The 288,358-nt window shown below is 46.6% G+C and overlaps 1 protein-coding gene, 2 long non-coding RNA genes and 1 other non-coding gene across 8 annotated transcripts; 1 reads left to right on the top strand and 3 right to left on the bottom strand.

Moving 5' to 3' along the window:
* Positions 1–51,124: 51,124 nt before the first annotated feature.
* LOC144508207 (uncharacterized) lies at positions 51,125–91,577 on the bottom strand. Its single transcript, XR_013500249.1, has 3 exons — positions 91,553–91,577; positions 83,652–83,675; positions 51,125–51,149 (listed from the first exon to the last, which is right to left on the bottom strand). It is a non-coding gene; the product is annotated as an uncharacterized LOC144508207 (long non-coding RNA).
* A 45,057-nt stretch (positions 91,578–136,634) lies between these two features.
* On the bottom strand, positions 136,635–180,234 carry LOC144508381 (uncharacterized). The gene is made up of 3 exons (XR_013500270.1): positions 180,127–180,234; positions 160,814–161,029; positions 136,635–136,661 (listed from the first exon to the last, which is right to left on the bottom strand). It is a non-coding gene; the product is annotated as an uncharacterized LOC144508381 (long non-coding RNA).
* A 3,867-nt stretch (positions 180,235–184,101) lies between these two features.
* Positions 184,102–259,593, bottom strand: LOC144508377 (urokinase plasminogen activator surface receptor-like). Of its 5 annotated transcripts, none has more exons than XM_078236243.1 (9): positions 259,475–259,593; positions 248,243–248,359; positions 246,242–246,379; positions 242,888–243,031; positions 239,962–240,129; positions 200,537–200,653; positions 193,570–193,707; positions 187,745–187,879; positions 184,102–184,477 (listed from the first exon to the last, which is right to left on the bottom strand). In XM_078236243.1, the coding sequence occupies exons 1-9, from the start codon at positions 259,539–259,541 to the stop codon at positions 184,218–184,220; spliced, it is 1,284 nt and encodes a 427-aa protein (XP_078092369.1). In that variant the 5' UTR covers positions 259,542–259,593; the 3' UTR covers positions 184,102–184,217. The 5 variants fall into 5 exon arrangements, with proteins under 5 accessions (XP_078092369.1, XP_078092371.1, XP_078092367.1 ...); XM_078236241.1 differs by lacking the exons at positions 184,102–184,477; positions 187,745–187,879; positions 193,570–193,707; positions 200,537–200,653 and adding exons at positions 220,085–221,142; positions 222,903–223,037; positions 226,313–226,510; positions 227,109–227,237; XM_078236242.1 differs by lacking the exons at positions 184,102–184,477; positions 187,745–187,879; positions 193,570–193,707; positions 200,537–200,653 and adding exons at positions 220,085–221,142; positions 222,903–223,037; positions 226,373–226,510; positions 227,109–227,237.
* On the top strand, positions 216,404–216,476 carry trnak-cuu (transfer RNA lysine (anticodon CUU)). The gene has a single exon. It is a non-coding gene; the product is annotated as a tRNA-Lys (tRNA).
* Positions 259,594–288,358: the final 28,765 nt, after the last annotated feature.

The raw sequence follows: 288,358 nt of genomic DNA, 5'->3' as shown, positions 1-288,358 counted from the left end.
GAATATGTCTCCTGAAAAGGGAGAAATCTGTATCAGTACATTCGCCTGTTAGACAGCAAATTGATTTGATTTGATTTATTATTGTCACATGTATTAGTATACAGTGAGAAGTATTGATCCTTGTGCGCTATACAGACAATGCATACCGTACATAGAGAAGGAAACAGGTTAGGGCAGCACGGTGGCACAGTTGCCTCACAACGCCAGGGACCTGGGTTCGATTCTGGCCTCGGGTGACTGCCTGTGTGGAGTTTGCATGTTCTCCCCATGTCTGCCTGGGTTTCCTCCGGTTGCTCTGGTTTCCTCCCACAGTCCAAAGATGTGCAGGTTAGGTTGATTGGCCATGCTAAATTGCCCCTTAGTGTCAGGGGGATTAGGAGGGTAAATAGGTGGGGTAGGGCCTGGGTGGGATTGTTGTCGGTACAGGCTCGGTGGGCTGAATGGCCTCCTTCTGCACTGTAGATTCTATGATTCTATGAAATGAGAGAGTGCAGAATGTAGTGTTACAGTCATAGCGAGGGTGGAGAGAAAGATCAACTGAGTGCAAGGTAAGTCCATTCAAAAGTCTGATGGCTGCAGCAGAGAAGCTGTTTTTGAGTCGGTTGGTACGTGACCTCAGACTTTTGTATCTTTTTCCTGAAGGAAGAAGGTGGAAGAGAGAATGTCCGGGTGCGTGGGGTCCTTAATTATGCTGGCTGCTTTGTTGAGGCAGTAAGAAGTGTAGACAGAGTCAATGGATGGGAGGCTGGTTTGCGTGATGGATTGGGCTACATTCACAACCTTTTGTAGTTTCTTGCAGTCTTGGGCAGAGCAGGAGCCATACCAAGCTGTGAGACAACCAGAAAGAATGTTTTCTGTGGTACATCTGTAAAGGTTGGTGAGAGTCATAGTGGACATGCCAAATTTCCTTAGTCTGCTGAGAAAGTAGAGGCGTTGGTGTATGTTCTTAACTATAGTGTCGGCATGGGGGGACGAGGACAGGCTGATCTGGACACCTAGAAACTTGAAGTGATCAACTGGAATGGGTCATATTGGAACCCATACCATTCAGCTTGGTCAATTGTGAGGGAGCTGATGCTGCAGGAATTGGCAGAAATGGAAACGTAAACTAAACAGTGACTCTCCCAATGCAGTGTGGTGAGTGACGAAGGGAACCTGGAGATTCAAGCGATCATTGGGCAGTCCTGGGGAGTTAGGGGGTGCAGCCTCAAAGATTTGGGGTGGAATTTTACTGTTCCACCCACCATGGGAATCGTGCCGGACGGGGTGGGAGTACCATGAGTTGATCTCAAGCAGGATTTTCCAGTCTTGGGGTGAGGGCGGCCAGAAAATCCCACCCCTGGGGTATTGATACAGAGAATTAGGGATAAAGAGCCACAGGTCTGGTATCTAGGTACAAAGATCTGGGATACTGAAGTATAATACTCAGGCTGGGTCTGAGAAATGGCAAGGAACATGCACAGCACACAGGTACCAGACAATGACCATCCCCTACAAGAGAGAATCTAACTATCTCCCCTTGGCATTCAGCATCCTTCCCATCACTCTTATCCCCCACTCTCAGTGTTCATGTTTAGATCATGCCACAATGGAGTTCATAGAATCCCTGCAGTGCAGAAGGAGGCCATTCAGCCCATTGAGTCTGCGCCAACCACAATCCCACCCAGACCCTATCCCCATAATCCCTCACATTTACCCTGCTAATCCCCCTGACACGAGGGTTAATTTAGCATGGCCAATCAACCTAACCCGCACACCTTTCAGACTGTGGGAGGAAACCGGAGCACCCGGAGGAAACCCACACAGACACGGGGAGAACGTGCAAACTCCACACAGACAGTGACCCAAGCCTGGAATCGAATCCAGGTCCCTGGCGCTGTGAGGCAGCAGTGCTAACCACTGTGCCACCGTGCTGCTCCAGTGCATCTGTTGGCGCTATGCATTTGTCATTAAGACCAGGTGGTTGTGGAAAGATTCGGGAAACATAGAGAATGATAAAAACAATAAGTGCATGTTGGGACAAGAACAGAAAATGCTGGAAAATCTCAACAGGCCTGACAGCATCTGTGGAGAGAGAATAGAGCCAACGTTTTGAGTCTGTATGCCCTTACGTCAGAGCTGGTGCATGCTGGGTGTAAGGGAAAACAAGAGGAATCTTTGCCTTTACTCTGGAGTATTGGCAATTAAATTGGTTCATGGAAAAGACTGACCTGTGTTTCATAATTTGCTCACTGTTTGAAAAGTGACTTTAAAACTGGGGATTATCATTGACCAGAAACTGAACTGGACTCACCATATAAATCCTGCGGCTACCAGAGCAGGTCAAAGGCTGGGAATCCTGTGGTGAGTAACTCATCTCCTGACTCCCCCAAGGCCTGTCTACCATCTACAAGGCACAAGTCAGGGGTGTGATGGAATATTCTACACTTCCCTGGGTGGGGAATCCTGTGGTGAGTAACTCATCTCCTGACTCCCCCAAGGCCTGTCTACCATCTACAAGGCACAAGTCAGGGGTGTGATGGAATATTCTACACTTCCCTGGGTGGGTGCAGCTCCAATAATACTCAAGAAGCATGACACCATCCAGGAGAAAGAAGGCCCCGCTTGATTGGCACCACATCTACAAACATTCAACCCCTCCACCACCCACGCAGAGTGGCAACTGTGTGTACCATCTACAAGATGTATTGCAGGAACTCACTCCTTAGGCAGCACCTTCCAAACTCACAACCACTACCATCTAGAAGGACAAGGGCAGCAGATACCTGGGAACACCACCACCTGGAGGTTCCCCTCCGAGTCACTCGCCATCCTGACTTGGAAATACGTTGGCCGTTCCTTCACTGTCGCTGGGTCAAAACCCTGGAACTCCCTCCCTAACAGCACCATGGGTGTCCCTACACCTCAGGGACTTCAGCAATTCAAGAAGGCAGCTCACCACCACCTTCTCAAGTGGTAACTAGGGATGGGCAATAAATGCTGGCCAGCCAGCGATGCCCACATCCTGTGGTGGAATAAATTTGAAAAACAAATCTTGTCGGAAAATACACAGACCTCGGGGCACAGATATTTGAATCTGGTGGCAGAGATACTCAGATCCAGGGGTACAGATACAGAGATTTCTGGATATCGGCACATAGATTTAGGAGCACAAGTATATATAATATTGATAGGAAGAATGAGGAAAGTTAATGGAAACAAAATGGTATAATTTGATAGGGTTTGTAGGAACTATAAAATATATGTAAACAAACCTCAGAAGTTTTTCATTATTCATTCGTGGGACATGGGCATCACTGACTGGCCAACATTTATTGCCCATCCCCAGTTGCCCTTGACTGAGTGTCTTGCTGGGCCACTTGAGAGGGCAGTTGATATTGCTGTGACTCTGAGGCCACATGTAGGCCAGACCAGGTAAGGATGGCAGATTTCCTTCCCTAAAGGACACTAGTGAACCTGATGGGTTTTTCCAACAATTGTTTCATAGTCATCAGTAGATTCTTAATTTCAGATTTTTCATTGAATTCAAATTCCACCATCTGCCGAGGTGGGATTCGAACCCGGGTCCCCAGAATATTAGCTGAGTTTCTGGATTAATAACCTAGCGATAATACTACGAAGGCACCACCTCCCTAAGGTTGGCACAGAAACTGGAAAAGGATCTTTAAAGTCAGATTCATTGGCTCTGAAGCAGAAGTATTGAATGCAATATCAATGCCCATTGATCTCCATGTCCAATCTCCATGTCCAATCAACTAAACTGCACATTGTTAGACTCTAAAAGACAATTTAGCATGGCCAATCCACCTAACCTGCACTTTGTTCAATACTAAGAGACAATTTAGCATGGCCAATCCATCTAATCTGCACTCGTTGGACACTAAGGGGCAATTTTAGCTTGGCCATTCCACCTAACCTGCACATCTTTCGACACAAGAGGAAAGTTAGCGTGACTAATCCACCTAACTGCACCTCTTTTAACACTAATGTGGAATTGTATGAACTAAGCAGGAGCATGCTGGGAAAATTGGTCAACTCTCTGGTATAATGTAAGAACGCTGACCAAACTATTTCAAAAAGCCAGACCCCTGTAAGATCTGATACAGATGACTCCGCATAACTTAAAGACATGAATAAGACCAAAGAAGGTCAGGCTTCCTGACCTCAAGAAGCCCTGATAAGATTAACTAGGCCAGTACGACCAACACCAGATAAGGTCAGAGATGAAGGAGTCACCGTCCTTTTTCTGTTCCACCAAAGGACAAGATAAGGGTATGAATAATGAGACAAAGAGTTCTAGGAGGTCAGCAAGTTAAAACATGATTAATGATATTGCTCACGATTCTATTACTAATCGAATTCCTGAATATGCTCTGGTCATGAAAACTGATAATAATTATGGATAAATACTGAACTGTTTCTCTGTGTAATTGCGGACTTGTGGAAGAATCAGCAGTTGTACCAACTGCACTCTGACCCCAAGTTTCAGCATGCAGTTATTCGTAAATAAATGCTTGTTATATTGTTGGAACGAATTTTGTTTGAGTCTTTATATCACAGTCAAGAAGCAGGAAAGTTCCCACTTCAACATTAAGAGACAATTTAGCATGGCCAATCCACCTAATCTGCACATGGTTGGACACTAAGTGGTAATTTTAACATGGCCAATCCACCTAACCTGCACATCTTTCAACACTAAGAGGCAACTTAACATGGCCAATCCACCTAACCTGCACATCTTTGGAAACTAAGGAGCAATTTAGCATGGCCAATCCACCTAACCTACATATCTTTGGACACTAAGGAGCAATTATGCATGGACAATTCGCCTAACCTGCACATCTTTGGACACGAAGGGGCAATTTAGCATGGCCAATCCACCTAACCTGCACACCTTTGGCCACTAACAGGCAATTTAGCATGGCCAATCCACCTAACCTGCACATCTTTGGACACTAAGGGGCAATACAATATCAAGGGAGGCACACTAAATCTTTCGAAATCACTGGTCAAGCCTCCAGCATGTGTCCAATTGTGGGCAGCATACTGGAGCAAGGATGTCCAGTCCTTGGAGGCAATGGTGAAGTGATTTGATGGAAAGGTGCCACAAATTAGGGGTAGGAGACTCCTGTTCCGTGGAGATCTGAGAGAAGGTAAGGCCATTCTCCTGAGAGGTGAGGGGAGAGTCAACGGAAGAGCACTCAATCATGATCAAATAAAAAGAGGAAAAGAGTTCCATTGGCAAGTGGCTCAATAATCAGGGGGACACAGGTTTAGGCTGATTGGGAAAAGGGCGGCACGGCAGCACAGTGGTTAGCACTGCTGCCTCACAGCGTCAGGGACCCGGGTTCAATTCCTGGCTTGGGTCGCTGTCTGTGCAGAGTCTGCATGTTCTCCTTGTGTGTGGGTTTTCTCCAGGTGCTCTGGTTTCCTCCCACAGTCCGAAAGACGTGCTGGTTGGGTGCATTGGCCATGCTAAATTCTCCCTCAGTGTACCCGAACAGGCGCCGGAGTGTGGTGACCAGGGGAGTTTCACAGTAACTTCATTGCAGTGTTAATGGAAGCCTCCCTGTGACACTAATAAATAAAGTTTAAAAGACGGTGGGGTGGGCAGGTTTATTTTCTATTCTGATCTGGATGCACTGTCTGTAAGTGGGGTGGGGAGGGGAGGAAACAGATTCAGTCATGACTTACTGGAAAGGATAATTGCTCAGTAAGCGTAGGGGGCAGGGTGTGGCACACATTTCCAAATGTTGCCCCTGAAATACCATTTGCAGTTACCTATAAAGACAGATCAAAGATTGGTTAAGCATTTTTTTTAGACCTTCAGGACTCAGAAGACTTCATTATCAGTCACGCAAAGAGATTTTCATTTACATTATCGACACGAAAGACATTCCTCAAGTTGCCCTGAGCATCAGCAACAGAAATTTGCAATGTCAATACTTCACACTTCATTTTAATGAGCAGTGGAACAATGTCATCAAGAGTTGTGCGAGTGTGTGTGTGTTTTATTTCGTATTACATGCAGCACTTTTGTAGGCTGCCACTGATCTTTCTGAAGAGACCTACAGAGCAAAATGGAAGACAGTAAAATCTGCAGGGCCATTATATTTATCATCGTTGTAACCTCTTCCTTGCCCTGTGGGAGAAATCGATTTGTGTCAATCGTCCCAACAGGGGATCAATTGGCAAATGCACACCGTACACCAGTTGGCGGCAGTGGCATCCAGCACTGCACAGATTACCAACTGTGCCACTTTCTTCAATAATCCATTCTGTGTCACTTCATCACCCCCAGGCTATTTGAGTCCAGCTCTGCATTCAGGTTCGGGTTATTATCAGCCCAACTCCATGACTCCAAGATCAAAATTTTCAATAAGGATTATCTTTGTGAATGAAGTTCGGTCGAGTGAGATAATTCCATCCAATCATAGAATCCCTGCAGTGCAGAAGGGGGCCTTTCAGCCCATCAAGTCTGCACCGACTCTCTGAAAGCGCATCCCACCCAGGCCCTCCCCACCGCCCTATCCCCATAACCCTCCGCATTGACCGTGTCCAATCCACTTAATCTGCATATTTTAGGACACTAAGGGGCAATTTAGCATGGCCAATCCACCTAATCTACACAGCTTTGGACACTAAGGGGCAATTTAGCATGGCCAATCCACCTAACCTACACATCTTTGGACACTAAGGGGCAATTCAGCATGGCCAATCCACCAAACCTACACATCTTTGGACACAAAGGGGCAATTTAGCGTGGCCAATCCACCTAACCTACACATCTTTGGACATAAAGGGGCAATTTAGCATGGCCAATCCACCTAACCTACACACCTTTGGACACTAAGGGGCAATTTAGCGTGGCCAATCCACCTAACCTACACATCTTTGGACACAAAGGGGCAATTTAGCATGGCCAATCCACCTAACCTACACATCTTTGGACACAAAGGGGCAATTTAGCATGGCCAATCCACCTAACCTGCACATATTTAGGCACTAGGGAACAATGTAGCCTGGCCAATCCACCTACACATCTTTGGACACTAAGGGGCAATTTACCATGGCTGATCCACCTAACCTGCACAACTTTGGATTGTGGAAAGAAATGGAAGCACCTGGAGGAAACCCACACAGACACGGAGAGAACGTGCAAACTTCACACAATCACCCAAGGCCAGAATCGAACCCGCATCCCTGGCACGATGAGGCAGCAGTACTAACCAATATGCCACTGTGCCACCCGCCAGCACTGCAAGATGTCTTGCTTCTGAGAGACAAGCCATTCAGTCCAAGTCCTTCTTTTAATCCTAATATCTCTACTTTGAAGGACAGGTCAGATATTTATCTGAGCATAACACTTCTTAAGTAGGAGGGGGACAGTCAGTGGAAGACAATAGCATACATAATGACAGGATCTGCAAGTTATCCGAGTGTACTCAGCAAACAGGATGTACAGGCAAGATATGCAACTGAGGAAATAATAGGTGACAAGAACAGAGGAGGCTTTTAAAGATTCAATGGGCATAAATGTAAACCTACTTGTGACACTAATTCTTAAACCCTAACCTTTTAGTTGAGGCCAAAATGTTGCATGGTTTCAAGAAGAAATTAGATATAGCTCTGGGGCTAAAGGGATTAAGGGATATGGAGGGAAGGGGGGATCAGGATATTGAATTTCATGATCACCCATGATGATAGTGAATTGCCGAGCAACTCGAAGGGCTGAATGGCCTCTTCCTGCTTCTAGTTTCGATGTTTCTATGAAGTTGTACGGGGTTAGGGATTACGAACATATCTTATTGTCCACGCTGTCACACCATTAGGTTTCCTGAATTGTCCAAGTTAATACATAAAATGGAGAAAACAAAGTCTCGGACTTAAAACATTTACTGTGGCGATAGTATTTACCAGCTCCTGTGGGATAGAGAGATTTGTGTTAACATTGCCTGAAAAATCAATTGAGAATCCACATTAATCCGCAATCCATGATGGAGGTTGAGGGGCGACCTGATAGAAGTCTACAAGATTATGAGGGGCATGGACAGAATGGATAGTCAGAAGCTTTGTCCCAGAGTAGAAGAGTCAATTACCAGGGGGCATAGGTTTAAGGTACAAAGGGCAAGGTTTAAAAGAGATGTACGAGGCAAGTTTTTTTACACAGAAGGTGGTTGGTGCCTGGAACTTGCTGTGAGGTGGAGGTAGTGGAAGGAGATACGATGGTGACTTTTAAGGGGCATCTTCACAAATACATAAATAGAATGGGAATGGAGGGATATGGTCCCCGGAAGGGTAGGGAATTTTAGTTCAGTCAGGCAGCATGGTTGGTGCAGGCTTGGAGGGCCGAAGGGCCTGTTCCTGTGCTGTAATGTTTTTTGTTCTTTGTTCTTTATTACAGCACAATTGGTGCAGTGACAGATACATCCAGCACTGCACATGTTGCCAATTGGATCCCGTCATTCAAAACTCAATTCCACATCACTTAATCCTAAGAATATTGTTGAAGTTAATTTACCTCAGATAACTCTTACTCGATGACTCAAAATCAATATTTCTTCAATGAAGTAATTTAGACTGTAAGGGCTGACAATTGAACAGCCAAGATAGGTGGCATGGCGGCACAGTGGTTAGCACTGCTGCCTCGCGGTACAAGGGACCGGGGTTCCATTCTGGCCTTGGGTCGCTGCCTGTGTGGAGTTTGCACTTTCTTGCCATGCCTGCGTGGGTTTCCCCCGGGTGCTCCGATTTCTTCCCACACTCCAAAGAATGTGCGGGTTAGTTGGAGTGGCCATGTTAAATTGCCCCTTAGTATTCAAAGATGTGCAGGTTAGGTGGATTGGTCATGCTAAATTGCCCCTTTGTCTCCAAAGATCTGCAGGTTTGATGGATTTGCCATGCTAAATTTCCCCTGTGTCCAAAGATTTGCAGGTTAGGTGGATTGGCCATGCTAACTTTACCCTTGGTGTTCAAATTTGTGCAGGTTAGGTGGATTAGCCATGCTAACTTTCCCCTTGGTGTTCAAATTTGTGCAGGTTAGGTGGATTAGCCATGCTAAATTGCCCTTTAGTGTCCAAAGATGTGCAGGTTAGGTGGATTGGCCATGCTCAATGTGTGGGGTTACAGGGATAGCAGCAGGGGTGGGGCTGGGTGGGATTCTCGTTGCATCGCCAATCCACCTAACCTACACATCCTTGGACACTAAGGGGCAATTTAGCATGGTCAATCCACCTAACCTGCACATCTTTGGACTGTGGATGGAAACCGGAGCACCCAGAAGAAGCCCAAGCAGACACAAGGAGAGTGTGCAGACTCCGCACAGACAGTGACCCAAGCCAGGAATTGAACCCTAGTCCCTGGCGCTGTGAGGCAATGTCATTGAACACTGGAGTAATGTAATGTAATGTTGACAGACATCAGCTTCTTTCATTGTGTAGACTGCCCAATATGAGAACAGTATTGAATAACTGAAGGTAATTAAAATATTTACCAGGGCCACGAAAGATTCCCTGTCCTTGTCCTGTGGAACAAATGGATTTTTATGGTCAGATGCAAGATCAGAAATCCCAAGGTTTATTATGAAGTTAAACTAGTCCCCAAATATTTTTCTGTTTTTGGCATTAATATGAGGATAACGTGTTTCACTCCAGGGATGATGCTATTAACAAGGGAACATTTCTCAAAACAAACTTTATTTAATAATAATGTTTAACTATAACATGTGAATTAGTGTAGCGTTTACCAATTGAAATAAACATGATAATTTGCAATTCTGAACTGCTAACCTATCTCTATTGGTTCCAACTTAAGCAATATCTCTCATAGACATAAAACTCCTCTTCAAAATCAGTTAGCCAACAATAGGCTTACATATTGGTACATGAGTTGCCAGCCCTCAAGCCTCCAGAACACCTCTGGAGAGAAAGATCTATTTTTCCCAGGAGGATCCAAACAGCAGAGTCCAGAGAAAGAGAGAGAGAGAGAGAGAGCTCTTGCTTCTTTTAGAATCAAGCAGAAACTCACTGTTTTCCTCTGTAAGCCTAACTCCTCCCATTAGTACATGACTTTGTCACTCAACCTAATCCAAACCCTACTCTGAAACCCCAGAGGAAAAAGCAAAAATGTATTAACTCAGATTAAAACAAACACCCCATTAGCTCAGATCAATTATTAGCCAACAATCTCAGCATGTGAGCTGCCTGGTGCAGACAAATTGGCACCATGTTAACAGAGCTGAATTCTAAATATACCCCTTGCAAGAAATCCTTGCAGACATGGGGAGGACATGCAAACTCCAGCATAATCAAGCACCCCATGCACCCCGGACATATTATTTTCCACCTTCTTCTGTCGGGGAAAAGATACAAAAGTCTGAGGTCACGTACCTACTGACTCAAGAACAGCTTCTTCCCTGCTGCCATCAGACTTTTGAATGAACCTACCTCGCATTAAGTTGATCTTTCTCTACACCCTAGCTATGACTGTAACACTACATTCTGCACTCTCTCCTTTCCTTCTCTATGAACGATATGCTTTGTCTGTGTGGCATGCAAGAAATAATACTTTTTACTGCATCCCAATACATGTGACAATAATAAATCAAATCAAATCATTTCTTCCCCACTCGCAATGATAACAGGGAAAATTATAACATTTCTATATCATGAGAAATTGCCAATCAGTCGGTGGATGATTAAAGTTTATTTATTAGTCATATTTATTAGTCACAAGTAGGTTTACATTAGCACTGCAATGAAGTTACTGTGAAAATCCCTTGGTTGCCACATTCCGGCTCCTGTTTGGGTACACTGTGGGAGAAATTAGCATGGCCAATCCACCTAACCAGCACATTTTCCAGATTGATGCGTGATTAAATCACTCGGGAGGCTGGATCGTACCCGGGAAATAAAAGCTTTTATTAGTAACAAGAATGGAGCATACTGCTTAACAATACAATCCCAGACTAAAGGGTCACGAGGCAGCGCAGTGACCTTTATACTTCTATAGGTAGGCGGAGCCAACCGGAGTGTACCACAGAACAATACCAACAGGTGGAACACCCCAACCCTAACCCCAACAGTAACAAGAGTAACATATGTACAAGTACCCATAGTGATAACCATCTATGGTTCAGTACCCATAGTGGTAACCATCTATGGTTCACCACACAGATTGTGGGAGGAAACCGGAGCACCCGGAGGAAACCCATGCAGACACGGGGAGGGAATGAGCAGACTCCGCACAGACAGTGACCCAAGCCAGGAATCGAACCCGGGTTCCTAGCATGTGAGGCAGAAGTGCTCCGTGTCACTCCAGTGAAATAAAAAGACCTGAGTCACCATGGACATCTTTTATTGCCTAGGTTTGCAGGAAGTTTTCTGAAATGTCACATGTAATATATTAGTAGAAAATAAAGTATCAATTAAATTATTTACCAGAGCCGGAAACTTTATACCTTCCTGTGGAACAAAGAGATTTGTGTTAACATTGGGTGAAACAGCAACTGAAAATTTACATTAGGACCCAATTGGAGCAGTGACTGACACATTCAGCACTGGGTAGGTTGAGAGTTGTGTCCCATCCTTTGAAACCTCACTCTATGTTCCTTCATCTTAAGAATGTTAGCTGATACAAAGCTGGGTGGGGGGGTGAGCTCTGAGGAGGATGCAGAGATGCTTCACTGTGATTTGATGATGTGGAGATGCTGTCTTTGGACTGGGGTAGGCACAGTAAGAAGTCTCACAGCAGGTTAAAGTCCAACAGGGTTATTTGGAATCACAAGGTTTCGGAGCGCTGCCCCTTCATCAGGTGAGTGTGAACTCAGTGTGATTTGGACAAACTGAGAGAGTGGGCAAATGTGTGGCAGATGCAGCATAATGTGGATACATGTGAGTTTATCCACTCTATAGCAATAATAGGAAGACAGATTATTATTTGAATGGGTGTGTATTGAGAGAGGGGAATGTCCAATGAGATCTGGGTGTCCTCGTACACCTGTCGCTGAAGGTAAGCATGCAGGTGCAGCAGACAGTAAAAAAGGCAAAATGGTATGTTGGCCTTCACAGCAAGGGGATTCGAATACAGGAGCAAGGATGCCTTGCTGCAATTATATAGGGTGTTGGTCAGGCCACACAAGGAATATTGTGTGCAGTATTGGTCCCCTTATTTGTGGAAGGATATATTGGCCTTGGAGGGAGTGCAGAGAAGGTTCATCAGGTTGATACCAGAGATGAGGGGTGTTGATTATGAGGAGAGACTGAGCAGATTGGGTTTGTACTCGTTGGAATTTAGAAGGCTGAGGGGGGATCTTATAGAGACCTATAAGATAATGAAGGGGCTGGATAGGGTAGAGGTGGAGAGATTCTTTCCACTTTGAAAGGAAACTAGAACTAGAGGGCACAGCCTCAAAATAAAGGGGAGTCAGTTTAGGACAGAGTTGAGAAGGAACTTCTTCTCTCAGAGGGTGGTGAATCTCTGGAATTCTCTGCCCACTGAAGTGGTGGAGGCTACCTCCTTGAATATGTTTAAATCACGGATAGATGGATTCCTGATCGGTAAGGGAATTAGGGGTTATAGGGATCAGGCAGGTAAGTGGAACTGATCCACTTCAGATCAGCCATGATCTTATTGAATGGCGGGGCAGGCTCGAGGGGCTAGATGGCCTACTCCTGCTCCTATTTCTTATGTTCTTATGTTCTTTTGGTCTCCTTATCTAAGGAAGGGTGCTCTTGCTCTGGAGGGAGTGCAGAGAAAGTTTACCGGACTGATTCCTGGGATGACAGGACAGACATACAAGGAGAGATTGAGTCGATTAGGATTGTGTTCGCTGGAGTTTAGAAGAATGAAGGGTTGATCTCACAGAAACATGCAAAATTCTAACTGGACAGGATACAGAAAGAATGTTCCCAATGATGGGGGAGTCCAGAACTAGGTGTCATAGTTTGAGGATAAGGGGTAAACCTTTTCGGGCTAAGATGAGGAGAAATCTCTTCACCCAGAGAGTGGTGAATGTGTGGAATTCACTACCACAGAAAGTAGTTGAGGCCGAAACGTTGTATGTTTTCAAGAAGAAATTAGATATAGCTCTTGGAGTGAAGGGAATCAAAGGATATGAGGAGAGGGCAGATTGGATGATCAACCATGATCATAATGAATAGCAGAGCAGGCTCGAAGGGCCGCATGGCCTCCTCCTGCTTCTCGTTATCATGTTTCTATGTTTCAAGTTTACTCATCTCACAGCTACCATCAGATAAATCTCTGACTCAACGAATCTCAAATCTGTTTCCTTCAATGTCATCATTTTCGTTTCTAAGGGAGTAAGTATCGTTCAGCAGAGAGAAAGGCTGAGATAGTGTGAAACCCTGTGAGAAAAGTCAATCGTTCAAACTCAGTAAATGCTTCATATCCTGCCTATAACTTTCAACATTCTTTCCGGGAAAAAAACGTCCCTGCCTACTTGTATCAAACACATTCCTTGTTTCTGTAAAGAGGGAAGTCTGTTTAAGAAAGTTGAGATCTTTGCAACTATTGGCTTGCCAGAAATAGATTTAAAGAGCCAGCGCTATGATTGTAAACATGAAGCATTATCAATTCATGCAACAGTTCTCCTTGTATACCAATGCAAATTATTCACCAAACGCTTGAAATGGTTACCCAAATCAATAGAAGCAGAATTGTTCTATGGTCTATAGTTAGCTATTGATTGTAGTCTGGTCAATGATCATACCTCAAGGTCAGACAAGAGTCAATGAGACTATTATTAATACTCGGCAGACTTGGGATGGTCAGTCTTTACGCGTAGCTTCATTGTGTTATTGTGGTCATTATGGAGAATCACTTGTGTAAAAATGGAGGAAATGCTTTTAAGAAAATATATGGGTGCATGAAAGCTGGAGAATGATCTTCTTATTGCGTTTTCCAATGCTAACATTGCACGCAGACTACATGTTGAACCCTTGGTTATTATTCACTCCCTCCACTCCAACGCACGGTGGCAGCCGTGTGTACCATCTACAAGATGCACTGCAGCATCTCACCAAGGCTCCTTCGACAGCATCTTCCAAACTCACAATCATTACCATCTAGAAGGACAAGGGCAACAGATTCCTGGGAACACCACCACCTGGGTGTTACCCTCTGAGTCACTCACCAACCTAATTTGGAAATATATCGGCCGTTCCTTCCCTGTTGCTGGGTCAAGATCTGGGAACGCCCTCCCTAACAGCACTGTGGGTGTACCTACACCTCAGGGACTACTGCAGTTCAACAAGGCAGCTCACCATCACCTTCTCAAGGGGAAGTTAGGGATGGGCAATAAATGTTGGGCCCAGCCTGCGACACCCACATCCCATGAATTAATATATACACAAACACTCGCACACACACACACTCGCACACACACTCGCACACACACTCGCACACACACTCGCACACACACTCGCACACACACTCGCACACACTCTCATAGAAGTCATAGAAACCCTGCAGTACAGAAAGAGGCCATTCGGCCCATCGAGTCAGCACCGACCATAAACCCACCCAGGTCCTCCCCCCATATCTCTACATATTTACCCACTAATCCCTCTAACCTACGCATCACACGACACTAAGGGGCAATTTTTAGCATGGCCAATCAACCTAACCCGCATATCTTTGGACTATGGGAGGAAACCGGAGCACCCGGAGGAAACCCACGCAGACACGAGGAGAATGTGCAAACTCCACACAGACAGTGACCCAAGCCGGGAATTGAACCCAGGTCCCTGGAGCTGTGAAGCAGCAGTGCTACCACTGTGCCACCGTGCCGCCCTCTCACACACACGCACGCACGCACACACACATACACATTCACACACACACACGCACATTCATGCATACACGCACGCTCACACGCACACATACTTACACACTTGCACAGGTATACACTCGCACACACGCACATGTACACACATACACACACATACACACACATCATTGAGTTTATTTTCTGTGTTGAACATCGATATTCACAATGTCTGTAGCCACTCATTCTGGAGAATGTATTGGTCATTCAAAGATTTGCTGGAAGCTGGATTGTCTACAGAATTGTGAGAGGCACAGACAGGGTGGATAGTCAGAGGCTTTTTCCCAGGGTGGAAGAGTCAATTACAAGGGGGCACAGATTCAAGGTGAGAGGGGGGAGAGTTTAAGGGAGCTGTGCGGGGCAGGTTTTTCATGCAGAAAGTGATGGATGCCTGGAACACACTGCCAGAGGAAGTAGACACATTGGCAACATTTAAAATGCATCTTGAAAGTTTTTGTTTAAGTTTGTTTTATTTATTATTGTCACAAGTAGGCTTACATTAACACTGCAGTGAAGTTACTGTGAAAATCCGCCACAGTCCGGCGCCTGTTCGGGTACACTGAGGGACAATTTAGCACGGCCAATGCACCTAACCAGCACGTCTTTCTTACTGTGGCAGGAAACCAGAGCACCCGGAGGAAACCCGCACAGACACGGGGAGAACGTGCAGACTCTGCACAGACAGTGACCCAAGCTGGAAATCGAACCTGGGTCCCTGGCGCTGTGAGGCAGCAGCGCTAACCCACTGTGCCACCATGATGCTCCTCAGGAACAGGAGGCGAACAGAGGGATAGAAACCACATATCTGCACAGGCTTGGTGGGCCGAAGGGCCTGCTCCTGTGCTGCATTGTTCTTTGTTCTTTGCCACTTGCTCTAGTTTTACTCTACAATTGGGAAGCACTTTTGCCCTCACTCAGAATGATGGCAGGAAAATCACCACCTTAATACTTCCCTTTATCATTAGTAGTTTTCAATCAGCAGTCATGTGTGATTAGCAATTTTGAACATATTTTATTGTTCAGGATGTCTGTCATTCCCTGAATTGTCCTATTTAATACAGTTCTACAAAATAAAATCTATGAGTTGAAGTACTTACCAAAGGGATTATATCTCCCAACTCCTGTGGAACAGAGATATGTGTTAACGTAGCCTAAAAGATCACAGTATATCACAATTGGCGCAGTGACTGGCATATCCAGTACTGCTCAGATTGACAATTTGACCCCATCCTTTGAACATTAACTGCAGATTTTTTTTCAATTCATTTGTGGGACATGGGTGGCGCTGGCATTTATTGCCCATCTCTCGTTGCCCTTGTACAGAGGGCAGTTTAGGGTCAACCACATTGCTGTGGCTCTGGAGTCACATATCGGCCAGACCAGGTAAGGACGGCAGATTTCCTTCCCGAAAGGACATTAGAGAACCAGATGGGTTTTTTTCGCTAATGGTTTCATGGTCATCAGTAGATTCTTAATTCCAGGTTTTTTTAATTGAATTCAAATTCCACCAGCTGCCGTGGCGGGATTCGAACCCGGGTCCCCAGAACATGAGCTGAGTTTCTAGATTAATAATCTAGTGATAATACTGCTAGGTCATCGCCTCCCCATAATCCCATAATCGTTGATATTGCTGGATAAGCTTACTCCCCTCACCCCCGCCATCAGACATGAATCCAGACCGCATTTGGAATATAGGGGCAATTCTCGCAAAAGAATTGGTGGGAAAACTGGTCTCGATCACAACTGTTTTCTCAGTGCATCTTCAGACCTGAATCTCCGCACTCTGTGCATTGCAGAGGTCACAATCGTGAATCTCATTAAAAACCCAGGGGACGGGGCCTATTCACGCCGGAGTCTGACAGTTCTGGAACTCTGCGCATGCACAGTGGCCCCGATCTGTCACTCTCCCCATTTGCTGGCCAGCTCAATCGCTGGCCAGCCCGGGACACCCGCAGAGCTGCCCCTCCAGCACCCTCAATGGCCCGATCGTGGCCCCCACAACAATTCCCAGGCCAGCCCTGACCCCCTCGTCCCGGAGCACCCCGACGTCCAGCCCCCCCTCCCCCTCCACCGCTGATCCACCCTGAGGTCAGACCCCCCCAGCCCACCTCGATCGCTGGCCTCCCTCCAGCCCAGACCAATCCCCATGCAGAGTGGCAGCAGGATCCCCCACCCCCATGGATCACCCCCAGGCCCCGCCCACAATAGGCACTACCCCCTTGGCGCTGCCTGATGCCCAGTGGGCTGTGCCAAGGTGCTCCCTGGGCATGGGCAATTTTCCCCTTGGCCAGTGCCAGAGTGCCCATGCCCAGGCACCATTCCCCCACTGCCCAACTCCCTGTGGGGCCCCGATTGCCCCCTCCCGGAACGAGCTGCTGGAGGCATTAGTAGAGACAGGTATAATTTTGTCTTCTAAAAAGCATTTACAGTTACATGGGTAAGATGGGTACAGAGGATATGCGCCAAACAAGGGCAATTGGGACTAGCTTAGTGGTTAAAAAATTGGGCGGCATGGACAAGTTGGGCATGATGATCTGTAAGTTGCAAGGTGGTTCACTCAAGTGTGAATGTAGAGATAAACTTTCACCAATGGGTTTTGGGTCCCCGTATCTAAGGAAGGATGTGCTGGCCTTGGAAAGGGTCCAGAGGAGGTTCACAAGAATGATCCCTGGAATGAAGAGCTTGTCGTATGAGGAGTGTCTGAGGACTCTGAGTCTGTACATGACAGAGTTTAGAAGGCTGGGAGGGGCGGGGCGGGGGGGAGCGGGTAATCTCATTGAAATGTACAGAATTGGGTGGCATGGTGGCTCAGTGGTCACTGTCTGCATGGAGTCACTGTCTATGTGGGTTTCCTCCAGGCACTCCGGCTTCCTCCCACAATCCAACGATGTGTTGGTTAAGTGCATCAGCCATGCTAAATTCTCCCTCAGTGTACCCGAACAGAGTGTGGCAACTAGGTGGTTTTCACAGGAACTTCATTGCAGTGTCAATGTAAGCCTACTTGTGACAGTAATGAATTTTTAAAAATACTGAAAGGATTGGTTAGAATGGACGTGGAGCAGATGTTGCCATTAGTAGGAAAGACTGGGATCCGAGGGCACAGCCTCAGAGGAAAGGGATGAGCCTTTACAACTGAGATGAGGAGGAATTTCTTTGGCCAGAGGGTGGTGAATCTGTGCAATTCATTGCCGCAGATAGTCATGGAGGCCAGGTCATTGAGTGCATTGAAGACAGAGATCGATAGCTTGTTAATTGGAAGGCGATCAAAGGAAAAGGCAGGAAAATGGGGTTGAGAAATTTATCAGCCATGATTGAATGACGGAGCAGACTCGATGGGCCGAATGGCCTAATTCTGACCCTATGTCTTATGGTCTTATGGGTTAACGCTGAGTTCAATCTGTCCAATGATCACAACTCGGGACAGAAGATGAAGCAGTTTTGCAAAAGGGTCATTTGGACTAGAAACATTAACTGTGTTTTTCTCTCTCCACAGATGCTGCCAGGCCAGCTGAGTTTATTCCACATTTTCTGCTTTCTTTTATCTTATTTCCAGCATCCACGGCATTTTGTTTTACCTCCTCATCGCCACACTCCAGCGCCTGTTCGGGTACACTGAGGGAGAATTTAGCATGGCCAATCCACCTAATCAGCACGTCTTTCAGACTGTGGGAGGAAACCGGAGCACCCGGAGGAAACCCACGCAGACACGGGGAGAACGTGCAGACTCTACACAGACAATGACCAAGCCGGGAACCGAACCTGGGTCCCTCATGCTGTGAGGCAGCAGTGCTAACCACTGTGTCACTGTGCCGTCCGTAGGAGGATGAGGGGTGAACTTATAGAGGGTTATAAAATCATGAGGGGCATAGATAAGGTGAATAGCCAAGGTCTTTTCCCCAGGGTAGGGGAGTCCAAAACGAGAGCACGTAGGTTTAAGGTGAGAGGGGAAAGATTTAAAAGGGACCTGAGGGGAAACATTTACACAGAGGGTGGTGTGTATAAGGAATGAGCTGCCAGAGGAGGTGGTAGAGGTGGGTACAATTACAACATTTAAAAGACATTTGGACAGGTACATGGATGGGAAAAGTTTAGAGGGATAGGGGCCAAACACAGGCCAATGGGACTCATTCAGTTTTGAAAACCTGGTCGGCATGGACGGTTTGGGCCGAAGGGCCTGTTTCCCTGATGCCTATCTCTCCGACTCTATCTATGACTCGAGTTTCATTCTTTTCTCAGAGATAGAGGCTACCCGGAGCGAGCAGCAGACACTGTGGGGAACATTGACTGTTAACACCAAGCCAAGAAATTCAAATTTGTGAGATTACTCAGTTTAGTCATTGACATGATGCTGTGTACTTTGTAAAGTGGTTTACCCGAGTGTGAATGTAAAGATTCAACTTTCTCCACGAGGTTAATTCTGTATGCAATCTGACCAATGTACTGTCATGTGAGTGTACCTTTAAGAAAGTTTTTTTTAAATCATGCAGCTTACAGCTTCAGCGATGTCATTGGGAGGTGGAGCTGAGCTGTGGCAGTCAGGTGATAGGGGTTTCAGTTTCATTTGTGGCAGTCAGGTGATAGGGGTTTTCTCCTTTGGGCTCTCAGTTTCATTTTGGGAAGCAGTTTAGCAGCAAGCTAAGCGGCAGTCTCTTTCTCTCCCTGTCCTTTTCTTTAAGAAGCTCTATTTTGGGAAACAGATTCGACTACAACCTCTTCTGTGTTTCTTCACAAGGGATTTCGAGCATTCAACCCAGGAGGCGGGATTCCTGTCACAAGTGGTCATTAACCAAGGCTGTATGGTGTTTATCCGGAGGGTTTTGTGTATTGGATGTTGGCTTTGGTTGGAACACATTAGAGATTTTTCCTTAAGAATTATACATTATCATGGTTGTTGTGTTTCTTGTTTGTAATTGTTAGAAGTTCTTGCTAAATGTCTTACGACACATGTCAACAATATTCTTAATTCAACTTTGTTTTTGGTAAAAGCTCCTGGTGGATCAGTTGAATCACACTTGGAGTGAAACCTCTCATACTCATTCTAGCCACATTTAACGCAAACTTTTACAGGTCAGGTGAGCTTCATGGAACACCTTGAAGTATCCGACCTGGCTTGTAACAGTACACAGTTCAAGACAAGACAGAAAGTTATTGTTTGTATTTATAATTGTGTTTGTATTAAAGCTGCCTTCTTTGTGAACAGTGGCATTGCCAATATCTGTGGACATTCACTCTGGGAAATAAAATCTTTCCGCTGAGGCTAGGGGAGATTTCCGCTGAGGCTAGGGGAGAAAAAAACCAGAGGGCATGGGTTAAGGGTGAAAGGAGAAAAGTTTAAAGGGAATATTAGGGGGGGCTTCTTCACGCAGAGAGTGGTGGGAGTGTGGAATGAGCTGCCGGATAAAGTGGTCAATGCGGGGTCACTTTTAACATTTAAGAAAAACTTGGATGGGTTCATGGATGAGAGGGGTGTGGAGGGATATGGTCCAAGTGCAGGTCAGTGGGACTAGGCATAAAATGGTTCGGCACAGACAAGAAGGGCCAAAAGGCCTGTTTCTGAGCTGTAATTTTCTATGGTTCTATGGTTCTAATTAAAAGATTTACCAGAAGCCAAATTTCAATTAGCTCTGACGCGATAAAAAATGTTTTTTTCTTTTGCGGATTGCAAATGGAAAACATTCTTATTCCTTCCTCTCTCTGAATGATAACAGGAATTCCATATTAATACTTCCCTGCATCAGGAATAATTGCTAACCAGTGGACACAGCGTTTTGGCCTAAATTACATTTTTGGTCGTGAATTCCACACATTCACCACTCTCTGGGTGAAGAAACTTCTCCTCACCTCAGTTCTAAAAGGTTTGCCTCTTATCCTCAAACTATGACCCCGAGTCAAGATTTTCTGTCCTGTCTTGAACTGTGTACTGTTACACCAGTGGTTGGTGAACTAACATGAAATAATTGATGATGAATATTTTTATTGTTCAGACCATCTGTCATTAAGTTTTCTGAATTGTCGTATATAATAAGTATATAGAAAATAAAGGATTTGTGTTAAGATAGTTACCAGAGCTGACAACTTTACCACCAGCTCCTGTGGAACAGAGAGATCTGAGTTAACATTGGCCAAAGGATGAATTGAAAATCCATATTACATCCCAACCCGGGCAATGATTGATACATGGATCACTGGACCACTTTCCAATTGGATCACATCGTTCGAAGCTTATCTCCTCAGCACTAAATCGTCAGCTTGTTGTTCACACTTACTCAACTCACAGATGCCATCAGATAAATCTCTTCATCAAAGGGAGGTTCAGGGGGGAATTGAGGAAAAAGAATTTTTACCCAGAGGGTGGTGACAGTCTGGAATGTGCTGCCTGGGACGGTGGTGGAGGCATGTTGCCTCACATCCTTTAAAAAGCATCTGGCAGCTGGACCATTCATTGCAAGTTCCTCATTGCAAAACATCTTTCTATATTTTTTCCTCAACAGCACCATTCACAATCGCATTATCACAATTCATCCAAATGAGATACAAAAATATCACTACTTCCCTACATCAGGAATAATTGCCAACCAACTAATGGATTGTGTGGTGAAATAACAAGAAATTAGGGATTTTGAGCATTTTTTTTATTGTTCAAACCGTCTGTCATTAAGTTTCCTGAATTGTCAAATATAATTTTATTTGCATTGATCTGTGGGACCTGGGTGTCGCTGGCTGGCCAGCATTTATTGCCCATCCCTAGTTGCCCTTGTTCAGAGGGCAGCTGACAGTCAACTACATTGCTGTGGCAGATTCCCTTCCCTCAGGGACATTAGTGAACCAAATAGGTTTTTCCAACAATCAGCAATGGTTTCACGATCATCAGTAGATTCTTAATTCCAGATTTTTTTTAATTGATTTCAAATTCCACCATCTACCATGGTGGGATTCGAACACGATTCCCAGAACATTAGCTGAGTTTCTGGATTAATAACCTAGCGACAATACAACTTGGCCATCGCCTCCCCTTATAATAAGTGAATGGAAAGTAAAGGATTTGTGTTAAGATATTTACCAGAGCTTGAAACTTTACCACCAGCTCCTGTAGAACAGAGGGATTTGAGTTAACATTGGCCAAAGGATGAATTGAAAATCCAGATTACATCCCAACCCGTGCAGTGATTGATACATGGAGTATTGGACTATTTTCCAATTGGATCACATCATTCAAAACTTATCTCCTCACTACTAAATCATTAGCCTGTTGCTCATGTCTACTCATCTCACAGATACCATCAGATAAATCTCTTTCTCAGTGACTACACATTTCCAATCAGCAATTTAGTTAATTTCTACAAGATTAGATTGCAGCAGAATGAATGTTCCAACTGTCAGTAAAAGCAATTGTTCACACTCATCAATTCACTCTTCATTATCGTTCAACATCTTAATTGGTGAATAAACCTCACACACGTTTTCAGTAAACTAAAGCCCCTCTTTCTGTAAAAGGGGAATCTTCGGTCTTTAAATGTTCTGGAACTCTAGAATTAGCTCCCACGAATCTCCCAAAAAAGTTCTACGTGCTGAATTCACGGGAAAGCTGGTGTATATCAAAATGCCCGATGTTTTCAACAAGTAAGTTTAAGTTTAAGTATTAGTGTCACAAGTAGGCTTTCATTAACATTGCAATGAAGTTCATGTGAAAATCCCCGAGTCGCCACACTCCGGTTCAGGTACACCAAGGGACAATTTAGCATGGCCAACTCACCTCACCAGCATATCTTTAAGTAGATTTTGAGGGTAAGATACTTGTAGGCAAATAATGAGTTCAGGTAAGACATTCAGCAGGATAATTCTATTGTCAATTTGATAATTATTGATCGTGATCTGGTTAATGATCCCACTTCAGGGTCAGACCGAAACAGTGGGGCTACAATGAGTTCTCTGAAGGCAACTAAACTTTGGCTTCTGTGCACAGTTTAATTTATTGCTCTTGTAATTAATCCGGAGAATCAGTTATGTAACAATTCATTAAAAATAATATCAGAGCAATTAAAATTAAATATTGACGCTGTGGAACGATCTGTTTATTTTTTTCATCTTAGCATGGTGTACTGCCATTCGCAACGACCAGAGGAAATTCTCATCACTGGTACCTTTCTAACAAGTGATAAGATGTCCTTGAGTAATTGTGTGAGGTATTGATGCCTTTGGTTACCACGGCTCTGAATTTCAGTTTGTACTGACCCCGCCCACCTTTATTATTCATAAAGAGGAATAAATATTAAAATTGAAGGAAACAAACTCGGAATAAAAATATTTACCATAGTCGGTGGAATGTCCATTCCCTGTGGATTAGATGGATTTATGTTAACATTCGGGGTATAGAATCAATCTGAAATTCCCATTCATTCACAATCAGTACAGGGAATGACACGTTCAGCACTGAACAAGTTCCTCATTGCAAAACAGCGTTCAATAACTTTTTCCCAACGCCACTATTCACAATTGCATTATTACAATTCATCCAAATCCAAAAACAATCAGTGTGAGGACAGAGAAGGGATGCCTACAACAATGATTTGCAGAACAATGATGAGGCAATTGCCTCGTGGTATAATCGCTGGATTATTAATCCAGAAACTCAGCTAATGGTCTGGGGACCCGGGTTCGAATCCTGCCACGGCAGAATTTGAGTTCAATTTTTAAAATCTGGAATTAAGAATCGACTGATGACCATGAAACCATTGTCAGAAAAACCCATCTGGGTCATTAATGCCCCTTTCGGGCAGGAAATCTGCTGTCCTTATCCAGTCTGGCCTACATGTGACTCCAGAGCCACAGCAATGTGGTTGACTCTTAATTGCCCTCCAAGGGCAACTAGAGATGGGTAATAAATGCTGGCCAGCCAGTGATGCCCATATCCCATGAATGAATTTTTAAAAGCTCACGCTGCCCACCTTTATTATTGATGAAGAAGAACAAATATTAAAATTGAAGAAAACTAACTCAGAATAAAAATATTTACCATAGCTGCTGGAATGTCCAGTCCCTGTGGATTAGATGGATTTATGTTAACATTCGGGGGACAGAATCAATCTGAAATCCCCATTCATTCACAATCAGTACAGTGACTGACACATTCAGCACTGAACAAGTTCCTCATTGCAAAACATTGTTCCATATTTCTTCCCCAACAGTACTATTCGCAATTGCATTATCACAATTCATCCAAATGAGATCCAAAAATATTACTACCTCCCTACATTAGGAATAATTGCCAACCAGCTAATGGAGTGTGTGGTGAAATAACAAGGACTAAGGGATTTTGGGCATTTTTTTAATTCTTCAAACCGTCTGTCATTAAGTTTCCTGAATGGTCATATCTAATCTTATTTGCATTCATCTGTGGGACATGGGCGTCGCTGGCTGGCCAGCATTTATTGCCCATCCCTAGTTGCCCTTGTTCAGAGGGCAGCTGACAGTCAACTACATTGCTGTGGCAGATTCCCTTCCCTCAGGGACATTAGTGAACCAGATAGGTTTATCCAACAATCGTCATTGGTTTCACGATCATCAGTAGATTCTTAATTCCAGATTTTTTTTTATTCACTTCAAATTCCACCATCTGCCATGGTGGGATTCGAACACGATTCCCCAGAACATTAGCTGAGTTTCTGGATTAATAACCTAGCGACAATACTACTAGGCCATCGCCTACCCTTATAATAAGTGTGTGGAAAATAAAGGATTTGTGTTAAGATATTTACCAGAGCTTGAAACTTTACCACCAGCTCCTATAGAACAGAGGGATTTGAGTTAACATTGGCCAAAGGATGAATTGAAAATCCAGATTACATCCCAACCCGTGCAGTGATTGATACATGGAGTATTGGACAATTTTCCAATTGGATCACATCATTCAAAACTTATCTCCTCACTACTAAATCATTAGCCTGTTGCTCATGTCTACTCATCTCACAGATACCATCAGATAAATCTCTTTCTCAGTGACTACACATTTCCAATCAGCAATTTAGTTAATTTCTACAAGATTAGATTGCAGCAGAATGAATGTTCCAACTGTCAGTAAAAGCAATTGTTCACACTCATCAATTCACTCTTCATTATCGTTCAACATCTTAATTGGTGAATAAACCTCACACACGTTTTCAGTAAACTAAAGCCCCTCTTTCTGTAAAAGGGGAATCTTCGGTCTTTAAATGTTCTGGAACTCTAGAATTAGCTCCCACGAATCTCCCAAAAAAGTTCTACGTGCTGAATTCACGGGAAAGCTGGTGTATATCAAAATGCCCGATGTTTTCAACAAGTAAGTTTAAGTTTAAGTATTAGTGTCACAAGTAGGCTTTCATTAACATTGCAATGAAGTTCATGTGAAAATCCCTGAGTCGCCACACTCCGGTTCAGGTAAACCAAGGGACAATTTAGCATGGCCAACTCACCTCACCAGCATATCTTTAAGTAGATTTTGAGGGTAAGATACTTGTAGGCAAATAATGAGTTCAGGTAACACATTCAGCAGGATAATTCTATTGTCAATTTGATAATTATTGATCGTGATCTGGTGAATGATCCCACTTCAGGGTCAGACCGAAACAGTGGGGCTACAATGAGTTCTCTGAAGGCAACTAAACTTTGGCTTCTGTGCACAGTTTAATTTATTGCTCTTGTAATTAATCCGGAGAATCAGTTATGTAACAATTCATTAAAAATAATATCAGAGCAATTAAAATTAAATATTGACGCTGTGGAACGATCTGTTTATTTTTTTCATCTTAGCATGGTGTACTGCCATTCGCAACGACCAGAGGAAATTCTCATCACTGGTACCTTTCTAACAAGTGATAAGATGTCCTTGAGTAATTGTGTGAGGTATTGATGCCTTTGGTTACCACGGCTCTGAATTTCAGTTTGTACTGACCCCGCCCACCTTTATTATTCATAAAGAGGAATAAATATTAAAATTGAAGGAAACAAACTCGGAATAAAAATATTTACCATAGTCGGTGGAATGTCCATTCCCTGTGGATTAGATGGATTTATGTTAACATTCGGGGTATAGAATCAATCTGAAATTCCCATTCATTCACAATCAGTACAGGGAATGACACGTTCAGCACTGAACAAGTTCCTCATTGCAAAACAGCGTTCAATAACTTTTTCCCAACGCCACTATTCACAATTGCATTATTACAATTCATCCAAATCCAAAAACAATCAGTGTGAGGACAGAGAAGGGATGCCTACAACAATGATTTGCAGAACAATGATGAGGCAATTGCCTCGTGGTATAATCGCTGGATTATTAATCCAGAAACTCAGCTAATGGTCTGGGGACCCGGGTTCGAATCCTGCCACGGCAGAATTTGAGTTCAATTTTTAAAATCTGGAATTAAGAATCGACTGATGACCATGAAACCATTGTCAGAAAAACCCATCTGGGTCATTAATGCCCCTTTCGGGCAGGAAATCTGCTGTCCTTATCCAGTCTGGCCTACATGTGACTCCAGAGCCACAGCAATGTGGTTGACTCTTAATTGCCCTCCAAGGGCAACTAGAGATGGGTAATAAATGCTGGCCAGCCAGTGATGCCCATATCCCATGAATGAATTTTTAAAAGCTCACGCTGCCCACCTTTATTATTGATGAAGAAGAACAAATATTAAAATTGAAGAAAACTAACTCAGAATAAAAATATTTACCATAGCTGCTGGAATGTCCAGTCCCTGTGGATTAGATGGATTTATGTTAACATTCGGGGGACAGAATCAATCTGAAATCCCCATTCATTCACAATCAGTACAGTGACTGACACATTCAGCACTGAACAAGTTCCTCATTGCAAAACATTGTTCCATATTTCTTCCCCAACAGTACTATTCGCAATTGCATTATCACAATTCATCCAAATGAGATCCAAAAATATTACTACCTCCCTACATTAGGAATAATTGCCAACCAGCTAATGGAGTGTGTGGTGAAATAACAAGGACGAAGGGATTTTGGGCATTTTTTTAATTCTTCAAACCGTCTGTCATTAAGTTTCCTGAATGGTCATATCTAATCTTATTTGCATTCATCTGTGGGACATGGGCGTCGCTGGCTGGCCAGCATTTATTGCCCATCCCTAGTTGCCCTTGTTCAGAGGGCAGCTGACAGTCAACTACATTGCTGTGGCAGATTCCCTTCCCTAAGGGACATTAGTGAACCAGATAGGTTTATCCAACAATCGTCATTGGTTTCACAATCATCAGTAGATTCTTAATTCCAGATTTTTTTTTATTCACTTCAAATTCCACCATCTGCCATGGTGGGATTCGAACACGATTCCCCAGAACATTAGCTGAGTTTCTGGATTAATAACCTAGCGACAATACTACTAGGCCATTGCCTACCCTTATAATAAGTGTGTGGAAAATAAAGGATTTGTGTTAAGATATTTACCAGAGCTTGAAACTTTACCACCAGCTCCTGTAGAACAGAGGGATTTGAGTTAACATTGGCCAAAGGATGAATTGAAAATCCAGATTACATCCCAACCCGTGCAGTGATTGATACATGGAGTATTGGACAATTTTCCAATTGGATCACATCATTCAAAACTTATCTCCTCACTACTAAATCATTAGCCTGTTGCTCATGTCTACTCATCTCACAGATACCATCAGATAAATCTCTTTCTCAGTGACTACACATTTCCAATCAGCAATTTAGTTAATTTCTACAAGATTAGATTGCAGCAGAATGAATGTTCCAACTGTCAGTAAAAGCAATTGTTCACACTCATCAATTCACTCTTCATTATCGTTCAACATCTTAATTGGTGAATAAACCTCACACACGTTTTCAGTAAACTAAAGCCCCTCTTTCTGTAAAAGGGGAATCTTCGGTCTTTAAATGTTCTGGAACTCTAGAATTAGCTCCCACGAATCTCCCAAAAAAGTTCTACGTGCTGAATTCACGGGAAAGCTGGTGTATATCAAAATGCCCGATGTTTTCAACAAGTAAGTTTAAGTTTAAGTATTAGTGTCACAAGTAGGCTTTCATTAACATTGCAATGAAGTTCATGTGAAAATCCCCGAGTCGCCACACTCCGGTTCAGGTACACCAAGGGACAATTTAGCATGGCCAACTCACCTCACCAGCATATCTTTAAGTAGATTTTGAGGGTAAGATACTTGTAGGCAAATAATGAGTTCAGGTAACACATTCAGCAGGATAATTCTATTGTCAATTTGATAATTATTGATCGTGATCTGGTGAATGATCCCACTTCAGGGTCAGACCGAAACAGTGGGGCTACAATGAGTTCTCTGAAGGCAACTAAACTTTGGCTTCTGTGCACAGTTTAATTTATTGCTCTTGTAATTAATCCGGAGAATCAGTTATGTAACAATTCATTAAAAATAATATCAGAGCAATTAAAATTAAATATTGACGCTGTGGAACGATCTGTTTATTTTTTTCATCTTAGCATGGTGTACTGCCATTCGCAACGACCAGAGGAAATTCTCATCACTGGTACCTTTCTAACAAGTGATAAGATGTCCTTGAGTAATTGTGTGAGGTATTGATGCCTTTGGTTACCACGGCTCTGAATTTCAGTTTGTACTGACCCCGCCCACCTTTATTATTCATAAAGAGGAATAAATATTAAAATTGAAGGAAACAAACTCGGAATAAAAATATTTACCATAGTCGGTGGAATGTCCATTCCCTGTGGATTAGATGGATTTATGTTAACATTCGGGGTATAAAATCAATCTGAAATTCCCATTCATTCACAATCAGTACAGGGAATGACACGTTCAGCGCTGAACAAGTTCCTCATTGCAAAACAGCGTTCAATAACTTTTTCCCAACGCCACTATTCACAATTGCATTATTACAATTCATCCAAATCCAAAAACAATCAGTGTGAGGACAGAGAAGGGATGCCTACAACAATGATTTGCAGAACAATGATGAGGCAATTGCCTCGTGGTATAATCGCTGGATTATTAATCCAGAAACTCAGCTAATGGTCTGGGGACCCGGGTTCGAATCCTGCCACGGCAGAATTTGAGTTCAATTTTTAAAATCTGGAATTAAGAATCGACTGATGACCATGAAACCATTGTCAGAAAAACCCATCTGGGTCATTAATGCCCCTTTCGGGCAGGAAATCTGCTGTCCTTATCCGGTCTGGCCTACATGTGACTCCAGAGCCACAGCAATGTGGTTGACTCTTAATTGCCCTCCAAGGGCAACTAGAGATGGGTAATAAATGCTGGCCAGCCAGTGATGCCCATATCCCATGAATGAATTTTTAAAAGCTCACGCTGCCCACCTTTATTATTGATGAAGAAGAACAAATATTAAAATTGAAGAAAACTAACTCAGAATAAAAATATTTACCATAGCTGCTGGAATGTCCAGTCCCTGTGGATTAGATGGATTTATGTTAACATTCGGGGGACAGAATCAATCTGAAATCCCCATTCATTCACAATCAGTACAGTGACTGACACATTCAGCACTGAACAAGTTCCTCATTGCAAAACATTGTTCCATATTTCTTCCCCAACAGTACTATTCGCAATTGCATTATCACAATTCATCCAAATGAGATCCAAAAATATTACTACCTCCCTACATTAGGAATAATTGCCAACCAGCTAATGGAGTGTGTGGTGAAATAACAAGGACTAAGGGATTTTGGGCATTTTTTTAATTCTTCAAACCGTCTGTCATTAAGTTTCCTGAATGGACATATCTAATCTTATTTGCATTCATCTGTGGGACATGGGCGTCGCTGGCTGGCCAGCATTTATTGCCCATCCCTAGTTGCCCTTGTTCAGAGGGCAGCTGACAGTCAACTACATTGCTGTGGCAGATTCCCTTCCCTAAGGGACATTAGTGAACCAGATAGGTTTATCCAACAATCGTCATTGGTTTCACGATCATCAGTAGATTCTTAATTCCAGATTTTTTTTTATTCACTTCAAATTCCACCATCTGCCATGGTGGGATTCGAACACGATTCCCAGAACATTAGCTGAGTTTCTGGATTAATAACCTAGCGACAATACTACTAGGCCATCGCCTACCCTTATAATAAGTGTGTGGAAAATAAAGGATTTGTGTTAAGATAGTTACTAGAGTTTGAAACTTTACCACCAGCTCCTGTAGAACAGAGGGATTTGAGTTAACATTGGCCAAAGGATGAATTGAAAATCCATATTACATCCCAACCCGTGCAGTGATTGATACATGGAGTATTGGACTATTTTCCAATTGGATCACATCATTCGAAACTTATCTCCTCACGACTAACTCATTAGCCTGTTGCTCATGTCTACACATCTCACAGATACCATCAGATAAATCTCTTCCTCAGTGACTACAAACTGGTCATTTCTATTTTCCAATGAGCAATTTAGTTAATTTCTACAAGATTAGATTGCAGCAGAATGAATGTTCCAACTGTCAGTAAAAGCAATTGTTCACACTCATCAATTCACTCTTCATTATCGTTCAACATCTTAATTGGTGAATAAACCTCACACACGTTTTCATTAAACTAAACCATCTCTTTCTGTAAAAGGGGAATCTTGGCACTTTGAATGTTCTGGAACTCTGGAATTAGCTCCCGCGATTCTCCCAAAAAAGTTCTACATGCTGAATTCACGAGAAAACTTGTGTAAATCACAATGCCCGATGTTTTCAACAAGTAAGTTTAAGTTTAAGTATTAGTGTCACAAGTAGGCTTCCATTCACACTGCAGCAAATCATAGAAATCATAGAAATCATAGAAACCCTACAGTACAGAAAGAGGCCATTCGGCCCATCGAGTCTGCACCGACCACAATCCCACCCAGGCCCTACCCCCATATCCCTACATATTTACCCACTAATCCCTCTAACCTACGCATCTCAGGACACTAAGGGCAATTTTTAGCATAGCCAATCAACCTAACCCGCACATCTTTGGACTGTGGGAGGAAACCGGAGCACCCGGAGGAAACCCACACAGACACGAGGAGAATGTGCAAACTCCACACAGACAGTGACCCAAGCCGGGAATCGAACCCAGGTCCCTGGAGCTGTGAAGCAGCAGTGCTAACCACTGTGCTACCGTGCCGCCCTTTGCCGCAGCAAAGTTCATGTGAAAATCCCCGAGTCGCCACACTCCAGTTCAGGTACACCAAGGGACAATTTAGCATGGGCAACTCACCTCACCAGCATGTCTTCAAGTAGATTTTGAAGGTAAGATACTTTGTAGCCAAATAATGGGTTCAGGGAACACATTCGGCAGAATTATTCTATTGTCAATTTGATAATTATTGATGGTGGTCTGGTTAATGATTAACAGTGCAGACAGAAACAGTGAGGCTATATATAATGAATTCTCTAAAGGCAACTAAACCTTGGCTTCTGTGCTCAGTTTAATTTAGTGCTCTTGTAATTAATCCGGAGAACCAGTTATGTAACGATTAATTAAAAATAATATCAGAGCAATTAAAATTAAACATTGACGCTGTGGAATGATCTGTTTGTTTTGTTCATGTTAGCATGGTGTACTGCCATTCGCAACGACCAGAGGAAATTCTCATCAAGAGTACCTTTCTAACAAGTGATAAGATGTCCTTGAGTAATTGTGTGAGGTATTGATGCCTTTGGTTACCACGGCTCTGAATTTCAGTTTGTACTTACCCTGCCCACCTTTATTATTGATCAAGAGGAATAAATGTTACAATTGAAGTAAACTAACTCAGAATAAAAATATTTATCTTTTCGGTGGAATGTCCATTCCCTGTGGATTAGATGGATTTATGTTAACATTCGGGATACAGAATCAATCTGAAATTTCCATTCATTCACAATCAGTACAGTGACTGACACATTCAGCACTGAACAAGTTCCTCATTACAAAACACCTTCTCATATTTTTTTTTCCAACACTACGAATCACAATCACCTTATCACAATTCATCCAAATGCAATCCAGGAATCAATCAGTGTGTGGACAGAGAAGGAATGACTGGCACAATGATTTTAACAATAATGGCAGTATTGGCTTTAAAGAGCAGTTAACGTAGAAGATAGGAGCAGGAGGAGGCCATTTAGCCCTTTGAGCCTGCTCCGCCATTCATTACAATTATGGTTGATTGTCCAACTCAGTAGCCTAGTCCTGTTTTTTCCCATATCATTTGATCCCATTCGCCCCCAGTGCTATATCCAGCCAGTTGTGACTGAGAGTTAAACATGCTGGGATCTTGTGGTCAACTTATAATTAAAAACAGGTGTAGGTTGTAAAGTTGCTGCAAGCTGTGATCTGGTCTGTGAACTGAGGGCCGAATGGCCTCCTCCTGCTTTGAGTTTCTACATTTCTATTTGCTCGGGGATTTTTACAGTCACTTCACTGCACTGTTAATGTAAGCCTACTTAATAAATTCAGTTAGAACTTAAAAATTGTTGTCGTTTCAGGGAATCAATTACGTAATATCAATTAAAATTAATAATTGACACTGTGGAATGATCTATTTATTTTGTTTTTCATGTTAGCATGGTGTGCTGCCATTGACAACGACCGGAGGAAACTCTCATCACGAGTACCTTTCTAACAAGTGATAAGATGTCCTTGAGTAATTGTGTGAGGTATTGATGCCTTTGGTTACCACGGCTCTGAATTTCAGTTTGTACTTACCCTGCCCACCTTTATTATTGATGAAGAGGAATAAACGTTAAAATTGAAGTAAACTAACTCGGAATAAAAATATTTACCATAGCCGGTGGAATGTCCAGCCCCTGGGGAGTAGATGGATTTATGTTAACATTTGGGGTACAGAATCAATCTGAAATTCCCATTCATTCACAATCAGTACAGTGATTGACACATTCAGCACTGAACAAGTTCCTCATTGCAAAACATCTTTCCATATTTGTTCCCCAATTGCCAACCAGCTAACGGATTGGGTGGTGAAATAACAAGAAATTACGGATTTTGGGCATTTTTTTTATTGTTCAAACGATCTGCATATTAAGTTTCCTGAATTGTCATAGATAATTTAATTTGCATTCATCCGTGGGACATGGGCATCGCTGGCTGGCCAGCATTTATTGCCCATCCCTAGTTGCCCTTGTTCAGAGGGCAGCTGACAGTCAACTACATTGCTGTGGCAGATTTCCTTCCCTCAGGGACATTAGTGAACCAGATGGGTTTTTCCAACAATCGGCAATGGCTTCACGATCATCAGTAGATTCTTAAGTCCAGATTTTTTAAAATTGATTTCAAATTCCACCATCTGCCATGGTGGGATTCGAACACGATTCCCCAGAACATTAGCTGAGTTTCTGGATTAATAACCTAGCGACAATACTACTAGGCCATCGCCTACCCTTATAATAAGTGTGTGGAAAATAAAGGATTTGTGTTAAGATAGTTACCAGAGCTTGAAACGTCACCACCAGCTCCTGTCGAACAGAGGGATTTGAGTTAACATTGGCCAAAGGATGAATTGAAAATCCATATTACATCCCAACCCGTGCAGTGACTGATACATGGAGTACTGGACTATTTTCCAATTGGATCACATCATTCAAAACTTATCTCCTCACGACTAACTCATTAGCCTGTTGCTCATGTCTATTCATCTCACAGATACCATCAGATAAATCTCTTCCTCAGTGACTACAAACTGGCCATTTCTATTTTCCAATGAGCAATTTAGTTAATTTCTACAAGATTAGATTGCAGCAGAATGAATGTTCCAACTGTCAGTAAAAGCAATTGTTCACACTCATCAATTCACTCTTCATTATCGTTCAACATCTCAATTGGTGAATAAACCTCACACACGTTTTCATTAAACTAAATCCTCTCTTTCTGTAAATGGGAAACTTCGGTCTTTTAATGTTCTGGAACTCTAGAATTAGCTGCCACGATTCTCCCAAAAACGTTCTGTGGGCTGAATTCACGGGAAAACTGGTGTAAATCACAATGCCCGATGTTTTCAACAAGTAAGTTTAAGTTAAGTATTCGTGTCACAAGTAGGCTTTCATTAACACTGCAATGAAGTTCGTGTGAAAATCCCCTCGTCGCCGCACTCTGGTTCGGGTACCAAGGGACAATTTAGCATGGCCAACACACGTCACCAGCATGTCTTTAAATAGATTTTGAGGGTAAGATACTGGCAGGCAAATAATGAGTTCAGGTAACACAATTGGCAGAATTATTCTATTGTCCATTTGATAATTACTGATAGTGGTCTGGTTAATGATCCCACTTCAGGGTCAGACCGAAACAGTGAGGCTATAATGAATTTTCTGAAGGCAACTAAACCTTGGATTTTGTGCACAGTTTAATTTAGTGCTCTTGTCGTTAATCCGGAGAATCAGTTATGTAACAATTAATTATAAATAATATCAGAGCAATTAAAATTAAATATTGACGCTGTGGAATGATCTGCTTATTTTTTTCATCTTTGCATGGTGTACTGCCATTGGCAACGACCAGAGGAAATTCTCATCACTCGTACCTTTCTAACAAGTGATAAGATGTCCTTGAGTAATTGTGTGAGGTATTGATGCCTTTGGTTACCACGGCTCTGAATTTCAGTTTGTACTTACCCTGCCCACCTTTATTATTGATAAAGAGGAATAAATGTTAAAATGGATGTAAACTAACTCGGAATAAAAATATTTACCATAGTCGGTGGAATGTCCATTCCCTGTGGATTAGATGGATTTATGTTAACATTCGGGGTACAGAATCAATCTGAAATTCCCATTCATTCACAATCAGTACAGTGACTGACACATTCAGCACTGAACAAGTTCCTCATTGCAAAACATCTTTCCATAATTTTTTCCCAACACCAATATTCACAATTGCATTATTACAATTCATCCAAATCCAAAAACAATCAATGTGAGGACAGAGAAGGGATGCCTACAACAAAGATTTTAATAACAATGATGATGTGATGGTCTCGTGGTATTATTGCTGAACTATTCATCCAGAAACTCAGCCAATGGTCTGGGGGCTCGCCTTTGAATTCCGCCACAGCAGAATTCGAATTCAGTTTTAAAAATCTGGGATTAAGAATCGACTGATGACCATGAAATCATTGTCAGAAAAATCCATCTGAGTCACTGATGCCCCTTTAGGAAAGGAAATCGCCATCCTTACCTGGTCTGGCCGACATGTAACTCCAGAGCCACAGCAATATGGTTGACTCTTAACTGCCCACCATGGGCAACTAGAGATGGATAATAAATGCTGGCCAGCCAGTGACACCCATATCCCATTAATGATTAAAATAAAACTGCCCACCTTTATTATTGATGAAGAAGAACAAATATTAAAATTAGAGAAAACTAACTCAGAATAAAAATATTTACCAAAGCTGCTGGAATGTCCAGTCCCTGTGGATTAGATTTATTTATGTTAACATTCGGGGGACAGAATCAATCTGAAATTCCCATTCATTCACAATCAGTACAGTGACTGACACATTCAGCACTGAACAAGTTCCTCATTGCAAAACATCTTTCCATATTTTGTTTTCCAGCACCACGAATCACAATCACCTTATCACAATTCATCCAAATGCAATCCAGGAATCAATCAGTGTGTGGAAAGAGAAGGAATGACTGGCACAATGATTTTAACAATAATGGCAGTATTGGCTTTCAAGAGCAGTTAACGTAGAAGATAGGAGCAGGAGGAGGCCATTTTGCCTTTTGAGCCTGCTCCGCCATTCATTACAATTAAGGTTGATTGTCCAACTCAGTAGCCTTGTCCCGTTTTTTCCCCATATCATTTGATCCCATTCGCCCCCGGTGCTGTATCCAGCCAGTTGTGACTGAGAGTTAAACATGCTGGGATCTTGTGGTCAACTTATAATTAAAAACAGGTGTAGGTTGTAAAGTTGCTGCAAGCTGTGATCTGGTCTGTGAACTGAGGGCCGAATGGCTTCCTCCTGCTTCGGGTTTCTACATTTCTATTTGCCAGGGGATTTTTACAGTAACTTCACTGCACTGTTAATGTCAGCCTACTTAATAAATTAAGTTAGAACTCAAAACCTGTTCTCATTTCAGGGAATCAATTACGTAATATCAATTAAAATTAGTAATTGACACTGTGGAATGATCTATTTATTTTGATTCTCATGTTAGCATGGTGTGCTGCCATTAGCAATGACCAGAGGTGTAATAGGTCCTCGGAGGCAGATGTCCCTTCACCAAAATCCCTTGATTTCCAAGATTCAGCAACACTATACAGAGTGCTGTCAGGGTGCAGTCTCCATCCGGAGTGCCAGAGGAACTGACACTCCCCTGGAGCCCTGACTGGACCATCAGTTTGGCCCTTGATCAGTAATTGCGCGACGTATTAATGCCTTTGTTTACAGGGGCTCTGAATTTCAGTTTGTACTTACCCTGCCCACCTTTATTATAGATGAAGAGGGACAAATATTAAGATTGAAGAAAACTAACTCAGAATAAAAATATTTACCATAGCTGCTGGAATGTCCAGTCCCTGTGGATTGGATGGATTTATGTTAACATTCGGGATACAGAATCAATCTGAAATTCCCATTCATTCACAATCAGTACAGTGACTGACACATTCAGCACTGAACAAGTTCCTCATTGCAAAACATTGTTCCATATTTTTCCCCAACAGTACTATTCGCAATTGCATTATCACAATTCATCCAAATGAGATCCAAAAATATTACAACCTCCCTACATTAGGAATAATTGCCAACCAGCTAACGGATTGTGTGGTGAAATAACACGGATTTAGGGATTTTGGGCATTTTTTTTATTCTTCAAACTGTCTGTCATTAAGTTTCCTGAATTTTCATATCTAATTTTATTTGCATTCATCCGTGGGAGGTGGGCGTCATTGGCTGGCCAGCATTTATTGCCCATCCTTAGTTGCCCTTGTTCAGAGGGCAGCTGACAGTCAACTACATTGCTGTGGCAGATTTCCTTCCCTAAGGGACATTAGTGAACCAGATGGGTTTTTCCAACAATCGGCAATGGTTTCACGATCATCAGTAGATTCTTAATTCCAGATTTTTCTAAATTGATTTCAAATTCCACCATCTGCCATGGTGGGATTCGAACACGATTCCCAGAACATTAGCTGAGTTTCTGGATGAATAACCTAGCGACAATACTACTAGGCCATCGCCTACCCTTATAATAAGTGTGTGGAAAATAAAGGATTTGTGTTAAGATAGTTACCAGAGTTTGAAACTTTACCACCAGCTCCTGTAGAACAGAGGGATTTGAGTTAACATTGGCCAAAGGATGAATTGAAAATCCAGATTACATCCCAACCCGTGCAGTGATTGATACATGGAGTATTGGACTATTTTCCAATTGGATCACATCATTCAAAACCTATCTCCTCACTACTAACTCATTAGCCTGTTGCTCATGTTTACTCATCTCACAGATACCATCAGATAAATATCTTCCTCAGTGACTACAAAATGGTCATTTCTATTTTCCAATCAGCAATTTAGTTAATTTCTACAAGGTTAGATCGCAGCAGAATGAATGTTCCAACTGTCAGTAAAAGCAATTGTTCACACTCATCAATTCACTCTTCATTATCGTTCAACATCTTAATTGGTGAATAAACCTCACACACGTTTTCATTAAACTAAAACCTCTCTTTCTGTAAATGGGAATCTTCGGTCTTTGAATGTTCTGGAACTCTAGAATTAGCTGCCGCGATTCTCCCAAAAAAGTTCTACGTGCTGAATTCACGGGAAAGCTAGTGTCAATCACAATGCCCAATGTTTTCAACAAGTAAGTTTAAGTTCAAGTATTGGTGTCGCAAGTAGGCTTTCATTAACACTGCAATTAAGTTCATGTGAAAATCCCCGAGTCGCCACACTCCAGTTCGGGTACACCAAGGGACAACTTAGCATGGCCAACTCACCTCACCAGCATGTTTTTAAGTAGTTATTGAGGGTAAGATACACGTAGGCAAATAATGAGTTCAGGTGACACATTCGGCAGAATTATTCTATTGTCCATTTGATAATTATTGATAGTGGTCGGGTTAATGATCCCACTTCAGGGTCAGACAAAAACAGTGAGGCTATAATGAATCCTCTGAAGGCAACTAAACCTTGGATTTTGTGCACAGTTTAATTTAGTGCTCTTGTAGTTAATCTGGAGAATCAGTTTTGTAACAATTCATTAAAAGTAATATCAGAGCAATTAAAATTAAATATTGACGCTGTGGAATGATCTGTTTATTTTGTTCATGTTAGCGTGGTGTACTGCCATTCGCAACGACCAGAGGAAATTCTCATCACTCGTACCTTTCTAACAAGTGATAAGATGTCCTTGAGTAATTGTGTGGGGGATTGATGCCTTTGGTTACCACGGCTCTGAATTTCAGTTTTTACTTACCCTGCCCACCTTTATTATTGATAAAGAGGAATAAATGTTAAAATTGAAGTAAACTAACTTGGAATAAAAATATTTACCATAGTCGGTGGAATGTCCATTCCCCGTGGATTAGATGGATTTATGTTAAAATTTGGGGTACAGAATCAATCTGAAATTCCCATTCATTCACAATCAGTACAGTGATTGACACATTCAGCACTGAACAAGTTCCTCATTACAAATCATCTTTCCATAATTTTTTCCCAACACCAATATTCACAATTGCATTATTACAATTCATCCAAATCCAAAAACAATCAGTGTGAGGACAGAGAAGGGATGCCTACAACAATGATTTGAACAACAATGATGAGGCAATGGCATCGTGGTATTATTGCTGAACTATTAATCCAGAAACCCAGATAATGGTCTGGGGGCTCGGCTTTGAATCCCACCATGGCAGAATTCGAATTCAATTTTAAAAATCTGGAATTAAGAATCGACTGATGACCATGAAATCATTGTCAGAAAAACCCATCTGAGTCACTGATGCCCCTTTAGGGAAGGAAATCGCCATCCTTACCTGGTCTGGCCTACATGTAACTCCAGAGCCACAGCAATATGGTTGACTCTTAACTGCCCTCCATGGGCAACTAGAGATGGATAATAAATGCTGGCCAGCCAGTGATGCCCATATCCCATTAATGATTAAAATAAAACTGCCCACCTTTATTATTGATGAAGAAGAACAAATATTAAAATTGAAGAAAACTAACTCAGAATAAAAATATTTACCATAGCTGCTGGAATGTCCAGTCCCTGTGGATTAGATGGATTTATGTTAACATTCGGGATACAGAATCAATCTGAAATTCCCATTCATTCACAATCAGTCCAGTGACTGACACATTCAGCACTGAACAAGCTCCTCATGGCAAAACATCTTTCCATTTTTTTTTCCAACACCACGAATCACAATCATCTTATCACAATTCATCCAAATGTAATCCAGAAATCAATCAGTGTGTGGACAGAGAAGCAATGACTGGCACAATGATGTTAACAATAATGGCAGTACTGGCTTTAAAGAGCAGTAAACGTAGAAGATAGGAGCAGGAGGAGGCCATTTAGCCCTTTGAGCCTGCTCCGCCATTCATTACAATTATGGTTGATTGTCCAACTCAGGAGCCTAGTCCTGTTTTGTCCCCATATCATTTGATCCCATTTGCCCCCAGTGCTATATCCAGCCAGTTGTGACTGAGAGTTAAACATGCTGGGATCTTTTGGTCAACTTATAATTAAAAACAGGCGTAGGTTGTAAAGATGCTGCAAGTTGTGATCTGGTCTGTGAACTGAGAGCCGAATGGCCTCCTCCTGCTTCAGGTTTCCACATTTCTATTTGTTAGGGGATTTTTACAGTCACTTCACTGCACTGTTAATGTAAGCCTACTTAATAAATTCAGTTAGAACTTAAAAATTGTTGTCATTTCAGGGAATCAATTATGTAATATCAATTAAAATTAATAATTGACACTGTGGAATGATCTATTTATTTTGTTTTTCATGTTAGCATGGTGTGCTGCCATTAGCAATGACCAGAGGTATAATAAGGCCTTGGAGGCAGATGTCCCTTCACCAAAATCCCTTGATTTCCAAGATGCAGCAACACTATACAGAGTGCTGTCAGGGTGCAGTCTCCATCCGGAGTGCCAGAGGAACTGACACTCCCATGGAGCCCCCGATTGGACCATCAGGTTGGCCCTTGATCAGGGAGTTCATATTCAAGCAGGCCAACCTCAATGACCTGATTAAAATCTTTACAAGAGGAAATTCCCATCATCAGCACCTTTCTAACAAGTGGGAAGATGTCCCTGAGTGATTGTATGAAGTATTGATTCCTTTGTTTACAGGGGATCTGAATTTCAGTTTGTACTTACCCTGCCCACCTTTATTATTGATGAAGAGGAACAAATATTAAAATTGAAGAAAACTAACTCGGAATTAAAATATTTACCATGGCCGGTGGAATATCCAGTCCCTGTGGATTAGATGGATTTATGTTAACATTTGGGGTACAGAATCAATCTGAAATTCCCATTCATTCACAATCAGTACAGTGATTGACACATTCAGCACTGAACAAGTTCTTCAACATCTTTCCATTTTTTTTCCCCAATTGCCAACCAGCTAACGGATTGTGTGGTGAAATAACAAGGAATTAGGGATTTTGGGCATTTTTTTTATTCTTCAAACCATCTGCATATTAGGTTTCCTGAATTGTCATAGATAATTTTATTTGCATTCATCCGTGGGACATGGGCGTCGCTGGCTGGCCAGCATTTATTGCCCATCCCCAGTTACCCTTGTTCAGAGGGCAGCTGACAGTCAACTACATTGCTGTGGCAGATTCCCTTCCCGAAGGGACATTAGTGAACCAGATGGGCTTTTCCAACAATCGGCAATGGTTTCACGATCATCAGTCGATGCTTCATTCCAGATTTTTTTTTATTCATTTCAAATTCCACCATCTGCCATGGTGGGATCCAAACACGATTCCCAGAACATTAGCTGAGTTTCTGGATTAATAACCTAGCGACAATACTACTAGGCCATCGCCTACCCTTATAATAAGTGTGTGGAAAATAAAGGATTTGTGTTAAGATAGTTACCAGAGCTTGAAACGCCACCACCGGCTCCTGTCGAACAGAGGGATTTGAGTTAACATTGGCCAAAGGATGAATTGAAAATCCAGATTACATCCCAACCCATGCAGTGACTGATACATGGAGCACTGGACAATTTTCCAATTGGATCACATTATTCTAAACTTATCTCCTCACTACTAACTCATTAGCCTGTTGCTCATGTCTACTCATCTCAGATACCATCAGATAAATCTCTTCCTCAGTGACTACAAAATGGTCATTTCTATTTTCCAATGAGCAATTTAGTTAATTTCTACAAGATTAGATTGCAGCAGAATGAATGTTCCAACTGTCAGTAAAAGCAATTGTTCACACTCATCAATTCCCTCTTCATTCTCGTTCAACACCTCAATTGGTGAATAAACCTCACACACGTTTTCATTAAACTGAACCCCCTCTTTCTGTAAAAGGGGAATCTTCGGTCTTTGAATGTTCTGGAACTCTGGAATTAGCTGCCGCGATTCTCCCAAAAAATGTCTACGTGCTGAATTCACGGGAAAACTGGTGTAAATCACAATGCCCGATGTTTTCAACAAGTAAGTTTAAGTTTCAGCATTAGTGTCACAAGTAGGCTTCCATTAACACTGCAATGAAGTTCATGTGAAAATCCCCGAGGCGCCACACTCCGGTTCAGGTACACCAAGGGACAATTTAGCATGGCCAACTCACCTCACCAGCATGTCTTTAAGTAGAATTTGAAGGTAAGATACTTGTAGGCAAATAGTGAGTTCAGATAACATATTCGGCAGAATTATTCTATTGCCCATTTGATGATTATTGATAGTGGTCTGGTTAATGATCACACCTCAGGGTCAGACAGAAGCAGTGAGGCTATAATGAATTCTCTGAAGGCAACTAAACCTTGTTTTTTGTGCACAGTTTAATTTAGTGCTCTTGTAGTTTATCCGGAGAATCAGTTATGTAACAATTAATTAAAAATAATATCAGAGCAATTAAAATTAAATGTTGACGCTGTGGAATGATCTGTTTATTTTTTTCGTCTTAGCATGGTGTACTGCCTTTTGCAACGACCAGAGGAAATTCTCATCACTAGTGCCTTTCTAACAACTGGGAAGATATCCCTGAGTAATTGCGCGAGGTATTAATGCCTTTGTTTACAGGGGCTCTGAATTTCAGTTTGTACTTACCCTGCCCACCTTTATTATTGATGAAGAGGAACAGATATTAAGATTGAAGAAAACTAACGCAGAATAAAAATATTTACCATAGCTGCTGGAATGTCCATTCCCTGTGGAGTAAGTAGATGGATTTGTGTTAAAATTTGGGGTACAGAATCAATCTGAAATTCCCATTCATTCACAATCAGTACAGTGACTGACACATTCAGCACTGAACAAGTTCCTCATTGCAAAACATCTTTCCATAATTTGTTTTCCAACACCACTAATCACAATCGCATTATCACAATTCATCCAAATGTAATCCAGAAATGAATCAGTTTGTGGACAGAGAAAGAATGACTGGCACAATGATTTTAACAATAATGGCAGTATTGGCTTTAAAGAGCAGTTAACGTAGAAGATAGGAGCAGGAGGAGGCCATTTAGCCCTTTGAGCCTGCTCCGCCATTCATTACAATTATGGTTGATTGTCCAACTCAGTAGCCTAGTCCTGTTTTGTCCCCATATCATTTGATCCCATTCGCCCCCAGTGATATATCCAGCCAGTTGTGACTGAGAGTTAAACATGCTGGGATCTTTTGGTCAACTTATAATTAAAAACAGGTGTAGGTTGTAAAGTTGCTGCAAGCTGTGATCTGGTCTGTGAACTGAGGGCCGAATGGCCTCCTCCTGCTTCGAGTTTCTACATTTGTATTTGTTAGGGGATCTTTACAGTAACTTCACTGCACTGTTAATGTAAGCCTACGTAATAAATTAAGTTGGAACTTAAATATTGTTGTCATTTCAGGGAAACAATTATGTAATATCAATTAAAATTAATAATTGACACTGTGGAATGATCTATTTATTTTGTTTTTCATGTCAGCATGGTGTGCTGCCATTAGCAATGACCAGAGGTGTACTAACTCCTCGGAGGCAGATGTCCCTTCACCAAAATCCCTTGATTTCCAAAATGCAGCAACACTATACAGAGTGCTGTCAGGGTGCAGTCTCCATCCGGAGTGCCAGAGGAACTGACACTCCCATGGAGCCCCTGACTGGACCATCAGTTTGGCCCTTGATCAGGGAGTTCATATTCAAGCAGGCCAACCTCAATGACCTGATTAACATCGTTACAAGAGGAAATTCTCATCATCAGCACCTTTCTAACAACTGGGAAGATGTCCTTGAGTGATTGTATGAAGTATTGATTCCTTTTGTTTACAGGGGCTCTGACTTTCAGTTTGTACTTACCCTGCCCACCTTTACTATTGATGAAGAGGAACAAATATTAAGATTGAAGAAAACTAACTCAGAATGAAAATATTTACCGTAGTCGGTGGAATGTCCAGTCCCTGTGGAGTAGATGGATTTATGTTAACATTCGGGGTACAGAATCAATCTGAAATTCCCATTCATTCACAATCAGTACAGTGACTGACACATTCAGCACTGAACAAGCTCCTCATTGCAAAACATTCTTCCATATTTCTTCCCCAATTGCCAACCAGCTAACGGATTGTGTGGTGAAATAACAAGGATTTAGGGATTTGGGGCATTTTTTTAATTCTTCAAACCGTCTGTCATTAAGTTTCCTGAATGGTCATATCTAATCTTATTTGCATTCATCTGTGGGACATGGGCGTCGCTGGCTGGCCAGCATTTATTGCCCATCCCTAGTTGCCCTTGTTCAGAGGGCAGCTGACAGTCAACTACATTGCTGTGGCAGATTCCCTTCCCTAAGGGACATTAGTGAACCAGATGGGTTTTTCCAACAATCAGCAATGGTTTCACGATCATCAGTAGATTCTTAATTCCAGATTTTTTTTTTATTGATTTCAAATTGCACCATCTGCCGTGGTGGGATCCAAACACGATTCCCCAGAACATTAGCTGAGTTCCTGGATTAATAACCTAGCGATAAAACTACTAGGCCATCTCGTCCCCTTATAATAAGTGTATGGAAATTAAAGGATTTGTGTTAAGATAGTTACCAGAGCTTGAAACTTTACCACCAGCTCCTGTAGAACAGAGGGATTTGAGTTAACATTGGCCAAAGGATGAATTGAAAATCCATATTACATCCCATGGAGGACTGGACAATTTTCCAATTGGATCACATCATTCGAAACTTATCTCCGCACGACTAACTCATTAGCCTATTGCTCATGTCTATTCATCTCACAGATACCATCAGATAAATCTCTTCCTCAATGACTACAGAATGGTCATTTCTATTTTCCAATGAGCAATTTAGTTAATTTCTACAAGATTAGATCGCAGCAGAATGAATGGTTCAACTGTCTGTAAAAGCAAGTGTTCACACTCATCAATTCCCTCTTCATTCTCGTTCAACATCTTAATTGGTGAATAAACCTCACGCACGTTTTCAGTAAACTAAACCATCTCTTTCTGTAAAAGAGGAATCTTGGGACTTTGAATGTTCTGGAACTCTAGAATTAGCTGCCGCGATTGTCCCAAAAAAGTTATGCGTGCTGAATTCACGGGAAATCTGGTGTAAATCACAATGCCCGATGTTTTCAACAACTAAGTTTAAGTTTAAGCATTAGTGTCACAAGTTGGCTTCCATTAACACTGCAATGAAGTTCATGTGAAAATCCCCTAGTCGCCACACTCTGGTTCAGGGACACCAAGGGACAATTTAGCATGGCCAACTCACCTCACCAGCATGTCTTTAAGTAGATTTTGAAGGTAAGATACACGTAGGCAAATAATGGGTTCAGGGAACACATTAGGCAGAATTATTCTATTGTCCATTTGATAATTATTGATAGTGGTCTGGTTAATGATCACACCTTAGGGTCAGACAGAAACAGTGAGGCTATAATGAATTTTCTAAAGGCAACTAAACCTTGGCGTTTGTGCTCAGTTTAATTTAGTGCTCTTGTAGTTAATCCGGAGAATCAGTTATGCAGCAATTAATTAAAAATCATATCAGAGCAATTAAAATTAAATATTGATGCTGTGGAATGATCTGTTTAATTTTTTCATCTTAGCATGGTGTACTGCCATTCGCAACGACCAGAGGAAATTCTCATCAAAAGTACCTTTCTAACAAGTGATAAGAGTAATTGTGTGAGGTTATGATGCCTGTGGTTACCACGGCTCTAAATTTCAGTTTGTACTTACCCTGCCCACCTTTATTATTGATAAAGAGGAATAAATGTGACAGTTGAAGTAAACTAACTCTGAATAAAAATATTTACCATAGTCGGTGGAATGTCCATTCCCTGTGGATTCGATGGATTTATGTTAATATTTGGGGTACAGAATTAATCTGAAATTCCCATTCATCCACAATCAGTACAGTGACTGACACATTCAGCTCTGAACAAGTTCCTCATTGCAAAACATCTTCCCATAATTTTTTCCCAACACCACTATTCACAATCGCATTATCACAATTCATCCAAATCCAAAAACAATCAGTGTGAGGACAGAGAAGGGATGCCTGCAACAATGATTTTAACAAAAATAATGATGAGGCGATGGCCTCGTGGTATTATTGCTCAACTATTAATCCAGAAACTCAGCTAATGGTCTGGGGACCTGGGTTCGAATCCCGCCACGGCAGGATTTGAATTCAATTTTAAAAAACAGGAATTAAGAATCGACTGATGACCTTGAAATCATTGTCAGAAAAACCCATCTGGGTCACTATTGCCCCTTTAGGGTAGGAAATCTGCTGTCCTTTCCTGGTCTGGCCTGGTCACAATTCATCCAAATGCAATCCAGTAATCAATCAGTGTGTGGACAGAGAAGGAATGACTGGCACAATGATTTTAACAATAATAGCAGTATTGGCTTTAAAGAGCAGTTAACATGGAAGATAGGAGCAGGACGAGGCCATTTAACCTTTTCAGCCTGCTCCGCTATTCATTACAATTATGGTTGATCGTCCAACTCAGGAGCCTAGTCCTGTTTTTTCCCCGTATCATTTGATCCCATTCGCCCCCAGTGCTATATCCAGCCAGTTGTGACTGAGAGTTAAACATGCTGGGATCATTTGGTCAACTTATAATTAAAAACAGGTGTAGGTTGTAAAGTTGCTGCAAGTTGTGATCTGGTCTGTGAACTGAGGGCCGAATGGCCTCCTCCTGCTTCGAGTTTCTACATTTGTATTTGCTCGGGGATTTTTACAGTAACTTCACTGCACTGTTAATGTAAGCCTACTTAATAAATTAAGTTGGAACTTAAATATTGTTGTCATTTCAGGGAATCAATTATGTAATATCAATTAAAATTAATAATTGACACTGTGGAATGATCTATTTATTTTGTTTTTCATGTTAGAATGGTGTGCTGCCATTAGCAATGACCAGAGGTGTAATAAGTCCTCGGAGGCAGATGTCCCTTCACCAAAATCCCTTGATATCCAAGATGCAGCAACACTATACAGAGTGCTGTCAGGGTGCAGTCTCCATCCGGAGTGCCAGAGGAACTGACACTCCCATGGAGCCCCCGATTGGACCATCAGTTTGGCCCTTGATCAGGGAGTTCATATTCAGCAGGCCAACCTCAATGACCTGATTAAAATCGTTACGAGGGAAATTCTCATCATCAGCACCTTTCTAACAACTGGGAAGATGTCCTTGAGTGATTGTATGAAGTATTGATTCCTTTCTTTACAGGCTCTGAATTTCAGTTTGTACCTACCCTGCCCACCTTTATTATTGATGGAGAGGAACAAATATTAAGATTGAAGAAAACTAACTCAGAATAAAAATATTTACCGTAGTCGGTGGAATGTCCATTCCCTGTGGATTAGATGGATTTATGTTAACATTCGGGGTACAGAATCAATCTGAAATTCCCATTCATTCACAATCAGTCCAGTGACTGACACATTCAGCACTGAACAAGCTCCTCATTGCAAAACATTGTTCCATATTTTTTCACCAATTGCCAACCAGCTAACGGATTGTATGTTGAAATAACAAGGATTTAGGGATTTTGGGCATTTTGTTTATTCTTCAAACCGTCTGTCATGAATTTTCCTGAATTGTCATAGATAATTTTATTTGCATTCAACTGTGGGACATGGGCGTCGCTGGCTGGCCAGCATTTATTGCCCATCCCTAGTTGCCCTTGTTCAGAGGGCAGCTGACAGTCAACTACATTGCTGTGGCAGATTCCCTTCCCTCAGGGACATTAGTGAACCAGATGGGTTTTTCCAACAATCGGCAATGGTTTCACGATCATCAGTAGATGCTTAATTCGAGATTTTTTTTATTGATTTCAAATTCCATCACCTGCCATGGTGGGATTCGAACACGATTCCCAGAACATTAGCTGAGTTTCTGGATTAATAACCTAGCGACAATACTACTAGGCCATCACCTCCCCTTATAATAAGTGTGTGGAAAATAAAGGATTTGTGTTAAGATAGTTACCAGAGCTTGAAACGTCACCACCAGCTCCTGTCGATCAGAGGGATTTGAGTTAACATTGGCCAAAGGATGAATTGAAAATCCAGATTACATCCCAACCCGTGCAGTGACTGATACATGGAGTACTGGACAATTTTCCAATTGGATCACATCATTCAAAACTTATCTCCTCACGACTAACTCATTAGCCTGTTGCTCATGTCTACTCATCTCACAGATACCATCAGATAAATCTCTTCCTCAGTGACTACAAATTTCCAATGAGCAACTTAGTTAATTTCAACAAGATTAGATTGCAGCAGAATGAATGTTCCAACTGTCAGTAAAAGCAATTGTTCACACTCATCAATTCACTCTTCATTATCGTTCAACATCTTAATTGGTGAATAAACCTCACACACGTTTTCATTAAACTAAACCCTCTCTTTCTGTAAAAGGGAATCTTCGGTCTTTGAATATTCTGGAACTCTGGAAATATCTGCCGCGATTCTCCCAAAAAATTGCTACGTGCTGAATTCACGGGAAAACTGGTGTAAATCACAATGCCCGATGTTTTCAACAAGTAAGTTTAAGTTTAAGCATTTGTGTCACAAGTAGGCTTTCATTAACGCTTCAATGAAGTTCATGTGAAAATCCCCGAGTCGCCACACTCCAGTTCGGGTACACCGAGGGACAATTTAGCCTGGCCAACTCACCTCACCAGCATGTTTTTAAGTAGATTTTGAAGGTAAGATACTCTTAGGCAAATAATTAGTTCAGGTAACACATTTGTTAGAATAATTCTATTGTCAATTTGATAATTATTGATCGTGGTCTGGTTAATGATCCCACCTCAGGGCCAGACAGAAACAGTGAAGCTATAATGAATTCTCTTAAGGCAACTAAACCTTGGATTTTGCGCACAATTTAATTTAGTGCTCCTGTGGTTAATCCGGAGAATCATTTAAGTGACAATTAACTGAAAATAATATCAGAGCAATGAAAATTAAATATTGATGCTGTGGAATGATCTGTTTATTTTTTCCATCTTCGCTTGGTGTACTGCCATTCGCAACGACCAGAGGAAATTCCCATCACTCGTACCTTTCTAACAAGTGATAAGATGTCCTTGAGTAATTGTGTGAAGTATTGATGCCTTTGGTTACCACGGCTCTGAATTTCAGTTTGTACTTACCCTGCCCACCTTTATTATTGATAAAGAGGAATAAATGTGACAATTGAAGTAAACTAACTCGGAATAAAAATATTTACCATAGCCGGTGGAATGTCCATTCCCTGTGGATTAGATGGATTTATGTTAGTATTTGGGGTACAGAATCAATCTGAAATTCCCATTCATTCACAATCAGTACAGTGACTGACACATTCAGCACTGAACAAGTTCCTCATTGCAAAACATCTTTCCATAATTTTTTCCCAACACCAATATTCACAATCACATTATTACAATTCATCCAAATCCAAAAACAATCAGTGCACGGACAGAGAAGGGATGCCTACAACAATGATTTTAACAACAATGATGAGGCAATAGCCTCGTGGTATTATTGCTGGACTATTAATCCAGAAACTCAGCGAATGGTCTGGGGACCCGGCTTTGAATCCCGCCACGGCAGAACTTGAATTCAATTTTGAAAATCTGGAATTATGATCCTTGTCAGAAAAACCCATCTGGGTCACTAATGCCCCTATAGGGCAGGAAATCTGCTGTCCTTACCTGGTCTGGCCTACATGTGACTCCAGAGCCTCAGCAATATAGTTGACTCTTAATTGCCCTCCAAGGACAACTAGAGATGGGTAATAAACGCTGGCCAGCCAGGGACGCCCATATCCCATGAATGAATTTTTAAAAACTGACGCTGCCCACCTTTACTATTGATAAAGAAGAACAAATATTAAAATTTAAGTAAACTAACTCAGAATAAAAATATTTACCATAGCTGCTGGAATGTCCATTCCCTGTGGATTAGATGGATTTATGTTTACATTCGGGGTACAGAATCAATCTGAAATTCCCATTCATTCACAATCAGTACAGTGACTGACACATTCAGCACTGAACAAGCTCCTCATTGCAAAACATCTTTCCATATTTTTTTTTCCAACACCAATATTCACAATCGCATTATCACAATTCATCCAAATATAATCCAGAAATCAATCAGTGTGTGGACAGAGAAGGAATGACTGGCACAATGATTTTAACAATAATGGCAGTATTGGCTTTGAAGATCAGTTAACGTAGAAGATAGGAGCAGGAGGAGGCCATTTAGCCCTTTGAGCCTGCTCCGCCATTCATTACAATTATGGTTGATTGTCCAACTCAGTAGCCTAGTCCTGTTTTTTCCCCATATCATTTGATCCCATTCGCCCCCAGTGCTATATCCAGCCAGTTGTGACTGAGAGTTAAACATGCTGGGATCTTGTGGTCAACTTATATTTAAAAACAGGTGTAGGTTGTAAAGTTGCTGCAAGTTGTGATCTGGTCTGTGAACTGAGGGCCGAATGGCCTCCTCCTGCTTTGAGTTTCTACATTTCTATTTGCTCGGGGATTTTTACAGTAACTTCACTACACTGTTAATGTAAGCCTACTTAATAAATTCAGTTAGAACTTAAAAATTGTTGTCGTTTCAGGGAATCAATTACGTAATATCAATTAAAATTAATAATTGGCACTGTGGAATGATCTGTTTATTTTTTTCATGTTAGCATGGTGTGCTGCCATTGACAACGACTGGAGGAAATTCTCATCACGAGTACCTTTCTAACAAGTGATAAGATGTCCTTGAGTAATTGTGTGAAGTATTGATGCCTTTGGTTACCACGGCTCTGAATTTCAGTTTGTACTTACCCTGCCCACCTTTATTATTGATCAAGAGGAAGAAATGTTAAAATTGAAGTAAACTAACTCGGCATAAAAATATTTACCATAGTCGGTGGAATGTCCATTCCCTGTGGATTAGATGGATTTATGTTAATATTCGGGGTACAGAATCAATCTGAAATTCCCATTCATTCACAATCAGTCCAGTGACTGACACATTCAGCACTGAACAAGTTCCTCATTGCATGTCATCTTTCCATAATTTTTTCCCAACACCAGTATTCACAATCACACTATTACAATTCATCCAAATCCAAAAACAATCAGTGCACGGACAGAGAAGGGATACCAACAACAATGATTTTAACAAAAATAAGGATGAGGCGATGGCTTCGTGGTATTATTGCTGGACTATTAATGCAGATACTCAGCTAATGGTCTGGGGACCCGGTTTTGAATCCCGCCACGGCAGAATTCGAATTCAGTTTTTAAAATCTGGAATTAAGAATCAGCTGATGAACATGAAATCATTCTCAGAAAAACCCATCTGAGTCACGAATGCCCCTTTAGGGAAGGAAATCCGCCATCCTCACCTGGTCTGGCCTACATGTTACTGCAGAGCCACAGCAATATGGTTGACTCTTAATTGCCTTCCAAGGGCAACTAGAGATGGGTAATAAATGCTGGCCAGCCAGTGATGCCCATATCCCATGAATGAATTTTTAAAAGCTCACGCTGCCCACCTTTATTATTGATGAAGAAGAACAAATATTAAAATTGAAGAAAACTAACTCAGAATAAAAATATTTACCATAGCTGCTGGAATGTCCAGTCCCTGTGGAGTAGATGGATTTATGTTAACATTCGGGGTACAGAATCAATCTGAAATTCCCATTCATTCACAATCAGTACAGTGACTGACACATTCAGCACTGAACAAGCTCCTCATTGCAAAACATCTTTCCATATTTTTTCCCCAACACTACTATTCGCAATCGCATTGTCATAATTCATCCAAATGAGATCCAAAAATATTACTACCTCCCTACATTAGGAATAGTTGCCAACCAGCTAACGGATTGTGTGGTGAAATAACAAGGAATTAGGGATTTTGGGCATTTTTTTATTCTTCAAACCATCTGTCATTAAGTTTCCTGAATTGTCAGATATAATTTTATTTGCATTCATCCATGGGACCTGGGCATCGCTGGCTGGCCAGCATTTATTGCCCATCCTTAGTTGCCCTTGTTCAGAGGGCAGCTGACAGTCAACTACATTGCTGTGGCAGATTCCCTTCCCTCAGGGACATTAGTGAACCAGATGGGTTTTTCCAACAATCGGCAATGGTTTCACGATCATCAGTAGATTCTTAATTCCAGATTTTTTTTAATTGATTTCAAATTCCACCATCTGCCATGGTGGGATACAAACACGATTCCCAGAACATTAGCTGAGTTTCTGGATTAATAACCTCGCGATAAAACTACTAGGCAATCACCTCCCCTTATAATAAGTGTGTGGAAAATAAAGGATTTGTGTTAAGATAGTTACCAGAGCTTGAAACGTCACCACCAGCTCCTGTCGAACAGAGGGATTTGAGTTAACATTGGCCAAAGGATGAATTGAAAATCCAGATTACATCCCAACCCGTGCAGTGATTGATACATGGAGTACTGGCCAATTTTCCAATTGGATCACATCATTCAAAACTTATCTCCTCACTACTAACTCATTCGCCTGTTGCTCATGTCTACTCATCTCACAGATACCATCAGATAAATCTCTTCCTCAGTGACTACAAATTTCCAATGAGCAATTTAGTTAATTTCTACAAGGTTAGATTGCAGCAGAATGAATGTTCCAACTGTCAGTAAAAGCAATTGTTCACACTCATCAATTCACTCATCATTATCGTTCAACATCTTAATTGGTGAATAAACCTCACACACGTTTTCATTAAACTAAACCATCTCTTTCTGTAAAAGGGGAATCTTCGGTCTTTGAATGTTCTGGAACTCAGGAATTAGCTTCCGCGATTCTCCCAAAGAAGTTCTACGTGCTGAATTCACGGGAAAACTGGTGTAAATCAAAATGCCCGATGTTTTCAACAAGTAAGGTAAAGTTAAGTATTAGTGTCACAAGTAGGCTTTCATTAACACTGCAATGAAGTTCATGTGAAAATCCCCGAGTCGCCACACTCCGGTTCAGGTACACCAAGGGACAATTTAGCATGGCCAACTCACCTCACCAGCATGTCTTTAAGTAGTTATTGAGGGTAAGGTACTCGGAGGCAAATAATGAGTTCAGGTAACACATTCGGCAGAATTATTCTATCGTCCATTTGATAATTATTGATAGTGGTCTGGTTAATGATCCCACCTCAGGGTCTGACCGAAACAGTGAGGCTATAATGAATTCTCTGAAGGTAACTAAACCTTGGCTTTTGTGCTCAGTTTAATTTAGTGCTCTTGTAGTTACTCCGGAGAATCAGTTATGTAACAATTAATTAAAAATAATATCAGAGCAATTAAAACTAAATATTGACGCTGTGGAATGATCTGTTTATTTTGTTCATGTTAGCATGGTGTACTGCCATTCGCAACGACCAGAGGAAATTCTCATCACTCGTACCATTCTAACAAGTGATAAGATGTCCTTGAGTAATTGTGTGAGGTATTGATGCCTTTGGATACCACGGCTCTGAATTTCAGTTTGTACTTACCCTGCCCACCTTTATTATTGACAAAGAGGAATAAATATTAAAATTGAAGCAAACTAACTCGGAATTAAAATATTTACCATAGTCGGTGGAATGTCCATTCCCTGTGGATTAGATGGATTTATGTTAACATTCGGGGTACAGAATCAATCTGAAATTCCCATTCATTCACAATCAGTGCAGTGACTGACACATTCAGCACTGAACAAGCTGCTCATTGCAAAACATCTTTCCCACCGTCACACTTGATAGGTCCTATTCTTTCACGTCTTATCCTCTTGCTCTTCACATACTTGTAGAATGCCTTGGGGTTTTCCTTAATCCTGCCTGCCAAGGCCTTCTCATGACCCCTTCTGTCTCTCCTAATTTCCTTCTTAAGATCCTCCCTCTTAGCCGTATACTCTTCAAGATCTCTAACATTACCCAGCTCCCTGAACCTTTTGTAAGCTTTTCTTTTCTTCTTGACTAGATTCATTACATGTACACCACGGTTCCTGTGACTTACTATAACTTCCCTGTCTCATTGGAACGTTGCTATGCAGAACTCCAGACAAATATTCCCTGAAAATTTGCCACATTTCTTCCGTACATTTCCCTGAGAAAACCTCTTTCCAATTTAAGCCTCCAATTTCCTGCCTGCAAGCCTCATAATTCCCCTCACTCCAATTAAACACTTTTCTAACTTGTCTGATCCTATCTCTCTCCAATGCCATTGTAAAGGAGATAGAATTATGATCACTATCTCCAAAATGCTCTACCACTGAGAGATCTGACACCTGCCCAGGTTCATTTCCCAATACCAAATCAAGTACAGCCTCTCCTCTTGTAGGAGAAACTGAGATCATCGCCAGAGGCTCAGCAATCTCCTCCCTCGCCTCCCACAGTAGCCTGTTCTAGAAACGGAGGAAGAATGTCCTTGCTATAGAGGGAGTACAGCGAAGGTTTACCAGGCTGATTCCTGGGATGGCAGGTCTGTCATATGAGGAGAGATTAAATCAGTTAGGATCATATTCCCTGGAGTTTAGAAGAGTGAGAGGGGATCTCATAGAAACTTTTAAAATTCTAACAGGGTGAGTAGATTGAGAAAGAATGTTCCCAATGGTTGGGGAGCCCAGAACTCGGGGGCATAGTTTGAGGATAAGGTGCAAACCTTTTGGAACTGAGGTGAGGAGAAATTTCTTCACCCAGACGGTGGTGAATGTGTGGAATTCACTACCACAGAAAGTAGTGGAGGCCAAAACGTTGTTTGATTTCAAAAATAAATTAGATATAGCTCTTGGGGCTAAAGGGATCAAGGGATGTGGGGGGGGGAAGGGGATCAGGATATTGAATTCGATAATCAGCCATGATTAAAATGAATAGCGGAGCAGGCTTGAAGGGCCAGATGACTTACTCCCGCTTCTAGTTTCTACGTTTTTATGTAATTTCCAACTACTGGAAATAATTTATCTTTATCTATCCTGCCTTTACCTGCTAATAGCTTAAAAATCCACATTACACCCCAAGTGGTGGAGTGATTGACACATTCAGCATTGGACAGGTTATCGATTGGACCAAAGGGTTGAAGAACCATAGAACCATAGAAAGTTACAGCTCAGAAATAGGCCTTTAACCCTTCTTGTCTGTGCCGAACCATTTTTTGCCTAGTCCCACTGACCTGCACTTGGACCATATCCCTCCGCATCCCTCTCATCCATGAACCCATCCAAGTTTTTCTTAAATGTTAAAAGTGACCCTGCATTTACCACTTTATCCGGCAGCTCATTCCACACTCCCACCACTCTCTGCATGAAGAAGCCCCTCCTAATATTCCCTTTAAACTTTTCTCCTTTCACCCTTAACCCATGCCCTCTGGTTTTTTTCTCCCCCAGCCTCAGTGGAAAAAGCCTGCCTGCATTCACACTCTCTATACCCATCAAAATCTATCAAATCTCCCCTCATTCTTCTACGCTCCAGGGAATAAAGTCCCAACCTATTCAATCTTTCTCTGTAACTCAGCTTCTCAAGTCCCGGCAACATCCTTGTGAACCTTCTCTGCACTCTTTCAACCTTATTTACATCCTTCCTGTAACTAGGTGACCCAAACTGTACACAATACTCTAAATTCGGCCTCACCAATGCCTTATATAACCTTACCATAACACTCCAACTTTTATACTCGATACTCCGATTTATAAAGGCCAATGTACCAAAGGCACTCTTTATGACCCTATCCACCTGTGACGTCACTTTTAGGGAATTCTGTACCTGTATTCCCAGATCTCTCTGTTCAACTGCACTCTTCAGAGTCCTACCATTTACCCTGTACGTTCTACTTTGGTTTGTTCTTCCAATGTGCAATATCTCACACTTGTCTGCATTAAATTCCATTTGGGGCCATTTTTCAGCCCATTTTTCTAGTTGGTCCAAATCCCTCTGCAAGCTTTGAAAACCTTCCTCACTGTCCACTACACCTCCAATCTTTGAATCATCAGCAAATTTGCTGATCCAATTTACCAGATTATCATCCAGATCATTGATATAGATGGCAAACAACAATGGACCCAACACCGATCCCTGCGGCACACCACTAGTCACAGGCCTCCACTCAGAGAAGCAATCCTCCACAACCACTCTCTGGCTTCTTCCATTGAGCCAGTGTCTAATCCAATTTACTACCTCCCCATGTATACCCAGTGACTGAACCTTCCTAACTAACCTCCCATGAGGGACCTTGTCAAAGGCCTTGCTGAAATCCAGGTAAACAACATCCACTGCCTTCCCTTCATTCACTTTCGAAAATCTCTAATAGATTGGTCAAACATGACCTACCACGCACAAAGCCATGTTGACTCTCCCTAATAAGTCCCTGTCTATCCAAATATTTGTAGATCCTATCCTTTATCACACCTTCCAATAACTTGCCCACCACCGACGTCAAACTTACTGGCCTATAATTTCCCGGATTTCTTTTGGAACCTTTTTTAAACAACGGAACTACATGAGCCACCCTCCAATCATCCGGCACCTGCCCCGTGAATACTGACATTTTAAATATGTCTGCCAGGGCCTCTGCAAGTTCAACACTAGCTTCCCTCAAGGTCCGTGGGAATACCCTGTCCAGTCCTGGGGATTTATCCACTCTGATTGAAGAAAAATATTTGTGTTAAAATACTTACCAAAGCCGCTAAAATACTTACCAAAGCTGCTAACATAATTGCCACCTGTGGGACAAATAGGTTTGAGTAAACATTGACTGAAAGAATCAAAATTAAATCTACGTGACAATCGACAGGTGTAGTCTCAGACTTTTTTTTATTCATTCATGGGATGTGGGCGTTGCTGGCTGGGCCAGTATCTATTGCCCATTGCCTGAGGGCATTTGAGAGTCAACTACATTGCGGTGGCTCTGGAGCCACATGTAGGCCAGACCAGGTAAGCATGGCAGATTTCCTTTCCTAAAGACATTCGTGAACCAGATGGGTTTAAACAACAATGGTTTCATGGTCATAATTAAGACTTTTAATTCATTAAATTTAATTGAATCCTGGAATTCCCGCCCTAATGACATTGTGGGTCATCCCAGAGCACATGTACTGCAGCGATTCAAGATGGCAGCTCACCATCAGCTTCTCAAGGGCAACTAGGAATGGGCAATAAATGCTGGCCCAGCCAGCGACACCCATGTCCCACAAATGAATAAATAAATAAAAATCCACATTTTGATTGAATTTGAATTTCACAATCTGCCGAGTTGGGATTAGAACCCAGACCATTCCCCTGGGTTTCTGGATTACTTGGTCCAACAATGATAGAACCACACGTCTGCGCTGGTTGGATTGTCAATTGGTCCAGATTTTTTGAAAGTTAACTCCACATCACTTAAGCATCAGTGTATCTTTTATTCCTCACCTCAGAGCCATTATCAGTTAAACTTTTTATCCAAATGTGACAAAAATCATTGTTTATTTTTCAATCAGCAACTTGGCTTCGGAAGGATAACTGGTCAGCACAATAAATGGCTGAGGTAATTTCGACAATTTGATTTGATTTGATTTGATTTATTATTGTCACGTATTAGTATACAATGAAAAGTATTTTTTCTTGCGCACTATACAGACAAAGCATACCGTTCATAGAGAAGGAAAGGAGCTTGTTGAGGAAGCTTAATCATTCAAGCTCATCCAAATGCTTCAAGTATGGCTTCATAATCGTTCTAAATATTCTCCGGAGAAAAACAACTGATATTTGTTTGTATCAAATTCGGGCGCTCCAGCTTCTGAGGAGGTAAGTTCACAGCTTCCGGCAGCTCTCTAACTCAGATCAGTGATTGCGGGGGCGGGTGGGGGGGGGGGGGGGGGGAGAGGCGGGTCAGATTGCTCTCTCGTGGGGGGGGAAGGGGAGTTCTGCTGACACTCTGCCTGAGATCAGTGAGGGCAAAGGAGGGGTCCACTGCCACTCTGCCTGAGATCAGTGAGGGGGAAGGTGGGGAAGGGGCCATGATCAGTCTGGGTAGCGGGGGGGCGGGGGGGGGGTGATAAGGAGGACAGTTATGTTGTGGGGTTGGGGCAATGTCTGTGGGGGTCAGGAGGAGGCATTATCCGGCCCGGGAGCGATGTGGCAGGGGAGCATTTTACTATTATTTTTACTGCGTTTGCACTGTTAAAGGCTCCGATTGGAGCTGCAATGTTTCGGGTGCTTTAAGCCCCACCCACAGGCTTCTACAGTGCAATTCAGAATCACTGATACTTTTTTAGGCAGAGTGCGCATGGGGGCACCTGAGAACAGGTCTGAAAGTCAGATCTGAAACACTCCCAGATTCAAGTCCACCAGCACTTAGAATCAAAATGGTAAAATCGGGCACACAGTGTCATTTCAGACACTATCAGCAACATTACCAGTTAATATCAAAGCAACGGGCGGCATGGTGGCACAGTGTTAGCACTGCTGCCTCACAGCGCCAGGGACAAGGGTTCAATTCTGGCCTCGGGTCACTGTCTGTGTGGAGTTTGCACGTTCTCCCCGTGTCTGCGTGGGTTTCCTCCGGGTGCTCCGGTTTCCTCCCACAGTCTGAAAGATGTGCGGATTAGGTGGATTGGTCACGCTAAATTGCCCCTTAGTGTCAGGGGAACTAGCGAGGGTAAATGCATGGGGTTATTGGGACAGGGCCTGGGTGGGATTGTGGTCAGTGCAGATGGGCTGAATGGCCTCCTTCTGTACTGTAGGATTCTATGATAAGTAAGTTGAACCAGTCACATTATGGGAGATAGATCAATGAGTTTGTGTGTTACTCTGCAGGCTTTGAATTTTAGAATGGATCAACCGAGCGTGATTGTAAAGAAATCATCTTGTCCAGGTGGTCACTTCTCAAAGCCATCTGGCAAATGATACTTCAGTCCAGAAGGGCGCTGAGGATGAATTTCCAATCCTCACTAGATACAGGGGAGGTTCCCGAGGACTGGAGAAATGAAACTGTAATGAAACTATGATCATCTTGCTGGTGCCAGTACAGAGCGAAACTGCGGATAGTTGGGAACCTGTCTCGGGGGCAGGGAATTCATATGGTGTTCGTGGAAGTGGAAATGAATAGGGTTGGGAAGCATTTTCCGATCAGGGCCAGTGTGATCTCCTGGACTTGTTTCGATCGCCTCAGGGGGTCGGAGAGGAATTTCCCAGATTTTTTTTTCCCCATATTGGCCCTGGGGTTTTCACTCTGAGTTTTTGCCTCTCCCTGGAGATCACATGGTCTGGAATGGGGGGGTAGGGGTGAGTTAATAGGTTGTGATGAACAAAGCATCATAGCTGTGAGGGACAGCTCGGGGATAGGATATTAGTATGTAGATAGGCTGGAAAATTGGGCGGGGATCCTGGATTCAGGATTCAATCCTGGACCGGGGAGCGGCGCAGGCTTGGAGGGCCGAAGGGCCTGTTCCTGTGCTGTATTGTTCTTTGTTCTTTGTTCCATTGTTTAAAATGGGATTGAAGGAAATGCCAATCAATTATCGACCTGTTCGTCTTACATCGACGGTGGGTAAATTAGTAGAATCAATCCTGAGATCAAATTAAGGTATACAAGATGATAAAAGGTATGGATAAAGTAGACATGGAGCGGATGTTTCCTCTTATGGGGCATTCTAGGACAAGAGGTCATCGTCTTAGGATAAGGGGCAGCAAATTTAAAACAGAGTTGAGGAGAAAACTCTTCTCCCAAAGTCTTGTGAATCTGTGGAATTCGCTCCCCCAAAGTACGGTGGATGCTGGGACATTTAAGGAGGAGTGAGACAGATTTTTAATTGGTAATGGGTTGAAGGGTTACGGGGAGAAGGCAGGAAAATTGGGTTGAGGAGCATATCAGCCATGATCAAATGGCAGAGCAGACTCGAATGGGCCGAATGGCCTAATTGTGCTCCGATATCTTATGAACTTATTAACTTATGAACTTATGAGAAATACGATCAACTGTCAGGTAGAAAGGCATGGGTTTGTCAGGGATGGTCAGCATGGATAAAGGAAGGTCGTGCCTCACAAACCTGATTGAATTTTTTGAGGAAGTGAGGGTTGATGAAGGTAGCGCGGTGGATGTTGTGTACGTGGATTTTAGCAAGGTGTTTGACAAGGTCCCACATGGCAGATTGGTCGAAAAGGCAAATGCCCATGGGATACAGGGTAATGTGGCGAACTGGACCCAAAGTTGGCTTAGCAACAGCAAACAAAGGGTAATTGTTGATGGATGCCCTTGTGAATGGAAAGTTGTTTCAAGTGGTGTTCCGCAGGGTTCGGTGTAGGGCCCCCTGCTGTTTGTGTTATATATGAACAGTTTGGGCGTGAATGTGAGGGGAACAATTGGAAAATTTGAAGACAACACAAAGATTGGCCGAGTAGTGGATAGCTATAATCTCCAAAATAATATCGAAGGGTCGGTGCAGTGGGCTGTAAAGTGGCAGATGGAGTTTAACGTAGAGAAGTGTGAGGCAATACATTTGGGGAGGTCAAACAGTTATATGCAATGCACACTAAATGGGAATATACTAAGAAGGGTAGATGAAGTGAGAGATCTTGGTGTACAAGTACCCAAGTCCCTAAAGGCAGCTGTTCAGGTCAACAAGGTTGTAAAGAAGGCACATGGAATGCTCTCCTTCACTGGCAGAGGTATACAACACAAAAGTAAGGATTAAATGTTGGAAATGTAAAAAACACAGGTGAGATCAGAACTGGAATATTATGGGCAGTTCTGATCACAATATTACAGGAAGGACATAGTTGCTCTGGAGAGAGTGCAGAGGAGGTTCACAAGAATGTTGTCAGGACTAGAAAAGTGTCGCTACGAGGAGAGATTGGATAGGTTGGAATTATTTGCCTTGGAAAAAAAGAAGGCTGAGAGGTGACACGATAGAGGTGTACAAAATTATGAGGGGAATAGATAGAGTGGACAGAATAGAGTGGGGCGGCACGGTGACACAGTGGTTAGCACTGTTGCCTTACAGCACCAGGGATCTGGGTTCGATTCCAGCCTCAGGTGACTGTCTGTGTGGAGTTTCCCCCTGTGTCTGCGTGGGTTTCCTCCGGGTGCTCCAGTTTCCTCCCACAGTCCAAAAATGTGCAGGTTACGTTGATGGGCCATGCTAAATTGCCCCTCAGTGTCAGGGAATTAGCAGGGTAAATGTGTGGGGTTACGGGGATAGGGCCTGGGTGGGATTGTTGTTGGTGCAGGCTCGATGGGCCAAAATTGCCTCCTTCTGCACTGTAGGGATTTTATGATTCCATGAATAAATTTGTTACTCTTGGTGGAGAATTTTACAACCAGGTGACATGGATTCAAGATAAGTGTCAGCAGGTGTAGAGGGAACATGAGGAAGACCTTTTTTATGCAGAGAGTGGTGGGCATCTGGAATTTGCTACCCGAGTTGGTTGTGGAGGCAGAGACCCCAAACTCTTTCAAAGAGTGCCTGGATCTGCATCTCGAGTGCTATAAGCTATTGGGCTATGGGCTGTGTGCAGGAAGGTGGGACTAGAAAGACATCTGGGTGTCCTTGGGCTGGCATGGACAAGATGGGCCAAATGGCCTCCTTCTGTGCTGTAACTCTTCTAAGATTTTATGGTTAGAATCATAGAATCCCTACAGTGCAGAAGGAGGCCATTCAGCCCATCGCGTGTGTACCGACCACAATCCCACCCAGGCCCTGTTCCCGTAACCCCACATATTTACCTTGCCATTCCCCTGACACGAGGGTTAATTTAGCATGGCCAATCAACCTAATCTTTGGCCTGTGGGAGGAAACTGGAGCACCCTGAGGAGACCCACGCAGACACGGGGAGAATGTGCGAACTCCACACAGACAGTGATCCATGGCCGGAATTGAACCTGGCTCCCTGGCACTGTGAGGCAACAGTGCTAACCACTGTGACACTGTAGTTCCAGCACAAATGAGATGAAATAAATAAATCAGAAGATGCTGGATATACACAGCAGCCCTGGCAACTTCTCTGGGGAGAGAGGAGCTCTGAATAAGGACCGCAGGGATCTGAAACATTAACTCTGTTTCTCTCTCTGCAGATGCTGCCAGACCTGCTGAGTCTACGCAGCGCTTTCTGTTTTTGTTTCAGATTTCCAGCATCTGCAGCATTGTACTTTTCCTCTTGCTGTCTGCCTGTTTATGATCGGATTAAGTGTGTATCCTGCAAACATATCGGTCAGCATGTCTGTGGTCATTCACCCTCAATATTTAATTATATCTGTATGCAGAACACCAATATTCTGGATTAACCCATCGAGAAAAAAATGAAAGCTTCATTTTGTCCAGTCGAGCAAAGGGTTTGATTTCACATTGTTATGGACAATATTAAGATTCTTTCTTCACTCACAGCGATCAAAGAAGTAGCACAACATTAATACTTCTGTCCATCATGAGCAATTTTCAGTGAACTGTGGGGTGATGTAGTGAAGTGTGAGGATACTGTGCCTTTAAGTAATGTATTTTAGTCAAGTTTCTTGTGCAGGATCTGTTCTATGCACGCAGAGCCATTCTGTCTGCAGCAACATACTTGATCTTAATTGCTACAATGTTTGTTTTAATCCGAACTAATGTAGAGTTCTGTTCTTTCGTGTTTTCTCCTGGGACTTTGCAGGGTAGGGCTTGATTCGGTTGATTGACAGGTAAAGTCATATGAGATGTGGGATTATGAACAGATATTATTGATTCGACTACCTGTAATTCAGTCCCCTGATTTGCTGTGCATAATAAACTTGAAGAAAATAATGTCTCTAATTTAAAATATTTACCGTAACTGGAATCTTGATCATCTTCTGCGGGACAGAGAGATTGGTGTTAACATTGTCTGAAGAATCAATTGAAAATACAATACAATTGGTGCATTGACTGATACACCCAGCAACTGTCTGGTTAATGATCACATCTCAGGGTCGGATGGAAACAGTGAGACGATAATGAAGGCAACTAAACCTCAGCTTTTGTGCACAGTTTCTGTCAACAATTCTGATATCAATTATGTAAATATTAAATTAATCTAAGAATCTGAATTAAAATTAATAACTGACACTGTGGAATGATCCATTGATTTTGTTTTTCATGTTAGCATGGTGTGCTGCCATTAGCAATGACCAGAGGTGTAATAAGCCCTCGGAAGCAGAAGTCCCTTCACCAAAATCCCTTGATTTACAAGATGCAGCAACACTATACAGAGTGCTGTCAGGGTGCAGTCTCCATCCGGAGTGCCAGAGGAACTGACACTCCCATGGTGCCCCCGATTGGACCATCAATTTGGCCCTTAATTAGGGGTTCATATTCAAGCAGGCCAACCTCAATGACCTGATTAAAATCATTACGAGAGGAAATTCTCATCATTCGTACCTTTCCAACACGTGGGAATATATCCTTGAGTGATTGTATGAAGTATTGATTCCTTTTGTTTACAGTGGCTCTGAATTTCAGTTTGTACTTACCCTGCCCACCTTTACTATTGATGAAGAGGAACAAATATTAAAATTGAGGAGAACTAACTCAGAATAATAATATTTACCATAGTCGGTGGAATGTCCATTCCCTGTGGATTCGATGGATTTATGTTAACATTCGGGGTACAGAATCAATCTGAAATCCCCATTCATTCACAATCAGTGCAGTGACTGACACATTCAGCACTGAACAAGTTCCTCATTGCAAAACATCTTCCCATATTTTTTCCCCAACACCACTATTCACAATCACATTGTCACAATTCATCCAAATCCAAAAACAATCAGTGTGAGGACAGAGAAGGGATGCCGACAACAATGATTTGAACAATAAGGATGAGTCGATAGCCTCGTGGTATTATCGCTGGATTATTAATCCAGAAACACAGCTAATGGTCTGGGGACCTGGGTTCGAATCCCGCCAGAATTTGAATTCAATTTTAAACGTCTGGAATTAAGAATCAACTGATGATCATGAAACCATTGTCAGGAAAACCCATCTGGGTCACTAATGCCCCTTTAGGGAAGGAAATCTGCTGTCCTTACCTGGTCTGGCCTACATGTGACTCCAGAGCCACAGCAATGTGGTTGACTCTTAATTACCCTCCAAGGGAAACTAGGGATGGGTAATAAATGCGAGCTAGCCAGTGATACCCAGGTCCCATGAATAAATAATAAAAAACTTTCCCTGTCCACATTTATTATTGATGAAGAAGAACAAATATTAAAATTGAAGTAACTAACTTGGAATAAAAATATTTACCATAGCTGCTGGAGTGTCCATTCCCTGTGGATTAGATGGATTTATGTTAACATTCGGGGTACAGAATCAATCTGAAATTCCCATCATTCACAATCAGTACAGTGACTGACACATTCAGCACTGAACAAGTTCCTCATTGCAAAACATCTTCCCATATTTTTTCCCCAACACCACTATTCACAATCACATTGTCACAATTCATCCAAATCCAAAAACAATCAGTGTGAGGACAGAGAAGGGATGCCGACAACAATGATTTGAACAATAAGGATGAGTCGATAGCCTCGTGGTATTATCGTTGGATTATTAATCCAGAAACACAGCTAATGGTCTGGGGACCCGGGTTCGAATCCCGCCAGAATTTGAATTCAATTTTAAACGTCTGGAATTAAGAATCAACTGATGATCATGAAACCATTGTCAGGAAAACCCATCTGGGTCACTAATGCCCCTTTAGGGAAGGAAATCTGCTGTCCTTACCTGGTCTGGCCTACATGTGACTCCAGAGCCACAGCAATGTGGTTGACTCTTAATTACCCTCCAAGGGAAACTAGGGATGGGTAATAAATGCGAGCTAGCCAGTGATACCCAGGTCCCATGAATAAATAATAAAAAACTTTCCCTGTCCACATTTATTATTGATGAAGAAGAACAAATATTAAAATTGAAGTAACTAACTTGGAATAAAAATATTTACCATAGCTGCTGGAGTGTCCATTCCCTGTGGATTAGATGGATTTATGTTAACATTCGGGGTACAGAATCAATCTGAAATTCCCATTCATTCACAATCAGTACAGTGACTGACACATTCAGCACTGAACAAGTTCCTCATTGCAAAACATCTTCCCATATTTTTTCCCCAACACCACTATTCACAATCACATTGTCACAATTCATCCAAATCCAAAAACAATCAGTGTGAGGACAGAGAAGGGATGCCGACAACAATGATTTGAACAATAAGGATGAGGCGATAGCCTCGTGGTATTATCGCTGGATTATTAATCCAGAAACGCAGCTAATGGTCTGGGGACCCGGGTTCGAATCCCGCCAGAATTTGAATTCAATTTTAAACGTCTGGAATTAAGAATCAACTGATGATCATGAAACCATTGTCAGGAAAACCCATCTGGGTCACTAATGCCCCTTTAGGGAAGGAAATCTGCTGTCCTTACCTGGTCTGGCCTACATGTGACTCCAGAGCCACAGCAATGTGGTTGACTCTTAATTACCCTCCAAGGGAAACTAGGGATGGGTAATAAATGCGAGCTAGCCAGTGATACCCAGGTCCCATGAATAAATAATAAAAAACTTTCCCTGTCCACATTTATTATTGATGAAGAAGAACAAATATTAAAATTGAAGTAACTAACTTGGAATAAAAATATTTACCATAGCTGCTGGAGTGTCCATTCCCTGTGGATTAGATGGATTTATGTTAACATTCGGGGTACAGAATCAATCTGAAATTCCCATCATTCACAATCAGTACAGTGACTGACACATTCAGCACTGAACAAGCTCCTCATTGCCAAACATGGGGGCGATTCTTCCAAAAGTGCTGAATTATTGGGAAAACTGTTCTAAATCCCAACTGTTTTGTCAGTTCAGCTTCTCACCTGAATCTCTGCACTCTGTGCACTGCAGAGGTCCCAGTCGTAAATCTCATTGAAAACCCGGGGGCGTGGGCCCATTCACGCCGGAGTTTGACAGTTCTGGAGGTCTGCGCATGCGCAGTAGTCGCGCTCTGTCAAACTCCCTGTTTGCTGGCCAGCCCGATCGCTGGCCAGCCAGGGACCCCCGCAGTGCTGCCTCTCCAGAGCCCCCCACGGCCCGATCGTGGCACCCACAGCAATTCCCGGGCCAGCCCTGAGACCCACCGTCCCGGAGCACCCCCATGCGCAGCCCACTCCCTCCCCCAGCAGCGGCGATTCCACCCCCCCTTGCCCCAGCAGACCCCCTCCCCCACACTGATTCATCTGGGGTCAGACCCCCCCTTGCGAGGCAGACACCTCCGCCGGGAGGCCATCACCCCAGCCCGCCCCAATCGCTGCCCTCTCTCCATCCCAGACCAATCCTGTCTACAGAGTGGCAGCGGGACCCCTCCAGCCCACTCCTAGGGCCCACCCACAATAGGTCCCGCCCACTTGGCACTGCCCAATGCCCGATGGATAGTGCCAAGGTGCCCTCTGGGCATGGGCACTTTGCCCCTTGGGCAGTGCCAGGGGACACAGGCTGGCACTACCAGGGTGCCCATGACCAGGGGGCACCAGCCCCCGATGGCCCAACCCCCTGGGGGGCCCCGATTGCCCCCCTTCATTCCTGGGGTGTCCCGCCAGTTCCAAGAATGTGGAGAGCTGGTCTGAATCCCGCCGGAATGAAATACTCCTGGCGGGGTGGGAGATTTAATTGGGACCTGAAAGTTCCCGATAATGAACTGATCAACATATTTAAAATACATTTACAAAAGATTTAAATCACCTACCTGCCTTGCCGTTGGTTTCCAGCATGGTCTGACCGGCTCTGGGAGATGCACATGCATTCCTGGCGCATGGGCGCGCCTCGCACCTTGACCCGCCAGAAAAGTTGCCGGTCGCGATGGGAGAATCGCGGCCTATCTTTACATATTTTTTCCCCCAACACCCTATTCACAATCACATTGTCACAATTCATCCAAATCCAAAAACAATCAGTGTGTGGACAGAGAAGGACTGACTACAACAATGATGTTGGCAACACTAGTCGGGTGGCAATGGCCTAGTGGTATTGTTGCTCGACTATTAATCTCGAAACTCAGCTCATGTTCTGGGATCGAATCCTCCCTCGGTAGTTGGTGAAATTTGAATTCAATAAAAAATATCTGGAATTAAGAATCTGCTGTGATAATGAAACCATTGTTGATTGTTGGAAAACTCCATCTGGGTCACTAATGTCATTTAGGGAAGGAAATCTGCCGTCCTTACCTGGTCTGGCTCCAGAGCCGCTGCAATGTGGTTGACTCTCAACTGCCCTTAGGCAGCTACGGATTGGCAAGAAATGCAGGCCAGCCAGTGACACCCATGTCCCAGGAATGAATAAAAAAAACTTACCCTGCCAACCTTTATTATTGATGCAGAAGAATAAATATTAAAATTGAAGAAAACTAACTTGGAATAAAAATATTTACCATAGTCGGTGGAATGTCCATTCCCTGTGGATTAGATGGATTTATGTTAACATTCGGGATACAGAATCAATCTGAAATTCCCATTCATTCACAATCAGTACAGTGACTGACACATTCAGCACTGAACAAGCTCCTCATTGCAAAACATTTTTCCATGTTTGATCCCAACGCCACTATTCACAATCACATTGTCACAATTCATCCAAATCCAAAAACAATCAGTGAAATATTCATTAATCTCTTTCATTCCTAAAAACCAATGGATAAGAGACTCTGTCAAAAAGTCAGTGCAGAATCGATGGGCTGAATGGCCTCCTTCTGCACTGCAGGGATTCTCCCAAAAAAGTGTCAAATTTGTGTAAAAACTGGAGTAAATCCATTGGTTCATCCCAAACAAAAGAAAGGTTATCAGAGGGGGGATTAGGCAGCCATGGCTGACAAAGGAAGTCAGGGAATGCATCAAGGCAAAAGAGAGAGCCTATAATGTGGCAAAGAGTAGTGGGAAGTCAGAAGATTGGGAAGGCTATAAAAACAAACAGAGGATACCAAAGAGAGAAATAAGGAAGGAGAGGATCAAATATGAAGGTAGGCTAGCCAGTAACATTAGGAATGATAGTAAAAGTTTCTTTAAATACATTAAAAACAAACGGGAGGCAAAAGTAGACATTGGGCCGCTCCAAAATGACGCTGGTAATCTAGTGATGGGAGACAAGGAAATAGCTGAGGAACTTAATAAGTACTTTGCGTCAGTCTTCACAGTAGAAGACATGAGTAATATCCCAACAATTCAGGAAAGTCAGGGGGCAGAGTTGAATATGGTTGCCATCACAAAGGAGAAAGTGCTAGAGAAACTAAAAGGTCTGAAAATTGATAAATCTCCGGGCCCAGATGGGCTACATCCTAGAGTTCTAAAGGAGATAGCTGAAGAAATAGTGGAGGCGTTAGTTATGATCTTTCAAAAGTCACTGGAGTCAGGGAAAGTCCCAGAGGATTGGAAAATCGCTGTTGTAACCCCACTGTTCAAGAAGGGAACAAGAAAAAAGATGGAAAATTATAGGCCAATTAGCCTAACCTCAGTTGTTGGCAAAATTCTAGAATCCATCGTTAAGGATGAGATTTCTAAATTCTTGGAAGTGCAGGGTCGGATTAAGACAAGTCAGCATGGATTTAGTAAGGGGAGGTCGTGCCTGACAAACCTGTTAGAGTTCTTTGAAGAGATAACAAATAGGTTAGACCAAGGAGAGCCAATGGATGTTATCTATCTTGACTTCCAAAAGGCCTTTGACAAGGTGCCTCACGGGAGACTGCTGAGTAAAATAAGGGCCCATGGTATTCGAGGCAAGGTACTAACATGGATTGACGATTGGCTGTCAGACAGAAGGCAGAGAGTTGGGATAAAAGGTTCTTTCTCAGAATGGCAACCGGTGACAAGTGGTGTCCCGCAGGGTTCAGTGTTGGGGCCACAGCTGTTCTCTTTATATATTAACGATCTAGATGACGGGACTGGGAGCATTCTGGCCAAGTTTGCCGATGATACAAAGATAGGTGGAGGGGCAGGTAGTATTGAGGAGGTGGGGAGGCTGCAGAAAGATTTAGACAGTTTAGGAGAGTGGTCCAAGAAGTGGCTGATGAAATTCAACGTGGGCAAGTGCGAGGTCGTACACTTTGGAAAAAAGAATAGAGGCATGGACTATTTTCTAAACGGTGACAAAATTCATAATGCTAAAGTGCAAAGGGACTTGGGAGTCCTAGTCCAGGATTCTCTAAAGGTAAACTTGCAGGTTGAGTCCGTAATTAGGAAAGCAAATGTAATGTTGTCATTTATCTCAAGAGGCTTGGAATACAAAAGCAGGGATGTACTTCTGAGGCTTTATAAAGCACTGGTTAGGCCCCATTTGGAGTACTGTGAGCAATTTTGGGCCCCACACCTCAGGAAGGACATACTGGCACTGGAGCGGGTCCAGCGGAGATTCACACGGATGATCCCAGGAATGGTAGGCCTGACATACGATGAACGTCTGAGGATCGTGGGATTATATTCATTGGAGTTTAGGAGGTTGAGGGGAGATCTGATAGAAACTTACAAGATAATGAACGGCTTAGATAGGATGGACGTAGGGAAGTTGTTTCCATTAACAGGGGAGACTAGGACGCGGGGGCACAGCCTTAGAATAAAAGGGAGTCACTTTAGAACAGAGATGAGGAGAAATTTCTTCAGCCAGAGAGTGGTGGGTCTGTGGAATTCATTGCCACAGAGGGCTGTGGAGGCCGAGACGTTGAGCGTCTTCAAGACAGAAATTGATAAATTCTTGATTTCTCGAGGAATTAAGGGCTATGGGGAGAGAGCGGGTAAATGGAGTTGAAATCAACCATGATTGAATGGTGGAGTGGACTCGATGGGCCGAATGGCCTTACTTCCGCTCCTATGTCTTATGGTCTTATGGTCTTATGGTTATATCAGTGGGATTTTCAAAATGAATCTCCCACACTCTGTGCACTGCAAAGTGCCTCAGCGCGAATCTCATTCAAAATCAGGGACCAGGGCCTATTCCCGCAGGAGAGGCCGGCAGCATAGCGCTGAGTGCGCCATTGCGCATGCGTCGATCTGTCATTGCCAAGATTTGAGCATGCACAGTGACCTCGCACTGCCAGCCTCCCGAGCGCTGCCACTTGATCGCTGGCCAGCCCCGCAGCCCTGCAACTTTGGCAATACGACCCCTCCGCCCCCCCCCCCCCACCCCCACCCAACACCCAATCACTGGCACTCCAGATGTGTCCGGGCTAGCCTCGACCACCCGCCCCCCCCACCACCCCACTGGCCCACCTCGATATTCCCCCCCTCACCCTGCCCACTTCGATCTCTTCTCCCTGCACCCCCGGCCCTCGGCAGTCCCGATATCCCGATTCCCATCCCAGCCACTGGCAGCCCTGACCCTGCAGTCCCAGCCGCCCCTGAGGCCCCAATCCCCCCCCAGCAGGCCGACACCCCACCCCCCAACACACAATGGTCGGCCCATTTCGCTGGCCTCCCACCCTCTGTCACCTCTGAATGCAGAATGGCAGCGGGAAGCCCCCCGACCCCACAAAGCTCCCCCCAGAGAGGCCGCCCCTATAGGCCCTGCACACTGGCCCTGCCCACTTGGCACTGGCCGATGCTCACTTGGCAGTGCCAAGCTGGGCATAACCACTTTGCGTCTTGGGCAGTGCTGGAGGCCAGTCTGTCACTGCCAAGCTGGCAATGCCCAGGGAGTACACTTCCTTACCCTGACCTCTTGGGGGGCCGCAATGACCTCTCCTCAGTCCAGTGGGTTTGGGCCACCAGGCTCCCCGTTAGTGTGGAGCTATTGTAAACCCTGCTGGAGTGAAACACTCCTGGTGGGAGGGAAGAGGCCAGTGGGCCCAGAAACGTCAGTCCCGGGCCCATTAATAACATGTCAATCTTCATTTAAATAATTTAAGCAGCTCCGCGCCGATGTCTGGAACTAAACTGAGTTGTGGCGCCCAGCGGGAAGCCTGCCTCTTTGGTTTCCGTGCTAACTCATCCCAAAGAAGAGATTTATGTCGATGGGAGATACTGCTAGACTGGAACAATAGAGATAGCTAGCTGTTAAGAATTATACTTTTTCAAGTTTAATTGGGAAAGATTATGCGAATTATTTTTGTTATATTCTAACTGTGTTCCGGAATAAAGTTCATTTTGATAAAAGTTCCCTCATGGGTCACTTGAATCATACCTGGAGTGAAACACCTTATGTCAAAATCAAATGTAAAAGTGAGGTTCTAGGCTAACTTCATAACACACCTTCGAGTTTCCCATCCGGTCCATAACGATGTCATATGAGATGTGGGATTATGAACAGATATTATTGATTTGACCTCCTGTGATTCAGCTCCCTGATTTGCTGTGCATAATAAATTTGAGGAAAATAATGTCTCCAATTTAAAATATTTACCATAATCGGAATCTTGACCATCTCCTGCGGGACAGAGAGATTGGTGTTAACATTGTCTGAAGAATCAATTGAAAATACACTTTACAACACAATTGGTGCAGTGCCTGATACACCCAGCACTGGTCTGGTTAATGATCACATCTCAGGGTCGGACGGAAACAGTGAGACGATAACGAAGGTAACTAAACCTTGGATTTTGTGCAGTTTCTTGTGGTCAATTCTGAGATTACATTTTGTAAATATTAAATTAAACTAAGAATCTGGATTAAAATTAATTATTGACACTGTGGAGTGATCTATTGATTTTGTTTTTCATGTTAGTATTGTGTGCTGCCTTAGCAATGACCAGAGGTGTAATAAGTCCTTGGAAGTAGAAGTCCCTTCACCAAAATCCCTTTATTTCCAAAATCCAACAACACGATACAGAGTGCTGTCAGGGTGCAGTCTCCATCCGGAGTGCCAGAGGAACTGACACTCCTGTTTAAGTAGAGAGCTTGGCGACCCTGATTGGACCATCAGTTTGGCCTTAATCAGGGAGTTCATATTCAAGCAGGCCAACCTCAATGACCTGATTAAAATCTTTACAAGAGGAAATTCTCATCATCAGCACCTTTCTAACAAGTGGGAAGATGTCCTTGAGTGATTGTATGAAGTATTGATGCCTTTTGTTTACAGGGGCTCTGAATTTCAGTTTGTACTTACCCTGCCCACCTTTATTATTGATGAAGAGGCACAAATATTAAAATTGAAGAAAACTAACTTAGAATAAAAATATTTACCATAGCTGCTGGAATGTCCCATCCCTGTGGAATAGATGGATTTATGTTAACATTCGGGGTACAGAATCAATCTGAAATTCCCATTCATTCACAATCAGTCCAGTGACTGACACATTCAGCACTGAACAAGCTCCTCATTGCAAAACATCTTTCCATATTTTTTTCCTCAATGCCACTTTTCACAAACACATTGTCACAATTCATCCAAATCCAAAAACAATCAGTGTGTGGACAGAGAAGGAATGACCACAGCAATGCTTTTAGCAGCAAGAATGGGGAGGCGATGGCAGAGTGGTATTATCACCAAACAATTAATCCAGAAACTCAGCTCATGTTCTGGGGACCTGAGTTTGAATCCTGCCACGGCAGATGGTGGAATTCGAATTCAATAAAAAATATCTGGAATCAATGTTGGAAAAACCCATCTGGTTCGCAAATGTCCTTCAGGGAAGGAAATCTGCCATCCTTACCCGGTCTGGCTCACATGTGACTCCAGAGCCACAGCAATGTGGTTGACTCTCAGCTGCCCTCCAATGGCAACTAGATATGGGCAATAAATGCTGGCCAGCCAGTGATACCCAGGTCCCATAAATGAACTAAAAAAACTTACCCTGCCGACCTTTATTATTGATGGAGAGGAATGAATGTTAAAATTGAGAAAACTTAGAATAAAAATATTTACCATGGTCGGTGGAATGTCCGTTCCCTGTGGATTAGATGGATTTATGTTAACATTCGGGGTACAGAATCAATCTGAAATTCCCATTCATTCACAATCAGTACAGTGACTGACACATTCAGCACTGAACAAGTTCCTCATTGCAAAACATCTTCCCATATTTATTCCCAACGCCACTATTCACAATCACATTGTCACAATTCATCCAAATGAAATCCAAAAACAATCAGTGAAATATTTACTAATCTCTTTCATTCCTAAAAACCAATGGATAAGAGACTCTGTCAAAAGGTCAGTGCAGAATTGATGGGCTGAATGGCCTCCTTCTGCACTGCAGGGATTCTATGGGTGGGATTCTCCCAAAAAAGTGTCAAATTCATGTAAAAACTGGAGTAAATCCATTGGTTATATCAGTGGGATTTTCAAAATGAATCTCCCACACTCTGTGCACTGCAAAGTGCCTCAGCGCGAATCTCATTCAAAATCAGGGACCAGGGCCTATTCCCGCAGGAGTGGCCGGCAGCATAGCGCTGAGTGCGCCATTGCGCATGCGTCGATCTGTCAGCGCCAAGATTAGAGCATGTGCAGTGACCCACACTGCCAGCCTCCCGAGCGCTGCCACTCGATCACTGGCCAGTCCCACAGTCCTGCAACTTTGGCAATACGACCCCTGAACGCCCAATCACTGGCACTCCGGATGTGTCCGGGCTAGCCTCGACCACCCCCCCCCCCCCCACCACACCACTGGCCCGCCCCGATATTCCCCCCCTCACCCTGCCCACTTCGATCTCTTCTCCCTGCACCCCCGGCCCTCGGCAGTCCCGATATCCCGATTCCCATCCCAGCCACTGGCAGCCCTGACCCTGCAGTCCCAGCCGCCCCTGAGGCCCCAATCCCCCCCAGCAGGCCGACACCCCACCCCCCAACACACAATGGTCGGCCCATTTCGCTGGCCTCCCACCCTCTGTCACCTCTGAATGCAGAATGGCAGCGGGAAGCCCCCCGACCCCACAAAGCTCCCCCAAGAGACGCCGCCCCTATAGGCCCCGCACACTGGCCCTGCCCACTTGGCACTGGCTGATGCCCAGTTGGCAGAGCCAAGCTGCCCGCTGGGCATAACCACTTTGCACCTTGGGCAGTGCTGGAGGCCAGTCTGTCACTGCCAAGCTGGCAATGCCCAGGGAGTACCCCTCCTTACCCTGACCTCTTGGGGGACCGCAACGGCCTCTCCTCACTCCAGTGGGTTTGGGCCACCAGCTCCCCGTTAGTGTGGAGCTATTGTAAACCCTGCTGGAGTGAAACACCCCTGGTGGGAGGGAAGAGGCCAGTGGGCCCAGAAACGTCAGTCCCGGGCCCATTAATAACATGTCAATCTTCATTTAAATAATTTAAGCAGCTCCACGCCGATTTCTGGAACTAAACTGAGTTGTGGCGCCCAGCGGGAAGCCTGCCTCTTTGGTTTCCGTGCTAACTCATCCCAAAGAAGAGATTTATGTCGATGGGAGATACTGCTAGACTGGAACAATAGAGATAGCTAGCTGTTAAGAATTATACTTTTTCAAGTTTAATTGGTAAAGATTATACAAATTATTTTTGTTATATTCTAACTGTGTTCCGGAATAAAGTTCATTTTGATAGAAGTTCCCTCATGGGTCACTTGAATCATACCTGGAGTGAAACACATTATGTCAAAATCAAATGTAAAAGTGAGGTTCGAGGCTAACTTCATAACACACCTTGGAGTTTCCCATCCAGTCCCTAACAGATGTCATATGAGATGTGGGATTATGAACAGATATTATCGATTTGACCTCCTGTGATTCAGCTCCCTGATTTGCTGTGCATAATAAATTTGAGGAAAATATTGTCTCCAATTTAAAATATTTACCATAACCGGAATCTTGACCATCTCCTGTGGGACAGAGAGATTGGTGTTAACATTGTCTGAAGAATCAATTGAAAATACACTTTACAACACAATTGGTGCAGTGCCTGATACACCCAGCACTGGTCTGGTTAATGATCACATCTCAGGATTGGACAGAAACAGTGAGACGATAACGAAGGCAACTGAACCTCGGCTTTTGTGCAGTTTCTTGTGATCAATTCTGAGAATCAATTATGTAAATATTAAAGTAAACTAAGAATCTGAATTAAAATTAATAATTGACACTGTGGAGTGATCTATTTATTTTGTTTTTCATGTTAGCATGGTGTGCTGCCTTAGCAATGACCAGAGGTGTAATAACTCCTCGGAGGCAGAAGTCCCTTCACCAAAATCCCTTGATTTCCAAGATCCAGGAACACTATACAGAGTGCTGTCAGGGTGCAGTCTCCATCCGGAGTGCCAGAGGAACTGACACTCCCATGGTGCCCCCGATTGGACCATCAGTTTGGTCCTTAATCAGGGACATCTTACAGTGTCCAAACAAATAAACAAAATCAAATTAACTTTGGGGTTCATATTCAAGCAGGCCAACCTCAATGACCTGATTAAAATCGTTACCAGAGGAAATTCTCATCATCAGTCCCTTCCTAACAACTGGGAAGCTGTCCTTGAGTGATTGTATGAAGTATTGATTCCTTTTTTTACAGGGGCTCTGAATTTCAGTTTGTACTTACCCTGCCCACCATTATTATTGATGAAGAGGAACAAATATTAAGATTGAAGAAAACTAACTCGGAACAAACATATTTACCATAGTCGGTGGAATGTCCATTCCCTGTGGATTAGATGGATTTATGTTAACATTCCGGGTACAGAATCAATCTGAAATCCCCATTCATTCACAATCAGTACAGTGACTGACACATTCAGCACTGAACAAGTTCCTCATTGGAAAATATGGGGGCGATTCTCACAAAAGTGCTGAATTATTGGGAAAACTGTTCTAAATCCCGACTGTTTTGTCAGTTCAGCTTCTCACCTGAATCTCTGCACTCTGTGCGCTGCAGAGGTCCCAGTCGTAAATCTCATGGAAAACCCGGGGGGGTGTGGCCTTTTCGTGCCGGGGTTTGACAGTTCTGGAGGTCTGCGCGTGCGCAGTGGTCCCGCGCTGTCAGACTCCCTGTTTGCTGGCCAGCCCGATTGCTGGCCAGCCTGGGACCCCCGCAGTGCTGCCCCTCCAGAGCCCCCCACGGCTCGATCGTGGCACCCACAGCAATTCCCGGGCCAGACCTGAGACCCACCGTCCCGGAGCACCCCGCTGCACAACCCACCCCACCCCCAGCAGTGATGATTCCCTCCCTTTCCCCCAGCAGACCTCTCCCCGCACTGACCCATCCAGGATGAGACCACCCCGCCGCCCCCCCCCCCCCCCGGAGGCAGCCCCCCCCCCACCCCGGTAGACCATCCCCCAGCCTGCCCCAATCGCTGCCCTCCCTCCATCCCAGACCAATCCTGTCTGCAGAGTGGCAGCGGGACCTCCCCACCCCCACCGATCATCCTCGGACCTGCCCACAATGGGCCCCACCCACTTGGCACTGCTCAATGCCCGATGGATAGTGCCAAGATGCCCCCTGGGCATGGGCACCTTGCCCTTTGGGCAGTGTCAGGGGACACAAGCTGGCACTACCAGTGTGCCCATGCCCTTGTGGCATCACCCCCTGACCGCCCAACGCCCTGGGGGGCCCCGATTGCCCCCCTTCATTCCAGCGGTGTCTCCCGCCAGTTCCCCGAATCTGGGGAGCTAGTCTGAATCCCGTTGGAATGCAGTATTCCTCGTGGGGTGGGAGATTTAATTGGGACCTGAAGGTTCCCGATAATGAACTGATCAACAAATTGAAAATACATTTACAAAAGATTTAAATCACCTTCCTGCCTTGCCGTTGGTTTCCAGCATGGTCTGACCGGCTCTGGGAGATGCACATGCATTCCCGGCGCATGGGCGCGCCTCGCACCTTGACCCGCCAGAAACGTTGAGGGTCGCGATGGGAGAATTGCGGCCTATCTTTACATATTTTTTCCCCCAACACCCTATTCACAATCACATTGTCACAATTCATCCAAATCCAAAAACAATCAGTGTGTGGACAGAGAAGGAATGACTACAACAATGATGTTAGCAACACTAGTCGGGTGACAATGGCCTAGTGGTATTGTTGCTCGACTATTAATCTCGAAACTCAGCTCATGTTCTGGTGGACCCTGGATCGAATCCTCCCTCGGTAGTTGGTGAAATTTGAATTCAATAAAAAATATCTGGAATTAAGAATCTGCTGTGATAATGAAACCATTGTTTATTGTTGGAAAACTCCATCTGGGTCACTAATGTAATTTAGGGAAGGAAATCTGCTGTCCTTACCTGGTCTGGCTCCAGAGCCGCTGCAATGTGGTTGACTCTCAACTGCCCGCGGGCAGCTACGGATTAGCAACAAATGCAGGCCAGCCAGTGACACCCATGTCCCAGGAATGAATAAAAAACTAATTGCCCTGCCCACCTTTATTATTGCTGAAGAAGAATAAATATTAAAATTGAAGAAAACTAACTCGGAATAAAAATATTTACCATGGTCGGTGGAATGTCCATTCCCTGTGGATTAGATGGATTTATGTTAACATTCGGGGTACAGAATCAATCTGAAATCCCATTCATTCACAATCAGTGCAGTGACTGACACATTCAGCACTGAACAAGTTCCTCATTGCAAAACATCTTCCCATATTTATTCCCAACGCCACTATTCACAATCACATTGTCACAATTCATCCAAATCCAAAAACAATCAGTGAAATATTCATTAGTCTCTTTCATTCCGAAGAACCAATGGGTAAGTGACTCTGTCAAATAGTCAGTGCAGAATCGATGGGCTGAATGGCCTCCTTCTGCACTGCAGGGATTCTCTGGGTGGGATTCTCCCAAAAAAGTGTCAAATTTGTGTAAAAACTGGAGTAAATCCATTGGTTATATCAGTGGGATTTTCAAAATGAATCTCCCACACTCTGTGCACTGCAAAGTGCCTCAGCGCGAATCTCATTAGAAATCTGGGACCAGGGCCTATTCCCGCTGGAGAGGCCGGCAGCATAGCGCTGAGTGCGCCATTGCGCACGCGTCGATCTGTCAGTGCCAAGATCAGAACATGCGCAGTGACCCCGCACTGCCAGCCTCCCGAGCGCTGCCCACTCGATCGCTGGCCAGCCCCGCAGCCCTGTAACTTTGGCAATACGACCCCCACCCCCCAACGCCCAATCACTGGCACTCCGTATGTCATGATGTGGAGATGCCGGCATTGGACTGGGGCAAACACAGACTTCCAGAACTGTCAAGCTCCGGTGCAAACCCCCCTGTGTTTTCAATGAGATTCACGACTGGGACCTCTGCAGTGCACAGAGTGCAGAGATTCAGGTGAGCAGCTGAACTGACAAAACAGTTGGGATTTGGAACAGTTTTCACAATAGTTCTCTTACTCCGGATGTGTCCAGGCTAGCCTCGATCACGCCCCCCCCCCCCCCCTCCCCCCACCACCCCGCTGGCCCACCTCGATATTCCCCCTTGCCCCTGACGTCCCGCGGAGCCTCAATTGCACCCCCCTTCACTCCAGCGGGGTTGGGCCGCCAGCTCTCCGTGAGTGGGGAGCTATTGTAAACCCCCGCTGGAGTGAAACACTCCTGGCAGGAGGGAATAGGCTAGTGGGCCCAGAAACCTCAGTCCCGGGCCCGCTAATAACATGTCAATCTTCATTTAAATAATTTATGGAGCTCCGCACGAATTTCTGGCACGGAGCTGACGATGCAGGAAATCCAGCGGCCAGAGACTCGCGGGGGCCGTGGCACCCAGCGGCAAGCCCGCTACACGGCCTCTGCTCAAGTCTCCTGGTCCACTGCACTGCTAAAGCAGGCTGGGAGAATCACCCCCTATGATTCTTCGATGATAGTTGCCCAGAATGAACAGCAGACACTGTGAGCAATGGTCACTGTCAAAACCCAACCAAGGTGGTCGTGAAGTTGGGTAAGAGGTGTTATCTCAGCTGGCGTGATGTTGCTCAGTGAGGTTAATCAGTTACACAATGGAATGTAACTTGTAAAATGGTTCACCCGAGTATGAACGTAGAGAGAAGGTTGATCTGGAGGCCATTTCTGACTTCAATCTGGCCAATCTGTACAGTTTGGAGGCAAGTCAGAAATCTGTAATTTCTGTATATATTTTTTCATACAATCTCAAATCCCTACAGTGCAGAAGGATGTCAATCCTGCTCAGGCCCTATCCCCATAACCCCACGTATTTACCTTGCTAGTCCCCCCTGACACTGAGGGTCAATTTAGCATGGCAAATGCACCTAACCGGCACATCTTTGGACTACGGGAGGGAACCAGAGCACCCGGAGGAAGCACATGCAGACACGGGGAGAACGTGCATGTTTCAAAATATGGATGGGGGCTTATATATTTTGAAATATTTTCCCAAATATTTGACTGTCAGGTTTTTCGTTCCTGCGATTATAATTTTGACATTATCTTCCAAAGGGAATTCCTCTAATTCTGTGCAATGTTCAGATGAAAACAAGATGAAAGAAAGGATCCAAGGCTGCTCCAGAGGCAGATTAGCTGCACCCAACGTTGCCCATGCAAATCACATTCATAAGTAGGGGCACATCTGCCATGGAATGTGAGGGAAGAGTTGCCAATACAAACTTATTTTCACTATGGTTGGTTTCCCAGATTTAGTAATCTCCTTGAATCTTATTTCCAACCAAGTTCCACCTCGGGGACAATTCTTCTAAGTTCACCACATGACTCTGAACATTTGACCACCTGGCTCATGGCTACAGGGACATCAACAATCCAGTTACAGATCACAAATGTATTATGCAGGTCACTAATTGCTCACCAGGACACTGTAGTTTAATTACCTTTCCCATAGATAATTAGGCAGCACAAAGAAGATGCTACATTATTTTCAGTTTGCAAGATTCTCCCAAGTCCATCCTTCCCCCCCATCCTCCCCCCGCCCCCCAACCAGAGATCCATCTGAGCCCGGCCCCCCCCCCCCCCGCCCCCCCCCCCCCCCCCCCCCCGCCCCCCCCCCCCCCCCCCCCTCCGGTGGACGCCGGCGGAAGGCCAGGAAGGTGCTGCAGGCTCTCGAAGGACTGCAGGTCGGAAGGATGGTGGAGGGAGACCAGCGATCGAGGTAGGTTGGGGGTGTGCTCTGCCAAGGGGGGCCTGCCTCCCAGGAGGGTCTGTTCCCGGGGGTGGGGTGGGGGGATCTGCCGGTGGGCCTGCCTCCCAGGGGGGTCTGATCTGGGAGGGAGGGGGTCTGCCAGGGTGGTTAGCGAGGGGGTCTGCGAAGGATGGTCGAGGAGGATGGGCTTCGGAGGTTCCCCTGCAGAATAGAAATCCGCTTCGGAATTTTATTCAGCAGGTCGCTTACAGCGCGGATCTGGAACGGACCAGAAGACGGTAAAGTGGGATTTGGCGGTAGAATTGGGCGCGCAGTTCATTAAGTCGATTTAGATGCATTTAAATCGTCAGGCTGCCCGATTCGGGCATGGACCAGACCTGCGCCCGAATCGGGTGTCGGTAAAGCCGCGATCTGCTCGGATTCAGGTGCAGATCGCGTTAAAGGCCCGACGCCCGACTTTACCGCGATTTCGCGCCCGAAAACGGCCGCAAATGTTTGGTAAAATCGGGCCCACTGTCTACACTTCCCGCTGTCTCGGAAAAGCAGCCAGTGAAATCAAACACCCCTCACAACCTGGACATACTCCCTTTCACCTTCTTCCGTCAGGAAAAAGATACAGAAATCTGAGGCCATGTACCAACCCACTCAGGAACAGCTTCTTCTCTGCTGCCATCAGACTTTTGAATGATCCGACCTCACACTAAGTTGATCTTTCCCTATCCCCAGCTATGACTGTAACACGACATTCTGCACTCAGTCAGTTCTTTCTCTCTGAACGGTATGCTTTGTCTGTATATCGCGCAAGAAACAATAATTTTCACTGTATCCCAATACATGTGACAACAATAAATCAAATCAAATCAGCTGCATGATTATCTGTACTTCCTAAAGTGTGGAAATAGAGTGTGAATATCGAGATATAACTTAGTCCATGAGATTAATTCTGAATTTACTGTGGCCAAAGATCACAGCTCCGGAGGAGACAGAAATCTGTAGTTTAAACTTTTAAATTTCTGATCGGATTAGATTTATTTCTGTTTTGGAAAACTATATTCACCGTGTCGGGGATCATTCTTTCTGGAGAATATATACTAAATCAGAAGATTGATCAGAAATTGAATCTGACTTTATTGTTACATAGGGCGGCACGGTGGCACGGTGGTTAACACTGCTGCCTCTCAGCGCCAGGGACCTGGGTTCAATTCCGGCCTTGGGTCACTGTCTGTATGGAGTTTGCACGTCTCCTCACGTCAGCGTGGGTTTCCTCCGGGTGCTCCAGTTTCCTCGAGATGTGTGGGTTAGGTGTATTGGCCTTGCGAAATTGCCCCTTAGTGTCAGGGGGATTAGCAGGTTACAGGAATAGAGCCTGGGTGGGATTGTTGTCAGTGCAGGCTCGATGGGCCAAATAGCCTCCTTCTGCACTGTGGGCATTCTGTGATTCCATGATTGTTGAAAAATACTTGTATTTTCTCCAAACTCATGAAGCTAACAGGAAAACCAGTCCATTAATGCTCACACAATGAGTATCTGTCAATGAGCACTCTGGTGTTGCAGTTCAGTCACAGAGTTTGGGAAAATATTTAATGGTTCAGACAGTTTCTGGTTAAGTTTCCTGAATTTCACTGCGTGATATGTTGAAGAAGATAACTTATAGAGTGTCACACAAGGGCAGAATTTTCCCATCCTGCCTGCCATGGGGACCATAATGGGCAGGACACCAACCATGCAAAGGTCCGTTGACCTCAAGCTGGATTTTCCAACCTTGGGACAAGCACGGACGGATAATTCCTGCCCTATATCCTGCATCCTATCCTTCCCTCCTCCACTATGAACTCTATGAACGGTATGCTTTGTCTGCATAGCATGCTAAAAACAATACTTTTCACTGTATCCCAATACATGTGACAATAATCAATCAAATCAAAATTAAATTAAATCACAATTAATTCTCAGAATAATAATATTTACTGTGGCCTGTGGGATACCCATCTGCTGTGGAATTAGATAGATTCATGTTAATCTTGTCACTACAGAGACAAGTTAAAATCCACATCTGTGCACTATCAGTAAAGCCGCTGACACACTTGGTTCAGTCTCTCAATTGTAAAACATCTTTCACTTATTTTTCCAACACCACTCTTCATACCCCATTATCACAATTTATCCATCCAACATTTAAACGGTGCAATATTTATTAGTCCCCTTCTTTTCCGAGAAATAGTAGCTGCCAGCAGTCACAATGTCTGGATCACTGTCTAGAAGAGTCAAAAGGCAGGAAGTTTAGTATCTACATAAGCCTCTTTGGTTTCCATGTTAACTCGTTCTAAAGAAGGGATTAATGTCTGTGGGAGATACTGCTAAACTGGAACAATAGAGATAGCTATCTGTTAAGAATTATACTTGGTCAAGTTTAATTGATAAAGGTAACACTAATTCTTTTGTTATATTATAACTGTGTTGCTAAATAAACTTTGTTTTGATAAAAGCTCCCTCGTAGGTTATTGGAATCATACCTGGAGTGAAACGCCTTATGCTCACCAATGCCAAAATCAAATGTAAAAGTGAGGGCCTAGGGTAATTTCATAACATACCAGAAGTCATATGAGATGTGGGGTTATGGATGAATATTATTGATTCGACTACCTGTCATTCATTTCCCTGAATTGCTGTGTATAATAAACTTGAAGAAAGTAATGTCTCTAATTTAACATATTTACCATAACTGGAATCTTGACCACCTCCTGCAGGACAGAGAGATTGGTGTTAACATTGTCTGAAGAATCAATTGAAAATACACTTTACAACACAATTGGTGCAGTGCCTGATACACCCAGCACTGGTCTGGTTAATGATCACATCTCAGGATTGGACAGAAACGGTGTGACGATAATGAAGGCAACTAAACCTCGGCTTTAATGCACAGTTTCTTGTGGTCAATTCTGAGAATACATTACGTAAATATTAAATTAAACTAAGAATCTGAATTAAAATTAATAATTGACACTGTGGAATGATCTATTCATTTCGTTTTTCATGTTAGCATGGTGTGCTGCCATTAGCAATGAACAGAGGTATAATAAGTCCTGGGAAACAGAAGTCCCTTCACCAAAATCCCTTGATTTATAAGATCCAGCAAAACGGTACAGAGTGCTGTCAGGGTGCAGTCTCCATCCGGAGTGCCAGAGGAACTGACACTCCCATGCAGCCCCTGACTGGACCATCAATTTGGCCCTTAATTAGGGGTTCATATTCAAGCAGGCCAACCTCAATGACCTGATTAAAATCGTTACGAGAGGAAATTCTCATCATCAGTACCTTTCTAACAAGTGGGAAGATGTCCTTGAGTGATTGTATGAAGTATTGATTCCTTTTGTTTACAGGGGCTCTGAATTTCAGTTTGTACTTACCCTGCCCACCTTTATTATTGATGGAGAGGAACAAATATTAAGATTGAAGAAAACTAACTCGGAATAAAAATATTTACCATCGCTGCTGGAATGTCCCATCCCTGTGGAGTAGATGGATTTATGTTAACATTTGGGATACAGAATCAATCTGAAATTCCCATTCATTCACAATCAGTACAGTGACTGACACATTCAGCACTGAACAAGTTCCTCATTGCAAAACATCTTTACATATTTTTCCCCCAACACCCTATTCACAATCACATTGTCACAGTTCATCCAAATCCAAAAACAATCAGTGCGCGGACAGAGAAGGAATGACTACAACAATGATTGTAACAACAATAATGGGGCGGCGATGGCCGAGTGGTTTTATCACTAAACTATCAATCCCGAAACTCAGCTCATGTGCTGGGGACCCGGGTTCGAATCCTGCCACGGCAGATGGTGGAATTTGGATTCAATAAAAGAATCTGGAAATAAGAATGTACAGATCACAGTGAAACCATTGTCGATTGTTGGAAAAACCCATCTGGGCCATTAATGTTCCTTCCGGGAAGGAAATCTGCCATCTTTACCCAGTCTGGCCTACATGTGACTCCAGAGCTACAGCAATGTGGTTGACTCTCAATTGCCCTCTGAACAACGGCAACTAGCGATGGGGGAAAATGCTGGCCAGTCAGTGATGCCCATGTCCCATAAATACATTTTTAAAAATTAACCTCCCCAACTTTATTATTGATGAAGAGCAATAAATATTAAATTTGAAGAAAACTAACTCAGAATAAAAATATTTACCATGGTCGGTGGAATGTCCAGTCCCTGTGGATTAGATGAATTTATGTTAACATTTGGGGGACAGAATCAATCTGAAATTCCCATCATTCACAATCAGTACAGTGACTGACACATTCAGCACTGAACAAGCTCCTCACTGGAAAACATTGTTCCATATTTCTTCCCAACACCCTATTCACAATCGCATTATCACAATTCATCCAAATGAGATCCAAAAACCATCAGTGAAATATTTATTAATCTCTTTCATTCCTAATATCCAATGGATAAGAGAACCTGTCAAAAAGTCAGTGCAGAATCGATGGGCCAAATGGCCTCCTTCTGCACTGCAGGGATTCTCTGGGTGGGATTCTCCCAAAAAAGTGTCAATTTCATGTAAAAATTGGAATAAATCCCGTTGGTTATATCAGCAGGATTTTCAAAATGAATCTCTGTGCACTGCAAAGTGCCTCAGTGTGAATCTCATTAAAAATCAGGGACCAGGGCCTATTCCCGCTGGAGAGGCCGGCAGCATAGCGCTGAGTGCGCCATTGCGCATGCGTCGATCTGTCATTGCCAAGGTCAGAGCATGCATAGTGACCCTGCACTGCCAGCCTCCCGAGCGTTGCCCACTCGATCGCTGGACAGCCCCGCAGTACTGCAACTTTGGCAATACAACCCTCCCACACCCCACTCACTGGCACTCTGGATGTGTCCAGGCTAGCCTCAACCTCCCCCTACCACCCCGCTGGCCCACTTCGATAGTCCCCCCCCGCCTCACCCTGCCCGCTTTGATCTCTCCTCCCCGACCCTCGGCAGTCCCGATCTCCCGATTCCCACCCCAGCCACTGGCAGCCCCGATCCTAACCCCACTGCAGTCCCGGACACCCCCGAGGCCCCAACTCTCCAGCAGGCCGGAACCCACCTCCCCCGTCAACACACAATGGTCAGCCCATTACGCTGGCCTCCCATCCTCTGTCACCTCTGAATGCAGAGTGGCAGCGGGAACCCCCTCACCCCCACCAAGCTTCCCCCAGAGACCCCGTCCTTATAGGCCCTGCTTCTTGGCCTTGCCCCCTTGGCACTGGCTGATGCCCAGTTGGCAGTGCCAAGGTGCCCACTGGGCATAACCACTTTGCACATTGGGCAGTGCTGGAGGCCAGTCCGGCACTGCCAAGCTGGCAATGCCCAGGGAGTACCCTTCCTTACCCTAACCTCTTGGGGGGCCACAATGGCCTGTCTTCACTCCAGCGGGGTTGGGCTGCCAGCTCCCCATTAGTGAGGAGCTATTGTAAACCCCCGCTAGTGTGAAGCACTTCTGGTCAGAGGGAAGAGGCTACTGGTCCAGAAACTTCAGTCCCGGGCCCATTAATAACGTGTCAATCTTCATTTAAATAATTTAAGCAGCTCCACGCCGATTTCTGGAACAAAACTGAGTTGTGGCGCCCAGCGGGAAGCCTGCCTCTTTGGTTTCTGTGCTAACTCATCCCAAAGAAGAGATTTATGTCGATGGGAGATACTGCTAAACTGGAACAACAGAGATAGCTAGCTGTTAAGAATTATACCTTTTCAAGTTTAATTGGCAAAGGTTATGCTAATTATTTTTGTTATATTCTAACTGTGTTCTGAAATAAAGTTCATTTTGATAAAAGCTCCCTAGTGGGTCACTTGAACCATACCTGGAGTGAAACATCTTACGCCAAAATCAAATGTAAAACTTAGGGTCTAGGCTAACTTCATAACATACCTTGGAGTTTCCCATCCAGTCTGTAACAGAAGTCACATTAGATGTGGGATTGTGAACGAATATTACTGATTAGACTACCTGTCATTCAGTCCGCTGATTTGCTGTGCATAACAAACTTGAATAAATAATGTCTCGAATTTAAAATATTTACCGTAACCGGAATCTTTACCCCCTCCTGCGGGACAGAGAGATTGGTGTTAACATTCTCTGAAGGATCAATTGAAAATACACTTTACAATACAATTGGTGCATTGATTGATACACCCAGCACTGGTCTGGTTAATGATCACATCTCAGGGTCGGACAGAAACAGTGAGACGGTAACGAAGGTACCTAAACCTCGGCTTTTGTGCACAGTTTCTTGTGGTCAATTCCGAGAAAACATTATGTAAATAATAAATTAAACTAAGAATTGGAATTAAAATTAATAATTGACACTGTGGAATGATCTATTTATTTTGTTTTTCATGTTAGCATGGTGTGCTGCCATTATCAAAGACCAGAGGTGTAATAAGCCCTCGGAAGCAGAAGTCCCTTCACCAAAGTCCCTTGATTTCCAAGATCCAGCAACACTATACAGAGTGCTGTCAGGGTGCAGTCTCCATCCGGAGTGCCAGAGGAACTGACACTCCCATGGGGCCCTGACTGGACCATCAGTTTGGCCCTTAATCAGGGAGTTCATATTCAAGCAGGCCAACCTCAATGACCTGATTAAAATCGTTACCAGAGGAAATTCTCATCATCAGCACCTTTCTAACAAGTGGGAAGATATCCCTGAGTGATTGTGTGAAGTGTTGATGTCTTTTGTTTCCAGGGGCTCTGAATTTCAGTTTGTACTTACCCTGCCCACCTTTATTGTTGATAAAGAGGAACAAATATTAAGATTGAAGAAAACTAACTCAGAATAAAAATATTTACCATAGCCGGTGGAATGTCCATTCCCTGTGGATTAGATGGATTTATGTTAACATTCGGGATACAGAATCAATCTGAAATTCTCATTCATTCACAATCAGTACAGTGACTGACACATTCAGCACTGAACAAGTTCCTCATTGCAAAACATTGTTCCATTTTTTTTCCCAACACCACTATTCACAATCGCATTATTACAATTCATCCAAATAAAATCCAAAAACTATCAGTGAAGTATTCATGAGTCTCTTTCATTCCCAAGAACCAACGGATAAGACAATCTGTCAAAAGGTCAGTGCAGAATCGATGGGCCAAATGGCCTCCTTCTGCACTGCAGGGAATCTATGGATTCTCCCAAAAAAGTGTCAAATTTGTGTAAAAACAGTAGTAAATCCATTGGTTATATCAGCGGGATTTTCAAAATGAATCTCCCACACTCTGTGCATCACAGAGAGCACTAGCGTGAATCTCACTGAAAATCAGTGGACGGGGCCTATTCCCGCTGGAGCGGGCGGCAGCATAGCGCTGAGTGGGCCACTGCGCTAGTGCCGATCTGTCAGCACCGAACTCGGTGCATACATAGTAGCCCCGCACTGCTGGCCTCCCGATCGCTGGCCAGCTCAATCACTGACCAGCCCCGCAACCACCCCCCCAGGCAGGCCGACCCCCCCCCTCAACACCCCGATGGTCAGCCCCAATCGCTGGCCTCCCACCCTCTGTCACCTCTGAATGCAGAGTGGCAGCGGGACCCCTCCACCCGCATCAATCGCCCTCCCAGAGGCCACGTTCTGCCCCTATAGGCCCTGCTCCCTTGGCACTGGCCAATGCATGGTGGGCAGTGCCAAGGTGCCCCTTGGGCAGTGCCGGGAGGCCAGACTGGCAATACCCAGGGGGCAGCCCCCTTGCCCCTGACCTCCTGCGGGGCCTCGATTGCCCCCCCCTTCACTCCAGCAGGGTCGGGCTGCCAGCTCCCCACTAGTGTGGAGCTGCAGTAAAACCCCGCTGGAGTGAAACACTCCTGGTGGGAGGGAAGGGGCTAGTGGGTCCGCTAATAACATGCAAATCTTCATTTAAATCATTTATGCAGCTCCATGCCGATTTCTGGCACGAAGTTGATGGTGCCAGAAATCCGGCGGCCAGAGACTCACGGAGGCCATGGTGCCCAGCGCCACGCCCGCTACACGGCCTCTGCTCAAGTCTCCTGGTCCACTGCACTGCTAAAGCAGCACAGCAGGCTGGGAGAATCACCCCCGATGATTCTTCTATGATAGTTGCCCAGAATGAACAGCAGACACTGTGAGCAATGGTCACTGTCAAAACCCAACGAAGGTGGTCGTGAAGTTGGGTAAGAGGTGTTATCTAAGCTGGCGTGATGTTGCTCAGTGAGGTTAATCAGTTACACAATGGAATGTAACTTGTAAAATGGTTCACCCAAGTATGAACGTAGAGAGATAAGGTTGATCTGGAGGCCATTTCTGACTTCAATCTGGCCAATCTACACAGTTTGGAGGCAAGTCAGAAATCTGTAATTTCTCTATCGATATTTCCATCGAATCTAGATTCCCTACAGTGCAGAAGGATGTCAATCCTGCTCAGGCCCTATCCCCGTAACCCCACGTATTTACCTTGCTAGTCCCCCCTGACACTGAGGGTCAATTTAGCATGGCCAATGCACCTAACCCACACATCTGTGGACTATGGGAGGAAACCGGAGCACCCGGGGGAAACCCACACAGTCACGGGGGGAACATGCAGACTCCAACCAGACAGTGACCCGAGCCGGGAATTGAACCTGCGTCCCTGGCGCTGAGAGGCGGCAGTGCTAACCATTGTGCCACTGTTCAGATTAACTTTGTATCTGTATCTCTGCTTCCATTCACTTTATTTATCTTATGAATATAAGCTCACACAATATTACTCTATCAGTTTAGTCAGTGACATGATTATCTGTACTCTGAAGTGTGGATATAGAGTATGAATATCGAGATATAACTTAGTCCATGAGGCTAATTCTGAATTTACTGTGGCCAAATGTCACTGCTTCCGAGGAGACAGAAATCTGTAGTTTAAACGTTTAAATCACTAATCGGATTAGATTTATTTCCATTTGGGAAATCTATATTCGCTGTGTCTGGGGTTAATTAATCCTGGAGAATATATACTAAATGAGAAGATTGATCAGAAATCGAATCTCGATTCTCACGAGTGGGTTTATTGTAACATAGGGTGGCACGGTAGCACACTGCTGCCTCACAGCGCCAGGGACCCGGGTTCAGTTCCAACCTCAAGTGGCTGCCTGTATGGAGTTTGCACGTTCTCCCCGTGTCTGCGTGGGTTTCCTCCGGATGCTCCAATTTCCTCCCACACTCCAAAGATGTGTGGGCCAGGTGTATTGGCCTTTCTAAATTGCCCCTTAGTGTCAGGGGGATGAGCAGGTTACAGGGATAGGGCCTGGCTGGGATTGTTATTGGTGCAGGCTCGATGGGCCAAATGGCCTCCTTCTGCACTGTGGGGAATTCTATGATTGTTGAAAAATATTTGTATTTTCACCTCATTCATGAAGTTACCAGGAAAACCAGACTATTGACACTCACACCGTGAGTATCTGTCAATGAGCACTCTGGTGTTGCAGTTCAGTCACAGAGTTTGTGAAAATATTTAATGGTTCAGCCGGTTTCTGGTTAAGCTTCCTGAATTTCACTGAGTGATACGTTGAAGAAGATAACTTCTAGAGTGTAACATTATGGGCAGAGTTTTCCCATCCCACCTGCCATGGGAATCATAGTGGACGGGACATGGACCATGCAAAGTTTCATTGACAACAGGCGGGATTTTCCAACCTTGGGACAAGCACGGACGGATAATTCCTGCTCTGTATCCTGCACCCTATCCTTTCCTTCTCCCCTATATACTCTATGAACGGTATGCTTTGTCTGTATAGCGCGCTACAAACAATACTTTTCACTGTATCCCAATGCATGTGACAATAATAAATCAAATCAAAATTAAATCAAATCGTATTAAATCACAATTAATTCTCAGAATAATAATACTTACCGTGACCAGTAGGATACGCAGCTGCTGTGGAATTAGATAGATTCATGTTAATCTTGTCACTACAGAGACAAGTTAAAATCCACATCTGTGCACTATCAGTAAAGCCGCTGACACACTTGGTTCAGTCTCTCAATTGTAAAACGTCTTTCACTTATTTTTCCAACACCACTCTTCATACCCCATTATCACAATTTATCATCCAACATTTAAACAGTGCAATATTTTTTAGTCCCCTTCTTTCCTGAGAAATAGTAGCTGCCAGCAGTCGCTGTGTCTGGATCACTGTCCAGAGGTGTCAAAAGGCTGGAAATCTAGTACCTACATAAGCCTCATTGGTTTCCGTGCTAACTCATTCTAAAGAAGGGATTTTGTCTATGGGAGATACTGCTAAACTGGAACAATAGAGATAGCTAGCTGTTAAGAACTATACTTGGTCAAGTTTAATTGGTAAAGATTATGCTAATTCTTTTTGTTATATTCTAACTGTGTTCTTAAATAAAGTTTGTTTTGATAAAAGCTAACTGGTGGGTCACTGGAATCATACCTGGAGTGAAATGCCTTTTGCTCACCAATGCCAAAATCAAATGTAAAACTTAGGGTCGAGGCTAATTTCCTAATATACTTTGGAGTTTCCGATCCAGTCAGTATCAGAAGTCATATGAGATGTGGGATTATGAATGAATATCATTGATTGGACCACCTGTCATTTGCTGTGTGTAATAAATTTGAAGAAAATAATGTCTCTAATTTAAAATATTTACCGTAACCGGAATCTTTGCCCCCTCCTGCGGGACAGAGAGAGATTGGTGTTAACATTGTCTGAAGAATCAATTGAAAATGCACTTTACAACACAATTGGTGCAGTGCCTGATACACCCAGCACTGGTCTGGTTAATGATCACACGTGCTCATACAGTACAATGATCATACGGTACATACTCTTGCAACTCGGCCAACGTTGTCTACCTGATACGCTGCAGGAAAGTATGTCCCGAGGCATGGTACATTGGGGAGACCATGCAGATGCTACGACAATGGATGAATGAACACCACTCGACAATCACCTGGCAAGAGTGTTCTCTTCCTGTCAGGGAACACTTCAGCAGTCACGGGCATTCGGCTTCTGATCTTCAGGTAAGCGTTCTCCAAGGCGGCCTTCATGACACACGACAACGCAGAATCGCTGAGCAGAAACTGATAGCCAAATTCCGCACACATGAGGACGGCCTCAACCAGGATCTTGGGTTCATGTCACACTATCTGTATCACGACTTGCCTGGGCTTGCAAAATCTCACTAACTGTCCTGTCTGGAGACAATACACATCTCTTTAACCTGTGCTTAACACTCTCTCCACTCACATTGTCTGTACCTTTAAGACTTGATTACCTGTAAAGACTCGCATTCCAACCAATATTTTGTAAGTTGAGTTTGTGTCTTTATATGCCCTGTTTGTGAATAGAACTCCCACCTACCTGACGAAGGAGCAGTGCTCCGAAAGCTAGTGGCTTTTGCTACCAAATAAACCTGTTGGACTTTAACCTGGTGTTGTGAGGCTTCTTACTGTAATGATCACACCTCAGGGTCGGACAGAAACAGTGAGATGATAATGAAGGCAACTAAACCTCGGCTTTTGTGCACAGTTTCTTGTGGTCAATTCTGAGAATCAATTATGCAAATATTAAATTAAACTAAGAATCTGAATTAAAATTAATAATTGACACTGTGGAATGATCTATTTATTTTGTTTTTCATGTTAGCATGGTGTGCTGCCATTATCAAAGACCAGAGGTGTAATAAGCCCTCGGAGGCAGAAGTCCCTTCACCAAAATCCCTTGATTTCCAAGATCCAGGAACACTATACAGAGTGCTGTCAGGGTGCAGTCTCCATCCGGAGTGCCAGAGGAACTGACACTCCCATGGAGCCCCTGACTGGACCATCAATTTTGCCCTTGACCAGGGAGTTCATATTCAAGCAGGCCAACCTCAATGACCTGATTAAAATCGTTACAAGAGGAAATTCTCATCATCAGCACCTTTCTAACAAGTGGGAAGATGTCCCTGAGTGATTGTATGAAGTATTGATTTCTTTGTTTACAGGGGCTCTGAATTTCAGTTTGTACTTACCCTGCCCACCTTTATTATTGATGAAGAGGGACAAATATTAAGATTGAAGAAAACTAACTTGGAATAAAAATATTTACCATAGCTGCTGGAATGTCCAGTCCCTGTGGAGTAGATGGATTTATGTTAACATTCGGGGTACAGAATCAATCTGAAACTCCCATTCATTCACAATCAGTACAGTGACTGACACATTCAGCACTGAACAAGTTCCTCATTGCAAAACATCTTTCCATATATTTTCCCAACGACACTATTCACAATCACATTGTCACAATTCATCCAAATCCAAAAACAATCAGTGCACGGACAGAGAGGGAATGACTACAACAATGGTTGTAACAACAATAATGGGGAGGCGATGGCAGAGTGGTATTATCACTAGACTATTAACCCAGAAACTCAGCTCATGCTCTGAGGTCCTGGGTTCGAATGGCAGATGGTGGAATTTGAATTCAATAAAAAAAATCTGGAATTATGAATCTACTAATGACCAATAAATGCTGGCCAGCCATTTATGATGAGGAAGAATAAATATTAAAATTGAAGAAAACTAAAAAACAAACTAAAAAATAAAATTCTAACAGGACTAAACAGGGTAGATGCAGGAAGGATGTTCCCAATGATGGGGGAGTCCAGAACCAAGGGTCACAGTCTGAGGATTCGGGGTAGACCACTAAGGATGGAGATGAGGATACATTTCTTCACCCAAAGAGTGGTGAGCCTGTGGAATTCATTACCACAGGAAGTAGTTGATGCCAAAACATTGAATGTATTCAAGAGGCGGCTGGATACAGCACTTGGGGTGAGCGGGATCAAAGGTTATGGGGAGAAAGCAGGATTAGGCTATTGAGTTGGAAGATCAGCCATGATCGTGATGAACAGAGCAGGCTCGAAGGGCCGAATGGCCTCCTCCTGCTCCTATCTTCTCTGTTTCAATCTTTCTATTCAACCCCATTATCAGAAGTTATCCATCTGACATTTAATCGGTGAAATAATTATTATTTTCCAAGTATCTTTTCAGACACTTTTAGTGACATTACCAGTTAATATAAAACCAAGTAATTTGAACCGGTGACATAAGGAGAGATAGAGCAATGAGCTTGCATGTTACTCTGTCTTATTTGAATTTTAAAACCTGTCAGCGAATGTGACCGTAGCGAAATTATTTTGTTCGGGATGTCAGCTCTCAAAGCCATGTGGAAAATGATATTTCGGCCAGAATACAAAAATACTGCACCGTTTTATGAGATATAACAGTGCCAGAAGATGCTGGATATACTCAGCAGGTCTGACAGCCTCTGTGGGGAGAGAGGAACTCTGAATTAGGGCCAGACAGACCCTAAACATTAACGCTGTTTTTCCCTCTCCACACTCGCTGCCAGACCTGCCGAGGATATCCAGCACTTTCTGCTTTTATTTCAGATTTCCAGCATCTGCAGCATTGTACTTTTCCTGTTGCTGGCTGCCTGTTTATGACGGGATTAAGTGCATATCCTTTGCAAAACTTCATTCCCAGTGCCTGTGGCCATTCAGCCCCATAGTTAATGATGTCTGGATGCAGAACGCCAATATTCTGGATTAACTGATGGAGCAAAAATGGAAGATTCATTTTGTCCCGGCAGACAAAGGGTTTGATTTCACTTTGTTATTGGACAATATTTACATCGAACAATCAAATAAATTTCACAACATTAAATACTTCTGTACATCATGAGCAATTGTGTTTCTTTAAAGTTTAATTATTAGCATCACAAGTAGGCTTACATTAACACTGCAGTGTTAATGGAAATTTCCTCCGTGCCCTTTTCCACCGCACGGAGGCGTTTCCTGTACGGGGTGCTGCTGCACACCTTTCATTACCACGTCCTCGTCCTCGTCCTCCCACCTCCTCCACCACCCAGATCGATTGTGGGCTCCTCTCCCCTATCCCCCCACCAATCTTATGCAGAGTCGCAGCGGAACCCCCCTCCCTCCCTCCACCGATCTCAAGCAGAGTGGCAGTGGACCCCGCCTTCCCCCCTCCACTGATCTCAAGTAGAGAGCCGTCGGATGCTCGGCACCTACCTCTTCACTAACTGAAGGGCGGCACGGTAACACAGTGGTTAGCACTGCTGCTTCACAGCTCCAGGGACCTGGGTTCGATTCCTGGCTTGGGTCACTGTCTGTGTGGAGTTTGCACATTCTCCTCGTGTCTGCGTAGGTTTCCTCCGGGTGCTCCGGTTTCCTCCCACAGTCCAAAGATATGCGGGTTAGGTTGATTGGCCATGCTAAAAATTGCCCTTCGTGTCCTGAGATGCGTAGCTTAGAGGGATTAGTGGGTAAATATGTGGGGGTAGGGCCTGGGTGGGATTGTGGTCGGTGCAGACTCGATGGGCCGAATGGCCTCTTTCTGTACTGTAGGGTTTCTATGATTCTATGGAGTGCCCGAATCGGACTTATAGGGCCCGATGGTGGTGGGGGTTGGGGGAGGAGGGAGGTCAGATCGCTTTCTGGTGGGGGTTGGGGGAGGAAGGAGGCCAGATCACTCTCTGGTGAGTGGGGGAGAGGGGGGGAGGGGGAAGGTGGGGAGGGAGGCCAGATCTTTTTCTGGCGGGGGGGGGGGAGGAGCAGGAGGCCAGATCACTCTCTGGTGGGAGGGGGAGGGAGGAGGGCCAAATGGATCTCTGGTGGAAAGGGGGGCAGGGGCAGTGGGGGTCTGCTGCCACTCTGCGGGTGATTGGTGGTGGGAAGGCAGGCAGAGGGTCGCGATCGGTCAGGGTAGCGGGGGAGGGGTAGGTTGATAAGGTGGACAGTTATGTTTGGGGGGTGGGGTGATGTCTGTGGGGGCCATCGCTCCCAGGCCACTTTACCTGCTTTTTGCGGTCCAGGAGCGATGTGGCAGGGGAGGGTTTTCAATTGTTTTTTACTGCGCATGCGCAGTTTTCAGGTGTGATAAGCCCCGCCCACAGTACGATTCAGACTCGCGTTTCTTTTCAAGCTGCGTGCGTATGGGGGCGCCTGAGAGCAGGTTTCCAAGTCGGATCTGAATTGCGCCCAGATTCAGCACTTAGAATCAAAATGGTAAAATTGCCCTGTATGGAGCATGTCTGTTTTGCACCGATTCTGGGCGTGCAGCCCATTAGGTCAATTTAAATGCATGCAAATGCACTTAAATGGCCATCGTGCCCAGTTCAGGCGCAGTCCCGATCGCAGCCATTTTCAGGCCTTGGTAAAGGGGGAACTGGCGCGGAGGTGGGCGCGGATGACGCTACTCACCTCACGCCTGACTTTACCAAGTTTTCGCACCCGAAAGCGGGCACAACGCGATGGCAAAATCGGGCCCAATAAGTTTCAAGAAAATCATGTCTCCATTATACTGTGTATTATGAGATTGAAATGTGACACACACTAAAACAAAATCATTCCACCACCTGTTAATTAATTATTGATAGTGGTCTGGTCATTGGCCACCTCAGGGTCAGGATGGGATTGTGGTCGGTGCAGACTCGATGAGTAAATGGCCTCCTTCTGCACTGTGATTCCATGATTCTATGCATGTCTATCAGGTGTTTCAGGTTTGGTTTGTGTGTGTCTGGCATGTGGCGTGTTTCTATTGCTACGCTCTCCGTCTCTGTGGCCATTCACTCCCGTGAGTTAATGATGTCAGTATGCAGAACATAAACATTCTGAATTTAAACTGTCATCAGAAGCTCCATCACTTCTATCTGAACAAAAGGCTTTGTGCTTGCCTTGTTGGAACATAGTTTCATTTCTTCCTCACTCACTCCGAGAACAGCCCATTCACAACATTAACACTCTCTCACGTGATGAATAATTGTCAGTGGGTAGTGCAATTATGTCATTGGTAATCACAAACATATTTTGTGTTCAGAATATCTGCTAATGGTTTCCTGAATTTCCATGCATGCTATAGCTGAAGAAAATAAAGTCTCTAATTTATAACATTTTATAATATTTACCATAACCCGAAACACCATCAACTCCTGTGGAAGAGAGAGATTGGTATTAACATTTTCTGAAGAATCGAGTGAAAATCCATGTGACAACAAAATTGGTGCAGATTGATTTTAAATAAATTGTTGTCATGCTACAGGCTCAATGTTCAATGAGCACATACAACAGTTCTGTGCTTAATAATGTGCGTCACTGACTCTCCATTTTGCATCATTCATTGCAATGTGATGAATGTTAGTACATTGACCATTTGATAAATTCTGATTGTGGTCATTGACCGCACCTCAAGACAGGAATACATCCTACAGGTTATATGAATGACAGTACCATCGCAGTGCCTTTTATCAATTGCAACGCAGCTTCCACAATGTATTCAACACTGCCAGGTATATCTGCAATATTTCAACTTAACCATGTCTCATTGGTCATTGTCATAGAGTCATAGAGGTTTACAGCATGGAAATAGGCCCTGTGGCCCAACCTGTCCATGCCGCCCTTCTTTCTTAACGACTAAGCTCGTCCCAATTGCCCACATATACCTCTATACCCATCTTACCCATGTTACTGTCAAAATGTTTTTTAAAATACAAAATTGTACCCGCCTCTACTCCTACCTCTGGCAGCTCATTCCAGACACTCACTACCCTCTGTGTGAAAAAATTGCCCCTCTGGACTCTTTTGTATCTCTCCCCTCTCACCTTAAACCTATGCCTTCTACAAACAACAAAGAACAATACAGCACAGGAACAGGCCCTTCGGCCCTCCAAGCCCGCGCCGCTCCCTGGTCCAAACTAAACCATTCTTTTGTATCCCTCCATTCCCACTCCATTCATGTGGCTATCTAGATAAGTCTTAAATGTTCCCAGTGTGTCCGCCTCCACCACCTTGCCCGGCAGCGCATTCCAGGCCCCCACCACCCTCTGTGTAAATTACGTCCTTCTGATATCCGTGTTAAACCTCCCCCACCTCACCTTGAACCTATGACCCCTCGTGAACGTCACCACTGACCTGGGAAAAAGCTTCCCACCGTTCACCCTACCTATGCCTTTCAAAATTTTATACACCTCTATTAGGTCACCCTTCATCCTCCGTCTTTCCAGTGAGAACAACCCCAGTTTACCCAATCTCTCCTCATAACCAAGCCCTTCCATACCAGGCAACATCGTGGTAAACCTCCTCTGCACTCTCTCTAAAGCCTCCACATCCTTCTGGTAGTGTGGCGACCAGAACTGGGCGCAGTATTCCAAATGCGGCCGAACCAACATTCTATACAACCGCAACATCAGACTCCAACTTTTATACTCTATGCCCCGTCCTATAAAGGCAAGCATGCCATATGCCTTATTCACTACCTTCTCCACCTGTGACATCACCTTCAAGGATCTGTGGACTTGCACACCCAGGTCCCTCTGCGTATCTACACCCTTTATGGTTCTGCCATTTATCGTATAGCTCCCCCCTACGTTAGTTCTACCAAAATGCATCACTTCGCATTTATCAGGATTGAACTCCATCTGCCATTTCTTTGCCCAAATTTCCAGTCTATCTATATCCTTCTGTAGCCTCTGACAATGTTCCTCACTATCTGCAAGTCCAGCCATTTTCGTGTCGTCCGCAAACTTACTGATCACCCCAGTTACACCTTCTTCCAGAATCTAGTTTTAAGACTCCCCTATCTTTGGGAAAAGATGCTGACAATCTACCTTATCTACGTCCCTTATGATTTTATAGGCCTCTATAAGATCACCCCTAAGCCTCCTACGCTCCAGGGAAAAAAGCCCCAGTCTATCCAGCCTCTCCTTATAACTCAAACCATCAAGTCCCAGTAGCATCCTAGTAAATCTTTTCTGCACTCTTTCTAGTTTAATAATATCCTTTCCGCCGATAAATATCTAACGTCCTGACTGCAGTATCATACGTTGAGATATTTATTAATCATCTGTTCACAGAAATCATAGGGCCAAAATTGGCAGCAAGTGTCCTATCAGACAACGTGGGACAACAAAAGCTTTGTGTTTGCATTGTTGGAACTTTTTTTTCATTTCTTCCTCATTGACATTCTGGGGATGAAAGGGTTGTCATCTGAGGAGAGATTAAACAGTTTGGGCTTCGCCTCGCTGGAGTACAGAAGGATGAGAGGGGACATAATCAAGATCTATAAAATACTAAAAGGGATTGATAAAGTAAACATAGCCCAAATGTTTCCCATTGTGGGGCAATTTAGAACAAAAGGTCACAGGTACAGGTTGAGAGGCGGTAGATTTAAAACTGAGATAAGGAAGAACTAGTTCTCACAGAGGGTGATGAATTTGTGGAACTCACTGCCCCATAGCACGGTGGAGTCTGAATCGTTGAATGGGGGTTTCAAGAAAGAGATATATTTCTGATTTTAAAAATAGCTGGCACAAAATAGTGGCAGCAATAGTTAGCCCTGCTGCCTCACACTTTCAGGGATCTGGGTTCAATTCCCGGCTTGGGTGACTGTCTGTGTGGAGTTTGCACATTCTCCCTGTGTCTGCATGGGTTTCCTCCGGGAGCTCCGGTTTCCTCTCACAGTCCAAAGATGTGTGGGTTAGGTTGATTGGCCATGTTAATTTACACCTTGGTGCCCCGGGAAGCGTCAGTTAGTGGGATTAGTGAGGTAAATATGTGGGGTTACGGGAATAGTGCCTGGGTGGGATTGTTGTCAATTCAGACTCGATGGGCCGAATGGCCTTCTTCTGCACTGTAAGCTTTCTATTTAAAAAAAAGGGATAAGGCGATATGGGTGGGGAGGTGGATTTGAGACCAGGGAGAGATCAGTCATGGTCTGATTGAATGGCGGAGCAGGCTCGAAGGGTTGAATTTGCCTACTTCTGCTCCTAATTCCTATGTCCCTATCTTCCACACATTGCAAACAAAACACTAATCCTCTCCTACACCTTGCCTCATTGTCCATAAACAGTGTGATGATGCCCGGAGGCATATGTCATTAGCCATTAGGAACATATTTTATGTTCAGAATGCATGCTAGTAAGTTTCCTCAATTGCCACATACAATATAGTTGAAGATAACAAAGCTTCTGATTTATAATATTTACCATAACCCGGAACCTTATCACCTCCTGTGGAAGAGATGGATTGATGTTAATATTGTCTCAAGATTCAATTCAGAAACACATTACAATCCAATTGGTGCAACGACTGACATATTCAGCACTGGATGGATTACTATTCATTCAAAAATGAATTCTACATTACTCAAACATAGGTGTGTCTTTTAAGCTGAATCATCTTCCAGCTACCATCAGACACATATCTCGCTCAGTTACCCCACAATCAAAAGTTTTGGTAAGTACCGCATTTTCTGTTAAATTGAAGTTATAAGGAGAGGCTGGATAGACTGGGACTTTTTCCCTGGTGTGTAGGAGGCTCAGGGATGATCTTAATAGAGGTCTGTAAAATAGTGAGGGGCATGGATCAGCGAGACAGTCAACATCTTTTCCCAAAGGTGGGGGAGTCTAAAACTAGAGGGCACAGGTTTAAGGTGAGAGGGGAGAGATACAAGCGGGCAATTTTTTCACACAGTGGGTGGTGAGTGTCTGGAACAAGCTGCCAGAGGTAGAAGTAGAGGCGGGTACAATTTTGTCTTTTAAAAAGCATATATACAGTTACATGGGTAAAATGAGTATCGAGGGATATGGGCCAAACGCGGGCAAATGAGGCCAGCTTAGTGGTTCAAAAAAAGGGCGGCATGTACAAGTTGGGCCTAAGGGCCTGTTTCCATGCTGTAACATCTATGACTCTACGAAGATGAGCAAATTGTTATGCCAAAACATCTCAAACTTCTGAATGTTGCAATGAATAATAATTGAAGTGATGCTCTGAATGCTTCCAATATCTTATATGGGAACAATCTGAACATATTTTGTTTGATTAAAGATGTTTTATTTTCTGTTGAATGGAAACCCTGAGTGCCAGTGTAAATCTGATCAGAACACTTGTTTGATATCTCTTACTGAGTGCCCACTTCCAGTAGATGGATGTTCATAATATTGTTGGACAGTTAGGTGATTAAAGAGTGCATGCAGCACTTTGTGGCATGGTTAATGTGCATGATGGACTTTCCAAGTTAATTCATTCTACACAATGGAAATTGTAACATTGTCAATTCTGATTGTAGTCTGGTTAACAACAACATCTCAAGGCAGGGCCAACCTGTTGCATCCATACCTTACACATTCTGTTGCATGTTAATTACTAACGGCAATATATCCTTCATGGATTCATTTAAGACTGTCTAGCATATCCACAATACTTTCTGTTTAATCATCTTTCATTGGCCAGCTGATAGAGCTGTGACCCTAAGTTATAGCAAGTATGCCTGTGTTTTGCGAACTACTTTTAAAGAGGGGGTTTAAGTCTATAAGAGGAATATTACTTGGAATTCATAATGGTAGGTTAGGTGTTGAGACTTGTATCTTGTCATGTTTACGCTATTTAATTGCTAAAGATTAAGTTAATTAATTTATTATAATAAAACTCTGTTGTAAAATAAAGTTTGTTTTGATAAATTCTTCCTAGTTTGTCAGTAGAAATGTGCCTGAATTGAAATATCTTATCCTCACACTAATGGCAAAATAAAAAATTGTTGAGGTTTAGCCTATCTTCACAAAATACCTTGGGGTTTCTGATCTGGTACCGTAACAACAGCCTTCCATTCTATCTAATTATTGGAGCCCAGATGGAAGAAAATAAAGTCTTTCACTTGAGACACTTACCATAGCCAGTAACTGTACCACCCACTGCGGAACAGAGAGATATGTGTTAACATTGCCCAAAGAATCAATTTAATATCCACATTGCAACCCAATTGATGCAGGGAGTAATGTATCCAGCACTTCACGGATTGCCAATAAGATTGAATCAATCAAAAATCAGAACCACAGCACTTTTTGACAACATAAGTGTGTCATTTATGTTTGCTCATCTCACAGCTGCCATCAGATACATCTCTCACTCAACAACTTCAAGATCAAATGGGAATAAGGATAAATACATTATTTTCAGAATAATTTCAGACCCTGGAAGGTCGTAGTCGAGATAACTCTGTCCCTGATCTTGATTGTTGAAGCAATTCAAATGTTATACTTTCAATCATTCCAATCCTTTCTCTTGTAATAATACTTGATTTGATTTATTATTGTCACATGTATTAGTATACAGTGAAAAGTATTGTTTCTTGCACGCTAGACAGATAAAGCATACCGTTCATAGAGAAGGAAAGGAGAGAGTGCAGAATGTAGGGTGTAGAGAAAGATCAACTTAATGCGAGGTAGATCCATTCAAAAGTCTGACAGCAGCAGGGAAGAAGCTGTTCTCGAGTCGGTTGGTACATGATCTCAGACTTTTGCATCTTTTTCCCGACGGAAGAAGGTGGAAGAGAGAATGCCCGGGGTGCGTGGCGTCAGCGATTATGCTGGCTGCTTTTCTGAGGCAGCGTGAAGTGTAGACAGAGTCAATGGATGGGAGGCTGAGTATACTTGGTTTGCAGCATACGAACATACGAATTAGGAGCAGGAGTAGGCCACTCAGCCCAATCCAGCCTGCTCCGCCATTTAATAAGGTCATGGAATGATCTGGTTGTAACCTGAACCCCACATTCCTACCGACCCGCCGATAACCTTCCCCCAACAACCACCACCGCCCCCCCCCCCCACCTCACCACCTCCCCGCTCACCCCCCCCCCCCCCCCCCCCCCCCCCCCCCCCACCGCCCCCCCCCCTCCCCCGCCCCTCCCACCGCCGTGCTAATTAAGAATCTGTCTTACTCTGCCTTAAAAATATTCAGGGACTCTGCTTCCACTGCCTTTTGAGGAAGAAAGTTACTCACCCTCAAAGAGAAAACATTTCTCATCATCTTTGTCTTCAATGAGCAACCCCTTGGTTCTAGATTCACAGAATCGCAGAATACTACATTGCAGGAGAGGCCCTTTGGCCCATCGAGTCTGCACTGACGCATGAAAGGCCCTGACCTGCCCACCTAATGTGGATGTGGGATAGAGGGAAAGTTGGCCAATTGGATAGGTAACTGGCTGTCTGATCGAAGACAGAGGGTGGTGGTGGATGGAAAATTTTCGGATTGGAGGCAGGTTGCTAGCGGAGTGCCACAGGGATCAGAGCTTGGTCCTCTGCTCTTTGTGATTTTTATTAATGACTTAGAGGAGGGGGCTGAAGGGTGGATCAGTAAATTTGCTGATGACACCAAGATTGGTGGAGTAGTGGATGAGGTGGAGGGCTGTTGTAGGCTGCAAAGAGACATAGATAGGATGCAAAGCTGGGCTGAAAAATGGCAAATGGAGTTTAACCCTGATAAATGTGAGGTGATTCATTTTGGTCGGACAAATTTAAATGTGGATTACAGGGTCAAAGGTAGGGTTCTGAAGACTGTGGAGGAACAGAGAGATATTGGGGTCCATGTCCACAGATCTCTAAAGGTTGCCACTCAAGTGGATAGAGCTGTGAAGAAGGCCTATAGTGTGTTAGCTTTTATTAACAGGGGGTTGGGGTTTAAGAGCCGTGGGGTTATGCTGCAACTGTACAGGACCTTGGTGAGACCACATTTGGAATATTGTGTGCAGTTCTGGTCACCTCACTATAAGGAGGATGTGGAAGCATTGGAAAGAGTGCAAAGGAGATTTACCAGGATGCTGCCTGGTTTGGAGGGTAGGTCTTATGAGGAAAGGTTGAGGGAGCTAGGGCTGTTCTCTCTGGAGCGGAGGAGGCTGAGGGGAGACTTAATAGAGGTTTATAAAATGATGAAGGGGATAGATAGAGTGAACGTTCAAAGACTATTTCCTCGGGTAGATGGAGCTATTACAAGGGGGCATAACTATAGGGTTCATGGTGGGAGATATAGGAAGGATATCAGAGGTAGGTTCTTTACGCAGAGAGTGGTTGGGGTGTGGAATGGACTGCCTGCAGTGATAGTGGAGTCAGACACTTTAGGAACATTTAAGCGGTTATTGGATAGGCACATGGAGCACACCAGGATGATAGGGAGTGGGATAGCTTGATCTTGGTTTCAGGTAAAGCTCGGCACAACATCGTGGGCTGAAGGGCCTGTTCTGTGCTGTACTGTTCTATGTTCTATGTTCTAATCCCACTTGCCAGCACTTGGCCCATAGCCTTGAATGTTATGGCGTGCCAAGTACTCACCCAGGTACTTTTTAAAGGATGTGAAGCATCCCGCCTACCCCAGGCAGGCAGATTCTCCCACAAGAGGAAACAACATCTTTTCACATCCGCCCGAGGGCCATCCAGACTCGAAACATTGGCTCCATTCTCTCTTCACAAATGCTGCTGAGATTTTCCAGCATTTTCTGTTTTTGTTTCAGATTCCAGCATCCGCAAAAATTTGCCTTTATCTTAGCAAATTTCAGCAATTGCCTGATCCAATGTGATTGATGAAAATAAAGTCTCAGAGGTGCAATAATATTTACCGTAGCCAGAATCCTTGTTGGCACCTGTGAAATAGATGGGTCGCAGTTAATATTCCTTCAGAGTCAATGTAAAACCCACATCAGCACTAGTGCAGTGACTGAGATATTCAGCGCTGACTGGATTCCCAATGGGATAACAATTCGGTTCTACATCGCTGAATCATGCATGTGTTGCTTCAGTTTACCCAGGGCGATTCTCCCAAAAACATTTGAAGTGTTGAATTTGCTGTAAAACTGGAGTAATTCACGCTGTTTCTTTTCAGTGGGATTTCACACTAGAATCTCCCGCACTCTGTGCAATGCAGAGGTCACAATTGTGAATACCATTAAATTTCAGGGGGTGGGGTCTATTCCCGCTGGCGAGGCTGGAACCAGCGGGACTCTGCACATGCGCAGTGGCCCCAAAGTGTCAGCCTCTCGATTGCTGGCCAGCCCAGGACCCCCGCAGAGCTGCCCCCCCAACCTCCCCCCCACGGCCCAATCGCAGACCCCATGCATTCGCGGTCCAGCACCGAAACCCACCCCCCACCCCCCGCCACCCCCCACCACCCCTGTCCTGGCCTGCCATGTACTCCAGGCCCCACCATCCCCAGCAGTGATGATTCCCCCCACCCCCCTGCAGGAAGACCCCCACCCCCTCCGGCAGAACCCCCTCCACCACCCTGACAGACACCACCCCCCCAGCCCGCCCCGATCGCTGGCCTCCCTCCAGCCCCCATTGGTCCCAATGCAGAGTGGCAGCAGGAACTCGCCCACCCCCACCGATCACCCCTAGAAGGCCGTGCCCCTTAGGCCCTGCCCCCAATAGGCCCGCCACCACCCACCTTTGGCACTGTCCCATGCCCAGTGGGCAGTGTCAAGGTGCTGACTGGGAAGGGCACTATGCCCCTTGGGCAGTGCCGGGTACACAGGCTGGCACTGCCAGGGTGCCCATGTCCAGGAGGCACCACCCCCCCCACACCCCCCCCCCACCGACCCCCGGGGGGGGATCTGCTTGCTCCCTTTTCATCCCAGTGGGATTGTCCCGTTAGTTCCCCGAAAATGGGGAGCTACTGTAATCCCTGCTGAGTGAAGCACTCTGGAGGGGGTGGAGGTGAGAGGCCAGCGAGTCTGGAGAATTCTGCCCGGGCCTACTAATAGCATTTAAATAGTATGTTAAAAACAGAAGCTGCCAAAAATCCGGGCCTGGAAGACGCAAACGCGGCGCAAGCACTCGCAGGAATCCCGCGAATTGGCTGACACGCGATTGTCCCAGCCGCTGCACTAAAACATTAGCACAGCAGGATGGGAGAATCACCCCCTCCCCCAATCGCCACCAATATCGGGTACGTATCTTGCACAATGGCGCAAAATCTTTGCGCAGATTAGCAAAGAATATGCGAGGTAACACACACCCTGTGAGAGTTCCTAACTTTTCAACCGAAACGGGAATCATAGCGGGTGGGAAACAGACAATTCCGGAAAATTCCGCCCAAATACTTTCAGTCAAGGTATTAATGTCAGAGAGTCATAGAGGTTTACAGCATGGGAACAGGCTCTTCGGCCCAACTTGTCCATGCTGCCCCTTTTTTTAACCCTTAAGCTAGTCCCAATTGCCCGTGTTTGATCCATATTCCTCTATATCCCTCTATACCCATGTAACTGTCTAAACGCTTTTAAAAAGACAAAATTGTACCAGCCTCTACTGTTACCTCTGGCAGCTGTTTTCAACACCTTCTCTTATAAAGCTATGGCAGCACAGTGGTTAGCACTGCTGCCTCACAGCGTCAGAGACCCGCGTTTGATTCCAGCCTCGGGTCACTGTCTATGTGGAGTCTGCTCATTCTCCTCGTGTCTGTGTGGGTTTCCTCCGGGTGCTCCGGTTTCCTCCCACAGTCCAAAGCATTTAAAGTTTATTTATTTATTAGTCACAAGTTGGCTTACATTAACACTGCAATGAAGTTACTGTGAAAATCCCCTAGTCGCCACACTCCGGCACTTGTTCGGGTACACTGGGGGAGAATTTAGCAAGGCCAATGCGCCTAACCAGCACGTCTTTCAGACTGTGGGAGGAAACTGGAGCGCCTGGAGGAAACCCAGGCAGACACGGGGAGAATGTGCAGACTCTGCACAGACAGTGATCCAAGCCGGGAATTGAACCCTGGTCCCTGGCGTTATGAAGCAGCAGTGTTAACCACTGTGCCACCGTGCCGCCCACCGTGCCACCCAAAATGTGCAGGTGAGGTGGGTTGGTCATGGTAAATTGTCCCTTCGTGTCAGAGCAATTAGAGTAAATATGTGGGGTTACGTGGATGGGGCCTGGATGGGATTGCTGTGGCTGCAGGCTCAATGGGATAAATGGCCTCCTTCTGCACTGTAGGGATTCTATGATTCTATGAATAAGGGAATATTTTGTTTGTATTAAATGTGGTCCTTGATTCGGAAATCTGAAGCACAAAGGGACTTGGGAGTCCGAGTTCAGGATTCTCTTAAGGTTAACAAGCAGGTTCAGTTGGCAGTTAGAAAAGCAAATACAATGTTAGCATTCCTTCTCGAGGGCTAGAATACAAGAGCAGGAATGTACTGCTGAGGCTGTATAAGATTCTGGTCAGACCCCATTTGGAATATTGTGAGCAGTTTTGAGCCCCATACCTAAGGAAGGATGTGCTGGCCTTGGAAAGGGTCCAGAGGAGGTTCAGACAAATGATCCAAGGAATGAAGGATTTGTCATTTGAGGAGCGGTTGAGGAGTCTGGGTCTGTGCTCGATGGAGTTCAGAAGGATGAGGGGGGATCTAAATGAAATTTACAGAATATTGAGAGGCCCAGGTAGAGTTGATGTGGAGGGGATGTTTCCAGGCACTGTGAGGCAGCAGTGCTAACCATTGTGCCACTGTGCTGCCCAACTGATGATAGCAGGAAGTTCACAACATGAATACTAACCTAAGACCATGAGTGACTGCCAGTGAGTGGCATGGGGGTGTAGTGACTGGGGAATAAGTGACTGGCAATTATGAACATATTTCATTGCTCAGACTGTCTGCCATCACACATTTCTTGACAATCAAAATAGATAACAGAGTGGAAGAAAGTAAAGTCTCTAATTTAAAATATTTACCATAACTGGAAACCTTTTGAACCACTGTGAAACAGAGAGATTTGTGTTAATATTGTCAGATTTGAAAATCCACTTTACAACACAATTGATGCAGTGACTGATACACCCAGCACTGCACATGTTACCAATTGGATCCCATCAGTGAAAAATCAATCCCTCATCAGTTAATCATACGTGTGTTTGTTCAAGTTTACTCATCTTGCAGCCAACACCTCTCGGCCCAACTTTGCAACTTATTTGGAGAGTAATGAATTGATAGGTGATAGTCAGCATGGTTTTGTGGCAGGTAGGTCGTGCCTTACTAACCTTATTGAGTTTTTTGAGAAAGTGACCAAGGAGGTGGATGGGGGCAAGGCAGTGGACGTGGTATATATGGATTTTAGTAAGGCGTTTGATAAGGTTCACCATGGTAGGCTTCTGCAGAAAATGCAGATGTATGGGATTGGGGGTGATCTAGGAAATTGGATCAGGAATTGGCTAGCGGATAGGAAACAGAGGGTGGTGGTTGATAGTAAATATTCATCATGGAGTGCGGTTACAAGTGGTGTACCTCAGGGATCTGTTTTGGGGCCACTGCTGTTTGTAATATTTATTAATGATCTGGATGAGGGTATAGTTGGGTGGATTAGCAAATTTGCTGATGACACCAAAGTCGGTGGTGTGGTAGACAGTGAGGAAGGGTGTCGTAGTTTGCAGGAAGACTTAGACAGGTTGCAAAGTTGGGCCGAGAGGTGGCGGATGGAGTTTAATGCGGAGAAGTGTGAGGTAATTCACTTTGGTAGGAATAACAGATGTGTTGAGTATAGGGCTAACGGGAGGACTTTGAATAGTGTGGAGGAGCAGAGGGATCTAGGTGTATGTGTGCATAGATCCCTGAAAGTTGGGAATCAAGTAGATAAGGTTGTTAAGAAGGCATATGGTGTCTTGGCGTTTATTGGTAGGGGGATTGAATTTAGGAGTCGTAGCGTTATGTTGCAACTGTACACAACTCTGGTGCGGCCGCACTTGGAGTACTGTGTGCAGTTCTGGTCCCCACATTACAGGAAGGATGTGGAGGCTTTGGAGAGGGTGCAGAGGAGGTTTACCAGGATGTTGCCTGGTATGGAGGGGAGATCCTATGAGGAGAGGCTGAGGGATTTGGGATTGTTTTCGCTGGAAAGGCGGCGGCTAAGAGGGGATCTTATTGAAACATATAAGATGATTAGAGGTTTAGATAGGGTGGATAGTGATAGCCTTTTTCCTCTGATGGAGAAATCCAGCACGAGGGGGCATGGCTTTAAATTGAGGGGGGGTAGTTATAGAACCGATGTCAGGGGTAGGTTCTTTACCCAGAGGGTGGTGAGGGATTGGAATGCCCTGCCAGCATCAGTAGTAAATGCGCCTAGTTTGGGGGCGTTTAAGAGATCCGTAGATAGGTTCATGGACGAAAAGAAATTGGTTTAGGTTGGAGGGTCACAGTTTTTTTTTTTAACTGGTCGGTGCAACATCGTGGGCCGAAGGGCCTGTTCTGCGCTGTAATGTTCTATGTTCTAACATCAAATTCATATTCCACTCAGTGACGACAGAATCAACATTTTTGAGTAACAGCTACCTGGGAACGCCACCCCTTCGAAGTTCCCCTCCAAGTCACTCATCATCCTGACTTGGAAATATATCGACCAGTCGCTGGGTCAAAATCCTGGATTTCCCTCCCCAACAGCACTGTGGCTGTACCCTGCACCTCAGGGACTGCAGCGGGTTCAAGATGGCAGCTCACCATCACCTTCTCGAGGGGCAATTAGGGATGGGCAATAAATGTTGGGCCTAACCTGCGACACCCACATCCCACAAAAATAAAATTAAAAGTACTCTCTTTTCTAAGAAATTGCAGAGCAGCTAAGCAAATAGGATAATTCAGAACCTCTTGGGAATTTTTATTACATAGAACAGTGGTTCCCAAAGGGTGCGGCGCGCCACACTGGTGCGGCGAGAGAGGATGGCAAGTGTGGCGGGAAGATTCAAGGACAATCAAAGAAACATTTAAACGTGGTTTAAACAAGCATTGTTTTATACTTTCTGGATGTCATTTGGAATATTGTGTGCAGTTCTGGTCACCTCACTATAGGAAGGATGTGGAAGCGCTGGAAGGAGTGCAGAGGAGATTTACCAGGATGCTGCCTGGTTTGGAGGGTAGGTCATATGAGGAAAGGTTGAGGGAGCTAGGGCTATTCTCTCTGGAGCGGAGGAGGCTGAGGGGAGACTTAATAGAGGTGTATAAAATGATGAAGGGGATAGATAGAGTGAACGTTCAAAGACTATTTCCTCGGGTGGATGGAGCTATTACAAGGGGGCATAACTATAGGGTTCGTGGTGGGAGATACAGGACGGATATCAGAGGTAGGTTCTTTACGCAGAGAGTGGTTGGGGTGTGGAATGGACTGCCTGCAGTGATAGTGGAGTCAGACACTTTAGAAACATTTAAGCGGTTATTGGATAGGCACATGGAGCACACCAGGATGATAGGGAGTGGGATAGCTTGATCTTGGTTTCAGATAAAGCTCGGCACAACATCGTGGGCCGAAGGGCCTGTTCTGTGCTGTACTGTTCTATGTTCTATGTTCTATGTTCTATGTCCCATGATCATATTATAAAGTAGTTGTGTTCTATGTTATGAATCAAGCACTGCTCGGAGTTGTTTTTTTAAAAATGTATTTCTTATCAATAAAAAATTCAGTGTGGCGCGAGCAAATTTTTATTCCGAAAGTGCGGCCCAGTGAAAAAGGTTTGGGAACCACTGACATAGAAACATAGAAACTAGAAGCAGGAGGAGGCCATTCAGCCCTTCAGGCTTGCTCCACCTTTCATTTTGATCATGGTTAATTATCGAATTCAATATCCTGATTCCCCCTTCCCTCCATATCCCTTGATCCCTTTGGCCCCAAGAACTATATCTAATTTCTTCTTGAAATCAGATAATGTTTTGGCCTCAACTACTTTCTGTGTTAGTGAATTCCACACATTCACTACCCTCTGGGTGAAGAAATTTCTCCTCACCTCAGTCCTAACATGTTTACCGCTTCTCCTCAGACTATGACTCTGCAGGGGGGCACGGTGGCACAGTGGTTAGCACTGCTGCCGCACAGTGCCAGGGACCCAGGTTCGATTCCTGGGTCACTGTCTGTGTGGAATTTGCACCTTCTCCCTGTGTCTCCATGGGTTTCCTCCAGGTGCTCCAGTTTCCTCCCACAGTCCAAAGATGTGCGGGTTTGGTGCATTGGTCATGCTAAATTGCCCCTTATTGTCAGGGGAACTAGCGAGGGTAAATGCATGGGGTTATGGGGATAGGGCCTGGGTGGGTGGTCAGTGCAGGCTCGATGGGCTGAATGGCCTCCTTCTGCACTGTAGGATTCTATGAAAACTGGTAAACCCTGACTGAGGTCAACAGACATTTGCATGGTTTCCCCTCCACCCTCCCCACCGGCCCACTACGATTCCCATGGCGGGCGGGACGTGATAATTCCCCCCCATTGAGTCTGCACTGACTCCCCAACAGAACACTCTAATGAGGAGGATAGCCATAGACTGCAGGAAGCTATCAATGGACTGGTCAGGAGGGCAGAGCAGGGGCAAAAGGAATTCAAGCCGGAAAAGTGTAAGGTAATGCACTTGGGGCGGGCCAACAAGGCAAAGGATTGCACTATGAATGGCAGGGCCCTGGAAGGTTTTGAAAATCAGAGGGACCTTTGAGTACATATCCATGGATCCCTGAAGATAGAAGGGCAGGTGGATAAAGTGGTTAAGAAGGCATATGGGATACTTGCCTTTATTAGCCGAAGCATAGAATATAAGAGCAGGGAGGTTATATTGGAGCTGTATAAAACACTGGTTGGACCACAGCTAGAGCATTGTGTGCGGTTCTGGTCGCCACATTATAGGAAGGATGTGATTACACTGGAGGGGGTGGAGAGGAGATTCACCAGGGCACTGCCTGGGCTGGAGGGTCTGAGATTTGAGGAAAGATTGCATAGGACGGGGCTGTTTTCCTTGGAGCACTGAAAATTGAGAGAGGACATGATGGAGGTGTATAAGATTATGAGGGGCAAAGATAGGGTGGCTAGGATGGCACTTTTTTATGAGTAGAGGGGTCAATAACCAGGGAACATGGATTTAAATTCAGAGGTAGAAGGCTAAGATGAGTAATTCTCAATGGACAATGCAACCACATATGAAGGTATGCGTCATTAGTGATTCTGAACATATTTTCTTGCTCAGACTGCCCGTCATTAGGTTTCCTGGATTGCGATATGTAATATAATTGAATAAATGAAAGTGTTTACTTTAAAATATGTACCATAAGCGGAATCTTTGCCACCTCCTGTCGAACAGAGAGATTTATGTTAATGTTGTTTGAACAATCAATCCAAAATCCACAAACAATCCAATTGATGCACTCATTGCAACCCCAGCACTGCTCAGAATACCACTTGCATCCTATTCAATAATCAATAACACATCACTTAATAATAGGTGTATTTTTTCAGTATACTCATCTCACAGATACATATCTCACTCAGTGATTCCAAAATAAATATGTGTTAAATACGATATTTTTCTAAGAAATCCCAGAATGAAAAGTCAAGATAGGTCAGACCCTGTGAGAGATCTCAATTATTGAATTAAATCAGATAGTTCAAGATATTCCGTTTTTCAAACACTTTCTTATGAAATATTTTGTTTAAAAGTATTTTTCTTTATTCATTCGTGGGACATAGGCGTCACTGACTGGCCAGCATTTATTGCCCATGCCTAGTTGCCCTTGACTTTGTAGCGATTGATACAACTGAGTGGCTTGCCAGGCCATTGCAGAGGGCAATTAAGAGTCAACCACATTTCTGTGGCTCTGGAGTAGATCAGGCCAGGAAAGGACAGCAGATTTCCTTCCCGATAGGGCATTAATGAACCAGATGGGTTTTCCGACAATCGATTTCATGGTCATCAGTCGATTCTTAATTCCAGATATTTTTTATTGAATTCAGATTCCATCTGCCGTGGCGGGATTCGAACCCAGGTCCCCAGAACATTAGCTGACTTTCTGGATTCATAATCAAGCGATAATACCACTAGGCCAACTCCTCTCCATATAACGAATGCGTAGAAAATAAAAGATTTGTGTTGTAAGATATTTACCAGAGCCGGAAACCTTACCACCAGCTCCTGTGGAACAGAGAGATTTGAGTTAACATTGGCTAAAGGCTGAATTGAAAATCCACATTAAATTCCAACTTGTAATATATCTGATGGTGGCTGTGAGGTGAGTAATGTATCTGATGGGCAGCATGGTGGCACAGTGGTTAGCACTGCTGCCTCACACGCCAGGGACCTGGGTTCAATTCCCGGTTTGGGTCCCTGTCTGTGCAGAGTCTGCACATTCTCTCGTGCCTGCGCAGGTTTCCTTCAACAGTCTGAAAGACGTGCTGGTTAGGTGCATTGGCCATGCTAAATTCTCCCTCAGTGTACCTGAACAGGCACCGGAGTATGGCGACTGGGGGATTTTCACGTAAGTTCATTGCAGTGTTAATGTAAGCCTACTTGTGACACAAAAAGATAAGCTTTAAATAAATATTTCTGGCCGCACTCACCCCAAAACCATCTGTAAGGAGGGAAAAGAGCTGATGTTTTGAGTCCAGATGACCCTTTGTCATCTGGACTCAAAATGTCAGCTCTTCTCTCCTTACAAATGCAGTCAGACATGCTGAGATTTTCCAGCATTTTCTCTCCGAGAAGATGTATAAAGTCACTGCTCAGCAACCAGGGGGATTATTAGGGTGAGAATGCTTTCTGAGTTTAGTTTTAGCTGGATTGATAGCAGTTGGGCCTTGGAAGTAAGAGTCATCAGCTCTCAGCTTTGCTGGAAGGAAAGCCATACAATGGAGTAAAGTGCATGAAAGCAAATTCCAGAGGAACATGATGAGTAATTATCCATTAGCAAAGCCAGGATATGATGAAGACTTTCAAGATTAGACATTATGATCATCTTTCGTTGCTCAGACCACCTGCCATTTAATTGTCTGAATTGCCGTCTGCAATATAACTGAAAAATAAATCTCTGATTTAAAGTATTTACCATAACCGGAAATTTGGCCACCTGCAGTGGAACAGAAGGATTGATGTTAACATTGTCTGAAGAATTAATTTATAATCCACATTGTAATACAATTGCTATAGTGGCTGATACATTTAGTGCTGCTTAGCTTTCCAATTGGGCTCCATCATTTAAATTATCATGGCTGGAACGGTGGCACAGTGGGTTAGCACTGCTGTCTCACAGCACCAGGGACCCGGGTTCGATTCCCGGCTTGGGTCACTGTTTGTGCAGAGTCTGCACGTTCTCCCCGTGTCTGCGTGAATTTCCTCCAGGTGCTCCGGTTTCCTCTGAAAGTCTGAATTCTCCCTCAATGTACCCGAATAGGCGCTCAGGGTTAATTTAGCATGGCCAATCAACCTGACCTGCACATCTTCGGAGTGTGGGAGGAAATCCTCGCAGGCACGGGGAGAATGTGCAAACTCCGCACAGACAGTGACCCGAGGCGGGAATTTGACCCAGATCCCTGGCACTGTGAGGCAGCAGTTCCAACCACTGCGCCACCCGGCCATCCCAAATAAATTAAAAATACCTCACTCAATGATGCCATGATTTTTGTGAAAGGACATTCTTTTCTGAGAAAGTGCAGGTCAGCAAGGCCAATTGGGGAGATAACGCAGACTCTCAGAGACCTTGAATGCTAAAATACTTCCTCTGCTCTGAATTTTTCCAACACCATCTCTCGCAGCAATGGGAGTATATTTTGTTTGCATTGAAAGGGTCTATTTTGTGCTGAATGCTGGGGTGAGACAGATCAGAACACTGACTTAATGGGCTGGTATTTCTGTCCGCGCTTACCCCAAAACCGGAAAGTCCCACCTGAGGTCAACAAACCTTTACATGCTGTCCCCCCCCCCCCACCGCACCCCCTCCCCTCACCCCCCCCCCCCACCCCCCCACTCCACCCAACAACCTTCTATGTTTCCTGCGGCATGCGGGACGGGAAAGTTCCCCCCCCCCCCCCCCCCCAGCGTCTCTCAGTTTCTGCTTTCTGTTGACTTATTTTATATATATGTAATGGGTTCGATGATTGAAGAGTCCATTTGACATTTTTTTGCTTCATAATGTACGTCATCAACTATACATTTTATATCATTTTGTGCACCGTGATTAAATTTATTACATTATACAGTTGGTGAATTTCTGCTTGTGGTCTGGTCAATGCCCACACCTCAGGGCAGGATTTAATCATTTAGATTTTCTGACTTATGCTTTCAACTCAGTGGTTGGAATTTTGCCACCACACCTGCCCCAGAATCGGGGCGGGCAAAACTGGCAGAGCGGCACTCTCTGTTGGCCTCGGGTGGGATCTTACGAGCCTCGGGCGGGCGAGGCAGTAAAATTCTGGAAAGTGTGTCAGTAAGCAGATTTGGTTTTCAGTAATCTATGTTTGTAATTTTGGATATTGTCCTAAAAACAGAGGTGGTTTAAGTTGAACTATATTTGTTTTGTTAAATATTAAAATAAGGCCTGGATTTAAATGGGTTTACTTTAGTGGTTCTGTAGGAGGAGTAAATCTCGAGTTAGGTTCATGTCAGAAAAAAGGTGTTTATATATGTAGGGGTTTGGTTCGTTTAAACCATGCTTGTCTTGTGCTTGGAGAGGGATACAGTATGAAAAGTAAACAAGCTGGAAGAAAGTCATTGCTTAGCAACCAGGGAGATCATTAGGATGAGAATGTTTTCTGAGTTTAGTTTTAGCTGGATTGATAGCAGTTGGGCCTCGGAAGTAAGAGTGATCAGCTCTCAGCTTTGCTGGAAGGAAAGCCATACAATGGAGTAAAGTGCATAAAAGCAAATTCCAAAGAAACATGATGAGTAATTATCAATTAGCAGTGTCAGGATGTGGTGAAGACATTGGGCATTAAACATTATGATCATCTTTAGTTGCTCAGATCGCCTACCATTGAATTGCCCGAATTGTCATCTGCAATATAATGAAAAATAAATCTCTGATGTAAAGAATTTACCATAACTGGAAACTTTGCCACCTGCAGTGGAACAGAAGGAATAGTGTTAACATTGTCTGAAGAATCAACTTAAAATCCACATTGCAACACAGTTCCTGTAGTGACTGATACATTTAGCGCTGCATAGCTTACCAATTGGATCCCATCATTTAATTTATCATGGCTGGCATGATGGCACAGTGGTTAGCACTGCTGCCTCACAGCGTCAGGGACCTGGATTCAAATCCCGGCTTGGGTCACTGTCTGTGTGGAGTCTGCACGTTCTCCTCATGTCTGCATGGGGTTCCTCCGGGTGCTCCGGTTTCCTCCCACAGTCTGAGAGACGTGCCGGTTCGGTGCATTGGCCATGCTGAATTCTTCCTCAGTGTACCCGAACAGGCGCCGGAGTGTGAGTGAGTGTGTTTTTGTATTCATTCGTGGGGCATGGGCATCGTTGGCTGGGCCAGCATTTATTGCCCATCCTTAGTTGCCCTTGAGAAGGTGGTGGTGAGCTGCCTTCTTGAATCGCTGCAGTTCATGTAATGGGTTCGATGATTGAAGAGTCCATTTGACATTTTTTTGCTTCATAACGTACGTCATCAACTGTACATTTTATGTCATTTTGTGCACCGTGATTAAATTTATTACATTATACAGTTGGTGAATTTCTGCTTGTGGTCTGGTCAATACCCACACCTCAGGGCAGGGTTTAATCATTTAGATTTTCTGACTTATGCTTTCAACTCAGTGGTCGGAATTTTAGCACCACACCTGTCCCAGAATCGGGGCGGGCAAAACTGGCAGAGCGGCATTCTCCGTTGGCCTTGGGTGGGATCTTATGAGCCTCGGGCGGGCGAGGCAGTAAAATTCTGGAAAGTGTGTCAAGAAGCAGATTCGGTTTTCAGTTATTTTGAATATTGTCCTAAAAACAGAGGTGGTTTAAGTTGAACTACATTTGTTTTGTTAAATACTAAAATAAGGCCTGGATTTAAATGGGTTTAATTTAGTGGTTCTGTGTATGAGGAGTAAATCTCGAGTTAGGTTCATGTCAGAAAAAAGGTGTTTATATGTGTCGGGGTTTGGTTAGTTTAAACCATGCTTGTCTTGTGCTTGGAGAGGAATACAGTGTGAAAAGTAAACAAGCTGGAAGAAAGTCATTGCTTAGCAACCAGGGGGAACCAGAATGCTTTCTGAGTTTAGTTTTAGCTGGATTGATAGCAGTTGGGCCTCAGAAGTAAGAGCGATCAGCTCTCAGCTTTGCTAGAAGGAAAGCCATACAATGGAGTAAAGTGCATAAAGGCAAACTTCAGAGAAACATGATGAGTAATTATCAATTAGCAGTGCCAGGATGTGGTAAAGACATTGGGGATTAGACATTATGATCATCTTTAGTTGTTCAGATAGCCGACCATTAAATTTCCCAAATTGTCGTCTGCAATATAACTGAAAAATAAATCTCTGATGTAAAGCATTTACCATAACTGGAAACTTTGCCACCTGCAGTGGAACAGAAGGATTGGTGTTAACATTGTCTGAAGAATCAACTTATAATCCACATTGCAATACAGTTCCTGCAGTGACTGAAACATTTATTGCTGCATAGCTTACCAATTGGATCCCATCATTTAATTTATCATGGCTGGCACGATGGCACAGTGGTTAGCACTGCTGCCTCACAGCGCCAGGGACCTGGGTTCGATTCCCAGCTTGGGTCACTGTCTGTGCAGAGTCTGCACGTTCTCCTCATGTCTGCATGAGTTTCCTCCGGGTGCTCCGGTTTCCTCCCACAGTCTGAAAGACGTGCTGGTTCGGTGCATTGGCCATGCTGAATTTTCCCTCCGAACAGGCGCCGGAGTGTGTGTGTGTGTTTTTGCATTCATTCATGGGACATGGGCATCGCTGGCTGGCCAGCACTTATTGCCCATCCCTAGTTGCCCTTGAGAAGGTGGTGGTGAGCTGCCTTCTTGAATCGCTGCAGTCCATGTTCTGTGGGTTGACCCACAATGCCTTTAGGGAGGCAATTCCAGGACTTTGACCCAGCGAATGCGAAGGGACGGCCAAGGTATTTTCAAGCCAGGATGGTGAGTGGCTTGGAGTACACACTTGTACTCCAAGTGCCAGCTTGGAGATAGTACATACGGCTGCTACTGAGTGTCGGTGGTGGAGGGAGTGGATGTGGTGCCAATCAAGCGGGGCTGCTTTGTCCTGGATGGTGTCGAGCTTCTTGAGTGTTGTTGGAGCTGCACCCATCCAGGCAAGTGGGGAGTATTCCATCACACTCCTAACTTGTGCCTTGTAGATGGTGGATAGGCTTTGGTGAGTCAGGAGGTGAGTTACTTGCCGCAGTATTCCTAGCCTCTGACCTGCTCTTGCAGCCAATGTGTTTATGTGGTGAGTCCAGTTGAGTTTCTGGTCAATGGTAACCCCAAGGATGTTGACAGTGGGGGATTCAGTGATGGTAATACTATTGAATGTCAAGGGGTGGTGGTTAGAGTGTCTCTTATTGGTGATGGTCATTGCCTGGCATTTGTGTGGCGTGTGAGTGTGTGTGTGTAGTTGTGTGAATGCACATCTGGTCATTCATGCCTGAGTATGAATGCTGGAATAATTTAATGTTGTATCAGAAACGGAATCTCCATTTCCTCCTATCCAAAATAGGCTTGGCTTTCACATTGCTGGATCAAATTTACATTTCTCCCCCATTCACACACCGGAATATCAAAGCAGGAATGCTTCCCAAAATGTTCAATGAGCAGTGCGATGGTGTCATGAAGTCACATGTCACTAGCGACCATAAGCATCTTTTATTGCCTCTGACTGCAGTTTCCTGGAATATCATGTATAATACAGCTCAATAAAATAATTTCCGATATTTACCATTGCTGGAATCTTTACCACCCCCTGTGGAGCAGAGATATTTGTGTTAACATGGTGTGAACAATTAGAAATAGAAATAGAAACCCTACAGTACAGAAGGAGGCCATTCGACCACAATCCCACCCAGACCCTACCCCCATATCCCTACATATTTACCCACTAATCCCTCTAACCTACGCATCTCATAACACTAAGGGGCAATTTTAGCATAGCCAATCAACCTAACCCGCACATCTTTGGACTGTGGGAAGAAACCGGAGCACCTGGAGGAAACCCACGCAGACACGAGGAGAATGTGCAAACTCCACACAGACAGTGACCCAAGCCGGGAATCGAACCTGGGACCCTGGAGCTGTGAAGCAGCAGTGCTAACCACTGTGCTACCGTGCCGCCCAATTAATTGAAAATCAAGCTTACAACACAACTGATACATTCAGAACTGCACAATTGGGTCACAGCATTTAAAAATCAACTCCACATCACTCAATCATACATATTTTATTGAAGTGCACTCATCTCACAGCCACCACAACCTCCATATCGCACTCAATGGCTGGAATTTTACCGGCACGCCCATCCCAATGCCGGAGGCGGGCGAGGCTCAGAGAGCGGCATTCTCCGTTGGTCTCTGGTGGGACCGTACGAACTTCGGGTGGACATGCCGCTAAATTCTGCCCAGTGATTGCAACTATTTTTGCAACTACTTTCATTTCTCAGAAAGTGCAGATCAGCAAAGGAAATTGCTGAGAGAACTCTGACCCTCGGAGAGGTCTTGAATGTTCAAACAAACAAAGAAGCTTCAGTACGGTAGCACAGTGGTTAGCACTGCTGCCTCACAGCGCCAGGGACCCGGGTTCAATTCCAGGCTTGGGTCACTGTCTGTGTGCAGTTTGCGCCTTCACCCTGTGTCTGTGTGGGTTTCCTCCGGGTGCTCCAGTTTTCTCCCATGGTCCAATGATGTGCGGGTTAGGTGGATTGGCCATGCTAAATTGGCCTGAGTGTCAGGGGTACTAGCAGGGTAAATACATGTGGTTACGGGAATAGGGCCTGGGTGGGATTGTGGTCAGTGAAAACTCGATGGGCCGAATGGGCTCCTTCTGCATTGTAGGGATTCTATTTTGCTCTGAATGCTGCAAGAACAATATATTCCCTTTGCATTAAGGACAGTCTGGTTTCTGTTGAATGTTGGTGTAAGAACGATCAGAACACGGGCTTAGCATCCCTTAGTTATACCCGAATGCTTTCCGTAGATTAATTTTAAATATATCTTCCAGGCGAGAATCATAGAATCCCTCTGGTGCAGAAGGGCCATTCCATCCATCAAATCTGTACCGTCTCGCTGACAGAGTATCTTACCCAGTCCCTCTCCCCGTAACCCCACACATTTACCATGTCTGATTTCAGTTATAGAATCATAGAATCCCTACAGTGCGGAAGGAGGCCATTTGGCCCATCGAGCCTGCACCATCCACTATCCCACCCAGGCCCTATTCCCTTAACCCCACACATTAGCCCTGCTAAATCCCCCTGACACTAAGGGTCAATTTAGCATGGCCAATCAACCTGACCCGCACATCTTTGGAGTGTGGGAGGAAACCGGAGCACCCGGAGGAAACCCACGCAGACACGGGGAGAAAGTGCAGAGTCCACACAGATAGTGACCCGAGGCTGGAATTGAACCGGGTCCCTGGAGCTGAGAGGCAGCAGTGCTAACCACTGTGCCACCGTGCCACCCAAAAAACTACACAAGACCCCAGTGAGACTTGAACTCAGGACCCGTAGTTTACAAGACCAGTGCCCTAACCCCTGAGCTATTATATAAATTCAAATTGTCATATTTACCATAACCGGAATCCCACCCGAGGTCAACGGACCTTTGCATGGTCTGCCCGCCACCCCCCCCGCCCCACAAGCCCGCTACAATTCCCGTGTCAGGCGGGACAGGAAAATTCCACCTTGTGTGTCTCTGCCCATTCATTTCAGTGAGTTAACTCCATCAATCAACAGAACATAAATATTCTGAATTTTAACTTCAATCAGTTGAAGTAGTTCCAATCCAACAGGAGGTTTTGTCTTCACATCGATGTAACATATTTCTTCCTCACTCACACTGATTAACCAACATTATCACCTCCCACATGATGGGTAATTGTCAGTGTGAGGATGTACTGAAAGAATAAATCATTAACGATCACGAACATCCTTTATTCCTCAGACTGTTTGTCATTAGGTTTGCTGAAAGATCAAATGTAATACAGTTGAAGAAAATAAGTGTCAGATTTCAGATATTTACCGTAACCGGAATCTCTGCCACCTGCTGGAAACAGAAAGAATTTGTCGGAAGAATCTTTTTTAAAATCGACATTACGACCTGGTGAGCAGTCAGGTCGAAGCAGGATTCAGGTGTATGGTTTCTACATCAGTGTACAAAGTGTCTGAGGTTCATTCTATACGTGTGTGTTTAGGCATGTTTGCAGTGTGTGTGTGTGCGTGTGAGTGAGTGTGTAAGTATGAGTGTGTGAGTGTGTGTGTGTGTAAGTATGAGTGTGTGAGTGAGTGTGTGTGTAAGTATGAGTGTTTGTGTGTGTGTGAGTGTGTGTGTGTGTGTGTAAGTATGAGTGTGTGTAAGTATGAGTGTGTGCGTGTGTGTGCGTGTAAGTATGAGTGTGTGTGTAAGTATGAGTGTGTGTAAGTATGAGTGTGTGCGTGTGTGTGTGTGTAAGTATGAGTGTGTGTGTGAGTGAGTGTGTGTGTGTAAGTATGAGTGTGTGAGTGTGTGTAAGTATGAGTGTGTGTGAGTGAGTGCTTGTTTGTATTTGTACTGCAGTAGTGTGTGTCTGCGGCCATCTGTTCCAGAACATTAATGATGTCAGTGTGCAGAAGATAAATACTCTGAATTAAAAGATTTATCAGAAGCATAAGTTCAAGTTCCTCTAATTGAACAAAAGGGTTTATTTTATATTGTTGGAATGTATTTTCATTTCCTCCTCACTCCCACCATTCACATGAAATTCACAACATTAACGCTCCTGTACATTGTGAGTGATGTCAACGGGCAGTGTGATGATGCAGTGAAGGAATATGTGAAGGATGATTATGAATGAATTTATCAAACACTCCGTCATTGGGTTTCCTGAATTTCCATATATAGTTGAAGGAAATCAAAATCTGGTTCCAAATATTTACCATATCCGGAATCTTTGCCCCCTCCTGTGGAACCGAGAGTTTTGTGTTAGCGTTGTAGGAAGAATCGATTGAAAATTCACATTACAACACAGTTGGTGCAGTGACTGACACACCCAGCACTGCCCAGATTAACAACTGCATCCCATCAGTCAAAAATCCATTACACACTGGGAAACGATGAATGTGTTGTTTAAGCTTGCTCATCTCACAGCCACCATCAGGTACATATCTCACTCAGTAACTCCAACATCAACATTTTTAAGGAGTTTATTTTCTAGCAACTTATAGATGAGGAAGGCAAATAGTCTAGATAATACTCAGCCTGTGAGGAAACTTTCTACAGACTCTACAGTGCAAAAGGAGGCCATTCAGCCCATTGAGTCTGAACCAATCACAATCCCACCCAGGCCCTATCCCCATAACCCCATGCATTTACGCTAGCTAGCCCCACTGACACTAAGGGGCAATTTAGCATGGCTAATCCACCTAACCCGCACAACTTTGGAGCGTGGGAGGAAACCGGAGGAAACCCACGCAGACACGGGGAGAATGTGCAAACTCCACACAGTGACCCGAGGCTGGGAATCGAACCCGGGTCCCCGGCGCTGTGAGGCAGCAGTGCTAACCACTGTGCCACCGTGCCGTCCGATTGTTGCAACAAATCACATATTTTAATCTTTACATGTAAGTTTCCAACGCTTTCTCTTGTAACAATAAAAATACATTTGTTTGCATTAACGACATGCTATTTTCTGTTGAATAAACCCCACCAGTGTCACTTTATCAGTGATCGGAACATTGACTAAGCAACTCTCAGTTATACCTGACCTTTTCAGTGGATTGACTTTAAATATGTTTTTGGCATGTTAGGTGCTGGATGATTTCTCAGTAAGTCTACCTCCTCCATGCTCTCAATTTGCATACTCAAATATCCATTGTAAACCATTCACTACATTGTTATAAAACTCATTAAATCATCCATTTGATCAATTCTAAATAAGGTCTGGCCAATGACCACACCTTCGGGAAGGACTGAAGCTGATAGATTCTCTGACTGACATTTTCAGTGCAGTCCCATTTGGAATTATAGAAAGCCTGCAGTACAGAAGGAGGCCATTCTGGCCATCGAGTTTGTGAGGCAGCAGTGCTAACCACTGTGCCACCGTTCCGTTACTGATTGTAATACAACTTTCAGGAACTACCATAACACTGTCAGTCTCACACACTGTATTTTCTTTAAACAATTCCTCATTTAAAGCTGCTAAGTATTGAATGGACTGGCTCACAAATCCTTTATAACTTCAACACTATGTCAAATGTTTCTTAGTCTCCTTCTGTTCTCGGACATAAGCAGAGCCCTGATTGAGTGGCATTGTCAGATACAACACTGTGAAAAATATTGATAGATAAAACCGGACAAGTATTCTGAATTAGTGAAATTAGGGGACAATTGATGAATGAACGCATGTGACATTTATCTGGTTGCTTGGTCATTTGTTTGAACTGCAGGTTTTACAATATTACACCCAGGTTTCAAACTACGACTTTGATGTTGTCCTGGAGACCAATTTTCAATAGTTTTGAATGTATAGTTTCAATGTAAGTGTAAGAGGTTTTTAAGATTTCTTCAGTGTGTGAGTGTGTCTGTATGTGCGTGTGTTTGTGTATTTGTGTGTATATATAAGTGTGCATGTGCTTGTGTATGTATGTGTGTGCATTTAGCTTGGCCAATCAATCTGACCTGCACATCTTTGGATTGTGGGAGGAAACCCAGGCAGACATGGGGAGAATGTGCAGACTCCACACAGACAGTGACCCAGGCCAGGAATCGAACCCGGGTCCCTGGCGCTGTGAAGCAGCAGTGCTCACCACCGTGCCACCTCTCTGACATTCTGAGTAATTTAGAATGAGCTGTGGGGTGATATAGTGAAGGAATATATCATTCTGAACATCTTCTATTGCTCTGATGGCCTGTCATTCAGTTTCCTGTACTGCCAAATATATTATAGTTGAAGAAATTATATCTCTGGTTTAAAATACTTACTATAACCGGACACTTTACCACCTCCTGTGGAACAGAGAGATTTGTGGTCTGAAGAATCAGTTGAAATTCCACATTACATAGAACATAGAACATAGAACAGTACAGCACAGAACAGGCCCTTCGGCCCACGATGTTGTGCCGACCTTCATCTGAAACCAAGATCAAGCTATCCCACTCCCTACCATCCTGGTGTGCTCCATGTGCCTATCCAATAACCGCTTAAATGTTCCTAAAGTGTCTGACTCCACTATCACTGCAGGCAGTCCATTCCACACCCCAACCACTCTCTGCGTGAAGAACCTACCTCTGATATCCTTCCTATATCTCCCACCATGAACCCTATAGTTATGCCCCCTCGTAATAGCTCCATCCACCCGAGGAAATAGTCTTTGAACGTTCACGATTACAACACAATTGATGCAGTGACTGGCACATTTAGAATCATAGAATCCCTACAGTGCAGAGGGAGGCCATTCAGCCCATCAAGTCTGCACCGACCACAATCCCATCCATGCCCTATCCACATAACCCCACTTATCTACCCTACAAATCCCCCTGACACTAAGGGGCAATTTAGCATGGCCAATCCACCTAACCCGCACATCTTTGGACTGTGGAAGGAAACTGGAGCACCCGGAGGAAACCCACGCAGATACGGGGAGAACGTGCAAACTCCACACAGACAGTGACCCAAGCCAGGAATTGAACCCGGGTCCCCGGCGTTGTGAGGCAGCAGTGCTAACCACCGTGCACACCGCCTGGATTACCAATTGGATCCCCTCATTCAAAAATCAATTCCACATCATTTAATCCTGAATGCGTCAGTTCAGTTTACTCATCTCACAGCCGCATCAAACACCTATCACACTCATTGGCTGGAATTTTAGCGCCCTGCCCGCCACGGGAATCAGAGCGGGCAAGGGACGGAGCATGGGCAGGTCCATTGGCTTTGGTCGGGAATTTTGGGATGAGCGAGGCCAGAGAATCCCACCCTCTGTCTCCAAATTCACCATTTTTATTCAGTTCTTCCTTGTCTAGTACATCGCAGAGGCTAAAGCGAACAGTAGCGATTATAGAATTATAGAAACCCTGCAGTGCAGAAGGAGGCTATTCGGCCCATCGAGTCTGCACCGACCACAATCCCACCCAGGCCCTACCCCCACATATTTACCCGCTAATCCCTCTAACCTACGCATCTCAGGACTCTAAGGGGCAATTTTTAACCTGGCCAATCAACCTAACCTGCACATCTTTGGACTGTGGGAGGAAACCGGAGCACCCGGAGGAAACCCACGCAGACACGAGGAGAATGTGCAAACTCCACACAGACAGTGACCCAAGCCGGGAATCGAACCCGGGACCCTGGAGCTGTGAAGCAGCAGTGCTAACCACTGTGCTACCGTGCCGCCCCACCGTGATCACCCGGTCCCTGCGCTATCCCTTGTGAGCATTTCTGTCCCTCAAATGCTCTGCCATTATTTTCATCATGAACCCGCGTCTGTGTCAAAATTGGAGAAGATTCTTTGAATTCATTCATCTGACATTAATGGAAGTTTGACCTCCTCCTCTCGGACAAGTGAATTAGTGTCCTTCCTCATGAATACTGAGGGGAAAAGAATATTAACACTTTGCTAATGTGCGGACCAATGAACATAAGCCCGGGGCGATGCAGAGAGAAGAATTGTGCACTCGTGCCTCTCAAACATTCTGTTATTTCTTTTTATGATTGCCGAAATGTTGTAGCCATTTATGCTGGTGGGATTTTACGGTCCTGCCGACAGTGCACCCCAGCCATGGGTTTCCCGGCAGTGAGGGTACGTTCAATGGGAAACCCCATTGACAACAGCGAGACTGTAAGATCCCGCCAATGGCTCGTGGCGCGCCAGCTCCCACCGCGGTGAAGCACGCCACAGAAGGGGCAGGGGAATTCCACCCAATGAGCCATAAATATTAAAATTGAGGAAAGGGCCAAGATTTTCCAGCCATTCCCACTGGCAGGGCTTCCAATCCTGCTGATGGCAACCCCTTCCACTCCCAATGCACCAGCCACCCCCCTCCCCCACCCCCCTCCTAACCCCCCCCCAACCCTCTTCAGCCCCCCCCCCCTCCCCCCACAACGAGATGTTCCTCGACAGGGGAAGGTGCAAACAATTGGAACACCTATTGACAGTGGTGATCTTGCCAATGGTGGGCAGCCTCCATGCAATCAAACACGCCACAGGGGAGTGGGCAGGCGGGTATGGAAAATCCACTTGTCTCTGAATTCACATATTTACCTTGGCCAGTAGCTTTTCCAGCTCCTGTAAAGAAATAGATTTGCGTTAACATTCTCTGCATAGGGTTAATTAGAAATCGCTACTTCAACAATCGATATTTCAGAAACGGACACATTCAGCACTCATGGGTCAGTGTCTGGAACTAGCCCTGTTGTAAATCAATTGTAGTAACTCCTCAGAGGGCGGTGTCCCTTCACCAGATTCCCTTTATTTACAAACTTATCTCCACTCCTCAGAGTGTTTCAGGTACACAGTCAGAATCCGCAGCGTCAGTCACCCTGACACTCCTCATTATTGGTTGGGCATCATTACCTCAATCAAGGAGTTCATACTCCAAGGGACCCACCTCATGGGCCTCATTGAGCCCATCACATTAATCTAGCGCAACAATTCATGCCAGTGTAATTCCAAATTAATCACGTCTCACTCATTGTCTGATAAATTTCTAACATCTGAAATCAAAAGCAGTCAGTGAGATGTTCATGAAATCATAGAATCCCTCAGTACAGAAGGAAGCTATTCAGCCCATCGAGTCTGCACCGACTCGTACCCAGGCCCTATCCCCGTAACCCAACGTATTTTACCCCACTAAGTTCCTGAACCTATATACATCTTGGGACAATTAGGGACAATCTAGCATGGCCAATCCAGCTAACTTGACATCTTTGGACATTAAAAGGATAATCTAGCATGCCAATCCCTCTAACCCACATATCTTGGGACACTAAAGGACGATTTAGCATGGCCAATCCACCTAGCCTAGACACCTTTGGACACTAAAGGACAATTTAGTATGTCCAATCCACCTAGTCTCCACATCTTTGGACACTAAAGGGCAATTTAGCACGTCCAATCCCACCTAACCTGCAGATCTTTGGACACTAAATGACAATTTAGCCTGTCCAATCCACCTAACCTGTCCATCTTTGGACACTAAATGACAATTTAGCCTGTCCAATCCACCTAACCTGTACATCCTTGGACACTAAATGACAATTTAGCAGTTCAGTGAAATATTTATAGACACCTAGGGCGGGATTTTCCAGTTTCGGGGTGAAAATTCCACCCGAGGTCAACAGACCATTCCATGGTCCGCCTCTCGCCCACTCCGATTCCCGTGGCGGGTTGAACGGGAAAATTCACGACTTAGAATCCTTACAGTGCAGAGGGAGGCCATTCGGCCCATCGAGTCTGCACTGACAACAATCCCACCCAGACCCCATCCCCATAACTTCACATATTTACCCTGCTAATCCCCCTGACATTAAGGGGCAAGTCAGCATGGCCAATCCACATAATCTGCAGACCTTGCGACAGTAAGGGACAATTTACCATGACCAATCCACCTAACCTACACATCTCTAGACACTAAGGAGCAATTTAGCATGGCCAATCCACCTAACCTACACATCTCTAGACACTAAGGAGCAATTTAGCATGGCCAATCCACCTAACCTACACATCTCTGGACACTAAGGGGCAATTTAACATGACCAATCCACCTAACCTGCACATCTTGGGACACTAAGGGGCAATTTAGCATGGCCAATCCACCTAACCTGCACATCTTTGGACTGTGGGAGGAAGCTGGAGCACCCGGAGGAAACCCACGCAGACACGGGGAGAACGAGTAAACTCCGCACAGTTACTTAATTATTTTCGAAAATAGCACACCTGTCCTAAGTGAGTGTGAACATTATTTCCGACAATGCGAACATTATTACAGGTAAGAAATCAAACAACTACGTTGAGTTTTCCAAACAACTCTTTCATTGTCTGAGAGACCAGCCTCATTTCTGTCACATCTGTAACAGGATTGCTCTTGCTTCCAATGTCAAAATGGTATAACTGTGAGTTAAAAGCTGTCATATTTAAAGTGCTCAGCAAATATTTATTAAGGGCCAGATATACTATTAGCGCTGATAGGGAACACATGATTAATGAACCCATGTGACACTTCTCTGCTTGTGCACTAATGCATGAAGTGACCTTAAAAGTTTAAATGGTTCAGCACAAAGTTTATTTATTAGTGTCACAAGTAGGCTTACATTAACACTGCAATGAAGTTACTGTGAAAATCCCCTAGTCGCCACACTCCGGCGCCTGTTCGGATACACTGAGGGCGAATTTAGCATGGCCAATGCACCTAACCAGCACGTCTTTCGGACTGTGGGAAGAAACCGGAGCACCCAGAGGAAACACACGCAGACATGGGGAGAACGTGCGGACGCCACGCAGACAGCCACCCAAGCCGGGAATCGAAGCCATGCCCCTGGCGCTGTGAGGCAGCAGTGCTAACCACTGTGCCGCCCTTGGGAAAGAGGAGTTATCATGCTGTCCATTCATTGAAGCATTGATTGGGATCTGGTTAATGATCACACCTCATGCTAGAAGAACAATATATCATTTAGAGTCATAGTTATATTGTACAGAAAAGGCTCTTCGGCCCACCGAGTCTGCACCGACAAGATTACACCGTCCCACTTTCCAGCAATTGGTCCATTGCCTTGAATGTTACATTTCAAATGCTCATCCCAGTTTTTCTTGAATATTTTGAGGTTTTCTGCCTTTACCACCCTCCCAGGCAATGCATTCCAGACTCTCACCACCCTCTGGATGAATTTTCTTTCAATCTCAATTCTCTTCACCTCCTGTCCCGCACCTTAAACTTATCCCCTCATTATTGACCCTTCAACTGAGGGGAACAGTTGTTCCCTGCTCACCCTGTCCATACATGCCCAGATAATCTTATACACCTCAATCAGGTCTCCCATCAGCCTTCTCCGCTCTAAAGAAAACCTGAGCCTATCCAACCTCTCGTCATAGCTTCAATTCTATGTAAACATGATGAGAGATTTTTAATATATATTTTTGGGATTACTTTGTTTTTCTGTGTAGGTAAAGAAAGCTATGTGTGTGTCCAGGGTTAGTTAAACAGGGTGACGATTACTAGAGACAGGTTGTCTGCGAGGGTTAAGAGGTGAGAGATTAAACCGTCCCACCCACCACGGGAATTGTAGCGGGCAGCTCATGGACCATGCAAAGGTCCGTTGACCTTGGGTGGAATTTTCCAGCTTTGGGGAGAGCATGGCCAGAAAATCCTGCCCAAAATGTTCAACGTGCTGGATTGGTGCATTTGTAATGAGAGGTTCTGGTGAGTAAGTAAATAGTTTGGATCTAAAATTTGCATGGTGGGCTAAGTGGGAAATTTGATTTTTCAGCTCCTGAATTTCAAAAGGGAGTTCAGAGGTGATAAGGAACCAAGGAAATCTGCCATCCTTACCTGGTCTGGCCTACATATGACTTCAGAGCCACAGCAATGTGGTTGACTCTCAATTGCCCTTGGGCAACTAGGGGTGGGCAATAAATGCTGGACAGCCAGCGATGCCCATGTCCCATAAATGAATAAAAACAAACTAGAGGGTCTTGTGTTATCCCACTCCATGTATGCCCATACTGGCTGTCATCACTGCTTCTGAGGAACCATAAATAGTAGGATTGTAGGAACATACCGAGGATGGTAAGTATTTTCCCTCCTGTGGAAGAAATAGAATGTGTCAACATTGTCTGCAGAGAATCAATTGTGAATAAAGAAATATTTCAACACAATCTGTGTCAACTTGACATAATCGGCACTGGATGAAATACCTTTTGCGCCAAAATAAATTGAAATCCAATAATCGTATCAATCTTATTTCACTTAATCACCTCACATTCCTCAGCGGATATGTTTCTAGCTCAATAACTCTCTAATCTGTCAGTACATTTTTTTTCTGTTACACAGTCATAGGATCATAGAATCTCTGCAGTGTAGAAGAGGCAATTTGACCCATCGGGTCTGCACCCACTCTCTGACAGAGTTTCGTACCCAGGCCCTCTCATCCGCCCTATCCCCATAACCCCACACATTTCCCATGGCTAATCCTCCTAACCTGTACATCCTCGGACACTAAGGAGCAATTTAGCTTGGCCAATCCACCTAACCTACACATCTTTTGACACTAAGAGGCAATTTAGCTTGGTCAATCCATCTAACCTGCATAACATTGGGCACTAAGGGGCACTTTAGCATGGCCAATCCACTTAACCTACACATCTTTAGAAACTAAGGAGCAATTTAGCATGGCCAATCCATCTAACCTACACATCTTTATTCACTCAAGGGCAATTTAGCACTGCTACCTCACAGCACTCGGGACCCTGGTTCAATTCTGGCCTCAGGTGACTGCCTGAGGGGAGTTTGCACATTCATCCCGTGCCTGTGTGGATTTCTTCAGGTGTTCTGGTTTCCACCCACAGTCCTAAGATGTGCAGGTTAGGGGGATCGGCCATGTTAAATTGCCCCTTCGTATCCAAAGATGTGTAGGTTAGGTGGATTGGCCATGTTAAATTGCCCTTGAGTGTCCAAAGATGATGTGGAGATGCCGGCGTTGGACTGGGGTAAACACAGTAAGAAGTCTCACAACACCAGGTTAAAGTCCAACAGGTTTATTTGGTAGCAAAAGCCAATACACCTACCAAATTGCTACCAAATAAACATGTTGGACTTTAACCTGGTGCTGTGAGACTTCTTACTGTGTCCAAAGATGTGCAGGTTAGGTGGATTGGCCATGCTAAATTGCCTCTTAGTGTCCAAAGATGTGCAGGTTAGGTGTATTTGCCGTGCGAAATGCCTTGGGTTATGGGGACAGGATGGAAGGGAGAGCCTGGGTGCGGTGATGTTAGAGAGCTGGAGCAAACTCAATGAGCCAAACGGCCTCTTTTGGCACTGTGGGGATTCTATGATATGTAACTCATGTTGTCCTGTGGGATGAAACTTTGTCTATTGTGAACAGGTTAATTCTGCAAAATGTTGCAATTCTGGTCAAATCAATTATACAGAAAGTTTAGCACAAAAATTTAATTGAACCAGCAGGTTTTCCAGAACTAGAAGCTGGATCTCCTCCTGTAAGATCAGCAAATTCGCATGGACATTGACTTCCCAGGATACATTCATCCGTCCATCCCCAATATTCCAGGCAAAGAAAATTCATCCCTTAAAACTTTTCTGAAGACTGAACCAAAGTGAAAGAGTCATAGAATGGAGTGGAGGACTTCTGTTTGTGTATTGAGAGTTTTACACCATAGAAAGCATTCTTTCTGGTTGTATCACAGCTTGGCATGGCTCCTGCTCTGCCCAAGACCGCAAGGAACTACAAAGAGTTGCGAACGTAGCCCAGTCCATCACTCAAACCAGTCTCCCATCCATTGACTTTGTCTATACATCCCACTGCCTTGGAAAAGCAGCCAGCATAATTAATGACCCCATGCACCCCAGACATTCTCTCTTCCACCTTCTTCTGTCGGGAAAAAGGACACAAAAGTCTGAGGTCAAGTACCAGCCAACTCAAGAACAGCTTCTTCCCTGCTGCCATTAGACTTTTGAATGCACCTACTTTATATTAAGTTGATCTTTCTCTACACCCTAGCTATGACTGTAACATTACATTTTGCACCCTTTCCTTTCCTTCTCCCCTATATACTCTGTGAACGGTATGCTTTGTCTGCATAGTGCGCAAGAAACAATACTCTTCACTTATCCCAATACATGTGACATAGAATCCCTACAGTACAGAAGGAGGCCATTTGGCCCATCGGGTCTGCACTGACCACAATCCCACCCAGGCCCCATTCCTGCAACACAATGCATTTACCCTGCTAATCCCCCTGACACTTGGGTCAATTTAGCGTGGCCAATCAACCTATCCCGCACATCTCTGGAATGTGGGAGGAAACCGGAGCTCCCAGAGGAAACCCACGCAGGCGAATGGGCAAACTCAGCACAGACAGTGACCCGAGGCTGGAATTGAACCTGGGACCCTGGTGCTGTAAGGCAGCAGTGATAACCACTGTGGCACTGTGCTGCCCGCATGATAAATAGTAAATCAAATCAAAGAAAAAATATTTTCCTTCCCTCAGAAGTTGTGGCATCACACTTCATGAGGAACCACATGAGTTAAAATTGTACAAAAAATTTAGTTTCTGAATTACAATAATTACCATTGCCAGTTGATTTGGAACCTGCTGTGAAGAGATAGGTTGGTGTTAACATTCTGCGCACAGACTCAATCGCAAATTAACATTCCAACACAATCAGTCAGATCCAAGGCAAATTCTCCTCTGTATCTTTGCTCAACTTCCTCTTGATATATTCAACCTCATTTTTGTTATCGTTAACCTCATTCCTGTTATCTGTACGGGAAGTGCCGACAATGGGATTGTACAAAGGGTGAGAACATTAATATTTGAATCTCGCCATCATACCTGCTGTTCCCAGCAAATCGGTTTTCAAGGGGCAGATGGATATATTGTGGAATATATTATGAATTTGAGGGGAGGCGATGGCCTAGTGGTATTATCGCTGGAATATTGATCCAGAAACTCAGCTCTAATGTTCTGGGGACCCGGGTTCGAATCCCGCCACAGCAGATGGTGGAATTTGAATTCAATATAAAATATCTGGAATTAAAAAACTACTGATTGTGAGACCATTGTCGGAAAATCCCATCTGGTTCACTAAGGTCCTTCAGGGAAGGAAATCTGCCGTCCTTACCTGGTCTGGCCTACATGTGAGCCCAGAGCCACAGCAAAGTGGTTGACTCTCAACTGCCCTCTGAACAAGGGCAAATAGGGATGGAGAGTAAATGCTGGCCAGTCAGCGGTGTGGCACAGTGGTTAGCACTGCTGCCTCACAACGCCAAGGACCCGGATTCGATTCCTGAGTTTGTGTCACTGTCTGTGCGGAGTTTGCACATTCTCCCCATGCCTGCGGGTTTCCTCCGGGTGCTCCGGTTTCTTCCCACAGTCCGGAAGACATGCTGGTTAGGTGCATAGGCCATGCAAAATTCCCCCTCAATGTACCCGAACAGGCGCCGGAGTGGGGTCGGGGGTGGGTCACTTAATCACTGCTCACTTAATGGACACTCTTAGCACCTTCTCATCTTCTGTAATTCTCATTTACATTCCCTTTGTCCAATTTCTCACCCCTTCTCCCCCAACCCCAATAATATAAATCTCTGCTGATTCTCTTTGCTCTTAGCTTTGACGAAGCGTCATCTCGACTCAAAACGTTGGCTCTATCCTCTCTCCACAGATGCCGTCAGACCTGCTGAGATTTTCCAGCATTTTCTGTTTTGTGTCGGAGACTTCCAGCCTTTTTGATTGTGGTGCAGAAATAGAGAATCTTTAAGATCTGTGCTTATAAAACCGCTTTTGTAAAGAACATCATTCATGTTGCATTTGGTAATTAAAGAGAACCAACTGGGTAAAAACATTGAATAATTCATTGATTGAATTACTAGATATATGAAAATTGCGGGGGGAGGCAATGTTCGAGTGGTATTACTGCTGGACTATTAATTCACAAATTCAGCTAATGATCTGGGGACCCACGTTCAAGTCCCACTATGGGCAGGTGGTGAAATTTGAATTCAATAAAAAAAATCTGGATTTAAGAATCTATTGATGACCATGAAACCATTGCCGATTGTCGTAAAACCCCATCTGGTTCACTAGTGTCCTTTAGGGAAGGAAATCTGCCGTCCTTACTTGGTCTGGCCTACATGTGACTCCAGAGTCACAGCAATGTGGTCAACTGCCCTCTGAAATGGCCTCGCAAGCCACTCAGTTCAAGGGCAACTAGGGATGGGCAATAAATGTTGGCCAGCCGGCAATGCCCATGTCCTAGGAATGAATAAAAAAAAGTAGTTTTGATTTCTCCTGCATTACAGACAGCTATGGTGGAGTATCATTGACACAGTGTTCACAATACTTTCTCACTAATATCGAGAGCAGGAAATTCACGCCACTTGTACTTTCCTGATAGTTGAGTTGATGTGAGGCAAGGGGTTGTTCTTTGTGATTGGAAACGTTTCACTTCCTGAGGTAATCTGATCACTTTTTATTAGCACCACAGTCATCAAAACTGAAGAAAATTAAATCGCCGGGATATTTACCATATACAGCAACTGTTTTACTTCCTACAGGAGAGAAAGAATTGCGTTAAGGTTTTCTGGACGGAATCCATTGGAAACCCATATTTCAACATAATCAGTGCAGCGAGAGACCGTCACAATCAACACGGTCCTGTCTGTACACGAAATCTTGATTTGGGGTCTGGTTAACAATCACACAGTAAGAAGTCTCACAACACCAGGTTAAAGTCCAACAGGTTTGTTTGGTAGCACTAGCTTTCGGAGCACTGCTCCTTCATCAAGTAAGTGGGAGTTCTGTTCATAAACAGGGCATGTAAAGACACAAACTCAATTTACAAAATAAAGGTTGGAACGCGAGTCTTTACAGGTAATCTAGTCTTAAAGGTACAGACAATGTGAGTGGAGAGAGGGTTAAGCACAGGTTAAAGAGATGTGTATTGACTCCAGCCAGGACAGTTAGTGAGATTTTGCAAGCCCAGGCAAGTCGTGGGGGTTACAGATAGTGTGACATGAACCCAAGATCCCGGTTGAGGCTGTCCTCATGTGTGCGGAACTTGGCTATCAGTCTCTGCTCAGCGACTCTGCGTTGTCATGTGTCGTGAAGGCCGCCTTGAAGAACGCTTACCCGAAGATCAGAGGCTGAATGCCCATGACCGTTAAAGTGTTCCCCAACAGGAAGAGAAAACTCTTGCCTGGTGATTGTCGAGCGGTGTTCATGAGGACGGCCTCATTACCGGCCGGTCACGGGCACTCGGCCTCTGATCCATGACTCATGGCAGATCGCGTCTTTGCATGCATTTAAATCAACTTAGTGAAGCTCGCGCCCAACTTTACCGATGAATCCAACTTTACCAGGTTGCGGCCTATTTCGCGTCCGCGCATTAAACGACCTGCTAAATAAAAGTCCGAATGGGACTCCAATTCAGCAGGGGAACCGTCGAAGCCAATCCCCCCCGACCATCCTTCGCGGATCCACCCCGGCAGCCCCCCCCCCCCCCCCCCCCCGATCGGACCTCCCTGGGAGGCAGGCCCCGCCAGCAGACCCCCCCCCCCCGGGATCGGACCCCCCTGGGAGGCACACCCCTGACCTAGCTTGATCGCTGGTCTCTGTCCACCATCCTTCCGATCTGCAGTCCATCGACAGCCTCCTGCACGTTCCTGGCCTTGCTCTGCCTTTCCCTGGGGGGGGGGGGGGGGGGGGGGGGGGGGGAGAGGGGGGGTGGGGGGGGATGGAGAAGGGGAGTGATGTGTCTGCCCCTGGGGGTGGGGGGGGCGCTGCCAGTCTGCGGCCGTTCCCTCCTCCGGTGGGGAGGAGGGATCAGAGGAGGGATTCCCCCCCACCAAGGGAGACACGCCACTCCCCTTCTCCATCCCCCCCCAGGGAAAGGCAAAGCAGCACAGACAGCAGAGAGGATGAAAGGAATTCCCTTTGGAGGATAATGTCCAAATCACAGGAACTAAAAACCTGACAGTCCAAAATCTGGGATAATATTTCAAAATGTATATCCCCCCATCCCTGTCCTGTAATATTATCCCAGATTTTGGACTGTCAGGTTTTTAGTTCCTGTGATGATAATGTGGACATTATTCTCCAAAGGGAATTCCTTTCATCCTCTCTGCTGTCTGTGCTGCTTTGCCTTTCGCGCCCGGGCGCGCTGCCTGCGGTCTGTTCCGAACTGCACATGCGCAGTTGGAGCTCCGGCCGCTCCAACAGCGCTAAGCCCCGCCCAATAGACCGGCGCCGAAAAAAGGCGTATGGGCGCGCTGGAGCGCGGCTGCCGGGCGCGGATCCGTTTGACGACCGGACCCGGCACTTAGTCCCGATTTGGTATAATCAGGCCCGATGTAATTATATGAGCTGATTAATGTCTGATTCTAACATTGAGAACTTGAAGTATATCGTGTTCAGAGAATAATAGAATCATAGAATCCCGACTATGCAAAAAGAGGCCATTCGACTCATTGAGTCTGCACCGACCACAATCCCACCTCGGCCAGATTCCCGTATTCTAACACTTCTGAATGTACGTCACTGAGCAGTTGCATGATTAAGTTGCAGGGTGAATTAATTGGTCTTAGATTATCTGGAGTTCAGAAGAGTGAGAGGTGATCCTATTGATCTGATCCCAGGAATGAGAAGTTTGACGTATGAGGAGCGTTTGTGGACTCTGGCTCTGTATTCGATGGAGTTTAGAAGGATGAGGGAGGGGAATCTCATTGAAACTGACAAAATACTGAAGGCCTGGATAAAGTGGACGTGGGGAAGGTGTTTCCATTAGTAGGAGAGACTAGGGTGCGAGGAGACAGCCTCAGAGTAAAGGGACGACCCTTTAGAACCGAGATGAGGAGGAATTTCTTCAGCCTGAGGGTGGTGAATCTATGGAATTCATTGCCACAGAAGGCTGTGGAGGCCAGGTCAGACTTTTGAATGAACCTACCTTATATTAAGCTGATCTTTCCCTACACCCTAGCTATAATTGTAACACTACAATCTGCATCCTCTCCTTTCCTTCTCCCCTACTTATTCTATGAATGGTATGCTTTGTCTGTATATTTGTTCTTGGACACAGATTAACAAGAATAGTAATTGTTTTAAAACATGTGATGATTTCGGTAGATGGAGCAGAGATGCCAATATCCTTTCCTCTCCCTGCAGAGGGAGCTCCACCACCTCCCACTCCAAACATTTTCTATTCAACAGCGTGCAAGAAACAAAGCTTTTTACTGTATCCCAATGCATGTGACGATAATAAATCAAATCAAAATCAAATCATTAATCTAGACTGGATGAAATTTACACAGTTAGTACTCAGAGAATCATCAAACCATACAGCATAGAAGAGGCCCTTTGGCCCATCAAGTTTGCACCAACACATTAGAAACACCTGAACTCCCACCTAATCCCATCTACCAGCACTTGGCCCATAGCCCTGAATGTCATAGCGTGCCAAGTGCTCATCCAGATACTTTTTGAAGGATGTGAGGCATCCCACCTCCTCCACCCTCCGAGGCAGCACATTCAGACCGTCACCATCCCCTGAGTAAAAAGGTTTTTCCTCACATCCCCCCTAAACCTGCCCCTCATCTTAATGTCCCCTTATGACTGACCCTCAACTAAGGGGAACAGCTGCCCCCTATCCACCCTGTCCATGCCCCTCGTAATCTTGTACACCTCGATCAGGTCGCCCCTCAGTCTTCTCTGCTCCAACAAAAACAACCCAAGCCTACACCTCTCTTCGTAACTTAAATGTTCCATCCCAGGCAGCATCCTGGTGAATCTCCTCTGCATCCCCTCCAATGCAATCACATCCTTCTGATAATGTGGTGACCAGAACTGCACACAGTACTCCAGCTGTGGCCTCACCGAATTTGTATACAACTCCAAAATGACTTCCCTGCTTTTGTAACGTATGCCTCAACTGATAAAGGCAAGTGTCCCATATGCTTTTTTCACCACCCTACTAACATGTCCTTCCGCTTTCAGAGATCTGCAGACAAGCACAGCAAGGTCCCTTTGTTCCACAGAACTTCCTAGTGTCCTACCATTCAACACATGAATAGATATCAGTGAATTTTGGAATGGTGCATCATAGAACCATAGAACCATAGAAAATTACAGCTCAGAAACAGGCCTTTTGGCCCTTGTCTGTGCCGAATCAATTTTTGCCTAGTCCCATTGACCTGCACTTGGACCATATCCCTCCACACCCCTCTCATCCATGAACCCGTCCAAGTTTTTCTTAAATGTTAAAAGTGACCCCGCATTTACCACTTTATCCGGTAGCTCATTCCACACTCCCACCACTCTCTGCGTGAAGAAGCCCCCCCTAATATTCCCTTTAAACTTTTCTCCTTTCACCCTTAGCCCATGCCCTCTGGTTTTTTTCCCCCCGAGCCTCAGCGGAAAAAGCCTGCTTGCATTCACTCTATCTATACCCATCAAAATCTTGTCCACCTCTATCAAATCTCCCCTCATTCTTCTACGCTCCAGGGAATAAAATCCCAACCTATTCAATCTCTCTCTGTAACTCATCTTCTCAAGTCCCGACAACATCCTTGTGAACCTTCTCTGCACTCTTTCAACCTTATTTACATCCTTCCTGTAACAATGGGATATGGCTTTACAAATTTTTCTTTGCTCACGCTGCTCCGTTAACTTTGGGGAACTATATTGAGCAGGGTTAGAGAAATGATATGAACATACTTACTCAAGCTGGAAGCCTTTGCACATCCTGTGGAAGAAATAGAATTGTGTTAACAATAGGACAAAGTACAGAACAGCACAGGAACAGGCCCTTCGGCCCACCAAGTCTGTGCCGACACCGATGCCCCCCTAATCTAATATTTTCTTGCCTCTACGTGGTCCATATCCCTCGATTCCCTGCCTATTCATCTATCTGTCCAGATGCTTCTTGAACATTGTTATAAGATCTGCTTCCACCACCTCCTCTGGCAGCACGTTCCAGGCATTCACCATCCTCTGTGTGAAAAACTTGCCCCTTACATCTCTTTTAAACTTTCCCTCTCTCACTTTCAAACTGTGCCCCTGAGTAATTGACCCATTGACTCTGGGAAAAAGACTCTGACTATCCACTCTTTCCAACACTGTCATAATCTTGTAAACCTCTGTCAGGTCCCCCCCTCATCCTCTGACACTCCAATAAAAACAACCCAAGTTTGTTCAACCTTTCCTCATAGTCCATATCCTCCAAACCAGGCAACATCCTGGTAAATCCCTTCCGCACCCTTTCCAATGCATCAACATCCTTGCGGCAGTGTGGCGACCAGAATTGTACACAATACTCCAAATGCGGCCTAACCAAAGTCTTACACAGCTGCAACATGATTTTCCAATTCCTATACTCAACGCCCCAACCGATGAAGACCAATATGCCGTACGCCTTCTTGACTACCTTGTCCACCTGAGTTGCCACCTTCAGGGAACTGTGGATCTGCACACCTAGATCCCTCTGTATGCTAATATTTCTAAGGGCTCTACCATTTACTGTATTCTTTCCTTCTGCAGCAGCCGTTCCAAATCGCATCACCTCACATTTGTCCAGGTTAAATTCCATCTGCCATCTTTCGACCCAGATCTCCAGCCGATTTATATCCTGCTGTATCCTCTGACAATCCTCCTCACTATCTGCTACTCCCCCAATTTTTGTATCATCTGCAAATTTACTAATCAGATCACCGAAACTTTCCTCCAAATCATTTATATAATATATATATATATATATATATTACAAACAACAGAGGTCCCAGCACTGATCCTTGTGGAACACGGCTTGTCACAGACCTCCAGTTAGAAAAATGCCCTTCCACTGCTACTCTCTGCTTTCTGTGCCCAAGCCAGTTTTGTATACATCTTATCAGCTCACCTCAGATCCCATATGACTTCACCCTCTGTATCAGCCTGCCATGAGGAACCTTATATACCATATCCACTACCCTGCCCTGGTCAATTTTTCTTGTCACTTCCTCAAGGGACACAATCAAGTTTGTGAGACACGACCTCTCCTTCACAAAAGACTGGGCGGACAAGTGGCAGATGGACTTCAACCCAGATAAATGCGTAGTGGTCCATTTTGGCAGGTCAAATGGGACGAAGGAGTACAATATAAAGGGAAAGACTCTTAGTACTTTAGAGGATCAGAAGGACCTTGGGGTCTGGGTCCATAGGACTCTAAAATCGCCCCCGCAGGTGGAGGAGGTGGTTAAGAAGGCGTATGGTGTGCTGGCCTTTACCAATCGAGGGATTGAGTTTAGGAGTCCGGGGATAATGATGCAGCTATATAAATCTCTCGTCAGACCCCACTTGGAGTACTGTGTTCAGTTCTGGTCGCCTCTTTACAAGAAGAATGTGGAAAAGATTGAAAGGGTGCAGAAGAGATTTACAAGGATGTTGCCTGGATTGAGTGGCATGCCTTATGAGGATAGGCTGAGGGAGCTCGGTCTTTTCTCCTTGGAGAGACGTAGGATGAGAGGAGACCTAATAGAGGTATATAAGATGTTGAGAGGCATAGATCGGGTGGACTCTCAGAGGCTTTTTCCCAGGGTGGAAATGGCTGCTACGAGAGGACACAGGTTTAAGGTGCTGAGGGGTAGGTACAGGGGAGATGTTAGGGGGAAGTTTTTCACACAGAGGGTGGTGGGCGAGTGGAATCGGCTGCCACCAGTGGTGGTGGAGGCGAACTCAATCGGGTTTTTTAAGAGACTCCTGGATGAGTACATGGGACTTAATAGGATGGAGGGTTATAGGTAGGCCTAAAAGGTAGGAATATGTTTGGCACAACTTGTGGGGCTGAAGGGCCTGTTTTGTGCTGTAGCTTTTCTATGTTTCTATGTTTCCAAAACCATGCTGCCTATCACTAATAAGCCTCTTCTCTTCAAGGTGTGAGTACATCCTGTCTCTAAGAATCTTCTCCAATAATTTCCCCACCACTGATGTAAGGCTCACAGACCTGTAATTTCATGGATTATGTCTTCTGCCCTGCTTAAACAGAGGAACAATGTTAGCTACTCTCCAATCCTTTTGTACCTCACCCGTGGCTAAAGAGGATTTAAAGATGTTGGCCAAGGCCTCAGCAATTGCTTCCCTCACCTCTTCCAGTATTCTGGGTTAGAGCCCATCTGGCCCTGGGGACCTGTCCACCTGAACGTTTTTCAAAGCCTCCAATACCCTTTTTATTTCAACATGTCCTTGAATGTCAACATCCTCCCTTCTACACTCACCATCCACCACATCCTTCTCCTTTGTGAATACTGATGCAAAGAACTCATTAAGGACCTCCCCCACCTCATCTGGCTCCACACACAAATTCCCCCCACTGTCCATGAACTACCATTTCCTTAGCTACCCACTTCCTTCTTCTATACACATAAAAACCCTTGGGATACTCCTTAATCCTACCTGTTAAAGACATTTCATGGCCCCTTTTTGCCCTCCTAAGTCCTTGTCTAAGCTCTTTTCTGCTATCTTTGTTTTCCTATCTGTTTTCAATTTCCTGAAATTGATGTAAAGTTTATTTATTAATAACAAATAGGCTTATGTTAACACTGCAATGAAGTTACTGTGAAAATCCTCTAGTCGCCACACACCGGCGCCTGTTCGGGTACACTGAGGGAGAATTCTCATGGCCAATGCACCTAACCAGCACGCCTTTCAGACTGTGGGAGGAAACCCACGCAGACACAGGGAGAAGGTGCAGACTCCACACAGGCAGTGACCAAAGCGGGAATCGAACCCGGCTCCCTGGTGCTGTGAGGCAGCTGACCATTCTGCCATGCCTCTTTCTTCATTTTCACTCAGCTCACAATCTCTTGTAGAGAAGGAATCAGAGAATAAGAACACTTCTCAATGAAATTGCTGCAGTGATAGAGGGAGGCTGTGCAGCAGCGAGAGTCAGAGTCCGGTAACTGAGACCAGTGTGTGGCGAGAGTGCGAGACCAGTCACCGAAACCCCCCCCCCAGAAAGAATCACTAACTCGCAACTGAGCCTCAGCATTTGTGTCTGAATCGGGGGCAATAATCCAGCCAGAGAGAATGAGAGCCCTGTAACCGAGAACAGGAAGGAATGAGAGCCAGGGGCCAGTATCGGGGTGCAAAACTCAAATCCCAGCCCCAAATCCAACCTCCAGCCTACCAGAAAATTAGTACCCTTCTTGCAAACGTACCTCTTCAAATCCTCATCCAATGCCAATTCATTCAAGCCAAAGATGTGCAGATTGGGTGGATTGGCAATGCTAAATTGCCCCTTAGTGTCCAAAGATGTGCAGGTTAGGTGGATAGATGTGGCTGGTGCAGACTCGATGGGCTGAATGGCCTCCTTCTGCACTGTAGGGTTCTAAAACCTTATGAGCACCTTCCAAACCCACAACCTCTATCACCTGGAAGGACAAAGGGCAGCAGATGACCGGGAATGCCACCATCTGCAAGCTCCTCCTCCAAGCCACTCACCATCCAAACTTGGAAATAGATGCTTGTTTCTTCACTGTAGCTGGGTTAAGATCCTGTAACACCCGCCCCAACAGTCCAGTGGACTGCGATGGTTGAGGGAGTTGACTCACGACCACACTCTCAAGGCAAACGAGGAATGGGGAAATTTGCCCACTTTACCAGTGACTCTGACATCCCGAAAATTTTCTTTTATTGATTTAATAGTCACAAGTACGGGTGGCACAGTGGCACAGTGTTAGCACTGCTGCCTCACAGCGCCAGGGACCCAGGTTCAATTCTGGCCTCGGTCACTGTCTGTGTGGAGTTTGCACGTTCTCCCCGTGTCTGCGTTGGTTTCCTCCGGGTGCTCCGGTTTCCTCCTACAGTCCAAAGCTGTGTGAGTTATGTTGATTGGCCATGCTAAATTGACCCTAGTGTCAAGGGATTAGCAGGATAAATATTTAGAGTTCCAGGAATAGGGCGTGCATGGGATTGTGGTCAGTGCAGACTCGATGGGCTGAATGGCCTCCTTCTGCACTGTTGGGATTCTATACATTAACACTGCAATGAAGTTACTGTGAAAATCCCCTCGTCGCCACACTCCGGTGCCTGTTTGGGTGCATTGAGGGAGAATTTAACACGGCCAATGCACCTAACCAGCACGTCTTTTGGACTGTGGGAGCACCTGGAGGAAACCCACGCAGACACGGGGAGAAGGTGCCGCACAGGCAATGGCCCAAGCCGGGGATCGAACCCAGGTTCCTGACGCTGTGAGGCAGCAGTGCTGACCACTGTATCAGTGTGTCGCCTCCATCACATGAATATCATAAACCTTGACACCAAAAGATTGGATCGATATACGTACTGACATGGACCTCAGGTGTCAAGGGAACTCAAGACTTTCCAAATGTCAAGAAACTAATGGGAAACCCAAGTAGCTAAACCAAGCAAAAATCTTGAATTCTTTATTCCTTTAACTCTTCTGCGTTGGATAACATTTTTTGGAGCATGTTAAATATGCTTGTATTAACTTTCAATCTTGCCTCACATTTGGAAATCCAGGAAGGTAATAAAGGCAAATTCAGTGTCCCTCCTTCATGCCTGAAAGGTTTAAGGTCAGAAACAACTTAGTAATATTAAGAGCGAGGTTGTAATTAGTTTGGGTGCCATTTTCTGCCTGATTACCAACTTACTGGTCAAATGTCCCACACATGCAAAAGAAAAACTATTAAATGGATTCAATGGGGAGGTTTGCTTTGGTCTGGTCAACAATCACACCTCAGGGCACGATAGAAGAATATAGATTCTGTACAGCAGATTTTCCAGTCCCAACGGCCACAAGACTGGAGATTCCAGCTCGAAGTCAACAGACCGTCAGTTCCGTCAGGTTTTCCGTCCCATCTGCGGCGATTCCCACATGGCAGACGGGATTGGAAAACCCCGTCTTATGTAAATCAGTGGGTAGCGAATGGAAGGAAGGGAATGGGTGCTGTTCTTGTGAGTTGTTCTGTTCTGAGGGTCTGCTGGCATTGCTTCAGGGGATTAAGGGCGGAATTTTACCAGCACGTCCGCCCTAGATTCATGCAATCTCATCTGAGGCCAATGGAGAATCGTGGTGGGCGTGCTGGTAAAATTCTGGCCTAAGTCATGCAAAGGTTCGGAGGCCATGGTTATCATAATGAGTACGACCTGCGAAACAGAGATTAGCATTAACATTGCGTGCAGAGGAAATCAAACAGAAAAGCCACATTTGCAACACGGTGGGTGCAATTTCTGGTAAATCATAGAATCCTACAGTGCAGAAGGAGGCCATTCAGCCCATTGAGTCCCACCCAGGCCCTATCCCCATAACCCCATGCATTTACCCTATCCCTCTGTCACTAAGGGGCAATTTAGCATGGCCAATCCACCTAACCCGCACATATTTGGACTGTGGGAGGAAACCAGAGCACCCGGAGGAAACCCAAGCAGACACGGGGAGAATGTGCAAAATTGCACAGACAATGACCCAAGCTGGGAATCGAACCTGGGTCCTGGTGTTGTGAGGCAGCAGTGCTAACCACTCTGCCACCGTGCTGCCCTATCCAAGGCTTCACAGATTACAGACTGATGCATTTTATTTCCCCAGAAATCAAGAACAAACAACAAAGAAAATTACAGCACAGGAACAGGCCCTTCCGCCCTCCATGCCTGCACCGACCATGCTGCCCGACTTAACTAAAACCCCCTACCCTTCCGGGGACCATATCCCTCTATTCCCATCCTATTCATGTACTTGTCAAGACGCCCTTTAAAGTCCGTATCCGCTTCCACTACCTCCCCCGGCAACGAGTTCCAGGCACCCACTACTCTCTGTGTAAAAAATCTGCCCCGTACATCTCCTTTAAACCTTGCCCCTCGCACCTTAAACCTATGCCCCCTAGTAATTGACTCTTCCACCCTGGGAAAAAGCTTCTGACTATCCACTCTGTCCATGCCTCTCATAATCTTGTAGACTTCTATCAGGTCTCCCCTCAACCTCCGTCGCTCCAACGAGAACAAACCAAGTTTCTCCAACCTCTCCTCATAGCTAATGCCCTCCATACCAGGCAACATCCTGGTAAATCTTTTCTGAACCCTCTCCAAAGCCTCCACATCCTTCTGGTAGTGTGGCGACCAGAATTGAACACTATATTCTAAGTGCGTCCTAACTATGGTTCTATAAAGCTGCAACATGAGTTGCCAATTTTTAAACTCGATGCCCCGGCCGATGAAGGCAAGCATGCCGTATGCCTTCTTGACTACCTTCTCCACCTGCATTGCTACTTTCAGTGACCTGTGCACCTGTACACCCAGATCCCTCTGCCTATCAATACTCCTAAGGGTTCTGCTATTGACTGTATATTTCCTATCTGTATTAGACCTTCCAAAATGCATTACCTCACATTTGTCCGGATTAAACTCCATCTGCCATCTCTCCGCCCAAGTCTCCAACTGATCTATATCCTGCTGTATCCTCTGATGGTCCTCATCACTATCCGCAAATCCACCAACCTTTGTGTCGTCCGCAAACTTACTAATCAATCCAGTTACATTTTAGTACACATCATTAATCATGGTCATGGGTACAAATAGGAAGAGGCCACTTAGTCCTTCGAGCCTGTTCCACGGTTGGATGAGATTGTAGCTGATTTGGTATTCGGTGACTTAACACCACGAGGTGAATGTTATGACCCTTTAACAGCACGTGGTGTGGGAGGTGAGCGTATGAAATAAAGTGGGTTGCCATTCCACTGCCTTCCCACTCACCCCCGATCTGCCCCTCCACCTTTCCCCTCCTACATATTTTGGGTGGCAGGCAGGACATCGGACAGCCCCTCCACTCTTTGGCCTATTGATATCCTTAAATGTAACCAGCATCTTTGGGCCTCATTCCACCTCCAGGGAAAGTTTCCAGCATCTGGAGGAAGGTTTGGGGGGAAGAGCCCAGTGTCTTTCACTGCACAGAATGCTGGTGGGCAGGAAGTGGTGGAGGGGCTCCCTCATTTAGCTGTCCCCTCATCCATAGGTCCCCAGAAGGTGGTTCTCCCCCATACAGCAGAATGGCCCAGTCGTTAGCACTGCTGCCTCACAGTGCCAAGGACCCAGGTTTAATTCCGACTTCGGGTCACTGTCTGTGTGAAGTTTGTACTTTCTCCGCGTGTCTGCGTGGGTTTCCTCCAGGTGCTCCGCTTTCCTCCCACAGTACAAAGATGTGCAGGTTAGATGTGCTAACTTGGCCCTAGTGTCAGGGGGATTAGCAACGGGATTAGTGTGGGGTTACAGGAATAGAGCCTGGGTGAGATTGTGGTCAGTGCAGACTCGATGGGCCAAATAGCGTCCTTCTGTCATGGAAATCATAGAAACCCTACAGTGCAGAAGGAGGCCATTCGGCCCATCGAGTCTGCACTGACCACAATCCCACCCAGGCCCTACCCCCACATATTTACCTGCTAATCCCTCTAACCTACGCATCTCAGGACTCTAAGGGGCAATTTTTAACCTGGCCAATCAACCTAACCCGCACATCTTTGGACTGTGGGAGTAAACCGGAACACCCGGAGGAAACCCACGCAGACACGAGGAGAATGTGCAAACTCCACACAGACAGTGACCCAAGCCGGGAATCGAACCCAGGTCCCTGGAGCTGTGAAGCAGCAGTGCTAACCACTGTGCTACCGTGCCGCCCCGTACTTCTATACTGTAGGGATTCAATGATCGATGATTCTGTACTTGTCCCTCAGCCTTGTGCCCTCTCTAACCTGATCTTCCCACAACCTCTCCTCCCCCTCACTTGCTGAGACCTCCAGACTTACCCCAAGTCTGGGAAACACCTCTCCTCTTCTCTGGGACTGCCTGTAGTAAGAAGTCTCAGAACACCAGGTTAAAAAATGTTTGTCTGGAGTTCTGCATGACAACGTTCCGATGAGACAGGGAGGTTTTGGTAGGTTACAGGAACCGTGGTGCACGAAAGCTGCGCTGAACCTAGTCAAAAAGAAAAGGAAAGTGTACAAAAGGTTCAGAGAGCTTGGCGATGATAGGGATCTAGATGAGTATACGGCTTGTAGGAAGGGACTTAAGAAAGAAATTAGGAGAGCCAGAAGGGGTCACGAGAAGGCCTTGGCAGGTAAGATTAAGGAGAACCTAAGGTGTTCTATAAATATGTGAAGAGTAAAAGGATGAGATGTGAAGGAATAGGACCTATAAAAGGTGAAGGTGAGAAAGTCTGTACAGAACCGGAAGAAATAGCAGAGGTGCTTAATTAATATTTTACCTCAGTATTCACGGTGGAAAAAGACCTGGGTGGTTGTACTACAGGATTGAGGTGGACTGAAAAGATTGAGTATGTGGACATTAAGAAAGAGGATGTGTTGGAAATTTTGAATAGCATCAGGATAGATAAGTCGCCGGGACCGGATGGGATGTACCCCAGGTTACTGTGGGAGGCGAGGGAAGAGATTGCAGAGCCTCTGGCGATGATCTTTGCGTTGTCGATGGAGGCGGGAGAGGTTCGGGAGGATTGGAGGATTGCGGATGTGGTTCCTATATTCAAGAAAGGGAATAGGGATAGCCCAGGTAATTACCGACCGGTGAGTCTAACCTCAGTGGTTGGTAAGTTGATGGAGAAGATCCTGAGGGACAGGATTTATGAACATTTAGAGAAGTTTAGTATGCTCAAAAGTAGTCAGCACGGCTTTGTCAAAGGCAAATCGTGCCTTACGAGCCTGGTGGAGTTCTTTGAAAATGTGACGAAACACATTTACGAAGGCAAAGCGGTAGATGTGTGATGCACCATTGATTATACAAAGACTCGTTGTTGCCAAATAACAGGCTTTTATTAACGAAAGAACTGGAGAACACCCGAACCGATAGCTAATCCGAACTGAGGCAAAAGGGGCGGACAGCAGTCACCTTTATACCCAGAGAAGGGCAGAGCCCCGGATTGAGGCAGCAGGGGCGTGTCCAGGCATATCACATAAACAAACAATACTACAGTGGTTCACCACAATGTGGTTTACATGGACTTCAGCAAGGCGTTCGATAAGGTCCCCCATGCAAGACTTCTCGAGAAAGTGAGAGGGCATGGGATCCAAGGGGCTGCTGCCCAGTGGATCCAGAACTGGCTTGCCTGCAGAAGGCAGAGAGTGGGTATAGATGGGTCTTTTTCTGAATGGAGGTTGGTCACCAGTGGAGTGCCCCAGGATCTGTTCTGGGACCCTTGCTGTTTGTCATTTTCATAAATGACCTGGATGAGGAAGTGGAGGGATGGGTTGGTAAGTTTGCCGACGACACGAAGGTTGGTGGTGTTGTGGATAGTCTGGAGGGATGTCAGAAGCTGCAGCGTGACATAGATAGGATGCAAGACTGGGCGGAGAAGTGGCAGATGGACTTCAACCCGGATAAATGTGCAGTGGTCCATTTTGGCAGGTCAAATGGGATGAAGGAGTATAATATCAAGGGTAAGACTCTTAGCAGTGTAGAGGATCAGAAGGACCTTGGAGTCCAGGTCCATAGGACTCTTAAATCGGCCTCGCAGGTAGAGGAGGTGGTTAAGAAGGCATATGGTGTGCTGGCCTTCATCAATCAAGGGATTGAGTTTAGGAGTCGGGAGATAATGATGCAGCTTTATAAGACCCTCGTCAGACCCTACTTGGAGTACTGTGCTCAGTTCTGATTGCCTCATTACAGGAGGGATGTGGAAATGATTGAAAGGGTGCAGAGAAGATTTACAAGGATGTTGCCTGGATTGGTTGGCATGCCTTATGAGGATAGGTTGAGGGAGCTCGGTCTTTTCTCCTTGGAGAGATGAACGATGAGAGGTGACCTGATAGAGGTGTACAAGATGTTGAGAGGTATAGATCGGGTGGATTCTCGGAGGTTTTTTCCCAGGGCTGAAATGGCTGCTACGAGAGGACACAGGTTTAAGGTGCTGGGGAATAGGTACAGAGGAGATGTCACGGGTAAGTTTTTCACTCAGAAGGTGGTGGGTGAGTGGAATCGGCTGCCGTCAGTGGTGGTGGAGGCAAACTTGATAGGGTCTTTTAAGAGACTTCTGGACGAGTACATGGGACTTAATAGGATTGAGGGTTATAGGTAAGCCTATATATAAGCCTAGGTAGGTAGGGACATGACCGGCGCAACTTGTGGGCCGAAGGGCCTGTTTGTGCAGTATTTGTTTCTATGTTCTATGTTCTAAAGTCCAATAGGTTTATTTGGTAGCACAAGCCACTTAACCACTATGAGGAGAGGTTGAATAAACTAGGATTATTTTCACTGGAAAGACAGAGGCTGAGGGGAGACCCGACAGAGGTCTACAAAATCATGAGAGGCACAGACAGGGTGGATGGTCAGAGGCTTTTTCGTAGGGTGAAAATGTCAATTACAGCGGGGCGCAGGTTCTCGGGAGGGGGAAAGTTTAAGGGAAATGTGCGGGGAAGGTTTTTAATGCAGGGAGTGGGGGGTGCTTGGAACTCGGCCCATCGAGTCTGCACTGACAACAATCCCACCCAGGCCCTATCCCCTTAACCCCACATATTTACCCTGCTAGCCCCCCTGACACGAAGAGTCAATTTAGCATCGTCAATCCAGCTAACCGGCACATCTTTGGACTGTGGGAGAAAGCCGGAGCACCCAGAGGAAACCCACACAGGCACTGGGAGAACGTGCAAAATCCACATAGCCACCCAAGGCCGGAATTGAACCTGGATCCCTGGCGCTGTGAGGCAGTATTAACCATTGTACCACCATGCCGACCTTGAGACATCTGGATGGGTACATAAATAGGGAGGGAATAGGGGGATATGGACCGAGTAAGGGGAGAAAGATTTTACTTTTAGTTTAGTTAGAGCATCATGATCGACACAGGCTTGGCGGGGCGAAGGGTCTGTTCCTGTGCTGTACTTTTCCTTGTTCTTTTTCTCTGAGCTGAAATGCCATCACAGCTGCTGGATTTGTTGCTTTTCATCTGTTTATAAGTGAGAAAAATGAATCGAGGATGTCCACAAGGCACAATTTAGGAGAGTAATGGAATATTCTTCACTTGTCTGGAGGAGTGCGGCTCAAACGATGCTCTAAGCTCGGCATCCTCCAGGGCAGAGTACCCTACCCAACTTAAGCGTTCACTCTCATGGCCCACAGTGTCAAGTGCATTTGCAAGATGCACTGCAGAAATTGGCCAAGCCTCCTTTGGCAGCACCTTCCAAATCCTTAACCCCTGCCACGTAGAAGGGCAAAGGGCAGCAGACAAATAGGAAGTTCTCCTTCGAGTTGCCACCATACCGACTTGGAACCATATTGCTGTCCTTTCATTATCTCTGGGTCAAAATCCTGTGACTCTCTTCCCAACAGCACTCTGGGTGTTCCTGCAACACATGTCCTGCAATGATTGGAAAAGGCAACTCGCCCCCGACCTTTTCCAGAGCATTTGGAGGTGGGCTATAAATATTGGCCTTGCTATTGACACTCTCATCCCATTGTTACAGAGCTCAGAAAAAGAAGAAATTAAAAATGGAGAATGGACCTCAGGCTGGGAACTGCAGTAGGCCTCAGTGGTTTCCGTACATGCATGGTTCTCTTGAATGGCCACACATGCACAGATTGTTCCATTTTTTTAATCTTTAATTTCTGTGCATGTGCTGGCCAGAGAATGGCCACACGTGCACAGTTGGGGACATTCTTGTCTTCAGGCCATGAACTGGTGGGCGGCACGGTAGCACAGTGGTTAGCACTGCTGCTTCACAGCTCCAGGGACCTGGGTTCGATTCCCGGCTTGGGTCACTGTCTGTGTGGAGTTTGCACATTCTCCTCATGTCTGCATGGGTTTCCTCCGGGTGCTCCGGTTTTCCCACTCAGTCCAAAGATGCGCGGGTTAGGTTGATTGGCCATGCTAAAATTGCCACTTAGTGTCCTGAGATGCGTAGGTTAGAGGGATTAGTGGGTAAATATGTAGGGATATGGGGGTAGGGCCTGGGTGGGATTGAGGTCGGTGCAGACTCGATGGGCCAAATGGCCTCTTTCTGCACTGTAGGGATTCTGTGCACCTGCAGTTTGTTCTTTTTTTTAAAGGAGCCTTGCACCTGCGCAGAAAAGGAAACAAAAGTCAAACATGGCACAAAGATCGGATGACCCAGAAGCAAAATGCCATTACACAAAAGAAGCAGGACAGGAGCTGCAGAAGGTAGATTTCCCAGGATAGGAACTTGAGTGGAACAAAAGAGGGTTCCAAGACAATAGCTAAATAAAGGAACCAAGACAGTGACCAAAAACACATCCTATTTAGTGAAGTTAAAGTAAGGAGCAGGGAAGGTGGCTGAAAATTCGAGAGAAAGCTCCAGGAAGCAGAATAAGCCTGCATGAAGCCAGAAGATCCAAAGGTCTGTAACTCTCTACCTTGGGCCTATGAAGTAATGGTGTTCTGTTGGCACAGTTGGGTATCTGAGAGAGTTTGTGGAAGATGAAGGTTGAATGCACGTGGTGAACCACGGGAGAGGAACTTCGGAAGGAGAGGTGGAGTCTTGGTAAAGACATGGGAGAAAAGACGTTGTGTGGGAGAAAATTCCAAGGCACGTTCTTCAAGACTGGAGATTGTGTGTGGAAGACAGAGTTCCAGACCAGTTGGCTGTTGTACTTTATGCTCCTATTAATAAAGTCCAGAATACAATATGCTTTATTAACTGTTCTGACACCTCCAATGACTTTTGCACATATACACCAAGGTCTCTCTGCCCCTGCACCCCCTTTAGAATTGCACTCTTCATTTTATGTTGTCCCTCCATGTTCTTTCCTCCTAAGTGAATCAATTCACAATTATTTGCATTGAACTTCATCAGCCACTTGTTCACCCGTTCCACCAACTTGCCGAAGTTCTGCATTATCCTCCTCTGTTCACAATGCTTCGGAATTTTGTATCATCTGCAAATTTTGAAATTGTGAGCTGTACACAAAGGTCTAGGTTATTTAATATATAACAGGAAAAGCAAGAGTCCTAAGACTGAACTCTGGGAAGCTCCACGTCAAACTGTTCTCCAGCCATAAAAATATATATTAATCATTGCTCCGTTTCCTGTCACTAAGCCAATTCCAAATCCAAGTTACGACTGTCCCTTTTACTCTGAGTTATAACTTTGCTCGCAAGCCTGTGTGCTGCACTGTATTAAATGGGTTTTGGAAGACTGTGCACCATGTCGACAACATTGCATTCATCAACCCCCTCTGGAAAAACAATGCTCAAGCAAGTTAATTAAACATGATTTTCCCCTAAGAAATCGATGCCGGTTTTCCTTAATTAATCTGTATTTCTCCACGTGACTGTTAACTTTGTCCTGAATTATTGTTTCCAGAAGTTTTTCCACCGCCAAAGTTAAACTGACTGGCCTGCAATTGCTGGGCTTATCCTTGCAAGGGTGTAAGGTTCGTAATTCTTCTGTCCTCTGGCACCACCCTTGAAGAAAATCTGCAAAGTTCTGGCCGGTGTCTCTGCAATTTCCATTCACCTCTCGCAGTATCCCTGGGTGCATCTCATCCAGTCCCACATTTAAAGTACAGATGATCTGCCCAATAACCACCTCCTTTTCAGTTTTATATCTTTCTAGTGTCCAAATTACCACCTCTTTTAACATGGCTGGGGTAGCATCTTCTTCCTTGATAAAGTTAATTTGATACCTCAGCCATGCCCTCTACCTCCATATGTAAATCCTCTTTTTGGCCCCTCATAATCCCTGTGCCACCTCTATCCCTCCCCCTTTTACTCTTTATAGGCCAACAGAAGACTTGGGGAATCCGTTTCATTTTAACTGCCAGTCTCTCTTCTTACTTTCTTTGCTCCTCTGATTTGCTTCATCACCTCCCTTCTGAACTTTCAATATTTATCAATATCATCGTGGCACAGTAGTTAACTGTTGCCTCACAGCGCCAGGGACCCAGGTTCAATTTCGGAATTGGGTGACTGTGCAAACACCACATAGATGTTCTCCCCATGTCTGCATGGACTTTCCTCTGGGTGCTCTGGTTTCCTCCCACACTGCAAAGATGTACAGGTTAGGTGGATGGGCCATGATTAATGTGTTGGGTTGTGGGAGAGTGGGCCCATTGTGGAGCTGCTACTTTTTCCTGCCAACCTTTGACTCTTATTTATTTGGCTCAGTTCTGTTGTTCTTGGAACATTCTTTTTACAGTGCAAAAATATTTGCCAGTGAGCCAACCTGGTCTCATGATGCGGAGAAATGCCATGTCTTTCTTTATATGTAGAGGGAAAATAATTGGCATATAAAGATTGAGCAAATGAAGAAAAAGAAATAAACTGCATTTATATAACACCTTTCTCAACCTCCTAGATGACTGAAATGCATTGCAGCTAATGAAGTACTTTCGGAATGTTGATTTGAGGAATAAATATTGGTCAGGCCACCTTGTTCTTCAACTGGTGCGTCCACTTAATAGCGGACCTGCGGCCTTGGTTTAGCCTGTCAACAACCTTTTCAGTACAGCATTCAAAGTGTCTGTACTGGTTACGTGCTGACATCTCTGATGTGAGAGAAACCCTCAACAATCTTTAATTCTGAGAGGATTGTGTTCCTGACTGCAGAGCGAATGTTTACAAGAATGTTGAGTTAACTACTTCTGGCGCAGTCTTCTCTTTTCTTGGTTGCAATTTATTTTCTAGGTTTTTTACCTACGTACCACTGGAATCTACTTTTGCTGTGAGTTATAACTTTTTATTTTCTGAGTTGGTGGTTGTCTTAGAGTCACAGAGTCATAGAGGTTTACAGCATGGAAACAGGCCCTTCGGCCCAACTTGTCCATGCCGCCCTTTTTTTTTTAAACCCCGAAGCTAATCCCAATTGCCCGCATTTGGCCCATATCCCTCTATACCCATCGTACCCATGTAACTATCCAAATGCTTTTTAAAAGATAAGATTGTACCCGCCTCTACTACTACCTCTGGCAGCTAGTTCCAGATACTCACCACTCACTGTGTGAAAAAATTGTCTCTCTGGACACTTTTGTATCTCTCCCCTCTCACCTTAAACCTATGCCCTGTAGTTTTAGATTCCCTTACATAGAATCATAGAATCCCTACAGTACAGAAAGAGGCCATTCGGCCCACCGAGTCTGCACCAACCACAATCCCACCCAGACCCTACCCCCATATCCCTACATATTTTACCCACTAATCCCTCTAACCTACGCATCTCAGGACACTAAGGGGCAATTTTAACATGGCCAATCAACCTAACCCGCACATCTTTGGACTGTGGGAGGAAACCGGAGCACCCGGAGGAAACCCACGCAGACACGAGGAGAATGTGCAAACTCCACACAGACAGTGACCCAAGCCGGGAATCGAACCCAGGTCCCTGGAGCTGTGAAGCAGCAGTGCTAACCACTGTGCTACCGTGCCGCCCAGGACCTTTAGGAAAAGATCTAGCTAGCTGATCTATGCACACTTCGGTGCCTATTCGGGTACGCTGAGGGAGAATTTAGTGCAGCCAATCCACCGGACCAGCACGTGTTTTGGACTATGGGAGGAAACCCACGCAGTGAGAAAGTGGTGACTCCACACAGAGAGTGACCCAGTCAGGGATTGAACCCGGGTCCCTGGCTGACCACTGTGCCACCATGACACGTAAATCCAATTCCAATTCGCTTCCTGAGCCCCAGTGGCGCGCTAAGGCAGACTTCCCCTGTTTCCATAGCTAGTAATTCCTGGAACAGGTCGCTAGTCTGTCGCCAGAGGGCTTATAGCTGAGGGACACGACTCCATATTCAGTGGTGGCTGACCAGGAATCTCTCCCGCTCTTACAACCAGCCATTGGCGCGTTTCACAGGATTTTACAGATTCATGTTCAACTTATTTTGCTACATTAAGAACACACTTTCCTTAACCACACCTTCCTCAGCCAAGAACATAACTTCCTTGGCCATCAAGTCCTTGGGTGGGATTCGAACTCGGAGCTTCTGGCTCAGAGGCAGGGACGCTAACTCCACTGCGCCACAGACCTCTAATTGCAGTCTAAGGCCATAATAGAGTCATAGAGTCATGGTTTACAGCATGGAAACAGGCCCTTTGGCCCAACTTGTCCATGCCACCCTTTTTTTTAAACCTCGAAGCTAATCCTAATTGCCCGCATTTGGCCCATATTCCTCTGTACCCATTTTACCCATATAACTGTCTAAATGCTTTTAAAAGACAAAATTGTACCCATCTCTAGTATTACCTCTGGCAGCTTGTTCCAGACACTCACACCCTCTGTGTGAAAAAATTGCCCCTCTGGACACTTTTGTATCTCTCCCCTCTCACCTTAAACCTATGCCCTCTAGTTTTATACTCCGCTACCTTCGGGAAAAGATGTTGACTATCTAGCTGATCTGTGCCCTTCATTATTTTATAAACCTCTGTAAGATCACCCCTCAGCCTTCTACGCTCCTGTGAAAAAAGTCCCAATCTATCCAGCCTCTCCTAAGAACTCAAACCATCAAGTCCCAGTAGCATCCTAGTAAATCTCTTCTGCACTCTTTCTAGTTTAATAATATCCTTTCTATAATAGGGTGACCAGAACTGTACATAATATTCCAAGTGTGGCCTTAACAATGTCTTGTACAACTTCAACAAGATGTCCCAACTCCTATATTCAATGTTCTGATCAATGAAACCAAGCATGCTGAATGCCTTCTTCACCAATCTGTCCACCTGTGATTCCACTTTCAAGGAGCTATGAACATGTACCCCTAGATCTCTTTGTTCTGTAACTCTCCCCAATGCTCTACCATTGACTGAGTAAGTCCTGCCCTGATGCAACTACCAAAATGCATCACCTCGCATTGATCAAAATTAAACTTCATCTGCCATTCGTCGGCCCACAGGCCCAATTGATCAAGATCCCGTTTCAACCCTAGATAACCTTCCTCACTGTCCACTATGCCACCAATCTTGGTGTCATCTGCAAACTTACTAACCATGCCTCCTATATTCTCATCCAAATCATTAATACAAATGACAAATAACAGTGGACCCAGCACTGATCCCTGAGGCACACCGCTGGCCACAGGCCTCCAGTTTGAAAAACAATCACCTATAGCCACCCTCTGGCTTCTGTCAAGAAGACAATTTTGTATCCATTTAGACACCTCATCCTGGATCCCGTGAGATTTAACCTTATGCAACAACCTACCATGCGGTACCTTGTCAAAGACCTTGCTAAAGTCCATGTAGACAACATCAACTGCACTGCCCTCATCTACCTTCTTGGTTACCCCTTCAAAAAACTCAATCAAATTTGTGAGACATGATTTTCCACTCACAAAGTCAAGCTGACTGTCCCTAATCAGTCCTTGCGTCTCTATAGACATAAGGATTGTGACTCACGTAAAATTCTTTGAACGTAAGATTTTTGATGTGAAATGGAATGAGACATTGTAACTATAATCTGTAATTAGGTGGAGTGAGTTTCCTCAGATTGCTATTCATTTTATTGAAAGAAATTAAGCTACAATGCAATTTATGTAATGCCAAGTTAGAGCTGTTACCTATTACACCTCAATGGATTTCATGAAGGAAGTATATTTATTAGAATAAAAAGAAGTTTCTGTTATACTATCAGTCCCTTGTAGCTAAACGTTTACTTATTAGTGTCACAAGTAGGCTTACATTAACACTGCAATGAAGTTACTGTGAAAATCCCCTCGTCGCCACACTCCGGCGCCTGTTCGGGTACACTGAGGGAGAATTTAGCATGGACAATGCATCTAACCAGCACGTCTTTCGGACTGTGGGAGGAAACTGGAGCACCCAGGGGAAGCCCACGCAGACTTGGGGAGAACATGCAAACTCCTCACAGACACTGGCCCAAGCCCGGAATCGAACCCATGTCATAGAGTCATAGAGTCCTAGGAGTTTACAGCATGGAAATAGGCCCTTCGGCCCAACTTGTCCATGCCGCCCTTTTTTTTTTAAATCCCTAAGCTAATCCCAATTGCCCACATTTGGCCCATGTCCCTCTATACCCATTGTGCCCATGTAACTATCTAAATGCTTTTTAAAAGACAAAATTGTACCCGCCTCTACTACTACATCTGGCAGCTTGTTCCAGACACTCACCACCCTCTGTGTGAAATAATTGCCCCTCTGGACACTTCTGTATCTCTCCCCTCTCACCTTAAACCTATGCCCGCTGGTCTTAGACTTCCCTACTTTTGGGAAAATATATTGACTATCTAGCTGATCCATGCCCCTCATTATTTTATAGACCTCTATGAGATCACCCCTCAGCCTCCTCCGCTCCAGAGAAAAAAGTCCCAGACTATCCAGCCTTTCCTTATAACACAATCCATCAAGTCCTGGTAGCATCCTAGTAAATCTTTTCTGCACTCTTTCTAGTTTAATAATAACCTTTCTGTAATAGGGTGACCAGAATTGCACACAGTATTCCAAGTGTGACCTTCCCAATGTCTTGTACAACTTCAACAAGACATTCCAACTCCTGTATTCAATGTTCTGACCGATGAAACCAAGTATGCCGAATGCCTCCTTTACTACTCTGTCCACTTGTGACTCCATTTTCAAGGAGCTATGAACATGTACCCCTAGATCTCTTTGTTCTGTAACTCTCCCGAACGCCCTACCATTAACTGAGTAAGTCCTGCCCTGGTTCAATCTACCAAAATGCATCACCTCGCATTTGTCTAAATTAAACTCCATCTGCCATTCGTCAGCCCACTGGCCCAATTGATCAAGATCCCATTGCAATTGAAGATAACTTTCTTCACTGTCCACGATGCCATCAATCTTAGTGTCATCTGCAAACTTACTAACCATGCCTCCTATATTCTCATCCAAATCATTAATATAAATGACAAATAACAGTGGACCCAGCACTGATCCCTGAGGCACACTGCTGGTCACAGGCCTCCAGTTTGAAAAACAACTCTCTACAACCACCCTCTGGCTTCTGTCAAGAAGCCAATTTTGTATCCATTTAGATACCTCACCCTGGATCCTGTGAGATTTAACATTATGCAACAACCTACCATGCGGTACCTTGTCAAAGACCTTGCTAAAGTCCATGTAGACAACATCAACTGCACTGCCCTCATCTACCTTCTTGGTTACCCCTTCAAAAAACTCAATCAAATTTGTGAGACATGATTTTCCACTCACAAAGCCATGCTGACTGTCCCTAATCAGTCCTTGCATCTCTAAATGCCTGTGTCCCTGGCGCTGTGAGGCAGCGATGCTAATCACTGTGCCATCATGCTGCCCAGAACTGAGGTTAAATCACTCTCTACCTTTTCGGAAACTAGCATCGATAGTCGTTCTTTATTTTCCTTCAGGAAGAGAAATCTGCCACCTTTACCCTATCTGGCCTCCATGTGACTCCAGATCCACATCAATGTGGTTGACTCTTAACTGCCCTCTGAAATGGCCTCGCAAGCAACTCTGCTCGAGGTCAATTAGAGATGGGCAATAAATGCTGGCTTTGCCAGAAACGTCCACTAACGTTGAAAAAATAAAGAAGAAAAGACGTGGTTGGAACTAGCCTGTGTATAACTGGAACAGAACTTTTCCCCCTTTATATTCCATTCATATAGATATAAAGGCTAGTATTCCATTGGTATTTTTGATTATTTTCCTTATCTATCCATGATGGTTTAGTTATTTGTATACCCAGATATCATAGGTTTCTTTAGACTTTGACTGCTTCTAACTTTTCAAAATTTTCGCAATTCAGAGAGTACCCTGTTCTATCCCTTGGCTCAGCGGTTAGCACTGCTGCCTCACAGCTCCAGGGACCTGGGTTCAATTCTGGCCTTGGGGACAGTGTGTTTAGAGTTTGCACGTTCTCCCTGTGTCTGTGTGGATTTCCTCCGGGTGCTCCCGTTTCCTCCCACAGTCCAACAATTTGCAGGTTAGGCGGATTGGCTATGCTAAATTGTCTCTTAATATCCAAAGATGTGCAGCACAGGTAGATTGACCATGCTAAATTGCCCCTGAGTGGCCCAAGATTTTCAGGTTAGGTGGATTGGCCATGGTAAATTGTCCTTTCGTGTCCAAAGATGTGCAGGTTAAGTGGATTGGCCATGCTAAATTGTGCCTTCGTGTCCCAAGATGTACAGATTAGGTGGATTGGCCATGCTAAATTGTATCTTAGTGTCCAAAGATGTGCAGGTTAAGTGGATTGGCCATGGTAAATTGCCCCTTAGTGTCCAAAGATGTGTAGGTTAGGGGGCCTTGTGGGATAAATATGTGGGATTGTGGAGATAGGGCGGGTGAGAGGGGCTGAGTAGGTGCGCTGTCAAGAGAGCCGGTGCAGACTCGATGGGTTGAATGGCCTCCATCTGCACTGGAAGGATCCGATGTCTATTCTATGTCTATGATTCTTCGGCTCAAAGTGGATGACCACCTCACACTTATGTTAAAGTCCATTCGCCAAAGCTTTGGCATATCACTGAATCTCTTCTTCATAATTTCATGCCTCCAGCTACAACACCGCTGGTCTTTTGGCAAACTTGGATATATGGCCCCCCAGGGTTGTCCAATAAATGGATTGGAAATGGCACATGAGTTGAACTATTTTTACATTTCAAAGCCAGGCCAGTTATAACGTCCTTTCTTGTTACTTTTAGTAACTTTCAGTTTTGCCTCTGAGTTGGAAACTGTCTAGTTCCACACCAGATTGATGAGCCGAACCAACTCCATCGTTTCCCCTTCACGCCTGCTGACCTCAGCAACTGGGGCTCAATAGTCAGAAATTACTGTTTGCAGTATTATGCCTAAGAAATGATAAATAAACTTGTGTGACATTCTTGTCTGATGCGTCACATACATGCTAACCTCGCAATTTTAATTTGGTAGCAAAGAAAGTTATTAAATTATCCAATGAATACATTCGCATTGTGGTCTGGTCAATGATGGGAATCTGTAGATTCCAATTAATTTCCTGGAATTGTTAAAGGACTTGGGTTAAGTGTTTATGAAGAGATTCAAAGAACAAAGAACAGTACAGCACAGGAAACAGGCCCTTCGGCCCTCCAAGCCTGTGCCGCTCCTTGGTCCAACTAGACCAATCGTTTTTATCCCTCCATTCCCAGGCTGCTCATGTGAGCATTCATTCATTCTGTTTCCACAGATATAAGCATATATCAAGTTAGAAAAATAAACTCTCTGTACTGAAACATTCACCTTTGTGATCAATGTAAAAATGCCCTGTGGAACAGATAGATTTGTGTTAATGTTATCTGCAGACAATGGCAGACATATATTTCAATAGTAATGGACACATCCAATGATCCTGGGGCAAGGGGTTGGCAGACAGGGGGGAGAGGCTGGGGGGAACAACCATTGACCAGAAATTGAACTGAAGCAGACAGAGAAAGGCTGTGGCTATAAGCGCAGGTCAGAGGCTTGTGTAGTGAGTAAGTCACCCCCAGACTCCCCAAAACCAGTCCAATGTCCACAAGGCACAAGTCAGGAGTGTGATGGGAAACTCTCTGGATGGGTGCAGCTCCAACAACACTCAAGAAGCTCAACAACATCCAGGACAAAGCCTGCACAGGCCACAAACCAACCCAGGCCCTATCACCAAAACCCCATGTATTTACCCGAGCGAGTCCCCCTGACACTAAGGGGCAATTTAGCACGGCCAATCCACCTAACCCGCACATCTTTGGACTGCAAGAAGAAACCAGAGCACCTGGAGGAAACCCACGCAGACACGGGGAGAACGTGCAGACTCCACACAGATAGTGACCCAAGCCGAGAACCGAACCTGGATCCTTGGCGCTGTGAGGCAGTAGTGCTATTCACTGTGCCACCATGCCGCTCCATGCACACAGTTCAAAGATTATGGGGTAGAAATTTGACATCAATATTACATTTTGAATAAAGTTTTTAAAGTGTATTTATCAGTGTCACAAGTAGGCTTTTATTAACACTGCAATGAAGTTACTGTGAATAGCCAGTAATGATGTGGAGATGGCGGCGTTGGACTGGGGTAAACACAGTAAGAAGTCTCACAACACCTTTTGCTACCAAATAAACCTGTTGGACTTTAACCTGGTGTTGTGAGACTTCTTACTGTGAATAGCCAGTAAATCAGGCAAAATAAGGCCCAAATTGAGGGTTAAAACCATGGGTCAAAACAAATTCTGAATTAAATTCCTGATGCGTACTTTGAACAGGTGCATTCACTGACCTCAGCCGAGTGTGACCACCCTTATCTCCCAAACTCCATTTCCCCCAGTCTCACCCAGTTTAATTCAGTTTGTTACTCTCTCCCTTATTCTTTACATCTTGAGCTCTTCCACTCATTCCCTGTGTGGCATCGTGCCAAGATATGCCCCTTAGTCCATATAAACAGCATCCACTGCATTTCCCCTGCTTTCCATGGCTATCCCATTCTCAAAGAATTATTTGAGGTTTGATGAGCACAATTATGCCTTATTGAAGTCACTGAGGGAGAATTTAGCATGGCCAGTGCATCTAACCAGCATGTCTTTCGAACTGTGGGAGGAAACCAGAGCACCCGGAGGAAACCCACGCAGACATGCGGGGGGGGGGGGGGGGTGGGAGACGGGGGGGACGTGCAGACACCGCACAGACAGTGACCTGAGGCTGCAATCGAACCCGAGTCCCTGGCACTGTGAAGCAGCAGTGCAAACCACTGTGCTACCTTTCTTAACCCACCTCCCCACTCCTTCCCTCCCGCACCCCTCCACCTCCAAATTTAGAAGCCCTCGCCACAGAATTTGCATAATATTTACTGGGCTTCACAGCACCAGCATAGGCATCAGGTCATCCAGAGTGTTGAATCCAACCTGACCATCTGGCAAATGTGGAAATCTATCTCAGGGAGAGTTCAATTCTTCCCACTGGCAGGTGAGGTGGCTGGAAATGAAGAGAATAAACGCTCTGAATTACCTTTATGGCACTCAGTGGCTGTGAAAGAAACAGAATTGCATTGTCATATTCTGCAGCAAACCAAGCTGGGGACAAAATATCCCACTTTCAATATCACTCCCAGGACAGGTACAGCACGGGGTTAGATACAGAGTAAAACTCCCTCTACACTGTCCCCATCAAACAGTCCCAGGACAGGTACAGCACGGGGTTAGATACAGAGTAAAGCTCCCTCTACACTGCCCCCATCAAACAATCCCAGGACAGGTACAGCACGGGATTAGATACAAAGTAAAGTTCCCTCTACACTGTCCCCATTAAAACACTCCCAGGACAGGTACAGCGCGGGCTTAGATACAGAGTAAAGCTCCCTCTACACTGTTCTTTTGCTACCAAATAAACCTGTTGGACTTTAACCTGGTGTTGTTAGACTTCTTACTGTATCAAACACTACCAACACAGGTACAGCACGGGGTTAGATACAGAGTAAATCTCCCTCTACACTGTGCCCATCAAATACTCTCAGGACAGGTACAGCACGGGGTTAGATACAAAGTAAAGCTCCCTCTACACTGTCCCCATCAAACATTCCCAGGACAACCACAGCATGGGGTTAGATACAGAGTAAATCTCCCTCTACACTGTCCCCATCAAACACTCCCAGGACAGGTACCGCACGGGGTTAGATACAGAGTAAATCTCCCTCTACACTGTCCCCATCAAACACTCCCAGGACAGGCACAGCACGGGGTTAGATACAGGCTAAAGCTCCCTCTGCAATTTCCCCATCAAACACTCCCAGGACAGCTACAGCACGGTGATAGATACAGAGTAAAGCTCCTTCTACAGTGTCCCCATCAAACACTCCCAGGACAGCTACAGCACAGGGGTAAGATTCCCTCTACACTGTCCCCATCAAACACTCCGTGGACAGATGCAGCATGGGGTTAGATACAGAGTAAAGCTCCCTCTGCACTGTTCCCTCAGTTGTTAATGTAGGTGAGGGTGTGGGAATGTACGGATTTCCTTACCTGCTATGCTGGAAGCCAACACGCTGAGCAGGAGGAGAGCACAGAGATTCATTGTTGCCCTAAGTTGCCTTCCTGTCCTTGACATTACCGGCTCACCCTAAGTGGTGGGTTTTATATATCTGGGAGAGGTTGTCTGATTTGGCTCCCTCTCAGAGTTGGTGATGAATGGGCATTCCGGTGATTTTGATCAGGATCAATGATCATGTGGCAACCTGTCTGCCGGAAAGATAAGATGTGAAAAGAACGCTCTGGCAACTCTTAAGGTCATGGTGTCCCTGAGAATAAACTTTCACATCTCTAGCTGTTAACTCTTGCCTATTGGGTTCCCCAGAGTTCAGGATTTACTGAGCTAATGTTCTGATCCTTCCCTAGTCTAACATGGAAGACTGGATTCCTGCAGTGTGGAGCTGAGAAATATCGATTATGTTATTTTATCCACACGTTGAGGACTCTAAATCATGGAGGTCAGGGGAGATTTTTGAATCCAAAGCAGAAATCAGAAGCATCTACTTAACAAATGCAAAGATTAATCAAACAGCCTGTGGAGGAGTTGCCCCTTATCTCGAGCTGGAAGGACACGCATGGTTAGGGATTAGGTTACCATCCCGACTTGGAAATATATCGGCCGTTCCTTCACAGTCGCTGGGTCAAAATCCTGGAATTCCCTCTCTAACGGCATTGTGGGTCAACCCACAGAACATGGACTGCAGCGATTGAAGATGGCAGCTCGCCACAACCTTCTCAAAGGCAACTAGGGATGGGCAATAAATGCTGACCAGCCAGCGACACCCATGTCCCGTGAGTGAATAAAAAAAATATAATTGAAGGATCCAAAAGGGTTGATAGAGATCAACTATCTCCTCTTGTTGGGGCTTGGGGGGAGTAAAGTACAAGGGCAGGGGGTGTGCAGGGTTGGGGCGGGGGTGAAGAACATTAAAATTTGAGCTACGCCATTTGGGATGAGGTTAGGAAGTGCTTCCTCACACAAAGGGAAGTGGAAACCTGGAACACCCTCCCCAGAAATGTTCCAGAGGCTGGGAAGGGGTCGGGTGAAAATGGCCTGGATGCAAGATTGGAAATCAAAGTGGCCAATTTCAGCAGGGGATTTTCGGTTTGTCCACCATAACTGCAGATGGATTTTAACCAAACACTGTTTCTAATCAGAGATTGAGCAGCGACTGAATATACTTTAAGTTTATTTATTCCTGTCACAGGTAGGCTTACCTCTCCTAGGTCTCTGATCTTATAGAAGTCTATAAAATAATGAGGTGCGTAGATCAGCTAGATCGTCAACACCTTTTCCCAAAGGTAGGGGAGTCTAAAACTAGAGGGCAAAGGTTTAAGGTGAGAGGGGAGAGATACAAAAGGGTCCAGAGGGGCAATTTTTTTCACATGGGGGTGATGAATGTCTGGAACAAGCTGCCAGAGGTAGTAGTAGAGGCGGGTACAATTTTGTATTTTAAAAAGCATTTAGACAGTTACATGGGTAAGATGGGTATAGAGGGATATGGGCCAAATGCAGGCAATTGCGACTGGCTTAGTGGTAAAAACTGGGTGGCAGGGGCAAGTTGGGCTGAAGGGCCTGTTTTCATGCTGTAAACAAAGAACAAAGAACAGTACAGCACAGGAAACAGGCCCTTCGGCCCTCCAAGCCTGTGCCGCTCCTTGGTCCAACTAGACCATTCGTTTGTATCCCTCCATTCCCAGGCTGCTCATGTGACTATCCAGGTAAGTCTTAAACGATGTCAGCGTGCCTGCCTCCACCACCCTACTTGGCAGCGCATTCCAGGCCCCCACCACTCTCTGTGTAAAAAACGTCCCTCTGATGTCTGAGTTATACTTCGCCCCTCTCAGCTTGAGCCCGTGACCCCTCGTGATCGTCACCTCCGACCTGGGAAAAAGCTTCCCACTGTTCACCCTATCTATACCCTTCATAATCTTGTATACCTCTATTAGATCTCCCCTCATTCTCCGTCTTTCCAAGGAGAACAACCCCAGTCTACCCAATCTCTCCTCATAGCTAAGACCCTCCATACCAGGCAACATCCTGGTAAACCTTCTCTGCACTCTCTCCAATGCCTCCACGTCCTTCTGGGTGCGGCGACCAGAACTGGACGCAGTACTCCAAATGTGGCCTAACCAGCGTTCTATACAGCTGCATCATCAGACTCCAGCTTTTATACTCTATACCCCGTCCTATAAAGGCAAGCATACCATATGCCTTCTTCACCACCTTCTCCACCTGTGTTGCCACCTTCAAGGATTTGTGGACTTGCACACCTAGGTCCCTCTGTGTTTCTATACTCCTGATGACTCTGCCATTTATTGTATAACTCCTCCCTACATTATTTCTTCCAAAATGCATCACTTCGCATTTATCTGGATTAAATTCCATCTGCCACCTCTCCGCCCAATTTTCCAGCCTATCTATATCCTGCTGTATTGCCCGACAATGCTCTTCGCTATCCGCAATTCCAGCCATCTTCGTGTCATCCGCAAACTTGCTGATTACACCAGTTACACCTTCTTCCAAATCATTTATATATATCACAAATAGCAGAGGTCCCAGTACAGAGCCCTGCGGAACACCACTGGTCACAGACCTCCAGCCGGAAAAAGACCCTTCGACCACTACCCTCTGTCTCCTATGGCCAAGCCAGTTCTCCACCCATCGAGCCACTTCACCTTGTATCCCATGAGCCTTAACCTTCTTAACCAACCTGCCATGTGGGACTTTGTCAAATGCCTTACTGAAATCCATATAGACGACATCCACGGCCCTTCCTTCATCAACCGTTTTTGTCACTTCCTCAAAAAACTCCACCAAATTTGTAAACCTCGATGACTCTATGACATTAACACTGCAATGAAGTTACTGTGAAAATCCCCTAGTCGCCACACTCCTGCTCCTATTCGGATACACTGAGGAAGAATTTAGCATAGGCAATGCACCTAACCAGCACGTCTTTCAGATTGTGGGAGGAAACCGGAGCACCCGGAGGAAACCCACGCAGACATGGGGAGAATGTGCAGCCTCTACGCAAAGAATTACCCAAGCCTGGAATTGAACCCATGTCCCTGGCACTGTGAGGCAGCAGTGCTAACCACTGTGCCACCGTGCCACTCCTGAACACAGAAAGAAACAATGAGAAAAGAAGAAATAAATCACCAATGTGATGATATGTTTCTACATTTTGATGTTTTTGAGTTTATGTATAAATTCTGTTTCGGTGAGGGCAATGCCCTGTCTGTGTGTGTCCATGGTTAATCACAGGAGAGGCTGTTGGAGTCTGGATGTCTGTGGAGTCTAAGGGATTAAACAGTAAAAGTGTTATACTTCTGCATTTTACAACAAGGCTTTGTAATGAGTTTTAACTTGCAAGTAAGCGGAGTAAATTTGAAATTTGCATTAGGGGATACCTGTTGAAATTGATGAACTGCTGCATGTCAATGGTGGCAAAAACATTGGCATTTTACAGGAGATTCAGGAGCAAAGATGGGCAGGTGTATTAAATTTTACCCAAAATAGAGGTAAAATGGGAACATGAAACATTTTAATATTTGAGAACCTAAGGTTTCAAAGATACAAAGAACAAAGAAATGTTCAGCACAAGAATCTATGATTTTTTATTCTAAGAACAAAGAGAGGTACGGCACAGGGACAGGCCCTTCGGCCCTCCAAGCCCGTGCTGGTCATGATGCCCTAACTAAACTAACAAAAAACTTCTGCCCTTACTCGGTCCATATGGAGGCACAGTAGCACAGCGGTTAGCACTGCTGCTTCACAGCTCCAGGGACCTTGGTTCGATTTCTGGCTCGGGTCACTGTCTGTGTGGAGTTTGCACATTCTCCTCGTGTCTGCGTGGGTTTCCTCCGGGTGCTCCGGTTTCGTCCCACAGTCCAAAGATGTGTGGGTTAGGTTGATTGGCCATGCTAAAAATTGCCCTTAGTGTCCTGAGATGCGTAGGTTAGAGGGATTAGTGGGTAAATATGATATGGGGGTAGGGCCTGGGTGGGATTGTGGTCGGTGCAGACTCGATGGGCCGAATGGCCTCTTTCTGTACTGTAGGGTTTCTATGATTTCTATGATATCCCTTTATTCTCTCCCTATTCATGCACCCATCAAGATGCCTCTTAAATATTGCTAATGTGCCTGCCTCCACCACCTCCTCTGGCAGCGCGTTCCAGGCACCCACCACTCTGAAAAACTTGCCCCACACATCTCCCTTAAACTTTCCCCTTCTCATCTTGAGCCTGTGCCCTCCTGTAATTGACATTTCCACCCTGTGGAAAAAGCCTCTTTGTCCTTGTCTCTCATAATTTTATAGACCTCCATCAGGTCTGCCCTCAGCCTCCATCTTTCGATTGAAAGCAATCCTAGTTTATTCAACCCCTCCTCAGAGTCAACACCCTCGAGACCAGGCAACATCCTGGTGAAACTTCTTTGCATTCTCTCCAAAGCTTTCACGTCCTTCTGATAGTGTGGTGACCAGAACTGCACGCAATACTCCAAATGCGGCCTAACCAAGGTTTTATATAGCTGCAACATGATTTTCCAACTCTTGTACTCAACGCCCCGGCTGATGAAGGGAAGCAATCGAAAGCAATGGTATTGAAGTTAGGTGGTTGTTTTTGACCAGCGCAGATGAGATTGACTGAAGGCCCTTTTCTCTGCTGTAGACCTCCATGGCTGTAAGTGAGATGAATGGGGCGGAAAGGGTATTTATGTCAACAGTGTTTTTGATTTGATTTGATTTATTATTGTCGCATGTATTAGCATACAGTGAAAAGTATTGTTTCTTGCGCGCTATACAAAGCATACCGTTCATAGAGAAGGGAAGGAGACAGTGCAGAATGTAGTGTCACAGTCATAGCTAGGGTGTAGGAGAAAGATCAACTTAGTGTGAGGTAGGTCCATTCAAAAGTCTGATGGCAGCAGAGAAGAAGCTGTTCTCAATTCGGTTGATACGTGACCTCAGACCTTTGTCTCTTTTTCCTGACGGAAGAAGCTGGAAGAGAGAATGTCCGGGGTGCGAGGGGTCCTTATTTATGTTGGCTGCTTTCCCGAGGCAGCAGGAAGTGTAGACAGAGTCAATGGATGGGAGGCTGGTTTGCGTGATGGATTGGGCTACATTCACGACATTTTGTAGTTTCTTGTGGTCTTGGACAGAGCAGGAGCCATACCAAGCTGTGATACAACCAGAAAGGATGCTTTTGATGGTGCATCTGTGAATGTTGGTGAGAGTCATAGTGAACATGCCAAATTTCCTTAGTCTTCTGTTTTGTGCTGTAGTTTTTCTATGTTTCTATGGCCTAGAAGGTAGGGATATGTTCGGCACAACTTGTGGGGCCGAAGGGCCTGTTTTGTGCTGTAGATTTTCTCTGTTTCTATGTTTCTGAGAAAGTAGAGGCCTTGGTGGGTTTTCTTAACCGTAGTGTTGGCATGGGGGGGACCAGGGCAGGTTGTTGGTGATCTGGACACCTAAAAACTGATCGGAGCTGGCCATTGGAGCTGCGGGGGGGGGGGGGGGGGGGGGGAGGGGGACAGGCTGCTGAGGGGTCGGGATTGTGGGGAGGTGGTGTTCAGGGCTTCTGGTGGAGGGGGAGGGGGATTCGGGGCTGCCAGGGGATGCACCGAGGCCGGCCCGCACATGTTCTGGGGGCTAGTGATTGGGCTGTAGGCGTGGTCGGTAGGGCAACAATGCGGGATCATGGGCAGTCCAGCTATCGTGTGGTCGGCAGACAGACTCTCAGCACTGACAGATTGGCGCATGTGCAGTGGCCCCCTCAGCGCTATGCTGCCGGCCTCTCCGGCAGGAATAAGCCCCGCCCACTGAATTTTAACGTGATTCACATTAGCGCACGCTGCAGTGCGCAGAGTGTGGGAGATTCTTTGTTGAACTCCTGCTCTCGCAGCGTGATTTACTCCAGTTTTTACATGAATTCAGCATTTGGGATTTTTTTGGGACAATCCCACATTTCTTAGAAATTGTACAGGCACCTCCATTATACGTCATGGTCCTTTCATCAAATATGGGGAGGCAATGGCCTAGTGGTATTATCGCTGGAATATTAATCCAGAAACTCAGCAAATGTTCGGGGACCCGGGTTCGAATCCCACCACGGCAGATGGTGGAATTCGAATTCAATAGAAAAAATCTGGAACTAAGAATCGGCGGATGACCATGAAACCATTGTCAATTGCTGGAAAAATCTATCGGGTGGGGTTTTCCAGTCACCCTTACCCCAATGTCGAAATGTCCCTGTCAACGGACCTTTGCATGGCCCATGTCCCGCCTGCTACGATTCTGCCGATCTGGTTCACTAATGTCCTTCAGGGGAGGAAATCTGCCGTCCTTAGCTGGTCTGGCCTACATATGACTCCAGAGCCATAGCAATGTAGTTGACTCTCAACTGCCCTCTAAACAAGCGCAACTAGGGATGGGCAATGACTGCTGGCCAACCAGCGATGCCCATGACCCACAAATGAATTTAAAAAAAATTAGGAGTGGTCTATGAATCAGTACATGAACACCTTCTTCATAACCATTAATTATCCACCCTGCTCTTCGGCCTTTTGGCTAAGATCAAGCTTCCGACCAAGCCCAAGATGGAATGCAACACCTCATCTTGTCAGCTTGGATCTTGTTTGCCTCTCGCGAGGGGACCATGAATTGGATTCAATTTGAATTCTGTTTTGGAGCAAGCCAGGAGATGGATTCGGATTTGTTCAGTCCACTCTGTACATTCATGTAGTAACTTTGAGAATGGAGTCAAATGTAATTTAAAAATCCAATCCCTAAAGTCATTATGAATATCTCAACTCAAACTCGAATAATTTCAGATTCATTAGCCTGTTTAGATTGGCTTCAGATCCTGTCTAAACTAAATGATTGGGAATTAAGGTAATCTGACTTTAATGTATGATGCGCACCTTACTTTTCCTCTTTTAATAATATTAAACTGTCTAACGTTTGGATTCTCTCATCGAAATAAAAATTGACTATCTTTACTTCACAGAATCACAGAATTGTTACGGTGCAGAAGGAGGCCATTTGGCCCATCATGCCTGTGCCAGCTCTCCAATCAAGCATCGTGACTTAGCGCCATTCCTCTGCCTTTTCCCCTGTAACTCCTGCACATTGTTTCTATTCAATTAATCGCCAGGCAGAACATTCCAGACCCAAACACTCGCTGCGTGGAAAAGTTCTTTCTCACCTCACATTTGTTCCTTTTGCAAATCACTTTAAATCACTGCCCTCGCGCTCTCGATCCTTTTACGAGTGAGAACAGTTTTCCCTATCTACTCTGTCCAGCCCCTTCATGATTTTGGACATCTCCATCAAATCTCCTCTTAGCCTCCTTCTCTCCAAGGAGAACAGTCCCAACCTCTCCAATCTATCCTCAGAACTGAAGTGTCTCATCCCTGGAACCAGAACCATCCCTGGAACTCTTCCATGCTCTCTCCAGTGCGTTCACATCTTTCTGTTGGTGTGGCGCCCAGAACTGTACACAATGTTCCAAATGAGGTCTAACTAGTATAAGTTCAGCATAACCTCCTTGCTCTGGTACTCTATGCCTGTATTAATAAAGCCCAGAATACTACATGTTTTATTAACTGCTCTCTCCCTCTGTCCTGCCACCTTCAATAATGATCTACTGGGATTTGTCACGATTCATGCTTTTCATACAACCACCAAATTGCATGCTTCATAATTATAATAAATTTGTGTATCCTAAGTACTTAAGTTGCTTCATTTGGTCTTCTGCATCCAGGTTTCATGAACCCAACTCCTATTCCCGTGTGGTGGGGGAGGTAACTCATTGAGAAGTTGTACCCGGACCCTTCTGCAATAGTAACCACTTGGGTAAAATTAGTTGTAAATAAGTCGATGGGGAAGAAGGTAATAACTCAGGCTGGTTTCTCTCCTTTGGCTGAGGTTGGAGTATGATTCAGAGAGCTCAGTTACCTGATTTTGAAATAAGAATAAAAAATGCTGGAAAAACTCAGCACGTCTGGCTTCATCTGCAGACAGAGAAATCATAGAATAGGATCATAGAATCCCTACAGTGCAGAAGGAGGCCATTCAGCCCATCCAGTCCGCACCGACCACATTCCCACCCAGGCCCCATCCCCACAGCCCCATGCATTTACCCGAGCTAGTCCTTCTGACACTAAGGGGCAACTTAGCATGGCCAATCCACCTAACCCGCACATCTTTGGGGCATGGGAGGAAACCAGAGCACCCGGAGGAAACCCACGCAGACACGGAAAGAGCGTGCAGACTCCACACAGACAGTGAGCCGAGCTGGGAATCGAACCCGAGTCCCTGGCGCTGCGAGACCAGGTGCTAACCACTGTGCCACTGGGCAGCCTCACTCATGATGTAGAGATGCCGGCGTTGGACTGGGGTAAACACAGTAAGAGTTTTAACAACACCAGGTTAAAGTTTTTAACAGGACTTTAACCTGGTGTTGTTAAAACTCTTACTGTGTCAGCCTCACTCAGGCAGGCGACCACCTGTCGGTGAACGTTCCTTCTCCTTATTTACTCTGTCAGAAGCGTCATCAATTTGAACGCCTCCATTAAAGTTCTCCTTAAACTTCTCTGCCCTGGGGAGAACAATCCCTTCTTCAGCCTGTGTAAGGCCGTGACGGTTTGCTGAAAAACTGCTTCTCAGAAATGGGCTCAATGTGAAACCTGTGACCTAAGCAATGATTTATAAAGGTTTAAAATGACAAATTTGCTTAGGTTTATTATGCTGTTATTTATGAGGCCGTGTTTATATTTTAATCAGTCTTATCAACCAATCTTGTCACATTCAAAGATTTGTGTGTGCAAAGTCCCAGGTCTCTCTGTTCCTGCAACCTGTATCAAATTATTTTTAATGTTATTCCTCCCGAAACTCATTAAACCAAGTTGACTGGTACATTTCTTAATGGAGGTATCGGTTCACTAACTACTGTCACAGTCTTCTCTCCCAAGAGGGATCCGTACAGCAATTGAACAATCTGAGCTCCCGCTAAACTGTCCCCCATCAAACACTCCCAGGACAGGTACAGCACGGGGTTAGATACAGAGTAAAGTTCCCTCTACACTGTCCTCATCAAACACTCCCAGGACAGGTACAGCACGGGGTTAGATACAGAGTAAAGCTCCCTCTACACTGTCCCCATCAAACACTCCCAGGACAGGTACAGCACGGGGTTAGATACAGAGTAAAGCTCCCTCTACACTGTCCCCATCAAACACTCCCAGGACAGGTACAGCACGGGGTTAGATACAGAGTAAAGTTCCCTCTACACTGTCCTCATCAAACACTCCCAGGACAGGTACAGCACGGGGTTAGATACAGAGTAAAGCTCCCTCCACACTGTCCCCCATCAAACACTCCCAGGACAGGTACAGCACGGGGTTAGATACAGAGTAAAGCTCCCTCTACACTGTCCCCATCAAACACTCCCAGGACAGCTACAGCACGGGGTTAGATACAGAGTAAAGCTCCCTCTACACTGTCCCCATCAAACACTCCCAGGACAGGTACAGCACGGGGTTAGATACAGAGTAAAGCTCCCTCTGCACTGTCCCCATCAAACACTCCCAGGGCAGGTACTGCACGGGGTTAGATACAGAGGAAAGCTCCCTCTACACTGTCCCCCATCAAACAAGCCCAAGGCAGGTACAGCACAGGGTTAGTTACAGAGTAAAGCTCCCTCTACACTGTCCCCATCAAATACTCTCAGGGTAGGTACAGCACGGGGTTAGATACAGAGTAAAGCTCCCTCTACATTGTCCCCATCAAACACTCACAGGACAGGTGCAGCAGCGGGGTTAGTTACAGAGTAAAGCTCCCTCCACACTGTCCCCATCAAACATCCCAGGACAGGTACAGCATGGAGTTAGATACAGAGTAAATCTCCCTCTATACTGTGCCCAGCAAACACTCCCAGGACAGCTGCAGCACGAGTTTAGATACAGAGTAAAGCTCCCTCAAGACTGTCCCCATCAGACACTCCCAGGACAGGTAGAGCACAGGGTTAGATACAGAGTAAAGCTCCCTCTACACTGTTCCAATCAAACACTCCCAGGACAGGCACAGCACGGGGTTAGATACAGAGTAAAGCTCCCTCTACACTCTCCCCATTAAACACTCCCAGGACAGGTAGAGCACGGGGTTAGATACAGAGTAAAGCTCCCTCTACACTGTCCCCCATCAAACACTCCCAGGACAGGTACAGCATGGAGTTAGATACAGAGTAAGTCTCCCTCTATTCTGTGCCCATCAAGCACTCCCAGGACAGGTGCAGCACGAGGTTAGATACAGAGTAAAGCTCCCTCTACACTGTCCCCATCAAAAACATTGGGGAGACCCTGCAGACGCTACGACAACGGATGAATGAACACCGCTCGGCAATCACCAGGGCAGGAGTGTTCTCTTCCTGTTGGGGAGCACTTCAGCAGTCACGGGCATTCAGCCTCTGATCTTCGGGTAAGCGTTCTCCAAGGCGGCCTTCACGACACACGACAACGCAGAAGCGCTGAGCAGAGACTGATAGCCAAGTTCTGCATACATGAGGATGGCCTCAACCTGGATCTTGGGTTCATGTCACACTATCTGTAACCCCCACGACTTGCCTGGGGTTGCAAAATCTCACTAACTGTCCTGTCTGGAGACAATACACACCTCTTTAACCAGTGCTTAACCCTCTCTCCACTCACATTGTCTGTCCCTTTAAGACTTGATTGCCTGTAAAGACTCGCATTCCAACCATTATCTTGTAAATTTTGTGTCTTTATATGCTCTGTTTGTGAACAGAACTCCCACTCACCTGATGAAGGGGCAGCGCTCCCAAAGCTTGTGGCTTGTGCTACCAAATAAACCTGTTGGGCTTTAACCTGGTGTTGTGAGATTACTTATTGTGCTTACCCCAGTCCAACGCCAGCATCTCCACATCATGCCCATCGAAAACTCCCAGGTTATGTACAGCACAGGGTTAGATATAGTGTAAAGCTCCCTCTGGACTGACCCCATCAAACACTCCCAGGACAGGCACAGCACGGGGTTAGATACAGAGTAAAGCTCCCTCTACACTGTCCCCATCAAACACTCCCAGGACAGGTACAGCACGGGGTTAGATACAGAGTAAAGCTCCCTCTACACTGTCCCCATCAAACACTCCCAGGACAGGTACAGCACGGGGTTAGATACAGAGTAAAGCTCCCTCTACACTGTCCCCATCAAACACTCCCAGGACAGCTACAGCACGGGGTTAGATACAGAGTAAAACTCCCTCTACGCTGTCCCCATCAAACACTCCCAGGGCAGGTACAGCATGGGGTTAGATACAGAGGAAAGCTCCCTCTACACTGTCCCCATCAAACACTCCCAGGACAGCAACAGCATGGGGTTAGATACAGAGTAAAGCTCCCTCTACACTGTCCCCATCAAACACTCCCAGGACAGGTACAGCACGGGGTTAGATACAGAGTAAAGCTCCCTCTACACTGTCCCCATCAAACACTCCCAGGACAGATACAGCGCGGGGTTAGATACAGAGTAAAGCTCCCTCTACACTGTCCCCCATCAAACACTCCCAGGACAGATACAGCGCGGGGTTAGATACAGAATAAATTTCCCTCTCCACTGTCCTATCAAACATTGCCAGGGCAGGTACAAGACTTTAAAAAACCTTCGAGTCCATTATGGGAACACAAGGGAGTGGAACACTTTGTACTCTGATAATCTCTCCAATTGCTGGACTGCTGACGATGCGATGTGGTTTTCAATCACTTCTTTTATACTTCCTTGCGTGCCAAGGTTGATAATCAACTCGATGTGTTTCATGTGCTTTGTGTCTTCTCAACTAGGAGTTTTCCCTTTGACCATGACTTGGTCACTTTGGGAATGAAGGCCAAGTGAGAGGCTGTTCTGTACTCATTGTGTTGGTCTGACCTACATCTTAGCCTCCCAATAATGGAGAGCAGAGATTTCTGGCTCCACCCGCCATCAAGATAATCCAATCCCATCGAAAGTTTATTGGCTCAGCTGCCAAATTCCCCGTGACAGGTCCTGCTGGAAAATCTAGGTCATGGTCCTGGATCCCCACGGTGGAAATCCTGCCCTGGGAGTTTGGCTGGAAAAGTTTTTTTTGGAACAAACTCAAGTATAGGAGCAGGCATGTGTTGTTGCAATTATACAGGGCCTTGGTGAGGCCACACCTAGAGTATTGTGTGCAGTTTTGGTCTCCTTTTCTGAGGAAGGGTGTTCTTGCTCTCGAGGGAGTGCAGCGAAGATTTACTAGGCTGACTCCAGGGATGGCGGGACTGATGTATGAGGAGTGATTGACTAGGTTAGGATTGTTTTCACTGGAGTTCAGACGAATGATAGGGAACCTCATAGAGACTTATAAAATTCTAACAGGACGAGACAGGGTAGATGCAGGGGGGATATTCCCGATGGTGGGGGAGTCCAGAACCAGGGGTCACAGTCTGAGGAGTCGGGGTTGACCAATTATGATGGAGATGAGGCGACATTTCTTCACCCAAAGAATGGTGAGACAGCGGAATTCATTACCACAGGAAGTAGTTGGTGCCAAAACATTGAATGTATTCAAGAGATGGCTAAATATAGCACTTGGGGCGAATGGGATCAAAGGTTAAGGGGATTAGGCTATTGAGTTGGACTATCAGCCATGATCGTGATGAATGGCAGAGCAGGCTCGAAGGGCCAAATGGCCTCCTCCTGCTCCTATCTTCTATGTTTCTATGGAATTGGATCTGGGGTTGCAGACATCACAGGCGAGGCGGAAATCCCTCGCCCATCTCCGAATCACTCTGGGAAAATGGGTTATGGAACTCAGGAGCTTTTCTTGAAACCCCAACGGTTCACATCAACAGCGAGAAGCAGGTAAGAGGCTGCAGGGGACCTGAGGCCTAGTTAGGCCTCAACCAGTACGTCAAGAAAGTTCCCTTTTCTCTCCACAACATTATATCCTTTAAGTCATTGGTTGTAGGCTTGACTGGGCCAGCAACAACTGCCCTCACTAAGTGCCCATGGAGTGAGTGTTTGCCTTACCAGGCCATCACAGAGGGCAGTTAAGATTGCTGTGGATCTGGAGCCTCATCCCCAGGCCAAACGAAGTAAAGATGGCCAATTTGACACCAGGTGGGTTTCTGCAACGATGGTTTCCATGGCGAGCGTTAGACTTTCAACTCCAGATTTTTGTTGACCTCAAATATCAACACCTGCCGTGGGAGGATTCGAACCCAGGCCCTTCGAGCAGATGCAGAGTGGGGGTGGGGGTTGGGAGATGTGAGGGTGGGTTGTGGAACGTGGGGTGGATTGAGTAACAGCAGTGGCAGAGTCAGAATCAGCCGTCCTCTACTCTCCAGGAGGGGCTGGGTTTAAAACCTTGGTGGGCTACCATGTGGCTAGGGGGCCACATGCGGCCCATCTGGGTTCTGAGTGCAGCCCATGGGACGTTTTGTTCACCGCTGCCCGCCTGCAGGCTTGCCACATTCCGCTGATTTCTCCCCATGTGTATTTTTTTCCTGCCGGTCTGACTGAAGTGATTCGCATGTAAAGCAAGGGCGCGTGAAGTGAGGTGCATGCTGGTCGCTCACAACATTGACTGTGAGAACCGTGTATCTAAAGTGTCAATATTTCTTTTCTTTTTACAATTTGAAATTGATTGTTTTTAATATATAAACCATTCAGCATTTTCTATAACTCATCATGAAATATTTGGCATGTATTAAACGTCTTAAATCTTATTCATGGGGTCATGGTGAGTGAAACAAGCTCAATTTCAATCCTGCGGCCCACTGAGATGGGCTGCAAGATTGGGTTGGCATGGTGACACAGTGGTTAGCACTGCTGCCTCGCAGTGCCAGGGACCCGGGTTCAATTCCCGGCTTGGGTCACTGTCTGTGTGGAGTTTGCACATTCTCCCCGTGTCTGCGTGGGTTTCCTCCGGGTGCTCCGGTTTCCTCCCACAGTCCAAAGATGTGCGGGTTAGCTGGATTGGTCATTCTCAACTCCCCCTTAGTGTCAGGGGGACTGGCTAGGGTAAATGCATGGGGTTATGGGGACAGGACCTGGGCAGGATTGTGGTCGGCGCAGACTCGGTGGGCCGAGTGGCCTTCGATAAGGCGTTCGATAAGGTCCCCCATGCAAGGCTTCTAGAAAAATTGAGAGGGCATGGGATCCAAGGGGCTGCTGCCCAGTGGATCCTGAACTGGCTTGCCCAAAGGAGGCAGAGAGTGGGTATAGATGGGTCTTTTTCTAAATGGAGGTCGGTCACCAGTGGAGTGCCCCAGGGATCTGTTCTGGGACCCTTGCTGTTTGTCATTTTCATAAATGACCTGGATGAGGAAGCGGAGGGATGGGTTGGTAAGTTTGCCGACGACACAAAGGTTGGTGGGGTTGTGGATAGTCTGGAGGGATGTCAGAAGCTGCAGCGTGACATAGATAGGATGCAAGACTGGGTGGAGAAGTGGCAGATGGACTTCAACCCAGATAAATGCGTCGTGCTCCATTTTGGTAGGACAAATGGGATGAAGGAGTACAATATAAAGGGAAAGACTCTTAGTCCGGTAGAGGATCAGAAGGACCTTGGAGTCCGGGTCCATAGGACTCTAAAATTGGCCCCGCAGGTGGAGGAGGTGGTTAAGAAGGTGTATGGTGTGCTGGCCTTTATCAATCGAGGGATTGAGTTTACGAGTCCGGGGATAATGATGCAGCTATATAAGACCCTCGTCAGACCCCACTTGGAGTACTGTGCTCAGTTCTGCTCGCCTCACTATAGGAAGGATGTGGAAAAGATTGAAAGGGTGCAGAGAAGATTTACAAGGATGTTGCCTGGATTGAGTGGCATGCCTTATGAGGATAGGCTGAGGGAGCTTGGTCTTTTCTCCTTGGAGAGCTGTAGGATGAGAGGAGACCTAATAGAGGTGTATAAGATGTTGAGAGGCATAGATCGGGTGGACTCTCAGAGGCTTTTTCCCAGGGTGGAAATGTCTGCTACGAGAGGACACAGGTTTAAGGTGCTGAGGGGTAGGTACAGGGGAGATGTTAGGGGTAAGTTTTTCACACAGAGGGTGGTGGGCGAGTGGCATCGGCTGCCGTCAGTGGTGGTGGAGGCGAACTCAATCGGGTCTTTTAAGAGACTCCTGGATGAGTACATGGGGCTTAATAGGATGGAGGGTTATAGGTAGGTCTAGAAGGTAGGGATGTGTTCGGCACAACTTGTGGGCCGAAGGGCCTGTTTGTGCTGTAGTTTTTCTGTGTTTCTATGTTTCTTCTGCACTGTAGGGATTCTGTGAGATGACAGATGGCCACTCATGTAGCCCACTCACTAGCCTAGGTTGCCCATCCCTGGTTTACAATATGCCAGTTTCTGCAGACTAACTGGCCACCTCACTGCCCACCTCCGTCCTGCGATAGGAAAGTATCCACACCCGTCCCCCACCCCCGCCCCCCATGCTCCTCCAACCGATACTCACTCGTGGTAATTGGCCTACCAATTACCTCTGGCATGGTGACTGCACTCGCCCGAGGCAGGCGGATAAAAGCCAGCTCACTGAACTCGCCATTTCCTCCTCAAAATGGAGACTGCGGGCGAGATTCTCTGGCCTCCCAGCCGAGTGTTTCTCACCGGCGGGAGTTGGCGCGTTGTTTCCGAGCGGTGGGATTCTCCAGTCCCGCCGCTGTCAATGGGAATTCCCACTGACGTCACCCCACGCCGGCGGGAAACCCATGGGTGGAAGATGCGCTGCCGGCGGGACTGGAGAATCCCACCGGCGTGAACGGCCAGAGAATTCGGGCCTACACTTCAATTCTTAATTCACTCAAAGCCAAGAACTTCAGGACACCCTGCACTGATGTGCAGCACTCAACATGAGTCTTCCTTTATTTACGGGTGTACTTTTCCTATTCTCTCTACAGACCTGTGACCAAGGTGGCGCATTCAACATGACAAGCCCCATTGTGCGAATGCATCGACTGTGGAATGATTGATTGGAAGGGTCTGTTTATCTTGAAAACTGTTGCTGCCAGATGGTTGAGCCCTTGATTGAAAAGGTAAAAGAGATTGCTGGAAACCTACGCAATATCAGATGAGGGCAGGGGTTTTGGCCAGTGCTTCAAACACGCAAGTTCACAGCAAAGAAGGAGGTCTTCAGCAATCCTGAATTAATCCTATTGGTCAAATGCACTCCCAATAGTCCACGTCATCTTTCAGCTCATGTACGGACAGGAGAGAGGGAAGGGCAAAACTAAACTCTTTTATTCTCTCGCCAGCTGTCTGTCAGAAGTGTTTTATTTTGAGATAGACTGTGGCACTTATTCCAAAAACCCTCTGACTGTGCAGTCAATTTTTAAAAATGATTCAGAGCAAACTCTCTTAAGATTAATTTAGACGCTTAGTTTATTTACACATTCAAACCTGGGGTAGAGGCATGATGATTACAACCACACACACACACACACACACACACACACACACACACACACACGCACACGCACACACACACACACACAAACACACACACACACACACGCGCACACACACACAAACACACACACACGCATACGCACACACACACGCACACACACACACACACACGCGCACACACACACAAACACACACACACACGCATACGCACACACACACACACACACACACGCACACACACACACACATACACACACGCACACACACACATACGCACACACACACACACACGCGCACACACACACAAACACACACACACACACACACACATGCATATGCACACACACACATGCACACACACACTCACATACACACACACGCATACACACACACACGCATACGTGTGCACACACACACAGACACATACACGCACATGCACACACATAAACATACACGCACACATACACACTCACACACACCCTCACACACAAACATGCACCCACACTCACACACACACACTCACACACACAGACACACACTCACACATACACACACACACTCACACACACATACACACACTCACACACACTCACTCATACACTCACACTCAGACACACACACACACACTCAGACACAGACACACAATCACACGCACGCACACACACTCACACACAGACACACTTACACATACATACACGCGCACACACTTACACACACACACTCACTCACACACAAACATACACTCACACACACACTCACACACACGCACACACACACACAGACAGACACACACACAGACATACACATACACACACCCACGCACGCACACACACTCACATTCACACTCACAGACACTCACATACACGCACACATAAACACACACACTCACACACACTCAGAGACACACACACAGACGTGCACACACACACACAAACTCGCATGTATACAGTAAAGACCATAAGACTTAGGAATAGAAGTAGGCCATTCAGCCCATCGAGTCTGCTCCTCCATTCAATGAGATAATGACTGATCTGATGTAATAATCCCCAACTCTACTTTTCTGCCTTATCCCCATAACCCTCGATTCCCTTATTGATCAGAAATCTGTCTATCTCAGCCTTGAACATTAATGACCCAGCCTCTACAGCCCTCTGCGGTAAAGAATTCCACAGATTCACTACCCTCCGGGAGAAGAAATTCTTCCTCATCGCTGTCTTTAATGGGTGACCCCCTTACTCTGATATTATGCCCGCTGGTCCCAGACTCTTCCACAAGGGGAAACAATCTCTCAACATCTACACTGTCAAACCCCCTGAGAATCCTGTAAGTCTCAATAAGCTCACCTCTCATTCTTCTAAACTCCAATGAGCACAGGCCCAAAGGGATAGGAAAAAGCATCTAACTTGACAGTAACCAAAAAGTCCAAACTCAGAGGGAATTCCTTCGTGGAAAAATTCCAGTTCAGATGGGTTGCTGGATGAAAGCAAAGGTTCAGATTTTCATTTAAGATGTTGGTAAGACAGTGAGGTAAGGTCCATCGTCAAGGACCTGATCTGCTTGGCAGGCAGTGGTCAGGGACTTCTAGATGAACAGGCTTCAAGGAGGGCATGTTGCAGGCTGCTTGGTCAGCCTAGTGTCCCACTGTTGAGGATCACACAGCTGGGAGGAGGGATGATTCCCAGGCCCGGAGGGTTTGGGGGTGGAGAACTTGTGGAGGGGTCACCTGATGTGGAAAGGGAGCCCTTGAAGGAGGCACTCCCACTCCACTACACGCCAAAGGCCCAAACAAGGTAACCTGCTGGACTTCCCCCCAAATCCCGCCCCTAAAATCCTCCCACCAGCCTCAACATTGAGGCCAAGTGGGCAGCACCCATTTAAGTGGGAAATAATTGATAACTTAACGTCCTCAATTAGGGTGCGGGAGAAGCCTTAGGCCTCAACTGGGGATGGGTGTGAGACCTTAGGCCTCAATTGGGTTGGGGTTGGGACCCGCGGCCTGTTTTGGGGTGGTGATGAGGCTTTAGGTTGGAGGAGAGGCCCTAGGCCTCTTTTGTGGTGAGGGGGTGAGGCCTTAGGCCTCAATTAGGCTGGAGGAGAGGCCCTCGGCCTCAATTGAGTGGGGGACAGATCCTAGGCCTCAATTGGATGAGAGAAAAACTTCAGGCCTCAATTGCGATGGGAATGAGGCCTTAGGCCTTAATTGGGTTGGGGTTGGGGGCCTAAGCCTCATGTGGTGTGGGGTAAGGCCTTAGGTTGGAGGACAGGCCCTCAACTTCTTTTGGGGTGGGCGTGAGGTCCTAGGCCTCAATTGGTTGCGGGAGAAGCCTCAGGCCTCATTTGGGATGGGAGTGAGGCCTTTGCTCTCAATTGGGATGGGGGAGAGGCCGAATGTTTAATTGGGTGGTGGAGAGGCCTTCGGCCTCAATTAGGTGGGGGAAAGACCTTAGGCCTCAAATGAGGTGGGGCTTAAGGTTTCAATTGGGGTGAGGCCCTGGATCTAAATTAGGATGGGGGAGAGATCCTCGGCTTAATTAGATTGTGGAGAGGTCTTAGGCCTCAATTAGATGAGGGAGAAACCTCAGGCCTCAATTGGAGTGGGACTGAGGCCTTTTGTCTCACTTAGAATGGATGGGGGGTGGGGGGAACTCTGGGCCTTAATTGGGTGACAGAGAGGACCTAGTCCTGTCCTGTGTAAAATTGCAGACGGGTTGGGGAAAGGAGGGAGGCAGAAAAGCCACCCAGGGAATCTTACAGGTATGCAACCCACCTGCCAGCCTGTCAGGGGTGGGGAGGAGGGGAGTTAAAATCTGCCCATGAGAATCAAACAAGGCGAAAAAGAAGATTTCCAAAAATTGTACCAGAATTTCAGGGAGAAAGGATGTACAGGCCGGGTGGCTTTCCTCTTGAACAGAGAGTCTTCAAAATTCTGAAAGGTTTTGAAAGCATCAAAACAGAAAGAGAGAGAGTGTGGGCTTCCCGAATGAGGAGGAGCAAACCAGAGGCTGTGAATGTGAGATCAGCAGCAAGAAATCCAACAGGGAGTTCAGGAGAAACTTTGTTACCCGGAGAGCAGTGAGAATGGGGGCTCCGTTACCACAGAGAGTGCTGGGGGACAAAGAAAGCTGGATAAACCACACGGGGTGAGGATGGATGGGCGGAGGTTGGAGGCCTGGTGGCGGGGGTGTTTGGGTATGAACTCCAGCACGAGCTGCTTGGGCCAAATGGCCTGTTTGTGTGCCGTGTATTCTACTTGGCTCCAATCAAAGCTGCTCTGTGAAACGCAGAGGCCTGTGAACAGATCAGGGCGTTCGGCTCTGCTAAACTAATTGGCAAAGCAGCTCAGCAACTCATTGTGTTTGCCTCCCGGTTATCGCCTTTATCAAGAGTAGAATTATGAAATAAAAGCAGGAAACGCTGGATAAACTCAGCAGCTCTGAGAGAAACACAGTTAAAATTTTCACATTTAATTAGGTCCAAAACATTAACTCTGTTTTTTTCTCTCTCTCTCTCCACAGATGCTGCCAGACCTGCTGAGTTGATCCAACAGTTTCCTATTTTTATTTTGGATTTCCAGCATCTGTAGTATTTTGCTTTTAAAGTCACAAGTAGGCTCACATTAACACTGCAATGAAGTTACTGTGAAAATCCCCTAATTGCCACATTGCAACGCCTGTTCGGGTGCACTGAGGGAGAATTTAGCACGGCCAATGCGTCTAACCAGCACGTCTTTCGGACTGTGGGAGGAAACCGGAGCACCTGGAGAAAACTCATGCAGACACGGAGAAAATGTGCAGACTCCGCACAGAGAGTGACCCAAGCCAGGAATTGAACCCGGGTCCTTGGTACTGTGAGGCAGCAGTGCTAACCACTGTGCCACCGTGTCGCCCATAATTATGCGAGTCACAATTATGGTCTGGCTTTGAAAGTTAGTTATCAGCACGCAATAAGGCATCAACGGCTTCTGCCATCGGGGAGGTGATGGCCAAGTGGTATCATCGCTAGACTATTAATCCAGAAACTCAGCTAATGTTCTGGGGACCCGGGTTCGAATCCCGCCACGGCAGATGGTGGAATTTGAATTCAATAAAAATACCTGGAATTGAGAATCTACTGATGACCATGAAACCATTGTCGATTGTCAATCTGGTTCACTAATGTTCCTTTAGGGAAGGAAATCTGCCTTCCTTACCTGGTCTGGCCTACATGTGACTCCAGAGCCACAGAAATGTGGTTGAATCTCAACTGCCCTCTGAACAGAGACAACTAAGGATGGGCAATAAATGTTGGCCAGCCAGCGACGCCCATGTCCCATTAATTACTGATTGAAGATTTGGAGATTGTGGATTGAGTATAAAGATGGCGGGAGAAACCTGAAGCCAAACCAAATGATGGGTAGTCTGGAGATTACGTTGGCACGTTCTCTCCGTGACGTTTTAATGCTGCCAATGCGTTTGTATGTGGCGCTCAGCTTCCCTGACCAATTGGAGCGAGAGGGCGCGATGGCGACCCATAGAGGTCTGTTTGGCTTTTTGACACCCTGCGAGAGTCAGAGCTGAGGTGTTTAGACAGAACCGGAAGGAACAGAAATGGAGGCTCATGTGGGTTTGAGCAACTCGGGTCCCTGGTGCTGAGAGGCAGCAGTGCTAACCACGGTGCCATCATACCGCCCTGAATCTGAATTTCCTCATAGAATCATACAGTGCAGAAGGAGGTCATTCGGCCCATCAAGTCTACACCGACCATAATCCCACCCAGGCCCTATCCCCGTAACCCGATGTATCTACCTTGCGAATTCCCCTGACGCCAAGGGGCAAGTGAGCATGGCAGTCCAAACACGCACACCTTTGGACTTCATATGGGAGAGACTTAATTAACCACCGTGGACTAAAACTGAGTACTGGTCACAGTTTGTGTCAGGGGAGGGACATGTTTCTCTACTTAGGACCCACCATGTTCCCCCCCACCTCCCCCCCCCCCCCCCCCAACACACACCCCACCCCCCGCCCCTAATATCACCACTGCCAGCGATCTCTGCGTCTCTCTGGTTAGGCCCCATTTGGAGTACTGTGAGCAATTTTGGGCCCCACACCTCAGGAAGGACATACTGGCACTGGAGCGGGTCCAGCGGAGATTCACACGGATGATCCCAGGAATGGTAGGCCTGACATACGATGAACGTCTGAGGATCGTGGGATTATATTCATTGGAGTTTAGGAGGTTGAGGGGAGATCTGATAGAAACTTACAAGATAATGAACGGCTTAGATAGGATGGACGTAGGGAAGTTGTTTCCTTTAACAGGGGAGACTAGGACGCGGGGGCACAGCCTTAGAATAAAAGGGAGTCACTTTAGAACAGAGATGAGGAGAAATTTCTTCAGCCAGAGAGTGGTGGGTCTGTGGAATTCATTGCCACAGAGGGCTGTGGAGGCCGAGACGTTGAGCGTCTTCAAGACAGAAATTGATAAATTCTTGATTTCTCGAGGAATTAAGGGCTATGGGGAGAGAGCGGGTAAATGGAGTTGAAATCAACCATGATTGAATGGTGGAGTGGACTCGATGGGCCGAATGGCCTTACTTCCGCTCCTATGTCTTATGGTCTTATGGTCTCTCTGTAGTTGGGACATAGCCTCTACGCCGGCACAGTGTTCTCGGAATCATGACTCATGGAACTATGTCCAGTGAAAGCACGCAACACCAGCTCTCTGAATAAAGCAGTCTATTGTTCAGTGCAAGGGAGGCATAAAACAACATCTCCAACAATGAATGTACAAAGCATTGCCTCGAAGCCAGAGATGTTCAAGGGAGTGGTGGGCAAAGGAGTTCAGGGAAGAGGGGAGAAAGAGAGATGGAGAGAGGGAGTTGGGGTCGTCTGGGCAGAGGAGCGTAGAGGGATGGGGAAGAGAATCGAGGATTCGGGAGAAGTGTCGGGATTGAGGACGAGGGAGACGGCAGTGCAGGGAAGGGTGGCTGTCCCCACACCACAGGGAATGCACTGGCTCAAGAAGGCAGCTCACCCACCCTCTCAAGGGGCAAGTGCTGGGCCTGGCCAGAAATGCACACATCCCATCAATGGATAAAAGCAAAGGGGAGAGTGGGAGGTGGTTCGGAGTTCAGGAAAACACGAGCATCACTAACTGATCCATGGCTAACACAAACACTGTTAGCCATGTGTTAGGGGGGCATGCACTTAAGGTGAGAGGGTGAAAGTTTAAAGGAGATGTGAGGGGCAAGTTTTTTACTCAGAGAGTGGTAGGTCTCTGGAACGTGCTGCCAGGGTGGTGGTGGTGGAGATACGATAGGGGCATTTATGGGGCTTTTAGATAAGCACATGAATATGCAAGGAACAGAGGGACATGGACCAAGGGCAGGCAGAAGGGATTAGTTTAATTTGGCACCATGTTCATCACAACATCATGGGCCGAAGGGCCTGTTCATGTACAGTTCCATGTTCATAGAATCCTACAGTGCAGAAGGAGGCCATTTGGCCCATCAAGTCTGCACTGATCACAATCCCACCCAGGCCCTATGCCCATAACCCCCCATGCCTTTACCCTAGCTGGCCCCCCTGACACTACGGGGGCAATTTATCATGGCCAATTCACCTAACCCGCACATCTTTAGACTGTGGGAGGAAACCAGAGGCAGCCCACGCAGGAAACCCACGCAGCCACGGGGAGAACATGCAAACTCGGCACAGACAGTGACCCAAGCCGGGAATCGAACCCGGGTCCCTGGCGCTGTGAGGCAGCAGTGCGAACCACCGTGCCACCGTGCCGCCCCAAATGATGGGAAGAAGATATAAGTGAAAGCAACAAGCATAACTGAAACCTTCATCTACAAAATGGATATACATTCTTTAATGGACACCAGGCCTATCCAGCGCAATCTCATCGAGGGTCCAATCGACTGAGACCTGGAGGCCCAGAAATATTGTTCTTGGAGCCCTGGTTAAACCAGGCTTCCTATCAGAGTGACTAACGGCAAGACAAGGAGGGCCCCATGTTGTGGAAGAGCTGGGTTGGAGTTGGTTGGCGTAGCCAGCGTGGTGGTGCTGTGCTCCAGTGGTGTTTGCCTGCGGTTACACCCGCTCTCTCCGCAGCAGTAGAAGCCCAGATTTGGATCGATGTCGTAAACCTGAAATATGTTCGGGTCTCTGCAGATATTCTCTGCAATGCAGCCTTTAATGGTTGTATTCTGCACCTTCTTATCTGAGCAAACAAAATGGAGGGTTAGAATCCGGCAAAGTTAGAATCATAGAATTATCGATGCCTACAGTGCAAAAGGAGGCCATTCAGCCCATAGGGTCTGCACTGACTCTCCAATAGAATAACCTACCCAAGCCCTCTCCCTGCAAGCCCATGTATTTACCTATCAATTCTCCCTAACCTTGGGGTAATTTAGCATGGCCAATCCACCTAACCTGGACGTCTCTCGGACTGTGGGAGGAAACCGGAGCACCCAGAGGAAATCCACGCAGACACGAGGAAAACGTGCAGACTCCGCATAGACAGTCGTCCAAGGCAAGAATTGAACCCGGGTCCCTGGCGCTGTGAGGCAGCAGTGCTCACCACTGTGTCACCGTGCCGCCTGTTCTGGGCACAAAATGAGGCCATTCAGCCCGTCATTTCTATCTGGCTGTTTCAGAGACCAGTCTACTGCAATTCCACACCCTCAGTCTTTGTCCATGACTCTATGCATTCCTCAACCTCAAACACAGATCCAATTCTTTTCAGGTTAGCTGTGGAGTCAGCTTTTCAGGCAGAATATTCCAGAACCTGATGAGTCTCTCAGTGAACAAATAATAGGTCATGGTGGAGCTGTATAAAACGCTGGTTGGACCACAGCTAGAGTACTGTGTGCAGTTCTGATTGCCACATTATCGGGAGACTGTGATTCCACTAGAGAGGAGATTCACCAGGATGTTGCCTGGGCTGGTGTGTTTTAGCTATGAAGAGAGTCTGGTTGGCAAGTAGACTCTGACTGATAGGGGCGTTGCCATGGCAAATGCACCAGTTGACGGTGACTGACAGTTAACCGCCAAACATTGTTTGAAATTTAAACATGGCAACTTGACTCTGATTGGCCGAGGCATTTTCCTGAGGAATGAACCGGTAATCAGCTATCACTTACTTTGTTTAGCCGAAGTTTTAGTAAACTTCCACTGCATCGTCTCAAGAAACCCCAGATCTCTCTTAAACCATGGAGACCCAGGACTGTGCGCAATACTCTAGCTGTGTCTTTGCCAGAGCTTTATAAAGGTTCAGCCTAACTTCCCTGCCTTGGTATTCAAAACACCCATTTATGAGACCCCAAATCCTACATGCTTTGCTAACTGCTCTCTTGGTCTGTCCTGCAACCTTCAGCCATCTCAGCAAATGAAATACCAGTGGCCCCCTTTAGGACTGAGCCACTTAGTGTATAATATGTTGCCCTATGCCTTCTGACAAAATGTATCACCTCACCCTGCTCTGTATAAAATTCCATTGGCCACTTGGTCTGCCCATTCCATTGCCCAACGATGTCCCATTGCAGTCGACTAATATCTTCCTCACTGACTGCCATACCCCCAAGTATGCTATCAGGGGCAACTTATGAAATTTTGTTCTGTGTGCCAATATCCTTAACCTTTGTATCAAATCACAAAGCATGGATGTTGGAACCACCGTCTAACATCTTCAGGTCTGAAAAGTAACTATTACTTTCTAGTTCAGCATTTTTGCCTTCGATATATTCTGGTCTCTATCCATAATTACTCTCAAGCAAATTCTGTTAAGATTAGTATTAGCTAGATGCTCCCCAAATGTTAAACTTAGCAAATTCAACACTTGTCGGACAGGAGACATATTGATGAGAAAGTTCTCCTCTATGCATCAGAAAATCCTCTCCTCCTTTAGCAGTACATTTTTCCTTGCCTTTTTAGGATAAATAAACTCTCCTAATATTGTGTTACCCACTTCAGAAATTGGCCAACAGATGTTCTGATTTATTTCTCACCTCACTGTTTGAAACTCTGTGAAGAAACTTCCCAACATTGTAGCAGAATTGGTGTTATGTTGGTTTCATATGATGTTTGCGTTATGCCACTGTTGTCTCATTGCTATGTCAGTATTATGGTGGCGTAACACTGGTGGTATGTTGGTGATATGTTGCTGGTATGTCACTGTTATGTTAATGTTATGATAGTGTTATACTGGTAGCATGTCAGTGTTAGGTTGTTGTTATGTCAGTGTGACAACTCTTTGCCTTCAAGGAATGTATTCCAATCATGTTTCCCTGCAGGATGTTTCTAGAAGGCCCTGGAATTTTGTTGGCACCAGGTTGTCTGTGACCAGTGTCCATTATTGCTGAGGCAGTATAATTGATATCATGTTTATTTTCAATCTGGAATAATGCAGTGTTCTGCGGTTTTAAAGGTCCTTTGGGGATTGCTGAGTGGAGCTGATTTGGGGATGATTGTCAGGTCAGGTATCTGGGGACAACTTTTTTTTAACAAAGCATTCCAAGTTTTTAGTTTCATTCCTCAGTTGCTGCCAGGATCTGGTGGAAGAAGGCAATGTCTCTTTCTCTCTCCAGAGGCTTTTTGAAAATTCCAGGACTGGGGAGCCTCAGAGATTTGATCCAACATTCAAAGGACCAGTTCACAGCAGATGTTAAAAAGCTGAAGATCGTGCTTTTTGTGCTAAGTCTGTAGGAGGTTGCATGTCTGTGGAATGGTGTTTGACTTGGAACAGCAGACATAGCTATCTGTTAAGAGTTATACTGAGTCGTGTTTAAGTCTTGTAATTGGTAAAAGTTATGCTAATTCTTTTTGTTATATTCTAACTGTGTTCTTAAATAAACTTTGTTTGATTAAAGCTCCCTAGTGGGTCACTTGAATCATACCTGGAGTGAAACACCTTAGGCTCACTCGTGCCAAATTCAAATGTAAAACTTAGGGTCTCGGCTATCTTCATAAAACAGCTTGGAGTTTCTGGACTGGGCCTTAACACAGTGTTATGGCAAGGTTATGCTGATGGTATAGAATCATAGAATCCAACAGTGCAGAAGGAGGCCATTCGGCCCATCGAGTTTGCACCGACCACAATCCCACCCAGGCCCGATCCCCATCACCCCTTGCATTTACCCTAGCTAGTCCCCCTGACACTACGGGGCATTCAACCTAACCTGAACATCTTTGGACTGTGGGAGGAAACCGGAGCACCCGGAGGAAACCCACGCAAACATGGGGAGAATGTGCAGACTCCACACAGACAGAGACCCAAGCTGGGAATCAAACCCGGGTCCCTGGCGCTGTGAGGCAGCAGAGCTAACCACTGTGCCACCGTGCCGCCCCGTGTGTCCGTGATATGTTGGTAATATGTCAGTGTTACGTTGGTGCTACGTTAATGTTAGGATGGTGTTACGCTGCATGTTGTGTTGGGGACATGCCAGCATTGCGTTGTGAGGTAACAGACGGAGCAAAATCTAAGACTCACAAGTGACTGAAGCGTGAAGACACCTCGTCTGCATCCCGACACACTTAACCATTGTCTTGGGATCTTCACATGTGCTGGCGAAAGGTGATGCACAAGCGTAACACTCGAGGCCGTTCAAGGTGGTGTTTGCCACATCTGAGCGACACAGAAGAGAATATATATTTGATTCTTCCAGACATCGGGCATTCCGAGACAGACATTCACTTGGGATAACATTAACAACCAGAAATTCAGTTCCACTCATCCCAACAGAACTCAGAATAATTTGGGACTGCCGCCGTAACAGTTGTCCTATGATAAGGCTAATTAAATTGGGTGCACATTCTCTGGGGATTAGAAGTGTTGGAAAGGAGATCCCATTGAAACCTATCAGATTCCGAAGGGACTGGAGAGGGTGGACACTCAGGGCGGGAATTTGCGGCCGCACTCGCCCCAAGACCGGAAACCCCGCCCCTAGGTCAACAGACCATTGCATAGGCCGTGTCCCGCCCACTACGATTGAGATTGGCATGATTTTATCACCTTGCCATGCCCCGTGAACAGTATGGCAAGTCTGGAAGCGAGCATGCAATGCCAAATATCCCATAGGCGCCCGGTGTCTGATGGGCTGGGTTTCCGACCCTCCCATCCCAGAAAGGGCATGAAGCCAATTAGCATATTTAAAGCAGCATTTAAATATACAGAGTCCATTCGGAACCCAGCGCACGGAATCTTCCGGCCTTCAGGCGTGGCGCTATAACAGTGAGAATCAGTCCAGGGCTCCATTAGAGCTGCCCTGGCACGATGGCCAAGCCAGGGGGCTGAGAGGCCAGTGAAGCCCTGGAGTGAAACACCTTATGCTCACCCGTGCCAAATTCAAATGTAAAACTGAGGGTCTCGGCTATCTTCATAAAACAGCTGGACTGGGCCTTAACACAGTGTTATGGCAGGGTTATGCTGATGGTATAGAATCATAGAATCCTACAGTGCAGAAAGAGGCCATTCAGCCCATCGAGTCTGCACCAACCACAATCCCACCCCAGGCCCGATCCCCATCACCCCTTGCATTTACCCTAGCTAGTCCCCCTGACACTACGGGGCAATCAACCTAACCCGCACATCTTTGGACTGTGGGAGGGAACCGGAGCACCCAAAGGAAACCCACGCAGACACGGGGAGAATGTGCAGACTCCACACAGACAGTGACCCAAGCCGGGAATTGAACCCTGGTCCTGGGCGCTGTGAGGCAGCAGAGCTAATCACTGTGCCACCGTGGTCAGGGGCATGGCCATTGGGAAGGGCCCACCAGTGCCCACCAGCGCCAGGGTGCCTGGCAGTGCCCACCATGCATGACAGCAATGGTCATCAGGCACCCTGATGACATTGGTTGGGCCACACCTGTTGTGCAGGGATGGATTATGGAGAGGGGGGGGGGCATGCCGGGGTCCATGATGGGGAGGGGGGCATGTCGGGAGTCCAGCAGGTAGACCCTCGAGAGGGCCCTGATGCCCCAAAGCATGTCGGGGGCTGCAGGAGCGTGCTGCCAATGAAGGGAGTGGTTCTGATGTCCGTGGGAGAGTAGGAGGGGACCTCCCAGTGCACTGTGGGATTGGGGTGCCATTGTGAAATGGCACCCAGGCTCTCTGCAGCTGGCTCACTGGTGTGTTTAGCCTCCACTCCCCTCAGTACCAATTCCCAACACACCGGAAAGTGACTCAGTGTGGAAAGATTGCAATGCGGGCCACGCCTGAGAGGACGTCGTGCTTCATCCCAATTGTCCCACCTTTAAGACACTTAAACCGGAATGTTATGGCTGTTCCCACGCTGGTGGGATATTCCCATCCCACTGCAGGGAACGGAGATTTGGCGCCAAATTCTTCAATTTTGATGCAGTGGGAGAGTGGTGTGAGCCGCCAGTAAGATCGCGCCCCTGGAATTCTTTTGAGAATATTCCTCCCATTGTTTCCACTGGTCAGAGAATCACGGGGGCAAAATCTCAGGATAAGGGGCTCATCATTTCAGACTGAGATGAGGAGAAATTACTCCACTCAAAGGGTTGTGAATCTTTGAATCCATCATTGAATACGTTGAAGATTGTGACAGACAAACTTTGGGTGCCGTCTACAAGATGCACTCCAGGAACTCACCAAGGCTCCTTAGGCAGCACCTTCCAAACCCATGACTGCTGTCATCTAGAAGGACAAGGGCAGCAGATACCTGGGAACACCCCCACCCGAAGGTTCCCCTCCATAGCAACTTCATGGAATCCTACAGTACAGAAGGAGGCCATTCGGCCCTTCAAGTCTGCACCGACCACAATCCTACCCAGGCCCTAACCCCACAACCTCACGGTTTACCCCAGCTAATCCCCCTGACACAAAGGGGCAAGTTAGCATGACCAATCCACCTAACCCCCGCACATCTTTGGGCTGTGGGAGGAAACCGGAGCACCCAGAGGAAACCCATGCAGACACGGGGAGAAGGTGCAAACTCCACAAAGACAGTGACCCAAGCAGGGAATCGTACCCGGGTACCTGGCGCAGTGAGGCAACAGTGCTAACCACTGTGCCACCGTGCCGACTTGGAAATATATCGGCCATTCCTTCACTGTCGCTGGATCAAAATCCTGGAACTTTCTCTCTAACAGCACTGCGGATGCACCTACACCTCCGGGACTGCAGCGATTCAAGAAGGCAGCTCACCACCACCTTCTCAAGGGGCAACTTGTGATGGGCAATAAATGCTGGGCCCAGCCAGGAACGCCCACATCTCTTGAATAGATGAAAAGACAGACTTTTTTGGCCTCTTGGAGGATTAAGAGATTATGAGAAGCAGAAGGGAGAGTGGGTCTGAAGGCCATGATCGGCCATGACCATATTGAATGGCAGAGCAGACTCGATGGGCTGAATGGTTTAAAGTTTATTGATTAGCTTCACAAGAAGGTTTACATTAACACTGCAATGAAGTTACTGTGAAAATCCCCTAGTCACCACACTCCGGCGCCAGTTCGCCGGTACACCGAGGGAGAATTTAGCATGGCCAATGCACCTAACCAGCGCATCTTTTGGACTGTGGGAGGAAACCGGAGCACCTGGAGGAAACCCGTGCAGACATGAGGAGAATGTGCAAATTCCAGACAGACAGTGGCCCAAGCCAGGAATTGAACCCGGGTCCCTGGCGCTGTGAGGCAGTGGTGCTAACCACTGTGCTACCGTGCCACCCATCTACTCTTGCTTCTTATCTCTTGTGTTCTTATGGGATGGCGGACTGAGCCCAAGGAGCCAAACGGCCCCACTACAGCTGCTATTTCGAATGCTTAAATGTAAGGTAGACTGAGAGCCTTTCCCATGTCTCTGTGACAGGTGAGGCCACCAAAACACGCAGTGCTGTCTGCTTCCATGTTTGGTTTGTCCCGAAACAGGTGATCGGCCTGTCACCTGAGCTTAAGGGGCGCCACTCCGCATCAAGCTCGAGACTCTTCCACTCTTAATCAGCCATTGGCACGCTGGAAGGAGTTACAGGTTGATGGTCAACAATACTTGGCCATGTTATGAGGCCACCATGGGACATTGAGTGGGACTTTAAACCCAGAGATTTGAACCACAGAGGCAGGGACACTAACCACGCAACCTCCATGTTCAAATATATATAGGTGCTATATGAATGCTGGTGAAATTGTCTATTCTAAATTCTAATTGTGCGTGTTCTGGAGCCCACTCTGTATAATCAGCACTGCCAATATTCTGTCTCGACTGGGCAAAGCAAGGCCAGTTTGTCCTCAGTCTGTGACACAGGCCATGAATATTTAAAGAGAAATCTAGCTGTAACATCCTTGGGGTTACCATTGACCAGAAACTCAACTGGACTCACCGCATAAACACATTGGCTACAAGAGCAGGTTAGAGGTTAGGAACACTGCAGCGAGTAACTCGCTGCCTGACTCCCCAAAGCCTGTCCACCATCTACAAGATACAAGGAGTGTGATGGAATACTCCCCACTTGCCTGGATGGGTGCAGCTCCAACAACACTCAAGAAGCTTGACACCATCCAGGACAAAGCAGCCCGCTTGATTGGCACCACATCTACAAACACCCACTCCCTCCACCACTGACGCTCAGTAGCAGCAGTAGGTACTATCTACAAGATACACTGCAGCAATTCACCAAAGATCCTTAGACAGCACCTTCCAAACCCATGGCCACTTCCATCTAGAAGGACAAAGGCAGCAGATACATGGGAACATCACCACCTGCAAGTTCCCCTCCAAACACTCACCATCCTGACTTGGAAATATATCACCGTTCCTTCACAGTCACTGGGTCAAAATCCTAATTTCCTTCCTAACGGCATTGTGGATCAACCCACAGAACATGGGCAGCAGTGATTCAAGAAAGCAGCTCACCACCACCTTCTCAAGGACAACTAAGGATGGGCAATAAATGCTGGCCAGCCAGCGACGCCCATGTCCCACGAATGAATAAAAAGTTTCATCACTCATGGTCAGCGTCTATGTGGAGTTTGCACATTCTCCCCATGTCTGCGTGGGTTTCCTCCGGGTGATCCGGTTTCCTCCCACAGTCTGAAAGACGTGCTGGTTAGGTGCATTGGCCATGCGAAATTCTCCCTCAGTGTACCTGATGCGCGATTGATTCACACGGGAGGCGAGGACGTACCCGGGAATAAAGGCTTTTATTCACAACAAGAATAGAGCACACTGCTTAACAATACTATGATGTGGAGATGCCGGCGTTGGACTGGGGTAAACACAGTAAGAAGTTTAACAACACCAGGTTAAAGTCCAACAGGTTTATTTGGTAGCAAAAGCCACACAAGCTTTCGAGGCTCTGAGCCCCTTCTTCAGGTGAGTGCAAGTTCACCTGAAGAAGGGGCTCAGAGCCTCGAAAGCTTGTGTGGCTTTTGCTACCAAATAAACCTGTTGGACTTTAACTTGGTGTTGTTAAACTTCTTACTAACAATACTATCCCAGACTAAGGGCTACTAGGAAGTAGCAGTGACCTTTATACTCCTGTAAGAAGGCGGAGCCAAACGGAGTGTACCACAGAACAATGCTAACAGGTGGAACACCCCAACCCTAACCCCAACAGTAACAAGAGTAACGTATGTACAAGTACCCATAGTGGTAACCATCTATGGTTCACCACAGTACCCAAACAGGCGGCGGAGTGTGGCGACTAGGAGATTTCACAGTAACCTCATTGCAGTGTTAATGTAAGCCTACTTGTGACTAATAAATAAACTTTACCCTTACTTTAAGAGCAATAGCTAGGCCAGGTTGCCATGGGGATATATTTCTGAGAAGATACATTTTGGTAGGACGGATAGGGCGGCCACATTCTCCTTGAAAGAATAGGAGCCAGATTCTCCGGCCTCCCAACCACACGTTTCCCGCCAGCGGGAGGTGGCTTGTTGTTTGCTGGTGGCGGGATTCTCCAGTCCCGCTGCTGTCAATGGGAATTCCCATTAACGTCACCCTACGCTGGCGGGAAGCCCCCGAGCACAGGTGCGCTGCCGGAGGGACCGGAGAATCCCACCGGTGTGAACGGCCAGAGAATTCCGGCCTAACTGTATTCTTTTCCACAGCAAGTGCAACTCGCTGCATACGAGGTGGTGGGAGAAGCGGGAACCGTCAAGAGGAAATTGGATGGGTGGTTGAGGGAGAGTGGATACAGTGGACCAACTAGACGGCTGGATGGCAGCAATGGGCCGTGAACCCTTCTACTTTGACATGATGACCCTGTGAGCCCCGACTCCCGTAAAAAACTTGCCAAACTTTGACAATCTGCGCATCAAGTTACACCTTCCCCCGAACAGGTTTGTTCCATACCTGGGATTGTTTGGTTGTTGCAGAGGTCGGATTGGCAGCAGCTGTCTGCCATGGTCGCTGCTAATGTCCCGCCATGAAAGGACAGATTTCCAGTACAGTTCCCACACCCATAAATGTAATATTTTGTCGAGGTTCCAGCTGAGGAAATAGGAATTGCATTGAGTTAAAGTTCGAACACAACGTGAGGACAGATTCCTGCCCCTCGCCTCCTGTCGACAGTTGGTTCATGCAACGTTTCACTCCGACTGGGAAAGACGGTCTTCAAGAATCCCACTCTCATTGGTTCTCTGCAAGACTAACAAAGCCCTCTCCTTTCCTTCTCTATGAACGGTATGTTTTAGATAGATAGGATAGATAGAAACCCTACAGTGCAGAAAGAAGCCCTTCGGCCCATCGAGTCTGCACCGAACACAATCCCACCCAGGCCCTATCTCCATATATTTTACCCACTAATCCCTCTAACCTACACATCTCAGGACTCTAAGGGGCAATTTTAGCATGGCCAATCAACCTAACCCGCACATCTTTGGACTGTATGGCGCGCAAGAAACAATATTGTAAATACTTTAATCAGGCTATTGAGGTGGGCTTGTTAGAATATGAACTCCCTGATTAAGGGACAAATTGATGGGTCAATCAGGGAGCCTCTTGCTTTGTATTTTACCAGGAGTGTCAGTTCCTCTGGGACTCCTGGTGTAGCACTCTGTATGCTGTTGTCAGACTTGTAAAGGAAGGGATTTTGGTGAAGGGATTTCTACCTCTGAGGACTTATTACAAATACTTTTCACTGTATCCCAATACATGTGACAATAATAAATCAAATCAAATTACAGGGAAAGGTCATTCAACCCAAGGTTTTGTTGGTCTTCCACCTAACTTCACACAACCCAACATTTTCCACCCTTGAGAAGTCACTTTGGTGAAATTAATTTTAGGTTTACGAAGCTTTCAATGTGTTGTGTGAGGCAGCATGAGGCAGTGGTGCCAACCACTGTGCCGCCGCTGCCCACCTCTGGCATTTCCTGGGTAACTAATCCTGGAAGACACTCGGGTGCATCCAAAATCTCCGATATTAATCCGAGTTTCAAGTGGTCCCCGATGTAGGTTGGGTGCCCAGGTGAACTTCAGTCATTAGAACAATGCTCTGCGTCACCAGGTGCTCCGTAGGGCAGCACGGTGGCACAGTGGTTAGCACTGCTGCCTCACAGCGCCAGGGACCCAGGTTCGATTCCCGGCTTGGGTCACTGTCTGTGTGAAGTCTACACATTCCCCCCATGTCTGCGTGGGTTTCCTTCGGGTGCTCCGGTTTCCTCCCACAGTCCGAAAGACGTGCTGGATAGGTGCATTGGCCGTGCTAAATTCTCTCAGTGTATCCGAACAGGCACCGGAGTGTGACAGCTAAGGGATTTTCACAGTAACTTCATTGCAATGTTAATGTAAGCCTACTTGTGACAATAATAAATAAACTTTAAACTTTACGAGTGATGCTGCACTTACTGATTATTTCCACTGGGGGGCACTGTCACTCTCCTGTACCCTGGAGATTACCTTCAGAATTAAATAATATTGGCCCATATCTTCCATTCCCCGGGGAGTCATAAATGGGGGGCCCCCTGGAGGTGCCAAGTTAAAGATTGTACAGGAAGTGCCCCAGAAGTTCACCTGGGCACCCAACCTACATCGGGAACCACATGAAACTCAGATTAATATCAAAGACTTTGGAGTGTCTTCCAGGATGAGTTACCCAGGAAATGCTAGAGGTGTTTTCCCACAATTCTGTTAGCTTTAGGATAGTGATGGAAAAGGATGAGTGGTGTCCCAAGGGTAAGGTGTTGGATTGGGGGAAGGCTAACTTTATTGGGATCAGGCAGAAATTGGCAGCTCTTGATTGGGAGAGGCTGTTTGAGGGTAAATCCACATCTGGTATGTGGCAGTCTTTTAAGGATCGGTTGTTAGGGCTACAGGACAAGCATGTGCCTGTAAAAAAGAAGGATAGGAAGGGTAGGATTAGAGAACCGTGGATAACCAGGGAAATTGAGGGACTGGTCAAAAAAAAAAGAGAGGCGTATGTTAGGTCCAAGCAGATAAAAACGGAGGGAGCTCTGGAGGAGTACAATGAAAGTAGGAAAGTACTCAAACGGGGAATTAGAAGAGCAAAAAGGGGTCACGAAATGTTCTTGGCAGACAGGATTAAGGAGAATCCCAAGGCATTTTATTCATACGTTAGGAACAAAAGGGTTGTTAGGGAAAAAATCGGACCTCTCAGGGACAAAAGTGGGGACTTATGCTTGGAGCCCAAAGAAGTAGGGGAGATCCTAAATGAATACTTTGCGTCGGTATTCACAAAGGAGAGGGATGTGTTGACTGGGAGTGTCTCGGAGGGGAGTGTTGAACCGTTGGAGAAAATCTCCATTACAAAGGAGGAAGTGTTAGGTTTGTTAGAGAATATAAAGACTGACAAATCCCCAGGGCCTGATGGAATCTATCCAAGGCTGCTCAAGGAGACGAGAGGTGAAATCGTTGGGCCTCTGACGCAAATCTTTGTCTCGTCACTGGACACAGGTGAGGTCCCAGAGGATTGGAGGATAGCCAATGTGGTCCCGTTATTTAAGAAGGGTAGGAAGGATAACCCGGGTAATTATAGGCCGGTGAGCTTGACGTCCGTGGTGGGGAAGTTGTTGGAGAAGATTCTTAGAGATAGGATGTATGCGCATTTAGAAGGAATAAACTCATTAATGATAGTCAACATGGTTTTGTGAGAGGGAGGTCATGCCTCACTAACCTGGTGGTGTTTTTTGAAGAAGTGACCAAAATGGTTGACGAAGGAAAGGCCGTGGATGTTGTCTATATGGACTTTAGTAAAGCGTTTGACAAAGTCCCTCATGGTAGGCTAGTGAAAAAGGTTGGATCTCATGGGATAAAGGGGGAGGTGGCTAGATGGGTGGAGAACTGGCTTGGTCATAGAAGACAGAGGGTGGTAGTGGAAGGGTCTTTTTCCGGCTGGAGGCCTGTGACTAGTGGTGTACCGCAGGGCTCTTTATTGGGACCTCTGCTGTTTGTGATTTATATAAATGATCTGGAAGAAGGAGTAACTGGGGTGATCAGTAAGTTTGCGGACGACACAAAACTGGCAGGACTTGCAGATAGTGAGGAACATTGTCAGAGGCTACAGAAGGATATAGATAGGCTGGAAATTTGGGCAAGGAAATGGCAGATGGAGTTCAATCCTGATAAATGCGAAGTGATGCATTTTGGTGGGAATAATGTAGGGAGGAGCTACACGATAAATGGAAGAACCATAAAGGGTGTAGAGACGCAGAGGGACCTGGGTGTGCAAGTCCACAGATCTTTGAAGGTGACGTCACAGGTGGAGAAGGTGGTGAAGAAGGCATATGGCATGCTTGCCTTTATAGGACGGGGCATAGAGTATAAGAGTTGGGGTCTGATGTTGCAGATGTATAGAACGTTGGTTCGGCCGCATTTGGAATACTGCGTCCAGTTCTGGTCGCCACACTACCAGAAGGACGTGGAGGCTTTGGAGAGAGTACAGAGGAGGTTTACCAGGATGTTGCCTGGTATGGAGGGGCTTGGTTATGAGGAGAGATTGGGGAAACTGGGGTTGTTCTCCTTGGAAAGACGGAGGATGAGGGGAGACTTAATAGAGGTGTATAAAATTATGAAAGGCATAGATAGGGTGAACGGTGGGAAGCTTTTCCCCGGGTCGGTGGTGACGTTCACGAGGGGTCATAGGTTCAAGGTGAAGGGGGGGAGGTTTAACACAGATATCAGAAGGACATATTTCACACAGAGGGTCGTGGGGGCCTGGAATGCCGGGCAAGGTGGTGGAGGCGGACACACTGGGAACGTTTAAGACTTATCTAGACAGCTATATGAACGGAGTGGGAATGGAGGGATACAAAAGAGTGGTCTAGTTTGGACCAGGGAGCGGCGCGGTCTAATTGTTCCTTGTTTCTCGTTTCAAGGCTTCATTCTATGATCATCTTGCTGGTGCCAGTACAGAGCGAAACTGCGGATAGTTGGGAACCTGTCTCGGGGGCAGGGAATTCATATGGTGTTCGTGGAAGTGGAAATGACTAGGGTTGGGAAGCATTTTCCGATCAGGGCCAGTGTGATCTCCTGGACTCGTTTCGATCGCCTCAGGGGGTCGGAGAGGAATTTCCCAGATTTTTTTTCCCCATATTGGCCCTGGGGTTTTCACTCTGGGTTTTCGCCTCTCCCTGGAGATCACATGGTCTGGAATGGGGGGTTGGGGGTGAGTTAATAGGTTGTGATGAACAAAGCATCATAGCTGTGAGGGACAGCTCGGTGGATAGGATATTGGTATGTAGATAGGCTGGAAGATTGGGCGGGGATCCTGGATTCAGGATTCAATCCTGGACCGGGGAGCGGCGCGGGCTTGGAGGGCCGAAGGGCCTGTTCCTGTGCTGTATTGTTCTTTGTTCTTTGTTCTAGGTGGGGCAGCATGGTGGCACAGTGATTAGCACCGCTGCCTCACGGCTCCAGGGACCCGGGTTTGAATCCCGGCTCGGGTGAGTGTCTGTGTGGAGTTTGCATGTCCTCCCCGTGTCTGCGTGGGTTTCCTCCGGGTGCTCCGCTTTCCTCCCACACTCCAAAGATGTGCAGATTAGGTGGATTGGCCATGCTAAATTGCCCCTTAGTGTACAAAGATGTGCAGGTTAGGCGGTAAATGATGTCCACCCACCCTTTCTATCCATAACTACCAAAACCTTCAGGTTTCCCTGCCTTTATACTCTGTTTTTTTTAGTTTATTGATTGTTGTCACAAGTAGGCCTACATTAACACTGCAATGAAGTGACTGTGAAAATCCCCTAGTCGCCACCATCCATCCCTGTAAACCATCGCCAACCCCTACAACCCTCCCTATCTCTGTAACCTCCCCCAGCCCCTACCACCCTCCCTATCTCTGTAACCTCCCCCAGCCCCTACAACCCTCCCTATCTCTGTAACCTCCCCCAGCCCCTACAACCCTCCCTATCTCTGTAACCTCCCCCAGCCCCTACAACCCTTCCTATCTCTGTAACCTCCCCCAGCCCCTACAACCCTCCCTATCTCTGTAACCTCCCCCAGCCCCTACAACCCTCCCTATCTCTGTAACCTCCTCCAGCCCCTACAACCCTCCCTATCTCTGTAACCTCCCCCAGCCCCTACAACCCTCCCTATCTCTGTAACCTCCTCCAACACCTATAGCTCTCCCTATCGCCGTAACCTCCTCCAGCCCCTACAACCCTCCCTATAACTGTAACCTCCTCCAGCCCCTACAATCCTCCCTATCTCTGTAATCTCCTCCAGCCCCAATACGCCTCCCTATCTCTGTAACTCCTACAGCCCTTACAACCCTCTCAATCTCTGTCACCTCCTCCAGACCCTATCACCCCCTCTCTATCTCTGTAACCTCCTACAGCCCTTACAATCTTGCTTCAGTTGTACAGGCATTGGTGAGACCACATCTGGAGTATTGTATACAGTGTTGGTCTCCTTATTTAAGGAAAAATGTAAATGTGTTGGAAGCAGTTCAGAGAAGGATTACTAAACTAATACCAAGAATGGGCGGGTCATCTTACGAGGATAGGTTAGACAGGCTAGGCTTGTAGTTTAGAAGAGTAAGATGTGACTTGATTGAAGCGCTTAAAATTATGACAGGTATAGGAAAACATAGAAGCATAGAAGTTCGGAGCAGGAGGAGGCCATTCGGCCCTTCGAACCTGCTCTGCCATTCATCTCGATCATGGCTGATCATCCAACTCAATCGCCTAATCCTGCTTTGTCCCCATAACCTTTGATCCCATTTGCCCCCAAGTGCTATATCCAGCTGCCTCTTGAATGCATTCAATGTTTTGGCGTCAACTACGATAGAATTTGGAATTAACTATTATAGAAGTGACAGGGCGGATGTGGTGAGGATGTTTCTTCCTGTGGGAGAATCTAGAACTAGGGATCACTGCTTAAAAATAAGGGGTCACTCATTGGGACAGATGAAGAGGTTTCTTCTCTCAGAGGGTGGTGAGTCTCTGGAACTCTCTTCCTCAAAAGGCAGTGGAAGCAGAATCTCTGAATATTTTTAAGGTCCAGTGAGATAGATTCTTGATTAACAAGGGGGGGGGGGAAAGGTTATCGGGGGTCAGCAGGAATGTGGGGTTGAGTTTACAATCAGGTCAGCCATGATCTTATTGGCTCGAGGGGCCGAGTGGTCTACGCCTGCTCCTAAGATGTTCTCCTCGTGTCTGTGTGGGTTTCCTCTGGGTGCTCCGGCTTCCTCCCACAGTATATGTAACCCTCCCTAACTCTATAAACTCCTTGAACCACTATAACCCTCCTTATTAATATAAATTCCTCCAGCAGCTAACCTCTGCAAGATCTCGGCACTTCTCTCAATTTAGCTTCTTGGATATCTAAGATTTTTAAAACCCAATCTGTGGTCGGATTTCTCCGATGTCGTTGAATGGAGAATTTGGTTCTCAGCCGAGCCTTCATTCACAGCCGCGGGACTGGAGAATCCCAGCCGCGGGCGAGGTCGGACAATCTCGGCCCAATGTACAATTTATCCATAAGATCAAAGCAAAATACTGCTGGAATCTGAAACAAAAACATAAAAATGCTGGAAAATCTCAGCAGGTCTGACAGCATCTGTGGAGAGAGAATACATGATGTGGGGATGCCGGCGTTGGACTGGGGTAAACACAGTAAGAAGTCTAACAGCACCAGGTAAAAGTCCAACAGGTTTATTTGGTAGCAGAAAAGCTCATGGCTTTTGCTACCAAATAAACCTGTTGGACTTTAACCTGGTGTTGTTAGACTCCTTACTGAGAGAGAATACAGCCAATGTTTCGAGTCTGGATGACCCTTCATCTATCTGTCACTCTGTCTATTTATCCACTATTGTATCTTTTTGATCTTACAATGTGTTCATCTTATGGAGAATTCTCACCTAACGTCAGCGTGGCTGAGATAGTTCGACAGTTCAGGTTCTGAGCTGGATCACACACTTCCTGCTGCGTGCAATTTCCTGTCGGGTTGTCACAACTGAAACATTTCAGAGTCGAGGCTGTAACAGAACAAAGAAGTAGGAATCACCCGTCGCTCTTTCAGTCCTATTGAATGGAGCTCATGTACAGATGTTATAATTGGACACAATGTTCCTGAGCTTCTCAGGAACAATGGAATAGGAGTGAAGCACAGTCAGTGTTGTAATAAAGGGAAATGAGGCCTGCAATTAACACACGGCAAGGTCCGGGCGGCATGGGTAGCACAGTGGTTAGCACTGTTGCCTCACAGCGCCAGGGACCCAGGTTCAAATCTGGCCTCGGGTCACTGTCCGTGTGGAGTCTGCACGTTCTCCTCGTGTCTGTGTGGGTTTCCTCCGGGTGCTCCGGTTTCCTCCCATAGTCCAAAGGTGTGCAGGTCAGGTTAGTTGGCCACGCTAAATTGGCCCGAGTGCGTGGGGGATCAGTAGGGGAAATGTGTGCTGTTAAAGGAATAGGGCCTGGGTGGGATTGTGATTGGCACAGCTCAATGGGCCAAATGGCCTCCTTCTGCACTGTAGGAATTCTCTGATTCGATGATCCCACAAAGAGCAATGAGATAGATGACCAAATATGTGATGTTATTGAACGATAGGCAGGAGAAGCTGGTGTGGCGTAGTTGTTAGAACGCCTGCCTCTGAACCAAAAGCTCTGTGTTCGAGTCCCACTCCAGGACCTGATGGCCAAGGAAGGTGCACTAATAATGCAGTCAAACAGGAGGGGAACTTCCACGTAGTGGTGTTCCCAGCTATCTGCTGCCCCCTCGTCCTTCCAGATGGTGAATACAGGTCCCGGGAGAGGGGGATGCAGACAGTACTAATCGTGGGGGGCTTGTACCACAAGGGGGCACTAAGGCAGACTTTTCTCTGTTTCCACAGTTTGCAATCCCCAGAACATGCCGCTAATCTGTTGCCAGGGCCTTATAGCTTGAGGGAGCACCACTCCCCATCAAACATGGCTGCCCAGGAGTCTCTCCTGCTCTTCCCACCAGCCACTGGCATGTTTTGCAGGTTGACAACAAAACATGCCAGTGGCTGGCAGTAAGAGCAGGAGAGACTCCTGGGCAGCCATGTTTGATGGGGAGTGGTGCTCCCTCAAGCTATAAGGCCCTGGCAACAGATTAGCGGCATGTTCTGGGGATTGCAAACTGTGGAAACAGAGAAAAGTCTGCCTTAGTGCCCCCTTGTGGTACAGGCCCCCCACAATTAGTACTGTCTGCATCCCCCTCTCCCGGGACCTGCATTTACCATCTGGAAAGACAAGGGGGCAGCGGACAGCTGGGAACACCACTACGTGGAAGTTCCCCTCCAAGCCACTCACCATCCTGACTCGGAAATATATCGGCCGTTCCTTCACTGTGGCTGGGGTCAAACTCCTGGAACTCCTTTCCTAACAGCACTGTGGGTGTACCTACACTGCATGGACTGCAGCGTATCAAGGAGGCAACTCACCACCACCTTCTCAAGGGGCAATTAAGGTTTATAATGAGCAGCCACAGTGGAAAAGCATCCATATATCTATAAGGATATAAATATCTCAATAAAATACATCAGTCATCAAATCCCCAGGTTGAATTCTCCCAAAAATATCTAATTGTCAAATTCATGTAAAAACTGGGATAAATCCCATTGGTTTTTTTCATGGGATTTTCAAAGTGAATCTCCCACACTCTGTGCATCAGGGAAAGCCCTAGCGTGAATCACGCTGAAAATCAGTGGAGGGGATCTATTCCCGCGAGAGAGACTGGCAGCATAGCGCTGAGTGGGCCATTGTGCATTGCCCCGGTCTGTCAGCAGTAAGATCGGCACATGCACAGTAGCCCCGCACTGCTGGCCTCCCGAATACTGACCAGAACAGCAACCCTGGCTTGCAGAGCTCCCCATCTCCTAATCGCTGGCCTCCCTCTTTCAGTCACTGATCCCGAGTGCAGAGTGGCAGCGGGACACCCCCACCAATCTCCCCCCACCCCCCACCATTAGACCCCTCCCCCTCTGGCTCCAGCCCCTTGGCGCTGCCCGATGCCCAGTGGGCAGTGCCATGTTCCCCATTGGGCATTGCCACTTTGCCCCTGGGCAGTGTCAGGTGGCCAGGCTGGCACTCCAAGGCTGGCAATGCTCACGGGGCAACCCCTTTATCCCCGACCTCATGGGGGGGGCCTCTATGGCCCCCCCTTCATTCCAGTGGGGTCGGGCCGCCAGCTACCCACTGGCGGGGAGCGGTTATAAAGACCGCTGGAGTGGGACACACCTGGCATGGGGTTGGAGAGGCGAGCGGACACAGATTCTTCAGTCCCAGGCCCGCAAATGAGATTAAAATTGGATTTCAAATATTCAAATCAGTTCCGCTCTGATTTCTGGCACAGAGCTGACAACACCGGAAATCCAGAGGCTGGAGACGCAGAGTCCGTGGCACCCAGCAGGAAGCTCCAGCAGCGCAGCGAGCTGGGAGAATCACCCCCGAGATGTGTATGTGCCTCTATAGAAATATTTATACAAATATATATTATACCGTACCACCAACTAATATACTATTGAGATATTCACTGGGATTCTCCCAGCCTGCTGCACTGCTCGGGTTGTGCAGCGGGCAGGGAGACATGAATGGTGGGGAGGGCGCATGTAGTGGGTCACATGACCGGTATCGAGCCAATCATGAGTCTTCCAAGCCCTTTATTTCCAGGTAATCGGCAACAAGCCGGAAATCAGCGCGGAACCATTACCACATGGACATCGTTCTGATTAGTAAGCCCGGCACGGTATTCCCCAGCCCACTAGCGTCTCTCCCCCATCCCGGCACGGTATTCCCCGGCCCACTAGCGTCTCTCCCCCATCCCGGCACGGTATTCCCCGGCCCACTAGCGTCTCTCCCCCATCCCGGCACGGTATTCCCCGGCCCACTAGCGCCTCTCCCCCATCCCGGCACGGTATTCCCCGGCCCACTAGCGTCTCTCCCCCATCCCGGCACGGTATTCCCCGGCCCACTAGCGTCTCTCCCCCATCCCGGCACGGTATTCCCCGGCCCACTAGCGTCTCTCCCCCATCCCGGCACGGTATTCCCCGGCCCACTAGCGTCTCTCCCCCATCCCGGCACGGTATTCCCCGGCCCACTAGCGTCTCTCCCCCATCCCGGCACGGTATTCCCCGGCCCACTAGCGTCTCTCCCCCATCCCGGCACGGTATTCCCCGGCCCACTAGCGTCTCTCCCCCATCCCGGCACGGTATTCCCCGGCCCACTAGCGTCTCTCCCCCATCCCGGCACGGTATTCCCCGGCCCACTAGCGTCTCTCCCCCATCCCGGCACGGTATTCCCCGGCCCACTAGCGTCTCTCCCCCACCCCCGCCACCGGGGTAGGTCCCCACCAGCTGGGTTTGCAACTGCCCCCCCCCCACCAACGGGGAACAGGCATGCTCTCCCCGCGGGTGAGGACAGAGGCCCTCGCGGGAGGTCCGGGCCAGGGGGAAGGGGTGCCCCTTGAGCAGAGGGGGATTCAGACGGCGTTGATCTCCGCACTGAGATTAGCCCATGCGCGATAGCCCACTCTGCTGGCGGCCTCTGGGGCGGACTGAGGCCTCTTCCCCCACTTTCCAGCGGGAATCTCTCTGAGGCAGTGTGTTGGAGATTGGCTCAAGAAAGCTCGCCCAAGGAACGGGCAGGAAATTCTCCCATTGTCCCGCTCATTGAGAACTTGTTTTGGGAGAATCTCGGCATTTAGTCTGAAGGATATTAATAAATGTCCCATTTAATGAAAAATCTCACCTTCAGTAACGAGAGCCCAGATGATGAGAATACAGGAGATTAACTTCATCTCGCTTTGATATCAGACATTCCAGGTACAGAGCACGGAGACAAAACTCCCCACCAGCTCTGTGTTCAGCACCCACTGAATATATTCCTGAGGAGGTGCGCACAGACCCAGAATCTGCTGCTACTTCCTTGTGTCCTTGCCAAGGTGCTTTCCCAGCCATTCCAATTACAGTTAATCGAGCTGCCTCCCTCCCTGCCCCAGAGACTGGGCTGGATCTCCCACACCATCCTCCCGCTCTCGCTGGTCCCGTCTCGGGGCGGGGGAGGGGTGAAGGGGACAATCAGGTTGAAGTAATCCAGATGGAACATCTCTCACAAAACAGCGCTGTCATTTAAAACCAAAAGATAAAAACCCCTCTGAGCGGAATTGCTTAATTTAGTTTTGGGTTTGTGGTCTAACCAGTTCTGAGACAGGCAAGAAGGATTAGGATGCTTTAAAACTCACGTTCCTTCTTCCAGTTTGCTGTTTGCCCAGATCCCTGATACAGGCTCTGTTTCTTGTTTAATTCTCACAGAGTTTGTCCAGGATTTATCTCGGCTGGGAGATTTTTAGGATTTTTTTGAAAATGATGTGAGAATCAAAACCATGTTCCAAGATTCACCTCGTTGTGAGATTGAGAATATTTCAACACTGGATTCACAGAATCTCACAAAGCCACAGTGAAGAAGGCCATTCAGCCCATCAAATCTGTGCAGGTTCTCAGACAGAGCTCTCGAGTTAATCCCACACTGCTGCTCTCTCTGTACCCTCCTGTACAAACCTTTCCCTGCTAGGAATTCTTTCATTAAGTTTCAGATTTCCTCCAGGAAGTAAGTTCCAAATCTGAGCCACTCAGTTCAAATTATTTTTCCCTCCGTCACCACTTGGCATGTTGGCATGAATCATTGATCCCAGCACTGACCCTCACTCACTGACCCTCACTCACTCACCCTCACTGACCCTCACTCACTGACCCTCACTCACTGACCCTCACTCACTGACCCTCACTCACTCACCCTCACTGACCCTCACTCACTGACCCTCACTCACTGACCCTCACTCACTCACCCTCACTGACCCTCACTCACTGACCCTCACTCACTGACCCTCACTGACCCTCACTGACCCTCACTCACTGACCCTCACTCACTGACCCTCACTCACTGACCCTCACTGACCCTCACTGACCCTCACTCACTGACCCTCACTCAATGACCCTCACTGACCCTCACTCACTGACCCTCACTCACTGACCCTCACTCACTGACCCTCACTCACTGACCCTCACTCACTGACCTTACTGACCCTCACTGACCCTCACTCACTGACCCTCACTGACCCTCACTCACTGACCCTCACTGACTCTCCCTCACTGACCCTCACTTACTGACCCTCACTCACTGACCCTCACTCACTGACCCTCACTGACCCTCACTGACCCTCACTCACTGACCCTCACTCACTGACCCTCACTCACTGACCCTCACTCACTCACCCTCACTCACTGACCCTCACTCACTGACCCTCACTCACTGACCCTCACTAACCCTCACTGACCCTCACTGACCCTCACTCACTCACCCTCACTCACTCACCCTCACTCACTGACCCTCACTCACTCACCCTCACTCACTCACCCTCACTCACTGACCCTCACTAACCCTCACTGACCCTCACTGACCCTCACTCACTGACCCTCACTCACACCCTCACTCACTGACCCTCACTCACTGACCCTCACTCACTGACCCTCACTAACCCTCACTGACCCTCACTAACCCTCACTGACCCTCACTCACTGACCCTCACTGACCCTCACTCACTGACCCTCACTCACTGACCCTCACTCACTGACCCTCACTGACCCTCACTGACCCTCACTCACTGACCCTCACTCACTTACCCTCACACACTGGCCCTCACTCACTGACCCTCACTAACCCTCACTGACCCTCGCTCACTGACCCTCACTCACTGACCCTCACTCACTGACCCTCACTCACTGACCCTCACTGACCTTTACTGACCCTCACTCACTGACCCTCACTCACTGACCCTCACACACTGGCCCTCACTCACTGACCCTCACTAACCCTCACTGACCCTCGCTCACTGACCCTCACTCACTGACCCTCGCTCACTGACCCTCACTCGGGCCCTCACTGACCCTCACTGATCCTCACTCACTGACCCTCACTCACTGACCCTCACAGGTTGGGTGGATTGGCCATGCTAAATTGCCCTTTGGTGTCCAAACATGTGCTGGTTAGGTGCATTGGCCATGTTCAATTGCCCCTTACTGTCCAGTGATGTGTAGGTTAGCTAGATTAACCATGCTAAGTTGCCCCTTAGTGTCCAAAGATGTACAGGTTAGGTGGATTTGCCATGCTAAATTTCCCCTTAGTGTCCAACGGGGAAATTGCCCTTTAGTGTCTAAAGATGTGCAGGTTAGGTGGATTGACCATGCTAAATTGCCCCTTAGTGTCCAAAGATGTGTAGGTTAGATGGATTGGCCATGCTAAATTGCCCTTAATATCCAAAGATGTGCAGGTTAGGTGCATTGGCCATGCTAAATTGTCCTTTACTGTCCAAAGGTGTGCAGATTATGTGGATTGGCCATGCTAAATAGAACCATAGAACATTACAGCACAGAAACAGGCCTTTTGGCCCTTCTTGCCTGTGCCGAACCATTGTTGTGCCTCGTCCCACTGACCTGCACCTGGACCATATCCCTCCACACCCCTCTCATCCATGTACCTGTCCAAGTTTTTCTTAAATGTTAAAAGTGAGCCCGCATTCACCACCTCATCTGGCAACTCATTCCACACTCCCACCACTCTCTGTGTGAAGAAGCCCCCCCTAATATTCCCTTTAAACTTTTCCCCCTTCACCCTTAACCCATGGCCTCTAGTTTTTTTTCTCCCCTAGTCTCAGTGGAAAAAGCCTGCTTGCATTCACTCTATCTATACCCATCATAATTTTATACACCTCTATCAAATCTCCCCTCATTCTTCTACGCTCCAGGGAATAAAGTCCTAACCTATTCAACCTTTCTCTGTAACTCAGTTTCTCAAGTCCCAGCAACATCCTTGTAAATCTTCTCTGCACTCTTTCAACCTTATTAATATCCTTCCTGTAATTAGGTGACCAAAACTGCACACAATACTCTAAATTCGGCCTCACCAATGTCTTATACAACCTCACCATAACATTCCAACTCCTATACTCAATACTTTGATTTATAAAGGCCAATGTAACAAAAGCACTCTTTACGACCCTATCTACCTGTGATGCCACTTTTAGGGAATTATGTATCTGTATTCCCAGATCCCTCTGTTCTACTGCACTCTTCAGTGTCCTACCATTTACCTTGTATGTTCTACCTTGGTTTGTCCTTCCAAAGTGCAATACCTCACACTTGTCTGCATTAAACTCCATCTGCCATTTTTCAGCCCATTTTTCTAGCTGGTCCAAATCCCTCTGCAAGCTTTGAAAACCTTCCTCACTGTCCACTACACCTCCAATCTTTGTATCATCAGCAAACTTGCTGATCCAATTTACCATATTATCATCCAGATCATTGATATAGATGACAAACAACAATGGACCCAGCACTGATCCCTGTGGCACACCACTAGTCACAGGCCTCGCTCAGAGAAGCAATCCTCCACTACCACTCTCTGGCTTCTTCCATTGAGCCAATGTCTAATCCAATTTACTACCTCTCCATGTATACCTAGCGACTGAACCTTCCTGACTAACCTCCCATGCGGGACCTTGTCAAAGGCCTTACTGAAGTCCATGTAGACAACACCCCCTGCCTTCCCTTCATCCACTTTCCTGGTAACCTCCTCGAAAAACTCTAATAGATTGGTTAAATATGACCTACCACGCACAAAGCCATGTTGACTCTCCCTAATAAGTCCCTATCTATCCAAATATTTGTAGATCCTATCTCTTAATACTCCTTCCAATAATTTACCTACTACTGACGTCAAACTTACCGGCCTATAATTTCCCGCATTACTTTTTGAGCCTTTTTTAAACAACGGAACAACATGAGCCACCCTCCAATCATCCGGCACCTCCCCCGTGAATACTGACATTTTAAATATATCTGCCAGGGCCCCTGCAATTTCAACACTAGTCTCCTTCAAGGTCCGAGGGAATACCCTGTCCGGTCCTGGGGATTTATGTACTTTGATTTGCCTCAAGACAGCAAGCACCTCCTCCCCTTTAATCTGTGTAGGTTCCATGACCTCCCTACTTGTTTGCCTTATTTCCATAGCCTCCATGCCAGTTTCCTTAGTAAATAAGGATGCAAAAAACCCATTTAATATCTCCCCCATTTCTTTTGGTTCCATACATAGCCGACCACTCTGATCTTCAAGAGGACCAATTTTATCCCTTACTATCCTTTTGCTCTTAATATACCTGGAGAAGCTCTCAGGATTATCCTTCACCTTGTCTGCCAAAACAACCTCATGTCTTCTTTTAGCCCTCCTGATTTCTTTCTTAAGTAGTTTCTTGGACTTTTTATACTCCTCAAGCATCTTATTTGCTCCCTGTTGCCTATACATGTCATACATCTCTCTCTTCTTCTTTATCAGAGTTCCAATATCCCTCGAGAACCAAGGTTCCTTATTCTTATTCACTTTGCCTTTAATCCTGACAGGAACATACAAACTCTGCACTCTCAAAATTTCTCCTTTGAAGGCCTCCCACTTACCATTCACATCCTTGCCAGAGAACAGCCTGTCCCAATCCACGCTTTTTAGATCCTTTCTCATTTCTTCAAATTTGGCCTTTTTCCAGTTTAGAACCTCAACCCGAGAACCAGATCTATCTTTATCCATGATCAAGTTGAAACTAATGGCGTTATGATCACTGGAACCAAAGTGTTCCCCTACACACACTTCCGTCACTTGTCCTAACTCGTTTCCTAATAGGAGATCTAATATTGCATCCTGTCTAGTTGGTACCTCTATATATTGATTTAGAAAATTTTCCTGAACACATTTTACAAACTCTAACCTGCCTAGACCTTTAACAGTATGGGAGTCCCAATCTATATGTGGAAAATTAAAATCCCCTACTATCACAACTTTATGTTTCCTGCAGTTGTCTGCTATCTCTCTGCAGATTTGTTCCTCCAATTCTCGCTGACTATTGGGTGGTCTATAATACAACCCATTAAATTGCCCCTTAGAGTCGGGGGACCGGTGGGGTAGATACATGGGGTTATGTGGATAGGGCCTGGGTATAATTGTTGTCAGTGTGGACTCGGTGGACCTGTAAGGATTCTATGGTGGGGACATTCTGTCAGTCTGGATCGAATGCATCATTGACAAAAAGTGTACATGTCAAAAGAGATCTCTCAGTTTTCATATTTGTCTGAAAACAGACTGGATGACAAATCCCAATTTTTATCCGTCGGTTTTTAATGTAAGTGATGAGCTTGAATTTCTTCATTTTAACTGTCCCCCTCACACCATCCCAATATAGGGCCGGCAAGAGTGAGGTGATTTTCGAATGGACCTATCTCACATTAAGTTGATCTTTCTCTGCATGCTAACTATGACTGTAACACTACATTTTGCACCCTCGCCTTTCCTTCTCTATGAACGGCATGCTTTGTGTAATGACTTTAATCAGGCAATTGAGGTTGGCCTGTTAGAATATGAGCTCCCTGATTGAGGGCCAAATTGATGGGCCAATCAGGGGACCTCCTGCTTTGTATTTAACCAGGAGTGTCAGTTCCTCTGGGACTCCTGGTGTAAACTGCTAATGGAAAGCACTCTGTATGCTATTGTCAGACTTGTAAATAAAGGGATTTTGGTGAGGGGACTTCTGCCTCCGAGGACTTAATACACTTTTTCTGTATAGCATGCAAGAAACAATACTTTTCACTGTATCCCACTACATATGAGAACAATGAATCAAATCAAATTTAAAAAATCAAATTAAATCAAAATGGTTGTGTAGCAAACCCAGATCCTGTGCAGGGAGTAAGAATCATAGAATCATAGAATCCCAACAGTGCAGAAGGAGGCTATTCGGCCCATCGAGTCTGCACCGACCACAATCCCACCCAGGCCCTATTCCCGTAACCCCACATATTTACCCTGCTAATCCCCTGACACGAGGGGCAATTTAGCATGGCCAATCACCTAACCTGCACATCTTTCGGACTGTGGGAGGAAACCGGAGCATCTAGAGGAAACCCACGCAGACACGGGGAGAACGTGTAAACTCCGCACAGACAGTGAGCCGAGGCCAGAATTGAACCCGGGTCCCTGGCGCCGCGAGACAGCAATGCTAACCACTGTGCCACTGGGCCGCCCCTTGAGTAAGCTGACAGTACAACAACCGGCCGGAATTCTCCGACCTCGCTCACGGCTGGATTCACCAGTCCCGCTGCAGTGAGTGAAGATTTGGCTGAGCGCCAAATTCTCCGTACTCGCTGGCCGCGGGTGATGGGGCGTATGACATTGGAGGACTCCGGCCCCAGTGATTGTTCTGAAGAAGTGTCACACGAGGGATGAAAGGTTAACTCTGTTTCCCTCATCACAGATGCGTGCTGACCTGCTGCGTTTTTCCCAGCCTTCTCTGTTTTTATTTCAGATTGCCTGCACCTGCAGAATTTTGCTTTGATGAATCTACGCATTGGCGCAGTGCTGAGAGTGAAGCAACGTTGGCAAACGGCAAACAACAGAAAATGGAAGTTCTAGATGTGGCAGTACTTCCTGCCCCTCATGCATATAGTTGCTGACCGATAGACATCATTCACAAGGCGTGGAGGAGGGAGAGGTTTGCATCACTGCTCTGTACGAGGAACATCAAAGATCAAATCATGATAAAGTGTTCTCTGGCATTTTCATCCTTTATGGTCCAGTGACTGAAGGTGAGACTTTTTTATTAACTAGAGCACTTTCGTGGCAGTTATTTCAATTCAAATATTAACTCCTGGCACCATTAAATGTGCGCAAGTTGTATTCCATTCCAAACTGGGGAGTGTGTTGAAGCAATATCCTTGTCTGAGTGATATGTGGCTGTTTCTTAATTTATTCGATGTAAGTGGCAGTTGCAGGCTCGGCCAGTACATATTGCCCATCCCTAATTGGCCCTTGAGAAGGTGGTGGTGAGCTGCCTTCTTGAATCCGCTGCACTCCCTGAAGTGTGGGTACATCCACCATGCTGTCAGGGAGGGAGTTTCAGGATTTTGACCCAGACACAGTGAAGGAACAGCCTTTATACTTCCAGGATTTCTATGGTGGCACGGTGGCACAGTGTTTAGCACTGCTGCCTCACAGTGCCAGGGACTTTGGGCTCAACTCCTGCCTTGGGTCACTGTCTTTGTTCTCCCCATAAGATATAGGAGCAGAATTAGGCCACTCGGCCCATCGAGTCTGCTCCGCAATTCAATGATGGCTGATTATTTTCTCATCCCCATTCTCCTGCCTTCTCCCCATAACCCCTAATCCCCTTGTTAATCAAGAACCTATCTATCTCTGTCTTAAGAAAACTCAATGACCTGGCTTCCACAGCCTTCTGCGGCAAAGAGTTCCACAGATTCACCACTCTCTGGCTGAAGAAATTCCTCCTCATCTCTGTTTTAAAGGATCACCTCTTCAGCCTGAGGTTGTGCCTCTGGTTCTATTTTTCCTACCAGTGGAAACATCCTCCCCATGTCCACTCTATCCAGGCCTCGCAGTATCCTGTAAGTTTCAATAAGATCCCCCCTCATCCTCCTAAATTCCAACGAGTACAGACCCAGAGTCCTCAACCTTTCCTCTCTTCATTCCAGGGATCATTCTTGTGAACATCCTCTGGACCCTTTCCAAGACCAGACATCCTTCCTTAGATATGGAGTCCAAAACTGCTCGCAATACTCCAAATGGGGTCTGACCAGAGCCTTATACAGCCTCAGAAAAACATCCCTGTTCTTGTATTCTAGCCATCTCGACATGAATGCTAACATTGCATTTGCCCGTGTCTGTGTGGGTTTCCTCCGGGTGCTCTGGTTTCCTCCCTCAATCCAAAAGTCATGCTGGTTAGGTGCATTGGCCATGCTAACATCCCCCTCAGTGTACCCAAACAGGCACCAGAGTGTGGCGACCAGGGGATTTTCACAGTAACTCTATTGCAGTGTTAACGTAAGCCTACTTGTGACACTAATAAATAAACTTTAAAATTATGGGTAGGTGATAGCCTACTGGTATTATCGCTGGACTATTAATACAGAAAAGCGTGGGTTTCCTCCGGGTGCTCCAGTTTCCTCCCACAGTCCAAAGATGTATAGGTTAGGTGGATTGGCCATGATAAATTGCCCCTTAGTGTCCAAGGATGTACAGGTTAGGTGGATTGGCCATGTTAAATTGCCCCTTAGTTTCCAAATATGTGCAGGTTTGTTGGATTGGTCATGCTAACTTGCCCCTTAGTGTCCTAAGATTTGTAGGTTAGGGGGATTAGAGGTAACGACGTGGGGTTACGGGGATAGGGCCTGGATGGGATGCTCTGTTGTAAAGTCGGTGCATGCTTGATGGGCTAAGTGGTCCCTTTCTGCACTGTCGGGATTTTACAGACGAAGGGTCATCCAGACTCGAAACATTGGCTCTATTCTCTCTCCACAGATGCTGTCTGACCTGCTGAGATTTTCCAGCATTTTCTGTTTTTATTTCAGATTCCAGCATCCGCAGTCACTTGCTTTTAATTGGAAGCAGAATCTGTTCTGAATTTTGAGTTATAATCTGAAGAAACGTAATAAACTCAAAGTGAATGAGGATAATTTGATTTCTGGGCCACCACTTTCAGGCCTTAACAAGGCGGTGGCCATATTGGAGTAACGTTGACCTTGTGATGTCACTTCCTGTGGAGATGCACTGGCTTCAAAGGAATTTGCTGTTGGGAAAGAGGGGGAAATTCAATTTTCCTGCACGCTTAACGTTCCCGAACCCTCAACTCTCCAATCCCTCCCCGCTGGCCTTCTCCAGCTCCCATTTACTATGTTGCTATTCTTCCCCCACTCCTGAATGCCCGACTCTACTTCCCCCGTCCCTAATCCCCAGCTCAGCACTCCGCCCGTATTATTGGGCCCCCAATTCTCCTCCACACCCTCGGAACCCCTGACACCCCTACACCTGAACAGCCAATTCCACCCCCCACCCCCATTGCTGAATGGCTCAATCCTTCCCCCACTCTGCTACACAACACTGCACTAATACAAGCCCTGGTTTAACCAGATTAGGTAGATTGGCCATGCTAAATTGTCCCTTAATGTCCAAAGATGTACAGGTTAGGTGGATTGGCCATGCTAAGTTGCCCCATAGTGTCCAAAGATGTACAGGTTAGGTGGATTGGCTATGCTAAGTTGCCCCATAGTGTCCAAAGATGTGCAGGTTAGGTGCATTGGCCATGGTAAATTGTCCCTTAATGTCCAAACCTGTGCAGATTAGGTGGATTGGCTATGTGAAATTGCCCATTAGTGTCCAAAGATTTATAGGTTAGGTGGATTGGCCATGCTAAATTGCTCCTTAGTATCCAAAGATGTGCCGGTTAGGTGCATTGGCCATGCTAAATTGTCCCTTAATGTCCAAACCTGTGCAGATTAGGTGGATTGGCCATGCTAAATTGCCCATTAATGTCCAAAGATGTGCAGGTTAGGTGGATTGGCCATGCTAACTTGCCTCTTGGTGTCCAAAGATGTGTAAGTTAGGTGAATAGGCTATGCTAAATTGCCCCTTAGTGTCTAAAGGTGTGCAAGTTTGTGTGGAGTCTGCACGTTTTTCCGTGTCTGCATGGGTTTCCTCCAGGTGCTCCGGTTTCTTCCCACACTTCAAAGATGTGCAGGTTCAGTGGATTGGCTGTGGTAAACGTGCAGGGTTGTGGCGAGAGGGCTCGAGAGTGTGCCTTGGTGGAGTGTTCTTTCAGAGGTCCGGTGAGGACTCAGTAGGACGAATGGTCTCCTTCTACACTGTAGGGATTCTATGGATTCTATGAAGCTGGAGTCATTGTTAGCAGTTCTGAGCCTCACACCTTGGGAAGGATATATTGATCTTGGGGTGAGTGCAGAGTAGGTTTACCTGGATGATACCTGGATGCTAAGGGTTGAATTGAGAAGGGGACCTTCTAAACGAGATCCCCTGAAATTTAGAAAGTCAAGGAATGACTTGATCAAAGTGTTAATGTTATGAGGAAAAATAGAGGGAGAAATTAAAGATAGGGTGAAACTATCTCTACAGACTGAGAAGTTTAGAATGAGGGACAGAATTGAAACACAAGAGGGCATACCTTACAGGAGTGAAATTAGGAAGACTTCCATGCACAAAGGATGGTTGTAATTTGAAACCATCTTCTGTAAATAGCAATTGATGCTTGCTCAATTGTTAATTTAAAATCAGAGATTGATTGGTGCTTGTTTGAAGGGAGGTCGAGTGAGGTCACACATCAACCGCGGTCTCACGCAATGTTGGAACTGTTCCGATATCACAATGCTTTAACATCTCAACTTCAGAGAACGGTAGGAGTTTGGGAGAACATTCTAGCTCAACAACACCTGCTGACCCCTGGTGGCAGCCCGTATGCTTCTGCTGACCCCTGGTTGGTGACCCTGACTAATGTTCCTGTTGACCTCTGGTGGTGACCTTGAGTAAGGTTGCTACTGACCTCTGGTACTGACCCTGACTGAGGTCACTGCTGCTGACCCCTGGTGGTGACCTTGACTAAGGTCACTGCTGACCCCTTGGTGACCCTGATGGAGGTCACTGCTGACCTCTTGGTGACCTTGACTGAGGTCACTGCTGACCCCTTGGTGACCCTGACTGAGGTCACTGCTGACCCCTTGGTGACCCTGACTGAGGTCACTGCAGACCCCCTGGGTGATTCTGATTGAGGTCACTGGAGACCCCTGGTGGTGACCCTGACTGAGGGTCACTGCTGACCCCTTGGTGACCCTGTCTGAGGTCACTGCTGGCCCCTGGTGGTGACCCTGACAAAGGTCACAGCTGACCCCTGGTGGTGATCCTGACTGAGGTCACTGCTGACCCCTTGGTGACCCTGACTGAGGTCACTGCTGACCCCTTGGTGACCCTGACTGAGGTCACTGCTGACCCCTGGTGGTGACCCTGACTGAGATCACTGCTGACCCCTTGGTGACCCTGACTGAGGTCACTGCTGACCCCTTGGTGACCCTGACTGAGATCACTGCTGACCCCTTGGTGACCCTGACTGAGGTCACTGCTGACCCCTTGGTGACCCTGACTGAGGTCACTGCTGACCCCTTGGTGACCCTGACTGAGGTCACTGCTGACCCCTGGTGGAGACCCTGACTGAGATCACTGCTGACCCCTTGGTGACCCTGACTGAGGTTCCTGCCAAGGCTCTATTCTGTAGACATGTCTTGAAATCCGAGAGACTTAATGAAGCAGTTCAGGCTAAAGCTGGCACACTTTGTGTTGCTGGGAGGGAGATGCTATCCCCGGCTCGTTCTCTCTCTCCCTCCCCTTCTCACGTATCACCTCGACTGACAATCCCTCCCTCCCTCCCTCTGTGGTTGAACAATGGGCAAACTTCCTCGGAACTGTGAGCAATTGTTTGAGGTGAAAAGAAGCACACATCAGCTCCTGATAAACTGGTTTCTTGTTCCATGTAAGGGAAGGATTAAAATGTTTGCAACAATGATTACAAAAAGCAAATATGCAGGAAGAGAGAGAGGAGCCTGTAGAGAGATGGGGGAGGAAATAGGGGAGCAGGAAGAAGAGAGTTGGTGGGTGGGAGGACGGGGCGTGGGTGGGGGAGGGGGGAGGGTGGTTTCAGGACAAAGTTGACCTCATGGTTCTGAAAAGGAGAGAGGAGTTGGGGGTTGAGGGGAGATGAGGGTTCAGGAGAGAAAGAATGACTAGCTTTCAAACCCAAACTCCCAGTTATTGATCAAAAGACTAAAGCCACAAGACACCATGATACGAAGCAGAAGAATTCTTACGATTCAATAGTGCGGCTAGTTCAGTTGGTAGAGCATGAGACTCTTAATCTCATGGTCATGGGTTCAAGCCCCATATTGGGTGCCATCATTTTGGGCAGCACAGTGGTCAGCACTGCTGCCTCACAGAGCCAACTGGTGAGCTGGTACAACAACAACAATCTCTTCCTCAATGTCAACAAAACGAAGGAGATTGTCATCGACTTCAGGAAGTGTAGAAGGGAACATGCCACTGTCTACATCAATGGGGATGAAATAGAAATGGTCGAGAGCTTCACGTTTTTAGGTTTACAGATCACCAACAACCTATCCTGGTCCCCCCCAAAATGCTGACACTATAGTTAAGGAAGCCCACCAACGCCTCTACTTTCTCAGAAGACTAAGGAAATTTGACATGTCAGCAACGACTCTCACCAACGTTTACAGATGCTCCATAGAAAGTATTCTTCCTGGTTGTATCACACTTGCTGTGGCTCCTGCTCTGCCCAAAACCGCAAGAAACTGCAAAGAGTCGTGAATGAAGCCCAGTCCATCACACAAACCAGCCTCCCATCCATTGACTATGTCTACACTTCCCGCTGCCTCAGCACCCCGGACACACACTCTTCCACCTTCTTCCATCGGGAAAAGATACAAAAGTCTGAAATCACGTACCAACCGACTCAAGAACATGTTCTTCCCTGCTGCCATCAGACTTTTGAATGGACCTAACTTATATTAAGTTTGATCTTTCTCTACACCCTAGCTATAACTGTAACACTATATTCTGCACTATATTCTCCTTTCCTTCTCAATGAACGGTATGCTCTGTCTGTATAGAGCGCAATAAACAATACTTTTCACTGTATCCCAATAAATGTGACAATAATAAATCAAATCAAATCAAATCAATGACCCGGGTTCAATTCCCGGCTCGGGTCACTGTCTGTGCGGACTCTGCACGTTCTCCCCGTGTCTGCGTGGGTTTACTCCGGGTGCTCCAGTTTCCTCCCACTAGATGTGGCTTGACTCGGAAAAGGCTTCATCAACAGTCCCTCCTCAACCAACGGTAAAAGTTCACGTCCTCCTGCCAATTGGCTCAACTTCCCATCGGGGCAATCTATTGGGTGGCCTGCAGGAAATGCCCCCCCTCCTTAAGGCGCCAAGACACTCCAGTCACCAATCTCACTCCCAGAAAAAAATCCCTCAGTACTGACTCTCTGACAGTGCAGCACTCCCTCAGTACTGACCCTCTGACAGTGCAGCACTCCTTCAGCACTGACCCTCTGACAGTGCAGCACTCCCTCAATACTGACCCTCTGACAGTGTGGCACTCCCTCAGTACTGACCCTCTGACAGTGCAGCACTCCCTCAGTACTGACCCTCTGACAGTATGGCACTCCCTCAGTACTGACCCTCTGACAGTGCAGCACTCCCTCAGTACTGACCCTCTAACAGTGCAGCACTCCCTCAGTACTGACCCTCTGACAGTGCAGCACTCCCTCAGTACTGACCCTCTGACAGTGCAGCACTCCCTCAGTACTGAACCTTACTCAGTACCTCACTGGGAGTATTATTCTCAAATCACTGGACTGGATCTCAACCACACAACCATCTGACTGAGAGGTGAGACCCCTCCCACCTGAGCCAATTGAATGACATGAGAAAGTTTTGTTAAGACCCAGGCCAGAACCTCCAAGGTATTTTGTAAATATAGCCCAGACTCTCGGTTTGGCATTCGTGAGCATAAGATGTTTCACTCCAGGTATGATTCAAGGGTGCTTTTATCAAACAAAGTTTATTTGAGAACACAGTTAACATATAATAAGCAATAATAGCAAGAACCTTTACCAATTGCAAAAAAACAACAGATTATATCAATCTTAACAGCTAGCTACCTCTGATCTTCCAAGTCAAACAACACCGCATAAGCCTGCAGCTCTTTCAAGTCTTGGCACAAAAAATACAAGTTTGCTCACACGAAGCTGGGTTTTGCAGCTTTTTAACACCTGCTGCAATTTGTTCCTTTGAATGTTGGATTAAAACCCTGAAGCTTTCCGATCTGGAACTTTCAGCATGCCTGTGGAGAGACAAAGAGGCAAAAACACTGGGCTGAATTCTCCCAAAAAAATTCCGTGTGTCGAATTTGGGTAAAAACTGGATGAATTCACGCTGTTGTTTTCAGTGGGAGTTCAGAGAAGAATCTCCCTCACTCTGTACACTGCAGAGGCCACCAGAGTGAATATCATTAAAAATCAATAGTTGGAACGTAGCCCGTTGAAGAGGCTGAAATCAGCGCACTGAGGGGGCCATTGCGCACGTGCTGAACTCTTAGTGCCGAGATTGGCACATGCGCAGTGGCCCCACACTGCCGGCCTAAGGAGTGCCAGCCAGTTCAATCACTGCCCACCCCCACCGACCCTCGCAATGCCGGCTCTTGCTGGTCATCCACCCGGATCATTCCCGGGCCCAGCCCCCACCCCCCCACCTCCCGGCCCACCGCAATCTCCAGCCGCCCCTAGCGATACCCCCCTACCCCTACAGTCACCCCCCACAATCTCGTGCCCCCCCTCCCACAGTGCCAACCCCCAGCCCAGCAGGCTGACCCACGTCTGGTGGGAAGTGCCAAGGTGCCCCCGCGCATTGGCACTTTGCCCTTTGAACAGTGCCGGGGGCACAGGCTGGCACTGCCAGCATGCTAATGCCCAAGGGACACCTCTCTCCTGCCCTCTGGTGGGCCCCCCCTTGCCCCCCCCTCTTCATTCCAGTGGGGTCAGGCTGCTAGTTCCCCGTTAGTGGGGAGCTAGTCTAATCCCCGCTGGAGTGAACCACTCTGGTGGGGGGAGGGCCATACAACATAGGAGCAGAATTAGGCCATTCGGCCCATCGAGTCTGCTCCGCCATTCAATCATGGCTGATATTTTTCTCATCCCCATTCTCCTGCCTTTTCCCCATAACCCCGATCTCCTTATTAATCAAGAACCTATCTATCTCTGTCTTGAGAGGCTGGGTGGGGGCTGGGCCCGGGAATGGTCCGGGTGGGTGACCAGCAAGAGCCAGCATTGCGAGGGTCGGTGGGGGTGGGCAGTGATCGAGCGGGTGGCACGGTAGCAAGGTGGTTAGCACTGCTGCTTCACAGCTCCAGGGTCCCGGGTTCGATTCCCGGCTCGGGTCACTGTCTGTGTGGAGTTTGCACATTCTCCTCGTGTTTGCGTGGGTTTCCTCCGGGTGCTCCGGTTTCCTCCCACAGTCCAAAGATGTGCGGGTTAGGTTGATTGGCCAGGTTAAAATTGCCCCTGAGATGCGTAGGTTAGAGGGATTAGCGGGTAAATATGTGGGGGTAGGGCCTGGGTGGGATTGTGGTCGGTGCAGACTCGATGGGCCGAATGGCCTCCTTCTGCACTGTAGGGTTTCTATGATTCTTCTATGATTCTATGATAAAGACACTCAATGACCTTGCCTCCACAGCCGTCTGTGGCAAAGAGTTCCACAGATTCACCACTTTTTGGCTGAAGAAATTCTTCCTCATCTCTGTTTCAAAGGATCATCCCTTTAGCCTGAGGTTGTGCCCTCTGGTTCTAGTTTATCCTGTCAGTGTACACATCCTCTTCACGTCCACTCTATCCAGGCCTCGCAGTACCCTGTAAGTTTCAATAAGATCCCCCCTCATCCTTCTAAGCTCCAACGAGTACAGACTCAGAGTCCTCAATCATTCCTCATACGACAAGCTCTTCATTCCAGGGATCATTCCTGTGAAACTCCTCTGGACCCTTTCCAAGGTCAGCACATCCTTCCTTAGATATGGGGCCCAAAACTGCTCACAATACTTCAGTCCCGGGTCCGCTAGTCATATTTAAATGTCATGCAAAGCCATATTAAAACAACTTCTGTGTCTTCCCGCCAATTTCCAGCACAGAGCAGCTACCATTGGAAATCCTGCGCTGGGAGACGCAATCGCGGCGGGAACGCATGCGTGAATCCTGAATATCGCCCGCCACGAGATTCTCCTGGCCCGCTGCGCTAACACATTAGCACAGCAGGATGGGAGAATCACATCCACTGCCTTCTTCCCATTAGCTGCTAACAGCAACTCACAGACAGCAGAATTTTCAACTCCAGAGAGAGGGGGAAAAGAGTCAGCTACTGTTCACGTCCAAACAGCATCTGAGCAAAATGGAACTACAACCTTGGACTTCTCTGCGGGAAAAAGAGTCTGTTCCCAGGCATCACCTGACCTGTCAATCATGCGCAACCCAACAATTCCAAAAGGGCCACAAAACTCCAGGACCCTGCATTAGGCCAGATTAAAAATAAACAAACATGATGCCCATTATATTGCTTCAGAAACAATTCAAGGATCCCAGTCGCAGACAAAACGGTGCATGTAAAATCTTGCAAAGGAATTGCTTGAAAAATCTGCAAAGACATGATTAAAGTACATTTCTTAAAGGCACAGTATCGTCACAAGAAAGGCAAGTCCAGCACAGCTCAGAATACATTTCCCAAAGCCGGGAGCTAAAACAGACATGGCATCAGAATAATTAATGTCAGGGCAAGAAGGGGGCGAACAGAAGGGTTGTCATTATTCGCTACCCCATTGTTGGCATCTGCCATTATCTGTGCTGTGATGTTCGGGCTCCTATGATTGCACCCACTCCTATTGCAGCAATAGAAATCTCGCTGCGGCTGGAGCTGAAGAATTCGCACAGCGTCTGGGTTTTCGCAGAGGCTCTCGGAAGCACAGCCTTTAATGCTGTAATTCTGACGCAAATCTGCAAAAAAGAATAAGTCACGTCATTGTTCCAAAATTTTTAAAAGTTAAAGTTTATTTATTCGTCACAAGTCGGCTTGCATTAACACTGCAATGAAGTTACCGTGAAATTCCCCTGGTCGCCACACTCCAGCGCCTATTCAGGTCAATGCACCCGAACCAGCACGTCTTTGAGACTGTGGGAGGAAACCGGAGCACCCGGAGGAAACCCACGCAGACACGGGGAGAATGTGCAGACTCCACACAGACAGTGACCCAAGATGGGAATCGAACCTGGGTCCCTGGCACTGTGAGGCAGGAGTGCTAACCACTGTGCCACCGTACTGCCCAGCTGTCGCGCTGGGGTTATGCCGGTGTTCCTAGGGTAGGGGCCTGCCAAGCAGAGTGACTTCAGGGGGTGTCGTCCCTGCCTTCGGATGAACTGGGCCCAGCTGGTTCTGGGTTGACAGCACCTGGTCAAGGTCATACCCGGGGCTAGGAGCACCACTGCCTTGTGGGTGTCTCGGGTGGGACTAAGGCTAAGGGAGTGAACAAAAAAATTGGGAGTGCAACCCCGTAAGACGGTCACGCATCATTTTTGACATGTTCCAGCAGAGCTTGCGGCCAATTTGGTGCCAATCCTCGTGCTCTGAAGTCCTTCGGACCCCATCAGCAAGGCCTAGAGGCAGGAGTTAGGGGGATGGATGCTTGGGCAACCATATATCCCGCCAAGGCACGCCCCATGGAGAGGTCACTCCATAGTCTCCTCACAAAACAAGAACAGTTACTGGTTATACACCCAGCTCGGTTGGCGTAGAGGAAGGGTGCCATGGGCTGCCTTCAACTGCAGGGGAGGTTATTACGTCTCCTCGGACAACTACAGCGCGCCTCAAAGCTGGCATCCCTTGTGGAGGACATGGCCCGTCTACATCAACGGAGACTAAGTAGAAATGGTCGAGAGCTTCAAGTTTTTAGGTGTCCAGATCACCAACAACCTGTCCTGGTCCCCCCATGCCGACACTATAGTTAAGACAGGGTCATGTCCTGCACAAGGCTTCCTGAAGTCGATGACAATCTCCTTTGTTTGCTGACAGTGAGGGAGAGACTACTGTCATCACACCAGTTCACCAGGTTCTCTATCTCTTTCCTGTACTCTGTCTCATCATTGTTTGAAATCCGACCCACTACGGTGGCATCATCAGCAAACTTGAAAATGGTGTTGGAGGGAATGTGTGCCAATGGGTCACTGGTTGGCTTGGCAGCATCTTGCTCCCTCCTTGTGTTGCCCTCTTATGCCTTGCCACCAACACCTCTACTTTCTCAGAAGACTAAGGAGATTCAGTATATCTGCTATGACTCTCAACAATGTTCGCAGTTACACCGTAGAAAACAACCTTTCCGGACGTATCACAGCTTGGTCTGGCTCCTGCTCTGCCCAAGACCGCAAGGAACTACAAAGGGTCGTGAACAAAGCCCAGTCCATCACACAAACCAGCCTCCCATCCATTGACTCTGTCTACACTTCCAGCTGCCTTGGAAAAGCAGCCGGCATAATCAAGGACCCCACACACCCCGGACATTCTCTCTTCCACCGCCTTCCATCGGGAAAAAGATACTGTTCACAGAGAAGGAAAGGAGAGGGTGCAGAGTGTCATGTTACAGTCATAGCTAGGGTGGTGAGAAAGATCAACTAGGGAGGCCAAGAGATAGGGTGGTGTTCTGTTGGGGGCGATCATGACGTTACATTGGGATGTAATTAGCAGAGCAAAATCGAAGACTCACACATGACAGAGGAGTTGAAACACCTCGTCTGCAACCCTGCGCACTTCACCATTTCTGAGGAATCTTCACACGTCCCGGCCGTAGGTGTTGGACACACGTAACACTCGAGGCCGTTCAAGGTGGTGTTCGCTTTCTCTGACCAACACACAGAAAGGAAGATAACTCATCAGATTTGTTCATTATCAGACGGACTGTGTGATCGCACACCCCCATCCAGGGGAGAATATACAATGAAACACACCAATTCCTTGGCTCGGGACCCCCCCCGCCCCCCCAAAAAACAAGGCCGGGGCGAGAGCCCAAAATGAACGAGTCGAAAAATATCCCCTCCTGTTAATTCTCGGAACCAAATAGACTTTCTGGAATCTGACTTATCGGCCAGATTTTTTATACTTTTCCAATTCAATCAAATCAAATCCAATTCAGAGTCTCAACAAGTTGAGACATTTCAGATCCAGGCTGACAAGACAAGGCGAGCCAATCCCGTGAACTGACATTCCAGCCAATCCCACGAACTGACATTCCAGCCAATCCCGTGAGCTGACATTCCAGCCAATCCCGTGAGCTGACATTCCAGCCAATCCCACGAACTGACATTCCAGCCAATCCCGTGAGCTGACATTCCAGCCAATCCCGTGAGCTGACATTCCAGCCAATCCCGTGAGCTGACATTCCAGCCAATCCCGTGCAGTCACAACTAACTGATCTAATTTGACAAATGCAGCGGAACTATTCAGCCAATCACAGGCCGGCTTCTTCTGGCTGCTGATTGGCTCACTGTGGAGGCATCAGCCTGTGGTTGGCTGAATAGCTTCACGCATCACTTTAATGTTGTTTAAAAAAGCCACATTACACGGCAGGCATCTGAATCCAATTGAAGTTATTAACCCTTTCTTAATGCCCAAAAACACTAAATTAGGCTCTACCTTACTTCTCATAATCACAGTTAAAACTGCCGCTATTTCCTGCCACCACCATACCACTCCTCCCCTCCCCCAAGGCCAAAGGCAAGAGAATCCAGAAAGTGACCAATGCTTCTACACTTATGAAAACATTTCGAAGAGCGGACGTACGGGTGGCACGGTGGCACAGTGGTTAGCACTGCTGCCTCACAGCACCAGGGACCCGGGTTCGATTCAAGCCTTGGGTGACTGTGTGGAGTTTGCATGTTCTCCCTGTGTCTGCATGGGTTTCCTCCCACAGTCCAAAGATGTGCAGGTTAGGTGGATTGGCCATGCTAAATTGCCCCTTAGTGTCGAAAGATCTGTAGGTTAGGGGAATTAGCGGGGTAAACATGTGGCGTTGTGGGGATAGGGGCTGGTGGGATGCTCTGTTGGAGAGTTGGTGCAGAACTGAAGGGCCAAATGGCCTCCTTCTGCACTGCAGGGATTCTATGACTCCATACCATTCTGTTGCAAGATGCGGAGTTGCCAGCGTTGGACTGGGGTAGGCACAGTAAGTCGTCTCACAACACCAGGTTAAAGCCCTGATAAAGGGGCAGCACTCTGAAAGCTCATGCTACTAAATAAACCTGTTGGACTTTAACCTGGTGTTGTGAAACTACTTAGCATTCTGCTCCAAGACTCGGTTGTTCAGCCTAATGTCTCTGGACTTTTTATGATGTGGAGACGCCAACGTTGGACTGGGATAAACACAGTAAGACGTTTTTAATCAGCTCTCTAGCTTCTCCCAGTGGATCATTTTGTTTCAGGTTGGGATGCAGAGTGTATATATTATGATAGACAATTGTATGGCTGCTGTCTGGATGGACGAGAGGCGATTTTCCACTTTGTAATTGCTGGAGTGTGTTTTTCATCCCTTCCTGTCTCTGCAACCTCCTCCAGCTCTGCCCTACTGCAATTCTGACCCCCCAGCACGTCTTCGGGTTCCGTTGCCAATGTCCCCCTGGGCAGTCATGCCTTTTCTCTTCCTAGAGCACCGAGCTCTGAAACTCCCTCCCTAACCATTCCGCCCCACCTCTCTCCTTCTTAAAGGGCCCTCAGGTCCACCTTCTTCGACCAGAGGTTTTGGTCATCTCTCCTCTTGGCTCTTATTTATATGATGTCAATCTCTACGAAATTGCTTGGGATTCCTAACCCTCTGTCTTGGCCGCAGGATTACTAGGCCACAACTCCAAGACATCCACTTAAAGACTCATAAAAACATAGAAACCAGAAACACGCGTAGACCATCCGGCCTTTTGAGCCTGCTCCGCCATTCATTATGATCACAGCTGATCATCGAGTCCAATATCCTGATCCCCCCCTTCCCTCTTATATCCCTCGATCCCTTTAGCCCCAAGAGCTATATCTAATTTCTTCTTGAAATCACACAACGTTTTGGCCTCAACTACTTTGGTCAGATAGTGAATTCCACACATTCACCACCCTCTGGGTGAAGAAATTTCTCCTCACCTCAGTTCTAAAAGGTTTACCCCTTATCCTCAAACTATGTCCCCGAGGTCTGGACTCCCCCCACCATCGGGAACATTCTTTCTGAATCCACCCTGTCTAACCCTGTCAGAATTTTATTAGTTTCTATGAGATCCCCTCTCATTCTTCCAAACCTCAGTGAAGATAATCCTAACTGACTGAGTCTTTCCTCATGTGACAGACCTGCCATCCCAGGAATCAGCCTGGTAAACCTTCACTATACTCCCTCTATAGCAAGGACATCCTACCTCAGATAAGGACACCAAAACTGCACACAATACTCCAGGTGTGGCCTCACCAACGCCCGAGACAATTGCTGCAAAACATCCCAATCCCTATACTCAAATCCTCTCACTAAACTCAATAGGTCATTTTGTCTTCTTTGTATCCCCTAATGTCACTATGACTACAACTACACACCTTGTTGCACAACAAAAGTGGAAAATGCTGGAAAATCTCAGCAGGTCTGACAGCACCTGTGGAGGGAGAATAGAGCCAATGTTTTGAGTCTGGATGACTCTTCATCTGAACCTTGTTATACTTTGGGGGCAATTTTCCTGTCCTGTCCGCCACGGGAATCGTAGCAGGTGGGGAGTGGCCCATGCAAAGGTCCGTTGACCTCAGGCGGGATTTTCCAGTTTTGGGACAGGCGCAGCTGGAAAATCTTTATCTTTTGCACATTAATCATAGAATCATAGAAGCCTACAATGCAAAAGGGGGCCATTCGGCCCATCTGGTCTGCACCAACCACAATTCCACCCAGTCCCTATTTACCCTATGCATTTACCCTAGCTGGTCCCCCTGACACTAAGGGGCAATTTCGCACGGCCAATCCACCTAAGCCGCAGATCTTTGGAGTGTGGGAAGAAACCAGAGCACCCAGAGCAGACACGGGGAGAATTTGCAACTCCTCACAGACAGTGACCCAAGCCGGGATTCGAAGCTGGGACCCTGGCACTGTGAGTCAGCAGTGCTAACCACTGTGCCACCATGCTGTCTTCTTCGTTAAACCTTCTCCTGTATAGCTTGATGTCACACCTGCGATTATTTGGTTGTTGCAAAAATCAGATTGACAGCACTGTTCCATCATGTCCACTGACCAGCTTCTGCTATTGAAGGACAGATTTCCTGTACAGTTCCCACACCCGTTAATGAGGCTTTTTTGGAGTACTCCACCTGTGGATATAGAACCATGAATATTATTGAATATGAGGACTATGCAGACGGGTTCCTGCCCCTAACCTATTGAAGGCAGCTTGTTCATTTTGCTCCCATTGTTAAGCGTCAACCATATTATTGTGGCTCTGGAGTCACATGTAGGCCACACCAGGTGAGGACGGCAGATTTCCTTCCCCCAAGGACATTAGTGAACCAGATGGGTTGTTCCAACAATTGACAATGGTTTCATGGTCATCAGTAGATTCTTAATTCCAGATATTGTTTTATTGAATTCAAATTCCACCATCTGCCGTGGCGGGATTCGAACCCAGGTCCCCAGAACATTAGCTGAGTTTCTGGATTAATAGTCGAACGATAATACCACTAGGCCATCGCCTCTCCCTCATAGTCAACCTTAGTGCGTGAGTGCAGATCTCTGCACTCCTCCAATTCAATCTTCTTCAACACCGTCAAGTATGTTATCCATCCATCCATAATTCATCCCTCCATCTATATCTCAGTCCCCCTGTCTGTCTGACTCTGTCTGTCTGTCTGTCCACTGTTGTACCTTTGCAATCTTGCACTGAATTGAAGACATTATTTGGAGAATTCTCACCCAATGTCAGCGTGGCTGAGATAGTTCGACAGTTCAGGTTCTGAGCTGGATCACACACTTCCTGCTGCGTGCAATTTCCTGTCGGGTTGTCACAACTGTCAGAGTCAGTCACACATTTCAGAGTCGAGGCTGTAACAGAACAAAGAAGCATAAATCACCCATCGCTCTTTCAGTCCTATTGAATGGAGCTAATGTACAGACCTTATAATCGGGCACAATGTTCCTGAGCTTCTCAGAGGACAGTGGGGTAGGTGTGAGGCACAGTCAGTGTTGTAATAAAGGGAAATGAGGCCTGCAACTAACACACAGCAAGATCCCACAAGAGCAATGAGATCAATGACCGAATATGTTATTGAGAGATAAACATTAGCTCAGCAGTACAGGAAAGAGAGAGAATCTGGTGATGACAATAATCTCTCCCTCAATGTTAGTAAAACAAAGGAGATAGTCATCAACTTCAGGAAGCGTAGTGAAGGACATAACCCTGTCTACACCAGCGGGGATAAAGTGGACATGGTCGAGAGTTTCAAGTTTCTAAGTGTCCAGATCACCAACAACCTGTCCTGGTCCCCCCACGCCGACAATATAGTTAAGAAAGCCCACCAACGCCTCTACTTTCTCAGGAGGCGAAGGAAATTCGGTATGTCCACCACCAACGTTTCCAGATGCACCATAGAAAGTTGGAAATGTTGACAGGGAGTGCTGCTGCTGTGTGTGTGGAGGAAGCCGTGCTTCTGCCATTAGGAGCTTTGCTCAAGCCACCTTCTCCAAGTCATGGGTACAATAGTCACCATTTCCTTGGGCTGCAGTGTGGGTAGGAGTCAGATCAGGCAAAAAACAGGAAGGTGAGCCGTTTGGAAAGAGAGGAGAGGGAGAAGAGAAAAATGAAAAAGAACGGAGGGCATTCCAAAGTCTTTACAGCCAATGGAATCTTTTTTGAAGTGTTTCGATGTGGGAAACATGGCAGCCAATTATACAGCACAGCACAGGAACAAGCCCTTCGGCCCACCAAGCCTGCGCCGATCATGTTGTCATATCTAGACCAACCACTAATATCCCTCTCTTCCCCTCCACCCCCCCACTGTCTGTTCATGCATCTAACCAGATAAGTCTTAAATGTCACTAATGCAACTGTTCAACCCCCTCACTTGGCAGTGAATTCCAGCCCCACTCCCCTCTGTGTAAAAACCTTCCCCCGCACATCTCCACTGAACCTTTCCCCTCTCACCTTGAACTTGTGCCCCCTTGTAATTGTCATTTCTGCCCTGGGAAAAAGCTTCCAACTCTTCACCTTATCTGTGCCCCTCATAATTTTATAAACTTCTATCGGGTCGCCCCTCAGCCTCCGTCTTTCGAGGGACAACAATCCCAGTTTATTCAATCTCCCCTCATAGCTAATACCCTCCATACCAGGCAACATCCCAGTAAACATTTTCTGTACTCCCTCCAAATCCTCCATGTCCTTCTGGTAGAGTGGTGACCAGAATTGGACACAGTATTCCAAATGTGGCCTAACCAACTGTAACGTAATTTGCCAACTTTCATACTCGATGCCCCATCTGATGAAGGCAAGCAAGCCTCATGCTTTCTTCAACACCCTTTCCACCTGTGCTGCCATTTTTAAGGATCTGTGGAACTTCACACCCAGATCTCTGTGTGTCTACGCTCCTGATGGTTCTGCCATCTTTTATATCTCTCACCTGAATTGGATCTCCCAAAGTGCATCACCTTGTATTTGTCTGGGTTAAATTAAAGGCTGCTGTAGAATTTGGTATCATATTAGGAAGTGTATTCCAAACCTGAACCATTAGTAGCTTAAAAACAAGTTTCCTTCTGTCACCTCTGAACCAGCTTAAACCTAAGCCCTCTGGTCACCCACCCTGCTGCCATTGCAAAGTGATGTAGAGCGAGGTATAATTTCAAATATTGCTATGAGGGAGAGAATCTGGTGATCTGGTGCAATGACAATAACCTTTCCCTCAATGCCAACAAAATGGAGGAGAGAGTCATCGACTTCAGGAAGCGCAGTGAAGAACATGCCCCTTTCTGCAACAACGGGGACAAAGTAGAAATGGTCGAGAGCTTCACGTTTTTGGATGTCCAGATCACCAACAACCTGTCCTGGTCCCCCCATGCTGACACCATAGTTAAGAAAGCCCACCAACGCCTCTACTTTCTCAGAAGACGAAGGAAATTTGGCATGTCAGCTACAACTCTCACCAACTTTTACAGATACACCATAGAAAGCATCCTTTCTGGTTGCATCACAGCTTGGTATGGCTCCTGCTCTGCCCAAGGCCACAAGAAACTACAAAAGGTCATGAATGAAGCCCAGTCCATCACGCAAACCAGCCTCCCATCCATTGACTCTGTCTACACTTCCAGCTGCCTGGAAAAAGCAGCCAGCATAATCAAGAACCCCACGCACCCCAGACATACTCTCTCCCACCTTCTTCCATTGGGAAAAAGATACAAAAGTCTGAGGTCACTGACCACTGACTCACTGACCACTGACTCAAGAACAGCTTCTTCCCTGCTGCCGTCAGACTTTTGAATGGACCTACCTTATATTAAGTTGATCTTTCTCTACACCCGAGCTATGACTGTAACGCTACATTCTGCACTCTGTCCTTTCCTTCTCTATGAACGGTATTCTTTGTATATATAGCGTGCACGAAACAATACTTTTCACTGCAGACTAATACATGTGACAATAATAAATCAAATCATAAAGTCAGAAGCAACTCATTGTGGCTTCAAGTATTGATTCATTAAGGGTCTGACATATTGCTCTCCACGTCTACACTCCTCCCATCCACATCCTCGCACCCCCAACTCCTCCCATCCACATCCTCACACCCCCAACTCCTCCCATCCACATCCTCACACCCCCAACTCCTCCCATCCACATCCTCACACCCCCAACTCCTCCCATCCACATCCTCACACCCCCAACTCCTCCCATCCACATCCTCGCACCCCCAACTCCTCCCATCCACATCCTCACATCCCCAACTCCTCCCATCCACATCCTCACACCCCCAACTCCTCCCATCCACATCCTCACACCCCCATCTCCACCCATCCACATCCTCGCACCCCCAACTCCACCCATCCACATCCTCACACCCCCAACTCCGCCCATCCACATCCTCACACCCCCAACTCCTCCCATCCACATCCTCACACCCCCAACTCCTCCCATCCACATCCTCGCACCCCCAACTCCTCCCATCCACATCCTCGCACCCCCAACTCCTCCCATCCACATCCTCACACCCCCAACTCCTCCCATCCACATCCTCACACCCCCAACTCCTCCCATCCACATCCTCGCACCCCCAACTCCTCCCATCCACATCCTCGCACCCCCAACTCCTCCCATCCACATCCTCACACCCCCATTGGCTTGGCTTCCCGCACTGCCTCTCCATAGGCTCTTGCCTGATCATATTACCCTCAAAGGACCACCCCCTTAAAGGGGCCATGCTACTATAAATATGTTCAAAAATGTTTGTGCTTTCCATATTTGGATCTGTCTTTTCTCTCTCTCTCCAAGATATTTGTTCTTTTTCTCGTCTTTCATTGTTCTTTTCTCTTCTCTCATTTCCTCTCTTTTGTTTTCCCTGTGGTGAACCATCGTTAGTTCCCACCAGGTAGTGCTGAGCCAGGGTCTGGCCAGTACTATGAGTCTGTATATATGTTGCTGTTGGGGTTAGGGTTGGGCTGTTCTACATGTTACTGTTGGGGTTAGGGTTGGGCTGTTCTACCTGTATTATAGTTATTGTGGTACATCCCAGTCGGGCTCCGCCTCCTGGGAGAGGTATAAAGGTCACTGCTCTGTCTGGGACCCCTCAGTCTGGGATCGTGTATTATATATGGTAGCTCTATTGTAGTAGTCAATAAAAGCCTTTATTTCCTCGAGCATCTCTAGCCTCGTGAGTTATATCGCGCATCATTCCCATTCACACTTTCCTTCCCTATTCCCTTTGCCTCCCTTCCTCCTTCCTTTCTCTCTCTCCCTTCCCTTTCTCTCTCTCTCTTCTCTTTTCTCTCTCCCTATCACTCTCTCCCTTTCTCTCTTGCACTTTCTTTCTCTCTCGCTCTCCCATCCCTGTCTTTCTCTCTCTCTCCCTTTTCTTTTCTCTCTCTATCACTCTCTCCCTTTCTATCTCTCTCACTTTCTTTCACTCTCTCTCTCCCTTCCTTTTCTTTCCTTCTCTCTCTCTTTCTCTCCCTTTTTGCTCTCTCTCTCTCTCTCCCTTCCCTTTCTTTCTCTCTCTCCCTCTCCCTTCCCTTTCCTCTCTCTCTCCTTCTGCCTCTCCCTTCCCTCTCCCTTTTTTCCCTCTCTCTCTCCCCCTTCCCTTCTCTTTCTCTCTCACTCTCCCCCTTTCTCTCTCTCTGTCTAACTTTCTTTCTCTCTCCCTTCCCTTTCTTTCTCCCTCTCTCTCTTCAAGACATTTGTTCTTTTTCTCTTCTTTCATTGCTCCTTTTCCTTCTCTCTCTTCCTTTCTTTCATTTTCCCATTCACACTTTCCTTCCCTATTCCCTTTGCCTCCCTTCCTCCTTCCTTTCTCTCTCTCCCTTCCCTTTCTCTCTCTCTCTCTTCCCTTTCTTTCTCTCTCTCCCTTTCCTTTCCTCTCTCTCTCTCACTTCTCTTTTCTCTCTCTGATGCACGTTATCACACACAAGGCTTGATGCTCAGGAAATAAAGGCTTTTATTTGCTGTAACAAGGCAGCTACTAATTATATACACGATCCCAGACTAAGGGGTCCCAGACAGAGCAGAGACCTTTATACCTCTCCCAGGAGGCGGAGCCCGACTGGGATGTACCACAATAACTATAATACAAGGTGTAACAGCCCAACCCTAACCCCAACAGCAACAAGTAGAACAACCCATCACTAACCCCAACAGCAACATATATACATACTTGTAGTACTGGCCAGACCCTGGCTCAGTACTATCCAGTGGGAACCAACGATGGTTCACCACATTCACCCCTCCTTTGAAGACAAAGGCCAGCGGGGTACCAAAAAACAGAATAATTTGTCATCAGTCTATAAGTTCAGACGGTCAGGTGGACCGCACCGTCGTTGTGACCTCCTCAATACCGGCGATGACACCAGAGTAGGCACTTGCAGTGGCATTCTCCCCAAGGCGATGTCCAACTGTTCCTCCACAGACTCACGGGCCGGTTGACCCTGAGGTGATGGTAATCCAGGAAGTTCCAACACGCCCTGAAGTGGTGACCATCCTCTGGACTCAGGCAAGCTGTACACGGGAGTAAAAGGGTTAAGTAATGGTCCCGATGCTGCCCGCGCCGTGTCCGGAGGGGAAACAAGAGTTATGGGGTTTGTAACAGGGGGTATGGGAGCGACAGGGGTTTCCATGTCCCCTGCTGACGCCAGGTCTCGGATCGAGACCGTGTCCTCTCGCCCGTCAAGGGATGCCACATAGGCATACTGAGGGTTGGCGTGGAGGGGATGGACCTGTTCGACCAACGGGTCGGACTTGCGGGCCCTTACATGTCGCCGCAGGAGGACAGGTCCTGAGTACGTCAACCAAGACGGTAATGAGGTCCCAGAGGAAGACTTCCGAGGGAATGAAAACATCCTCTCATGGGGAGTAGCGTTGGTTGCCGTACACAGGAGTGAGCGTATGGAATGGAGCGCATCAGGGAGCACCTCTTGCCAACGGGAGACTGGAAGGCTTTTCGACTTCAACGCCAGTAAGACAGCCTTCCAGACTGTAGCATTCTCACGTTCCACCTGTCCGTTACCCCTAGGGTTGTAGCTCGTGGTTCTACTAGAGGCAATCCCGTATGAGAGCAGGTATTGCCTCAAGTCATCGCTCATGAACGACGAGCCCCTGTCGCTGTGAATGTAGCTGGGGTACCCGAACAGGGTAAAAAGATCACGGAATGCCTTGATAACCGTGGCAGCGGATGGATCAGAGCAGGGAATAACAAAAGGGAATCTAGAGTACTCGTCAATGATGTTGAGGAAGTACACATTCCGATCTGTTGAGGGAAGGGGGCCCTTAAAATCGACACTCAGTCTCTCGAAGGGACGAGTGGCCTTGACTAATTGTGCCCGGTCAGGTCGGTAAAAGTGCGGTTTGCATTCCGCGCATACCCGACAGCTTCTTGTCATGGACCTGATGTCCTCCACCGAGTAGGGCAAATTGCGGGCTTTTATAAAGTGGTAGAGTCGAGTGACCCCAGGATGGCATAGGTCATTATGGAGAGCCTGCAAACGGTCCTCCTGTATACTGGCGCATGTTCCACACGAGAGGGCATCCGAGGGCTCATTGAGTTTCCCTGGACGATACATGATGTCATAGTTATAGGTGGAGAGTTCAATTCTCCACCGCAAGATCTTGTCGTTCTTGATCTTGCCCCTCAGCGTGTTATTAAACATGAACGCCACGGACCACTGGTCCGTGATCAGGGTGAACCGTTTTCCCGCCAAGTAATGGCGCCAGTGCCTGACGGCCTCCACAATGGCCTGGGCCTCCTTTTCCACCGCTGAATGCCGAATTTCGGGGCCTTGGAGGGTGCGGGAAAAAAATGCGACGGGCCTGCCCGCCTGATTAAGTGTGGCGGCCAGGACGAAATCAGATGCATCGCTCTCCACCTGAAAGGGTATGGACTCATCAACAGCGTGCATCGTAGCTTTCGCGATGTCGGCTTTTAATTTATCAAAGGCCAATCGAGCCTCTGGTGTTAGGGGAAAAGTCGTGGACTTAATGAGCGGATGGGCTTTGTGCGCGTAATTGGGAACCCACTGTGCATAATAAGAGAAGCCTAAGCATCTCCTCAGTGCTTTTGCACTAGTGGGCAGGGGAAGTTCAGAAAGGGGGCGCATACGGTCTGGATCAGGGCCAATGACCCCGTTTTCCACCACGTATCCGAGGATGGCTAAACGGCGCGTATGAAACACACACTTCTCCCTGTTGTAGGTCAAGTTCAGGCGAGATGCAGTGCGAATGAAATTCAGGAGATTTGTGTCGTGGTCCTGCTGGTCATGGCCGCAGATGGTGACGTTATCCAGGTACGGGAAGGTAGCCCGCAGCCCGTTCTGGTCCACCATTCGGTCCATAGCACGCTGGAAGACCGAGACCCCATTCATGACACCAAAGGGAACCCTGAGAAAATGATACAAGCGACCATCCGCCTCAAAAGCCGTGTATTGTCGGTCCTCTGGGCGAATGGGGAGTTGGTGGTAGGCAGACTTGAGGTCTATGGTGGAGAACACCCGGTACTGCGCAATCTGATTGACCATGTCAGATATGCGCGGGAGGGGATACGCATCCAGCTGTGTGTATCTATTAATGGTCTGACTGTAGTCAATGACCATCCGGGGTTTGTTCCCACTCTTGACCACCATGACCTGCGCTCTCCACGGACTAGCGCTAGGTTGTATGATCCTTTCCTTGAGGAGCCGCTGAACTTCAGATCGAATGAAGATCCGATCCTCAGCGCTGTAACGCCTACTCTTAGTCGCAATGGGCTTGCAGCCTGGCACAAGATTCTGGAACAGGGAGGGTGTGGTGATCTTCAGCGTCGAGAGGCTACAGGCGGGGCGCGTTGGGCAACTTGGAGGCTGCTGTTCTCCCACTGAAAGTGAAGGGAGTGGCCCACCATACTGTAGGGTTACACTCCTCAGGTGGACCATGAAGTTTAGTCCGAGAAGTATTGGCGCGCAAAGGTGCGGCAACACCAGGAGCTTGAAACGCTCGTAAACTGTGCCTTGCACCGTTAAAGTTACCACGCAACTCCCTAGCACGGTGACGGACCGGGACCTTGATGCCATAGAAATTGTCTGTTTGACAGGTTGAATCTGGAATCCACACCGCTTCACAGCGTCTGGGTGGATAAAACTCTCAGTGCACCCGCTGTCAAACAGACAATAAATCAAGTGGTCGTTTACCTGAATGTCCATCATAGACCTGTCAAGTCTATGAGGCTTGGCCTGGTCCAGGATGATCGACGCCACCGTTGGTTCATGAGCGCCACTGCAGGCAGCTGAAATCGACGAGGATGACCCCTGCTGGTCGATCGCGGTCGTTGCCGACCAATTTGGCCGCTCCCATAGGTCGCACGTGGGTAATGGCGCCAAACTCAGCGACCCCTGGTGGTCACACATCTCCGACTCCGTCGACCGTAATGGCGTCGTCCTGGCCTCACACGTGGACGAAACCCTCGATGATTTCGACGACGAAGAACCGGGCTCTGAGGAATCGCAGGCCGCACTGCCGTTCCGAGAAGCAGATTTAGATCGGCACACTTTCGAATAGTGCCCCTTCTTACCGCAGGCGGAGCACAACACAGCTTTAGCGGGACACCGTTGCCGAGTATGCTTCGCTCCCCCACAGAAGTAACACCGCGGGCCGCCCGGAGCTGCGGCCGTCGTCTGGCCCGAGTGTGAGCACGCCATTACGCAGCATTTCGAACCCGAGGGACGAGGAGGGATTGGCGACTGCTCCTGCCACGTTGTCTCCACGTGGTCTTCAGGATACAATACTAGGCTTTTGGAGGCCGTCTCCAGCATCTCCGCTAGTTCAATTGCCTGGCTAAGGTCAAGGTTACCTTTCTCCAGTAGTTTGAGTCGGATGTACGATGATCCGACTCCCGCCACAAACGCATCTCGAGCGAGGTCGTTCATATTCTGCTCTGCCGACATTGCTTTGCAGTTACAGCCCCTGGCGAGCTGTAGGAGCTCGTTCGCGTATTCCTCCATCGTTTCGCCGGACTGCCGTCGTCGAGAGTTTATTTACAGCAAATAAAATTGATGCGCGTTATCACACACGAGGCTTGATGCTCAGGAAATAAAGGCTTTTATTTGCTGTAACAAGGCAGCTACTAATTATATACATGTGGTGAACCATCGTTGGTTCCCACTGGATAGTACTGAGCCAGGGGCTGGCCAGTACTACAAGGATGTACATATGTTACTGTTGGGTTGTGCTATTGTTGCTGTTGGGGTTAGGGTGGGGTTGTTACACCTTTGTACTGTAGTGTTGTGGCACATCCCAGTCGGGCTCCGCCTCCTGGGAGAGGTATAAGAGTCCCTGCTCTGGCCGGGACCCCTTCAGTCTGGGATAGTGTATATAAGTTCTGGTAGCTTCGTTACAGTAAATAAAAGCCTTTCATTTACTGAGCTTCAAGCCTCGTGTTTGAATAGTGCATCAATTTTATTTACTGTCGTTAAACTCTCGTTGAAAAAAAAGAGAGAGAGTATGGAGCAAATTCTGAAGCCGGAACGCCTTACGCTAGATCCACGTGCGGTGGGCGCCTCTAACACCTTCGACCACTGGCTGAAGTGTTTCGAAGACTACCTGGCAGCCTCCGCAGCGCTCACCACAGATGATGACAGACTCCGGGTCCTCCATGCGAGGGTAAGCGTCACTGTCTACCTCGCGATCCGTGCAGCCACCGATTATCCTAAGGCCCTCGAGCTTCTAAAGAAGCGCTATACCAAACCACCTAATGAGATACACGCTCGTTACCTCCTAGCCACTCGACGACGGCAGTCTGGCGAAACGATGGAGGAATATGCAAACGAGCTCCTACAGCTGGCCAGGGGCTGTGACTGCAAAGCTGTGTCGGCTGAGCAGAGCATGTACGACCTCGCCCAAGATGCGTTTGTGGCCGGGGTCGGATCGTCGTACATTCGACTTAAACTGTTGGAGAAGGGTAACCTTAATCTTACCCAGGCCATCGAGTTAGCAGAGATGCTCGAGACGGCCTCCAAAAGCTTAGTATTATATCCGGAGGACCATGTGGAGACAACGTGGCAGGAGCAGTCGCAAATCCCTCCTCGTCCCTCGGGTTCGAAATGCTGTGTAATGGCGTGCTCCCATTCGGGCCAGACGACGGCTGCAGCCCCGAGCGGCCCGCGGTGCTATTTCTGTGGAGGAGCGAAGCATACTCGGCAAAAGTGTCCCGCTAAAGCTGTGTTGTGCACCGCATGCAGTAAAAAAGGGCATTATTCAAAAGTGTGCCGATCTAAACCCAGGAACGGCAGTGCGGCCTGCGATTCTTCAGAGCTCGGGTCTTCGTCGTCGAAATCGTCGCGGGGTTCACCCACGTGCGAGACCCGGACGACGCCATTACGGTCGACGGAGTCGGAGGAGTATGACCACCAGGGGTCACTGAGTTTGGCGCCCTCACCCGCGTGCGACTCATGGGGGCAGCCATGTTGGTCGACACTGACCACGAACGACTAGCAGGGGTCCTCCTCCTCATCGACTTCAGATGCCTGCAGTGGCGCTCATGAACCAACGGTGGCGTCGATCATCCTGGACCAGGCCAAGCCTCATAGACTTGATAAATCTATGATGAATATCCAGGTAAATGACCACGTGATTTATTGTCTGTTTGACAGCGGGAGCACTGAGAGCTTTATCCACCCAGACACTGTGAAGCGGTGTGGACTCCAGATTCAACCTGCCAAACAGACAATCTCTATGGCATCAAGGTCCCAGTCTGTTGCCGTGCTAGGGAGTTGCGTGGGAACCTTGAAGGTGCAAGGCACAGTATACAAGCGTTTCAAGCTCCTTGTGTTGCCGTATCTTTGCGCGCCAATACTTCTCGGACTAAACTTCATGGTCCACTTGAGGAGTGTAATCCTACAGTACGGTGGGCCACTCCCTTCACTGGCAGTGGGAAAACAGCAGCAGCCTCCAAATTTCCCAACGCGCCCCGCCTGCAGCCTCTCGACGCTGAAGATCACCACACCCTCCTTGTTCCAGAATCTTGTGCCAGGCTGCAAGCCCATCGCGACTAAAAGTAGGCGTCACAGCAATGAGGATCGGATCTTCATTAGATCTGAGGTTCAGCGGCTCCTCAAAGAAAGGATCATACAACCCAGTGCTAGTCCGTGGAGAGCGCAGGTCATGGTGGTCAAGAGCGGGAACAAACCCCGGATGGTCATTGACTACAGTCAGACCATTAACCGATATACGCAGCTGGATGCGTATCCCCTCCCGCGCATATCTGATATGGTCAATCAGATTGCGCAGTACCGGGTGTTCTCCACCATAGACCTCAAGTCTGCCTACCACCAACTCCCCATTCGCCCAGAGGACCGACAATACACGGCTTTTGAGGCGGATGGTCGCTTGTATCACTTTCTCAGGGTTCCCTTTGGTGTCACCAATGGGGTCTCGGTCTTCCAGCGTGCTATGGACCGAATGGTGGACCAGAACGGGCTGCGGGCTACCTTCCCGTACCTGGATAATGTCACCATCTGCGGCCATGACCAGCAGGACCACGACACGAACCTCCTGAACTTCTTACACACTGCATCTCGCCTGAACTTGACCTACAACAGGGAGAAGTGTGTGTTTCGTACGCGCCGTTTAGCCATCCTAGGATACGTGGTGGAAAACAGGGTCATTGGCCCTGATCCAGACCGTATGCGCCCCCTTTCTGAACTTCCCTTACCTGCTAGTGCAAAAGCACTGAGAAGATGCTTAGGCTTCTTCTCTTATTATGCGCAGTGGGTTCCCAACTACGCGGATAAAGCCCGTCCGCTCATTAAGTCCACGACTTTTCCCCTAACGCCAGAGGCCCGATTGGCCTTCGATAAATTGAAAGCTGACATCGCGAAAGCTACGATGCACGCTGTAGACGAGTCCATCCCCTTTCAGGTGGAGAGCGATGCATCTGATTTCGCCCTGGCCGCCACACTTAACCAGGCAGGCAGGCCCGTCGCATTTTTTTCCCGCACCCTCCAAGGCCCCGAAATTCGGCATTCAGCGGTGGGAAAGGAGGCCTAGGCCATTGTGGAGGCCGTCAGGCACTGGCGCCATTACTTGGCGGGAAAACGGTTCACCCTGATCACGGACCAGCAGTCCGTGGCGTTCATGTTTAACAACACGCAGAGGGGCAAGATCAAGAATGACAAGATCTTGCGGTGGAGAATTGAACTCTCCACCTATAACTATGACATCATGTATCGTCCAGGGAAACTCAATGAGCCCTCGGATGCCCTCTCGCGTGGAACATGCGCTAGTATACAGGAGGACCGTTTGCACGCCCTCCATAATGACCTGTGTCATCCTGGGGTCACTCGGCTCTACCACTTTATAAAAGCCCGCAACCTGCCTTACTCGGTGGAGGACGTCAGGTCAGTAACAAGGAGCTGTCGAGTTTGCGCGGAATGCAAACCGCACTTTTAGCGACCTGACCGGGCACATTTAGTCAAGGCCACTCGTCCCTTCGAGAGACTGAGTGTCGATTTTAAGGGCCCCCTTCCCTCAACAGATCGGAATGTGTACTTCCTCAATATCATTGACGAGTACTCTCGGTTCCCTTTTGTTGTTCCCTGCTCTGATACATCCGCTGCCACGGTTATCAAGGCATTCCGTGATCTCTTTACCCTGTTCGGGTACCCCGGCTACATGCATAGCGACAGGGGCTCGTCGTTCATGAGCGATGACTTGAGGCAATTCCTGCTCTCCTACAGGATTGCCTCTGGTAGGACCACGAGCTACAACCCTAGGGGTAATGGACAGGTGGAACGTGAGAATGCTACAGTCTGGAAGGCTGTCTTACTGGCGTTGAAGTCAAAAGGTCTTCCAGTCTCCCGTTGGCAAGAGGTGCTCCCTGATGCGCTCCATTCTATTCGCTCCCTCCTGTGTACGGCAACCAATGCTACTCCCCACGAGAGGATGGTCTCATTCCCTCGGAAGTCTTCCTCGGGGACCTCATTACCGTCTTGGTTGACGTACTCAGGACCCGTCCTCCTGCGGCGACATGTAAGGGCCCGTAAGTCCGACCCGTTGGTCGATATCCCTACGCTCAGGGTCTGTGCCCCCATTTCCCCTATGCCCCGCCTTTACCTGGCTCTGCTGTGGAGGTGCCACCTTGGGGGTCACCATTGCAGAGGTTGCCCGTACAACAGGCAGGCTGTCCGTCAAACAGGATAGATTGTTCTTCCATGCTGTTTGGTGATTGGCAGATTTGCTCGGAGACACAGCCCTTGGCGAAGAAACGTTCCCCGGAAGTCACTAGAAACAGACAGGACAGAGAGTGCGTAAAAGCAAAACACCGCGGACGCTGGAATTCCGAAATGAAAACAGAAAACGCTGGAAATACTCAGCGGGTCTGGCAGCATCTGTGGAGAAACAGAGTTAATGTTTCGACAACTTGGAGTCTTCTCCAGGAGTGAAGAGGGGCGGGAATGTGATGAATTATTTTCTTGGAGAGGGCGGGGGAGGGGCAGAATGGAACTTCCCCCACCCACCAGCCCCCCCTCCCCCCCCCACCTCCCCCTGCCCCCCCCCCCCCCCCCCTCCCGCCCCTGCCACCACTCAGGTAAATGCATGGGGATAGGACCTGCGTGGGATTCTGGTCGGTGCAGACTCAATGGCCTCCTTCTGCACTGTAGGATTTTATGATTCTATGAAGTATCAAAAGGCTGGAAAACTAGTACCGACATAAGCCTCTTTGGTTTCTGTGCTAACTGGTTCCAAAGAAGGGATTTATGTCTGAGAGATATTAATAAATTTGAACAACGGAGATAGCTAGCTGCTAAGAATTATATTTTGTCATGTGAAGTATCTTGTTTGGTAAAAGTTATGCTAATTATTTTGTTATATTCTAACTGTGTTCCTAAATACAGTTTATTTTGATAAAAGCTTCCTAGTGGATCACTTGAATCATACTTGGAGTGAAACATTTTATGCTCATCCTAATGTAAAAGTTAGGGTCTAAGTTCACTACATAAAATACCTTTGAGTTTCTGGCCTGGGAGTTGACAATAGGGACTAAAAACATTAACTCTGTTTCTCTCTCCACAGATGCTGTCAGGTCTGCTGAGTTTATTCAGCATTTTCTATTCTTATAGTAGTGGTTGGATAGTTGAAGGGATTATACAGCAGTTGCTACTGTTTATAATGAGTATGTTCGTGAGAAGGACATTGGCCCTGTTAAAGAAATAATGGAGCTACATACAGGAATAGCCTCGTGGCAGGGTTTAGCTGGTGTACATACCTGTGGGTCACCCATGCTGCATCAGCTAAAGTGACACTTGAATTCTTGTGTGGATTTTTTTTTACTCATTTGTGGGACATGAGTGTCATTGGCTGGCCAATATTTATTGCCCATCCCTAGTTGCCCAAGGGCAGTTGAGAATCAACCACATTGCTGTGGCTCTGGAGTCACGTGTAGGCCAGACCAGGTAAGAATGGCAGATTTCCTTCCCTAAAAGACATCAGTGAACCAGAAGGGCTTTTCCGACAATCGTTTCATGGTCATCAGTAGATTCTTAATTCCAGATCTTTTTTTATTGAATTCAAATTCTACCATCTGCCGTGGCGGGATTTGGACCCAGGTCCCCAGAACACTCACAGAGTTTCTGGATTAATAGTCTAGCAATAATACCACTAAGCCATCACCTTCCATTTTGAACACATCTATGAAATCTCCTCTCCAAGGAGTCCCAGTCTCTCCAATCAATCCATGTCACTGCCGCCTGATGTCTATTAATGAGTAGCTCCCTGGGTTTTTAATTTGGGTCGTTTTGTGGGTTTTTCTGACAGTCATCAGTAGATTGGGCGGCACGGTAGCACAGTGGTTAGCACTGCTGCTTCACAGCTCCAGAGTCCCAGGTTCGATTCCCGGCTCGGGTCACTGTCTGTGTGGAGTTTGCACATTCTCCTCGTGTCTGCGTGGGTTTCCTCCGGGTGTTCCGGTTTCCTCCCACAGTCCAAAGATGTGCGGGTTAGGTTGATTGGCCAGGTTAAAAAAAATTGCCCCTTAGAGTCCTGAGATGCGTAGGTTAGAGGGATTAGCAGGTAAATATGTGGGGGTAGGGCCTGGGTGGGATTGTGGTCGGTGCAGACTCGATGGGCCGAATGGCCTCCTTCTGCACTGTAGGGTTTCTATGATTTCTATGATTCTTTTATTGAGTTCAAATTTGAACCAGGGTCCCCAGAACCTTAGCTGAGTTTCAGGATTAATAGTCTAGCAATACCACTAGACCATCGCCTCATAGTCTTGGTTTGAGGGGTTAACATTGGGTCCTGGACACTAGGGTAAAAATTCCCTTCCTTGTCATCCAGAAGTGACCAGGGAATCTTTGATTCCCAGCCCACAGGTGAAGGTGGTGTGGTGCACTCTCAAGGTAGGCACAACAGAGCGAGGATGGAGGGACTGATGTATGAGGAGAGATTGACCAGGTTAAGATTGTTTTCACTGGAGCTCAGATGAATGAGGGGGGGGGGTCTCATAGAGACTTATAAAATTCTAACAGGACTAGACAGGGTAGATGCAGGAAGGATGTTCCCGATGGCGGGGAAGTCCAGAACCAGGGGTCTGAGGATTTAGGATGGACAATTTAGGACGGAGATGAGGAGACATTTCTTCACCCAGAGAGAGGTGAGCCTGTGGAATTCATTACCACAGGAAATAGTTGATGCCAAAAGATTGAATGTATTGAAGAGGCGGGAAGATATAGACTTGGGGCAAATGGGATCAAAGGTTAAGGGGAGAAAGCAGGATTAGGCTATTGAATTGGATGATCAGCCATGATCGGGTGAATGGTGGAGAAGGCTCAAAGGGCCGAATGGCCTCCTCCTGCTCCTATCTTCTATGCTACTAACCAAATTACAGAGCACACATCATTGGGCTGGGGGAGATTGGTGGGGGGGAGGGGGGTGGCTTTGGGCTCAGACCGATCGCATCCTGACTGGGGCAGACCATGGGAAATGGGTTGGGAAGAAATGCATGCAGAGCCCCACAACCCTGGCAGGGGGTTAAACATACACACAGCCTCTACCCCCGAGGCATTCACGCAGCGATTCTCTGCTCCAACGCAGTTCACCGTCTGTTCAGAGTCCCTGCAGGAATTGAACGATCTGCCGAAGCACCTTCGACACTTCAGTCCTGTCAATGTGTTGTTCACAGGCTCTGAAATACAAACCAGAACTGGAACTTGCTCACAAACCACAACCAAATATCAGCTCAGTGTTTCACAACTGTTCGGCTGTTTCCATGGAATTCTGAAACATGATCATTGTGTTGCAGGGCAGAGGGAGGAGGAAGATTACACTCTCGCGGATGTTTTAACATTCATTCCTATCATTCCTGTCAGCTTCTTACAAAACAAACATTACTCCACGTCCTGTCATAACCTTAATCTCCAGTTACCTCACTCAAGCACATGATACTCTGTATCTAACCCCGTGTTGTACCTATACCTGGGAGTGTTTGATGGGGGGCAGTGTAGAGGGAGCTTTACTCTGTATCTAACCCCGTGCTGTACCTGTCCTGGGAGTGTTTGATGGGGACAGTGCAGAGGGAGGTTTACTCTGTATCTAACCCTGTGCTGTACCTGTCCTGGGAGTGTTTGATGGGGACAGTGCAGAGGGAGCTTTACTCTGTATCTAACCCCGTGCTGTACCTGTCCTGGGAGTGTTTGATGGGGACAGTGCAGAGGGAGCTTTACTCTGTATCTAACCCCGTGCTGTACCTGTCCTGGGAGTGTTTGATGGGGACAGTGCAGAGGGAGTTTTACTCTGTATCTAACCCCGTGCTGTACCTATACCTGGGAGTGTTTGATGGGGGGCAGTGTAGAGGGAGCTTTACTCTGTATCTAACCCCGTGCTGTACCTGTCCTGGGAGTGTTTGATGGGGACAGTGCAGAGGGAGCTTTACTCTGTATCTAACCCCGTGCTGTACCTGTCCTGGGAGTGTTTGATGGGGACAGTGCAGAGGGAGGTTTACTCTGTATCTAACCCTGTGCTGTACCTGTCCTGGGAGTGTTTGATGGGGACAGTGCAGAGTGAGCTTTACTCTGTATCTAACCCCGTGCTGTACCTGTCCTGGGAGTGTTTGATGGGGACAGTGCAGAGGGAGGTTTACTCTGTATCTAACCCTGTGCTGTACCTGTCCTGGGAGTGTTTGATGGGGACAGTGCAGAGGGAGCTTGACTCTGTATCTAACCCCGTGCTGTACCTGTCCTCGGAGTGTTTGATGGGGACAGTGTAGAGGGAGTTTTACTCTGTATCTAACCCCATGCTGTACCTGTCCTGGAAGTGTTTGATGGGAACAGTGTAGAGGGAGCTTTACTCTGTATCTAACCCTGTGCTGTACCTGTCCTGGGAGTGTTTGGAGGGACCAGTATAGAGGGAGCTTTACTCTGCATCTAACCCCGTGCTGTACCTGTTCAGGGAGTGTTTGTTGGGGACAATGTAGAGAGAGAGCTTTACTTTGTATCGAACCCCTTGCAATACCTGTCCTGGGAGTGTTTGATGGGGTAAGAATTCTCACAACACCAGGTTAAAGTCCAACAGGTTTATTTGGTAGCAAAAGCCACACAAGCTTTCGGAGCGCTGCCCCTTCGTTAGGTGAGTTGGATTTCAGTTCACAAACAGGGCATATAAAGACACAAAGTCAATTTTGAAAATAATGGTTGGAATGCGAGTCTTTACAGATAATCAAGTCTTAAAGGTACAGACAGTGTGAGTGGAGAGAGGGTTAAGCACAGGTTAAAGAGATGTGTATTGTCTCCAGCCAGGACAGTTAGTGAGATTTTGCAAGCCCAGGCAAGTCATGGGGGTTACAGATAGTGTGACATGAACCCAAGATCCCGGTTGAGGCCGTCCTCATGTGCGGAACTTGGCTATCAGTTTCTGCTCAGTGATTCTGTGTTGTCGTGTGTCGTGAAGGCCGCCTTGGAGAATGCTGACCTGAAGATCAGAGGCTGAATGCCGGTGACCGCTGAAGTGCTCCCCAACAGGAAGAGAACAGTCTTGCCTGGTGATTGTCGAGCGGTGTTCGTTCATCCGTTGTCGTAGCGTCTGCATAGTCTCCCCAATGTACCATGCCTCGGGCCATCCTTTCCTGCAACGTATCAGGTAGACAACGTTGGCCGAGTTGCAAGAGTAGGTACCGTGTACCTGGTAGATGGTGTTCTCACGTGAGATGATGGCATCTGTGTCGATGATCCGGCACGTCTTGCAGAGGTTGCTGTGGCAGGGTTGTGTGGTGCCGTGGTCACTGTTCTCCTGAAGGCTGGGTAGTTTGCTGCAGACAATGGTCTGTTTGAGGTTGTGCGGTTGTTTGAAGGCAAGTGACCACGACACCACACAACCCTGCCACAGCAACCTCTGCAAGACGTGCCGGATCATCGACATGGATGCCATCATCTCACGTGAGAACACCATCCACCAGGTACACAGTACCTACTCTTGCAACTCGGCCAACGTTGTCTACCTGATACGCTGCAGGAAAGGATGTCCCGAGGCATGGTACATTGGGGAGACCATGCAGACGCTACGACAACGGATGAACGAACACTGCTCGACAATCACCAGGCAAGAGTGTTCTCTTCCTGTTGGGGAACACTTCAGCGGTCACGGGCAGTCGGCCTCTGATCTTTGGGTAAGCGTTCTCCAAGGCGGCCTTCACGACACACGACAGCGCAGAGTCGCTGAGCAGAGACTGATAGCCAAGTTCCGCACACTTGAGGACGGCCTCAACTGGGATCTTGGGTTCATGTCACACTATCTGTAACCCCCACAACTTGCCTGGGCTTGCAAAATCTCATGAACTGTCCTGGCTGGAGTCAATACACATCTCTTTAACCTGTGCTTAACCCTCTCTCCACTCACATTGTCTGTACCTTTAAGACTTGATTACCTGTAAAGACTCGCATTCCAACCATTATTTTCTAAATTGAGTTTGTGTTTTTATATGCCCTGTTTGTGAACAGAACTCCCACTTACCTGATGAAGGGGCAGCGCTCCGAAAGCTCGTGGCTTGTGCTACCAAATAAACCTGTTGGACTTTAACCTGGTGTTGTGAGACGTCTTACTGTGTTTACCCCAGTCCAACGCCGGCATCTCCACATCAGTGTTTGATGGGGACAGTGTAGAGGGAGCTTTACTCTGTATCTAATCCCGTGCTGTACCTGTCCTGGGAGTGTTTGAAGGGAACAGTGGAGAGGGAGCTTTACTCTGTATCTAACCCTGTTCTGGGAGTGTTTGGTGGGGGACAGCTTGGAGGGAGTTTGGCAGTGTTGATTTTGTTCAGTCACAGTATCTCCGGGTGGGATGGTCTCATTATCAGATGAATGTATCAGATGATGATTTGCGTTATAATGCACTGGAACCTTACCTGTATCTATCTGTTGATTGCAGTGATCAGAGGCACAGCAACTGCTACTCTGTGAGATAACCAGACTTCCAAAGTTAAACGAGATGGGATCAGAGCAGGGTCCACAGGCATTAGTAACCTGCTTTCTGGTCTCTACCTCTGAAAACAAACATAGATTGTCACTGCAATTTTCTCAGTTCTGTTCACCACTGAAAGCAAGAAAGAGGGAGAGGAGCTGTGGGAAAAAGGGACAGAGGGAAAAAGAGATAGAGAGAGTGGGAGTGTCAGAGAGAACATGAGCAAAAGGAAGAAAGAGAGAGTGAAGAGACAGGGGGAGAGGTAAAATGTGAAAGATAGAAATGAATTTTGTAAGAGGGTGAGACAAAGCGGAAAAATAAAGGGAAAAGAGAAAGAGGGATGGAGGAAAGGAAAATGAATGAAAGAAGAATTTGTGCTCCCGTTAGAGAAAGATAACGTAAAAGAAAAACTGACCTTCTAGTTCATAGTTGAATGAATGACCTAACAAGATTTCACCTTTCGAGACATTTACAGTAAAAAAATGCATATTGCCCTTATGATTAAACATTATTTTTGCAGGAAACCTATATTTCAGCTGAACAACACAGCTATTAACACATTTGAAAAAAATCCACCATCACACTTACTTTGCTTGGTGATCCCAAAATATTCTAATTTCTTGAGGATTTTATTTTAAGCCTTTCCTTTCCCAAGCTGGAAACATTTATCTCTCGAACTGCCTTTCACAATGGTGAGCTTTCCTGGAGACCTCTTCCCTCTAGCCAAAGCTAGGCAAATATTCCAGCCTCATTTTAATTCCTCACAAGTTTGATCTTCACAATTAGAGCATGAGCTTCCACCAAGATTTCAGTGCAATGAAACTTGGGGCCTTGCCGGCGGTAGCTCCTCTCCCTCTCCCTGATCCTGACAGCCAAACTGTGTCTGTTAATTTTTATAGGTATCTTAGAAACCCATCTCCCCTCTAAACAATGTGAATCAAAGAACAAAGAACAGTGCAGCACAGGAACAGGCCCTTCAGCCCTCCAAGCCTGCCCCGATCATGATGCCTGCCTAAACTAAAACCGTATACACTTACAGAGTCCGTAGCTTCCATTCCCATCCTATCTATGTATTTGTCTAGTTGCCTCTTAAATGCCGCTATCATACGTGCTCCCACCACCTCCCCAGGCAGCGCGTTCCAGACATTCACCACCCTCTGTGTAAAAAACATGCCTCGCACATCTCCTCCAACTTTTCCCCACGCACCTTAAACCTATGTCCCCTAGTACTTGACTTTTCTACCCTAGGAAAGAGCATCTGACTATCCACGCTGTCCATGCCACTCATAATCTTGTAAACCTCTGTCAGGTGGCCCCTCAATCTCCATCGTTCCAGTGAGAACAAACCAAATTTCTCCAACCTCTCCTCATAGCTAATACCCTCCAGACCAGGCAGCATCCTGGTAAACCTCTTCTGTACCCTTTCCAAAGCATCCACATCCTTCTGGTAGTGTGGCGACCAGAATTGTTCACAATATTCTAAATGAGGCCTAACTAAAGTTCTGTACAACTGCAGCATGACATGCCAATCTTTATACTCAATGCCCAAATTATGGTCAAATCACATGGACCTTGTATCCAGGCAGAAGTGCTGATTAGCCGTTTTGAGAGCCCAACTCTCTTTTATCTTGGAACTAATTCGGCAGTTTAAACACATTTGTGTACAACGGAATATTTTCCACACTTCACTGGGACTTTGGAGGCTTGCCCACTGTTAGCACACAGGCGTCGGCCATTGTCTCCAAGTGCACCTTCTTCCCAGTGAAACAATTTGGTTGCCACTTACACCTCTAACGATCAAACCATCCGTGCTTGTTGCCGGTCAGGCTTTAAATTAAAAACGCACTCCTGCGGACACAAAGACTGAAAGAAGGAGAGAGAAAGAGAAGGAAGGAGTGAAAGGGAGGGATAGAACATATGGATAAATTGGAAGAGAACTTGTAACCGGAAGTTGTAGTGGTTGAAGTGGTGCTGCAGGTGGTGATTCCTGTTCTACAAGTCATTGCTGTAAACGTGCAGGAACCGGATAGCCCTGAACATTGATTGCAGGTCAAAGGTCGCACTGAGGGGAGAGAAAGAATGGACCAGAATTAATCAAGTTAACAAGTCTCAGCGAAAGGTGGTAACTCAGTGCAACCCCACATCATGGGCCACAGACAGAGAATCTTAAAGAACTCGGCCTAATTCTCCACTCAGTGGAGAAATTATTTTCCCTCGAATCCCAGATACCTTCGAAGATCATTTATTGTCTCCACTTGGCCCACCCTCAACAGAAGCAGATTCTGGGGGTGGGGGGAATTCTCCCAGCATGCTGTGCTGCTCTAGCAGTGCAATGGGCTTGGAGACATCAGCGGAGGCCATTTTGTAAGCTTCCCGCTGCGCACGAAGGCCTCTACGTATCTCCAGCTACAGGTTTTTTTGAAGTAATCGGCTCCACACCAGAAATCGATGTAGAGCTGGTTTACATATTTGAATTGTGATTTCCCTATGATTAACGGGCCCGGGACTGAAATCTCAAGCCTCTCTCCAGCCCCCCCTGCCAGGAGTATTTCATTCCAACAGTGTTTACAGCAGCTTCTCACGAATGGGGAACAGGCAGTCCAACCCCACTGGAGAGAAGAGAGGCCATTCAGGCCCCTCAGGAGGTCAGGGGGCCGGGAGGTGCTCCCTGGGCATTGCCAGCCTGCCAGTACCAGCCTAGCCCTCTGGCACTGCCCAAAGGGCAAATTGGCAATACCCAAGGGACACCTTGGCACTGCCCACCAGGCATGGGGGCAGTGCCAAAGGGGGTGGGGCCTATTGGGGGTGGGACTTGTTGGGGGCTCCAATTGGTAGGGGTTGAGGGGGGGTCCTGGTGCCACTTTGCATTCTGGGTCAGTGGCAGAGGGAGGAAGGGCGGCACGGTGGCGCAGTGCTTAGCACTGCTGCCTCACAGCGCCAAGGACTTCGAATGTTTTTGGGGGGAATTGCCCCCAAGGTCATTACCACTCGTTGTGTAAAAAGGTCGATCTCATATTCCCCCCACTGCTTCTTTTGACCAAAATCTTGAATTCGCTCTCCCCCACCCCCACACTCCCACCTCCCCCCCACCACACCCCAGTCTTTGTTCCATTAGCTAAACCCCTCATCATCTTGTCCGCCTCGATCCGATCTCCCCTCACTCCCCTTTGCTCCAATAAGAATGACCCCGAGCTTCTCCAACCCGACCTTGTCACGAACATCCCCTCATCCCTTGAACCCTTTGGGCAAATCTCCCTCTGCACCCTCTCACACGCTTCCGAAAGTGCGGCGACCCGGAACTGAACGCAACCCTCGACCTGTGGCCAATCCAGTGAAAATAAACGAAGGTTGCATTTGCAACTTAACACTTCCTGTTCATTTTCTGAAGGCAAGAACGAGAGAAAGGGGCTGTGGGCAGTAGGGGCAGAGAGAGAGAGATAAAGAGAGAGAGAGAGAGAGAGGGGGTGGGGAGAAAAGAGCGTCAGAGAGATAACAAGCAAAAGGAAGAAAGAGAGAGTGATTGAGAGAGAGAGATGAAGTGTGAAAGAGAGAGAGAAAGAGAGAAATCAATATGGAAAGAGAGTGGGACAAAGAGGAAAGAGGGAAGGGAAAAGAGAAAGAGTGAAGGAAGAAGTGAGAAGGAGGGAAAGGAGAATTTATGTTCCCGATAGAGAATGAAAACTTAAAAAGAAAATCTGGACTTCAGAGCTGAATGAATGACAAAAATAGAATTCACTTTCTAGACATTTACTGTAAAAAACAGACTTCTAGCACCTTTGATCAAACACTATTTTTGCAGGCAATCTATATTTAAACTGTTCAATGGATTCGGTATTATGTCAATTCTTTTGCGGCCTCCTCCAGATCTACAGCCATTCAAGGACCTAGTATCCAGGTGTTCAGGTCCGTCCAATGGAGGGACGCAATGGACTGGGAAACACTTACATGCTCAGGAGGAGAGATGGAGGAGCGCGACAGAGATCTCTGAGGGTAGTTGGGCCGGAGGAATTTTGGCATTTGGCAAGGTGCAAGCTGGCAGCTGGAGAGGGACCTAAATAGAAACATAGAAACTAGAAGCAGGGATCGGCCATTTGGCCCTTCAAGCCTGCTCCGCCATTCATTATGATCATGGATATCATCGAATTAAATACCTGATCCCCCCTTCCCCTCATATCCCTTGATCCCTTTAGTCCCAAGAGCTATATTAATTTAATCTTCAAATCACACAACGTTTTGGCCTCAACTACTTTCTGTGGTAGTGAATTCCACACACTCACCACCCTCTGGGTGAAGAAATTGTTCCTCAACTCAGTTCTAAGAAGTTAACCCCTTATCCTCAAACTATGACCCGAGGGCAGCACAGTGGCACAGTGGATAGGGTAGCACAGTAGCACAGTGGTTAGCACTACTGCCTCACAGCGCCAGGGACCCGGGTTCGATTCCCAGCTTGGGTCACTGTCTGTGCGGAGTCTGCACATTCTCCCCGTGTCGGCGTGGGTTTCCTCCGGGTGCTCCGGTTTCCTCCCTTGGTCCAAAAGATGTGCTGGTTGGGTGCATTGGCCACGCTAAATTCTCCCTCAGTGTAACCGAACAGGCGCCAGAGTGTGGCGACTTGGAGATTTTCACAGTAACTTCATTGCAGTGTTAATGTAAGCCTACTTGTGATACTAGTAAATAAACTAAACTAGTTCTGGACTCACGCACCATCGGGAACATTCTTTCTGAACCTACTCTGTCTAACCCTGTTAGAATTGTATAAGTTTCTATGAGATCCCCTCTCACTCTTCTAAACTCCAGTGAATACAATCCAAACCGACTTAGTCTCTCCTCATGTGACCTCTCAGCATTAGGCACTCCCTCACCCTGCTGCAGAGCTTTCTCTGGAAAGATGCGTTCAGAGTTAAGGGCCAACTGTGAGCAATGTGGATGAGGAGATCTATCTGAAACTGTCTGGATGTGATGTGTGATGGAGAGAGGATTACAACCACAAATGACTTAAAGGCATATTTAACTTTTTGATTTGATTTATTATTGTCACATGTATTGGGATATAGTGAATTGTCTGTATTATGCGCTGTGGTGAACCACAGATGGTTATCACTATGGGTACTGAACCATAGATGGTTATCACTATGGGTACTTGTACATATGTTACTCTTGTTACTGTTGGGGTTAGGGTTGGGGTGTTCCACCTGTTGGTATTGTTCTGTGGTACACTCCGGTTGGCTCCGCCTTCCTATAGGAGTATAAAGGTCACTGCACTTCCTAGTGACCCTTTAGTCTGGGATTGTATTGTTAAGCAGTATGCTCCATTCTTATTGCTAATAAAAGCCTTTATTTCCCGGGTACGATCCAGCCTCCCGAGTGAATTAATCGTGCATCAATTTTATTAGCAATAAATTTTGTTTGAAGAAAAAAAAACCATGGAGCAAATGTTAAAACCCGATCGGCTTACCTTAGATCCGCGTGCCGCTGGAGCGTCGAACACTTTCGACCATTGGTTGAAGTGTTTCCAGGATTATATCGACACCTCAACAGCAGTCCAAAACGACGCTGACAGATTGCGGGTCCTCCACGCAAGGGTAAGCGACACCGTGTATGCAACAATCCGTGATTCCCAAGACTACAAAGGGGCCATCGAACTACTTAAGAAGTTGTACAATAAACCGCCAAACGAGATTCATGCTCGGCACCTACTAGCCACTCGACGGCGGCAGCCCGGCGAAACGACGGGACAGTACCTGCGCGAACTTCAGCAGCTAGCCAGAGCCTGCAATTGCAAGCCAGTGTCGGCTACTCAATATACTAACGATCTGATCCGAGATGCGTTCGTGGCGGGAATCGGCTCATCCTATATTCGCCTGGGGCTGCTAGAGCAAGGTAAATTGGACCTGGCTAAGACGGTGGAATTGGCTGATGCGATGGAAACAGCCTCCAGAAGTCTTGAAACTTACCCCACCGACCACGTGGGAACATCGTGGCAAGTACAGCCACCGACTCAACTCTGCCCAGCGGCTCCTCGGAACTGCGTGATCGTGTTTTCAACCTAGGACCTGACAGCGGCGGCAGCTCCAGGTGGCCCACGATGCTATTTCTGTGGATTGGCGAAGCACCCTCGTCAGCGATGTCCGGCCAGAACGGTATTTTGCTCCGCGTGTGGGAAGAAAGGGCACTATGCTAAAGTGTGCCGAGCGAAACCACCTTCGAAGCCAAGCAGTGCTGCGTGTGACTCTCCAGGATCTGTCTCCTTGTCTCCGGCTTCGTCGAGGTCTTCAACCACGTGCGATTCACGAGCGCCGCCATTCCTGAGGACGACAACACAAGACACGTGCGACCTGCGAGTGCCGCCACTTTCAACGCCATCGACCACGTGCGATCCATGGGCGCAGCCATTTTGGTCGACACCGACCGCAGACGACCAGCTGGGGTCATCATCATCGACCATATCAGCTGCCTGCAGTTGCACTCAAGATTCAACGGTGGCGTCAATCATCCTGGACCAGGCCAAGCCCACAGACTCGACAAGTCCATGATGGACATAGAGGTAAACGGACGCCTGATACATTGTCTGTTTGACAGCGGGAGCACGGAGAGTTTCATTCATCCAGACACCGTGAAACGGTGCGGTCTCCGAGTACAGACTGTCAGACAGACAATTTCTATGGCGTCGAGGTCCCGATCTGTTACCATTCTTGGGAGCTGCGTGGTAAACCTAACGGTGTGGGGCACAGTTTATGAGAACTTCAGGCTCCTCGTGTTACCGCACCTTTGCGCTCCAGTACTCCTGGGACTAGACTTTATGGTCCACCTGAGGAGTGTGACCCTGCAGTACGATGGGCCACTCCCTCCACTTTCAGTGGGAGAACAGCAGCCTCCAAATTGCCCAGCGTGCTCCACGTGCAGTCTCTCGACACTCAGAATCACCCCGCCGTCTTTATTCGAGAATCTTGTGCCAGGCTGCAAGCCCATCGCAACTAAGAGCAGACGTTACAGCGCTGAGAATCGGATCTTTATTCGATCTGAGGTTCAGCGGCTCCTCAGGGAAGGGGTCATTCAACCTAGCACTAGCCCATGGAGAGCACAAGTCGTGGTGGTTAAGACTGGAGACAAGCCCAGGATGGTCATAGACTATAGTCAGACCATTAATAGGTACACGCAGCTGGACACGTACCCTCTCCCCCGCATATCTGACATGGTCAACCAGATTGCGCAGTACCGGGTGTTCTCCACCATCGACTTGAAGTCAGCCTATCACCAGCTCCCCATTCGCCCAGAGGACCGAAAATATACGGCCTTTGAGGTGGATGGTAGTCTCTACCACTTCTTAAGGGTCCCCTTTGGCGTCACTAATGGGGTCTCGGTCTTCCAGCGTGCAATGGACCGAATGGTGGATCAAAGCGGGCTACGGGCTACCTTCCCGTACCTGGATAACGTCACTATCTGCGGCCATGACCAGTAGGACCACGATGCCAACCTCCTAAAGTTTTTACACACTGCGTCTCGCCTGAATCTGACCTATAACAGGGAGAAGTGTGTATTCAGCAAGCACCGCCTAGCTATTCTCGGATACGTGGTGGAAAACGGGGTCCTCGGCCCTAATCCAGACCGTATGCGTCCCCACCTTGATCTTCCCCTACCCACTAGCGTCAAAGCACTGAGAAGATGCTTAAGCTTCTTCTCGTATTACCCACAGTGGGTTCCCAATTATGCAGACAAAGCCCGTCCGCTCATAAAGTCTACCTCATTTCCCCTGGCAGCAAAGGCTCGCTTAGCCTTTGAAGGGATAAAAGCTGACATCGCGAAAGCCACGATGCACGCTGTCGATGAGTCCATCCCCTTCCAGGTGGAGAGTGATGCATCTGATTTCGCCCTGGCCGCCACACTTAACCAGGCGGGCAGGCCCGGAATGCGGTCCGTGGCATTCATGTTCAACAACACGTTAAGGGGTAAGATCAAAAATGATAAAATCTTGAGGTGGAGAATCGAACTCTCCACCTACAACTATGATATCATGTACCGTCCAGGGAAGCTCAATGAGCCCTCAGATGCCCTGTCGCATGGAACATGTGCCAGTGTGCAGGAGGACCGGCTCCAGGCCCTCCACAATGATCTCTGCCATCCGGGGATCACTCGGCTCTTCCATTTTGTAAAGGCCCGGAATCTACCCTACTCCGTAGAGGATGTCAGGTCGATAACTCGAAGCTGCCAGGTATGTGCTGAATGCAAGCCGCACTTCTACCGACCTGACAGGGCACACCTCATTAAGGCCACTCGCCCTTTTGAACGACTGAGTGTTGATTTCAAGGGCCCCCTTCCTTCGACAGATCGGAATGTGTACTTCCTCAACGTGGTTGACGAGTACTCCCGATTCCCTTTTGCCATTCCCTGTTCAGACATGTCAGCTGCCACGGTCATCAAAGCCTTGCGGGATCTTTTTACCCTGTGCGGCTACCCCAGTTATATCCACAGTGATAGGGGCTCGTCGTTTATGAGCGACGACTTGAGGCAATACCTGCTCTCTAAAGGGATTGCCTCAAGTAGGACTACGAGTTACAACCCCAGGGGTAACGGGCAGGTCGAAAGAGAAAACGCTACAGTCTGGAAGGCTGTCTTACTGGCGTTGAGGTCTAAGGGTCTTCCAGTCACCCGTTAGCAAGAGGTACTTTCTGATGCGCTCCATTCAATCCGGTCCCTCCTGTGTACGGCAACCAACGCTACCCCACATGAGCGGATGTTTACCTTCCCTAGGAAGTCTTCCTCTGGGACCTCACTGCCGTCTTGGTTGACGTACTCAGGACCTGTCCTCCTGCGGCGGCATGTTAGGACCCGCAAGTCCGACGCTTTGGTTGAACAGGTCCATCTCCTCCACGCCAACCCTCAATATGCCTATGTGGCATATCCTGACGGGCGAGAGGACACGGTCTCTATCCGAGATCTGGCGCCTGCAGGGGACCTGGAAACCCCCGTCGCTCCCGCACCCCTGGTTAGGGACCCCTTGCCCTTTATCTCCCCCCTGACACGGCGCGGGCAGTATCGGGACCACCACTTAATCCTCTTACTCCCGTGTACAGCTTGCCTGAGTCCAGGAGATTGTCGCCAACTCGGGGCTTGCCTGAGTCCAGGAGCTTGTCGCCACCTCGAGGTCCACCCATCCGTGAGGAACTGGAGGAGTCACTGGACACCGCCTTGGAGAGAGGGTCATCACGGTCACCAGAACCGGCGCTACCGCCAGTGTTGAGGAGGTGGCAGAGACGGTGTGGCCCTCCGATACGACTGAACTTGTGATTATATGGACAGTTCGTACTGTTTGTTTTGCCCCACCGGCCTTTTGTTTTTAAAGGAGGAGTGAATGTGGTGAACCATAGATGGTTATCACTATGGGTACTGAACCATAGATGGTTAGCACTATGGGTACTGAACCATAGATGGTTATCACTATGGGTACTTGTACATATGTTACTCTTGTTACTGTTGGGGTTAGGGTTGGGGTGTTCCACCTATTGGTATTGTTCTGTGGTACACTCCAGTTGGCTCCGCCTTCCTATAGGAGTATAAAGGTCACTGCACTTCCTAGTGACCCTTTAGTCTGGGATTGTATTGTTAAGCAGTATGCTCCATTCTTATTGCTAATAAAAGCCTTTATTTCCCGGGTACGATCCAGCCTCCCGAGTGAATTAATCGCGCATCATGCGCTATACAGACAAAGCATATTTTTCAGGAAGTACATCGAGGAGAAGGAAAGGAGGGGGTGCAGAATGTAATGTTATAGTCATAGCTCGGGTGTAGAGAAAGATCAACTTAATACGAGTTGGTCCATTCAAAAGTCTGACGGCAGCAGGGAAGAAGCTGCTCTTGAGCCGGTTCATGTCCTCAGACTTTTGTATCCTTTTCCCGATGGAAGAAGGTGGAAGAGAGTATGCCCGGCGTGCGTGGGGGTCCTAAATAATGCTGGCTGTTTTTCCAAGGCAGTGGGAAGTGTAGACAGAGGCAATGGATGGGAAGCTGGTTTGCGTGGTGGATTGGGCTACTTTCACAACCCTTTGTAGTTTCTTGTGGTCTTGGGCAGAGCAGGAGCCATCCCAAGCTGTGATACAACCAGAAAAATGCTTTCTATGGTGCATCTGTAAAAATTGGTGAGAGTCGTGTGGACATGCTGAATTTCCTTAGCCTCCTGAGAAAGTAGAGGCATTGGTGGGCTTTCTTAACTATAGCATCGGCATTGGGGCACCAGGTCAGGCTGGTGGTGATCTGGTCACCTAGAAACCTGATGCTCTCGCACTTTTAAAGGAAGACATAGAACATAGGACATAGACCTGTAATTTTCTTTTAAGACATACAAGCGAAAGATGGCTTAGAATAAAATGGCCACTTTCTGGGTAACCTCCTGCGGGAGCCGACTGGTCCCGAAAAACATGGAATGTCGCATCTGAAAAGATGTCTGGGCCTACGTCAAACCAGAGACACTTTAAAGGAGAGTATGGAACATGCAAAAGACTGGACTTTAATCTTCTGTGATTGCAAATACACTGGAGACTGTTTTATACCTTGTGTATTTTGGCCAAGTGTGGCATCGATGAACCCCAGTGTAAAGAGTCCCGGACCTATGATTCTAGATGAAAGAGACATTTGTTTTTCCTTTCCAGGAATACCCAAGATTAAAAATCTGGCGGAAGGCCAGTTATGGTGTACTGGATGTTTTGTAAGTGACAAAGAAAAGTTTTTAAAGTTAATTTATTAGTTACAAGTAAGGCTTACATTAACACTGCAATGAAGTTACTGTGAAAATCCCCTAGTCGCCACACTTTGGTGCCTGTTTGGATACACTGAGGGCACATTCAGCAGGGCCAATGCACCTAACCAGCACGTCTTTCAGACTGTGGGAGGAAACCGGAGCACCCGGAGGAAACCCACGCAGACAACATGCAAACTCCACCCGACAGTGACCGAATTCAACCCAAATCCCTGTCCCTGTGAAGCAGCAGTGCTAACCATTGTGCACCATGCCACCCAAGAATTAACAGTCATCCCTACAGGTGGAAAACAACTAAACTCTCTCTCCCTCTCTCTATCTCTTTGTTGCTGGTGACTAGGGTGAGCAGAATCATCGAAACTAGAAGTAGGAGAAGGCCATTCGGCCCTTCAAGCCTGCTCCGCAATTCATTTTGACCATTGTGGTGAACCATCGTTGGTTCCCACTAGATAGTACTGAGCCAGGGTCTGGCCAGTACTACAAGTATGTATATATGTTGCTGTTGGGGTTAGGGATGGGTTGTTCTACTTGTTGCTGTTGGGGTTAGGGTTGGGTTGTTACACCTTGTATTATAGTTATTGTGGTACATCCCAGTCGGGCTCCGCCTCCTGGGAGAGGTATAAAGGTCTCTGCTCTGTCTGGGACCCCTCAGTCTGGGATCGTGTATATAATTAGTAGCTGCCTTGTTACAGCAAATAAAAGCCTTTATTTCCTGAGCATCAAGCCTCGTGTGTGATAACGCGCATCAACCATGGCTGATCATCAAATTCAATATCCTGATCCTCCCTTCCCTCCATACCCCATGATCCCTTTAGCCCCAAGAGCTATATTTAATTTCTTCTTGAAATCAGATGCTTTGGCCTCAACTACTTTCAGTGGTAGTGAATTCCACACATTCACCACCCTCTGGGTGAAGAAATTTCTCCTCACCTCAGTTCTAAAACTGGACTCTTCCACCATCGGGAACATTCTTTCTGAATCTACCCTTTCTAATGCTGTTAGAATTTTATAAGCTTCTATGAGATCCCCTCTCACTCTTCTAAACTCCAGTGAATCCTAACTGACTTAGTCTCTCCTCATTTGACAGACCTGCCATCTCAGGAATCAGAAGCCATAAGCAAATGAAATGAAACAGCCACTTCAGGTACCTTGTACAACCAAGTGGGTGGCACGGTGGCACAGTGGTTAGCACTGCTGCCTCACAGCGCCAGGGACCCGGGTTCAATTCCCAGCAAGGGTCATTGTCTGTGAAGAGTTTGCACATTCTCCCCGTGTCTCCGTGGGTTTCCTCCGGGATACTTCGACTGTTTTCCACAGTTCCTGCATCAACTCCCACATCTCATGATCCAAACCAAAGGAGAAAATGCTGGAAAATCTCAGCAGGTCTGGCAGCATCTGTTGGGGGAGACAAGAGCTGATGTTTCAGGTCCAGCTGACCCTTTGTCAAAGCTTTGACAAAGACCCCAAGCCAGCTTTGACAAAGGGTCGTCTGGACTCGAAACGTCAGCCCTTTTCTCGCCTTACAGATGCTGCCAGACCTGCTGAGATTTTCCAGCATTTTCTCTTTTGGTTTCAGATTCCAGCATCCGCAGTAATTTTTACCTTATGATCCAAAGCTAGTCTGTGCAATGCCTCCCCGACCAACTGATCTATCTATCCAGCTCAGCGCACTTCTGAACCTGGCCTGGAGATACGCCCCGCTGGGAAAATATCGACTGCTGAACTCTCCCCTCATGATATTCACTCATCGAATATCCAATCCTGCTGCTCCCTGATTGTAAGATCAATATCGCCTCACATTTTTGTCAAAATAGAGATAAATCTTCCTGAATATGACACAAAGGCAGTACTGAACTTCTGCCGTTTCGTCTATCACAACTATCACTCTCTCTTTCCTCAGTGTTGTGATTCTCCTCCCTACTACACCCCATCTCACCCCACCCCATCCCCTCGCACCCCGCAGCCCCCCACACCCTCCGCTCCTCCTTCCTGATCCCTCTTCTCCACCTCAATGGAAAATCCTGTAACCAGGAATGTTGACTGCCATTCCTGCCTTTCTATCAGCCCCGCCTCAGTAATAGTGACGGTATCATACTCCCACTTATGGTTGGCACTGCTGCCTCATAGCACCAGGGATCTGGATTCGATTCCCGGCTTGAGTCGTTGTTTGTGTGGAGTTTGCACGTTCTCCCCGTGTCTCCGTGGGTTTCCTCCGGGTGCTCCGGTTTCCTCTCACACTCCAAAAGATGTGCTGGTTAGGTGCATTATCCATGCTAAATTTTCCCTCAGGTGCCGGAGTGTGGCGACGAGGGGATTTTCACAGCGACTTCATTACAGTGTTAATGTAAGCCTACTTGTGACACTAATAAATAAACCTAAACACATGCGGACACACACAGACACACAGAGACAAATAAAGAGTCTCACCTTCAATCAGTAGAGCACAAATGATTAAAACAGCAGAGAACAATTTCACCTTGCTTTGCTCTTCCATGTTCCTCACACAGAAGCAAACCGGTTCTCCTCAGCACTCTGTGGATGGTGACAGTCTCGAAATAGATTTGTGACGATGTGCGTGACCAAATCCTCCAACTTCCTTGTGTGCTTGCCAAAGTCATTCAATGGACAATGAAGAGGTGTCGGATAAACACTGGTGAATTGGAAAGTGTACACGGCCACCTCACACTGGTTGGTCCAAATTTCAGCCACTGAGTGCCTGTGTGTGTGTGTGTGTGTGAGTGTGTGTGTGAGTGTGAGTGTGAGTGTGTGTGTGAGTGTGTGTGTGAGTGTGTGTGTGAGTGTGTGAGTGCGTGTGAGTGTGTGTGTGAGAGTGTGTGTGAGTGTGTGTGTGAGTGTGTGTGTGTGTGAGTGTGTGTGTGAGTGTGTGAGTGCGTGTGAGTGTGTGTGTGAGTGTGTGTGTGAGTGTGTGTGTGAGTGTGAGTGTGTGTGTGTGTGTGAGTGTGTGTGTGAGTGTGTGTGTGAGTGTGAGTGTGTGTGTGTGTGTGTGTGTGTGTGTGTGAGTGTGAACGTGAGTGTGAGTGTGTGTGTGAGTGAGTGTGTGTGTGTGTGTGAGTGTGTGTGTGTGAGTGTGAGTGTGTGTGTGAGTGTGAGTGTGAGTGTGAACGTGAGTGTGAGTGTGTAATAGTAAGTAATAGGCATAGGAAGATAATACAGCTCAACACGTAGCTAAACAGCTGGTGTAGGAGGTCAGGTTTCAGATATCTGGACCATTGGGGTCTCTACCGGGGCAGGTGGGATATATTCAAGACGGGCGCGTTGCATCTAAACTGGAAGGGCATAAATATTCTGGCCGGGAGGTTTGCTAGTGTCACAGGGGAAGATTTAAACGAGTTTGGCAGGAGGGTGGGAACCAAAGCAAAGGTCAATGAACTGAAGGGGAACCAGAGAGTAGGGTCAGTAAGACTCAGAGAAAGAGCAGGCAGGGTGGGATTGCTAATCAAAGAGGGTCTGGTGGACTGAAGTGCATTTGTTTCAATGTGAGAAGTGTAACAGGGAAGGCAGATGAACTTAGAGTTTGGATTAGTACTAGGAACTATGATGTTGTTGCCATTACAGAGACTTGGTTAAGGGAAGGACAGGATTGGCAGCTTAACATTCCAGGATACAGATATTTCAGGCGGGACAGAGGGAGTTGTAAAAGGGGTGGGGGAGTTGCACTACTGGTTAAGGAGAATATGCACTTCAGCGGTCACGGGCATTTGGCCTCTGATATTCGGGTAAGCGTTCTCCAAGGCGGCCTTCATGACACACGACAGCGCAGAGTCGCTGAGCAGAAACTAATAGCCAAGTTCCGCACACACGAGGATGGCCTCAACCGGGATATTGGGTTCATGGCACACTATTTGTAACCCCCACAGCCTGCCTGGACCTGCAGAGTTTCACTGGCTGTCTTGTCTGGAGACAATACACATCTTTTTAGCCTGTCTTGATGCTCTCTCCACTCACATTGTTTTGTTTCTTAAAGACTTGATTAGTTGTAAGTATTCGCATTCCAACCATTATTCATGTAAATTGAGTTTGTGTCTTTATATGCTTTGTTTGTGAACAGAATTCCCACTCACCTGAAGAAGGGGCTTGCAGCTCCGAAAGCTAGTGTGGCTTTTGCTACCAAATAAACCTGTTGGACTTTAACCTGGTGTTGTTAAACTTCTTACTAAGGAGAATATCACAGCTGTACTGCGAGAGGACACCTCGGAGGGCTCATACAGCAAGGCAATACGGGTAGAGCTCAGGAATAGGAAGGGTGTAATCACAATTTTGGGTGTTTACTATAGGCCACCCAACTGCCAGCGGGAGATTGAAGAACAGATATCTAGGCAGCTTTTGGCAAGGTGCAAAAGTAACAGAGTTTTGTGGTGGGAATTTTAACTTCCCCTATATTGACTGGGACTCACTTAGTGCTCGGGGCATGGATGGGGCAGAGTTTGTAAGGAGCATCCACGAGGGCTTCTTGAAGCAGTATGTAGATAGTCCAACTAGGGAAGGGGCCATACTGGACCTGGTATTGGGAATGAGTCCAGCCAAGTGGTCGATGTTTCATTAGGGGAGCAGTTCGGGAACAGTGACCACAACTCAGTAAGCTTTAAGGTACTGATGGATAAAGATAGATGTAGTCCTCAAGTTAAGGTGCTAAATTGGGGGAAGGCTAATTACAACAATATTAGGCAGGAACTGAAGAATGCAGATTGGGGACAGATGTTTGAGGGCAAATCCACATCTGGCATGTGGGAGGCTTTCAAGTGTAAGTTGATAGGGATTCAGGACCAGCACATTCCTGTAAGGATGAAGGATAAGTATGGCAAGTTTTGGGAACATTGCATAACGAGAGATATTATCAAAGAGAAAAAGGAAGCATTTGTCAAAGCTAGGAGGCTGGAGACACATGAAGCAGGTGTGGAATACAAGGAAAGTAGAAAGAAACTTTAGCAAGGAGTAAGGAGGGCTAAAAGGGGTCATGAAAAGTTATTAGCCAGCAGGATTAAGGAAATTCCCAAGGCTTTTTATTCATATATAAAGAGCAAGAGGGTAGCCAGGGAGAGGGTTGGCCCACTCAAGGACAAGGGAGGGAATCTATGCGTGGAGCCAGAGGAAATGGGTGAGGTATTAAATGAGTACTTTGCGTCAGTATTCACCAAAAAGAAGGACTTGGTGGATGATGAGTCTGGGAAAGGATGCGTTGATAGTTTGAGTCATGTTGAGATCAAAAAGGAGGAGGTATTGGGGTTCCTGAGAAACATTAAGGTAGACAAGTCCCCAGGGCCTGATAGGATATACCCCAGAATACTGAAAGAAGCAAGGGAGGAAATTGCTGGGGCCTTGAGAGAAATCTTTGTATCCTCACTGGCTACAGGGGAGGTCATGATGTGGAAATGCCGGCGTTGGACTGGGGTAAACACAGTAAGAAGTTTACCAACACCAGGTTAAAGTCCAACAGGTTTATTTGGTAGCAAAAGCCACGTGGCTTTTGCTACCAAATAAACCTGTTGGACTTTAACCTGGTGTTGGTAAACTTCTTACAGGGGAGGTCCCAGGGGATTGGAGAATAGCCAATGTTGTTCCTTTGTTTAAGAAGGGTAGCAAGAATAATCCATGTTAATTACAGGCTGGTGAGCCTGACATCGGTGGTCGGGAAATTATTGGAGAGGATTCTTCGAGACAGGATTTATTCCCACTTGGAAATAAGTGGATATATTAGCAAGAGGCAACATGGTTTTGTGAATGGGGAGTTGTGCCTCATGAACTTGATCGTGTTTTTTGAGGAAGTGACGAAGATGATTGATGAGGGTAGGGCAGTGGATGTTGTCGACATGGACTTCAGTAAGGCCTTTGACCAGGTCCCTCATGGCAGACTGGTGCAGAAGGTGAAGTCGCATGGGATCACAGGTGAGCTGGCAAGGTGGATACAGAACTGGCTCGTCGGGGAAAGGATACAAAATCTGCGTTCACATACCAAACGACTCAAGAAGAGCTTCTTCCCTGCTGCACAGACTTTTGAATGGACTTACCTCATATTAAGCTGATCTTTCTTTACACCCGAGCTATGACTGCAAAACTACATTCTGCACCCTCTCCTTTCCTTCTCCCCTCCGTACTCTATGAATGGTATGCTTTGTCTGTATAGTGCACAAAAAACAATACTTTTCACTGAATCCCAATACATGTGACAATATTCAATCAAATCAAATCAGGTTTATTCAAGAGGTTATAGGTTTGAGGGGAGAGATACAAAAGTGTCCAGAGGGGCAATGTTTTCACACAGAGGGTGGTGAGTGTCTGGAACGAGTTGCCAGAGGTAGTAGTGGAGGCAGGTACAATTTTGTCTTTTCAAAAGCATTTAGACAGTTACTTGGGTAAGATGGGTACAGAGGGATATGGGCCAAACGCAGGCAATTGGGACTAGCTTAGTGGTTGAAAAAAAAAGCGGCATGGACAAGTTGGGCCAAAGGGCCTGTATCCATGCTGTAAACGGTAGCAGCACGGTAGCACAGTGGTTAGCACTGCTGCTTCACAGCTCCAGGGACCTGGGTTCGATTCCTGGCTTGCGTCACTGTCTGTGCGGAGTTTGCACATTCTCCTCGTGTCTGCGTGGGTTTCCTCCGGGTGCTCCGGTTTCCTCCCACAGTCCAAAGATGTGCGGGTTAGGTTGATTGGCCATGCTAAAAAAAAATTTGCCCCTGAGTGTCCTGGGATGCGTGGGTTAGCGGGTAAAATATGTAGGGATATGGGGGTAGGGCCTGGGTGGGATTGTGGTCGGTGCAGACTCGATGGGCCGAATGGTCTCTTTCTGTACTGTAGGTTTTCTATTTCTATGAAATAAACCTCTATGATTCTATGAGATGCCGATTGTACAGGGGGAAGATCAAGACTGAAGTGAAAGCCCAAGAAATACCCAACGACATCCCTATGTGACCAAATTGTTCTCTTAAAGAGACTACGTCACACTTTTGGCTAAGATCAAGTGTCAGATCAAGCCCAATTTGGGGTTGCAATGCCTTACCGTGTCAGCTTGGATCTTGTTTGTCTCTCTTGTGGGGACCATGAATTGGATTCAATTTGAATTGGGTTTTTGGAGTAAGTGAGGAGATGGATTGGGTTTTGCCCAGTCCACTCAGGCCATTGGCATCGTAACTTAGAGTGCAGCAAAAAAACTTTTTTTCTAAAGAGACCACACCACAACACTGTAACTACCCAAATATCTAACACTGAATATATACCCCAGCAGCAAATTCCAAGTCTTTATATAACGCACAGAGTTTCCAAAGATGATGTGAGAATCAAACCCGTTCCCTAAGACACACCTCGCCGTCAGAACAAGAATATTTGAGAAATTGCTTTGGTCGGACCTTACAATGGTACCGTGCAGAGTGAGGCCATTCTGACCATCGTGTGTCTGCTGGCTCTCAGACAGAGCTCTCCAATTAATCCCACCCTGCCGCTCTCTCCGCACAGTCCTGCAAAAGCATTTCCCTTCAAGGGATTATTTAGTTCCCTGCGTAAGGCTGTTGTGGAATTCAGTTTCCACCACCCTGTCAAGGAAGTGAATTCTCAATCTCAAACACCCGATTAAAAAAATGTTTTCCTTCTGTTCCCTCAAGGTATTTTAAAATCAGCTTAAACCTGTGCCCTCTGGTGATTGATATTGCAACTATTCATTCTGATTTGTCAAACTCAATCTCACCCCGTCGTTACATTCCCTCCTCGCCTTCACAGCTCTGAGCGGAACCTCACCAACCAACCTCATTATGTTTGAGCCTCATTCCAAATTAGTACAGGAAAACGAGGCAGTTCGATATAAATTAATCAACGAACAGGTTATATTAGTCTTAATAGTTGCTCAGTCAGTCGAAGTGCAGCACTCCTTCAGTACTGACTCTCTGACAGTGCAGCACTCGCTCAGTACTACCCCCTGACAGTGCAGCACTCCCTCAGTACTGACTCTCTGACAGTGCGGCACTCCCTCAGTACTGATCCTCTGATAGTGCAGCACTCCCTCAGTACTGACTCTCTGACAGTGCGGCACTCCCTCAGTACTGATCCTCTGACAGTGCAGCACTCCCTCAGTACTGATCCTCTGACAGTGCAGCACTCCCTCAGTACTGACCCTCTGACAGTGCGGCACTCCCTCAGTACTGACCCTCTGACAATGCAGCACTCCCTCAGTACTGATCCTCTGACAGTGCAGCACTCCCTCAGTACTGACCCTCTGACAGTGCAGCACTCCCTCAGTACTGACCCTCTGACAGTGCAGCACTCCCTCAGTAATGACTCTCTGACAGTGCAGCACTCCCTCAGTACTGACCCTCTGACAGTGCAGCACTCCCTCAGCACTGACCCTCTGACAGTGCAGCACTCCCTCAGTAATGACTCTCTGACAGTGCAGCACTCCCTCAGTACTGACCCTCTGACAGTGCAGCACTCCCTCAGTACTGACCCTCTGACAGTGCAGCACTCCCTCAGTACTGACCCTCTGACAGTGCAGCATTCCCTCAGTACTGACCCTCTGACAGTGCAGCACTCCCTCAGTACTGACCCTCTGACAGTGCAGCATTCCCTCAGTACTGACCCTCTGACAGTGCAGCATTCCCTCAGTACTGACCCTCTGACAGTGCAGCACTCCCTCAGTACTGACCCTCTGACAGTGCAGCACTCCCTCAGCACTGACCCTCTGACAGTGCAGCATTCCCTCAGTGATTCACTGAGAATTTTCTGCTCAGCTGATTGGTGTAAAACTCAAACACAGAACCCTCTGACTCAAAGGTTGTCACCCTCGCCAGAGCCGATACACAGGAACATCTGTGTAAATGTGTCAGAGGAAGAGGATTATCTGGGATGAGTTCAAGACAGGAAGTTGATGTATGGATGAGTGCACAAAGGGTCTGTACAGTGCCATCTCATTGAGGGAGCCAGTTGGTGGGAAGATAAAGGTTCCGAAATGGGATGTAGTTTGGAATTAGTGATTTAGTTACCCCGTTTTATCAAAAAAAATCTCCACGAACAAATGAAAGCATAAAGGAGGCCATTCAGCCCATCGTAGCTGTGAAAGCTCTTTGAAATTGCTGTATAATTGATTCCACTTCCCTGCTTTCTCCCCGACAGATTTAATTCCATGTACTTCCCCAACTCCCCGTTTTAAATGCATCGTTGAATCTGCTCCCAACACCTTTACAACTGAATCCTGAATCTGGGACTGCACAATCCGATCCCAATGACTGGCTGTGTGACAAAAAACCGAACCACCTCCTTGCTGACAGGACAGAGTGTTAAATGTGCTGCAGCTCTGGTTATTTAACTCAGAGCCTGGGTTAAACCAGACATGGAATCAAAGCAATGAATAGAAGGGCAGAGAAACAGCGGACAATGGGGCTGCAGTTAGTGACAGCCACACTGTGAGGGGGTGTCACTGTCTGTGCTGGCGAGCTGTAGTTATTCACAATGTGAGGGGGTGTCACTGTCTGTGCTGGCGAGCTGTAGTTATTCACAGTGTTAGGGGGTGTCACTGTCTGTGCTGGCGAGCTGTAGTTATTCACAGTGTGAGGGGGTGTCACTGTCTGTGCTAGCGAGCTGTAGTTATTCACAGTGTGAAGGGGTATCACTGTCTGTGCTGGCGAGCTGTAGTTATTCACAGTGTGAGGGAGTATCACTGTCTGTACTGGCGAGCTGTAGTTATTCACAGTGTGAGGGGGTGTCACTGTCTGTGCTGGCGAGCTGTAGTTATTCACAGTGTGAGGGGGTATCATTGTCTGTGCTGGCGAGCTGTAGTTATTCACAGTGTGAGGGGGTGTCACTGTCTGTGCTGGCGAGCTGTAGTTATTCACAGTGTGAGGGGGTATCATTGTCTGTGCTGGCGAGCTGTAGTTATTCACAGTGTTAGGGGGTGTCACTGTCTGTGCTGGTGAGCTGTAGTTATTCACAGTGTGAGGGGGTGTCACTGTCTGTGCTGGCGAGCTGTAGTTATTCACAGTGTTAGGGGGTGTCACTGTCTGTGCTGGCGAGCTGTAGTTATTCACAGTGTTAGGGGGTATCATTGTCTGTGCTGTCGAGCTGTAGTTATTCACAGTGTTAGGGGGTGTCACTGTCTGTGCTGGTGAGCTGTAGTTATTCACAATGTGAGGGGGTGTCACTGTCTGTGCTGGCGAGCTGTAGTTATTCACAGTGTGAGGGGGTGTCACTGTCTGTGCTGGCGAGCTGTAGTTATTCACAGTGTTAGGGGGTATCACTGTCTGTGCTGGTGAGCTGTAGTTATTCACAGTGTGAGGGGATATCACTGTCTGTGCTGGCAAGCTGTAGTTATTCACAGTGTTAGGGCGTATCACTGTCTGTGCTGGTGAGCTGTAGTTATTCACAATGTGAGGGGGTGTCACTGTCTGTGCTGGCGAGCTGTAGTTATTCACAATGTGAGGGGGTGTCACTGTCTGTGCTGGCGAGCTGTAGTTATTCACAATGTGAGGGGGTGTCACTGTCTGTGCTGGCGAGCTGTAGTTATTCACAATGTGAGGGGGTATCACTGTCTGTGCTGGCGAGCTGTAGTTAGTGACAGTCACAGAGTTAGACAGTCTCGCTGTCTGTGCTGAACTCCCGCGATTGCACCCTCTCCCTCGACAGCAGTAGAAATCTTCCTTTAGCTGGAGACTGTAGATGTTCCAGGCATCTGGATTGTTGCAGACACTCTCGGAAGCACAGCCTTTAATAATGAGATTCTGGGCCAGATCTGAAAAGAAATGACATTTTATCGTTACCGGGGCGTTGCGTCCATGTTCATTTCAGGCTTCGAGAGATAACTGACGGAGAGAAATGCAAGACTCACAGGTGACTGAGGAGTGTAGACACCTCGACTGCATCCCGACACATTTCACCTTATCACCGGGATGTTCACAGGTGTTGCTCAGAAGCCCTGGGCACTGGTAACACTCCAGGCCGTTCAAGGTGGTGTTTCTTTCTCCTGATTAAACACAAGAAGATACATGTCAGATCCTTCCATATTGCAAACGCCTTGAAGCAGAATTCACCGTGGATAGCCCACACACACTCAATAGCATCACATTGACTGGCTGTTAGAATAAATGAACCACCGTCAATCCAGTGGCTGGAACTTTCTCGTCCCGCCTGCCACGGGAATTGGAGCGAGCGAGGGGCGGACCGTGGGAAGGTCCATTAACCTCAGGCTGGATTTTACCGTTTCGTGATGAGCGAGGCAGGAAAATCCCACCTCTTGTTTTAAGTTTATGTTTATTTATTAGTGTCACAAGTAGGCTTACATTAACACTGCAATGAAGCTACTGTGAAATTCCCCTGGTCGCCACACTCCGTCGTCTGTTTGGGTCAATGCATCTAACCAGCACGTCTTTCAGAATATGGGAGGAAACCGGAGCACCCGTAGGAAACCCACGCAGACACGGGGAGAACGTGCAGACTCCAGACAAGCAGTGACCCAAGCTGGGAATCGAACCCGGGTCCCTGGTGCTGTGAGGCAGCAGTGCTAACCACTGTGCCACCAGGGTCAACCTGGAATTCTTTTAATTCTTCTCTGGAATGTGGATATTACTGGCTGGACCAGCATTTATTGCCCATTCTTAACTGCCATTGAACTGAGTGGCCAACTGGTCCATTTCAGAGGGGTATTTAAGAGTCAATCCCATTGCTGAGGCTCTGGAGTCACATGTAGGCCAGACCAGGTAAGGACGGCAGATTTCCTTCCCCAAGGGACATTAGTGAACCAGATGGGTTTTTCCGATGATCGAAGTTTAGTTTAAAGTTTATTTTATTAGTGTCACAAGTAGGCTTACATTAACACTGCAATGAAGTTACTGTGAAAATCCCCTAGCCGCCACACTCCGGTGTCCGTCCAGGTACACTGAGGGAGAATTTAGCATGGCCAATGCACCTAACCAGCACGCCTTTCAGGCTGTGGGAGGAAACCAGAGCACTTGAAGGAAACCCACGCAGACACGGGGAGAACGCGCAGACTCGGCATAGACAGTGACAAAGCATGGAATCAAACCCAGAGCCCTGGCGCTGTGAGGCAGCAATGCTATGTAGACCAGGTAAGAATAGCATATTCCCTTTCCTAAAGGACTTCAGTGAACCAGATGGGTTTTTACGACAATCGACAATGGTTAATCACTCAGACTTTTAATTCCACGTTTTATTTGGGTGGCATGGCGGAACAGTGGTTAGCACTGCTGCCTCGCAGTGCCAAGGACCGGGTTCGATTCCGGCCTCAGGTGACTGTGAGGAGTTTGCACATTCTCCCCGTTTCTCCATGGGTGTCCTCCGGGTGCTCCGGTTTCCTCCCACAGTCCAAAGGTGCGCAGGTTAAGTGGTTTGGCCGTTCTAAATTGCCCCTTAGTGTCCAAAGATGTGTAGGTTATGTGGATTGGCCATTTGAAATTGCCCCTTAGTATCAGAGGGGTTAGCAGGGTAAATACAGAGGTTACGGGGATAGGACCTGGGTGAGATTGTTGTTGGTGCATGTTCGATGGGCCAAATGACCTCCTTCTGCACTGTAGGGATTCTATGATTAACATGATTCAGTGAATTCAAATTTCACCATCTGCTGTGGTGGGATTCGAACCTGGGTCCCCACAGCATTAGACTGGATTACTGGTGCAGTGACAGTACCAGTGCGCCATTGCCTCCTTATGATGTCATGATTATGACTGTACCCCTGTGAGTGATGGAGCTGAACCTTCCTGTGGGTATCCCGGTGCCATACCTGGGATGGTTCGGGTGTTGCAGAGGTCAGATTGACAGCACCGCTCAGTCATGGCTGCTGACAGCGTACCGCCATTGAAGGACAGATCACCCGCACAGTTCCCGCACCCATAAATGACCAACGCTGTGGAAAAGAAACCTGTGGAAATACAGCCATGTACTTTATCGAGTTAAAGTTCAAACGCAGACTTGTGAGGGCTACACAGATAGGATTCTTCCTCTGGCCTGTTGAAGATAGTTAGTTCATGCAACAACCCAGCAATAAGCCCTGAAGTACCCCACCCATGTTGGTGTCCGTTGCCAAGAACACAGAATTGACAGAAGCAGGCCATCGTGGAATTAAGTTTAAGTTTGTTTATTAGTATCATGAGTCGGCTTACGTTAACACTGCAATGAAGTTACTGTGAAAATCCCCGAGTCGCCACACTCAGGCCCATTGAGCATGCACTGACAACAATCCCACCCAGGCCCTATCCTTGTAACCCCGTATATTTACCCTGCTAATCCCTCCTGACACTAAGGGGCAATTTAGCACAGCCAATCCACCCAATCTGCACATCTTTGGACACTAAGTGGAAATTTAGCATGGCCAGCCCACCTAACCTGAACATCTTCAGTAATTAAGTTACTTGCTATAGAGGGAGTGCAGCGAAGGTTTACCAGGCTGATTCCTGGGATGGCAGGTCTGTTATATGAGGAAAGATTAAGTCAGTTAGGATTATATTCACTGGAGTTTAGAAGAGTGAGAGGGGATCTCATAGAAACTTATACAATTCTAACAGGGTTGGACAGGGTAGATTCAGAACGAATGTTCCCAATGGTGGGGGAGTCCAGAACTAGGGTTCATAGTTTGAGGATAAGGGGTAAACCTTTCAGAACTGAGGTGAGGAGAAATTTCTTCACCCAGAGGGTGGTGAATGTGTGGAATTCACTACCACAGAAAGTAGTTGAGGCCTAAACATTGTCTGATTTCAAGAAGAAATTAGATATAGCTCTTGGGGCTAAAGGGATCAAGGGATATGGGAGGAAAGAGGGAATCAGGATATTGAATTCAAAGATCTGCCATGATCAAAATGAATGGTGGAGCAGGCTCGAAGGGCCGAATGGCCTACTTTCCCAGAATCCTACAGTACAGGAGGAGGACATTTGACCCATTGAGTCTGCACCAACCACAATCCCACCCAGGCCCTACACCCTTAACACCATGCATTTACCCTAGCTGGTCCCTCTGATACTAAGGGGCAATTTAGCATGGCCAATCCACCTAACCCGCACACCTTTGGACTGTGGGAGGAAACCGGAGCACCCAGAGGAAAACCACACAGAGACAGGGAGAATGTGCAAACTCCAGACAGACAGTGACCCAAGCCGGGAATTGAACCCAGGTCCCGGACGCTGTGAGGCAGCAGTGCTAACCACTGTGCCACCCACTGTCTACTCCTGCATCCAGTTCCTATGTTCCTACGTAATGAGGTTATTGTGAAAATCCTCCAGTCGCCACACTCCGGCGCCTGTTCGGGTACACTGAGGGAATTGAACCCGGGTCCCTGCTGTTGTGAGGGAGCAATGCTAACCACTATGGCGCCATGCAACAGTTAGTGCTGCATATGTGTCTCATCCCAACTTGCTTCACTTCAGTGGAAAATCCTTTAAAAGTTACTCTGACCATGTTATTTGCCATGTTTTCAATGCTGTGATGGATTGAAAATGCTGTGTAATCACTGATTGGAACAACTCTCTGTCCGGGACTATTGTGGGAAATAAAAGCTGATGGTGTAGGGGTTACACACTAGCATGGATTGAAGATTAGCCAGCTAACAGGAAACAGAGGGAGGGATTTTCCGGCTGTGCTTGTCCCAAACCGGAAAATCCTGCCCAAGATCAACGGACCTTTGTATGACCTGCTCCCAGCCCCCACCCGCTACGATTCCCATAGTGGCCGGGATGGGAAAATTACCCACAGAGAGTTGGCATAAATGGGCCTTTATCTGGTTGGAGCAAGTGGCGTGTGGTGTGCCACAGGGATCAGTGCTGGGGCCACAACTTTTTATAATTTATTGAAATGACTTGAATAAAGGGACAGAAGGTGTGGTCATAGAGTCATAGATGTTTACAGCACGGAAACAGGCCCTTCGGCCCAACTTGTCTATGCCACATCTTTTTTACCACTGAGCTAGTCCCAATTGCCCATGTTTGGCCCATATTCCTCTGTATCCATCTTATCCATGTAACTGTCTAAATGCTTTTTAAAAGACAAAATTGTACCCGCCTCTACTACTACCTCTGGCAGCTTGTTCCAGACACTCACCACCCACTGTGTGAAAAAATTGCCCCTCTGGACCCTTGTGATTTTGATTAATAAAGGGATCAGGGGTCATGGGGAAAAGGCAGGAGAATGGGAATGAGAAAAATATCAGCCATGATTGAATGGCGGTGCAGACTTGATGGGTCGAGTGGCCTCATTCTGCTCCTACGTGTTATGGTCTAATGGTCTTTTGTATCTCTCCCCTCTCACCTTAAACCTATTCCCTCTAGTTTTAGACTCCCCTACCTTTCAGAAAAGATGTTGACTATCCAGCTGATCTGTGCCCCTCATTATTTTACAGACCTCTAGAAGATCACCACTAAGTCTCCTACTCTCCAGGGAAAAAAACTCCCAGTCTATCCAACCTCTCCCTATAAATCAAACAAGCAAGTCCCGGTTGCATCTGAGTAAACAGTTTCTGCGCTCTTCCTAGTTTAATAATATACTTTCTATAACAAGGTGACCAGAACTGTACACAGTATTCCAAGTGAGGCCTCACTAATTTGCAAACTTTGCTGACGACACAAAGATCGGTAAGAAAGTAAGTTGTGAAGAGGGCACAGGAAGGCTACAAAAAGATATAGGTGGGTTAATTGAACGAGCAAAGATCTGGCAACTGCAATGTAATGTGGGAAAATGTGAAATCGGCCATTTAGGCCGGAAACGTATGAAAGCAGCTTATTGTGCGGACGTGAGACATTGCAGTGTTCTGAGATAAAGATGAAACTAGGCGTCCTAACAGGGACTGCACAATTCGATTGTGCAAGTACAGGAAGTATTTAGGAATGCAAATACAGTGTTATTGTTTATGTGAAACCACATTTGTAACACTGTGTACAATGTTTGTCTCCTTATTTATGGAAAGGTATAAAAGTGTTAGAAGCAGTTCAGAGAAGGTTTACCAGACTGATATCAGGAATGGATGGGTTTTCTTACAAGGAAAGGTCGGAGAGGTTAGGTTTGTATGCGCTGGAGTTTAGAAGAGAAAGAGGCGACTTGATTGAGGCATTTAGGATCCTGAGGGGGTGTTGACAGGGCGGATGTGGAGAGGATGTTTCCTCTTGTGGGACAATCTAGAATTGCGTCACTGTTTAAAAATAAGGGGTCGCCCATTTCAGACGGAGATGTGGAGAACTTATTTCTCTCAGAGGGGGGGTGGGTCTCTGGAACTTTCTTCCTCAAAAGGCAGTCGAAGCAGAGTTTTTGAATATTTCTCGAAGTAGAGCGAGATGGATTCTTGATTGACAAGGGGGGAAAGGTTATCGGGGGGTCAGCGGGAATGTGGGATTGAGGTTACAATCACATCAGACATGGTCGTACTGAATGGCGGAGCAAGCTCGATGGGCCGAGTGGCCTACTCCAGTTCCTAATTCATATGTTCATATACTGCAAACTAAGAATATTCTTATTGTTACAAAAGAAAGCATTGGGATGATTGAAAGCACAACACAAAACATTTGATTTGCTCCAACAATTGAGATCTCTCACAGGGGTAGAGTTATCTCGACTACAACCTTTAATGCACAGAAATTACTTCAAAAATAACAGACTTATATTCGTTTGATCTTGGGGTCATCAAGCGCGAGACGTATCTGAGTGGCTGACTCCTGCTCCTAATTCTTGTGTTCAGATGTACAGAGATTATGTAACCTCCTCCAGCCCCTACAACCCTCCCTATCCCTGTAACCTCCTCCAGCCCCTACACCCCTCCCTATCTCTGTAACCTCCTCCAGCCTCCACAACCCTCCCTATCTCTGTAACCTCCTCCAGCCCCAACACCCCTCCCTATCTCTGTAACCTCCTCCAGCCCCTACACCCCTCCCTATCTCTGTAACCTCCTCCAGCCCCTACACCCCTCCCTATCCCTGTAACCTCCTCCAGCCCCTACACCCCTCCCTATCTCTGTAACCTCCTCCAGCCCCTACACCCCTCCCTATCTCTGTAACCTCCTCCAGCCCCTACACCCCTCCCTATCTCTGTAACCTCCTCCAGGCCCTTCACCCCTCCCTATCTCTGTAACCTCCTCCAACACCTTCAACCCTCCCTATCTCTGTAACCTCCTCCAGCCCCTACAACTCTCCCTATCTCTGTAACCTCCTCCAACACCTCCATCCCTCCCTATCTCTGTAACCACCTCCAGGCCCTACACCCCTTCCTACCTCTGTAACCTCCTCCAGCCCCTACATCCCTCCCTTTCTCTGTAACCTCCTCCAGCCCCGACAACACTCCCTATCTCTGTAACCTCCTCCAGTCCTTACAATCCTCCCTATCTCTGTAACCTCCTCCAATCCCTATAACACTCCCTATCTCTGTAACCTCCTCCAGTCCCTACAACCCTCCCTATCTCTGTAACCTCCTCCAGCCCCTGCAACCTCCCTATCTCTGTAACCTCCTCCAGCCCCTGCAACGCTCCCTATCTCTGTAACCTCCTCCAGCCCCTGCAACCCTCCCTATCTCTTTAACCTCATCCAGCCCCTACAACCCTCCCTATCTCTGTGACCTCGTCCAGCCCCTACAACCCTCCCTATCTCTGTGACCTCGTCCAGCCCCATCACCTCCAAGATCTCTGCGTTCCTCCAATTCCGTCCTCCAAAGACAATCCTGATTTTTAACTATCTCTGCCCACCCATCCATCAATCTCACTCACGATCTGCCTTTATGTTTAGCTGTCAATCTATCCACCTCCATATCTGTCTGTCTCCCTGTCTCTGTCTGTCTGTCCGTCCACTGCTGTCCCTTTGTAATGTTACAGTGAATTGAAGACATTATTTGGAGAATTCTCACCCAATGTCAGCGTGGCTGAGATAGTTCGACAGTTCAGGTTCTGAGCTGGATCACACACTTCCTGCTGCGTGCAATTTCCTGTCGAATTGTCACAACTGAAACATTTCAGAGTCGAGGCTGTAACACAACAAAGAAGGAGGAATCACCCGTCGCTCTTTCAGTCCTATTGAACGGAGCGAATGTACAGACCTTATAATCTGGCACAATGTTCCTGAGCTTCTCAGAGACAGTGGGGTAGGTGTGAGGCACAGTCAGTGTTGTAATAAAGGGAAATGAGGCCTGCAATTAACACACAGCAAGATCCCACAAAGAGCAATGAGATCAATGACCGAATATGTAATTGAGAGATAAACATTAGCCCAGGATATCTGCAAGAACCCACCAGTTCTATTGGTGATCACGGGATTCCTTACGTCCATCCGAAGTGCAGATTGGTTAATGTCACATTCAAAGCATGGCAGATTCTGACAGTGCGGCACCCACTGGGAGTGTCCCCCCGGATTACGTGCTCACCTCTCGAGGGACTTTGAGAACACAACATTCCGAATCGCAGGTGAGGCAGTTGCGCACTGGGGAAAGGGTGACACCAAAAACACCCTTGGACATCACAATTGGCCTGTGGGCTCTGCAGGCTTTCCCCGTGTCGAAGGGGTGCTGTTACTGTTCCTCCACACTTTAAAAGCAAAGGTTTTAGGGGCAGCAGAGTGTCACAGTGGTTAGCACTGCTGCCTCACAGTGCCAGAGACCCAAGAGGAGCGGGTGTGTTTGACCACAGTTATCTTGTGTGCTTAAAAGGGACTTTATGTTCATGAGACCATTGTAATTTACGATGTACTTTGTTACCCGTGTTAATCTTAAAAGCTGTGTGTATGTGTTAAGCTAAATGGGGAGTGAAGGAGCATTGTATAATAATCCAATTTTTCATGTTTAATATTTTTATTAGAGTCACAAGTAGGCTTACATTAACACAGCAATGAAGTTACTGTGAAAATCCCCTAGTTGCCACGTTCCGGCGCCTGTTCAGGTACACTGAGGGAGAATTTAGTATGGCCAATGCACCTAAACAGCACGTCTTTCCAACTGTGAGAGGAAACCGGGGCACCCGGAGGAAACCCACACAGACACGGGGAGAACGCGCAGACTCCACACAGACAGTGAGCCAAGCTGGGAATCGAACCCAGGTCCCTGGTGCTGTGAGGCAGCAGTGCTAACCACTGTGCCACCGTGCTTGTTGTTAAAGCTAAGGGATGCTGTTACTGTTCTTCCACATTCTAAAAACAAAGTTTTGGGTTGGCATGGTGGCACAGTGGTTAGCACTGCAGACTCACAATGCCAGGGACCCGGGTTCAATTCTGGCCTCGGGTGACTGTGTGGAATTTGCACATTCTCCCCATGTCTACGTGGGTTTCCTCCGGGTGCTCCAGTTTCCTCCCACAGTCCAAAGATGTGCAAGTTAGGCCTTGCTAAATTACCCCTTAGGCTGGAATTTTACCGACATGCCTGGAATTGGGGCGGGCGAGGCTAGTGGGATGACATCCTCTCTTGGCCTCGGGCGAGATCCTATGAGCCTCGGGTGGGCGGGCCAGTAAAATTCCAGTCTTAGCATCAGGGGGATTAGTAGAGTGAAGTTATGATCTTCTGAGCCACTGTCCTATTCTGGGATCTCCCTGTTCACTTACATCAACAACTGGGATTGTAACATTCTCTTCCTTGTTCCCCCTGCCCCTCCATTTAACCTCCTCCCAACCCCCACAGCATTTGGGTAGTCTAAATTGTCACAATGGGATCAAACTTCTTTGAAAAGGTTAGCTTTTGTACTCTATGCCTCTAGTTATTAAGTCCATAGAAAGCTAAAGTTTCAGTCTGATGCACTTTACAACCACAGCTTTGTTAGACAACTATGCATTACTTGGTCATTCATATTATGCAACCAATTCTGCTTCTTTGGAACTAACCCAATGTCATAACCAGCATGATCCAAAAGATCTGGACCTCCAAAGCAACACAAACAACAACCCTGTGTACAAATGATATTATATTAGAACTGATGTATTCTATTGCTACATGACTCCTGGTTTTACTTCCCAGTTTAACAGTGGCAAAACCTTCCAGTAAATGAGCTGATAATAAAGGAATTCCACCTGCGATACTGCGTACATGCGGGCAGCATGGTGGCACAGTGATTAGCACTGCTGCCTCACAGCGCCAGGGACCCGGATTCGATTCCTGGTTTGGGTCACTGTTTGTGTGGAGTTTGTATGTTCTCCCCATGTCTGCGTGGGTTTCCTCCGGGTGCTCCGGTTTCCTCCCACAGTCCAAAGATGTGCGGGTTAGGTTGATTGGCCATGCAAAATAGACCCTAGTTTCGGGCGGATTAGCAGGGTAAATGTATGGGGTTACAGGGATAGGGTGATTTGATTTGATTTATTATTGTCACATATATTAACGTACAGTGAAAAGTATTGTTTCTTGCATGCTATACAGACAAAACATACCATTCATAGAGAAGGAAATGAGAGAGTGCAGAATGTAGTGTCACAGTCATAGCTAGGGTGGAGAGAAAGATCAACTTCGTGCAAGGTAGGTCCATTCAAAAGTCTGACAGCAGCAGAGAGGAAGGTGTTCTTGAGTCAGTTGGTACGTGACCTCAGACTTTTGATCTTTTTCCCGAAGGAAGAAGGTGGAAGAGAGAATGTCCGGGGTGCATGGGGTCCTTAATTATGCTGGCTGCTTTGCCGAGGCAGCGGGAAGTGTAAACAGAGTCAATGGATGGGAGGCTGGTTTGCGTAATGGATTGGGCTACATTCACGACCTATTGTTGTTCCTTGCGATCTTGGGCAGAGCAGGAGCCAGACCAAGCTGTGATACAACCAGAAAGAATGCTTTCTATGGTGCATCTGTAAAAGTTGGTGAGAATTGCAGCCGACATGCCAAATTTACTCAGTCTTCTGAGAAAGTAGAGGCGTTGGTGGGATTTCTTAACTGTAGTTTCAGCATGGGGGGACCAGGACAGGTTGTTGGTGATCTGGACACCGAAAAACTTGAAGCTCTCGACCATTTCTACTGCGTCCCCATTGATGTAGACAGAGGCATGTTCTCCTTTACACGTCCTGAAGTTGATGACAATCTCCTTCATTTTGTTGACATTGAGGGAGAGATTATTGTTGCTGCACCAGTTCACCAGATTGGATTGTTGTCGGTGCAGGCTCGATGGGCCAAGTGGCCTCCCTCTGTACTGTAGGGATTCGATGATTCTATTCTATAAATTGCTTTCTTACCAGCTAGTTTACTGGCTTTGTTATTATGAAATCGACACTTTGCATTGAGTGACTAAGATTGAGACTCACCACACTGACAAATACATGAGTGTGGGTGTGTGTGTGTGTATGTGTGTGTGTGCATGCGTGTGTACATACGTGCGTGTGTGTCGATTGTCGGAAAAACCCATCTTGTTCACTAATGTCCTTCAGTGACGGAAATCTGGCATCCTTACCCGGTCTGGCCTCCATGCGACTCCAGAGCCACAGCAATGTGGGGTTGACTCTTAACTGCACCTCAGTAACATTGTACAGTTTTCTGAATGAATATCAGGCCTTTCTTATATTAATTTGTGGGCATTTATTTAGTGGGGAAGAGAATTGGGGAGGACTGGGAATAACAGGAAGGATGAGGCGGGTGACAATGGGGAGGGGGAATAACAGGGAGGAGGAGGCAGAGAATAACAGGGATGGGAAGTGGCAACAAGTCCATTTCTGAGTGTCACAAGTAGGCATATAAAGTTACTGTGAAAATCCCCAGTAACAGGGTGGAATAGGGGCAACATGGTGGCACAGTGGTTAGCACTGCTGCTCACAGCGCCAGGGACCCAGGTTCGATTCCAGCCTCAGTCACTGTCTGTGCGGAGTCTGCATGTTCTCCCCGTGTCTGTGTGGGTTTCCTCCAGGTGCTCTGGTTTCTTCCCACAGTCCAAAGGTGTGCGGGTTATGTTGATTGGCCATGCTAAATTGCCCCTTAGTGTCAGGGGGATTAGCTGGATAAATATGTGGAGTTAAGGGGATAGGGGTTGGATGGGATAGTGGACGGTGCAGACTTGATGAGCCGAATAGCCTTTCTGCACTGTAGGGATTCTATGATTCCATTGCCCATCCCTAATTGCCTCTTGAGAATGTGGTGTTGAGCTGCCATCTTAACCAGGGTACCTTCTCAAGGGGTGATTAGGGTTCTAGAGTGAGCCGCCACATTGAAAAGCTTCCACATATTAATGAGTATATAAGTATCTCAATAGAATATCAGTCATCGAGTCATAGAGGTTGACAGCATGGAAACAGGCCCTCCGGCCCAACTTGTCCAGGCCGCCCTTTTTTTTAAACCCCGAAGCTAGTCCCGATTGCCCGCATTTGGCCCATATCCCTCGATACCCATCGTACCCATGTAACTATCTAAATGCTTTTTATAGAGTCATAGAGGTTTACAGCAAGGAAACAGGCCCTTCGGCCCAACTTGTCCATGCTGCCCTTTTTTTTAAAACCACTTAGCTAATCCCAATTGCTCGCATTTGGCCCATATCCCTCTATACCCATCGTACCCATGTAACTATCTAAATGCTTTTTAAAAGACAAAATTCTACCCGCCTCTCCTACTACCTCTGGCAGCTTGTTCCAGACACTCACACCCTCTGTGTGAAAAAATTGCCCCTCTGGACACTTTTGTATCTTTCCCCTCTCACCTTCAACCTATGTCCTCTAGTTTTAGACTCCCCTACCTTTGGGAAAAGATATTGATTATCTAGCTGATCTGTGCCACTCATTATTTTATAGACCTCTATAAGATCACCCCTCAGCCTCCTACGCTCCCCAGAGAGAAAAGCCCCAGTCTATTGAGCCTCTCCTTATAACTCAATCCCTCAAGTCCCAGGAGCATCCTAGTAAATCTTTTCTGCACTCTTTCTAGTTTAATAATATCCTTTCTATAATAGGGTGACCAGAATTGCACACAGTATTCCAAGTGTGGCCTTACCAATGTCTTGTACAACTTCTACAAGACATTCCAACTCCTGTATTTAATGTTCTGACCGATGAAACCAAGCATGCCGAATGCCTCCTTCACCACTCTGTCCACCTGTGACTCCACTTTTAAGGAGCTATGAACCTGTACCCCTAGATCTCTTTGTTCTGTAACTCTCCCCAATGCCCTACCATTAACTGAGTAAGTCCTGCCCTGGTTCAATCTACCAAAATGCATCACCTCGCGTTTATCTAAATTAAACTCCATCTGCCATTCGTCAGCCCACTGGCCCAATTGATCAAGATCCCGTTGCAATTGGAAATAACCTTCTTCACTGTCCACTATGCCACCAATCTTGGTGTCATCTGCAAACTTACTAACCATGCCTCCTATATTCTCGTCCAAATCATTAATATAAATGACAAATAACCCGTGGACATCAAAACCAGATGCATATGTGCGTGTACACAAACATTTACTTTATTTTTTTAATTCATTTGTGGGGCATGGCCATCGCTGGCTGGGCCAGCATTTATTGCCCATCCCTAGTTGTCCAAGGTCAGTTGAGAGTCAACCACATTGCTGTGGCTCTGGAGTCACATGTAGGCCAGACCAGGTAAGGACGGCAGATTTCCTTCCCAAAAGGACATTAGTGAACCAGATGGGATTTTCCGACAATCGGCAATGGTTTCATGGTCATCAGTAGATTTTTAATTCCAGGTATGTTTTATTGAATTCAAATTCCACGAGCTGCCGTGGCAGGATTCGAACCCGGGTCCCCAGCTGAGTTTCTGGATTAATAGCCCAGCGATAATACTACCAGGCTATAGCCTCCCCTTAAATATATATGTATATATCATGGGGTGCCATGAATGAATACACTATTGAAATATTTAGTCTGAAGGAGATTAATGAGTGACCCATTTAATGAAAAATCTCACCTTCAGTAACGAGAGCCCAGATGATGAGAATACAGGAGATTAGCTTCATCTCGCTTTGATATCTGACATTCCAGGTACAGAGCACGGAGACAAAACTCCCCACCAGCTCTGTGTTCAGCACCCACTGAATATATTCCTGAGGAGGTGCGCACAGACCCAGAATCTGCTGTCGCTTCCTTGTGTCTTTGCCAACGTGGTTTCCCAGCCATTCCAATTACAGTTACTCGAGCTGCCTCCCTCCCTGCCCTGGAGAGTGGGCTGGATCTCCCACACCACCCTCCCGCTCTCGCTGGTCCTGTCTCAGAATGAGGGGGGGGTGAGGGGGACAGTCAGGTTGAAGTAATCCAGATGGAACATCTCTCACAAAACAGCGCTGTCATTTGAAACCAAAAGATAAAACCCCTCTGAGCGGAATTGCTTAATTTAGTTTTGGGTTTGTGGTCTAACCAGTTCTGAGACAAGCAAGAAGGATTAGGAATCTTTAAAACACACATTCCTTGTCCTGGCTTGCTGTTTGCCCAGGTCCCTGATACAGGGTCTGTACCTTGTTTAATTCTCACAGAGTTTGTCCACGATTTATCTCGGCTGGGAGGTTTTTAGGGCTTTTTTGAAACACGCAGGGTTTCAGAAAATGATGTGAGAATCAAAACCATGTTCCAAGATTCACCTCGTTGTGAGATTGAGAATATTTCTACACTGGTTTCACAGAAGCTCACAAAGCCATGGTGAAGAAGGCCATTCAGCCCATCAAATTATGTTTTTTTAATATTCATTTACGGGATGTGGGTGTCGCTGTCTGGCCAGCATTTATTGCCCATCCCCAGTTGCCCCTTGAGAAGGTGGTGGTGAGCTGCCTTCTTGAGCCCGCTGCAGTCCCTGAGGTGTAGGTACAACCACAGTGCTGTTAGAGAGGGAGTTCCAGGATTTTGACCCGGCGACAGTGAAGGAAAGGCCGATATATTTCCAAGTCAGGATGGTGAGTGACTTGGAGGGGAACCTCCAGGTGGTGGTGTTCCCAGGTAACTGCTGTCCTAATCCTTCTAGATGGTAGCGGGCGTGGGATAGGAAGGTGCTGCCTAAGGAACCTTTGTGAGTTGCTGCAGTGCATCTTGCAGATGGTACACACGGCTGCCACTCTGCGTGGGTGTTTGAGGGAGTGAATGTTTGTGGATAGTGTGTCAATCAAGCGGGGCTGTTTTGTCCTGCATGGTGTCGAGCTTCTTGAGTGTTGTTGGAGCTGCACCCATCCAGGCAAGTGGGGAGTATTCCATCGCACTCCTGACTTGTGCCTTGTAGATGGTGACATATCCTGAGGAGGGTTACCAATGACCAGAAACGGAACTGGACTAGCCATATAAATACTGTGGCTACAAGAGCAGGTCAGAGGCTGGGAATCCTGCGGTGAGTAACTCACCTCCTGACTCCCCCAAAGCCTGTCTACCATCTACAAGGAGACAAGTCAGGAATGGGATGGAATTGTACATGTGTCAGCTCTTTGAAGAGATGACCAATTATTCCCACACTCCCCATAAACTTCTGCCCATGGTGTCTAAGCTGGGGTGGCACGGTGGCACAGTGATTAGCACTGCTGCCTCACAGTGCCAGGGACCCGGGTTCAATTCCGCCCTCGGGTCACTGTCTGTGTGGAATTTGCATGTTTTCCCCGTGTCTGCATGGGTTTCCTCCGGGTGCTCCGGTTTCCTCCCACAGTCCGAAAGACATGCTGGTTAGGTGCATTGGCCCCACTAAATTCTCCCTCAGTGTATCCAAACAGGTGCCGGAGTGCAGCGACTAGGGGATTTTCACAGTAACTTCATTGCAGTGTTAATGGAAGCCGACTTGTGACAATAATAAATAAACTTTAAGGAGAGATCTTTGGGGGTTGGACAGAGAGAGGACATATCCCCTTTTCTTCATGTTCTGCCACTTTTCTTTCGGCTCACGTCCAACCCTTGTTGCTCCCACTAGGACGTGGAGGCGTTAGAGAGGGTGCAGAGAAGGTTTACCAGGATGTTGCCTGGTATGGAGGGTCTTAGCTATGAGGAGAGATTGGGTAAACTGGGGTTGTTCTCCCTGGAAAGACGGAGGATGAGGGGCGACCTAATAGAGGTGTATAAAATTATGAAGGGCATAGATAGGGTGAACAGTGGGAAGCTTTTTCCCAGGTTGGAGGTGACGAACACAAGGGGTCACGGGTTCAAGGTGAGGGGGGGCAAGGTTCAACACAAATGTCAGGGGGACGTATTTTACACAGAGGGTGGTGGGGGCCTGGAATGCACTCCCAAGCAAGGTGATTGAGGTGGACACGCTGGGATTGTTTAAGACTTATCTAGATAACCACATGAACAGACTGGGAATAGAGGGATACAAAAGAATGGTCTAGTGGGCACATGAGCGGCGGAGGCTTGGAGGGCCGAAGGGCCTGTTCCTGTGCTGTATTGTTCTTTGTTCTCCCTGTGATTGCCTTGTCTTTACCTTGTGGCTTGTTGTCTTCTTGTCTCCTGGGCCTTCTTTTTCTTATAAATTATATTATTATCCGTGTTAGTTTTTTCTTGTGTGAGGTGATATTCCCTCATGCGACAGAAGAGAAGGAGTCGGTGGGGGGAAGAGGGGGGGAAGAAAGAACAAAGGAAAACTGGGTAATGGTCTGCTTCTGTCATAGTTTAGGTGGTTGTGGGGGGGGGGGAGGTGGTTGTTGAGCTGGTGTTAGGAGGAGGGGGCTGCTAGGTCAGGGGTTTATGTGTTTCCGGGAGCTGGGATGGATGTCCAAGGGGTGTGCGTGTTGGAGAGTTGTCTTTTGGGGTTTCTTGGCTGGGGAGGTTTTGTGTCCATTGCTGAGTCAGATTCTGTTTTTTTGGAGTGTCGGGGGGGTCGGGGGAGACTTTGTTAGTGGGTGGGCTACTGAGGGGGTAGTAGGTGGGCTACTGGGAGGGCTGGTGGGCAAGAGATCAGGTGGTGGGGAAAAAAGGTTCCTGGGGGTTTCCTGATCGGGATGTTGGTGGGTAGGTTATTGGTTGAACAGTGGTTTTGTTGTCTTCCCCTGTCTTGGCGGTTTGGTCTCCCGTGTGTGCCTGTTAGGGTGGGTGGGATGAGGAGGCTCCTGGAGCTGGTGGGATGGGGTGACTTTTTATTCTTTGTGGGTGTTTTATGTTGTGGTGGGCAGGATGTTGTGGTGTGGAATCAGGTGATATGTATCGGATTGATGTGGGGGCACTAGTTGGCGGAGCAAGTTGGTGTAGGGACATTCCCGTTTATTCGGATGGTTTCTGGGTTTGGTGTAAGGATTGGTCTTTTGTTGGCAGTGCAAAAATTACTTCATCGACAATTTATTTGGTTATTTCTTTCTTTATTATTTAATTAATTAGTGTCCCCAATGGGCTTACATTAGCAATGTAATGAAGTTACTGTGGAAGGGTACACCAAGGGGGAATTTAATACGGCCAATTCACTTAACTGGCACTTCTTTGGGATGTGGGAGGAAACCGGAGCACCCGGAGGAAACCCACACAAGCATGGGGAGAACGTGCAAACTCCACACAGGTAGTGATCCAAGCCAAGATCCCAGCCTGCATCCCTGGCCCTGTGAGGCAACAGTGCTAACTATCGTGCCACCATGCTGCCCACAGATGAATAGCTTACATGTCTGCCTTCTCACAATGCTGGCTCTCCTGTTGCCTATCGTGGTTCTCCCTTGTTTATTTGCCTTCTGTCCTCGGGGTTGATCTCCTGTGCCACCTCCTTGTTCCATACCTTCTCCTCCTTGTTGTGGTTCCCTTGTATCCTCCTTCTCCCGCTCTATCATCGAAATTTGTTCGGGAAAAAGTCTGGGATGGGGGAAGGTTTGTTTTGGGGATGGTCGATTCATCTTTGGGTCTGTTTGGGGGTTTTGTCTGGCCTTCGTCAGTGTTTGTGTTCAGGGGAGGTGGCAATTAGTGACCCGTTAATCTGTGGTTCCCTCTGGCACGTGACTTGTGTTTGTTGTGGTTTTCCAGTTGTGTTATGTTTCCCTGTTTCTTCCAGTGGTGTTTGCATGTGTGTGCTATTGGGTTCTGTTCATTACTTATTGTTCATGTGTTCTGGGTGGTTGCCCTGTTAGGTCCTTAACTATCCCTGTTCTTGTGTGGTTTGTGTGCTTCCGTATCTTAGGTTTAGGCCTTTTGGGAATAAAGTTTTCATTCTATAGATCCACCCCTTCTCTGCTCATTTTCTTTCTGCTGTGGTCCAATGAACATTTGTGTCCAGTCCCATAATAGTTCGGGCTCCCATGCTATGTTGCATGAACTATCTGTTTATGGTCTTGTTTTCCTTCTCCGTCCTAATCCCACTGAGGTGTCTGGAGAGTTTTTCCCTTAGTGTGTTGTCCGTTTCCCCTATGTATATTATCTTGCATGTTTTACATTGGATGGCATACACTACATTGCATAGGTCACATTTGATTTTTGACTTTAGTGCTACACTGGTGTTGGTGTGGTGGTTCTTTGTTTCCTCTGGTGTTACCAGGTGTTCACAGTAAGAGTTTTGACAACACCAGGTTAAAGTCCAACAGGTTTATTTGGTAGCAAATACCATTAGCTTTCGGAGCGCTGCTCCTTCGTCAGATGGAGTGGAAATGTGCTCTCAAACAGGGCACAGAGACACAAAATCAAGTTACAGAATACTGATTAGAATGCGAATCCCTACAGCCAGCCAGGTCTTAAAGATACAGACAATGTGGGTGGAGGGAGCATAGAGTTCGCAGGTCTTGTAGTTTCTGCTTCTACATTTTCCCTCCTTGGGTCATTTTATCCGGCTTCTGACTAGCATGTCCTTCAGACTTTTGTGTCGTTTGTAGGCTATTATAATGTTATACTTCGCTCAGGTTCTGCTGTTCTTTTTTAAGTTTTCAACCTTGTTTTCACTATTCTACTTATTTCTCTACCCTGTGGGCTGTATGTGATGATTTTTCTGTGCTGCCTCTCCTTTAGATCTTAGGAAGTTTAATTTGAGGTGTCTCAAGAACCTCTTGGTCTACCCTCTCCATTTAAGTGCTTGGAAAAGGGTTGTTGTTGCCTTTTCAAAGTCTGTTTGTTTGTTGATATGTGGTAGAAGTGGGACAGTTGTGCTTTTACTAAGCCTCTGAATGTACGTCGTGGGTGATTGTTGTGTGTATGTAGGAGTGCATGCGTGTCCGTGGGCTTGAAGAATACTTTTGTGGCCAATTTGCAGGTGTTTGCTTTATCCTTCGCTGATTTAAATACTGTCGTGTTGAGGATTGTCGTATGTATTGTCGTGTCGATTTTAATTGATGAGTGGTGGTTGTTTAGTGCATTGGTGAAGTCCTCCATTTCTGCCTCGGTGTGTGTCCGCACTCCCCAGCTATCATCCAGGTACCTGTAGTAATGTAATGGTGTTTTGGGGCATTTCTCAAATGCACTGTCCTCCCATTCTGCCATGTAGATGTTTGCATATGCTGGTGCAAACCTTTTATGATGTGGAGATGCCGGCGTTGGACTGGGGTGAACACAGTAAGAAGTCTCACAACACCAGGTTAAAGTCCAACAGGTTTATTTGTAGCAAACACCACTAGCTTTCGGAACTAGTGGCGTTTGCTGCAAATAAACCTGTTGGACTTTAACCTGGTGTTGTGAGACTTCTCACTGTGCAAATCATGGCTGCCCCCTTGATCTGTAGGTAGTACTTGTTATTGAATTCAAAATCATTCTCAGTCAGTCCCAAGTGAAGTAATCGTATTATTGTTTCATTGGGTCTGTCTCCCTGGGTAACCTTCTGAAAGTTTTTCTTCCTGCCCTAATTCCTCTATCTGTCTCTATGTTTGTGTATAGGCTCCATCATGAACAAAAGGCTATTTGATTGGATTATCAGAGAGTTTACTATTTGTACAAAGCGGCCTTTGATGTAGCTTGGGTGTTTCCTTGATAATGGATTCAGGAAGTAGTCTATATATTCGGCTATATTATAAGACCCACTGCCACAGTTGAATACTATGGGTCTGCCCGTGGGTACTGTTCCAAGTACTATCCATGTGTCTGGGTGTTTGTGTATTTTTGGGAGCATGTGGAAGATCCTGGGGTGTGGGTGCTGGCCTGCTAGATATTTCCTTTGTCCTTTGCTGATGTATTTGTCAGCTAATAGTTGATCTCGGATGTTCATAGAAATCATAGAAACCCTACAGTGCAGAAGGAGGCCATTCGGCCCATCGAGTCTGCACCGACCACAATCCCACCCAGGCCCTACCCCAACCCCCACATATTTACCCGCTAATCCCTCTAACCTACGCATCTCAGGACACTAAGGGGCAATTTTTAACCTGGCCAATCAACCTAACCCGCACATCTTTGGACTTCTCTATGATTTGCCTGGTTTCTGGATAGATAGGCCTGTCTAGTTGTTCATAGTGTTCCCTTTTGTGGAGTTGCCTCCAGTAAATATTGCTGTCTGTCCATGATGACAATGTTGCTACCTTTGTCTGCGGGTTTTATTATAATGTCCCTGTTCTCCCTGAGTTCCCTTATGGCCTGTCTTTGGTTTATTTTTCAATTGTGGGATCCTTGCTGTTTTCACCCTAGTTGCTGCAATGAATTCTAGTGTCTCCATGCCGATATTGTCCTTGGGGATTTTGGTGTGAATGAGCGTCTGTCCGACTCTCCCCCTTCAAAGTAGTCTCCTCGTTTTATTTTCTGTAGAAATCTTTGAGATCTCCCTCCATTTGGCTGGGTTTCAGGTTTGCTGTGGATACAGAGGAAAAACCCTTCTCGAAGGTCCTTCTTTGGGTTTCTGTCAGCTGGAAGATTGAACCATAGAACCCCTACAGTACAGAAAGAGGCCATTCGGCCCATCGAGTCTGCACCGACAACAATCCCACCCAGGCCCTACCCCCATATCCCTACATATTAACCTGCTAATCCCTCTAACCCTCATATTTACCCGCTAACCCCTCTAATCTACGCATCCCGGGACACTAAGGGTCAATTTAGCTTGGCCAATCAACCTGTTGGTGATCTGGACACCTAAAAACATGAAGCTCCCGACCCTTTCTACTTCGTCCCCGTTGATGTAGACAGGGGCATGTTCTCCTTTACACTTCCTGAAGTTGATGACAATCTCCTTCATTTTGTTGACATTGAGGGAGAGATTATTGTTGCTGCACCAGTTCACCAGATTCTCTATCTCATTCCTGTACTCTGTCTCGTCATTGTTTGAGATCCGACTCACTACGGTGGTGTCGTCAGCAAACTTGAAAATCGAATTGGAGGGGAATTTGGCCACACAGTCATAGGTGTATAAGGAGTATAGTAGGGGGCTGAGAACACAGCCTTGTGGGGCACCGGTGTTGAGGATGATCGTGGAGGAGATGTTGTTGCCTATCCTTACTGATTGTGGTCTGTGAGTTAGGAAGTTCAGGATCCAGTCGCAGAGGGAGGTGCCGAGGCCCAGGCCACGGAGTTTGGAGATGAGTTTCGTGGGAATAATGGTGTTGAAGGCTGAGCTGTAGTCAATAAATAGGAGTCTGACATAGGTGTCCTTGTTATCTAGGTGTTCCAGGGT

This window comes from Mustelus asterias, chromosome 20 (genome assembly GCF_964213995.1).
Source record: "Mustelus asterias chromosome 20, sMusAst1.hap1.1, whole genome shotgun sequence".
NCBI classification, from domain to species: domain Eukaryota; kingdom Metazoa; phylum Chordata; class Chondrichthyes; order Carcharhiniformes; family Triakidae; genus Mustelus; species Mustelus asterias.
This window is presented reverse-complemented; position numbering and strand designations above follow the sequence as displayed.

Bases quoted from the DNA above. Each gene is read 5' to 3' on its own strand.
- LOC144508377 (XM_078236241.1), bottom strand. From the start codon at position 259,541: ATGGAAGAGCAAAGCAAGGTGAAATTGTTCTCTGCTGTTTTAATCATT. The intron at 248,360-259,474 runs GTGAGACTCTTT...CTCTCCCCTCAG, and splicing joins TTGTGCTCTACTGATTGAAG to TGCGACCTTTGACCTGCAAT. The intron at 227,238-239,961 runs GTAAAGGCGGGG...GTTCTGTTACAG, and splicing joins CACCTCCACAGCAGAGCCAG to CCTCGACTCTGAAATGTGTG.